At 48.2% G+C, this 275,684-nt stretch overlaps 12 protein-coding genes and 2 long non-coding RNA genes across 34 annotated transcripts; 4 read left to right on the top strand and 10 right to left on the bottom strand.

The window, feature by feature from the left end:
- Positions 1-14,760: 14,760 nt before the first annotated feature.
- LOC131587913 (platelet-activating factor receptor-like) lies at positions 14,761-18,143 on the bottom strand. Of its 2 annotated transcripts, XR_009279471.1 has the most exons (4): positions 17,787-18,143; positions 17,122-17,185; positions 15,182-16,248; positions 14,761-14,907 (listed from the first exon to the last, which is right to left on the bottom strand). XR_009279471.1 is itself a non-coding variant. In XM_058856260.1 (3 exons), the coding sequence occupies exon 3, from the start codon at positions 16,237-16,239 to the stop codon at positions 15,235-15,237; it is 1,005 nt and encodes a 334-aa protein (XP_058712243.1). In that variant the 5' UTR covers positions 16,240-16,248; positions 17,122-17,185; positions 17,787-18,143; the 3' UTR covers positions 14,761-15,234. The 2 variants fall into 2 exon arrangements, 1 of the variants encoding a protein (XP_058712243.1); XM_058856260.1 differs by having other exon boundaries at positions 14,761-16,248.
- Positions 18,144-18,212: 69 nt separating this feature from the next.
- Positions 18,213-19,557, bottom strand: TMEM35B (transmembrane protein 35B). The gene is made up of 3 exons (XM_058856267.1): positions 19,404-19,557; positions 18,789-18,969; positions 18,213-18,696 (listed from the first exon to the last, which is right to left on the bottom strand). Exons 1-3 carry the CDS (start codon positions 19,509-19,511, stop codon positions 18,566-18,568), a joined length of 420 nt encoding a protein of 139 aa, XP_058712250.1. The 5' UTR covers positions 19,512-19,557; the 3' UTR covers positions 18,213-18,565.
- A 3,106-nt stretch (positions 19,558-22,663) lies between these two features.
- SFPQ (splicing factor proline and glutamine rich) lies at positions 22,664-37,159 on the bottom strand. Of its 4 annotated transcripts, none has more exons than XR_009279469.1 (12): positions 36,423-37,159; positions 35,833-36,021; positions 35,437-35,738; positions 35,232-35,327; positions 33,783-33,979; positions 33,413-33,497; positions 33,002-33,119; positions 32,734-32,782; positions 32,532-32,653; positions 23,573-29,921; positions 23,218-23,292; positions 22,664-22,731 (listed from the first exon to the last, which is right to left on the bottom strand). XR_009279469.1 is itself a non-coding variant. In XM_058856257.1 (11 exons), exons 1-10 carry the CDS (start codon positions 37,044-37,046, stop codon positions 23,597-23,599), a joined length of 1,803 nt encoding a protein of 600 aa, XP_058712240.1. In that variant the 5' UTR covers positions 37,047-37,159; the 3' UTR covers positions 22,664-23,292; positions 23,573-23,596. The 4 variants fall into 4 exon arrangements, 1 of the variants encoding a protein (XP_058712240.1); XR_009279470.1 differs by having other exon boundaries at positions 23,573-23,617; XR_009279468.1 differs by having other exon boundaries at positions 22,664-23,292.
- Positions 37,160-48,632: 11,473 nt separating this feature from the next.
- ZMYM4 (zinc finger MYM-type containing 4) lies at positions 48,633-87,650 on the top strand. 7 transcript variants are annotated; one of them, XM_058856247.1, is made up of 30 exons: positions 48,660-48,791; positions 55,277-55,418; positions 59,187-59,229; positions 59,626-60,153; positions 61,674-61,741; positions 62,308-62,475; positions 65,207-65,285; positions 65,999-66,251; positions 68,070-68,244; positions 68,353-68,565; positions 70,532-70,682; positions 71,355-71,470; positions 71,589-71,861; positions 72,346-72,496; positions 72,754-72,926; positions 73,023-73,173; positions 74,233-74,373; positions 74,672-74,709; positions 75,922-76,066; positions 76,243-76,364; positions 76,706-76,877; positions 77,427-77,480; positions 77,603-77,782; positions 78,308-78,402; positions 78,533-78,704; positions 80,371-80,522; positions 81,795-81,906; positions 82,996-83,244; positions 84,131-84,260; positions 85,863-87,650. In XM_058856247.1, exons 4-30 carry the CDS (start codon positions 59,649-59,651, stop codon positions 86,068-86,070), a joined length of 4,446 nt encoding a protein of 1,481 aa, XP_058712230.1. In that variant the 5' UTR covers positions 48,660-48,791; positions 55,277-55,418; positions 59,187-59,229; positions 59,626-59,648; the 3' UTR covers positions 86,071-87,650. The 7 variants fall into 7 exon arrangements, with proteins under 7 accessions (XP_058712234.1, XP_058712229.1, XP_058712235.1 ...); XM_058856251.1 differs by lacking the exon at positions 55,277-55,418 and having other exon boundaries at positions 48,633-48,791; positions 59,626-59,742; XM_058856246.1 differs by lacking the exon at positions 55,277-55,418 and having other exon boundaries at positions 48,633-48,791.
- Positions 87,651-91,666: 4,016 nt separating this feature from the next.
- LOC131587915 (interferon alpha-inducible protein 27-like protein 2B) lies at positions 91,667-97,783 on the bottom strand. Of its 2 annotated transcripts, XM_058856262.1 has the most exons (8): positions 97,663-97,783; positions 97,314-97,371; positions 97,021-97,080; positions 96,667-96,735; positions 93,680-93,982; positions 92,752-92,802; positions 92,267-92,428; positions 91,667-92,032 (listed from the first exon to the last, which is right to left on the bottom strand). In XM_058856262.1, exons 2-8 carry the CDS (start codon positions 97,315-97,317, stop codon positions 91,905-91,907), a joined length of 777 nt encoding a protein of 258 aa, XP_058712245.1. In that variant the 5' UTR covers positions 97,318-97,371; positions 97,663-97,783; the 3' UTR covers positions 91,667-91,904. The 2 variants fall into 2 exon arrangements, with proteins under 2 accessions (XP_058712245.1, XP_058712246.1); XM_058856263.1 differs by lacking the exon at positions 96,667-96,735 and having other exon boundaries at positions 97,663-97,781.
- A 1,982-nt stretch (positions 97,784-99,765) lies between these two features.
- LOC131587920 (uncharacterized) lies at positions 99,766-101,237 on the bottom strand. Of its 2 annotated transcripts, none has more exons than XR_009279474.1 (4): positions 101,087-101,237; positions 100,429-100,484; positions 100,134-100,193; positions 99,766-99,848 (listed from the first exon to the last, which is right to left on the bottom strand). It is a non-coding gene; the product is annotated as an uncharacterized LOC131587920 (long non-coding RNA). The 2 variants fall into 2 exon arrangements; XR_009279475.1 differs by lacking the exon at positions 101,087-101,237 and adding an exon at positions 101,056-101,078.
- A 1,469-nt stretch (positions 101,238-102,706) lies between these two features.
- LOC131587919 (uncharacterized) lies at positions 102,707-109,295 on the bottom strand. 2 transcript variants are annotated; one of them, XR_009279473.1, is made up of 5 exons: positions 109,113-109,295; positions 104,045-104,100; positions 103,745-103,804; positions 103,397-103,459; positions 102,707-103,048 (listed from the first exon to the last, which is right to left on the bottom strand). It is a non-coding gene; the product is annotated as an uncharacterized LOC131587919 (long non-coding RNA). The 2 variants fall into 2 exon arrangements; XR_009279472.1 differs by lacking the exon at positions 102,707-103,048 and having other exon boundaries at positions 103,396-103,459; positions 109,113-109,292.
- Positions 109,296-112,730: 3,435 nt separating this feature from the next.
- On the bottom strand, positions 112,731-142,618 carry KIAA0319L (KIAA0319 like). 2 transcript variants are annotated; one of them, XM_058856254.1, is made up of 21 exons: positions 142,289-142,618; positions 141,104-141,324; positions 136,601-137,253; positions 131,432-131,714; positions 129,312-129,413; positions 128,376-128,473; positions 127,146-127,233; positions 126,069-126,161; positions 125,394-125,526; positions 124,327-124,555; positions 123,459-123,582; positions 122,787-122,919; positions 121,777-121,925; positions 121,320-121,471; positions 121,011-121,149; positions 120,528-120,687; positions 118,474-118,616; positions 117,392-117,514; positions 116,794-116,884; positions 116,355-116,446; positions 112,731-114,425 (listed from the first exon to the last, which is right to left on the bottom strand). In XM_058856254.1, exons 1-21 carry the CDS (start codon positions 142,297-142,299, stop codon positions 114,238-114,240), a joined length of 3,405 nt encoding a protein of 1,134 aa, XP_058712237.1. In that variant the 5' UTR covers positions 142,300-142,618; the 3' UTR covers positions 112,731-114,237. The 2 variants fall into 2 exon arrangements, with proteins under 2 accessions (XP_058712237.1, XP_058712238.1); XM_058856255.1 differs by having other exon boundaries at positions 141,104-141,270; positions 142,289-142,617.
- Positions 142,619-142,713: 95 nt separating this feature from the next.
- Positions 142,714-146,380, top strand: NCDN (neurochondrin). Its single transcript, XM_058856661.1, has 6 exons — positions 142,714-142,923; positions 143,270-144,256; positions 144,396-144,622; positions 144,797-145,021; positions 145,227-145,369; positions 145,666-146,380. Exons 1-6 carry the CDS (start codon positions 142,822-142,824, stop codon positions 146,130-146,132), a joined length of 2,151 nt encoding a protein of 716 aa, XP_058712644.1. The 5' UTR covers positions 142,714-142,821; the 3' UTR covers positions 146,133-146,380.
- Positions 146,381-151,129: 4,749 nt separating this feature from the next.
- On the top strand, positions 151,130-173,298 carry TFAP2E (transcription factor AP-2 epsilon). Of its 2 annotated transcripts, XM_058856707.1 has the most exons (8): positions 151,130-151,277; positions 151,386-151,832; positions 152,126-152,177; positions 164,944-165,162; positions 167,572-167,800; positions 168,010-168,128; positions 171,088-171,229; positions 171,769-173,298. In XM_058856707.1, the coding sequence occupies exons 1-8, from the start codon at positions 151,251-151,253 to the stop codon at positions 172,055-172,057; spliced, it is 1,524 nt and encodes a 507-aa protein (XP_058712690.1). In that variant the 5' UTR covers positions 151,130-151,250; the 3' UTR covers positions 172,058-173,298. The 2 variants fall into 2 exon arrangements, with proteins under 2 accessions (XP_058712690.1, XP_058712691.1); XM_058856708.1 differs by lacking the exon at positions 164,944-165,162.
- Positions 173,299-184,528: 11,230 nt separating this feature from the next.
- PSMB2 (proteasome 20S subunit beta 2) lies at positions 184,529-195,731 on the bottom strand. The gene is made up of 6 exons (XM_058856540.1): positions 195,592-195,731; positions 193,065-193,187; positions 192,392-192,462; positions 187,341-187,503; positions 185,655-185,704; positions 184,529-184,764 (listed from the first exon to the last, which is right to left on the bottom strand). Exons 1-6 carry the CDS (start codon positions 195,680-195,682, stop codon positions 184,657-184,659), a joined length of 606 nt encoding a protein of 201 aa, XP_058712523.1. The 5' UTR covers positions 195,683-195,731; the 3' UTR covers positions 184,529-184,656.
- Positions 195,732-225,184: 29,453 nt separating this feature from the next.
- Positions 225,185-228,787, bottom strand: C24H1orf216 (chromosome 24 C1orf216 homolog). 2 transcript variants are annotated; one of them, XM_058856421.1, is made up of 3 exons: positions 228,687-228,763; positions 227,624-227,724; positions 225,185-227,523 (listed from the first exon to the last, which is right to left on the bottom strand). In XM_058856421.1, the coding sequence occupies exons 2-3, from the start codon at positions 227,647-227,649 to the stop codon at positions 226,689-226,691; spliced, it is 861 nt and encodes a 286-aa protein (XP_058712404.1). In that variant the 5' UTR covers positions 227,650-227,724; positions 228,687-228,763; the 3' UTR covers positions 225,185-226,688. The 2 variants fall into 2 exon arrangements, with proteins under 2 accessions (XP_058712404.1, XP_058712407.1); XM_058856424.1 differs by lacking the exon at positions 227,624-227,724 and having other exon boundaries at positions 228,687-228,787.
- A 14,475-nt stretch (positions 228,788-243,262) lies between these two features.
- On the bottom strand, positions 243,263-257,839 carry CLSPN (claspin). 2 transcript variants are annotated; one of them, XM_058856672.1, is made up of 25 exons: positions 256,912-257,839; positions 256,049-256,178; positions 255,094-255,551; positions 254,611-254,772; positions 253,923-254,012; positions 253,633-253,705; positions 253,270-253,378; positions 252,176-252,729; positions 251,513-251,704; positions 250,906-251,090; positions 250,336-250,538; positions 250,108-250,172; positions 249,500-249,705; positions 248,759-248,919; positions 248,448-248,674; positions 248,140-248,254; positions 247,373-247,454; positions 246,972-247,066; positions 246,254-246,418; positions 246,039-246,160; positions 245,652-245,779; positions 245,261-245,366; positions 245,104-245,186; positions 244,753-244,914; positions 243,263-244,555 (listed from the first exon to the last, which is right to left on the bottom strand). In XM_058856672.1, exons 1-25 carry the CDS (start codon positions 256,948-256,950, stop codon positions 244,442-244,444), a joined length of 4,026 nt encoding a protein of 1,341 aa, XP_058712655.1. In that variant the 5' UTR covers positions 256,951-257,839; the 3' UTR covers positions 243,263-244,441. The 2 variants fall into 2 exon arrangements, with proteins under 2 accessions (XP_058712655.1, XP_058712656.1); XM_058856673.1 differs by having other exon boundaries at positions 248,140-248,251.
- A 3,352-nt stretch (positions 257,840-261,191) lies between these two features.
- On the top strand, positions 261,192-275,450 carry LOC131587955 (protein argonaute-4). 4 transcript variants are annotated; one of them, XM_058856346.1, is made up of 19 exons: positions 261,192-261,621; positions 264,153-264,318; positions 264,997-265,117; positions 266,085-266,266; positions 266,658-266,794; positions 266,874-267,008; positions 267,174-267,261; positions 267,692-267,839; positions 267,916-268,035; positions 268,262-268,390; positions 268,552-268,685; positions 269,148-269,332; positions 269,582-269,741; positions 269,849-269,968; positions 270,760-271,075; positions 271,347-271,481; positions 272,239-272,340; positions 272,555-272,754; positions 272,847-275,450. In XM_058856346.1, exons 1-19 carry the CDS (start codon positions 261,603-261,605, stop codon positions 272,953-272,955), a joined length of 2,706 nt encoding a protein of 901 aa, XP_058712329.1. In that variant the 5' UTR covers positions 261,192-261,602; the 3' UTR covers positions 272,956-275,450. The 4 variants fall into 4 exon arrangements, with proteins under 4 accessions (XP_058712329.1, XP_058712331.1, XP_058712328.1 ...); XM_058856345.1 differs by lacking the exon at positions 261,192-261,621 and adding an exon at positions 261,665-261,833; XM_058856348.1 differs by lacking the exon at positions 269,849-269,968 and having other exon boundaries at positions 261,195-261,621.
- The last annotated feature ends 234 nt before the right edge of the window (positions 275,451-275,684 follow it).

Raw genomic sequence — 275,684 nt, 5'->3', positions numbered from 1 at the left:
GCCTCCATCAGGTTGGCACTGCCATCCCTGCTCTGCTCCTGCCAGGTGCTTGCTGAGCCAGGGCTCTCACCTGTCACCAGCGTTGCTTCTCATCCTGCTTTCCCCAGCACTCGGCATTCTCCACTCCACCCCAAATAACAACCAGTCCAAACTGGTTCCCTTCATGGTGCCATCCCCTCCCACGGCTCTCCCGCAGCTGGGCCGCAGGGGCCGGAGTTTCCAGGAATGGAGAGGAAGCAGAGCCCTTGGTCCTTGTGCCAGCAGGGATGCTCCAGGCCATCACGTCCCATTCCCAGGCTGCATCCCTTGGGGCCAGGGATGGGATGAGCACAGAGAGCCCGAGGCATGGCACAGCCCAGCTTGCCAGCAGAGCCAAACTGCCGTTTTAATGGATGGGCTTAATTTGCAAAGCTGATGAAAACCTAAATATTTAAATACATAATTCTGCACAATGCTCTTAGCGCGGGGACAGAGAAAGGGGAGGGGGGACACGGCTGGTGAGTGAGGACATGGTGGGCATGGGGGATGCTCTGGTGGGACCACCTGGATCACCTGGGCCAAGAGCAGCTCCATCACAGTTTGGGGACCATGCACACCCTGTCCCCAAAGCCAGCAGCACCCACAGAATGGGTTCCATGGGGCGCTCTGCTGTTGGCACTGGAGACCTGCTCCACCACCAGAAGCATCCCAGAGAGAAATGTGGGGAAAAGGGAGTGTGGTCCAAGCTGGGGAGCTGTGAAGGGCAGCGTGACAAGCCCCCATGGAGATTACACCACTGATATTCCTGCTACAACAGCTTAGAGAGAAAAGAGATTTGCAGGATTTACCAGCAATACAAATTGAATATTTAATTTTAGCTGCAGGGGAGGAGTGGGGGCTCATCGCAGGGGTACACGGAGGTGTGCAGATGGTGGGCCTGGAGAGGTGTTTCCAGCTCTTGGGGGAAAACTGGTGTCAGGGCCATGGCCATAAGCCGGAGGGGCTGGACAGCGTCATGCCAATGGAACTGTGCACCCTCTGCCCCACCTGCCCCTAATCCCACCTGCCACTCACCAGCTGCCAACTGCACGGCACAGCCTCTGCCAGCACGTGGGAGCTCCTGTGGGATCATCCTCACATGAACCACGTGAGCCCAGCACCAGGGATGCTCTGGGGGCGCTCAGGAGGGGTCCTGACCCCACACCCTCCCCTGGGCCAGCCCTGAGCCAATGAGTGGTTGTTTCACTGTGCTCCCCTCTGCCCTGACCAGGATGTACCCAATGAGGCTGTGCCTGGGTGAAGATGTCCCTGGGTGAGGCTGTTCGCCACCCAGAGCACTTATTTTGAAGAGAATGGGGCTGGAGGCTGCAGGAAGGGAGACCAATCTGAGTATCCTATGGGATGGGGTGGGGTGGAGGAACCCCCAAGGGGACCCTCTCTACAGCACCAGAGCAGGGGCAGAGGACAGGCAGCAACAGCCCCCTGCCAGCTGTGAGAATGGGGTTGCTGGCTGGCCCCAAGCCCAGCACGGGTTCCCCGTGGTGCCACTGAGCCAGGTGCCCGTCCTGGCTCACCACTCCACGGCCAGTGTGCCGTGCTGGCGCGGGTGCCAGTGCAGGGCGGGCTGGGGGAGGACAGCAGAAGATGAATGAGGGAGTCGGGAGGCTAATGGCATTGTCTGGAAAGTAGGTCGTGTGCTGAGCAAAAAGATATTTATATCAAAGCTCGTTCCTCCGCAGAAGCTCCTGAGCTGGGTACAGGCAGCACCACGAGCCATGGCTGCTGCTCCACACCTCCATGACACCCATGTGGCATCCTCATGGCACTCCACACCCCCACGCCACTCCTTGCCCAACCCTGGGCACCCGCTGGCCCTGGGGCTGTCCCGTTCTGGGGTGGCAGTGCCTGAGGTGAAGTCATTCTGATGGAATGGTAGCCACAGCACCTTTGCCTTTTTCTGACCTGGCTGCAGGCACTGGGCACTGAATGGTACCAAGTTATTTTTATTTTAATGCAACCTTTGCCAAGGTGTGATACTGTCCTGGACACTCGCCAGGTGGGCGCAGTCAGCCCAGGATGGCCACGGTGGGCCCTGCCCAGCCCAGCCCCAGGCCCACTGCACCGCCCTGGCCTCTCCCAGCTCTCTAACCCAGCTCTGCCCATGCTCCTCACATCCTGCATCACCCCTGACCTGAGCTTGGGCCAGGTCTCAGCCTCATTGCAAAACTCAGTCACCTCCCTCCCCTCTGGGAGGAGACCTGTGCCCAGGATCCCTCCCTTCAACCGCCTTACCAGAAAAGCCAAGAAATCATCCCAGAGAGCCCAGATGGAGTCAGGTGGTTTTGGCTCCTCTGGCCATGCTGCCCCAGCTGTGGACATGACTCAGCCAGCAGCCATGGGGCCAGGCAGCCCTGCTCTCCTGTGCCCATCCCCATCCCACACCTGGCAGCCTGCAATCCAGCACGGGAGCAGGTTCATTTCCCATAATAGCTGTGTCGGCTGAATTTACAGCCTCGCTCCGAGTTATTAATAATAATGGCCTCTCGCTTAAGTAGGGCTTTTCATCTGCCTCAGAGCCCTTTCCAGAGGATGTCTGCAGCATTATCACCATTTTATTCTCATTTCAGTGGGCACAAGAGTGAGATGGAGAAGGGGCAGCTGATCTGTGGAGCACACGGTCCCACAGGGAGCCTGGCCACCAAACCCCCAGGGAAGCCGGAATGCCTAGGGCCTGTTGGGATGCAGCCATAGCACGGAGGCTCCTGCCAGCCATACCGTGGTGATTTACACCAGCAGCGAGCCCGGGCCCTGCCGCACGGATAAATCCACTTCAGGCAGCAATAAACCAGTGTCACCACATCGGTAATCCGCAGCACTCCCACCGCCGTGAGGAATCCAGGGGCAACGCACACGTGCTGATAAATCGGGAGCTTGTCTCAGCAGGGAGGTCCCTGGGGTGGAAATCCCCAGTGGAGCCGTGGCCGGAGGGGTGGGTGCAACCAGGCTCTCATGGGACATGCCAGCAAGGAAGACCCTGGGGATGGATCCAGCATGTGGGACTTGGCCACGTGGGACTGGGGCATCCCTGAAACGCCCCCTGCGTGTCCCCCCATCCTGCCCACCCACCCCGGGTGGCTCCGGTGTCTCCCCACCATGCGCTGCAGCGGGGCTCGATGGGCAGATTTATTCCCCTGTAAGAGAGCTTTGATCTGAAGTTATTTTTTGTTTACTAGCAACAAGGTATTGTAAATACATCTTTGCCGATAATTATAGAGTCTGGGCGCACACCTTAATCTCCATAAAATATCAGATGCTACAATTTTCCTGATTTAATGAGATTGGAGGCTGATAAGCCGCTGAGGTAAGCTGTAAACTTGGGGGGGAGGAGGGAAATGATTGCAAATGTGCTAAACCGCCTTCGTCCTCCTCCTCCTCCTGCCGCTGCCACGTGCCCAGCCTGGGAGCATGTGCCCAGCCCCATAGCCCCCTGCCCAGCTCCCAGGGTGTGCCAAGGCTGCGCCACAGCAGCTTCACGCAGGGATGGGCATTTAGGGCAAACGGAGCTTTTTATACAATTTACCTCATTAAAACTCCAAGAGCTGAGCGCGGCACCGGGCTGCATCCAGGGGCTCTGCCTCGGCACACTCTGTTCCCCGTGGGCCCCGTGCCTTGCCAGGGGGGAGCCAGGCCAGGTCCATGTGCCAGCCGAGGTGCGAGGACAGGGTCCCCAGGGGACACGGCTGGGCTGCACAGGCAGGTCAGGATGCACATATGTGCACGTATCCATGTGGCTCCGGGCGTGTCCAGGTGTGTCCAGGCATGCACAGCCCTCCCTGGCACCACTGGCCATGCCAAGGGCAAGCTGGGCTGAGGGGTCCGTGCTGCAGGGGGTGACCCAAGGCCACCATCCTGCATGGCTACAGTTGTGCCCGCACCATGTCCCTCCGCAGATGCAGGGGTCTGTGCAGTCCCAGGTGCCCGGGGTGGGGGTCCCTTCCTGCAGGCATGGGGGGGGGGGGGGGCTGCCTGGAAAGCAGGAGGCTCCTCCTGGTAACGAGCAGCCCCGTTTCCACAGCAACCTTAAAGGCCCACAGGTGCCGCCTCACCAATGGACCGGCTGTGGCATTTCTGGGGGACACCCAGCCCATCTCCCTGCCCAGAACCCTGGCCTCAAACAGCACGCTGTCCCCCCCAGCCAGCAGCTCCCAGTCCATCTCCCCAGATAACACCTGAGCTCACCCACAGCCCCCTCCCTGCACTGAGACCCCCAAAGGGTGCAGACCCCCTGCAACAAGAGAGACAGGACCCCCCAAACTACCCCTGCGCCCACCCTGACGTCATGAGGAGCCAGTGGTGACCTACAAATGTCAGGCTGACAGGTTAATTAATTTCCCTCTTCCTTGGGCTGTTATCAGATGGAATCAGACGTCACCTGAGACTGTTAATTGGGCTAATTATTCCAGTTTCAGATTTTAAATAATTAGTTACTGTTGACTCCAGCCCGACTTCCACATTTTTCTATAAAAAGGTCAGATGGTTCCTGGATCCCAAAACCCAAGAGATGGAGTGGAGGGACTGCAGCAGGGGCCAAGCACACCAAGTCTCCTGAGCTGGCTGGGGACACTGGGGACAGCATGGCTCCCACCAGTGCCATGTGCTCCTGCTGGTGCTGGCAGGAGAGGGACATCCTCTGCCTCAAAGGCAACAGAGGGAAGCCAGGAGAGGGAAGGGGGTATGGAAACACGGGGTGGAGGGTGGTGGGGTGGGAGGGAGCCCCTTTCTCCCTCCCTACTCTAGTACAGTGACAGCTGGCCCGGGCCGAGCTCCTTGCTCAGGTTGAGCCACAGTAAAGCCCCCAGCAGAGCCCAGGTCCCGTTGGGCACCTCATCCCTCCTGTTTTGACTCCCCAAGGCTGCAATCTCAGTGCAGGGTTTCCAGCAGCTGTGATTTTCCCATAGGATTTCCCTGCGGACACTGGGCACTGGGCACACAGGCAGTACCTGCCCTGCAAAGGGTGACGGTGTCCAAAGCAATACCTGGTGCCCAGGGGCTCCCTGCAGGGGCTACCTGTCACCTGCCCAGGGCATTGTGGACAGGGACACGCTGGGCAGAGGGACAAGCAGAACCAGCTCATCCCCAGGCTCATTCCCTCAGGAACACCATGCTTTCTCCCAGTCTCATCCCCGCTATTAATAGCCGTCACTAGCCTCCTCGGGAGCCATTTGCATATTTGATTGCAACTCCGGGGCGGGGCAGGGCCTCTCAATCAGCCGCTCCCGCAGTCTCATTTGCATGGGTTGACATTTTGTTCTGGGAGCAGTGACACCGGCACTGCGGTTGGGGACACGGTTCTGGGGGGCCGAGGTGAGCACGGTGCCACCAGCCAGCAGCGCTGCCCCAGGCGCTTCACATCAGCCAACCTGCGCCTACTGGCAGCACCAAGCATGGCCGGCAGCCCCTCCCTGGCTGTCCCTGTCCCGTCAGGGAGTGATGGAGCCTTGGTGGCCCATGTCCCCACATGCCCTGCCCTGCCCTGTCCCGCTCTCCAGCCCGACTCACAGCACCCCGTCCCTGTCCGACCTGCCCGGCGGGACGATCAGAAGCGCCCGGTGGAGGGAAGGCTGTGCCCAGCCCGGCGGGCAGGGTGTGGGGCGCCGGGCACACCGGTGGGTGGCAGGGCGTGGGGTGACAGCCACACAGCTCTGGGTGGTTTCCCGTCCCACCAGCCCTGTCTGGAACTGCCGCACATCAAAGGTCAGAGGCAGGGCGGAACGTCCCCAGGGAAACGGGGAGACCTCGAGCCCCAGCGCTCCCGTGGGCACCCCCAGGAGGAGCGAGGCTTGGGACCGCCGCCGGGCCGGCACTGCAGCTCGGACTCGCAGCGTGGGGCCGGGGCCTGCGGCGGGGGATCAGCACCGGGGACAGCGCCCGCCGCCAGCGCCACCATGGCCAGCGCCACCACCGCCACCGCGGCCACCATGGCCACCACTGTCACTACGGCCACCACTGCTACTGCCGTGGCACCACCGTGGTGGCCACCAGTACAGACTCCCACCACGATAAACTCCCACCACGAGCACCACTACCACAACCACTACAGACACCGCTGCCACCACTGCCACCACTGCCACCATGGCCACCACTGCCACCATGGCCACAACTACCACTAGTGTCACCACACCGCCCAACAACATGTGCCACAGGCGGCCGTCCTGCGGCCCCGCCACCAGCCCCTGTGGCAGCCCCAGGCCAGGGATGTGCCAGACAGCGGCAGGAGGAGCTGGGCGGCTCCAGGTCCCCGGGCAGACAAAGCCGGGAGCTGTGTCCCAGGACGCCCTTGCTTTCCCCCGGCTCTTTGCATCACTTGGCAGGAAAAAAACAAGCCAGAGTGAGGCGTGGGATCAAGCCTCAGGATGACAGGGATCGGGAGAGGGCTCTGCTGCTTCCCTTCCTCCTGCCTCGGTTTCCCCTCCAAGAAAGCACACCGGCGATACAGGTTTGTGTCACGGAGAGGCAGGATGGGGGAAACCACGGAGCGGTACGGAAGGACCCAACTGCCACTGTGACTGTGCCAAGGAGAGAACTGAAGACAGGCAGGGCTCGAAGCACAGATGTCGGCACCGGCTGTGCCGCTCCCCGGCAGCGGGGCCGTCTGGCAGGCAGAGCTGGGGCTCTCCCGGGTTGCGTGTACGGACCGACACACACACACACAGAGGCGACCCTGTCCCTCGCACGAACAGAGGTGCAACCCTGCCCTGCTCCCCACACCACCAGTGAACAGGCCGCACTCAGCACACCCCCTCCCCCAATGCTCCCAGCCCCCAGCCTCAGCACACACCCCCCTGCAACACACACAGCCCCCGGCCCCGGTGCACCCCCGCACAGCACACAGCTCCCCGCCCAACTCCGCAGGGAACGGGAGCTGAGACCTCGGGGCTGGGATCTCCCCACCCTAGTCGGGCGAGCTTCCCGGCTGTGCCGAGGCTCGTTTGAGCGAGGGCTGCCCGGGAGCCACAGGCTGCACACCGGGGCGAGAACGTGGCTGCCAGGGAGGAGGACTCGCCTAGGAAAGCGTTCGGGCTGTGGGCTGCCTGGGGGCTCCCGCTCTGCCCGGCCCGGGGGTCCTCGCTGAACTGGCACAGCCGGGCACAAAGCAGGGCTCTCCCAGGACTGGGGCTCCGCATGGAGCCCCCTGCAAGCAGCCAGGCCCTCTCCCCTCCCACCCACCACCCCACTCACCCTCCGCCGCTGCTAAGCCATGAAGTTGCCGGCCTGGGCTCGGCAGGAGTCGGAGGATGGCCGCGGCACAGCGGCTGGATTCCCTCTGATCCCGCGAATTCCCTGCGGGCCGCCCATGCCGCGGCCAGGCCGCGCAGCGAGGCCGGAGGCGTCCCCGGGGTCACGGCCACCCACGGCAGCGCGGCGGCGGCGGCCCCGCTCCGGGTGCCGACACCGGCACCGGCACCTTGCAGCCGGGAGAGGCGGTGGCGGAGCCGTCGCCCCCGCGCGCTGGGGACACACCCACGCGCGCTCCCCGGCGCGCTCGGCCACCCCCGCGCACCGACACGCACCCCCGGCAAGGGGCTGCCGGCAGCGCCCCACGCCCACGCACCGCCCCGCATGGACAGACGGACACGCGGCACCACACCCTGACGGATGGACGGACACCCAGCCCTGCATGGACAGACGGACATGCAGCCCCACACCCTGATGGACAGACGGACACGCAGCCCCACACCCTGATGGATGGACGGACACCCAGCCCTACATGGACAGACGGACACGCAGCCCCACACCCTGATGGATGGACGGACACCCAGCCCTGCATGGACAGACACACGCCCCCACACACAGATGGATGGACAGACACGCAGCCCCACACCCTGACGGATGGACGGACACCCGGGTCTGCACGGACAGACGGCCATGCAGCCCCACACCCTGATGGATGGACAGACACGCAGCCCTGCATGGACAGATGGACACATGGCCCCACATGCTGAGGGATGGATGGACACCCAGCCTTGCACACACAGATGGACACTCAGGGGCCCTTCATCACTGCACCTCATGACTACATGGCCACGTGCACCTGGCTGCTCCCACTCCCAGCACCCCATGCACCCCACACCCACACACTTCTCTGCACCCCACAGGCCCCTGAGTGCAGCCCTTGCCCCCAGCAGCTCCCCACACACACCTGCTGTACAGGAACCATGTGGCTCCCCTACCATGGGGCTGTCCCCAGTGTGCCCCCACCCAGAGAGGGCCCAGGGGAGCCTGAGGCATATGGATGTCATAACATAAAACATGAAACCTGAGGCCATCCCTCAGCTCAGCTTCACAGATGGCACCAACCTGGGGTGCATCAACCACCACAGGGTCTCACCCCAACCTCACATCTGGGGACACCAACCACAGCAGGGACAGACACTTCCAAGGCATACAGTCATGCAGTGTTTCCCCGCTATCAACCAGTTCACCATTCCCAAACAAGTGTCCCAGCACCTGCTGTGCCACCACAGCACCTGCATCCCTTCAGGAAGATGAGAGGTACCCCAGGAATGGGAAATCAGCAGGTCCTATCACAACAGGACTCGATACCTTCAGCTTTTGTAGTCCTCTCACTCCAACACAGCACCCCCACATGCCCACAGACAGGTCATTCTCCACCTTCCCTCTGCCCACCAAAAACTTCAGCTAATTCCCAGCCCAAACAGCTCCTGATACTCCTGCAGGAGAAGGCCAGACAGGCAGCAAGGCCCCATCACCACCTGCTGCCCAGAGCTGCCGATTTAAGGCCAACCAGACTCCTGGTGAAACACTGAGTGCTGGCAACCACGCCGTAAACATCTGCTCTTCCAACAGCATCATGATTCACAGGCTATTAATTGGGGCACAGCAGCACTGGGAACTGTTTGCATCCCCTGGCCTTGCTCAGAGCCACAACTTGCTGCTGATAAGGTCTGGGTGTCAGAGACAGAGCCAAACCTGGCAATGCACTGGCCACAGTGGAGCCTCACTGGGACTGGCCATGGGGCACAGTGCCCAGCTCCCACACCAGCTGCACGGACACGTGGGAGCAATGCAGAATGACCCCCAGGAAAGCAGCAGCAGTGGTGCCCGATGCTTGGCAGGAATGGCCAGAGACACTGTGCCCACCAGAGCAGGGGCAGTGGGCAGGCTGCCTCTCTGACAGGGTGGATTGACAGGTGCTGGGAGTGCTCTTCAAGTCACTGTCACCAAACATCAGCGTGTCTCCATAGGGTCTTCCAGCTGCTGGGCACTCACTTCCAGGGGTACTGACTTCAAGGGGAGCCACAGAGCAGACCGTGCTTGGGCAGCATCAAACAAAGGCTGTGGGGAGCCTCCAACAACAGCCAAGAGAAATCTGAATTCAGCAGCTGATCAGAAACCATGTCATGGCTTCTTCCTGCTCCAGCATTTGGGGAGGAGTGAGCTGGGGGGTGACACAGAAAATCTAATTAAGATTGAGGACAGGTTGCAGAGGCACTGACATAGGCAATGTGGGAGCACAGCTGCTTGTGGGAGGGGGACACCGGGTGCTGCAGCACCCCTGGCCCCACAAAAATGGGGAAGGTACAAATTGATTCTTCTTAGTCCAATGGGCACTTTCTCGCCTGCCACATGCTACAGCGGCTGACAGAGAGCAGCCCAGCCTCCCCACTGCTCAGCTTTTGGACCCATGGTGGGCAGGCCCTCTCTGTCCCCCTGCCAGTGACATTGTACAGCCCTGGGAATGAACTGCTAAGCAGGACAGGGTGAGCAGAAGGGGCTCAATCCTGCCTGGTTTGGAGGAGGTGAGTGTGGAGTGCTGGGCTGTCTGCTCTGTCCATGGCTTTCCAGGTGCCCCCCCCAATGCTGCTGCTCATAGAGGGACCAGGCATCACAGGGCCATTGCAAAGGCCATGATCTGAAGTGATCTGTCAGATCTGTCCAGTGATCTGAAGGCCACTTTGTCAGAGCAGGCTTTACACCTGGTTCTTGGGGATGGCAAGGCCCAGAGGCCCGGCTGAAGGGGCACTACAAAGGTCTGCAGCATCGGGCAGCACTCCTCACATCCCCCTCCCCTTGCTCTCTGCAGCACCTGCTATGCCCTGTGCCACCTGCATCACAGGAATGTCCTCTCTGCTGTGAGGAGCTGCCACCCCATGGCCAGGGTGACCCCTGGGGCACGTCCAGCCTCAGTCCCCAGCCCCCTGCCCGCCCCTCGAGTCCCCCGCTGCTGGCAAGTCTTGCCTGCTATTCTTAGCTCTCCAGCGCTGCGCTCTCCCGGCAATGGCACTGTATATTACTATTATTGCTGGCTGCCAACGTCTTGAAGCAGGCAGCCAGGATCATGATGGGGCTTCCACACCCCTGGTGACCTGTGATTCGGTCCTTGCTGGGCTCTGGTCTTCAACAGGCTATTTCAGGAAATCACATTTGATGGCCAGAAGGAGCACAAGCCACACATTCAGCCCCTGTGCTGGATCCAGGCTCCTCCTGCTTCTGCTCAGATCCAGATTTTAGCTTCGCCTGTGTTGGCAATAAGGGCCAAGAGTCACCTTTGGCTCCAGATCCAAATTTCTGGCTGGGTGGGATCCAGGGTTTCGGCTCAGTTTGTTGGAGAGATGTGAGCGTCTGCAAAACCTGGATCTGGAACACCAGCCCCCACCACAGCAGCACCACCTGGGCATGAGACCCCAGAATGGGGCCTGATCCTGCCCTTGAGGGTGGGCAGAGGTGGGGAGACCCACACCAGCACAGCCACCAGCCACCCACACAGGCTCTGCATCCCACAGGTCACAGCACAGCTCTGCCTCTGAGCTACTAATGGGGAAGCTGAAGGAAGGGCCTCCCCCAAGCACCCTCAGCCTGGGCTCCCCAACAGCCTCCACTCCTCCCTTGCTTTGCCCAAGCCTCTGGGAGCCAGGCCCAGCAGGAGGACTGAGGGGGCTGGAGGCTGCTCCTCCAAGCCCACGTGGCACAAGCCTTGGACCTCAGGAGGAAGATTTGGGCACCAAGCTCAGCACCATCTCACCCAGGCTTGGAGGGAGGACACCACGGTCTTGTCACTCTGTTCCCTGAAGCAGGGATGCCTGGAGCTGGTGCTGGTGCCCTGGCTCAGTGGGGTAACAACACCCAGGGCAGCCTCAAACTTGGTTCACACCAACACCTCCCCACGTCAGTGCTCCCACCACCCCCACAGCCAGAAGGGGTCCCTCCAGGCTCAGATGTTCCACGGTCACTTTGATGGCTATTTTTGCATTCCCAGCCCTGCCAGTGCTGTAATAATGCTTGAAAGGGCTGACATGCTCCTTCCAGCCATGCCCATCAAGCCAGTGGCCTTCCCCCTGCTCCATCCCCACACAGGCAGAGTCCACAGGGGATGGGAGTCATGGATGCATTCTGGGGGACAGTGGGAGCATGGGGGTGAGAAACTGAGAAAGACCAAAAATTACAGTCATTTCCTAAAGGAGAATCTGCACTGCTGACCAGATCCTGCTCCAATTTACACAAAGGAAGGCTGCCTGCTCCCAGCCTGGATTCTCGCGGGGATAACCAGCACCCACCAGCTGGGTTCTGTCACCCGTTCCTGGCCAGAGGATCTGCTGTGGGAAGCACAGCCCTGGACCCCACGAGGGAGGTGACATGCAGGGCTGGATGTCACAGGATGGAGAGAGACCAGTGGTCTGAGTACCAACTTATTCTGCAGGTTTGGCACAGGACGGAGGGACCAGACCGACTCCTCCAAGAAAACCCAACAATCTGGGGGAAGGAAGGCAGCAGGAGGAGAGAGCACCCAGACAGGGACCCCCAAAGATCTGCTTGCCTGCCAGGCTGGGGTGGACCATGGTGCCTGCATGCAGGGTGGTGGGCACAGCTCAGCTGGCTCCCCACACCAGTTTCCAGCATCCGGCCAGGCATGGTCCTCGCAGCCAGGGCCGCCCCACCGAAGGGATGGGGAGAGGGAGCCCACTGGGCTGGGGAGGGGTCCTGGGCCTGCCCCGAGCCCTCTGCAGCAGGAGAACGCAGGATGGCTGGCGTCTCCATCCGGGAAAGGCTGGAGGGGCTGCGGGCTGTGCCTCCCTCCCCAGTGCCTCGGGCAGCAGGAGATGGGGATGCCCGCTGGCAACCCTTCTCCCCCACACACCGGGGAATCGTAGCGGAGCTGACCACCACGGTACCGGTGAGACGCCCCCGGCCATCCCCCGGCTCCCTCCTCCGCCATCCCCCCCGTTCACCAGCGGACACCCGCTCGGCGGGGCTGGATGGGTCCGCAGGTGACACGTCCCGTTCCCGCCGGGTCGGTTCCGCACGGCTCCGGTGCCCCGTTGGTGAGAACCCCCCTCCGCAATGAGCACCGCGGACCCTCGGGACCGCTGCCCCCACCCCCACGCTGGGCACCGCGGACCTCGGGGACCGGCCCCACTCTGCGCTGGGCACCGCGGTGCCCCCGGGACCGTGGCCGCCCCCGCCGCTCTTACCCCGCTCCCGCCTCCTACATCCTCCGGCGGCTCCCGGGCGGTTCCCCGACGGCCCGGCGCGGCCGCTCCCGGCCCGGCTGCTCCCGGCCCGGCTCGGTTGGGCTCGGCTGGTCCCGGCTCGGCCCGGGCCGGCGCCCCGCGCGTGGGAGCGCGGCGGGCGGCAGCATGCGAGTGGCGGCGGCCCCGCAGTGCAGCGCGGGCGGGCGCGGAGCGGCGGGAGCGGAGCGGGGCCGCCGCGGCGCCGCCAAGACACGGCGGTGGATTTTCCCCGGGAGCCAGAGCGGGCGGCGGCGGCGCAAAATGGCTCCGGTGCGGCTCTGCCGCCGCCTCCCGGCGCCCCGGGACCCCCGGCGGGGGGGGAACGGGGGCAGCCGCACGTGGGACCGGGGAGAGATGCTGCTGGCGCGGGCTCTGCCGGGATGAGTGGTACCCACCCGTGGGCATCTCCTGAGGCACCCTGCGGAGCCAGACTGGCACCGAGACAAGGGGTAGCCACCCGTGGGCATCCCCTGGATCACCCCGGGGAGCCGAGGGCACTCTGGGACCGTCGCCCACGCCTGTCCACGGGCACGCTGCCTGCCAGGGAGGGGACAGAGCGTAGAGACAGTCCCTGGGTACTGAGATAGCCCTGGGGTGTCGGGATAGTCCCTGAGTGCCAAAACAGCCCCAGGCCGCTAGGACAGCCCCAAGGTACCGGGACGGCCTCAGGGTGACAGGGCAGGCGCGGGCAGGGTAGAGCCCCGGAGGCCCGGCCTTCCCTCAGGAGACCCAGGGACACCCGCTGCCGTCTGCCCGTTGAGCCACTCATACCACACCCTGTAATTTGATAATAATTATAATAATAATAATTACAGCCTGCGCGGGCTGGAAGTGCAGGAACAATAACCTGGGTAACGCCCTGCACGGTGGCGGGAGCAGCACGGTGGCACATGCCCCGTCCTAGTGCCAAGAACACCCCATCAGGCCCTGCCCAATGCGTGGGGGGACACGGCCCAAGCAAGTGCCCTACGTGTGTTTTTAAGCAGTTGTGTCCATGTCCCAGTGCTGTGGTTCAAGTCCCCAGGCTTTCCCACTGGACAGGACACCCTGGCAGAACCAGAGCCAGAGCTGGGACTGCCCCCACTCCTGGTGTGCAGAGGGTCCCCTGAAAGTCCTGGTACTCCCAAGAAGAGATCTCCAGCCCCAGACCCGACCAAGCCCTGCAGCATCCTGCATTGCTGACACAGCTGCTCCTGCTGCATGCAGGGAGCAAAGCTCTGCCCCCTCCTTCAGCAGTTATATAAAAGGATTAAAATTTAATATGAACTTCAAAAGGGGAAGAACTGGGTGGTCGAAGGCAGCTGGCCCAGGGCCGGGTGCTGAGCAGAGGCACCTTGGGACATGTCCCAGCTCTGCTGAGCAGCAGCACTGTGGCACATGGAGACACCATCCAGCCCCATCCATGAGGGCAAAGTGTCCAGGCACCACGGGCAGCACAGGCATCCCATGAACCCATGCTGGTTTTACTGAGCCATGGTTTCCCTGGGTCACCATGCTGCACAGTTTCCATGGCACATGGAGACCCCATTCCCCAGGGTCAGGCCTTGCCCTGCATCTTCACCTCTCTGCTGGCATCCAGGCAGCCCTTGATAATTCACCACTCACAGGCACAGCATCACCCACCCGTCCTGGTGGCCACTGCCACCCTTCCCATCCCATGCCAGCAGTCCCCCAGACATTACATCTCTTCCTGCCCTGTGCCTCACATTTCCTTCCATGCACGTGGGTTGGAGTGTGCTGGAGAGCAGCTGGGGAAGCAAGACCCCCATCTGGGGGGTAGCTGATGTGCCCCTGCCCCTCATCATCCCCAGAACCCGCGTGGCTGCACAGCATCGCTCTGCTCTCCCGCCTGTGCAGCATCGGGAGCGGGGCTGCACTGGCAGCAGGAATGAGCCAGGGCTGGGAAAACACCATCTTCCGCCCACACAGCCGCCCACGGCCCCGCGCCCGCTCCGCCGCCCCCGCCGCGCCGGGGCTCATGGGGAGCGGGCAGCAGGTGCCGGGTGGGGGCTGCACCCACCACGGCCGCCCATCCATGGGCAGGGCAGGGGACGGGGCAGGGGGATGCGGGCTCGGCAGCCCCCGGGGCAGAAGCCGCCCTGAGACAGGGTCCTGCCGCAGGAGCGGGGCTGGGCTGCGGGGCCAGGGCTGCGGGGACCGGGGCTGTCCCATATCCAGCTCTCCAGGAAATTCTCGCTGAGGGGCACAGGCACTCGCCAGCAAAGAGACTGGGGAAGCCTTTGGCTCGTTCATTTTTAATCCTGGCCAAGAGCAGGAGGGGTGTAGGCATGAGGCTTAGGGACGTTGCAGGACAGGACTGACCTCAAACAGCTCCCTCAACAGCCCACCTCATGCCATGGAGGTCTTCGGTCATGCATGTTCCTGCAGGATGGAGCCCCTGGGAGACGACAGCAACCACTGAGCATTCCTCACCATTCTGTCTTCCCACACATCCCTATGGCTCAGCTCCCATTGCTGAGCGAGACCTCTCCCAGTGCCAGTGCCGCTCTCCCAGTGCCAGTGACGCCCTGCCAGTGCCTGCAATGCGGGGGGCAGGATCTGTGCTTGAGCAGGAACTGTGGGCGCGTGGGAACGCACAGAGAGCAGAGCGGAGTGGGAGGAGGGGGGTGCACAAAGCCAGAGCACTCCCCACGCTGCTCCTGATCCCTCACCTGGCAACAGGGACCACATCCCACCGGGGCAGGCGGGGGCAGGACCCACACCACTACGAGGAGGTGAAGGAGGATGCTCGGGCACCAGGCACTGGCCCGGGCGGGGCCGACGGGGGCAGCGGGAAGCACCGGCCGATCTTGCGCAGGGTCTGATCCAGGTCGGCGCGGAAGCGCCGGATGGAGAAGCAGTAGATGAGGGGGTCCAGGCAGCTGTTGAGGCTGAGCAGGGCCACAGTCAGTGTGTGCAGCACATCCAGAGTGTCAGGGGGCCCACAAAGTGGTGCAGGGAGCCGGCTGCCCACCCAGGGGGCCAGTGTCAGGTGGTAGGGGGCCACACAGACCACAAAGACCAGCAGCATTCCCAACACCATGGCACGGGCCTGCTGCCGGTGGGAGCCTGGTGAGGCGGCGGCAGGCACCGAGAGCGCCCGGACGATGGAGGCATAGGTTCCCAGCACCACCAGGAAGGCGGCGGCGAAGAAACCCACCATGGCATAGGCATAGTGCCGCTGCCGCCCGTGCTGCTCAAAGCAGGCGGTGGTCCCGGCATGGGTGGGGAAGGTCTGGTGGGTGGCCAGGGTGGGCACGGCACAGCCCAGCCCCAGCAGCCAGGCCAGGGCACAGGCCAGTGCGGCGCTGCGGGGCCCTGTCAGCAGCAGCACCCGCCGCGCCACCCGCACCGCGCAGAACCGGTTGAAGCTGATGAGCGCCATGAAGGTGATGGCACTGTAGGTCGCCAGGTAGTAGGCGGCCCCGGCCAGGCGACAGGCGGCCTCCGAGAGTAGCCAGTCCCCCCCAGCCAGGTAGTAGTGGATCCAGAGGGGCAGCGTGAGGTTGAAGAGGATGTCAGCCAGTGTGAGGTTGATGAGGTAGATACGGATGGCCTTCCTCACTTTGCCACTCTGCAGGAAGACCAGCAATGCCAGCAGATTGCCTGGCAGTCCCACACACAGCACCAGGCAGTAGACGACAGGCACCAGCACGAACTGCACCGGATTGTTGGGCATGCACTTGCCCGGGTGCTCCACCAGCAGCGATCCCACCACCGAGCCATTCATCCCAGGCTCCTGCAAAGATGAGGAACAGTCAGTGGCACAACCCTTGGGGACAGAGGAGGGATGTTGTCCCGGACAGGACAACCTCTCTGGCTGGCACCTGCAGTAGCTGCTGGGTGCTGGAGACAGAGCCCTGTGGGGATGCCATCATCTGCAGGAAGGGCTCATCTCACACAGGAGAGGAGGAGACCCAAGCTATGTCGCCCCACACAACAAGGGAGCCTAGAGGCCACTGTCAGCTGCCCAGCTAGAGCTCCCAGGGAGTGGCAGGCACAGCTGCAGCACAGCCGAGGGACAGAGCTGCGGCTGGAGGCACCCGAAGGTGCCACACTGGCTCCAGTTGGAGGGGCTTAACACCTCCCACACAGAATGTGCCTGTGGGGCCACCCCCCCCAGCTGTCTCCCAGCACCCCAAATTCCCCATGGAGCCAGGCATGAGAAAGTCACCCACTGGCTCAGCAAGCTCCAGAATGGAGAAACTCAGGTATGAATGGGGGGGTACAAGCATGGGGCCAGCATGCCCCCATGCCTCCCAGTCCTGCACAGCAGAGTTTGCATCTGGTCCTGGTCATGGAAAACCACGCTGTGCTGGAATGGCTGTATCCAGGGTTGCAGTTATTTCACCTCCCATCACTGCCTGCCCACACCTCGCCAGCTAAGGCACTGAGTCACCAGCTGGTGTTTTCCAGCACGACAGGGCTGGATTCAGCACACGCAGCACCCAGCCCCAGGTTGAAGCACAGAGGGCACGAGCTGCTGAGCCTGGGGGAACCTCAGTTGGACCCCAAAGGAACTTCTGGATCCCTCAGTGGTCCCCTTTTCCTCCTCCTTCCCCACTGTTAGCAGAGAATGCTCCATCTCACCCACACCACAACAGTTACTCACCTTGTTGGGTCAGGCAGGAATGGCTGCGTCCCCTCTGGCTGCTCCTCACTCTGATCCTGCCAGACTGAGAACAGCTTTAAATGCTGGGGGAGGCAGGGGCTGCCTGACCCCCACCCACCATCCCAGGCCCCCCTGTGTGTGTGGGACAGCAACTGGAGTGGAGAGCACCTGCTGTGTGTATGTAATGGGGGATTCCCTGCTGGAGCCAACCTAAGATCCCCTGCTCCAGCTGACGGGGCTGGGGGTATGTGGGGGTGGCCAGTACTGGACTGGCTGCCGCCTTCCCATGCCACCAGCCACATATAATAGCAGTTCCCAGGGCCCTTCTCCCACCCACGCCTGGACAAAAGCAGCAGAGGGTCAAGTCTCTTGCACCCGGCAGCTGGGGAGAAGAGGGATGCCCCAAGGGGATCAAAGTAGAAATTCTCCTCCTCCTGGCTCTTTGTGCTTTTGTTGTCTTCAAAGCTGGTTTTAAGAGGAGCAGCCCTACAGCTCTCCCCACCCCATCCACCCCCCACCCCCCCCTCAAAAGCTCTGTGAGCATCTGACTCGCTGCTTTGTGTGGCCCTGCAATTTGTGTGTGCTCCTTTGAGACACCAAAGATGCCATCCCAAGGTAGTTCAGGTCCCACTGGTGTACAACAGTGTCCTACACCCCTTGCTCACCCCAACAGCCAGACTCCACACACGGCCATCCCAGGCCCCTCATTGGGAGACACACAGGGTTCAGATGAACTGTGGTTCATGCCGAGACTGCTGTGCCCATCTGGGGTGGTAGAGGGTGGCACCCTGTGGGAGCAAGATCCACAAAAAGCACATGCCTGCCTGGGCACTTGATCCTGTCACTCCCTGGATGCACAGCAAGGGGCCTGGCACATTGTCAGGTTGCTGTGGGTGTCTGAGGGATCCCACCCTAGATGCGCTCTCCCTGTCCATGTGCCTCTGTGGCAGCTCCTTCACCAGCTTCCACATGTCCCCAGGCCTGGTGTCCAGGCATTGTCCCCAGGGACTGGGTCCTCCAGCCCCAGGACATCTCCTTACCCTTGAGGCTTAGCATGGGGGGGAGGCAGAGATAAACAGGGAGGCAAAATGTGAAAAACAAAAGGTTTTATTCCAAAATTTGAAAGCTCCCAAGAAAGCAGAGCCAGCCCCTGCTAAGTGTGGCCAAATGCTGGAAAAGAGCCGGACACCTTGTGTGAGTTTAGCAACGGAGCTGCCAGAGCAGTGCCACGGCAGTGTCACAGTGGTGCCATGGCCACCATACCACAGCACCAGCCCAGGTCTCGCAGTGTGGGGACAACCAGCACCAGAGTCACTGGCAGAGGCAGGAGAGGACACACCGTGTCTCATCAGCAAGTTACCCTGCAGGATGCGATGTCATCCCTGAAAATACCATAAAGGCATTGCTTCCCAGCGGCTGAGCCTTCTGTCCTTCCTGCCTCTCATCACTCGAACTTGGGCCGGGGGGCAGCCGGGTACCCACGGATGTTCAGCAGCAGGAGGAGGCCCAGGCAGAGGGTGGCCGGGGCACACATGGCCAGCGGCTCCTGCAGCGCCAGCAGTGTGTAGATGGCACCTGGGCAAGGAACAGAGCGTGAGAATGGGGGTCTCTGGCTGAGGGAGTCCCAAAACCCGACGATGGGCAATGGGCGCCCAACTGGCTCTCACCGATCATGACGACACTGAGGATGAAGTTGCTGATCTCCTGAAGCAGCTGGGGCCCAAATGCCAGCAAGAGCCCTGCCGTCACCTCCAGCCAGCCTACGGCCACCAGGTACCTGCTCGGCTCTGGCACAAGGCCCAACTCCTTCAGGGGAAACACCTTGGCAAACCGCACGAACTCCGATGCCTGGGAAGGGTGGGAGGGGAGAGAGGCAGCCCTGAGCCTGGGCTTGAGGGGATACAGCCCCTCCAGTGTGGCTGCTCTGCCCTGCCCTGTCCTCCAAGAGGATCAGCTCTGCATTCTAAATAACCACACACTCTAAGGGGATCAGCCCTGCGCTCCAAGGGACTCAGGCTGACTCACTATGAAGGGCTTAGCCTTGTACCCAAAGTGCTCCACCATGAACCCCTGTAGTCCCAACCTGCTCATTCTCACCCAAGGCTCAGCCCCACACCACAACAGGGTCAGCCCTGCACGTTTCCCCCGGAGCTCAGCCCTGCACCCCAACCTGTTCCTTTCCCCCGGAGCTTAGCCCTGCACGCCAAAGTGCTCTTTGCCCCCAGCCTACTCGCTCCCCACGGGCTCGGCCCTGCGTCCCCCGAGCCCGAGGCCGCGCTCACCATGTGCCGGTGCAGGTCGGCGGAGAGCCAGTCCGAGACCTTCAGGGCGCCGGTGAGAAAGAAGAAGAGTCCGAGCAGGACACGGAGGGCGGTGAAGGCCGCCGCCATGGCGGGACGGGCGGGCCCGGGGGCGGAGCGGGGCGGAGCGGTCCAGCCCCGTGCCTGGCCCCGTTCCCAGCCCGGCCCGGCCCCGCTCCGCTCTGGTCCCCGCCCGCTCCAGCCCCGGCCCCGCACGGACAGGGCCCCCCTTTCCCTTGGGTGCTGCCACAGCAGGGGGTGCTCAGATGTGCAGCGTCACCCCCCAGGCTGTGACACATCCCTGCCAGCAGCACCATCCTTCCACCGAAACAGAGCTGGAGGAAAAAGGGAACTCCCCCACCCCGCAACAAATCCCACAGCTGGGGCTTCGTGGGCTCTGTGAGCGGGCGTGACCCACGGCAGCCCCTGCTGGCTGTGGGTGCGAGGGGCTGCGGGGAGCGCAGATCAAGCAAAGTACAAGCAGTGCTGGGCACGGCTCCAGGGAGCCGGAGCGAGCAGGCAGCAGCAGCAGCAGCAGCAGCAGCGAGGATGCTCTGGCCCCAGGGAGGCCGCGCTCCCCCGGCCTCTGCGTCACCGCCTGCACTGGCCGAGCCTCCCAGGAACGGCAGCCCAGCATTGGCGAGAGCCAGGCCCAGCGGAGCCGCAGGCGCTGTCGTTCGTGTAATCCAAGTGGAAATATTTTTTTTAATGCAAATAAATCATGAGAGCCCGAAGTGTTTTCCAGGCACGAGGAAGCACAGGACGCACGGCCAGCCTGCGCCTGCACCGACCCCATCTCGGCCACCACGTTGCATGGGCTGCCACAGGCACTGGCTGGACAGGGACCAGTGGCAGTGACACTATTTTTACTCCTGACAGCACATGATCCTTCAGCTGCTCAACATGATTTGCAGCTCAGGTTGGCACACCATGCAATGACAGCATGTCTTGGCCTGTAATGCAAAATTTAACTAAAAGTATGTATTTTATTACTATCTGTTAAAACCAAGTGGGGAAGTGTTCTTATCTATGACCAGTAACTCTAGGGGGATATCTTCTGTTAATGGGCCATTGAGTCTCACTGCATGACTGATAAAATTACATCATCCCACTGTGAGATGCTCCACCCCAGGAAGAGGTGGATATTCTTATTTTGATATAATCCATGTTAGAACACTGCAGTTAGCTTTTCCCCACTAGATGCCCAGAAGATTGTACCTATCCCCACGACTGCTAGACCTTCAGAAAAAAACCTACATCGTTCTATAGGATCACTGCTTCAATAGAACCACATCTGTCACTCCAGGACTGCAGCCACCATTTAATCAGACTGCTACCAAGACCCTGACCAACAGGGTTGTATTCAGACTCTGCCAGTGGGTTTGCTTTCGGTTTTTTTGTACTACTGCGTTTTTATTTTAATTTTCCTAGTAAAGAACTGTTATTCCTATTCATTTCTTTGCCTGAGAGGCCCTCGATTTTAAAATTGTAGTAATTCTGTGGCAGGGGGGAAAGAAGAGTTTACACTTTTCCATTTCAAAAGAAATTCCTACCTTTCTTAACGAACACCTATAATTTCCAAACCAAAACACAGCAACAGGCCTGGGCAGGGTCCTGGCCTTCATGACTTGGAACGCTCCTTGGTTAGAAATAAACTTAAAAATAAACATCAAACCCTGAAAAAGCAAGTGCAGCAGCTCAGTGCATGTGCAGGGCAGTGAGTGGCATCAGGGCAGCAGTCACTGCTCCCAGGATAATGTTCAAATGTACCTGCTCTCAGCCTCTGATCTTTTATGGATTACAGAAGCAACTTAATGAACTATTTGGTAGAACGAAGCATCAGCCTCACCAGAGGACACCCGGGGTGATGGTAACAGCCAACACCAGCACCAGGGGAAACTGATCCTGTCCCTACAGGACACAGGCTGCAGTTTGTTTATAGCTGGGAGCTGGAGAGGTGAAGTTCAGCACATGGAATGCTGCAAGTTTCTCACAGGAAGCAGCCAGTGCTGCAGGAGTGGAAATGAGGACAAGTTATTGGAAAATAACAGAGTCTGAAGAAAAAAGGCTGCACAAGCTGCAGTAGCTGTGGAGACACTGAACCTCAGCCTCTGCAGAGCAGCTACTGAGCCACAAACATCACTGAAGCCTTTTCAGGATCCAGACAATACCAGTCATCAAAACAGAGTGGAAACGCCTCAGATTGTCCTCACCCAGCACCTGACTGCCTTAGAGAACAGCAGCAGCTCCTAGTGCATCACCAACCCCCACTGCCATGAGCACCCCCCCAGGCATTCAGACCCCTCTCAAGCATTTCATACCACTTTGCCACATGAAATTAGATTTATTTTCATGTTTCTAACCTGGCAAAGTAGGTCCCAGCCAAATGTTCATGACCCTTTGTGCCACTGCAGGAGGAAACCCTGCTACAATGAGCACAGCCACCAGCGGTGTATTTCAACATATTAAACAACTTGATAATTAAACAAGGGATTGTATTTAACGAGTGACAGCATGAACCACAATATATGTGCACAGCGCAGCTGCCAAAGCATCAAGTGAAGCAACATGAACCATGGTAATTTGTGCTGCAACAGCTAATCCCAGCACTGCTCTGGCTTCTAAAGAACTATACCATTTGGCATCCCAGGCTTAATTACTACAGTCATCACCAAGAAAGCTATTAAAAACCAACCAGGCACAGGTAAATATTTGGAATACTACAATGCAAAACTGTAACATGCAAAATGGAAGTAAGGAATGAGTGAAATTTACAGAAAATTGTGTTTCTCAGACCCAGCCATACCACTCCACACTGACAGACTGCTTATTCACTGAATACCCTCTGGAATAAAACAGACATAATTTATAAAAATATTTAAGTATTTTATTTTTAAAAGCTGTATGTTCCTCTTCATTGCACTCAGACTTCTTTTTCTTCAAGTGCAAAGCACACAAGTTAGGATGATTCTGAAAGAAACACAGAAAACAACAGCAGAAACTACATGACACAATCACCATTCAGAATCACAGGCCATGTGCCTGCCATATATTCTCAAGTACTCACATGAGATTAGAGATTAAATTAAGAGAATTAATATATTTTTAAGATCAGATATGGCTTTGTGTGTTTTCCTACCCCACAGCAAGGAGCAGCAGTGACAAACCACAGAGGATTCAATAGGAATTTACCCACTGAATCCCACATGCTTCACACCTTACAGGTCTACTGTTACTTACCCGTGACTCCCAAGTTAAGGTACTCAGCATGTTGCTCCTCAAACAAGATTTTAAACAGCTGAAGTATCCCCTTGTAGTTTAGTGGCAAATTAGAGGGAAAATGTCATTAATTCCAGCTCTATAAGTTGGTTTATTTCCCTGAACTACTATTTGCTGTGCTCCTGTACATACTGATTTATACACCAGGTTATTTTTTAAATTCAATGTTAAAATATTTCAGCAAATAGCTTTTTAACAAGGTTTAGTTGAATTAACATCTGAGAAGCAGCTGCTCTATTTTTCTTTTCCCATGCTGACAATCACCAACTGTAGCCTGAGTGCAGGCATGGTCATTTCTTGTTTGACCACCTGCAGCACACAAAGGACAGAATTTATTTGCTGCTGCAGGGCTGAAAAGCCTCAGACAACGGTTACATTTTGGCTCTACAAAAGCAAGATGCAGAAACTTTACATAAAATTGAGATTAATCACATGTTTTAGGCTGGAATTACATAACCCAGCACAAGGTGATGGGATACCGATCCTTCATACCAGTGTAAGGACACCAACTACTTACTTGTCCACCTGTTCCCTTGGTCCCTCCACGCACCACTGGGTACCGTGCTGGATGTGCTCATGTTCGACTCCTCAACTGGAAAAACATGCCCAAGTTATTATACCCACAGTGGTTTTGTAATCTTTTGTACAAACCCACGTCTAGAAAGGTATTTTTAGCTGCTGCTGTCAAGATACCAAGCCCAGGCAGAGTCAGGGTGCTCCAGCCCAGAGTGTGACAGAAAGGACTGTGTTCTACCCTACACGTTTAATGTATCCATTTGTCCCAGGTTCCCAGTGTTCCCCAGTTCAAAGATACTCAGGTGCCCAAAAACCTTTATTATGTCATCCATCCAAGACAAAAAAGCAATACTTACTTCCCATGGATGAGCACTCCAGTGTCACTCAGCTTTCATCTTCACCTAAAGGATAACAACTCAAGTTATTAGAGTCATACACAGTAAATTGTGACTATTCAAAACTAACTTAAAAAGAAGGTTTTAACATACATGGACTGATTAGTTATGAGGGGGAACTTAGCAATTATTCCAAGCTATTAAATGGAAGAATAAGGGGCAGAAATAGGCTAGCCTAAACACTCATCAAGAGCTGAAGGACTATGCAGGCAGTTGCCAGAAGAACTGCACCCTGAGCACAAACCATAACCCCAGTCTGAGCACAGTGATGTTTGATTGCAGCCAGAGGTATACTATCCCTTATGTGAAGGCATTAATTTTGTCAGCTGCCTCAACTCTACAACCCTATTTGTCTCCTGTAGCAATGCCCCCTCTCTTCCCCTTCCTGAGGGAGTGCAGTGGTCCTGGCCTCTTAGAGCCCTCATGTTCTACAGTCCAACAAGTGCTTCAGAAGCCAAAGGCAGACACTAGAGGTTGGCACTGTCACTGCTTTTATCCTCAGCAAGGTTCTTCCCTCCTCAAGACCCCCCTTTACTATAGCTGAGGGCAGCCTTCAACGGTGAGAGCTGGGGATGTGGTGCAAGGCTCTGCACAGCTCCAGTTGGGAGGCAGATCCCACCATGGGCACAGCATAACCTGACAAGGCAGGGACAACTCCAGGTTTTAGTCTCCAACCCACCACCCACCTGGGTTTCCTCCCAGCCCTTGGGAGCAGGAGAGTTATGCACGTTTTGTTTTCTCTGCCATAGCAACAAACACCATGCATAAGGGATACTATATCTTTGTGCATCCTTTGAAAACTGCAGATTCCCTGCTAGCCACACTCCTCCCAACCCTCCCCAATTAGCTCTTCAGTACTGGTGTTCATAAGCAACATTTATAGAGATGGGGTGTTCACAGACCACTGTGGGATTGCACAGCCAAGTCCTAACGTGTCAATCATTACCTAGCAGCAATGACAGAGGTGGGAGAAGGCCAATCCTCCCTTTTTTCCTTTTCCAAGCAGCAGCTATTTAACAGCCCCACTAGCTGGTATGGAGAGTGAAAAAAATCTGAATCTAATTAGCTGATTCCAAAACTTGATGTAGAGGAAGAAGCCAAGTGATTCCCCAGAGCAGCATACTTGGATGCATCCTTCCCAACATGGTCAGCCTCATTGAACATAATGGAACAGAACACTGGCCTTCCTGATCATGTCACTGCAGCTGGCAATGATTAACAGAGACATGCAACCCCATTACTGCTCCAGTCCTAAAACTACTCACAGGCCTCAGTGTTTGGCTATGGGGAGAACTGCAAGCAAATCAACACTTTGTATGCTTAATGTTACAATAAAGCCCCATCCACACTGTGCTGTGCTCTCCTGCCAGCACCAGGCTCTGCTCAGAGGGCCTAGCAGTACGCAGATGTATTCTGACACCACACTTCTGAGTTTCAGGTAAGCTTTTGAGAAAAAGTGTATTTCACACACAGATAAAACCAAGATGAAACACAATGCAAGCACTTGAATATCATTTCTTGTACCCACTTTTTACAGACTGACTTAGAGCAGACATGACTTAAGTTTGCTACCACACCAAGTTTCATTACTGCAGCCAGAACTGGTCTGAGCCCCATGGTTCCATCACAAATTGCTTGCTCCAAGAGTGTCAAAAACCTGCTTAGTTCGAGTACGTAGAATGAGGCAGATGTGCCAGTAACCCCTCCAAGACATTCCTGCAGGTCAAGTATCCAGAGCACACTGGAAAAACTTAGGTCAGATCTTGAGCAATGGTTTAAGATCACTAATTCAGTTTTGCTACCTGACAGCACAGTGGCTGGCTGCCAGCACTGATCCCAGTCCCAGGTAAGGATAAGCCATCACAAAATGGATTCAAGTCACAGGTAAACCATCATGAAAAGCCAAACTGACTTTGTGACAAGGTGTCACTGTGTGACCAGCTGGCATGGGTTACACTCACTATGGTATAACCAAAGACCTGTTGTCATTATCTTATGGTGCGCCTGCTACTTCAAGGGTTCAATGGAACATGGAAAGGTGGCTATAGCAGAGGGCAATGTTGTCCAGCAGATCCCTGTTCACCAGCAAGAGTCCTGCCTGGAAAGTAACAAAGAAGGGTCCAGAAGTGACGATAATACCAGAAACAAGTTTGCAAAGCAGAACTTTGCAGAGTAAGGGAAAACACATTACAACAACACCTGTGAAATAAACTGAGTATCAGACAAGAGCCAGATCATTCACTGGAACAAGGGACTTTGAAATTCAGGTTCAAGAGCTAATGCAAAAGAGCTGGAGATCAGCATGTCTGGATGTCTTGCAACGTAAGCATGTTAATCCTGGAACACTACAGTCAGGAGTTCTAGTAATGAAGAGTTTCGAATTACATCCCAAGACTGATGAGAAATGGAATTGTACATTACACTAACAAGATGACTCTACAAGGCAGAAGTACAGAATCTCATCACTGTCAATTAAAGCAGAGGAATGTATCAGGCCTGTCAATCAAATGTTAAAATAAAGACTACTCCAATGTCCAATAAATGAAACTCACAGGGATATTCAATCAAGCACTCATTTATGTCCTCAAAAATATTCTGGATCAGTCTCAGAGCTGCTTGTACCCGTAGCTTGAGGTGACTCTCACATAGCACACATGAGGCAAGAGCAGAGGTTACTAACACATTCCCACCAAGCCAAGACTCTACACACGGATGAACTGCAGATGGGCCACTTCATCACTACAGAAAGTTTAAACGTGTTCTTTTCCAGGCACTAAGAGCACCTTGTCAACTACTCAGCTGAGTTTAAGATCACATTCCCTCTTCCCCACAGTGCTCATTTAAGAATATCTTCGTTACATCAGAAATAAGAAAAATCCACCCAAGCCAAGTCGTATGTACAGAGGAATCGGGTCTGGAAATCCTCATCTAAGAACCACAGTAGTTACTTGTTGTCTCTGAACGAGACAAAAGCTTCAAACCGAAAACCACGCAGCTTTGATGCAAGCTCAGCATACAGGTATGGAGTGCTGCACTGTAATTCCACAGTCAGAAGTGTGATGTCAGAATACCCACAGTATAAGATTACATAGAAAGTCACCAAGTTATATTATATTGCTTGTTACCTACCTGTACGCAGTCGGCAATGAGAATCTTGGAGCAAGCAGGAATACTACATCCGGGTCCTAATGTCCATTGCCATTTGTGGTACTACGTTCCTCACAGTTATGAACTGCAGAAATGCTGGCTAAGTGCAGTTATGTAGCAGGCCACTAGTTTAAAGTGTAAATTGCAGTCTCAAATTCCAGCAAAAACTTGCTGCCACAGTAAATGGTTGCCAAGGAGAAGCCAAGAATTTGTCTACCACAAAAATACCACAAAATCTCAAAAGCATTTTCAATTTCTCATCATCTGTACAAATGATTAGTGTAATATATCTACACCAGAAGGTAAGATTATTCCGTATTCATTTCTGAGAAAGTGTGAAGACATATGTGTAACGATACCAGTTTCTACTTGCTGCAGTTTTTAGAGCTCCAAGTGTCAAAATGGGCTCAATTTTGATAAAACAAGCTAAATTGCAACAGCCAATGTCCTCCAAGTCCAGAAGAAAAAATGTTATGTGATCCAGACCATCCAAAAATTGGTCTGACCAGCAAAGCACTTTTCTTATTTTAGAAGATTTAATTATATAAATCTGAGTTTATGAAAGAAGTCCAAAACCTCATAGGAACAGATCAAAGCAATGTCACTTTCTCGCCTCCCACATTTAGTAACTTTTATCACATTTTGAAGTTGACATGTTTGCCAGCTTTTAAGACACTATCTTTAAAAGGTCTTGAAAAGAAGTTGGCTAGTTCATCATATGCCTGTTTAGTACATGCATAGTCAAAGCAGAACTTGTTTTAGAAATTCTGCTTATGCAGCTACAACAAAGCCAGATTTAACCAAACTTTCAGATGTTTTGAAAACTGCCAAATCTTTCAAATATATTTACTAATGATGGTTTTGCAGCTCAGCTATTTTAATACCTAGCAACAGTAGCTTACGTACAAAACAGGGGTACCCAAAGAAAAGCTCTGTAAGGTACAAAGACAGCAGCATCCTTCTCTCTTCCAAGTTACAGAACTATAAAAGAACATACTTTAGGATATGCACCAGCATCTCTTTTAATAAAGAATGACATGTAATCTGAAAAATAAACTGAAAAAATTAATTTAATGTTCACGTTCAGAATTCCCCACCTTGGACACCTTCACCTTTTGAGGGTGTCCCATGAACACCCTCCAGAAAAGATATTGTTTAAAACCGCTTCAATAATGCAAATTGCATCGATACTGCTCATTTGTAAACTATCCAATACAAGTAACTTCCAAATACTTGGTCTGCAGTTTAGGAACTGCCAATTTGATATTTCTTCCTCAAGAGTAATTAATTGTTGTAGCATGTTATCAACCCCCAAACTTTTCTGGGTAAACAAAAAGCATTCACCAAACAAGCTGAATCACTCTTTAGTGAGCTTCATGTTCCACATCAGTGTTATCTGTATCAGCCCTTCCCAACTTGCTATTCCATCATTTAAGGGTAACAGTACTTCAAAAGGGATCAGACATCTGTACCCTAAAACCCTGCATTCTGACACTTAAGTTTTAACCACAGGGAAAATTTAGCAGAAAATTTAGAATTAGCCAATGCTTAGCACAAAGGAATGGAAGGATATTGGGAAGATTAAAGCTATTCACAAAACTCCGGTGGTTGGGGATCATGTGAAGGTACAGCCAAGCTAAGTTTACCTACTTTGTGCCAAGCAGGTTGATGTATCCTGCATTAACACTGAGGTATTTGACCCTGGGAAGTCAACCTTCCCAGTTTACCTGGTACATTGTAATAATAAGCAAAGCAACTACTTTACCAATGAGTCCAGAATGCTTTGAAATTTTTCTGGGGCTTAATAAAATGAACAGCAAACTAACGAATTCATCAGATCTTCTACAAAAAGAACCTTAAAGGGAGTTTATTTGCACTGTGTAGTATTAACTCTTAAAACTCCAGATTCAGATACTACTTTTGAAGCATTATCTCCAAACATCAATAATAAAAGAGCGATAACCATCATGCAAGCAAGCTGATTGCTGTATTTTACATACAGGATTTTAGGATTTGCCCACCAGCTACACAATTTAAGAATAGTTCCTGCAGTCCCCATAATACAAATGATTGTATTCTCAACTAGGCAGATTAGTCCACTGTTAGCACGAGGACATAAGCAAGTTAACCTTAATCACTCAAGTAACACTTCTGGTCTTTTTGCCAAGCAATTTCAGGCAGGTGTACAATATGGAGCAAGGCCAGATCCTGTAATCTCAAAACAGCTTAAGAGCATATAAATATCACATTAACAATCCTTTAGTGAGGAAGTCAGCCAATACAAGGCATTCTATGAATTTATTTTAAAATAACCATTGCTAGTCTTCTGCTTAAAGTCTTTAAAAGATTCCAAGCAGCAACTGCCAGGGTGGTAAGTGCTACCATCCCACCACCCATAGCTAAAATACGGAATTCATTACTGCACTGCTTGCAGTGAAGCTTTAAATAATGTATCTTACAGCATTTTTAAGATTTCCATTTGCTTCCTTATTGCAGCACAATTACTGCTCAAAAAATCTGCACCTACTGCAAAGTTCGGCTACAATTTAACCCAATCTTTGGCTAGAGAGGCACTGTGGGAAGAGATCTCACTCTTCACTGCAGTTCCACACCCTGGTCTAGGTCCGACCTCAGCTCGAGGATCTCAGGTTACTGTGGCAGGTGTGGTATTCAGCCTTGTTTCCCACGTTAACCATGACTAGCAAGAAGAGTTACTACATTTAGTTTTCTATTTATTTGAAGCACAGTAAAAAAAAGGTTGGTACACTTTGGGAATTCAGTGGCACAAGGTACACTGCCATCAAGTTAGGGACGTTATACATCAAAAAAACAGCTAAATTTGATTTTGAAACACTGCATTACATAATTAAATTGTACTCGCCCAAACAGACCACTTACAAATATTAGGTCAGTAAGTTTCTAACATCCATAAAAACGTAGCTTTCTTACTAAAATGCAAGAATTAAGAAGTCGGTGTCTAAACAAGACAGACAAAAACAAACTGGAATGAAACTACAGGTCACATCTAAAATCGGGGCTTTTTGTTTGGGGCTTCATATTCTTCTCTCCCTCTACCATATCCTGCTGGTGCTCCAGGCCCCATTCCTCTAGGACCCTGGCCACCCACGGGCCCCGCACCTCCCTGCCCAAAGCGTTCAGGACGCTATTGGAACAGAATTAACAGTTCATTATAAGTAGTTGATGTCCATGTGTGTTAAGTATATATTTTTAGAAGGTTCCGTAGTCAAGGTTCGTCGATACAATCACCATTGAGCCGATCCACAGGTACCGGGAACATAGAAAGGAAAAAAGGGTAATTTAAAAATTAGTTTATTGTAATACATGCCTTGAGGTATGTTCCCACTTGATGCATTCTCATACATCTGTTACAAAGAACAGATCCTCCCTGCAGTGCTAGAAAGGTAAGCATTAGTGCAGATGTGAATTAACAACTTTTCCAAATGAGCTCTAGCAAAATTTTCAACCAAGTTAATGCAATAGCTTGCGAACTTCTCACCTTTAGTGCAGTAAAAGCTCAGATTACATCACTGTCATTTCCAAGTAAGCCTAATGAGAGAATGCAGCTCCAGTTGGCTGAAGGAGGAGCTGACATTCATCAAATGTAACAGAATGCCTACTCACCAGAACTGGCATGTGCTGTCTAGAGACCATGTGCTTTTCAAGATGGGGTTAAGACTACGGTCTGCTGACTAAACTGCAGAGGCCTTTGGCAGTACCAAAACTCATTGTGAGCACTACTGCATTGCAAGAAGAAAAAAAAATGTGAAAAAAGCTACTGACCAGTGCTCTACCTAACCAACGCAACTGCTCGAGCAAAGACTGGCATTTGTTCAAACCCAACGTAATCCAGAGCTGCTGGTGCTGCATCAGATGCAAAACGTGTTCCAAGCATTCAGTGTTTCCAGTTAAGAGCAATGCACAGAGGGTTGTGTGCATCCAGGCAGTATCTCCCTTCCCACCCCACCTTCACCACAAGCTCTTGAAAAATTCACAGCTTCACAGCAATTGAAAGGTTTCACACCAAGGTGTAACAGCTAAGTTACTCTGCAATAAAGCAGACTTCAGGTCTATTTACTAGTACCTCTCTAGTTGTATGTACTTCGTTTAGTTACTGTATTACTAGGTGTGATCAGCATTCAATCTACAGAACTTACACATTATGAGGTCAAAGAGAGCTTTAAATTTTCATTTCAACCAAGGTTCCCACTACCGAGTAACAGAACAATGGTAGGTGGTTAGTTACAGAAAGTATCTGCAACTGAAAATGCACACTTGAGAGCTCCTGACTTCTGAATGTCAGCATCAACCCTTTCAAGAAAGGACTTTCACAAATATTACTTAGGTTATTTCTGCCTAATTCATGGCAGCTTCAGCTCATCTCCAGCTCTATTTAATGGTATCAGCCCAGAAACTGCGACAGCATTGTGTGGCAGAGATCCCCAGCCTAAGAAACTCAAGGCAGTTAATCCACCTCACTGTCACTTCTTTTGACCAGATCACATTTCAGGGACTACACAAGTTCACCATGCACCTGTACCATGGTCTTCAGCAGAAAAATGTACATAGTACCACCACACACTGCCTAACTGCTCACAGGAAGCTCAGGAACTGCTTACATATCAGTAAGTTACTGAGATACCTTTAGGCCAACAGCACTATCTACTGAATCAATGATGCTCTGTGAAGTTACCATTCCAAAGATATGTTCCCCAAAAAGATAAAACAGAAGGTATCTGACAAGCTACTATGGTAGCTCAGCTCATTAAGCCAGAGGCCTAAACCCACCCAAAACTCATTTAGTTCAGCTTGTGCTACAAGTGTACACCCTTTCAGAAGGGTGAAGGCACACTGGTTTATTGCCACCTAAGCCAAGAGATTCCCATCCTGCCCATTAAGCACTTCTGTAATCTACATCCATGGTGTTTCAGTGTAGGAACACCAAGCAGGCTCCAAGCCCAGTCACACATGTAGTGTGCCAGAAATTAGTACAGTTTGGAAACATACCTCTGAACAGGAGATATGCTGTAGCTTTAACAGGCTCTACCTTTGTGTCATGCCCAACACAGGAAAACACACCAGGCTTATCATTCCTTTGGGAGACAGGAACCACAAATGGCTATAGTCCAGGATAGCTGGAACATGCCTGAAGCTAAAAACCAGCATTTCTGTTCTTCTACAGCAACATCAGCACAGACTGAGGGATATGCTGTTTACCCTTGATTACTTAAGTTAATCTGCTGCAGGAACAGACCTCAGCGCAGATTTTGGACTGAACAGCACACCTAGACCAACATGCATCCAGCCTACCTAGGCTTGGAAGGGCCAAAACAGTGTTACACATTGGGAAGGAGAACAAAAAAATCTCTCTTGTCCATCAATACAGAACATCAAATTACTGAAAAGCTACCACATTAAGTATTTTTATGAAATTTGTCAGATTCTCTAGAATTCATAAAAAATCCTTCCAAGCCCAACAGTGACGCAGAATTTCCAAAGTCCAATGAAGTCGGTTAATTGCAAATATGCTGAAGAGCACATTTGAATTCACTTACAATTTCTGAGTGTGTAAGCTACCATAAAGGTTATCAACTACTCTAGTGCTACACGCTGCCACGTTGTCCTGTGTTAAACACCTGACAAGAGAGTCAGCAGTTAACAGTGACATTTCCACAACCATCCGAACACTGGAGAACTCATTCCCAACCACAACAACTCCCTTGTGCTAAGCTAAAGCCACCACAGGATACGTTACCATGTCACTTCCCATCATAGAACCACTCATGGCTGCTTGGCCAACTCCCGGATTTGCTTCATAACCTATGCCGCCACCACCTCCCAGAGGTGGGAATTTCTGGGCTGCTGAAGCATAAGGATCTAAGAGAGAGAAATATATAATCATATTCTGACAATTCTTAAGTTAGCCACATGAAGTAATTACTTAAAATACTCTTTACCTCCCATGTTCATTGTGGCAGCACCACCCATTCTCATGTCTCGCTCCCTCTGCATAGAAAAAACAATTTTTAACTTGGATTATCAACCAAAAAATCCAAACTTTTCAGGAGACAGAGCACACATACAGCCAACTGCTGCCACTGTTCATACACAAACACAAGAACAATTTCCAACCCAAAGGAAGCAAAACACAGCAATTTTGAAAATACATCAACAAAATTCCTGAACATGGTAATTATATCCCAAACCCACCACGATGTCACTTACTGGATCCATGTAACCCATTCTACTATAATTCTCTTCCCTCTGTCTTCTCATCTGCTCTTCCATTTCCCGCTGACGGATCATCATCTCCTCCTCCCGCCGGCGACGCTCCTCCTCCTGCCTGGTCATCCCAAAGCAGACTGTTAAACCCCAGGAATGGAGCACACTGAACACACACCAACATCATTTGCTCCAGCAACATAAAGGCACTAAATGATTACACTTCAGAAAAAAACAACATACTCTGTGATGCTCAAATATTTGAGGAGAAACTTACACAGCAGTTCAATTTCACAAACACAAACTGAAGCATCAATGGTGTTTCTTGAAAAATAAAAACTTTTATATGTAAGTAATTGGCAAAAACAAAAGCATAAATGTAACTTGAACAAAATCCCATGAAAGCAAACTAACCTCAGCTGAATTTCTTTGCGTTTCTGCATTTCCTGATTATGAAGTTCTTCCATACGCCTCAGCTCCTCCTGACGCCTCATGAGGTCTGCAGGAATGAAGTCTGTGAGCAGCTTTTTAACAAAATGTCACATTTTAACTATATCTGAATTAGATCTGCCTCAGCTGCACTGTGGCAGTGAAGTACCTTCCAGTGTCACTGTTCTTACCAATACACCACTGAGATAAATATCAAAAACTTCTAGTTTCTCTGTACCTCTGAAATTCTCAAGTTCATAGTCAGAGCATGTATTTATTCACTAAACAATTGAAGAACCATATATTTAAGTCAGTGTTTAAAGCAAAAAGATAGTAAGAATTCAGAACCAATTACCTTGACGCAAGAGGTTTGCCTGATGCTCATGATAAGCATCTTCCATCTCACTTTCAAGTTTGTCCTTGGCATCTTTCATGTTTTTTGCCACTTGCTCTCTCTGCTGCTTTTCCATTTCATCTAAAGATTTCCATCTCTGCGAATATTCAAATTCAAAACTGCCAGGCTGAGCAAAACGGGGAGGAGTCTCTCTCTCCCTGCAGAAAGGAAGATACTTGAAGAGTGGGCAACCCTGGAAAGTCAAGGTCAATACAAGATCACAAGCAAAATAACTGAATTATCAGGGAATATCAAGGGAGCCCTGAGAATACCTGACAACTGGCTGTGATGGAAGTGCTGCATCTTACACACTGAACACAAGTAATTATCACAGCACACGTGCAGACTCCTGCACTATCATATCCAAGAAAATTTTCGGAGTCCTACTGCCTCATTCTTAACTACCTTTAGACACTTCACTGCTGACAACTGCAGGTGCAAAATCCTCAAACAAGGCAGACTTTTGCCCAAGCAAACACAAACAAGGTGGATTTCTCCAGTGCCAAAGCACTCTGTGTCAAAGGCAAATGACAGCCTTCACTTTCATTTGAACAGTTCCAAAAACACCTGAGGGCAAACAGTTTGTCATATAAATAAACTCAAATTTTAAATTCAAAAATGTATGGAACAAAACTGTCAAGCTCAAAAGCTTTCCCTACATTACCAATAAAAAGTATTTAAACGTTTTGGTATACTGTATTAATCCACATTGCTCTCAAAGCTGCCTCTAAACCACTTCCAACTTTTGATCAAAGCAAGGAATTTTGAACCCTTTCTAAGCCAAGCAAGACTGACTAGAACTTCCTCCCTATCCTCCCTTTCATGACCTATAAAAATATAAAATTCCTACAACAAACAAGTTTAATATACTGATTCTATCACAAACCTACTGTTTTGGAAGATTTCTCTTGACTCTTTAAAACTCCTCTAAACTCTTTGTTCCTTTATGCCAGCAGACAGCTCACAAGGCAAATCCACATGCAACAAGTTTATACAAATCATGGAATGAGTTAAAATTTTACTTTATTTCTCATTTCAAACCATGAATGTAAATTTTCAAACTCCCCATGGGATCATCAACCCAAGACATGCCTTAAGGGAGATGACAGCTTTCAACAATAGCATGAAAAGTTCAAGCCTGATTTTTCAAGTTTCTACATACACCAAAACCATCTGTCGAGTTATTTCTTTGTAATATAATGTAGAACACTTCTTGTGTAACACTTGGTGAATACACTAAACAAATCATTATGATACTTTAAAATAAAATCATAAAAAACCCCAAGAACTGGAAATACAACCAAGAATCAAAAGCCTGTTTCTGAAAAATTTTCCATATTCCTCAATGCCAGACACAGTATTATTTAAAACATCGTTAATACCCTGTTTATATCAAAAGACAGTGCCTACTTTTGATACATTGGATTCTTCTGAGCAAGCTTTTCTGGAAGACCATCTTCATCATCCAGTTGTTCCAATGGTTCCACAATAACTGGCCTGGGAGTACTAAACAGAAAATACTCGTTTTACTCCTCTAAAAGCCTTTATTCTGAAAAACTAGAATGCTACAGTTTTCATTCAGCTTAAAACCAGAAGATCCTGCCAAAGTACTTACGTTGTCAACAAAAATACCCCCTCAGTACACCGTTCAAATGCTTTCCTCGCGGCTGGCTTTGATGCAAACTCAACAATGCCTTTTCCTGTTGATCTACCTCGATCATCTACAATCACAACAGCTCTTTCCACCGGACCGAACTGGGAAAAAGCTTCCTCGAGCAACTCGTTGGACACGTAGGGTGAGAGGTTCCGCACCGACAGGGCAGCGGCGTGAGTGGCAAAGCGAACACGGAGCTGCCGGCCCCTCATGGGGGTATCGTCCAACTCTGCCTTTGCGATTTCTGCAAGAGCTCTAGATTCCTAGGGGAAGTGCAAAACCCAGTTTTAGAACACTAAGCTGTACATCACCACATCGCGAGAACGAAACGGAAAAACACACAACATGAACGCCTACCAATTTAATGAATCCAAAGCCTTTCCCCTTGTTGATAAAAACCTCTCCCGGCTCCCCATATTTGGCAAACAGCCTTTTAAAGTCTTCATCTGTGATATCCGCAGGCAAATTCCCAACAAACAACCGGCAGCGCTGTGTGTACGTCTTCTCCCCGGGCCGTCTCAGCAGAGAAAGGTTCGCTTTAAACCCCTACAAAGAATCAGACCAGTTCGAACCACCACTGAGTGCCGCACACAGAATCGCGGGGAGCCCTGAGCACCCCCGCAAAACCCAAAACGCAATTCCAGGACCGCCCGGGCACTGCAAAGGGATCCAATCCGCAGCCCAGGGACCACCGGGGCACCGCGAGAAGACCCACATCATAGTCCCGTGCCACCTCGAGGGAACCCAAACCGCAACCCCGGGCAACGCGATGGGACGCAAACTGCAGCCCCGGGACCGCCCTGACACCGGAGACCAACTGGGGTCCCGCGGAGGCGCCACCGCCTCTGCCCCGCTCCTCCCCTCAAGATGGCGGCGCGGGCGCGCGGAGTCGCCGCCATCTTGTGCCTGAGGGACGTGGGGGGCGGGGGAGGGTGGCCGTGACTCACCTCGTCCGACAGCTTCTCGCTTCTTTCTCCCGAACCTTGCTGTGTCCCTAGGCTCTGCTGGCCCTGGTGCTGCTGCCCGCGGCCCCGCGGCTCCCCGCCCGGCCCGCCGCGGTGCCCTGGGCCGCCTTTATGCGGCCCCTGCTGCGGGCCGCCCGGTCCTTTGGGGCCGCCGCCGGAAGACTGTCCTTGTCCTTTCTTAGGGCCGCCGGCCGGCGTGGGGCTGGGACTAGGCTTGGATTGCGGCTGTGGACCGGAGGGAGACGAGGAGGGAGCCGAAACCGGCGGCTGCTGCGGTGGCTGCTGCCCCGCGGGAAGAGCAGAGGATGGAGGCGCTCCCGCCTGGCTACCGGTGGGTCCCGCCGTGGTGGCGGAGGCTGAAGAGGATGAAGAAGGCGGAGCAGAGGTGGACGTGGGCGGCTTCGGTGGTTCGGGCTTCGGCCCTCCTCCCGGCGGACCGCCCGGGCCTTGCGGGCCGCCCGCCATCGGGCCGCGGTTCTGTCCCATGCCCATGCCGGGCGGCGGAGAGCGGAAATCATGGTTGGGGCCGCCGCGGCCGCCACCACCGCCGCGCCGATGAAAGCCACCGCCACCGCCGCCACGGCTACGGAAGCGATCTCGCGACATGGTGTACCGGAGGGAGGAGATGGAGACGAAAAAACAGCTCCGGCCGCGGCGGCTGCTGCTCCTCAGCGCCCGCTGCGCAAAATGGCGGCGAGATGGACGGCCTCGCCGCCGCCTTTGTCCGCCCTTAATATAGTTTCCACGCCCCCGGAAGCCCCCTCCTCCCCGCCAGCCAACCACCGGCACTGGCGGCGGCGACTGACAAGTGAAATCACCAATAGCGTGTCGCAATTACGCCATCTCTTTGATCTCATTGGTAACGAGCCTGTCCTCTGTCCATTGGCGCGTTTGACCGCCGACGTTGGCACAGGACGATCCGTTAACCCCCCGCTTGCTGATTGGGCAGTTTGAGCGGCGGGAGGCGAAGTCACGGCGGGAGCGCGAGTCGTGATTGGCTGGCTCGGCTGTCAGACAGGGTGGGGGCGCGGCCCCGGCCTGGCTGCCCGGCGGCTCAGGACGCGCTAAGCCCTAGCTGTGCCTGGAAAAATGTCAAATAAATGTATTTTCAATTGTAGTTCGCTGCTTCGGCGTGGCCGGAACCTTCCCTTCTGCTTTGAAACCCAATCTGAGATAAAAAATGTCCGATTTCTGCATTCAAGTGTGGTGGTGGAACCCCGGCGCCAACATGGGGAGTCACGTTCAGTCTGTGGGAAAAGTCGTCCGGGGAAGCACCAAAACAGAACCCTGTTCTTTGAAAAGTGATCCCCAGTTTCTTTTCAGACACCCGAGGAAAGCAGGACACGACTTGGTGCAAAACAAAAAACGACGACAGTTCCCCAAAATGTACACGCTGCTTTCCGCGGTGAAAAATAAAGCGGCTGTACCAAGACCGTAGTGTTTACAGTCCCGACTTTCCATGTTCCATTACAGAAAACAGGCCAAAAGCACATTCCATCTCTTTAGTGTCCCTGGTTTCAGCAGTGCCACGCAGGAGGCACAACATGACACTAGCACAACGTTTTCATACCTTCCCTTCATCAGCGTTTGAGTCCACCTCCCTCTCAAGCTCCCAGGAATGTTTCACATCCAGTTTCAGGTCTGAAATATAACAAAATCAAACCCCATGTGAAGCCCAAGGGAAAGTCCCATGTTAATTGCACAGACCTGGAACTGTGGCAGCGCTGTGATAAAACATCATCAAACTCATAAATATTTCTGATACCCTGGGGAAGTCAAAGGCCAGTTTAATTCTTCATGGAATCATGGGATCACAGAGTAGTTTGGGTTGGGATCTTAAAGCATACCCTGTTCTACTCCTTGCCATGGGCAGGGACATCTTTCACTATCCCAGGTTGCTCCGAGCCCTGCCCAACCTGGCCTTGGACACTTCCAGGGAAGGGGCAGCCCCAGCTTCTGTGGGTAACCTGTGCCAGGGCCTTCTCACCCTCACAGGGAACAATTCCTTCCCAATATCAATCTAGCCCTGCCCTCTGGCAGTGGGAAGTCATTCCCCTTTGGCCTTGTAAATTGTTTCTCTTCATCTTTACTGTCAGCTCCTTCAGGTACTGGAAAGAATCAGGTCTTCCCAAAGTCTTCTGCCAGCTGAACAATCCCAATTCTTCCAACCTTTCCTCGCAGAACAGCACCAAAAAAAATATCACTGCAGCTTTATATTTTATTTTTTTTAAATAAAAAGGAGCCACAGATGGATCCTGGCCCTGAATCGGTGTTATACTAGCTGTGGGACTTCAGCCACTTCCAAGCACTGGAGGATGGAAACTCCAGGCTGTTTTAAAATGGATTCTCGCCATGGCCCTGTTGCCGGCAGTGAGTATTTCCACCACGAGGTGTCTCAAAGGTTAATCACTGCAAGAACAAATTTGGGACTGGCTCTTATCACACACAAACAACTGGCAACACCTCGCTGTCACATCTGGTTCCGTCTCTTCAGGAAACAAATTGTATTGAGTGGAAAAGGCTTGCGATTGTCTTTGTTGTGTCTTGAGTATAAGTGAACTGTATTCTCAGGAGCTTAATTTTTATCATTCTTCAAAAGAAATAAAGAGTATAATTCTTCTCCTAATTCTGAAAAAATCTGTACAATAAAAATCAAAACAGAAAAAGGGAGGGGCAGCTCAAATCTCTGCTCTGTGTGACCAGGGACAGACCCAAGGGAAGGGCTGGAGTTGTGGCAGGGGGAGTTTAGGTTGGATATTAGGAAAAGTTCTTTCCCCAGAGGGTGGTGGGGCACTGCCCAGGCTCCCCAGGGAATGGGCATGGCCCCAAGGCTTCCAGTGCTCCAGGTGGGTTTGGACAGCGCTCTCAGGCACAGGGTGAGGTTGCTGGGGTGTCTGGGCAGGACCAAGGCTTGGACTTGATAGATCCCTCTGGGTGCCTTCCAACTTCAGATATTCAGTGATTCTACGACTCTATGAAAAATCTATGCAACAAAATCTGAAGTCCACAAGGTGGCTTTGAATCTTGCCAGGTCTAGTAAAGGCCAGGGTAAGAGTTTTGCAGCTGCAATATGAGTGTTTATCCTGGTCTTCGAATCAAAGCAAAACTGATGCCTGAGCAGGACTTGAAGTAAGAACAACTTCTGTTAACAATCACCTGTTTTGTAAGGGTTTGTGCTGGGCAACTGCCTGGTTTCATATAAAAACAGCCACTGAGGAAGAAAGCTTGGGATGTTCTCCCCAGTATGTTCCACTGTAAACAAATATATCTGAGACTGGAAATTCTCAGTGACACCTGGGGTAAGAGTTGAAGTATTTCTCCATCCTTCACATTGTTCTGTTTATTGGGATGTTCAGTGCACACATACAGTTCAGTTTGATAGGGGCTGTTGAGAGAAGCAAAAAAGGAAGAACTCCAGACCTTTCTTGCCCACAAAATTTTAATTTATTTAAAAATAACACTAGTGTTATTGCTTCTGAGGATTTTTTCATACTGTACAACTGATCTAAAAATTGAATTAAGCCGTGGTAAGAAGCAGTCCGTGACTAATGAGGAAAAGACCTTAGAGGAATATGACAGAGGGAATCAGGCTGACACGGAGGTGCCCAAAGTTCTGAATGTCTCAGCTGCCTCGAGCACAGGATAATCCTCAGGTAATCCCTGTGTGGATCTCAGCAGGTGATTGATTCAGATTAATTTTTTTCCCTAAACTGTTTCCTCCTGTTATAAACATAAACACAAGACTGACAAGGAGAAATCTGAATTATGTCTGTATTATTAATTGCAGATTGTAGAAGGAAGGAGCAGCGTGTGTCCAAGCTGCTAATTAGGAATAATTACCCCATGAGGTTCTGTAAGTGTCCCCAGTACAAACAAACATGAATCTCACTAACATCCCTTCCCACTGAAGAAGCAATTAAATTCTGGAAGGAGATGCCATGTCTGCACTCCCTGGGCATTCCCTGAACTATTTTGACCAAGAAGAAAACAGTTTAAGGGCTGTGTGCACAAATTCCAGTATGTCCCAGACCTAGAGGTGCTCAGGAATTTTAAGAATCATGAAGCAAAGGGAAGAGTGGGAAGGGAGATCGAAGCAGGGAGGCACCCAGAAGGTGCAGGGTAGAGTCCTTGCCCTGCTGCAGGCTCTCCTAAATCCAAGTCTGTGGTGCACTGGGATAAACCTGCCTGAAGAATAGGGATTCCTGCAGAACATCTCATCGTTCTGGGGCTCACCACAGTGTCATGAAGAGGCATGACCTTTGTTAGAATAAAGGAGGAAGCAAAATGCCAACAGCATCACCTGAAGCTGAGGCAGGATGGCAGGAGTGGCCAAGAGCTGCTGCAGTGGCTTTTCAGCTCACAGCAACTTTCCTTGGCACTCAGTGACAAGGGTTCTCCTCTCCCTCCAGTGCTGTTTTCACCTCTCCTTGAGCACAGATTAAATCTGCTCTCCAAGAGGTTTTTCCTCTATACGATGACAAACATACCTGTAGGCTTAAATATAGAAAGCTCTGAGGTTGGGAATTTCTGTGACTTGACAAGATCATGAAATCTGGATAAACTGGTCTTTCCCCCCTCTTGCTGCCTGTGTCTCCTCTCTCAGCAGTAGCTGCCCTGCCAGTGGGCAGAGTGATCCTTGGACAGCTGAGCATGTCAAGACTGTCTTCCAAGAGGCTCCAAGAGCCCTCTGTTCTCAGTGATGTTAATTGGAGTTAAGGATGATCCCTGCCTTGCAGGAACACTCAGAACACTTGTATGACAAAGCTGTCAATCCAGACATGTCCTTGAGCTGTGGAGAGAAATGAGATAGACATAACTAGAATTAATCCCACTGCCCTACAGTTAACAGCATTTATGTCATCTATTAAGAGAATTTAATATTCTATTTTTTTTTAATATAAAGAATTTAATGTTGTACATCTTCAATTAAAAGAATTTAAAACTCTGTCACATCTTGTCACCTTCTGGCAACGATCCTTTAGATGCAGACCAGAAAGTCAGCTATGTCCTGGGCTGCATCCAAAGGAGCGAGGCCAGCAGGGAGGGGATTCTCTCAGACTGCCTAGGAGTACTGAATCCAGTTCTGGTGCCCCCAATATAAGAGGAACATGGAAATTTTGGAGCAAGTGCAGGGGAGGGACATGGATTTGATAAAGGGACTGGAGCATCTTCCCTATGGGGACAGCCTGGGAGAGCTGGGGTTGTTCAGCTGGAGAAGATAAGGTAGTTTGGAGACCCTAGAGCAGCTTTCAGGATCTGCAGGGGCCTCCAGGAAAGCTGGAGAGGGACTCTGCATCAGAAACTGGATGACAGGACAAGGAGGAATGGGTTCCCTTTGAGGAGGGGAAGTTTAGGCTTGATTTATGGAAGAAATTCTACCTTGTGAGGGTTGGCAGAAGTTGCCCAGAGAAGCTGTGGCTGCCCCTGGATCCCTGGAAGTGTCCAAAGCCAAGCTGGAGAGGGCTTGGAACAACCTGGGATAGTAGAAGGTGGGCAGGGAGTGGAATTGAATGGGCTTTAAGGTCCCTTCAAACCCAAAGCAGTGTGGGATTCTGAGACAATAAATATGTGGCAAGAATGGGATGTAACTGTTACAGAGAATCCTGTTCTTTCATCTCTCAGACAAACATGGAAACAGATATATCAACTCTGCAAAATCCCAGCAGTTCCAAGCTGAGCTCTGGTTAATGTTTGGCTATGTATGGAATGTCAGTGGGGCAGAAGGGAGTAGATTCACAATGCTGTATTTCATCAGGCTGCTATGACTTTCTCAAAAATCTAAAGACTGGCAATGTATTCTCTGTATATATTTTTTCAATATACTGACATTTACAAAAAACACAAAAACACAAAAGACACAAAAAACACAAAAGAGGGAACGGAAAGTAAAAACTTTTTTCTTTCTCATAACACAAAAATGGTGGAAATATGAAAATAAATAGTTTTGTTCTGCATTTGGAAAAAGTGATGTAGTCACAGCACAAATTCAGAATGATACTAAAAAGCAGCAACTAGAGTTTGTGAGTGGGCAGTAATTTCCAATACAGATTCAAGAGGAGGTCTCCAAACAATAAAAATGGCCAAAGAACTCCAGAGGTTATTCATGTCATTCTTCAGTGACTCTCAGAAGACAAGTATAAAATTAATCCTGCTGTAGCATCAGGCACTTGAAGAGACTTCCCAGGGGATTACTGCTCTAAAGACTTGACATCTATCCCAGACCTTGAGCACAACCAGATTTTGAAAAAGTCTAACAGTTCCCTTTTTGAAAATTAGTTCTGGCATCATATTATGGCAAATAATAAGATCTAAACATCACAGTATGATGGCTAGCAGAGCCTGCAAGCAGTCTGAAATATCTCATGCAGGTTTTACTGATCTCACCCCATTTTACACTGGGGGCTCACAGGGTGAGCTTGGGGCCAGGGTGAATTCTCTCACTGCCAAAGGACCACAGGGCTGTCACAGGGAGGAGGTTTACTTGGGGTGGAAGTTTGGATTTTCTGCAGGGAGACAAGAGCAGATAGAAAAACAAAAAGAAAGACCCAAAACAAACAGAAAACTCACATTTCCTTTCTTCTGCTTCAACAAAAGGATCTGCCACAAAATTTCTGTTATTATAAACTGGATTTTCATTTGAAAAACTTTTCAGTAAGTCTGTTCTGGTAGCACAAGAAAGGCATTAATATAGCTGGAAAATAGATAATGACTGTGTAAGAAAACCAAGTGCAACAAAGAGAAATTTTCTGCTTGCTCTTATGGCAACTTCCACCCACCAATCTGCTGTGGATGAGATGCACCTATGTCCCAAGAGGGCATCAAGCTGGTGGTCTGCAGTTAAATAAGAAACTCAGTTCTCCATCTGGGTTTTGTGCTTCTGCCACAGAATTTTTCCCAACAGATTGTCAGTACAAAAAAATAAGCTTCAAAATGGCGCACTGATGATTTTTAAGGCTCCAGAGTAAGAAAGATAGAGTCCCTAACGCAGAGCAGCATCAGCTGTTTGTAACACAGAATTAGCTGTAAAAGTCTGCATCCCACATCTGCACGTTGGTCACTGTCTGTTTAAATATTTCATGATGTGTGCAATTAAGTTCTTTCCTCCCTGTTGACTCTGTGACTTTAGAAATCCAAAGTACTTATCTTGACCCATGTTCTGCGCTTATTTTCACATTGCGTTTGCACACCGACAATGAATCAAAACAATTTCTTTTGTATTTATGACCAGATTCACTTTGGGGAGCTGAGAGCTGCCATATTTGGTGTGCAAAAACTGCTGTCTGGCATGTTTGGAAACAAAAGCCTGTGTTATTGAGACTTAAAAAGAGGATGCAAAATAGATTTATAATTATTGTAATTAGAATAAAAGCATGATTGCACTGAACTTAAATCCTGGTCCAAATTTCATACACATGCACAAACCATCTAAACAGAAATTAACTTCATAATTAATATTGGATCATTCCTATTACAAAAAAGGCACTATTAATTATTGATGATACTTGTGCTTTTCCCGAGCCATTTTCATCTTTTCCCCTCCAGTTCATGGAGTGCTGGGGGTAATTCAGCATGTACAAATAAATCTCTCAGAGGTGTGTAAGTTACTCCATGCTCCTGCATGCAGGAGGACCTGCTCCTGGATGTTCTTATCAAGCAGATTATAGAGGGGCATTTGTTTGCACAAGCAGAGCTAGAATATTCTCTTTAGAGTTCAGCTTCCTCCTTTCATCCCACCCACCACCAGACACTTCCTGACATTTCTCCTGCAGGCAGAGCAAGGCAACTGCCTTTTTTTTTTCCTTTTTCAACGGCTGCTCCTTCGGTTATCTGTGGGTGGTGGGGGAAGGGGATGTTATCTCAACAGCAAACACAGCCAGAGCAAGTCTGGGAATGAGGGGGAGTTTCAGGATGGAAATAGGCCCCTGCCAGCCCTCCTGCGTCTGTGTCTCTATGACTAAGCGTTCGCTTTTTAAAACTTGGCTTTTCTCTTTCCTTGATCCTTGTTGTTTCCAAGCCTCCTGTTCCCCTTTGTCCTGGCAGCTCCTGACATCACCAGCTCCACGGAAACGCAAATCCCACCCAGCACGTGGAGGGATAAAGCCAGAGCAGCTCCTGAGCTGGGACACAAACCCACGTCCTCACTGTGCCTGGGTCTCCCCTGTCTGCGCAGGGCTCAAGAGGAGACACCGCTGCAAATTGTTTTTACACAGAAATATTCCCTGTATTTTCTTCCAGCATTACAGCTCTGCCTCAAAAGAGTCTGCAGTATGCAAGCACCTAAAATTAAGAGGTCTCCACAGTTTTGTCCATCTCTGGGACAGAAAAGGCCACTTGCTGCTCATCTCCACATCCCTTCTCAGTCCATGACAAGGACAAAAGAGTTCATATGCACCAAATGGTTTAGTGGTGAACATGGTAGTGGTGCTGTGTTGATGGCTGAATTTGGTGATCTTAGAGGTCTTTTCCAACATAACAATTTCATGATTCTTTGTGACTACAACATCTGCATCAGCCATGTTTTCCTGAGCCCATCTCCCAAAGCTGTCCAGTTTGGATGCTCACTGGAAAGGAAACAAGATTATTTGTTGTTACTAATTCGTGTTTGGCCTGAAACACACAGCAGGGCTGTCCCACCTGCAGCTGGAATTCTCTGGAGAGACCCCACACTGGAGCAGAGACAGGAGTGCTGAGCCCCAACCCACAGGGCTGGCAGGTTTGCAGGAGTGCCCAGCCCCACTCCATACAGCTGGCAGGTTTTCTGGGTGATCTATATTCAGCTGTGCATGCCCATGGGGATGTGCAAAGATCATTCATCCAGTTCACTGAACTGCAGCCTGCCTGTGGAGGGGGTTTCGTGGTTCCTTTTTAAATGTCACTGGTTTAAAGAGGAATAGTCTCACACAGGATTGTGCAGCAGATTGGAATATGGACACTCCAGGGGTGAATTAAAAAGCAATTAAAAAACAATACTGTGCAACAATCTTATCTTTTCCCTACCTTATCCAGGCATTTATCTTGGTCTGTTCTGCTGGAGTCATCACCACATTATCTACTTTTAGCCACATTTGTGCACAGACAGTTCATGTAGAATCACAGAATCATGGAATGGTTTGGGTTCAAAGGGACCTTAAAGATCATCTTTTTTCAAACCCTGCTATGGGCAGGGACACCTTCCACTATCCCAGGCTGCTCCAAGCCCCATCCAACCTGGCCTTGGACACTTCCAGGGATGGGGCAGCCACAGCTTCTCTGGGTAACCTGTGCCAGGATCACCTGTGACCACACAGGGCCCCCTGTTCCCTCCTGCCAAATATCCCACCTAACCCTGTCCTCTGGCAATGACCCTTCTTGTCCTGTCACTCTAGGCCCTTGGAAACAGTCTCTCTCCATCTTTGTTGTTGTCCCCTTCAGGCACTGGAAGGCCACGATCAGGTCTTCCCAAAGCTGGGCCAACAACACCCAAGAGTCAAGAGCCCGAACAAGCTGAAGAATGTCCAGCTCTGGTTCTAACACCCTTCAGAGAATGCGCTTGGATATCTCAGACCACACCAGGGTTGATCTAGCTTTAAATGGTGGTTCTCACTGTCACTTCTTCATCTGTCCATTGTAGTATCAGCCTCAGCAAACCTGCAGCAGGCAGAGATTTCAACAGCTGATCTATGACTTATTGTAGTGACAGAATTCTCACAGAATATTTCATACAGTGATCTGAAAGCATTTTCTGTTGGATGTTGAAAGTTCAGATATTTCCATCACACCCTGGTTTACTTAGGAGAATCATGCAATGACACAAAGATGTCTGTTCCCATTAAAATGCTTGAACAAGTTCATTTTATACCATACTTTGGAAATCTACAACATAGCTCCAAGATGTTACAGTAGTTTTGTTGAGTCTTGTGATGCCAGTGGAGTTCTCCTGGTATTTGAGGTTATCCTGAATGGCTGAGCATTTGGCACTGGGATGACACAAAAACTGAGGTTTAGTCAACACAAAAACACGCACAATTTCTAAACTCCAACCTGAAAACATGAAGGCAGCTTTGGCAAAGCCTCAGAAACCAGAGGCTAAAAAGAAAAAAGCAAGTTTATTTTACTAAATATCTTCATTCCTAAACCAAACTCAAAATTTTAAGGTCTTCCTCCTACTTGAATTTCTCAGCATTTTCATTATGTTAATAAATATTTATTTTTTATTATATTTATTATGTAGTCATTTTATTTCTCTATTTTCTGTCTTCCTAGAAAATCCCAGTGAGAAATCCATGCATTTTCAGGTGGTCCACACACATAGAGCACACCTGTGCTGTGACCCACATGCTTTTAGGACACCTGTGTGTTCACAGTGGACTTTGATGCACAACATCTGGGGAGCCCTGACATGTGCAGCCCTGTATTGAGACTGCATTAGAATTTCCAACTCCTAAACAAATTAAATATAAATCCCTATTAAATTTTTATTGTCATTGTATTTTGTCCCCATTAAAAATATTAAAATATTAATTCTTTTAATTTGTAGCTGTCTAAAGATAAAATTATTTTTTAAAATTACTATAAAATTTGACATCAGGCTCACAGTTCAAATATTACATCTTTTTCCATTAAAAAAAACCCAAATTCTTTGAGAAATTTCACAAAACAACTCATCAACTAAATTTTTTTAGGTTTCAGGATAAGGATTATTATAATTTAGACTTGAGGATGAGGATTATTGCATTAATTAATAAATTATCACATTAATTATCTCTCTGTCCTTGGAATTCCGTGATTTCTAAGACAGACCTGACAGGATTTCCTAAATGAATCCAAATATTCTGTATCCAGCATTTCAGACCAGCTGAAGGACAGTGCTTCACTGTGACTGATCAATTCAGTCACCACTGAAATGCAGCTGCAGCTCAGCACCAGCCTGTAATTGTGCAAATCAGATAAACTGGGAAGTGGAGATTTCCTTTAAGACCAAGTTTTAATTAGCAGATAGATTATTTAACTATCAAAGAGACAGGAACGCATTGTTCTTATCAACTTCTGGTGCTGGCAATGTCTGACATTGCTCACAATAAAAAACCTCCATAATCTGTATCTCACACGTGGTTTCAAAGGTTTTCTTAATAAGCCATCAGTGTTCATTGGCTACATATTACATAGTTCTCTTTTAATTAGTGTTCTATCTTCTACTGGTTAACGATTCTCTTACTTCTCATACTAATTAGTGCCATGCTCAGTGTTTCTCTTCTTTTGGGTTTCTTGGGTCAGTGGTCCATGAGTAGGCAGTTGTGATCTCCCCCTGCCAGGATTACCCTTCACCCAGATGGAGTTGATTCAGCACCGTTGCCAGGTTGGGTTTATTAGTTCATTCCTCATCTTGGCAGTTCTGCCAGATGTCTTTGTGGCCCATCAATTGTGCATTTCCTGTGTCCACCATCATTGGCACATCCTTCTCCCCAGGTTTTGTTTAACTCCCTCGAGGTCTGAGCTCGTGAAGTATGTCCAGGACTAAACCTTAACAAGGCAACTCTACCAACAATAACTTGTTTTTCTAACACCTGGACATTACTTAGAGCTTGTGAGCTGCTTTTTGTTCCACTGATTAAACCTTCTTGTTGATGAGGCTTGAAAGCACGCACACATCAAACATCACAGAACACCCTTAAGGAAATGCTTACATAGTCCACATTTTGCAACAGTATCAACAAACGTTAAATTCAGCGAAGAAAAATCACTTAATTCAAAATGAATTAATTCACGAATGACGCAGCAGAGGTACAAGAGGCTGAACAGGTGAGGTGGGGGCCGTGAGGGCGGTGCTGTGGCCTGGCTGGGCCCTCACCGCGGCGGCGCCTGAGCCAAGAGACCACCGACCACCTGCCGCCACCGGGACAGCCCCGGCAGCCACGCCGCGAGGTCACTGCCCCCGCGTGGCCGCTGGAAGCGCCGTGACGGTGGCGGAGCTCCGGGGTCGCTGCCGCCGTGGGGTCCCGGAGCGTCCCCCCCCGCCCCGGGGCACCCCCGACGCCGCGGCCCCGCTGAGCCCCCGCCGCGCCTGCGCGGGCGCGCGCAGGCGCGCGGCGCATGCGCGGAGCGGCCCCGCGCTGGGCTGGTCGGGGCAGCTCCGGGAGCAGCGGACGCGGCCTGGCGGGTCCGAGCCCCCCCCCCCCCGCCGCTCTCGGGGAACCGCCGGGCCCCCCTCAGCCCCTCCCGCCGCTCCGCGGAGCCCCCCGGAGCCGCCGCCCCCCGGAGCGCGGGGGAGGCTGAGAGGGAGTGACCCCCGGCCCCTCGCCCCGGGCTGGGACAGCTGGGGGGGGGCGCAACATGGCGGAGGCCAAGGAGGAGGGGCCCGGCCCCCGCAGCAGGGTGAGTGGGGGGCGCGGGGGGCGCGGGCGGGGGCGGGATGCGGCGGGCGAGGCGCGGCCCCGCCGGGGGTCCTGGGGGCACCGAGCCACACGAGCTGCCCTGCCCCAGGCCGGCGGCGCTGCCCCTCCGGCCTCGGGGCCCTTTAGCTTCCTCTCCCCCAGGGCAGTGTCCAAGCATCATCGCCACGAGCGTCTTGGCATCACTTAAATAATAAACTTGCAGCTAACCAGGAGCTGTCGTCACCGTCTGTCTCCTTGTTTAAAGCAGGATGTCCTTGCTGCTCCTCTTAATTTCAGTTGTCCATGTCAGGCCAGAGTGAGTCAAGATGGCAGCACCATCCAATTCTTGGGTGCTCAGGCTGTAACCGTTGAGTGACTTCTGTTAGCCATGCCCCTTCCAGGACTTGGCTGTAAACCCTTGTGCTGGTACCTTCAGCCATGAACATCCCAGCTCTTGGTCTTTCACAACCTGGGTCATCATTGTCACCTCTTGGTCTGTAAGCACACTGTCCATTCTCATGTACTCGGTATCATAGAATCATTAAGGTTGGAAAACACCTCCAAGATGATCAAGTCCAACTTTACTTGAAGAATTACTTCATCTCTTAAACCAGTGGAAGGTTCTTTGTGGCCAACAGTTTGTAGCTTTGAAGGAACCATAGGTGAATGTTTTAAGCAGTGCTAAAAATAATCTTGCCATGACTCCAGTCCTCTTTCCTGCACATGTTTGGTTGAAAGCTTTTTGCCAGGAAAACCATATTTGTTCTTGCATGGAAGAGTCCATAGCCCACTATAAGACTGAGCTGTCCAGTTCCATTTTCCCAAGAAGCTTTGCCATTCTCCAGCCTTGGGAAAGACTAGCACAGGCTCAAGTTGTCTGTTGGTGCATGTGAGACAAGTTTAACTGCTGAATTTGTATCAGGGAACTTGAAACTTGTGATTACAGTGAAACTAATTGTTGATGAACATTGAAACTAATTGTTACCAAACAGAACATGACCTCCCAGGGTCTCACTGGGTGAGTTGCATAGACGTCTGACTGCTCTGCTGTGAGGGAGTGAAAATTTTCTGTGAATTTCTTAGACCCGTGTCTTTCAAACACAGGCTCCAGGAGTTTTATGGAATTGCTCACAGAAAGTACATAAACATGCAGGTCTTTGGGGGAATCAAATATTGGCTAGCTGCAAGAAGTGTGAGGGGAAATGGCTGCATGTAGGACAGTAACTTGAGAAATCTTGAATTAAGCTTCATTGCCAGTGATTGAAATGTTAGTGGACATAAGGAAACACTTTTACACTATGAGGACAGTTAAATGTTGGAGCAGGTTGCTCAGAGGTCATGCAGTCTGTCCTGGTGTCTCTGGTTTCTTCATGCTCACTGCCTTGACATGCTCCATTTATCTGTAGAGTTACTTGGTGTCACCTGCAGAAAAAGAGAATGTTGCCTTTTTTCTTCTCAAGCCTGTCAGTTATCCACCAAGGAATAACAAATATCCGGTCAATATAATCTTCATTGGTCTCAGGAAAAACAATTTCTCTCCCTGTTGGCTAATTATTCCCTGGGTGCCAAGTCTGGAAGTCTCCATCAGTTATTGCTTCATGTGTCCCTGTAGCTTATGGAAAGCTTCTTGTCCTGTTAGCATTGACAACATTCTGTGGTCCTGCTGAAGTTGAGGACTTCAGTAAAATTTAGAAATGATCCAGGAAAGTGGTGTTGTCCTGGGCAGGTTAAGTTAGGAGAGGAAACACAACTTGCCCATGAGACATCATCCCAAAGCTGTTTTTGTGCCAAGATGTTCTTGAGGAACATGGGGAGAAGTGAATCCTGAGCTGCTGCAAAGGCTGATGGAGCTTGTGAGGAGTGAGATTAGCAAACTGTAAATCCAGCACACAGAGATCTCCCAATAATTAATAAGGTCATGGAAGACCTGCATATCCCAGTTCTCTTTCCCACAGTGGCTCAGTTCCCATTATACAGGAGGTCATGGGTTTGCATTCTTCCAAGTCTTGTGCCTAAGACATAACAAGCATTTCTTATAAAAATTATTTTCCTTTGTGTGGAGAAAATAAAGACTAATTTAATGATTTCTTCAGACAGGAGCTTAGCAGTTGGTGGTGTTTTCAGAATTGTTCTTTTCAGTATTAGAATCTCTGCAATTATTCCAGAAGCACATACACTGAAAATGGCATGTTGCAAATCTCATGGATAAGCAGCCACCATCTTTTAACTCAATCCATGAATGAGCAGCAAACTAAAGAATAAAGTTTTTGCCTGTCTAAGACTGACAGAAGTTTATCTAATTTGATTTTTAATGGGTTTTGGTAAGTTTTTATGGCTAAATTGTTTTAGAGCAGGTTAATTTCTGCCCTAAATCAAACTGTTGTATATGCTAAGGAAAACATTTACTACATAAGATCAATATTAACTTGAAAAATATCTGCTAGTATGTTTTTTATGTAGTTTATAAAAATACTTATGGCAGTTCAATTTTAATTTTTGTACAGTATCATTGTTTTGAACAGTTAATTGTTTTGACTAGAATGTTTATTTATTTACAACAGTTGTCTATGACCCCTTGGACTAGAAAAGACAGTTTGGGCTGTACTGAAATTTGACACTTGGGCTGATGGAAATTAATGTGATATGAACAGGTGAACACTTGTGTGTCCACATCAATAAAACAGGTGTTTGCAAAAGATTTTTAATTTTGCATGACTGTAATTAAAAATTGAAGGAGATCATCTCCTTTCGGAAGTTTTTTTGCCGAATTGCTCCAGAATGATACAAAGATGATGAAAATATTTCTCTGCCAAGGCTTGTGCACCTCTGAAAGGATGTTTTAGTGTCATAATCTTTGAATTCTCTTTCCAAAAATGAGCATAATGGATCCCAGGCATTTAGATTAAGACTTCTCACATTGTGTAAAATACAGAAAGTCAAGTCAGCTCTTTGTGCCCATTTCAAGGCCTTTTGCATCTTTAGGATTGTGGAATTTAATTCTGAAATCACTCACAATGTTCTTGAAGTGGTTATCTGAACTCTTCTCTCATTAGGGGTTGGAACTGGATGATCTTTAAGGTCCTTTCCAACCCAAACCATCCGGATTCTACAACTGATGACTCTTGTCATCAATTGTACCCCATCATTCCTTCCAGAATGCCTTTCCCTAAGTCTTATACAAAGTTTTCTCTCAGGAACTTCAAGATTTTCTGTCAATGACTGACTCAGTTCAGGTGATTTCCATCATCCATTCCATGAGTATGGTAACAGCCTAAGAGCTCTTGGACCTCACATGTGCTTGTAACACTTGTTCTCTGGGATCCTCTAAACTCTTTAAAAGGTTTCTGCAGCAGAGAATATTTCATTGAGGACATGTCAGCAGAACTGGGGGTGCTTGCAGTGTCCATCCTCATAGCCTGTGTTTTGCCTGTAGTGCCATTCTCTTTTCCTCTGGAAGTGCTCCTCAGAAATTCCAAGGGAAATAAAAAGCTTAAGAGACTGTAACTTGCTTTACCAAGCTGATCCAAAAATTATGTCACATGTCTATCCTTTCTGTAAATACTGATTGAAGAATGATGGTAATGTATTTCATTTTGGTTACCATGTTTTCTACTGCTTTAGATAAATTTGTTTAATTTTAAAAGCATCTGGAAGTATTATAGGGGTTACCTCTACATTAGATAGTCTTAAAGTGTGCTGTGTCTAATGCCTTAGAATTTTTTAGTAAAAAGAGTGTGATGACCAATTGTTGTCATAACCAAAGTTTAATACATGGGTGGCAAACCCAGGACTTTAATTCTACATTTAGTCCTTTTCCCTTTTGATAGCTGGTCCGCAGTCCCAGGGCAGGATAAATTGCTGCTGCCAGAATTCCTTAATTTCTTTTGGAAAGAGAGGAAACCTGAATCATTAGCCTAATAAACTAATGCTTAGTTGTCTAAATTTAGGTGAGAAGAACTTGAAACAGAATTAGCACAACTATACAGAGCTATTCCCACAGGAGACATTTTGGAGTACTTCCTTTTTTATTATTATTATTTTAATAACTTATTTGTGTACTTCTGCAAATCTTGATATTTCTTAAAAATGTTGAAAGTACATTAAAATATTTAATCTTTAAATGGTGCTGTTTGCTGAGGAAGCTTTATGAAGTACAGTTAATGCAGGCTATCAACGGCATTTTATTGTGTTTAATTGTGGAAAAGGCAAAAAGGAAGCCAGAGTTAGGAAGGTACTTTGAAGAATGAAGTAGATATTTTGTCTAAGGGCAGAAATACTGAAATAGAATTGGATGTACATCCAGGCTCTCCCATTTGCATCATCAATTGCTGTTGACGCTGAACTCTTCTTAGGAGAAGGGAAAGGACTTGCAGTACCTGATGGAGCTGAGCCCAGTCACCAGTGTGGGGCTGGGAGCACAAACAGGCTGAGCAGAAGATGGTCCTGCTGTGTTTGTCAACAAGCAAAAGGTGCTACAGTTGTAAATTTTCTCAATTTGTGCACAAAACCACCTTGTGGTTTTCTTAATTGAGGACAGATCCTAATGATGAGCAGAGAACTTCAGGTTCAAACAGTTCACTGTCTTTAAAAATTAATTTACAGTGGGTTGGGTTTATTTTTTCTTCTATTACTAATATAGTTAGTAGCAACTAATTACTAACATAGTTAATCATCTTTCTGGAAGAGACATTGAGTAGAGTTATCTTCCTGAGGTTCTACTGCTGCTGCTCCACCCTGAATTGTCACCCTTGGTACTTAGTTGTTTTCCATGGGCTGGCTTTCCCTAAAAGACACAGTGATGGCTCTCTTAATGAGCTGTTCAGCTTCTGAGCTAAATGGAATTAAGGGGATTCCATGCTTTGCCAAACATCATCTTCTCGCTAGCCATACTTTTGAAAACTTTGGTCAAAACCACATTTGTGATCTGGACAGTGCTGGCCTGCTTGTGGAATAGACTAAAATATGTAACTGAACTGAAATGCTTGGTTTGGAGTAAGTAACTGCTGAGCATCGCAGCATGAACATACATATTGTCACAGACCCTGCTCTGATATTGGGGATTTTTACATCCTTGTAATTTCCATTTTGTGTTCCTGCCTTACACTGTGAGAAACTGGAATTCTTTTTATTTCAGCTTATTTACATCCTTAGTGTAACCAAAGTCCCAGCCTTAGTGGTTGTGTCTTACCAGCAGCAGAGAAGTTCAGCACAGAGCCAGGGGTGAGGTTTTGAGGGAAGAAGTTATTTGTTTGGAAACGAAATCTTTCTTGTGGATGTCTTGGTTTGTTTGCTTGCTGTGTGGTTTGTGTCTGTGTGTGTTTCTTAAATGCAAAGCCCAAAACACATCAAAATCTGGTGTCTTTGCAAAGACCATGGCAAGGAAATTTGTTGTTAATAACAGATATTAAGGAGAAATTCTTCCTTTTGAGGGTAGTGAATCCCTGGCACAGGTTGCCCAGAGAAGCTGCCCCCATCCCTGGAAGTGTCCAAAGCCAGGACTGGACAGGATAGGACTTGGAGCAACCAGAGATAATGGAAGTTGTCCCTGGCCATGGTAGGGCTTGGAATAAGATGATCTTTAAGATCCTTTCCAGCCCAAATCAGTCTGGGATTCTCTTGATTGCAAAGTGAAACCATTACATGTGGAGCTACTTCCTTCTTAAATCCATGATTTTGTGGGTGAATGGGAGACGGACTTGGATCCTCCTGTGTTTTTGTAGGTATAGATTAAACTTACCAATATTCCAGAAAAAATAAGGCTCTCTGTGACTTCTGTGTGTTTGACAAATTCATCTTGGCCTCACGTATGTTGGTAACAGTATGCAGGTTCTGTGTGTGTGCTGGGTGGGTATGTAACTGTAAAGTTTGTTTGGAATTGGCCTGTGAATATTCCAAAAGTTCAGGAATATCAGAAAAGCCTGGTGACAGAAAGGGATGATAAACTTCCATGCTGAACTGCTTCCTGTGATTTCTGGTGAATCGTCCAGGATTTTTAAAACACAGAAATGAAAGGGGAGCAGCACATGCCTAAATCTTCTGTCCTGATACTTAAAAATTGCAGATGTGTGAGATGCAAGGTAAAACTGTATTTCTTAAACAGAATAGAGGGAGGCACAAGCAGCTGGGAAATGCCTGCTTTTAAACATGTACTGGAGCATGTTTGAGATTTGCCTTTAAAAACTCCCATCACCATCTCCATTGTATTACCCTCAGACTGGATTAAAAACAATCTTTTAAAGTGTTCAGCATGGCTCAGGGAACACTCAGAGACACCCGAGCTGTCCCTCAGGGCTCTGAGCCCATTCTGGGTGGGAAGGTGCCGTGTGCCTGCCGGGGCTGGGGGTCCCAGAGCCGGCTGGGGGGGGCCTCTGCTCAGCTCTATGGCTGTGACCCCACCAGGTTCTCTTCCTGCCTCAGCTGTTCTTTTCCTGTAGCAGGTATCTGCAGCAGCCTGGCTCTTTGTTACCCTGTCTCTTCCCTCCCTAGGTGCTCTGAAGGTATGAATCCATAGGGCTGGCCGTGTTTCAGCGGGAAGCAGCTCCGGCAGGACCCGCTGTGTAATTCTGCATGTGCCACGCGGTTGGCTGCCTGCCTGGCATCCCTGCCAGGGCCGTGTCATGTGGAAAAGGTCAGGGGATGCTTCCTGAGCTCACCCACCTGCCTCAAGAATAGCGATTCAAATTTCTTTTTTTTTTTTTTTAATTATTTGTTTGTTGAGGGCTTTTTTGTGGCTTTGGTGGGGGGAGTGTTTGTTTTGTTGTTTGGTTTTTTTGTTTTCTGTTTTTTGTTTCAAACGGTGTCTTGTCAGTTGAATGAATTCTGGAGTGGGGGTAATGCTGTGCATAGAGGGACAAGAAAATTACAGGCAAACTGAGACTCATCTCTTACTGTTTTTAATTGCAGTTCTCTTAACATCTGCTTCCTTTCCACAGTTTACTTATGGGTATGTTAAAATCTAGGATCAAACTTCAGAAGCTTACTAGAAAGACTCATCTGTGTGTGTAAAGTACTTACACCATTTTGTTTATTTTTCAGTGGAATTCTCTGTCTTGCATACAAAACAATACTGTAGCCATAGGCAGCTTCTCTTTATGTTGCACAAAAATAATCTATGAATAGTTTGATTTATGGATGCCATGGCAGTGTTGAACACTGTTAAGTTATGGATCAGCTTTTTTAGTTATTTCAAATTAGCACATTGTATTGAAGTGTAAATATGTGTCCTTTTGTCCCCTGCTCCCAGCAAAGCCAGGTTAGTGCTGAGGCTGTGACACTGCCCCCTTGGAGTCTCATATGCATCTATAAAAAAAACAGTGACATATCTAGTGGATTTTTTTTTTTTTTTTTAATAAAAGCAATGCTGTCTTTATTTATAGAGTAGTTAATTTTAAGCAAGTCACATTGCATTCATTGCTTTTTCACCATTTCTGTATTCTTGTTTCATTTCATTCACTCATTTATTTGTTTTTTACAGCCTGAGTAGGCAGAGAACTGCTTTGTGTGCAGTGCTAGCTAATGAGGCAGTCACTAAAAAAGATATAGCCTAAAACATTGAATTTCACTAATACCAAATTCAAACTGCTCTGTATTAAACTCTTACAGAGTTAAATGGTTAAAAACACTAAGAATTATTATTCTCTGGCAAATATTGCCCAAGGTGATTGATGAAAGTGTTTTAGAATATTGTATTATTGAGTTTTGTTTTACAACTGCAAGTGTGTTTTGAGGACTGAGCTGAAGAGTTGAAGCCTCAGTATCTGAACAGAAAACTTTCTGTTCCTGAAACTTTCCTTTTGTAGTTATCAAGGACTTAATGTGTGTTGTCGAGGTACCTCTCTCCTTAGATCTGGCAAAAGTGACCCAGAGGAAATACTATGTTTGTCCCTCAAGTACTTTTGCTCCACTCCTCACTAAATCTTAAAAAATCTGAGCAGAAAAAATAAAAGGAATTAAGAGTGATGATGGCTAATGAAAGGAGGATGACATAGGGAAGGGACTAGAAGTGTATAACTGAGAGAACACCCCACATTAATGCAGAAAAATACCCCACATTAATGCAGAAATATATATATATAATTTTTCCGTGTGTGTGTAGATACATATGTGTACACACACACAATCATCCAAACACTTCCCCTGGTTTTCTCCCTATGAATTTACACTATGTGGGAGTTCTGATGCTATTCACAGCTAGAAACTAGATGGTGGCTTAGATAAGGCTGCTGGTACTGTCAGATGCTGGAGTTCCTGGTTTATAAATATTTCCAGGAAAAGCTTTTGACCACAGACACAGATCTCCCTCTGTGTTTGAAAACCTTTTGAAGGAAGAAGATATCCAAGATGATCTCTTCTTTTAATAGCTTCGCAAAATAACAAGTAAAGAAACAAAACAGGGTTGGTTTTTTCCCTAGGATGAACTTGTGTTTGTGAAGTGTCTTGGGTTCTTTCCAGGTAGATTGTGTTTTCCAGATTCTCCATAGTATTTATGGGAGTCACTCATGCTCTTGCAGGTGGCCACTTGTGCTTAGTGTTTCTTTGAATGAAAGAGAGAAATCCACTCTGCAAAATGTATCCCTTGCTAATTCGAATATTCCTGGAGTTGTCAGCTGCTGGCAAAAGATTTGTTACCCCAGGAGAGGAGAAGGAGTCCCTGGATGTGTAAGGCAACCAGGGTTGTGTGGGACCTGGAATACTTTCCCCCAGGTACTCTGGGTTTCAAAAGAGTTAAAGAATTACTTTGATACAAGCCTACTCTGAGAAAAGGGTGAGCTCGTGCTTTATCTCAACTGAAAACATCCTTCATCCTACCATCAAATTCTGTTGTGTCATTTTTTGAGAGGATAGAGAATTCCTGACAGGAAGTAAAAAAAGATCAAAGAAGGTCAGTGTAGAGTCAAGGACCTGGGCGACTGTTTTTGCCTCCCAAAACTTCATGCTCTGATATTATTATCAAATGGCAACAAGTTCCTTTCCATGTTCTTCTCTAAAAGCAGCCCACCCCTGCTGTCCCTGTCCTCAGCAGCACATACAAACACTTAGTATATCCAGTATTTATGGGGATTAGTTTTACACCTGTGTAAACTTAGTTGGCTGTGAACGGGCTTCTAGATCAACATTAAACTTCCATCTCCCAGATCCCATGAGATCATTACAGCAAGAACAGAGCTCAGGCCTTGCAAACCTTCCTGGCAGGTGGTTCCTTACTCTTTCTCTGTAGATTACATGGAGAAGACTTGCATCGGCCTTGTGGAACTATAACCTTTTTTTGGTTTGTTTTGGTTCTGTGCTTCACTTTTCCAGCCTCAAGTGTCTGCTCAGAGAAACTAAAAGTTCTGGTGCAGTATCCAACTGACTTGATACCATGCTGGACAGGTCCTCACTATTCCATGTGTATCCAGTTAAACTAAAGGAGCTACCTTGTCTTTGCAGAACTGCAAGTGGTACTGGAAAGGGACTTTTTGCCATCAAATGACCTCTGGGACAGTCTGTTGTCATCCTTTTTTAGAGCTGGCTGCTACCAAAATGATAGTTCCCATGAAAGTCCTGAGAAATACTGGATTTATCCACTAAATGACTTAAGTTAAATGAAATTAAGGCTCATCCCTTTGCTATCAAATCCCATTACTTTCCCTAAGATGGCTTAAGAATTGCAGTGTGAGCAGGATCTACCAGGAAAGAAGTGTAGAGCTGGCAACTCAGAGAAAGGAGAGAGGGCTTAAATGAGTTACTGTTATCTCTTGGGCAGAAAAGAAGGCTGCTCATGAGTTGGACATTCTGAAGGAAACTTTAATTATCCTTCTCCAGGCAACATCCAAGCATGCCAACAAATTCAACATCTGTCAGAGGATGTTTAATGCAGACAGATTTTTGTACAGCACTCAGTCAGCATCTGGTTCTTCTGCGCTCACACTGACACTTGCTGTGTTGGGAAGTTAAGCATTGCATTTCTCTGTTCCTGGAAAAGGGACATTCCCTGTAAGAGAGGTGAAACCCTTGGATATGTGCAGCCCATGGTAGTGGGAGCTGCTTGTGCTCCTGGTTTTCACTTGAGATGTTCAGAGGGAATGAAGGCCCGTAGAGCGTCAGGGCAGAGTCTGTGGCCTTGACCTGGTACCAGTATCCCAGGTAGAAGAGAATTGTCATTCCCTTCCCTCTCTCCTCTGGGAGGCAACACTATTTCTAAGTTTTCCTCGTGTGCCTTTTCTATGTATTCTGAACTCATTAGGGCAGGTTTGGCTTCTCAGTGATGTAACAGTCTTAATTCATAAAAATTTGCTTGGGGCAAGGAAGGAGGAAGAGGAATTGTGATCCTTCTGCTTGGTTTTGATCAGATACTTATTAGCAAAGTACTTGTCAACTGACCAAGACAATGACACAGTGCTTTCCTTTTTTACAGTTTGAAGATAAATCTGATGCGGTATTTGATATTACAGAAAAATGTAAGTATTTCTATTTATTCTTGAATGTCATAGTTTCACTTCCTTTCTTGGAAGTGTCATTGCTGCTGAACAAGACTGTCTTGCCTTCATCCCAGCCCTTCCTGCTCACTCCCTCCTACATTGCCTTCTCCACAAGTGCTACAAGTGAGGTGAATGGAAATTAGTGTTTTTAATTTCTTTGGTTTGTATTACTCAGTTGAGCTTTTGCTTCAGAGTGGTGAAGGTGACTGAACCATTTCTATGTCGGCAATGTTTTCACAGTAATGTTGGCCTGAAAAGGCTGAGAGTATTCAAGGGATTGCAGCATGAGCCAGATTAGGACACTCACCCTTCTCCTTTGCTACACATGAAGTTGGTCAATTTTCAGACTGTTTACTGGGATTTTTTTCTCCCTAGGTGGTGAAATTCTGGATGCAGAGATGTCTGAGGATGCTGACCACAACTTAACACCCGCCCTCGAGAGCTTGTCTTACGGAGTACCGAATCGAGCAGGACCTGAAAATTCACTGCAGGGTGATGATCATGATTATTTTCTGAACTCTGGGGATCTTGCAGGCATACCTGTTGTTGGGAGTGACAACGAAGATGATCAGAATTTCACTCCAAAAGACACTCTTTCTTCAGCGATTGGTGATGAAGATCATCTGGAAGAGGGCAAGAGAGTTCCAGATCACAAACTGGACAGTGAGAAAGAAATTCAGGTTCAGAATGCAATCCAGAAGGATCTCACTTCTCCCTTTGATCAGGGCCCTGTGTTTAAATCACTTCAAAAAGATTTTAGCATAACACGAGATAATGGCAAAGAGACTTTTTCAGCAAAGGACAAGAATAGAGAAGGACATTTTCAAGAATGTGAAAAACAGTTGGAAAAAATCCCTAAAGATGTGGATTCTAGGTTGAAAAGTGGTTTTCTTGACAAAACAGGTAACTGTTGACATCACAGACCTGGCTGCCCAGCAAAGAGGAAGAAAGAACTAGAGAGAAATCAGCAATAGGGCTAATTATTAAAAACATCATGTTGTTGAAGAGAACAGGCAGAGCTGTGTTAGGGGAGCATTTTGTGAAGAACCCTGAAATCCAATGAACTCTGTGTTAGGAGGAGGATTTGCAAAGGGCATGACAGGGTCAGGGAGGTCTCATCCTCCACAGCTTGTTACAGAGCCTCAACATATCCTTTGTTGTGGTTTCCTAAACCAAGCTGGGTGACAATTCAAGCTTCCTTTTGGTTTTTCTCACTGTTTTTTATAGACCATGGAACTTCTTAAAAGAAAAGGTGATGAAGTTTAGGTTAATTTGATGGCCAGTAAAGATTTTTTGAGTGAAGCACCAATTCTTCACTAATGCCTAGGCATTTGAAACAGTATGGATTTGATAGTATCAGGGAAAGTCTTGCTAGAAAGGAGTTAGTGTTGGCAGGAACTAAGCCAGAACATAGTTTGAAATCTGCTTTTCCTGGGAGACTGCTCCCCTTCTTCCTCAAATACTTGTGTCTTGGACTTCATCCAGCCAACGTGGAGAGAATCAAAGATGCCTAAAATCCCTTTCTCATTTGACAGTCTCTGTAATCTTGCTGCCCACACACTTATTTTTGACTTCCCAAGCTCTGAAAGTTACAGCAGAACAGTGAATGAAGGAGTTAAGAATAACCAAGCACATGATTTAGGCTTATTCAGCAGAGGGAGGGTGAGCCAGCACGTGAGGGACTCCTGGCTGCTTGTTCACTCACAGCTTACAGTTATGAGGTTTAAACTTCATATGTTCAGCAACAGCATCTTAAAATCAGTGCTTCCAGGTGGCACCAATGATAGAGAAGCAATAAAGATATTTCTTTAAATACAGTTACAGATCTATCTCTACTTTTACCTTCAGTTAGAAATAAAGGGAGGAATGTTTCTGTACATAAGATATATTTCATAAAATTGTAAATACCTACAGTTAAAAGATCAGGTGAAGTAGTCAGTAGTTGAAACCTGAAAGATAAATGTTCATGGTAGCATCCGGTATGTAGGCAAATCCACGTTTTTTAAATAATATATTCTGAAAAAGCAGAAGATGCTATTTCCTGAGAAGAGGGGGAAAGTCAAAAGAACAGCAAAGAAAAGGCTGGAAGATGTTGCTCTGAAAAGTATTTTCTGATTTAAATATCAAAACAGGAATGTCCAGAACCTGCATGGTGTGGAAAATTCTGAATGAACAATTTGCGTCGGAAGTTTACAACTATTTTGCTGGAATGGGAAAATAATGATCCAATAGAATAATTTTAAAAGAGTCAGTTCTCTTTAGGGATTACCAGCTTACTTGCAAGGAGGAGAAAGGGAGTAGTTTAATAGTGGTGAGGTGCTGTCAGACACTGGGGTTGGGGAGCAGAATGAGACTCTGATAGTTTTAAAGGAAATGCATTGGAACCTGTATTCATTTCTATTTAATGTATATGTTTTCCTCAGTTCATAATCAAGTAGAAGAAACATTACGGACGCAGTTAGCGCCACAAACTCCAGAAACTAACTTCAGGGTAAGCTATAGATCTTTCAACCACTTTTGCAAGTGCAGCGATATGATGGAATAATTCAAAATACGTATTTTGTATTTGAGTGTAAATTTGAGTGTTAAGGAAACTCATCTTCTGACTCTTAGACATCTTTGCTACTTAAACAGTACATATAATTTTGTAAAATTTTCCTGACCCTCTCTTTGGATTGAGGATTCTTTTGGTAGCCACTTTCCTGTTCAGCATGGTTGGAGTGACCGGTGAGCCGAACCTACAGCTGGATGCATCCACCTGACCTGCTGCCTTTTTTCCACATGAGCCAGGGAACAGCTGTATCCACAGGAGACACTCCCAAACAACCAACTTACAGAGCTGGGTGTCTTCTGCTTTGGCCAGAGGAGTGGAAAGCATTGGGGGTGGGATGAGAGAGGGGGCTGCAGGGAGGTTGAGGCAGCAGCTGCTGCCCAGCATTTCTCCCACCTTGGCAGGACCCAAATCTCTTGGTCTGCAACACAAACTCCCCTTGGCAGCAGCCCAACTCCTCATGGCAGATGCAGGAGGGTGAATTCTTTTTCATATTATTGTTTCAGGAGTCTAGCTACCTATTTTCTAGTAAGGAATCTATTGGACAAGAGCTGAATTCCTTTGCACCAAATATTAGAATTAAGAAGGAGCCTTTGGATGACGAATATGCTAAAGCTATGGCCCCACAGCAGGGACTATTAGACAAAATTAAAGATGAACCTGGTAATTCTGAGGTAAGTTTCCCATTGCATTTCTCATTTTGGTCTGACAGCTGACCGCTTAAGCTGAACATAAATTCAGCAATTTATTTAGTTTGTTGACCGAAATTTAACTTGAAGAACATAGTTTAGTGGAAGGATTTTTCCCTCTTACAGTACTATGAAACCCACTCCCCCTCAACTTTTTGATGTCTTGTTATCTTGTCTCTGAAAATGTTTTTCTTTTCAGTTAGAAACAAAGCCAAATGCTCTAAAACTTCTGTTACTAAATCTGTCGCAATATAGACAGTTTATCTAACTAGGAAATAAACTGTAAATCACATTTTTTAAAAATACTTTATGAGCAGTCACAATTAGAGATATGAATTAAAGCAGTGTTATTGCTGCTACTCCCTTCTTAAAAGTTGCCTTTGCAAGCACAGTAGTTTGTTCTTGTTTTAAATTAACACTTAAAGGTCTTACCAAAATATTTGAGTACTTACACATCAATGAAGTCAATTTAAGTATGTGTTTAAGTGACTTTCTCATTCAAGACTGACACTTTTTATGATGATACAGGTAAAACTCAGTAATTGAAACCTGGAAAAGGTCTGCCCTCTGGACTGAGTAGTGCTGGGGCTAGGATTGCTGAGCTCCAGCCGATCTCTGTCCCACCGGTTTGCTGTGTGACACCAGGGAAACTAGCTGTGCTGCAATTCCTGTCTCCTCACTGCTCATATCTGGGTTACATGTCAGACTGGATATGTTAAAGGTGTGCAAAACTTCCCAAAGTGATGCATCCCTTTGCACCGACACACAAGTGCTGGTGTTCCTGTGCAGGTGTTAGTTTTTAGCATCAGTCTCTGTTCTTCTGCTGAACCTCCTCTGCTCTCCGGGCCTATCTTTCCAGCACTTCTTCTTCTTTTCCCATAATACTCTCAATTTAATAAGTAAAGTATTTGCAACTTCAGATTTTACTGTCCTTCTGATTTGTTCAGTCTCTGGGATTGTTTGGGTTTATTTTTCCTTGAACCTATAGAATATCAAACCACGTGTAGATTAGTTAAATCTGTCTCTTCTTTTGTCCTCCCAAGATGGCATCTGCTGTGTGGATTTGTGTGGAATGCAAGGCGAGATGTCTGTGGTTATCAAAGATCATATTAATAAGTAAAAATGAAGACTTGAAGAATTTAAATGTCAAATATCGTATGGTTCAAAATATTCCTTCCTGGAGTAAAATCCTGTGATTATCAACTCTGCCTGATACTGGAAAAGTAGGAGAACTGAGTTCATTTTGTTTTGCTTTAGATTGGAATTACTATGGGGGGGTTTTATGGATTATTTTTATATTTTCTGAAAGATAAGAGCATTTCTTGCTGTAACCAATAGTTGGAGCTGAAGGTTTTTTGGCTTTCAGCACTGTTTCGCTGCTGTGAAACTGCTTGATCATGCACAGTTGATGTCAGGATTTGCCTCCATTTCTTTTCCTACTCTTGACTAAGGATACAATTGCAGTTAAAGTGCCTTAAAATCTGTATGTCTGAAAATGATTAATTTAATAATAATAATAATAATAATAATAATAATAATAATAATAATAATAATGGTGCTTAAGAATCTCATCACAGCATGCCCATACCCAGCTTAGAGCTTCTGTACCTGAGATTTGATTGTTTCAGTCTGATGGTTCACATGATCAAGGAATACCACTGCCTGTCTCCTGGGAAACATGTTGAGAAATAGTTTGGTTGTCTAGTATAGAAACTTCTAAATTTTCCACAGGAGTGAGAGGAGAGTTCAGTTTGAGCATGTGCTCAGTGGAGGTTGTTGTGGGATTTTGGGAGCTGGTGGAAGCTGAGGGAGCATCTAACTGCCACTGGCAAGGGAGAGCTTCCTTTTGCTTAGTGATTCTGAATTGGTTTCCCTGGCAGCCAGGCAGCAATTGTGAATTTAGCTCAGTCATAACATGACATCATGCCTCACTACTCCTAAATGACTGTAAGTAGGCTAAATCTTATCATCTCTGTAGTTCCAAGAGATTATGCTATTCAGCCTATTAAGATTTATATGTGGAGTGTTCCAAGCTGCTTTCTGGCTCAGATTTCTAGGGAGAGCAGGGGCAGGAAGCCTGGTGTCAGTGTGAATAGCTGCTGGGGACTAAGGCAGTCATTTATAGCATGTCAGCTATTCCACCAGCAGCTGTCCAGGGATTTTCTCATCCTGTACCAAATATGAGGTGATTCCCCTCGTGCTGGAGGTGGGACTGTGATGTTCTGGCCCTGGTGGTGCCAGCCTTGGTCTGCTGCAAAGCTTCACCTTAGGGTGCTCCAAGGTCCTAACTCCTGGTTAATATAGAACACTCCCCAATGAGGTCTCAGCTCTATTTCATTGCTATCCTTCTTTATGTGAAGATAAAACTTCTTTCCCAGAACAGGGACAAGAGCTGCAAAAGCACATCCAGCTGGAAAGTTTGAATAGAAAGCAGAGATTTCCTTAAGCTTTGGCTGAATTCTGAGGTGTCTTGGAATGCAGCTGGAGAGGCGGATGCACCAGGCAGCCCCACCTGTCCATTTGTGCCCCCTCAGGTGTGGTTTGCTGTGGAGCTGTGAGAGGGAGCTGTGTGTGGTGCTCACTTGTCACCCAGCCTTCGGAGCAGGCTTAGGACACCCACTCTTCCATGAGCTTCAATGCAGCATTGTGAAAGAATGGAATCATGTAACCTGTTACTACATATGTATATTCTCTTTTTCCCTTCCCTTTCTTTTAGGAGTACGGCCAACAGCCAAAATCTCAGGAAGGGGAGCTGAAAATCAGTGCTGTTTTTTCAGTCAGTGGCAATCCTTTTGGTAAGGAATAGGCAAGACTAATTTCATTTAAATCTGTAAAATGTGTCACCTCTGCAAACAGTCTTGCAGGTCACTCCACATTTTGTTCTCTGTGTCTGATCCCAGTAGGAATGAAGAACTAGTTTGGTTTAGAGAGAATGAAATTGAGATTATAAAATAATTGTGGTTTTGAGGCATAGGAAAATTGAATGTGAAACACATAAGAGAACTGAATGTGTTAAATAGTCTTAAGCTGAAGAAGAACAGATTTAGATTAGGTTTTAGAAAACAATTGTTCCCCGTGAGGGTGGGGAAGCCCTGGCACTGGTTGCCCAGAGAAGTTGGGGCTGTCCCATCCCTGGAAGTTTCCAAGGCCAGGTTGGACACTGGGGCTTGGAGCAACCTGGGATATTGGTGTGTGTCCCTACCTATGGCAGAGGATGTAATGGGATGGTCTTTAAAGTCCCTTCCCACCTAAACCATTCTATGATTCTATGAAAGGGATGCTAAAAGTGCATTCTCCATCTTCAGAGTGGTTATAAAAATCTGCTATGCAGAAAACCAGCACAGGGCATGTATTTGTGGAGAGTTCATCTGCTATTTGATTCTCCTCTAAACCCTGACAACCCAAATAAAGCCATGAGCCTTGTGCTTGCCCCTGCACATCAGTGAGTTCTGTGTAATAGATCTGTAGCACTTACTCTGTGTTTTCTCTGTGTGTTTTTTTTTTTCAGTTCCACAGCTGTCATCAGGTTTCCAGCCTGCTGTGGCATCCTCTGGCATGAGTAAAATGCTACCCTCAGTTCCAAGCACAGCTGTTCGGGTTTCCTGTTCTGGCTGTAAAAAAATCCTGCAGAAGGGGCAAACTGCCTACCAGAGGAAAGGCTCAACCCAGCTCTTCTGCTCCACACTGTGCCTCACTGGATATACCATTCCAGCTTCTCGCCCACCAGCTTCCACCAAGAAAACCTGCTCAAGCTGCTCAAAGTAGGACAATGCTTTCATTTGTTCTACTAATAATTGATATTCAAGCACATAATGAAAGGCTTCAGTTCTGTTCTTGTGCCCCTTTCTGTGTCAGTAGCGCTGCTCCTCTTACTCTTCCCTTCAAAAATTGGTGGCTGATGCTGTTCCTTGTTAATTGGTCTGTTTGCAGTTCCATTTCTTTAATTGGGTTTTACATACACATAGATTTAAAAGCTTCTGTGGGGCAGAATGCATCTTCTCTTTTTTTTGACTTAAATGAGCCAAATATGAAAAACTGTATTACAAAAGGTCCCGCATCTCCCTGCCATTTCAAAATGTCATTGCACTCTCAAAACTACTAACAAGAGTACATTTTCAAAAAGTATTTTATGCATTATTTCTTCTAGACAGAAATAGATTTATGAATCCCTAAAATGAAGTAAAACTTGTGGGAATTAATGTATTTTAGGCAGAATATTTCCTCAGATTCTAAAAAAAAATAACTTTTCTTTTAGCCTCTATTGTGTGATCTTTGATTTCTGTAGGTCTTAGATTTTCAAACCTCATCACTGCTGCTTTCATAACATGTAGAGACATTAAACTTACTGAGAATTGAATTTTTTAGGTAATGGGATTTTCAGCACCCAAATAAATTATTTTCTACCTAGGCCTAGAGTTGAAAGGTGAGGCTTGCCTTTTTTGAGCCTATTTGGACAAAATAATTTAGAAAATACCTAAATTTTCCACAGTCCTGCTGGATACACAGTCACAACTCTTCAGCTCTAAAAACATCTTAATTGTTATAATTTTTTGTTCATTTATATTATATCCAAATTAGCAAAAGGAGACCTCTGTGGATGGCTCTGTAGGATGTCATAGCTGTGCATTCACTCCAGACAAACAATTTCCAGGCCGATCGTGCTACAATCTGTTTATACAGAATTATTCATATGTATTATTTTTAGTTATGAAAATTACTTTGCCAAAGGAATGCTGCTTTGTTCATCATTTCTTCAATAACAAATTTATTACTTCAATTTTTACAAGGGCAACTGAACTTAAACTTCAGACTTCAATTAATTATTCTTTTCACTTGCTGCCTTAGTGTGAAAAGGCCTTGGAACAAAGTTCAGAAGTCTTGGTAATTTGTATTTATTCTGTTGAAAGATGAGTTATCTCGGACAGGATGAGTGAGAAGGAGACATCCTTCCAAGCAAGGAGCTTATATAAGTATTTTCTCCTAGTTTTCTGACTTCAGGGCTTCAAAACTATTCTGTGAAGGACTGTTTCGAAAGAAAGAAGAAATAAGGAGAAAGTTCAGTGTGTTAAATCCAACAACAAATAAACAAAATTCTGTATGGGAAATAAGAAAGTTTAAATACTTATCAGACCATGGTGGACCAAACTAATGGTGATTAGAAATTGTGGCCTTTCATTTTTCCCTTTTTTTCCCTGCTCCCTTATTTGCTAAAAGGAATTATTCAACATATCCTGCTTTCTAAATTTTTTGTTAATAAAGACTGTGCAACACAGTTACTTTCTCCAAGTTCCTTTAGAAAAGATTTAATGTTAGAGCTTGTGCTTTTTTTAGGCCACTCCTAAATCCAGGTACAAAACATTTCACAAAATACCTACTTAAGTATTGTACTTCTCACTTGTTTTCCTAATAGGAAAGCAAAATTGAAGTCAGATACTTAGACAGCAAAAAGTAAAGGTTTAAATTAAATGGCTCCACCCTTTCCTGGAGAATGTTTAGTCTCCAGAATAAGCAAGAACAGCAAGTTGACATGAAACTGACATTAATCCTTTATCTCTGTGTTTGTTTTTCTTTTTCCATAGAGAAATTCTAAATCCAAAGGACGTAATCACTGCCCAGTTTGACAACACAGGCTCCAGTAAGGATTTCTGCAGCCAGTCTTGTCTGTCCACATATGAACTGAAGAGGAAACCCATTGTCACTATCCACACCAACAGCATTTCCAGCAAGTGCAGCATGTGCCAGAAGAATGCAGTGGTAATGGCCATTTCCTCATTTGAATTTCTTTAGCTTAGCACAGCTTGCTGTCCCAGAGATGAACACACGTATTCTTTCTGTCCTTGCTGAACATTCCTTTTCTTCCAGATCAGGCATGAGGTGAATTACCAGAACGTGGTGCACAAGCTCTGCAGCGATGCCTGTTTCTCCCAGTTCCGCTCGGCCAACAACCTGACCATGAACTGCTGTGAATATTGTGGAGGATACTGCTACAGTGGCTCTGGCCAGTGTCATGTCATGCAGATAGAGGGACAGTCCAAAAAGTTCTGCAGTTCTGTATGTGTGACAGCTTACAAGCAGGTACACGTGATGGGACAAGGGGAAATAGATTCCCACCGTCAGAGGGCAAAGTTAAATGGGATATTGGGAAGAAATTCTTCCCCATGAGGGTGGGGAGGCCCTGGCACAGGTTACCCAGAGAAGCTGTGGCTGCCCCTTCCCTGGAAGTGTCCATGGCTGGGTTGGACACTGGGGTTTGGAGCAACCTGGGATAGTGGAGGGTGTCCCTGCCCATGGCAGGGGGTGGAACAGGATGGCCTTTAAGGTCCTTTCCAACCCAAAACATTCTGGGATTCCATGATTCTGTATTTGGACAAAATACTAAAAATAGAATCAATCTTATTTTTTAATTAGATTTTAGGTGTTTTAAGAAACACCCAATTCTACTGGTTGGTTATTTCAGTTACTGTATTGGTCTAAGTTAACTGCTTTTGTAATTTCTAGAATAACAAAATCAATAAGGTTGGAAAAGCCCTTCAATATCATCAAGTTCAACCTTCAACTAAATACCTCAGTGCCCACTAAACCCTATCACAAAGTGTCACAGGTCAGAGTGGGTTTTAAACACTTACAGGGATGACAATTTGCTGCTTAATCTTTGCCCAAACGTGTTGCTCTTTTTTTTTCCTCACCACTGGAGCAGCTACCAGAGAATTCCAATGTGGGAGAAAACATAGTGGGACCCCCCAGCAGCAGCCCCCTGTGACTGTTTTCAGCCTTGAGATGCTCCTTAAAGAGTATTCTTTATTAAATTGTAGCCCTTGAACTATGTGGTGGGGAAAAGTAATAGTTAGTTGATAATTGTGATTTTAACTTTTAAATTTTTCATATTTTTTTTTTATTATTCAAGACCTGATCATTTAAAAGAACCTTAATTTATTATAATAGCTCAATTATTTTTGAATGATTTATTCTAATGCAATTACTTCAGGAAAAATTTCCACTTGATGAAAGAATGGAATTTCGTTTTGTGACTTGACTCTACTGTCCCATTATCCAGACCACTTAGGTCAAGAAAGACATAATGAAGTAAAAAAAAAAAATATGGTAAATGTATTTCATCCAGAAAATTACCTTCAGAATTAGTTGTCCTCTGAAACAAATTGGAAATAAAATTAAATACGCTGGAAACATTTTCATGCTGCTTTTATATCACACATCAAAACCCTATATGTGATAGTTTCCTTGAAAATACAGTATGTTCAAAGCTTATAAGGTTAGGTCAAATATATTTTAAATTGATTTTTAAACAGCATTTAGCTCAATTGTCAGGTACATTCTGATACTTTTTGGAGATTTGTGTGTGTTTTTAAATCCCTAAAAGCTTATCCTCTGTTCTGTCCTGTGAAGTTAGAATAGCTGGTGATAGAACAAAGTGCATTTTTAAGGCTGTCATACTAAAATAATCTGGTTCACTAATTCTCAAAGTTTTTTTCCAAACTTAAAGACTTTAAAAAACCCTTAACCACAGAAAATGTGTCTGAGAGGTTTTTTCCTGTGTTTCTCTCAAAAGAAGTTTGTAGACCACACACTGGAAACTGTGATTACTACTAGGAGATGGATCTCTTTCCCATTTTACTATCAAACATCATCAAGGAACCTTCTTCTCCCTGTTCCTTGTTTCCTTATCTCTTCAGTGGGAATATTTTTAACCTACACAGCAGATGCATTAAAAACATAAACAAAATGTCAGTCCTCAGCAAGATGTTGGAAGTTGTCTGATACAAGGTGCTGATCTGTGCTAATACAACCTGTAGGAGTGTTTGCAGTACTCTGGTTAAAGTGGTACTGGTTAAAGTGGCCTGGGAAGGTGTTCAAACCAGATCTCAAATCAGTGAATCTGCACCATAAATAACACAGCTGTAAAACAAGTGCTGTTTCAAGCACACTGGCACATTTTATAAATATTTTATATATTAGTGACCTTTTCCAGGTTAATCAAAAATGCCAAGTTTCAAATGAACAATCAGTTTCCATGTTTCCACAGAAGTCAGCTAAAATTACACCCTGCACACTGTGTAAATCTCTGAGATCTTCAGCTGAGATGGTGGAGAGCACAAATAACTTGGGGAAGACAGAACTGTTTTGTTCTGTTAACTGTTTGTCAGCATACAGAGTAAAAATGGTCACTTCTTCAGGTAAGCTTATCCTTTTACTTCTGTAGAAACTTAATTTAATGTGTGTCATATCCCGACTTTATTTGTCTTGAAAGTTAAGGCTGTTCTTTTTTAAGTTCTTTTTTGGGAGGGTGGAAGGTGGCTTTTTTCTTTTAAAGGGAAGTGCTGAGATGGGAATGAAAGGGCATTCTATTGTAGATAACTGTGGCAGTGACAGTACAGCTATTTCAGTTTTGGTTTTAGGGAGCTTGAACATGATAGCCAATCTTAAATCTGTATTTTTGCTCTTCTAAGTGCAGCTGGTGGATTTTCCAGCTAGACAAACCTCTTGTGTGGACATGTGTCATACCACTGCTGGGACTCTTCTCCCCCTTGTTCCCTGGGCTGAGCAGCTTTATTATCTCTGCCCAATGTCACATGGAGCTAGGCAAACATTTTCAGCTATTTTTCATGTGGAAATAGAAGAATGCTTACTGACATCCTAGGGATACTGGGAGATTAATTAAATTTCTGGCAAGCAACAGGCACAGCAGCTGCAGTGTCTGCTTCTGAATCTGTGGAAAAGTCGTCTCGGGCTTCTGTCTGTGCCTTGGCTCGTCATTCAGACTCTGTTTTTGTATGCACGGTACAAAATTAGCCGCAATACAACTTCATGTTGCATAAATCACTTTTTCTTCTCTGTTTCACCCTCAGGTGTTCAAGTTCAGTGCAACAGCTGTAAAACCTCAGCAAACCCTCAGTATCACTTGGCTATGTCAGATGGGAGCATACGCAATTTTTGCAGCTACAATTGTGTAGTAGCTTTTCAGGTGTGACATCTAGGATTTCTTCTTAGCTGAATTAACAGAATGCTAAATTGATGGTGGAAATACCCAGGTGCAAAATATAACCCTATAAAGTGAAGCCTGTCTATTTGCTTTCCCACAGAATCTGTTCAACAAACCTGCAGGACTGAACTCCTCAGTGGTGCCCCTGTCTCAGGGCCAGGTCACTGTGAGCATCTCCTCGGGGACAGTGGTCTCAGCCACTGGAACCACCTCAACTGTGTCCCCCAGCTCCACAAGCACCTCGGCTGCAGCAGGGCTCCAAAAGTTGGCTGCCCAGTGCCAGCAGGTCACCTTTACCCGCTCTGTTGTGAAAATCAAGTGTCAGCACTGTAACAGATCGTTTGCCACCAAACCAGAACTGCTTGACTACAAGGTAATAAAGATCAGGGCTTTCAAAGCTCTTTTTTCAGAAACCCGCAGAATTGTAGTTTATGTGCACTGGTCTGTCAGTATGGCTTTGTTGCTTGCAAAGACCTGCTATGGAGGGTTTTGAAACTGATTTTGCTTAACCGATCTCAAATTAATACTGATGCTAGCTCTGTGGTCTTAAAACCAGAAAAAAAAACCTCCCAAAAAAACCCAAACCCAATGGTTGCCTGTCTAAATAAACACATCTATATATGTCTTGGACCCAGGGATGCTCCTTTTAATCCAAGGACAAAGCACATTGGTGAGGGCTTTCTGCAGAAAATTTTGCTTTATTATAAAACTAAATGGGGACACTAATTTGCTGGTGCTCTGTTGCTGATTTCTAAGGGTATAAATACTTTTCTTCATTTCTGTTAACAATTTAAATGTATTATCTGGAATGTGACTCATTCAAATGCTGAAACCAAAACATTCTGGCTGTGTTGCAGGGTAAAATGTTCCAGTTCTGTGGGAAGACCTGCTGTGATGAGTATAAGAAGAAGGGCAATATGACAGCTTTGTGTGAATACTGCAGGTTTGAGAAAATTATCAAGGAGACAGTGAGATTCTCAGGCATAGATAGAACATTCTGTAGTGAAGGTAAGAAAGGGCAAAACCCTGTCTCAGAGAAATCAAGTCACAAGTGTTTTGCCTTAAAACGATCAGTAATATTTAAAGAAATCTAGTATTTTTAAGTTAGGAATCTGTTTTTTAGGTTTAGGAACACAGAACCCTGTTCACACTTTACATTTTAATGATATGTTTCAATTATTACAGGTATCACTAAATACAGGAATTAGGAGTGTTGAGGGATTGTCATATTGGTATTAAAGAATGTTTTTGCTGTTTTCTTTTAGTTTGTAAACTGCTCTATAAACACGACTTGTCTAAGCGCTGGGGAACCCACTGTAAAATGTGCAGTTACTGTTTACAAACTTCCCCCAAACTGGTCCAGAATCATTTTGGGGATAAAAGGGAGGAATTTTGCTCAGAGGAGTGCATGTCTAAATTCACAGTTTTGTTTTACCAGGTAAGCAATATTCTCACATTCTCTAGGTTTTTATACATATTCCCCTCGTTGGTGTTTCCAAGTGTGTTCAATTTCTCCCTCACTCTGTTTTCCTAGATGGCAAAGTGTGATGGTTGTAAGAGACAAGGCAAACTCAACGAGTCCATCAAATGGCAAGGGGAGATGAAGCATTTTTGCAATCTGCTTTGTATTCTGTTGTTTTGTAAACAGCAAGGTGCTTCTGATGCTCCACTCCCAAACAACACAGGTAAAGCAGGCTGGGGATGGTATTGCCTTTTGATGTGTGGGGTAGTGAGATGGATGTTTATCTGCAAACTCACTTCAGTAAACTCTTCAAGGTCTGTCTTCTCCTGGGGAGTTTGGTGCTGTTGAGTGGGCTGTGATTTAGATTGTTTTTACTTGAGACCGTTTCAAACTTCTGTAGGTATAAAATGCAATTGCTTTGCGTACCAAAGAAATTTTAAAGAAGATGAAGCAAAAGCACTTGCTTTCAGTCACTTTCATGAAACAAAGGCCTGTTTCATTGGGGTAAAATGTACAGATGTGTAGTGCAGATGTGTTAAATATCTAGCTTGTTTTCATAACACCTAGAAGATATGGCAGAATGTTAATATTATTTTAACAATCACGTGGTGAAATTAGTAGGCTTAATGGTTTTAAATACAGGCTTCTGTATATACACTTGAACCAGCCACTTCTCTGCAGTCTGTAGGCTTATGAAGAGTTCCCATTTCTGTGTCATTAATTGTTGATTCTTGTGAAGTATTAGTCCCAAGGTTTAACAAGTGCTGTAGCTGTTTCCTTGAGCATGGAATGGGAATGAGGGTAGGAATAAAGCCCACAGGAGCAGGAACTATGAGCTTCTGTAGGGAATGAGACACAAAGCCCCACAAAGACAGGAAAAGAAAGGGAAACAAAAGGCAGGAATATCACTGATCCTAAAGAGGGGCATAATTTCCCACTGAGTGATAGTGGCTGCAAGGGTAAGGGACTCAAAACAAATTAAATATTAACTAGAAGTTTTTAGTGTGCACCAGGCCATGTTCAGCTTGGTGCACATTGTTTCAATTTGGTGCACATCTGCTGCTTACATTGGTGGGAGCTCTTTTCCCTTCTTGCTTGATTTGCTTGTGGAACCAGCTCCTGTTTAAACTGAAATGCTGCGGCTTCACACCTACATCCCCTCTCACACAGCAACCTCTTTCATCTGGAGACAGATCTGAAGGGTGGGTGTTGTTTCAGAAATGCTTTTTTTTCTCAATTATCTTACTGCTTATTCTCATTTTCTTCTGTCCACTGTGTCCAGCAAACCTTTCCATGGCACCAGCCTCCTCCTCAGGCCCTCCTTCTTTAAGAAAGGACTCAACCCCTGTCATAGCAAACGTGGTGTCCCTTGCAAGCACCCCAGCTGCCCAGCCTACTGTTAACTCCAACAATGTTTTACAGGGTAAGGCAGCTGAATACCATGCCTGTACTTTTACATCTCTATTCCTGAACATTTATATTTGCTCAGGGATTTTATTTTTCACTGAGAGCAACGGCCACTTCTTCATTATGCTTCACATCAGTGCAGGTGATTGCATTTGTCCTTCCTTTATCTTGGTATAAATAATGACTTAAATTTATGTACATACATTAGGGAATGAGTTTTAATTGGAATTCTTTTTCTTGACCTTGGCAGAATATGGATTATGGTTCTTGATGATAAGTAGACATGTTATTGTATGTTTTTTTTTCCTTCACAGGTGCAGTCCCTACTGTGACAGCAAAAACAATAGGAGATGTAAGTTTTACAAGAGGCTTTTCTCAGTTTTGCCCAGATTATATCACTAACAAGTAAAATATCCAGGAATTTGGCACCATCATTTTGGAACTAATTTTTGATTGGGATTTAAAATTCATCCAGCTTGCAGATGCTTTTTAACAAATTGTTAGAACTTATATGGTACAAGAGTCTTGTTGTGTCCACTGACATATTGGATGTTTTAAGGCAAAACTTGTCAGATTGTAGCTCTTGAGGTACGTGTGGTTCCCAAGTAATTCTTGTGTGGCTTCTGCACTCGAGGCTGCCTTTTGTGCCCAGAAGTGGGATAGGATGGCAAAAGGACCAGCCTGGGAGGAGAGGACCAGCCTGGCTCCTGGGACTTACATGACCAGGCTCTTGCAGCTTCGTTTTCCTTCCCTACTCCCTGGCAATGTGGTAACAGAGCTGTGGGGAACCACTGTCACCACTTGCCTGGGGATAACTCTGAGAGTTCCTGTTCTTGAGCTCTTTGAGGTATGTGGTGTAACATCTTGCAACTCTCCTAAAATAGAGAGATGCTTTTATGTAGCTTGAGGTTCTGGAAGACTGACAGCTTTGCTTTTAGCTGGAGTGTCACTTATAGATTAGAGTATGAGTTTTCCCTCTATTTTGAAATAGTTCCTGTTATTTGAATGCATGACTGAAAATTGCAGTTAGCAGGACATGGAATTAGTACAAGCATGAATAGTCAGTGTGTACCAGGAAATTATGCTGCTGCTGCCAGCATTGCTGTTCATTTTTTACATTTATTTGTTTTCAGTGGTTTCACATTAGTTTACTTAGTTTTATTGGTGTCTGTATCAGCCAGACTTGTAGTCATCAAAAGTATCTTAACATAATTCTTTTTCATATCTCTACCATCAGTAAAATTCCAAGGTCAAAAGTTTATAGCAGTTATTTGACTACAGAAACCAAATATTCTTGTAGATTTGTTCGCTGCACTGTTAACAAAATTAGCTTTATTAGCAAAATTAGCTTTAAACAACACTGTTGTTGGATCAAAGTAAATTGAGATGGAAACCACAAAGCAGCAAATAAACAAGCTTATTTTGTCGTAGTTTTTTAATGATCATTTTTATCAGCAATTACAGTTTTAAATTGTTCAGCTTCCCCTAGTAGAGAGCAAAATCTAGTCTTATGTTACTCTTCAAACCAATACTGACTCAGCCTTCATTTGTGTTTCCCAAACAGGCAAGTACCCAGACAGATGCCCTAAAGCTCCCATCATCAAAACCACCCAGGCTTCTGAAAAACAAAGCTTTATTGTGTAAGCCAATCACCCAGACTAAGGCCACCTCCTGCAAACCTCACACACAAAACAAAGAATGCCAGACAGGTGGGTGTCTGATCTCCTACCCCTGTTGGAATTGTCTGTACTGCAGTTGAGAGAGTAATACATGATTTATGTTACAGAGAGTATTTTTCAATGTAATATAAAACCTTAATTAGTTTTCAGGTTGTCATGTGATATTTTCCAGTAATTTTTGGTTTGTTCTGTTTTTGGAATAACAGAAGAAGAAGCACCTGCTCAACCCCAGATCATTGTGGTACCTGTTCCTGTACCAGTGTTTGTGCCAGTGCCCCTCCACCTCTACACCCAGTACACACCAGTTCCCCTAGGGATGCCAGTACCTGTAAGTTATCCCGCAGTTCACTACAGAAGGCAGTGGTTTACAGGCTTGTTTTGCATTCAGCTCACCCTGCACTGTGTCACTGGCTGTTGTGTCTGGTCATGCAAGTGGTATTTGGAGTCCTTGAAGCCATTTCCTTCCTTATTACATATTTGATTAAACATTGCCACGCAAAACTTCCAAATTGTAGGGAGGGTACAGAACTGTCCAGTCTGAAGTTATTTTTAACTTCATTTTAGTAGTCCTAAAATATACATAAGGTTAAATGGGAGGGATCTCCCTTCTGTATTTGCTGTTTCCCTTCACCCCTAGTTATGTTATGATATTTTCCACATGTTCCATAGGTACCAGTTCCTGTGCTCATCCCAGCTACCCCAGATAATGCTGATAAGATCACTGAAAATATTCAGGAAAACAAGGAAAAAGTTTCCATTAATCCATTTGAAGCCGATCTCCTTCAGATGGCAGAAATGATTGCGGAAGATGCAGAGAGAGAAAAAACACACTCTCATGGTGGTAGGTGGTGGCTTTAAAAAGTATATGAAATGCAGTGAAGGTCCTCTCACCACAGAAATTTCCCTTTCCCTGATCCTAGATGCTGATTTGACTTGTGGTGACAGCAACAGGTTACTAGAGGTAGAAACCTCCAGATCAGTACATCATGTGTTAGAAGGAGAAGTCAAAATCAAAAAGACAGAGCAGCAGCCTTAAAAGAAAATTTTTCTATCAGGCTTTTTATGGAGGATTCTGGAAGGATGAGGCAGGTCAGGGTTTGTAGGATAGCAACCAAGCCATGTAATGCTGGTCAACAGATAACTCAAATAACAAGCAGGGAGGGATGGAAGCCTTTGGAAAAGCAAACCTACATTAGTTCTACATTTCTGTTTCCCCTGCAATAGCATGACCAAGTTAGAAAGCTGCTAGGAGAACTCCAGTGGAGGAGAAGGTACAGCATGTGTGTTCATGTTATGACCTAATACATAGGGTTTTTGCTGTTCAAAGTATTTTAGATTAGCTGTGCAAGCTGTCAGTCATGTAGATACAGATTTCCTCCTTTTTTTAAAGGATCTCAAACATCCGAGCACGAGCTCTTCCTGGACCCCAAGATATTTGAGAAAGGTCAGTAAGATTTATGTTTTATTATTTTGCAAATGGATTTTGATCCTGCTGCATCTTTTCTTGCAAACTCCTGGTTCTGCCTTTCCTGTAGCACATGGTCCCTGTGATCCCTCTCATTGCAGACCAGGGCAGCACGTACAGCGGAGATCTGGAATCAGAAGCAGTGTCCACTCCACACAGCTGGGAGGAGGAGTTGAATTACTACACCTTACGGTCCAATGCCCTGCCAGAACCTGATCCAGAACTCAAGCAGTTCTCCAAAGGTGATGTGGAACAGGATCTGGAGGCAGATTTCCCATCAGGTCAGTGTCACGTGAAGAAAAACTTGTTTTATAAAAGCACACACAATTTTCTGCATGAGCTTTGTCCCAGCAGCCTGCTTGTGTGTTTTCATGTAGTGCAGTGGATGTTTAAAGCTGCAATAGTTAATCAGCCCTACAAAAAATTCCTTTTTGGAATATTACTTCTGTCTTTAAAGACAGCACTCTGCAGAACCCCTGACAGGAGGAGCAGGAAGTTCTTGCTTCCCTCCTTTGAATTCATCACTTCTGTGTCCCTGGGTATAATCCATGTGAGCAGCAGCTAAGATCACATTTGCCTGAATAAATACACCCACTCTTTTGGGGCCTTTTTTGTCTATTGAGAATTTACTATCTTTATACAACAAGTGCACAGATTACTTAATTAGTCAAATGTCAGGATTATTTGAATATACAGGTGTGATTGTCAGCTGTAAGGTGTTCCATAGTATCTCAGTGACAGTGACATTTCTACCTGGGCTGCTAAATCATGTGATTAAACTCTTCATGGTGTTGATTTGACTTCAGACTCATTTGACCCTCTCAGTAAAGGACCAGCTTTACATTCACGTTCACGGGCAAGACGGAGACACAGGGATGGCTTCCCACAGCCAAAAAGACGGGTAAGGAAGTGCTTCTGGAACGGAAATCCCTTACATTTTGAAATAACAACATTATGTGCCCTAATCTAACCTCTGTGGATGAGGAGCTGATTAAATGATGCTTTGTTTGGATGTCTTTGCTTATCTGTAGGGACGGAAGAAGTCTGTAGTTGCTGTGGAGCCCCGAAATCTGATGCAGGGCTCCTACCCTGGCTGCTCTGTTTCTGGGATGACCCTAAAGTACATGTATGGGGTAAATGCCTGGAAAAACTGGGTCCAATGGAAAAATGCACAGGAGGAACAAGGGGACCTGAAGTTTTCAGGTAAATTTGTCTCTCAGTGGAAACAGAAATACTTAGTTGAAGACCACTTGGCATTCATTGTTCAAATAAAAATTAGGATTAGATATCACTGAGTTTTGCAATACCCGTGAGTGGAGAACAGATTTTATAGAATTCTGTCATGTGTCTTTCCATACATTTAAAAATCATAGCTATTACATTCTTAATTAATCTGCTTCCTTTAAAAAAATGCTCTAATGCATTAGAAATCTCTAGTTTGCCTTCCTTTGCATGCAGTAACTCTTAATTTGTAGCACAGATGCTTTATGCAGCTGCAGAGCTTTTCTGAGCTATTACAGAACCATGAAATTACAGACTTATCAGACCATAATTCTGAGCTGACAGCACCAACTTGGCCACATCCATTTTATCTGTAGCTGACACATTCCCAAAGTATTTGTTGGTCAGCAGAATTGTTTGTTGTAAAAAAATTGTGTTATCCAACATCAAAATCCTAACACCTTATTTCTAGGCTTCACAGCTGGGAAAAAAACATTTCAAAAGTCTGCCCATTCTGTGCTGCAACCTACCTGAAACTTAACTTTATTGCTTCTCATGTCTCTCAGGGGTGATGGATAATAATGACAATTAAATACAATTTTGGTTTTTTTTCCAATAATGATTTTTTTTTTTTTTTTTTTACAAAAGTCCAGCAGAACTGGGATTTGGCAGTGTCCCCTTTTCCCTGGTGTCAGATCTTACATCACTGCACTGAGTTTTGTGGGCAAATTTTCAGAATCAAGCAGAGAATTTAAATTAGGAATAGAATTGAGCCCTTTGGGAATGGTGGGGAGGAGACCAAACCATAATAAATACTTTTGCAATTTAAAAAACTAAGCATGGCAGGACTTAGATAAGAAAGACCCCCAAAGGGAAAAATTCAAGTTAGGATAAGATCTGCTTTTTCATCTCTTGGAATTTTCATTGTCACTCCATGAGAACAGCTGGGGTTTATTTCCCAGAAAAGAAGTATTCACATGAGTTACTATGTTTTCTTCTTGAGGCCAAGGAAGTAAATATTACAGTCATTTCCAGGAAACTGTGCCCACTCCCAGAAAGATTCCCTGCTTATTCCCAAGCAGATGCTTCTGAGATGTGGAGCAGCCAAGCCTGCTAATTTCATTGCAGATCATTTGATCAATCAATTCCTGCTTGTGCTGCTTCCCTTTCCAAACCCACTGCACATCCCATTGAAGTCTTTCTTTAAGAAATGGGATATGCTGCACCCAACTCATGTCCAGAAATACTCTGGGTCTTTCTCTGGCTCTGGTGAGTCTCCCACTCCCGAGTCCAGCTGGAGAGGTAAAACCCATTTATCAGCCCCAGGCAGCCTTGAGCTCATTGCAGCCATTGCTGTCCCACACTTTGGGTTCAGCAGACTCCCAAACATTTACACGTCTGGGCTCTAAATTCCTGCAGCCTCAGTACTTGTAGCATTTATACTGATTGCACATGCAGCTGCCTGGGGTTTTTTTGGCCAAATCATTGAGTTCTCAGACAACAGGCAGAAAGAAGTTCACCATTTAGTCACGCAGGGTAATTCATATATGAGACAGGAATTTAGGAGTTCTGCCTACATGAAATAGTAATGAATGTGGGAAGATTTAATATGCTGAATTAATTTTTCTAATAATTTCCTTGGCCTCAGTTCATCCTGTGAAGCTCAAGGAGGACATTCTCTCATGCACATTTGCTGAGCTGAGTTTTGGTTTGTGCCAGTTTATTCAAGAGGTGCGGAGACCAAACGGAGAAAAATACGACCCTGACAGCATCTTATACTTGTGCCTTGGAATTCAGCAGGTAACTCTGGGAGTTAGGGCACTGCTGAGAACATACAGAACTCTGGTTACTTATGGGACATCCACAGTCCCACAGAGCAGCTTGGGCTTTATAGAGGAGGCAAGAATGTCTCTTTTTTGTGTTTCATTGTTTGTCTTAGTCCCATATATGACCCCTTTTTCTGGACTTTCTTATGGTCACAGTGACCAAGTTCTTCTGTCCTTATAGGAATGTGATGTGGGGGCTGAGTATTTCTACCTAGACACAAATACTTGGATTTGGAATTTTTTTGATAATTTTTCATGTGCAGGAAAGATTTTCTCCTCAGAAATCTTTGTTTTAAGATGGAATGGTTTAGATCTAAAATAATTGCACAGTGCTCTCCTAACATATAACTTCATGTGGAAGAGATTGCTCAGGAAGGATTCTCAGTGACAAGATATATATCTGTTGTGTTGACAGTATTTAGAGAGAAAATACATTGGGAATAACTGCATTGTAATTAGTGAATACTAAGAGTAATGTAGTAAGTTCTTACTAGCCTTGTAACAGTAGCAGTACAAACCTAGAATAATGCTAATTTGTGTTTAAAACTCAATGTTCAGTACATTTCTGTTTCCTTTAGAACAGCCAGCTTGTTTCTATTCTGAAATAGTCATTTTGAGATAAAGAGTCAAACGCTATTTTGATGTAAAACTTATTTAATTAGACATGGAATTATCTTCATTTTTTTTTCTTTGCTATGCTTGGACAAAATGTAGAAAAAGTTAAAATTCAAAGTGCCACTGATAAGTTCTAGGAGCATCAGGGATTTTTGTGTCACGGTTTTGACTTATTTATTGATACAAACTCCTGACTTCTAGAAAACTTTTTTAAACTACTCCTTGACAAGTTTAAGGAGCTTTTCTTCCTTGGTGCTGCAAATTGGGCAATTTCAATGGCCTGTGTCTCTTATCAGGAGGTATTAATATGTAAAGTTCTTTTCAACAGAATAATACTCAATAACTATTCTGGTTTTTATAGGCAGACTCTTTCAAGAATATTAAGAGGAAGATGATTTTGCAGAAAATGGCTCTAGAGCTTGAAATATTAACCACAGTTCTTGCTCCTCTCACACTGGAGTGGTCCCAATCCTTGCAGAAAATTTGATTTGCTGTTTTACTGGAGATTTCACCAAAGTGTTTGGCCCCATAAGACACTGGGACATAAGAAAGGGAAAGAATTTGATGTGCTGTATCTCCTCTACATCATATAATCATAAACTGTTTATGTTCCTGTATTTTTCTCTTGTAGTACCTGTTTGAAAATGGTAGAATAGATAACATTTTCACCGAGCCCTATTCCAGGTTTATGATTGAACTTACAAAACTTTTGAAAATCTGGGAACCTACAATTCTTCCAAATGGTAGGACAATTCTTTTGTTTTATGTAGCTGCATGACAAAACTGTATCATTAATTAATGTTTTCTCAGAGCCAGGAAGAGAATGTGATCTGAGGCTTTCACATTAGTCTCCCCTCTCTACACCATGGATTTTATGTCTGTTTCTGCCAATTATGATTACACTTAAATATATCTTTACCTCTGATCAATCCTTGGAAAGAAAGGATTCCCATTCTGGCACTCAGCACATTAGTTTTTCTCTTCCCTCAAATTTAAGCTCTTTTTTTTAATACAAGTAGCCAGAATTTAATACTGTATTTGAAATCAGGTACTGCAAAGTCTGTGTACAGTTGCACTGATATTTCCTTATTAGTCCTGGAAATACTCCTGGTGAGACTGGAGATCACATTAACAAATCATTGGAATCTTGTCTCAGTTCCCAAATTAAGACTTCCCAAATTCTGCTGATACTTTAAATTGGTTTTCAATCCTGGTTATGTGATTTATAGAGCTGGACACCAGCCCTATGAGCACATAAGGCTGGTGACATCTTTTAGAGTATCAGTGAAATCTGAATAATGTTGGCAACTCACAACTACCTTTTCATTTAGAAAAATGAACTTTTTATTTAATACAGAAATTATCCAATTACCTATAGGTTGCTGCACACAGTGATTTTTTTTTTTACAGCATGTTTCTTCTAAGCCCCTGTATCTCCCTTTCCTAACTGACTTAGGATAATTACAATGGGCTATTTATACACAAAATGGGACATTTTAAACTCATACCTCATGTTGTAGGAATTACACATTGTTGCAGTTGGCTGACTGTGGTTTAATACAGTGAAATTAGAACTTAGTGAGAGTCTGCTGGTGTCTGCAGTTCTTTTTTATCCTTCTCTTCAGGTGTTGGAAGATCATGCTGTTCGACAGCTTGGTTCTCCATTCTTCCTCTTATGTCTGTGCATGCAGTGTTCTGGTATTATTGGATTACAATTGCTAATGATAGGTGTGAATTTGATTTAGTATGTGGTTCATTAATAGAGGTTAGCTGAAAGAGGATTTATGTGCATAAATAACTATTTTCTTTTTTTCTTTGCCTATTCTTTGTAGGTTATATGTTCTCAAGAATTGAAGAGGAACACTTGTGGGAATGTAAGCAGCTGGGTGCATATTCCCCCATCGTTTTGTTGAACACCCTTCTGTTCTTCAACACCAAATACTTCCAACTAAAGAATGTCAGTGAGCACCTGAAACTGTCCTTTGCCCATGTCATGAGGCGCACCCGAACTCTGAAGTATAATACTAAGATGACATATTTACGTTTTTTCCCGCCCTTTCAAAAACAAGAGGTAGAATCAGGTGAGTGCTCACTGATCATTGATGTCTGGGCAGTCACATTTGTGTGCTCTGAATTACAGAATCAGAGAATTCTGTGATTTTATACTGTCTGCTTCTCTTTTAAAAAGGACTGGGGAGAAATATGTTCTGCTGTAAGCAGAGCTAAGCGTACGCTGTTATCCTGAATACATTTGTGCTATTTTTCACTGTTTTAAAAGAAATTCTGAATGAGCCAAGGCACCCAGGAAAAACTTACAAAGGAGGTGTCACAGATTTGGACACAAATTTGTTTAATAGTCTTTCATAACATCCTCAGCTTGCATAAAGCTGATTAATACTGCAAGAGTTAAAGGCCTTTTCTGAAGTCCTTTTCTCAGCACTTAATAATCTTGGGTTTTGCAAGTCCAGACCTTTATTGTGCCTTTTTAATTCCCATATTTGTCCTGGGTCTGTGTGGGGAGCAGACCAGGCAGCCCCAGTGGAGAACCACAATATGGAGCTTGCACTCAGAGGCAGTGACAGTGAGATTTTTTTTCTGTTAATTTTGGCATTTGGAAAAGGAAAGGCTTTGATCCTTTGGGCTTCCTCAGTTCATAGCTCCCTTGCATTACATGAATTCATCTTTAATAGGTAAAATTATATCTTCCATATTTTCCTGCTAGTTCTTGTGGGTTTTCTAGATGAGGTATGGGCTGTGGATCTGGCCTGTAGGATGTGCAATCCTTTGCCCATCCAGCAGATCACACCAGGTGGCCACGGTTGGATGGTGGCATGTGGCAGATCCAGTTCAAGGAATGGGTTTGGGCGACACAGAGTCACCACTGGGTGCTGGGCTGAGACACCAGGGCTTGTTTCTGAAGGTGCTGCTTTTCACTGAACTTTAGTGATGCCATTTTTGTGTATCCAGATAAATTATCAGTAGGCAAAAGGAAACGCAGTGAAGATGAGGAGGTTCCAACAGCAGTGGAAATGGCTGAAAACACAGATAATCCCCTCCGGTGTCCAGTCCGACTTTATGAATTTTACTTATCAAAATGGTAAGTGACAGAACTTGAGTTTGGGTCTGTGTGTAGACTAGAACAGGCATTTGGGCAAAGAGCCCACTCAGACCTTCTGTGCCTGTGCTGTGCTTCTTCTCCCCAGTTCCCAATCCTTCAGTGGGAGCAGAACAGGAATTCCAACTGTAGCAGTGCTACTGAGACCCCCCAAACAGGTTTTGGTGGTTTTTTTTGGTACTGGTGTTGAGTCAAGAACAGAGTTAGAGAGAGAAATATATTCTTTAAATGAATTCTTTGATATAAATGTGTGACATTACTACAGTGCCCATGGCAGTCTCATCTCACTTATTTCCCATACACCATCCTTGTTGTGAGGAGATTATAACTAATACCTGAGAAATATCATGTTCCTTGTGAAAGAGTGTAGCAGAAGTGTGAATTAGGTAAAACTCCTGATAAAATTTGCCCACTGAGATGTGAGATTAACTCGTGTTTAGGAGTTAGAAAGGAGACTACAGCAAGGACAGAGATATAAATCATTTTTCTCTCCTGTTTCTATATAAACTTGTTAGATCCTTGAGCAAGTGGAAGATGATGTTCTTCTCTATTCAAAGAAAATACACATGCAAAATGAAACAGCATCTCATTAGTGTCAGCTGAAACTCAGATAAATCATTCTCAGAAATGTACCTACTGAGCTTACTACAAATATCCCATTACTGAGGCAGAAGCATGTGTGCAGCTGTCCAGACTCTTTCTCTCCCTCTTCTTACCTTTCTTGTCTTCACTGGCACATTACTAGAAGCTTTTAGTTGTTCTTGGACTGGGAAAGCATTTTCATGCTCCCTATCATATTTCATAGCTGAGCCTCTGCTATATGCAGGCAGCAGTACAAATTCCCTTTGCTGTTTTGGTGTGATTATCCCAAAGCCAGGCAGGAGGGATCCTGGCTCTAGAGACTTTAGAGCCCTACCAGAGTCTGGAAGCTGCCTTGGAGTCAGTCAGGCTTTCAAGCAGATGGGCTTAGCATTGCACCATGGTCAGGCAAGCTGGGATTTAGTTTTACTCGCTCTTAAACCACACTTTAGAATCATTTATGTAAAAATTCCCTCTAAGCTCATCAAATTCAGCTGTTCCCCCAGCACTGCCAAGGGCACTACAACCCATGTCCCCAAGTGCCACATCCACATAACTGTTAAATCTCTCCAGGGACAGGGACTCCACCAGTGCCCTGGGCAGCTGTGCCAGGGCTGGACATCCCTTTCAATGAAGAAATTTTCACTAATATCCAGTCTAAGCCTTGAGGCCATTTCCACTTGTCCACATTATTCAGCAGTTCTGGAATCCCACAACCAGTTTCACTCAGACATTGCATGTCAAATGCATTAATCACTCTACTATTAATTGGATGACACTGAAGATCCACTGCTGTAAAGAATTTACTTCGATTTTCTTTGTTTCTTTATAAGTAACTAATGCTGAGTGACCTGGAAACAACTTAAGCATTCCCTATGAGGAAGGGGGAGACAGTATTGCCATCTCAGTGTAGCCTGGATTTTTTTGCTGACTCTCTCTTAAACTCTTGGTGAGACTGTAAACGCAGCCTGATATTCCTAAACCTTATTTCCTTTCCGTTGCCAGTTCTGAAAGCGTGAAGCAGAGGAGTGATGTGTTCTACCTGCAGCCCGAGCGCTCCTGTGTTCCCAACAGCCCCATGTGGTATTCCACATTGCCAATAGACCCAGGAACCTTGGACATCATGTTAACACGGATTCTTATGGTGAGGGAGGTACACGAAGAACTTGCCAAAGTCAAATCAGAGGACTCTGATATTGAGTTATCAGACTAACTGCAGTGGGATATTTTTCTTTGAATACACATCAGAAGCACCAAAATGTGAATATGTCCAGCCTTTGGAAAATGTGTATCAAATAAGCCAAGATGATGTCACCTACAGGCAGATTTTGTACTACATTGGATGTACAAACTGGAACTGGAAGGAAGCAAGCTGTGTAAGCTGCAACTCCCAACGTCCTGTAGCACCGATCAATCCTCAGAACAAATCCAAGTGGAACTCACCTATTGGATTGGTGCATAAATCCTTTATCTGTTTAGGATTTTTAAAAGTTGTGAGATATTTTTAAGAAAAATGCTTGTGTAAAACCTACCCTCACACTGTTGGGCATGGAGAGCTAGATTGTGGCTCAGGTGACTTCCCAGCCTGCTGGCTGGCAGCCCTTGCTGCCAGGGAACACGTGGAGATCCTCGAGCTCTTCCAGAGGATACAAGAGAAAGGGGTGAGGTTTAGACAAACAGACACCTTCCGTTATAAATACACCTACACATACACTTCTGTAATTTTTTTTATTTTATTTTTTTTTTTTTTTAACTGGGATCAAATGTTGGGAAGGCAGGAGCCACTGGCCATCCCAGTGGACAACTCTGGCTGCTGTTAACTGATCACACGAGGCCAGACACCCGCTCCAGGCTCACACCAACTCTCACTCTGTTGGAAGAGGTGCTGTAGGTCAAACTTCCGAGTGACCTTTTGGGGAATGTCCAGGGGGGGATGTCCTGTGCAGAATCCTTTGCCCAGCCCAGTAGCTCTGCAGCCTGTCCATATAACCCAGCAAATACTGTGGTGCACGGAAAGGTTATTTCCCTTAAGGCAGCTTTCCTTTCTCCTCTCTCCCTACTCCTATGGTTTTGATTATTTTGTAAGGCAAATCTAGAGAGGACTTTGTCATTTCAAACAGAAATACACACACACTCTTTCTCTTTCCACCTTTGCAATGCAGGCAGTGTTGTACAAAGGATGCAGTATTACTTCTGAGAACAGAACTGTGGTAGAAAATGACCATGTGTGTTTTTATCCCACCCCACCCAAAGAGATTTAGTCATAGTGTTGGAAATTGAAAGAGATTTTTTTTTTAAGACTTGGCTGTTACTGAGTCTTTTGGAAGAGAAAAGCTCCCATGTGATGTTTAGAGGACAGGACATTATCAGAGACTGTATGTCTGTTTTCTCAAGCTCTAGGTGTGTGTTTCTGATGACCAGTGGTCACAAATTCATTGGAAACCCAAACTATTTTTAAAGAGGAGAATTGTATGGTTTTTATCGAGCTCTGGTCAGTTATCCATCTTCTGTAACAGGGGTCTGATATTTGAGCTTGTCACTAAAATTTCAAGAGATGAAAATCAACAGCCTTGAATAATATTTCAGATTTTTTGTTTTGTTTTGGTTGGTTGGTTGGTTTTTTTTAAATATTTTTTTAGCAGTTACAGAAGTAATTTAACAAAAATAAAATCAGAAAGTAGTCTATTGACGTTGTGTACTCGGTAGTCCTGTCCCTGCCTGTAACAGATTTCACTGATGTATTTTTTAATACAGAAAATTCTGTGAAAAGTAAAACCTGCCCCTGATTCTGTCTGACCAAAGCCCATCTGTGTCTGTCATTTCTGAGCAATGGTTCTGCTTTCTCCATGGCCTGGCATTCCCAGGGGAGATGTTTTGGCCACTCCTCAGCACAGGCATTCTCCTGCCAGCTCAGTTCTTGTTCTATGAACACCAATCTGCCCCTCCCCATTGTTACATTAAATAGTGAAATTGCAGGCAGAGTGGTTTGCATTGGGAAAGTTCAGAGAAAACAAAGTCATTCTGGAAAGATCAGTTTGTAGGGGATTAAGAATGTCTGAGGGGTGTCTGCTGCACACAGGTGTGCCCAGAGCCTCGGTGGCTGTAACACAGGGGCGACTCCAGGAATTCCTGCGTCTCCTGGGCAGCTGCTGGGGGTGCAGCATCCTGTCCTTGCCTGCTCCTCCTTCCCTGACCCCCCTGGGAATGAGCATGGCAGCAGTGAGGACAGGCTGTGGGGAGGGCAGGCTTTCCTTGGGTGGGGATGGTGTGAAAAATAATCCCAAAATTGAGTGTTCCTTAACAAATGTTAACAGAAATATTCCCATAGAATAATATAGGATATTTGTACCTTATGAGAAACACTTTTCTTTCTTTGAACATTCTCACTGTCTCTTGTCTGGGGGCATTTTCTTTGAGGTCAATGTTTTGCAGACAGTTAGAATGAAAGATACTTGCCCTTCAGATTCTCTCAGCAGGGCAAGTGATATCACTTTCACTGGCTGAGAGCAGAGTTGTTAAACATTGTGTGAACTCCCTTGACATGGTGGTTGTGACATAAGAAACATTTCATTGCAATTCCATAGTAATAATTAACACAGTAAGTAGTTGTAGTTTCAATTTCACTCCTGCTTGGAGGCCCTTTGGCAATGGTCTGCTTTTCCCAGGGTTTGCCTGGGCTGTATTTTCCTCTTGAGGGATTTCTTGTCAGCCCAGCTCACGTTCACACTGATACACAAGAAGGATTACCTTAAAGGATTAAAGCATATTTGTAGTTTATACACACAGGCTCCAAGTTCTGAACACAAACTTGTTTGTAATCGACATTTCTGATTGCTAAGCACACAAGATTTATTGAGATATTCTTTTAAACAGAAAAATCATGCTGTGTCCTGCTGAATCCCAGAGTTAACTGGGCTGGAAAAGACCTTTGAGATCACCAAGTCCACCCTGAGGCCCTGACACCAGCTTGTCAACCAAACCATGGCACTGAGTGCCACATCCAATCTTTTCTTAAACTGTAGTTTCTGTGTGGACAGAGAAGCAATAAAGATGGGTGTGAGAAAAACAAAACTTCCTGCCACCAGAGTGGCAGCAGCTCCCAGTGCAGAGGGTGCTCAGTGCAAACCTGCTGGTCCATCCTGGTTTCAGTTCACTAAAGAAGGGAACTTGGGGCATGTTGAAAGCCACAAAACAAGATGCAAAAGGAAGTTTTATTACCTTGGGAATTACTCTGTCAACTACTGCTAAAAAAGCCACCCAGGATTTCTCTGGAATAGTTTCCAACTCCTCGGGGACTTAGAACAGCAGCAAAGTCCTCATCACATGTCCATAGGTGTGCTACTGGTTCAGTGCCAGGGCTCACAGAAGTGACTCAGAGGAATGTGCAATAAAGGCTTTTCTTTTTTTGTAATAATTTCAGTAACTTCCCAGTCCCCTAAGCAGCAGTTTCACTGTTGCCTTAACAACCAAAGAACCCAGAACAAATGCTTGTGCACTGAATGCTTACTGTGCTTGTAACTGTCTGGCATGGCTGGAGTTTTGCTCCCCTCAGCACTACAGGTTCCTCCCCATTCTTCCTTGACCTGTCATCCATTTTAAACATTCCAGAGGCAAAACAAAGACTTGCTGTCTTCATTAAAGAGCTGCTTCCTAGCAGTACTTCCCCTTGTTGCATCACCAGCCTTGTAAGATGATATGTAAGAAATAAGTTTTGAGCCGTTGAGCTCCCGAGCATTAACTGTTGTTTTGTTGTTTTTACCTGTATATGAGCACCAAAAGTATGTAAAAAGCATGGGCCATTGCTGAGGAGAAAGGCTAGAAGGAGTTTTGGGAGCACTGAAATAGGTGTGTTGTGCCTCTGAGAGCTGCAGGTCTTGTCTCACATTGACAGAGCTTCATAGCTCAACAGGTGATGTGACAGAGGAGTCCCCACAGGATCCCCTCCTTTGCCTTACAGGGAAATCCCTTTGGTCCAGCACCACAGCCACAGGGCTGGACAGGTAGGACTGACACTGCTTTTGCATCTTCCCCAGGAGGAAACAACGGGCTTGGAAACAGTGGGGAGGTCAGATGGTTTTGCATAATATTACTGTACTTGTTATGAAGTTGATCCCAGCTCTTTTTTAGGTGGACTTTTTTAAACTAAGGGAGAAATCCCTTATTTAGTCTGACCACTGACACAAACTTCTTCCAGCAGCAGAGCTATAAGAACTTGCCTTTTTATCTCCAGTTTCCCCACCCAAGGAGCATTCCAGAAGTTTTCTGTTGTGTTGTGCTTTCAGAGGGAACTCTTTTGCACATGCCAGGAAGAGCAAGTGACAGAAGATCTGTTGCAAGGTGCTGGGAAGGTGCTTTGGGGAGGCAGGTAATTGATGGTACATGGCAAAACACTAATATAAAGTCCCTAAGATTCATGGTTTTATATTCAAAACATCTCATTGAGGAGGTCCTTGATGCTCAGCCACTGGCACCGGTGCTGGATCTGCTCCAGGAAGTGCTGCACAGATGCAGAATGGTTTTTAAAGTCATAAAGGCTCAAAGGAACTGGAGCAGCTTGGATTCCTCTAGCCACAGAACTGAAATGTCCATTGGACATCACATTACCTAAGCTGATGGATTTTCAGCAGAGATTCAGCTTTTCTTAAAGAAACAAGATCTGGGATACCTGACTTTCACCTGCTGGGTGGGAGAAGGCAATTTATGACAATGAAACAATGAAGTTAGACAGAGCTTTGCACCCCAAATCTCAAAATCAATCCCAAGGACATGGTTTTAATCTTGGAAGATCCAAGTGGATGTGGGCAGCACAAGACACACACCCAAGCTTTGTTGTCTTGATTCTTAGTCAGCCTTTGGATATGTCAACAGAGGGGCTTGGGCCTGTGAGTCCTGGGCTTTTTATCCTCTCTTCTGTATATTTATAGCACAAACAGCCAGAGCAATTTGCAAAGGTCTTTTTGACCTGCTAGGAGCCAGGCTGGAGCTTTGGAGAGAAGGGTGACGTGAGGCACCTGAACTTTCTCCTGAGCTAAGCCACCGACTCATCCCCCAGCTCCAGCACACACTTCCCATCACTCCTGAGGATTGATGACACCTCATGTCTTGTCCCTTCCAGTCTGTACCTCTGTTGTACCCTCTGTAAATTGGCCAGACTTTCCTACCTCGTTTGGGCATTATGAGACAGAATTCCGCAGGATGCTTTGCAGCCCCGTGATGAAAGGTGCTATATAACTGCAAAGTGTTACTTCAGAAGATGTAACTCGGTCACCAGTGCATCATAACCTATATTAAACAGACATTTTCTTATACGAGAATTTATAGAGTTCAATGTATGGTATTAATAAGTGAATTATTGAGACCCTCAAAATAGTTTTTGTTTCAATCGTATCTGTATTCTGGAAAAGTGATTAAAAATCTTTAACCTTAATAAAAGAGTGCATCCATCCTCCTTTCCTGTATGATGTTGGAATCTAAAAGCACTTTCCAAAACCAATACATAGTTTAAAAGTAGAATCTCACAGATTTCATATGGGGAGGGCTCAGTAGTTTGTAAGCCATGGTTAAAATTGCAGTTAATCACCTACACAGCAACACCTGGTGATTCCCACGTGGTGTTCCCACTCACACTCGGTTTTGTTCCTCTGTTGTGGGCTGTAACTACACAGCTGCCCCAAACTGAGTGCAGGGGAACTGGGGGCACCATCAAGCGAGTGAGTCAGTCCTGGGGACTGAACATTCCCTGTGCTCTGTCCCCCTCTAATGCCACCATCACCCAAGAGCTGCAGCAACACAGAAACACCATCTCTGCTGCAGGAAAAGCTCCTTTATTGGCTTCAGGGGACTCATTGCTCAACAGAATCCAAAGCTTTTAAAAGGGGAGGCAAAGCCCTGAGGGGTTTGTGGGGGTTTCCCAGCACCTGCCATTGTGCATGGCAAGGCCTTGGGGTCAGGCACCTGCTTGGCTTCTCTTGGGTTTCTTGTCTGGAGTTGTCTCCTCCTCAGGTTTGTCATCCAAGTTACTTTTTCTTGGGTTTGTCACTTGGATTTTTATCCTTTTTTAGGTTTCTCACTTGGAGGGTTCTTCCACTTGGACAGCCAGGCACCGCTTGCTGCACCAACTGAGCTCAGGGCAGATGTCAGCCCAACTTTGGCACCAAGAGAAAAACCTGCAGCTCCTGCAAAGACAGATCGAAGTTTGAAGTCCCAGGAGCATCGAGGCTGCCTGCTGAGGGACCAAGCACTGGGCACAGCCAGCCAGGGACTCCTGGGCAGGGACAACCCAGAGAGTTTGGAGCAGTTCAGACCATGAGGAGTTAAAGGGCTGCTTTGTCTCTAGAGTAAGCCCAGGGTACAAGCCTGTGTTCCCTGCCATGGAGATGAAGCCCAGCTCCCCTGCCCTCCCCACTCACCGATGGACTGCAGCACAGCAACGGTGCTGCCGGCGGCCACTCCGCCACCGTTGGCGATGGCAGCTGCCGACATCATCTTGGCAGCGATGGAGCCAGCAGCGATGCCGGCTCCTGTGAACCCCAGCGCGCCGATGCACAGCGGGAGGCCAACCAGTGCCACTCCTGCAGGGGGGACAGAGCAACGTTAGGGTGCTCTCTGTGACCCACATCTCCCCCTGCCACCAGCAACAGAACCGACCTCCCCAAAAGCACCCAGCAACCAGAGCGGGGAGCGAGGACTGGAGGTGCAGGGCTGGGAACACCCCAGGGGCAGCAGGAGAGGAGCAGTGTGCAAGGCTGCAGCAGTGGGGGCAGGCGGAATTCCAGGCAGTGCCCAGTGCTGAGCCTCCTGCACCCCAGTTCTCCCCAGCCCAGTCCCCAGGACCACACGGGGCTGGGATCAGGCAGTGAACCCAAGTGCTGCTCATTCAGTGCCAGACGCTCACCTGCTCCCACTGTGGCTCCGATGGCAGCTCCAATGGCTTTCCCTTTGTTCCCTGAGAAAGAAAATGACAGGAGGGCAGGAAGGACAGGAATATGGGCAGCAAAGCTCCCCTGAGCAGTGCTGAGCACCCATGCCAGGCAGAGCAGGATCCCAGAGCCAGCAGCAGTTCCTCCAGCCTCCCCCTGCCTTCATCTTCCTCGAGCCCCTGAAGACCCCTGGGAAGAAGCTTCTGGTGGGGTGGGTCCCAATGCCCCTCCAGGCTGGGAGGGAAAGGGGCACACCCTGGAGTGCCCACCCACCCTGCCCTGCCCACAGCACCCACCAACCCGGAACAGCACAGGACATACAGAACGTGTCAGCCCAATCTGTCACCTGCCACCAACACAAGATGAATCAGAGTTCATAACGAAATCAACCACTGCCTTGCCAGCCCCTCACTGCGCAGGGGAGAGGGAGCAGGGCTGGAAACACTGCCCACTGGGACCCCTTTGTGGAGTACAGCAAATCCCAAGGCACTTAGCAGGTACCCAGGCCCCAGCTGCACACCCACTTTTGCTTTCAGGGCACCTATCACTCCAGCACATCCCCAGCTCTTCAAAGGGTGGCCAAGCTGCTGGAGCTTCCCAATGCCTACCAAGCTGCCTGGCAGAGATCTTGGGATCAGGCATCTGCTTGGCTTCTCTTGGGAAGTCACAAAAAAAGACAGAAGGAACTAGGTTGGAAAAGACCTTTGAGATCATCCAGTCCAACCTAAGACCCAACACCTCCTCAATTAAACCATGGCACTGAGTGCCACGTCCAATCTTTTTATAGACGCATCCAGGGATGGTGACTCCGCCCCTCCCTGAGCAGACTATTCCAGCACCCACCCAGTCTTTCAGTGAAGAATTTTTTGCTAATGTCTAACCTCAACTTCCCCTGCACTTTACCTGGACTATCCTCCTTCTTGGGCTCATCACCAGTATTTGTCTCCCCGGAATCCTCATCTGAAGTTGTCTCCTTCTTGGGCCCATCACCAGTATTTGTCTCATCCCTGGATTCCTCATCTGAAGTTGTCTCCTTCTTGGCCTCATCACCAGTATTTGTCTCCCCGGAATCTTCATCTGAAGTTGTCTCCTTCTTGGGGTTATCACCAGGAGCTGTCTCCTTCCCAGATCCCTCATCTGAAATTGTCTCTTTCTTAGGTCCCTCATCTGGCATTGGCTTCCTCTTGGAAATCTTGGCAGAGTCTCCTGCACCAAATGACAGCAGGATATATGACAGCCCAATTTTGGCACCAAGACAGAAACCTGCAGCTCCAGGCCAGTGCTGCCCCTCCCTCCCAGCAGCACCCTGAGTCTCTCCAGCCCCAGCACTCGCAGCCCCCAGCCTGGCAGTGAACCCGAGTGCCAGACCTTCACCTGCTCGGGCAACTGCTCCAGTGGCAGCTCCTCTGCCTCTGCGTCTCACGGCTAAGAGGGAAAAAGGCAGGAGGGAGAAGAGGAAGATGAAGAGGAAGAGGACAGGGAAGGTGGAAGAGGGAAGGGAGGAGCACTGCCCGCGTTGCTCACCTGCCCGCAGCTCTGCCCACCTGCCCGCAGTCCCCGGTGGACTCTAACAGTGCTGATGCTCGCCCCAGGGCCGCCCCGTCCGAGCCACGCCCAGGAAGAAGGCAGAAGGCTGAGGCTGAGTCATTACTCGGCGGGTCAGACACAGCAAGGAGGGCCCAGGGCACAGGTGGGGGTCCCAGCCGGGTACCAGCGGGGTCACGGCAGCCAAAACATAGCCCTGTTGGGAGCATTGGTGGCTGTCGTAGCTTAACCCCAGCCAGCCCCACCTCGCAGCCGCTTGCTCATCACCCACACCCCTCCAACTCCCATCGGAACCAGGGAGAGTAAAAGCGAGAAAAGTCATGGGTTGAAAGAAACAGTTCAATAGGGAAAGCAAAAGCCGCACATGCAAGCAAAAGCAAAGCAAAGCCAGGAATTCATTCCCTGCATCCCGTGGGCAGGGAGGGGTTCAGCACCCCTGAGCAGGACCCCTTCACACGGGGCAGAGACTCGGGAAAAAATACGCCATCATTCCCAAAATCTCCTCCTTTGTCCATTCATCTGTGTCACACGGTCTGGGATATCCCATCGGCCGGCTGGCTCACCTGGCCCTGCCCCGTCTGCTCCCACACACTCCCAAATCCCTCCCCAGCGTGGCCCGGTGAGGGGCAGGAAAGGCCTTGGGCTGGGCAAGCTCAGCACTAATGAAACCCCTCTGTACCATCAACCCCGTGTTCGGCACAAGCCCAAAACACATCCCCAGAGCAGCCCCTGGGAGGAAAACTATCTCTACCCCAGCCCAAAGCAGCACAATAACTGAGAGGAATGACGGGTTTGTCTTTACAAACAAGCTGTGGGTCTGCTGATAAGATGCAGCTATCAGTGAGAGACAACAGAAACAACGGGATGGATTCCACTAAAAGATGAAAGAGGCACTGAAAGAGCACCATGAATTCCACAAAAGTTAAGAATTCAGAAGGGAATATGCATTGGGGGTGTCTCAGGTATCAGGCGTTCCGGGAAGCCTGTACCTCTCAAGTACCTCAGCCTATGTGGAAAGAGAGAAGGGACAAGCGGCCGGGAATTAGGATAAAAAGGAGGCTGCGCCCTCCAAAAATTGGAGAGACCCCAGGGGAATGCCCCATGGCCTCTCCCTTTATTCGAATAAAGAAAAAGGACTCCTCTGTCTCCTTTTTGGACATAAACCTCTGGTGTTTGTGGATTAATTTTCCTGACATAAACCAACATCTGTGAGGAGAAATCAGACCAGGCCCCCCCAGCTGGGCTGGCTTGAGCCCCACCATCCCCCCTAGCAAGGGAGAACACCCCACAGAGGAGCAGATCCCCCAGATCTCAGCTCCCTGCTGCCATCGGGTGTCCCCTCATCCAGGGCAGTGCAGGCAGCGGGGCCACATGGGGCACTCCTGGACCTGGACCCTGCTCCCATGGCCCTGGACATGCTGGCACTGCCCTGGAAAGCCAGAACTCAGGGTGCTGGGGAAACACTTGCTGCCTTGTTTACCAACACTGTTGCATAATGCAACATATTTGAGGTAAATAACAGAGAGAATACAGGAACTGAAACTCAACTGAGTGTGGGGTGAGCCCTGAGGTCACACATGGGGCACAGCACAGGACACACAGCACTTGCCAACCGAGCCTGTCACCTGACTCAAGGTGGCACAAGGTGAATCATAATTCATAACAAAGCCATCCAATGCCTGGAAGGAGCCGGTGGCCATAGTGAAGCCAGAGGTTGTGCAGGGGCTGTGGGGGCACCTCCTGCCCACCTCCAGTCCTGTCATCGGCCTCTGTCCAGTGCAGCCCAGGCAGAGGCACTGCCCATATGGCCTCTGTGCCCGCGGCCACCCCCGAGCTCCTCGTGTTTGGAGCCGTGGCCAAGCCCTGTGTGCTTCAGAGCCAGAGCCTCTCGGTGGCCGGAGGGTGCTCAGGCTGGTATTTTGGAGGGTTTTGGCCGCCCTTTGTGGGTGATGGGATGCTCCGGGATGCAGCCGAGGCTCAGTGGTTTGGGCTGTGGGGGCACCTGGGGAGCTGCACCCTGACTGTGCCAGGGAGCTGGCCTGCAGTGAGCTCTGCTCCCTGAGCACACCCAACCCCTTTCTGCTCTCCCTTTCTGCCTCTGGCCACTGCTGCCAGTGGACACAGAGCAGTAACCTGCCTGCACAGCCCCGATGCCCTCAGCCCTGACCCTGACCTCACCAGGTCCTGACTCTTCCTAGCACATTGGAGATTTATCCCTTCACCAGATTTCAGTTGGATTCAGGCCAGTGAGGGGTTCAAGGGAAGATTTAGCTCTACAAGAAGCTCGGGGAACAGCCCTGTATTCCCTCCCAGCACAGCCCATCTGCTTATCCCCCCTCACTCACCGATTCTGAAACTGAAGCCAAAATACTTGAAATTCCTAGAAAAGTCGATGGTCTCACACTTTGCCAGTGCTGCAGGGAGGACAGAGCAGCATTAGGGTGCTCTCTGTGACCCACATCTCCCCCTGCCACCAGCAACAGAACCGACCTCCCCAAAAGCACCCAGGGACCAGAGCAGGGAGTGAGGGCTGGGGGTGCAGGGCTGGGAACACCCCATGGGCAGCAGGAGAGGAGCAGTGTGCAGGGCTGCAGCAGTGGGGGCAGGCGGAATTCCAGGCAGTGCCCAGTGCTGTCCCTTCCCTCTCTGCAGCTCCCCAAGCAAAGCCAAACACTGCTTATACTGTGCCAGACTCTCACCTACAATTGCAGGTCTAATGATGATTCCAACGAGGAATGCAACAGCAATGTGAACCAAATCTAAGAAGGAAAATGACAGATAGACAGGAGTGTGGGCACTAAAGCTCCTCCTGGCCGGAGCCCAGTGCCCTGCGACGGGCAGGGCAGGGGCCCGGTGGCAGCAGCAGCTCTCCCAGCGCTGCTTTCCTCCAGCCCTGCAGACTGTCAGGAGGAGAGAAGGGACAAACTCCAGGGTCCCCATGTCCCCTCTGCAGTCCCACGACAGGGCCCTACCCACGAGCCTCCCAACCTACCCATGGCCTGCTGGCCTGGACCGAGAGCTGTGCTGGGTCCTCTGTGAGCCTGGTCCTTCTAGAAATGAGAACATGAAGTTTTTCCGAGGGCAGCGGGCGGGGCTGGCAGGACTTTGGTGTCCTGCACAATCGTGCCCAGCCACACCTGTGTCACCCAGGAGCCCTGGGTCTCCCACACAAGCAGGTACCCCTCAGAGCCTGCCTGGGTTCCTGCCTAGATTCCTGCCTGGCCCAGGTTTTGGCTGGCACAATGAGGTGATCAGCCCCCCGTTATTGTCCCCCCCACTCAGAGAAAGGGTGCTGTCCTCAAACACCCACCGTGGGGACACAGCAACTCCACACCACTCACCTGTCCTGTGTGTACTGTGCTCTGAGGGTCAAGGTGTTGCAGGAAAGATCCCAACAGGGAAGGTCAGGATGGGTAATTTACGGGAAATTGCCCAATCACTGAGTTTCCCTTTCATTTTCATCAACTCTTTATGTCGCTGAGTCTGCTGGAGCAGGGCTGGGGCTCGCCCATGTCCAGGACATTGGACCCTGGGGTTGTCTGTGCAGAGAGCCTGTCATTTTCCACTGAGGGGAACTGCGAGGAATTCTTTTAAAAATAGATGGTCTGGAAGGAAATTAAGTCAACCGAGACAACAGCGTATCTGAAAACCGTTTATTGGTAACGAAAAAACAAACAAAAAAAGAAGTTACCCTACTGAAAAGGTGCTAGAGAAGACAGAGAATGAGAAAGGAAAATGGGAGAGAGAGGAAGACAGAGACAAAAAGCGGGAGTTAGCAGCAGCAGATCGGAGGGGGCTGTCCATGTGCATAGGACGTGCTCGCTGCCTACCTGTGAACTCCTGCCGGGCAGGCAGAGAGCGAGTGCGGCTTGGGCAGAGGTGCGGGACCGTGGACAGGAGCACAGCGGGGATCGGGAAGCAGGGTGGGCTGTATCGGAGGCGGGCAGGGTTGGACACAGGTGGATCGAGCAGGCAGGAACAAAGGGATGGAGCAGCAGGGCGTCAGGCAGGGACACAACGGGGCGGGACAGACGCCAGGACGAGTAAGAGCCCGAGGAGGCAAAAGAGCCAAAAGGCAGGCTGGAGCCAGGGCAAACAGGACAAAAATCAGGCTAGGGTCAGGACAAAAGCCTTTGGAAGGCTGGAGGCAAAGCAAAAAGGCAAGACTCACAGGCCCCCAGACTCCAAATGCCCCAGAGACACCAATCCCCAAAAGAAAAAGTACAAAAAAGCCTCCTATTCAAACAGCCCTCAGGTCCCCAGAGCTGGTGGTGCAAGCCATGCTTCTCTCCCAGGATGCCCTGCCACCACCCGAGGAGCTCCCGCATGGCTGGTCCCCAGGGATCCAGCCCTGAGCATCCCAGCCACGGTTCCCAGGACCCAAGACGAGTCCCCAGCCCAGCAGGAGCAGCGGGGCAGAGCGTGTCCGGCAGGACCAGCACCCCTGTCCCACCCCAGATCAAACAGACTGGGTGTCCTGAGCCCGAGGCCGCACAGGTGCACCCATTGAACCCCGGGGCTCTGCGGCCCTGCAGTGCAGGGCAATGCTGCCATGAGGATTTGCTGTAGCACTGCTGGGGTCCCAGGGACTGCCAGGACTGTCAGGATTCAGTGGGAGTCAGCCCCTCGCTGTGCAGGGGGACAGGGAGCAAGGCTGGGAACACTGCCTGCTGCAATCCTTTCCTGGAGCACAGCAAACCCCCCGGTGCTGGGCAGGTACCTGAGCCACAACGTACAACAAGCATCGCCACACAGACACACTGTCACTGTGCATTTATTGTTTAACATGATTTTATGGTTAAAATGAATCCTAACCATTTGCAGCGGAAGCTGTGGGTGTCATGGGACTTTTTAGCACCTGCCTTTTAAAGACGAATCAGGCTGCTTGGAAGGCAGAAATCTTGCTTTTATTCCCTGGCATGGATCACTGAGAGTTTTTATGCAATTGGCTGCAGCTTGCAGGGCAGAGTCAGGCCAATTTTTTTGCACCTGCAAAGACAGAAGTGTGATGTTCCAGGAGTATTGAGGTCACCTGCTGAGGGATAAACACGAGGCAGGGACAGCCAATGACTTTTCCTGGTCAGGAAGAGGCAAAGATCTCCATGGATTGTGCTAGGGAGCTGGCATGCAGTGAACTCTGCTCCCTGAGCATACCCAAACCCTTTCTGCTCTCCCTTTCTGCCTCTTGCCACTGCTGCCAGTGGACACAGGAGTTCTTGCCACAGAGCAGACACCTGCCTGCCCAGCCCCTGATGTCCTCAACCTTGACCCCTACCCCAGCATGTCCTGCCTCATCCCACTACATTCGGATTGATCCCTGTCCCACAGTTTGAGGAGGTTTGAACCAGTGAGGTTTTAAAGAACTGGTTTGGCTATAGAGCAAGCCCAGGGTACAACCCTGTGTTCCCTCCCAGCACAGCCTATCCCCCCTCCCCTTTGCGCTCACCAGCCGTGAAAGTGATGGCAAGACCCTTGGTCTTGCTAATCCCCACTGCAGAGAGGGACACCGGCACAGCACCTACTGCTGCTGCAGGGACAACAGAGCAGTGTTAGGGTGCTCTCTGTGACCCACATCTCCCCCTGCCACCAGCACCAGCATCAGCCTCCCCAAAAGCACCCAGGGACGAAAGCAGGGAGTGAGGGCTGGGGGTGCAGGGCTGGGAACACCCCATGGGCAGCAGGAGAGGGGCAGTGTGCAGGGCTGCAGCAGTGGGGGCAGGCAGAATTCCAGGCAGTGCCTAGTGCTGTCCCTTCCCTCTCTGCAGCTCCCCAGGCAAAGCCAAGCACTGCTCATCACGTGCCAAACTCTCACCTACAACTGCAGCTCCAACGACAATTCCAACAGCAAATGCAATACAGATGGCTTTGCAATCTAGGAAGGAAAATGACAGATAGACAGGAGTGTGGGCACTGAAGCTCCTCCTGGCCGGAGCCCAGTGCCCTGCGACGGGCAGGGCAGGGGCCCGGTGGCAGCAGCAGCTCTCCCAGCGCCATCCTTCCTCAGCAGATTCCTGGGAGGACAGGGGAGAAGGGACAAACTCCAGGGTTCCTGAGACCCATCCACACTGTCCCACTGCAGGTCCCCTGCCCTGCACCCCACAACCTACCCATGGTTGGCTGGGCAGGAGCGAGAGCTGCGATGAGTCTGCTCTAAACCTGGTTCCTTGGGAAGCAAGAACAAGATTTTTTCTGAGTGGCAGGTGGGGTCAGCAGGGCTCTGCTGCCCTGCACGATTGCCCCCAGCCACCTCTCTCCCACCCAGGAGACCCCAGCCACCCCATAAAAGCAGAGACCCCTCAGCCCACCTGGCCGTTCCACCAGTGCATGGACTCAGACCAGCAGAGATAGTGAAATATGTATTGAGAGAAAGGAGCTGGTTTTATAGCCTTCTTCAAGACCTTGTATTTCCTTACATTTTTTTTTCACTGACTTATCACACATTGCCACATCAGCAACATGCCTTCTGAATGTCCTTCCGTGGGCTGATCACATTGTGGTGCCTGGCAGATTCCGACAGGCTTCTCTCCCTAGGGCATCCACCAAGTGGCACTTCGTCCCAAGGTCAGGAGAGAAAAGCTTCTCGGTGCTGCCATGGCATTGTGCAGGTCCATCCCGCAGCCTGTAACTCAGTTCAATCTTATCTCTCTCTCTCTACCCCAGTGCAGCGAGGTGATCAGCCCCCCGTTATTGTCCCCCCCCCACTTAGAGAAAGGGTGCTGTCCTCAAACACCCACCGTGGGGACACAGCAACTCCACACCACTCACCTGTCCTGTGTGTACTGTGCTCTGAGGGTCAAGGTGTTGCAGGAAAGATCCCAACAGGGAAGGTCAGGATGGGTAATTTACAGGAAATTGCCCAATCACTGAGTTTCCCTTTCATTTTCATCAACTCTTTATGTCGCTGTCTCTGCTGGAGCAGGGCTGGGACTCGCCCATGTCCAGGACATTGGACCCTGGGGTTGTCTGTGCAGAGAGACTGTCATTTTCCACTGAGGGGAACTGTGAGCCTGACATTCCTGAATCTGAAAAGGTTTTCAACCTGCCAGTGGCTGATTTCTTTCCCAAGGGAAGATTTCTCGGGAGAGGCTTTCTTTCAAGGACAATTTCTGTAAATAACTTATGTTTCTCAAAACAAATCTGTACAGCTGTGCTGATTATATTTCTCTTGTTCCACCAATGGGTCTAGAGAGGTGTCGTTCTCTTTTACCAATCATGTTAAGTCTGTGTCTCAACACTGTATAAAAGGTACTAAAAAGTAGACAATAAAGCCTTCTGAGCTCCTTCTGCCTTTGGAGTCATGCCACTTTATTTGGTGTCCAATAGCGACATCTGGTGACCCCGACTTGAGAGGCTACAACAGTGTAACGAGGTACCGTGCTTCATCCCCCGATTTAGCAAAGGGGTTTTTTGGTCCGGCTCGCGGGATTCTGCCTGCCCGCTCTCCTTTGCCGATGAGGCCAATTTTGATAGTCGGAACACCTTTCCCAGTGAGCTGCAAGCATGATAACAGCTATGCTAATTCCAGAGGATTCCCTAGTCCTGGATTTATGGGTGGACGTTCTCCAGCGCTGCAGAGTGGACATTCCTAGAGCCGATTTTGAGGTTTTCTGTCTGGGGAAAAAGGCATGTTTTTTTTCCCTAGCGCTGAAAAAGCGATGTCAAAAGACTATCGGCAGTCCCTAGGCGATGCTTTGTTCCAATTTGTTCCAATTGCTGTTTTCTGGAGACATGGAGGTGGCAAGACTGCTTCTGCCCTGGAAAAAATGTATTACCATGCTTCAGAGCTATGGAGAGAACTCTAACTCTGACATCTTGACCGAGGAAGAGGTCTCAGAGTGCGGCTCTGAAGAAGGGGCAGTCTGAACCAGACGGTGCTCTGGTGGATTTTGAGTCGCCAGAAATAGCGGCAGTTTTTGACAGGGCTGCAGTTTTGGGGTTCTCTCTCCCGCCCTGGGGATCCAGCCCTGAGCATCCCAGCCACGGTTCCCAGGACCCAAGACGAGTCCCCAGCCCAGCAGGAGCAGCGGGGCAGAGCGTGTCCGGCAGGACCAGCACCCCTGTCCCACCCCAGATCAAACAGACTGGGTGTCCTGAGCCCGAGGCCGCAGGTGCACCCATTGAACCCCAGGGCTCTGCGGCCCTGCAGTGCAGGGCAATGCTGCCATGAGGATTTGCTGTAGCACTGCTGGGGTCCCAGGGACTGCCAGGACTATCAGGATTCAGTGGGAGTCAGCCCCTCGCTGTGCAGGGGGACAGGGAGCAAGGCTGGGAACACTGCCTGCTGCAATCCTTTCCTGGAGCACAGCAAACCCCCCAGTGCTGGGCAGGTACCTGAGCCACAACACCCACCAAGCACTGCCACACACAACCACACAATCAATGCACTTCTGTTAAAGCTTTCAAAGCATTTATTGCTCAAAGTAATCAAAATACTGTTAAAGGGGAAGCTGGGGGGGCTTTCCAGTTCCAGCAGTGGGAAGACATTGAATCAGGCTACTTGGAAGGAAAGAAATCTGCTTCTGTTCACTGCCATGGTCACCAGGAGTTCTTTCAACAGACAGCACAGTGGCTGCTGCTGCTGCTTGCAGGGCAGAGTCAGGCCTTTTGTTTTTTCCCTGTAAAGAAAGACAGGAGTGTGACATCACAGAAGTATCAAGGCTGCCTCTTGAAGGACAAGCTCAAGGCAGGGACAGCCAGCAATGTCTCTCCAGCAAGGGTCTCCTCAGCCTGTGCCAGAGAGTTGGCCTGCACAAGTTCTGCTTCCTGAGCACATCCAACCCAACCCCTTTCTGCTCTCCCTTTCCACCTCTGACCAGTGCTGCCAGTGGACACAGGAGTTCTTGCCACAGAGCAGACACTTTCCTGCACAGGCCCTGATGCCCTCAGCCCTGACCCCTACCCCAGCATGTCCTACCTCTTCCCACCACATTCGGATTGATCCCTGTCCCATAGTTTGGGCACAAACAAAAAAAAAAAAGTGAGGGGTTCAAGGGCTGCTTTGGCTTCAGTGTAAGCCCAGGGTACAACCCCGTGTCCCACCCAGCACAGCTCAGCTCCCCTGTCCTCCACACTCACCAACACGGATATGTACACCCTCAGGACCTATGGAGAAGTCCACGGTGTTATCATCAACCAGTGCTGCAGGGAGGACAGAGCAGCATTAGGGTGCTCTCTGTGACCCACATCTCCCCCTGCCACCAGCACCAGCATCAGCCTCCCCAAAAGCACCCAGGGACCAGAGCAGGGAGTGAGGGCTGGGGGTGCAGGGCTGGGAACACCCCATGGGCAGCAGGAGAGGAGCAGTGTGCAGGGCTGCAGCAGTGGGGGCAGGCAGAATTCCAGGCAGTGCCCAGTGCTGTCCCTTCCCTCTCTGCAGCTCCCCAGGCAAAGCCAAGCGCTGCTCATCACGTGCCAAACTCTCACCTACAATTGCAGCTCCTATGGCGAGTCCCACAAAGAATGCAATGGCAACCGGTAAAACGGCTAAGAAAGAAAATGACAGATGGACAGGAGTGTGGGCACTGAAGCTCCTCCTGGCCGGAGCCCAGTGCCCTGCGACGGGCAGGGCAGGGGCCCGGTGGCAGCAGCAGCTCTCCCAGCGCTGCTTTCCTCCAGCCCTGCAGACACGTGGTGGGAGAAGGGACAAACCCCAGGGTCCCCGTGCCCCCCACGATCGGTCCCACTGCAGGGCCCAGGCCCCACACCCCACGTCACCCAACCTACCCATGGTCGGCTGGGCAGGAGCGAGAGCTGCGATGAGTCTGCTCTAAACCTGGTTCCTTGGGAAGCAAGAACAAGATTTTTTCCGTGGGTGGCAGGTCGGGTCATCGGTGTTTTCCGCCCCGCAGAATCGTCCCCAGCCACCCCTCTCCCACCCAGCAAGCCGCCCCTTCCCCTTGAAAGCAGCCCCAGCCCAGGCTCCTGCTCGGCACAGGGCTCGGTGGCTGCTCAGCGAGGTGAGCAGCCCCCCATTACTGTCCCCCCCTCAGAGAAAGGGAGCTGGCCGCAAACACCCACTGCCGGGCCGCGACACCCGACGCCAACTTCTCGGGTGTCTCTTGTGCTCTGAGGGGAGGAAAAGATGGCGTCCGGAAAGACTGAGTTAGGGTGTATCCAGGACGATGATTATCGAGAAGTTTCCGACACTGCTCGTTGAGTTTCACTTTCACATTTCCTCTTGACGCTGCTGTCTCTGCTGGAGCGGGGCTGGGGCTCTCCCCTCCTCGCGGGTCGAACCCTAGGGGGTCCCCCGAGGGAGCCCTTTCGCCCCGAGCGCCTCGGACGGGAGGTGCGGGAGCTGAGGGGGAAGGACGCGGCGGGCTGGGGCTCCTCGGGCCTGTGCTGGGGTACTGTGGCTTCACGGGGCCTTTCCCGACCGGTCAAACACCGCGGCTCTAACGAGCACCCACAGCGGTCTGGAGAGCAGAGCTGCAGCCGCTCCACCTTCTTCCTCCCCACCGGGCAGCCTCAAAAACCAGCGAAAGCCGCACTCTGTACCCTCCGTTTGTCCCGCTCCCTGCACCCACTCCTCACCCCGGGCCCGCTCAGGGCAGCACGGCGGCGGCGGCGAGGGGCAGCAGGTGCCGTAGCTCATGCGCCGCTGCAGCTGGTTGAAGGGGACCAAATCCAGTTGCAAGTTGATCTGGTTCCTTTTTACCAGCCCCAGGGACGCACCGTGTCTCCGGAGGCGCCGTCTGCACCGTGCTGATGATGGGAGCTCCCGGCGTGGGGGTCCCAGCCCAAAAATACATACTTCTTAACATTCCATAACGCCGGTCGGCTCCATATGGGCATATGAAGAAGTATGTAGGGTTGGGAGGGAGAGGCGGACGCCGCGGTGCTGGGGGTGCAGGGCACGGGACTGTCCCGCTCCCGCCCGTGTCCTCCAGCTCCAGTGAGATCCTGGAAGGAGCCGGTGGCCATGGTGAAGCCAGAGGTTGTGCAGGGGCTGTGGGGGCACCTCCTGCCCACCTCCAGTCCTGTCATCGGCCTCTGTCCAGTGCAGCCCAGGCAGAGGCACTGCCCATATGGCCTCTGTGCCCGCGGCCACCCCCGAGCTCCTCGTGTTTGGAGCCGTGGCCAAGCCCTGTGTGCTTCAGAGCCAGAGCCTCTCGGTGGCCGGAGGGTGCTCAGGCTGGTATTTTGGAGGGTTTTGGCCGCCCTTTGTGGGTGATGGGATGCTCCGGGATGCAGCCAAGGCTCAGCGGTTTGGGCTGTGGGGGGTACCTGAGGAGCTGCACCTGCGAGGAGCTGGCAGCACAGCCAAGCACGGGCCAGCACGGATGGACAGCAGAGGTGGGTGCCTATGCTTGGAGCCACTTCCACAGGGGGAATCCCAGTCGGCCGTGCCTCTTGGCTTGGTAGGGCCCCCCTGTTGCTGCTGCTGCTGCTGCTGCACTGGGTCAGGATGCACCAACTCGTTTCCCTGTCCCCCTGCAGCCCCCAGAGCCCCCAGACGCTACATCCCCTCATCTGTCTATGGGCCTGAGCAGTGGTGGAGGCTGGTGCACATGGAGTCAGCATAGGGGAGCTCCCACACACCTCCCACACCCCCATGCCCCTGCCCACCTCATTTGCAGGGCCAGGAGAAGGAGACAGGAGTCAGGGCCACTCCACTCCCCACGCAGCAGCTCTGAACAGGGAAGGCTGGAGGTGGCTTTGCCCATGGGAGGAGGGATTCAGCTGAGAGCTCCGAGGCTTGAAACCCTAAGGGGACTGTGGGGGGCTTCCCATCCCCAGTGCTGCTTTGCCATGGCAGGGTGACAGAGGGCACGCACCTTGACTTCAGTGACCTTCCCAGCCCTAAATCTGCAGCTGGAACAGGACAGTGGCAGGTGCAGGGAGTGTTCCTGGGTTCCCAGGGCTGACCCCTCTCAGGACAGGAGAGTGAGGGGTGTGTGGGGGTCTGACTGTGAGCAGGAGGAGCTGACCAGGCATGGTGTGGCCGTGACTCAGCAGCAGAAGCTGTGTCCATACGTGCCGCAGCTCCCTGCAAGGAGCCCCTGGGTGCCAAGTACAGCCTCACGTCACTGGCCCAGCTCACATCACCCACAGGCAGCAGTCGCTGCTCAGTGGCTCCCAAGGCACCAACCATTGCTGTGGGGCACAGCATGACACCAGCCATGCTTCCCCCAGGATGCTCTGCCAGCACCCCAGGAGCTCCCGCATGGCTGGTCCCCAGGGATCCAGCCCTGAGCATCCCAGGACCCAAGATGGGTCCCCAACCCAACAGGAGCAGTGGGGCAGGACCAGTACCCCTGTCCCACCCCAGATCAAACAGACTGGGTGTCCTGAGCGCAAGGCTGCACAGATGCACCCATTGAACCCTGGGGCTCTGCAGTGCAGTGTGATGCTGATGTGAGGATTTGTTGTAGCAGTGCTGGGGTCCCAAGCACCTGTCAGGGTTCAGTGGGAGCCAAAAGCTCCTGGCTGCACCCACCCTGAAACTGCAAAGCCAGGGCACAGCATCCAGGCTCTCACATTACAGCCGAGTTCATCTCCAGTCACCTCAGCTGACCTTGGGCAGCCTCCCAAGACTGGGTACTAGAGATACCCCAGCCCCAGTGGCCCACACAGCCCCATCTCATGGCATGGTTCCCACAGCCCTCGGCTGGGCTCTCCCAGTGACCTTGGAGGGCTGCACCCAGTTCCATGGGATGCTCGCTGCTTCCAGGGCACCTCGTGTCCCCCAGCTCCAGCCCAGGCACCCCCTGCCTGTTCCCACCACCTCTCCTTGCCCCTGCCGTGTTCCACAGAACGGCTTTGCCCCACTGCCCTCTCTGTGCCCAGACATTACCAGTCATCACCAACCCCTCTGCAGCCCCGGGCGTGCCAAAGGCATCCCCGAGCCTCAGTCCCAGCGCTGCCTTTGACAGCTGTAGACCCCGAGCAGAAACCCACCAGGGAGATGTGGGCTGGGGCAGCGCCTCTTCCACGAATTCTTCATGCCCTCAGGCCGGCTGTGAGTCCTCGGCCAGGGCAGGCCCCCGTGTTCTCCCCCTGCCCCGAGAGCAGCTCCCTGGCCGGGCAGGGTGGTTTGTAGGCATCATACGGCTTTGCAGGGGGAGGCGGAGGAGCCGGGGAGCTGCCGAGCCGGCCGTAGTGGCACCCACGCGCCCGCAGGCACCCAACAACAACCCCAGCTTGGCTATAAAAGGAAGAATCTTTTTTTTCCCCGGCTTCGCCAGCGCTGCGTCCCTGGCCACGCTCTGCAGCCGCTGCCCCGCAGGGACCTTTACAAGTTTTCCCATCCAGCGCTGCCCCCTCCGACTTCCCCCGGCTCATCCATCCCCGGCAAACCCACTGCAGCAGCTTCTGAGGTACTTGTAAAATACTAAGAGGCCCAGCAAAGAAGAGGGAAGTGGGTGCATGGGGAGCGCTGCCACAGGGTGCCTGGGGAAACACCCCGGCTCCCGTCCTGCCGTCCCTTGGCCCGCGGCATTGCCCGTGTCGAGGCGGTGGGCGCATGACCCCGGTGCACCCGGCCGTGGTGGTCAGCACTTTCCCCCGTGCGAGTCCAAAATGCTATGCCGAGGTGCCCAGAAGTTGGGTTTCCCTTCCCACCCTATCCCACAGACTTAGGGTGTCCCCACTTCGCGTGGCGGAGGGCACCTCGGCTGCTGGGGAGGCGACGGCCGGCCCCGGTGCAGGGGGACACCCGCAGGCAGAGGGGCCGGGTGCTCCCCGCAGAGCCCGAGCACTCAGCACACAACACCTCTCTGCAGCCGGGACCTGCCGGGGGGCCCCATTGTACCCCCAGCCACACAGAGACTTGCTGCTACCCCCCACTTCTCCGCCTCCACCTGGGCTGTCCCCAAGCGGGGGGGGGGGGGGGGGGCTGCGGTGACCCCCTCCCCACGTTGTCCCCTCCCGGCCCACGCCGAGCCGCTGTCGGCGCCCAGCAGCAGTAGCATCCCCGGCCCCGGCGGGCTCAGCACTGGCTGGGCTCGCTGAAGGTTAAACCTTGGCGGCGGGGAAAGCCCCGCTGCCCCCCGAAGACCCCGCACCCCCCGCCCGCAAGGCCACTCACGGTTCTGGAGGTGACACTGGCCGCAGCAGGCTGGGCTGGCGGCAGCGAGCTGCGGTGACACCCGGTACGAGCACGCTGATTCCCCGCTCGCCTTGACTTTGCCACAGGATTCCTCCAGCTCGTCCGCAGGAGCTTGCAGCATCCTCCAGTTCAGCGGGAGAAGTTCCTCGCCAGGGAGGGAGGGAGGAGGGAGGGATTTAAGGCAGACCCTGCCTGGGATGCAACGTCTACGGGTGCAGTTGAAGACCCCCTCACTCTCTGAGCACCCCGAAGCTCTCTCCTCGCTCGCCCCATCCTGGACTCGGCGTCCCAGCACATGTGCCCAATTCTGGGGACGCTGTATGAGTGATCTCTGCTGAGAAACCCTCTCTCCCGGACCGAGGCGGCCAGGGCTGGCACCAGCACACAGACAGTCGGCCAGCTCTGCCACCTGCCCCACATTGCCCAAGTTCCCGGCGAGGGTCCCACAACCTTGTCGTGGTGGGAGCCGGCACACACACCACTGGGCCCAGCAGCAGCCCAGGGCAGCTCGAGGGCAAAACGGAGCTCGTGGAGTGCACAGAAGGGTAAAACCTGTAATCATCTTAGTCACAGGAGATCCCCATGGCCAGGGGGACCCCGTGAGGATGGGGATCCCTGAGTTGCCCCAAGCCACCCGCTTGAATGTCCCCAACACCCACGAAGCGATTGTTCCAGCATCCCCAGCCGCCAAGTCCGGGGGTACAGGGCTGCTCTGCCCACCCGGAGCCCCGGCGGTCCTACCTGCGGAGAGCTGGCAGGGCGAGGAGGACCCCCTGCTCGGGGCAGGATGCTGGGAGACACCTTAGTGTGGTTCCCAAAAGGAAAAACCAGCAGCGTGGCATCCCTTCCGCGGCGGTCCCGGCGGCTCCCTGCCTGCCACGACACCCTCCCCACCCCGGGTGCGTTCTGTTTGCCTGCTATTTTTGGCAGCCTCCTAAGAGCTCCTCTCAGGCTATTAATAATGAGAGTGAGAAATTCGTTTGGCCTCTCCTATATAAGGAAAGGTAGAGGCTTAGAGGCAGCTAAATATACTGGCGCGTGCGGGAGCGAGCGGGGAGCCTTTGGCACTGCGTGTGGAAAAGGGATTGTTTGAACAATGGAAAGACAGACTCACTCGGCACGCGGGGCCGACGGAGGGATGGACGGAGGGTGACGGTGCCCGCGGGCCTCCAACACAGCACCCGCATCGCCCCCGATGTCCCTCGGGGCTCTGCCTCAGCAGAAGGAGCAGAGGGAGAGGGGAGGCAGGAGCAGGGATGCTCCGCAAACTCCTGCCCCGAGCCAGCCACGCTCGCTCCAAAACGCCTGCAGCAATCCTCGCTGGGCCAGCAGCGAGCCGGGGAGCGACTCTGTGTCTGTGCTCGGTCAGGAGGGACGTGAGGGTGGTGTGAGGGTGAGGGTGCTGGTGGCGGGGAGCAGGTGGGCTGCGGTGGAGCGACCAGTTCCCACTGGGACATGGCCGGCACAGGGTCGGTCCTCCAGCTGAGCCCCCTGCAAATCCCGGCCTCTCTCAGGGCCAGGATTCTCTGGAACAGCTCCGGGGACATCTCCCGCAGCCGGGAGATGGGTGCCACAATGTGTCCCCAGCTGCACGGATCCACCAGCACGCCTGCAGTGTGCCCACACCTCGGCACAGGGATCATTTAAGGAGCACAGAGCAGCTCTACCTCTGTCCTCCCCGTGGCTATGGGGGACCCGGGCGAGGTGCGGGAGCTCCTGTCGGTGCCGAGGACAGGGAGAGCCCGGCTGGAAGAAGGAAAGCAGCAGCAATCCAGGGAATCCGGACAGGAAAGCGCTGGGGAGCAGCGCCAAATCCACGCGGTCGGAGCAAGGACAGCACATGCAGCAGGATGAGTACAAAGAGAGGAAAAACCGTGCTACTCTGGCTCCAGGAGGAGCCTTTTGTTTTTTAACTCTTCGTAGCCCCGGGTGCTGTTTAGGGAGGCACAAGTGCTGTAACTGCGACTGCAACCCCGATCTCCCCGGCTGACAGGCGCCTGGTCTTGGCCTCGGCCACGGTGCCTGTGGCCAAATCCCTGCAGCCGCATCCCTCAGGGACTGCGGGGCTTCCCCGGGATGCTGAACCACCAAAACACCGGGACAGCCGTGCTGGGCAGAGCTCAAACTGCTGCCCTGGCCACCGTCACAGCTGCCTCAGTTCCTTGAGATGTGAAATTCCAGCAATAAAACCCATTTCACAGACTTCGACCCTGGGGCTGCTCTGAGGCTCCAGCCCAGGCCCTGATTCACTCCTGTGGATGTGACACAGATCAGAAACTGCTGGAGATCGGAGCAGCTCTTTGCCCTCAGGGCAGTGAGAAACCCCATTCTTCTCTCCCGGGGATGTGCCCACAGCTGGGGAGCTCAGCAGATTTGGCTTCCTCTGTCCTTAGGTGACATTCAGTGAAGTGAACTCTGAGGACTTCAGCCCACCCCATGGACCATGTGAACTGTGCATGGACAGAAGGGTAGCTCTGAAGGTGAATCTCCTCCCCTCACTGAAAAATCCATGGAGTGCCTGGAGTTGCCATCGTGTCCCTCCTGGCTACCATGGTGCTGAAGTGTGTTCCCTACACAGCCACCACCCCCAGCAAGAGCTGTGCAGCCACAGTAATCTCCTTCAAGGACTCCAGTAATTAATAAATGTTCTTCTGCTGCATGAGGAGGTGCTGCTATCCAGGTGTGGGGCAGCTGCTACTTTGCTTTCCTCTGAAATCAAGTCTTTGGTGAGAACTGTCCCACAGCTGAAATTGGAGAAAGCAAAACATCTTCCCATTTGCAAGAAACATTTTCTTGAAGAAAAAATGATTTTTAGTCTTGACTAAAGTAACACAAGTAACACTGGAATCACCAAATGTCATTAACCGAAGTGCAGACAGGTTGGGCACCCCCAGCTACACAGCAGGATGAGGAAAAGATTTAAGAGCGAACTATTTCAAAACTGGAATTTGCCTCAAACATCTTCACCAGCACTTGAATATGTTACAGGAAACAAAACTGAGTGAAGGTACTGGTTCATCTGACAGATGTCTCAGCCTTTAACTTCCACATGTGGGCAACTTGTAGCCGGTGTCTAATTGTGAAATCATAAAGCATAGCAATGCAGAAACCTTCCTGAGCAAGGTCATGCTCACAGCGCTCGGGTAACAAACCAGCAGCAAAATCAGTGATGCTGGGGGAGGAGGAAAGCAGAGAAAGGGATTCCAAAACCCCAGGGAAGCTGTGCACACACCTGAAGAGGGCTGTGCTCTTGGGGCACTAGAGCAGACAGCCCACCCTCCTCCTACCTTGGGCCAGAAGTTCCCACCTTCAGCCTGGGGGGGTCTCTTTGCCTCTTTTAGCGCCACATGTCCTTTTGCACCCCAAAGCTGGGGTGCCCCCAGCCTGCCCCCATTCCTGAAGGCTTGGTGGCACTGAGAGCTAACATGTGGAGGGGGAAGAGGCTGCACAGCCAGGGAATACTAATGGGAGATAGGAATCTAATGTGAGCTTGTGCTGTGCTGTCACAAACCTGCACTTGGAGATAGCAAGTGACCATGAATCACTGGGCATGGAGGGAAGGCCAAAGCCCTCCTCAAAGCCCAACCTTGGGTTGGGGTGCAGCCTCAGTACAGCACCCCCACCTGAAGGGCTGTAACAGTGAAACACAGGGCTGAAAGAAACAACTGCAGCTGAACAAAGGTGTTGGAGGTAACAGCTGCACAGACTGTAATTCCCCCTCCTGTAACAAGCAGCCAGGCTCACTGGAAATCCCAAGCTGTGTCTGTTGAGAAGGGCACTGACCCCTGCAGCAACCAATGCCCAACAGCTGAGCCCCCATCTGCTGCTGGGGTCTCTCCCTGGGGGCAGGAGCAAGGGGCTCAGAAAGCACAAGCCCCAAGGACCAGAACCAGGTAGAGCCCAACAGCTCCCCTCTCCCAGCACAAAGTGCAGCCTCACCTGCAGGTGACCAACTGGTCAATCCCTGCAGTTCCAAACGCTCCTATTCCCACAGTTTGTTCACTTACATCCAAACTAAGGACATGCAGAGGGTGGTGTCATCCAAGAGTTAAATGTGTAGCCATGGGACAGCCAGTGCTGGGCTGTGCCCTCTGAGGAGCATCCCAGGGTCAGCCCTCCCCGTGTGGTCCTGGGTGGATTTGGGGGGAAGGAGCCCTGGCAAGAGCGGGCGGAGGAGCCTCCAGGAAGGGGAAGCCTGAGCCAAGCCCCAGCTGTGTGCCAGACAGCCCAGGCAGAGGGTGGCCCATGCTGTGACGCCAGCAAATGCCATGGCCTCAGCACTGGGAGAACTGCAAGCTCCAGTGCTGGGCCTGAGGAACAGCTGATTACCCAAAAAATAAACTCAGCAGCAGCCACAACTACATTCAGTGAGGGAATGTCCCCTCGCATTCGATAGTGTTTAATCTTTATCTAGCTCAACACAAATCAGTAGTGCAGCAATATAAATACATCTGAGGAACTTAAAGCCTTTTGGCTTTCATAGCTCAATAAGAAGAGAAAAAAAAAAAAAAAAGCCAATTAAACCAGTCTCCAGTTTTTAAATTAAACACAAAGAAAGGCAATGAACTGCCCACTCATCCCCAGAGAAGCAGTGGTATCCTTCATGCCAGCAGGAGGCTGAGTTCTGCCCGAGGACAGGGTGCAACTCATGACAGCAGCACAGTGAGATAAGGGAGTGGGAATGGGAAAGGACCCCCATGCCTGCCCCTGGGCTCAGGCAGCAGGGACACGGTGACACATTGTGCCACAAGCTGCTGGCACTGCCCACTTCTCTCAGGTCCCCAGAATTCCCTTTTCCACCATGGAAGGACACCACGTGTGCTCTTCACACTGTGACAGGAGCACACAGGGCTGTGCAGCCACAACAGCACAAGGCCAGTGAGCTGCCAGCCTGAGGGAGCAGCCAGCTGGGGACTGCAGAAACCAATCCCATCCACCTGGGATGTGCAAATTTTAAGGGGAAAAAAACCCAAACCAAAAAAACCACAGTACACAGTGTTCCATAACTGAGATATGGTTACGTCCAGCCTCATGGACGGCCTGGTGACCAACAGAAGGTGCTGGGGCCACAGAACATGTCACAGCTTTGGAATGAAGCCAGACGTTGGACACAGGCACCAAAGGTGCGTGTGTGTCCCCTCACCTCTGGTACCCAGCAGGACTTCGCTGCAGGAGGGGTCTCCCAGCCTGGGCAGTAACCCTAGGTCACCTTTTCACACGTGAACAGGCACCAAGTCTCCAACACTCCCCATGAGAGCGGCCTGACAGCAATTTAGAACAGCCACAAACCCCTCTCCTACCTGCAAACTGCCAGAGTGTGACCAGTGTTACATTCCCCCTCCTCTAAACTTCAACAGCAGCCAAGTGCATGTGAAAGAACAAGTCTACATTAAAATAGTGCTTAAACCATTAGGGAAGGTGGGAGTAAAGATGGACAGCACAAGTAGCCAGTGGTAGGCTATGGGAGCCTGAAGGCAGCTCGGAGCACAGCTCAAGGACTTGACCTTCCTTTTGTGAGGAACTCCAAGGCAAGTGAGCTGGAAGTCCACAGGTGCTCCGTCCACTGCAGTCTGAGGTGGCTTAGGAGGGTCCTGCACATTCACAGTTGCTCCAGGTAGCTCTGTCCTTTTCTGACTCTTCTCCTGGGGCTCACAGGTGTCTTCTCCTCCCTTTGATTTCCCTTGAAGTTCAAATTCAAGTACAACCAGTTTTAACTGAATGAAAAGAAACCCACAAAACCAAAGTTGTTTTCTGTGAAACAAATTAGCAGCGTTGTCCTAGTCCAAGTGGCCTCCAAAGGCCCTGGTAGGATAGGGATGGGATTGGCCTTCCCTGCTGAGCTCCAGCCAAGGCTGCCCAAGAGGAGCTATAGGATTTCCTCCCTCTGGTTCTTGGGTTTGAGTGTCAGTTGTCCATTGCGCAAGGAGCCGTTCTGGCTGCGGAGCAGTTTCCCTTTTTCCCGGTCAGGCCATGTGAAGATGGCTTCATCACTGTCCAGCTCGGACTCTGAGTGCATCAGGCTCGTGTTGAGGACTTGGGCTTTCTGTCTGCCACCTAGAAGGAGAAACATTCCCAGGTTAGAAATGCTCTTAACCTTACCTTCGTCCATCCCCTCTAAGTCTCCTTTTTCAATCATGTCTAAGAGGCAGCAGAATCTGACTTTCCTCTGCGTGTCTCTTATTCCCTCTGATGCTGAAGCCAAGGTGATCCTGTCTCGGACACTCTGGCATGTCAGAGGTCACAACAACACTCCATGACAGTGCAAAGCACAACAAGCAGACAGGAAGGCAGTGATGTGACCAGAAGGGGCTGAGTACACGAGGGAGCTCTGTCTCCCTGACCTTGCTTGGGGCACTGCCTAGAAAATGCTCAGAGGACTCACGACTGGAGTAAGAGAATATGCAGGTATGAGGGAAGATCTCTGCCATCTCACTACCCTCTCCCTACTCTCCTCTTTGCTGCTCCCGCCTGCAAGGGAAGAGAGATAAATTAGCAGGATGAATTTAGATTAATGCACAAGGACAAGAGAGAGACTGATATTTTACTGATATTGTCAGCAGAGGAAATATTTAAATTTAGCTTTCCCTTAATGGAGAAATGCAACATTTCCTCTGTTAGCAGAAAGCTCCCTGGACGTATCTAGCAGGGAAAAAGACTTTAGTCAGCAGCCAGCCTCGGAAGCAGCAATATGAGTTGAGTTACCAGAGAGCAAATGGTGAGGCACATTTAGTACATTTATTGCACAGTGAGCTCTGAGGTGACAGATGGTCAGACTAAAGCAGAGTTGGGTGCTGAGGGAGGGAAACACACCCAGGTTCCCTGCAAGGGTATCCATGTTTGAGCAGTTGGGACAGCCTGGTCTTTGGAGGAACAGCTGATCAGGCTGTCACTGCAATGCCCTCCATACTGCTCTTGGGCACTGCTCACTTTGCGGGAACACCACTAAATGGGATAATACCGGGATGAGCTGTTACTTTCTGCTAGCAAACAAGGATCAGGGACTCCTTTCCATGCACAGTTAACACATCCCCTTCTCTAAACAAACCAGGACACACATGATATGAAACACACACTCAGCAGCTGCAGAGCTCCCAGGAATTCAGCACGGTTGTACTTGGCACATCCTTTCTAACATTTCCCTCTTTTCCTGGTCAGTCAGTAGGTGACTCTGGCTTGGTTCATGTATCAGATAAAAACACTCCAGCCTGAAATAACTCCCTGATTTTTGCAAAGCACCTGACAAGCACTCTCAGGACAGTAATACAGGCAGGAAAATGCTAGCTAAGAACACGGAAGACAAATCCTGCCTTTCTGGACTGAGCCAACAGACCTGTAGCCATACGGAGCACTGACGAATTAATGGATTTCCTTCCGAAATGCACCTGCTTACTGGAAAACTAGAGGACGATCTGAAATATGAAATTTCCACAGCCTGATGTGCACAAGAGGAAGACTAAATAAGTTGATGAACCAGTCATTTGTGGTGGGTGAGTAGAAGAGCAGAAATAAACCTAAATCTCCTCAGTACACAAGTGTTTTCAGGTTGTTTTCAGGTGTTGATCAGTTTACTGCCACTGAATTACTGCTTTGCTGTAGAGAATGACCAAAGAATTGCATACTGGCAAGAAGGGAACTACCAGAACCCAGGGGAAAATTTTAGAGCAGGAGAAGTTACAGTCAAGACCAAATTTTGGGCTTCCTGAGTCAGGCTGTTCTGCACAGTTTAAAGCATCCACTTCCTACTTCTGAGGTACCAAGTTGAGACTTTAGGACAAGGCCAATTTCAGCCTCAGTTTCCAAACCTAAGAGTTAGATGACTTTACTAAATACCCCATATGCAGATCTGAGATAAGCTCTCACATCTTCTGAGACCCCCCTGTCAGTCCCTACGTCACATTCGTTTCACTGTGATTTTAAGTCCACCAAGGAGGAGTTCTCAGTCAGCACTCTGGAAGTGCTGAGCTCTTCCCTCTCATGTTTTACCTGCTTTGGGATTTGGTTTTAACTCCAGGCTTTCTTGATCTGTTGCATCCAAAATCTTGTATTTGCTTTTTCTTTTGGATTTTCCTTTCCGTCTAAAGGGAAAGAAAAAGAATTAAGAGACGGTCCATTTCCAAAAGAGCAAGAAGAAAACCAACTCTGATCTTCAAAGCAAAAGCACTTGCTACTTCTGATTATGTTCATATTACAAAGTGAAACATTAAAATGTTGCACGTTTATAGGTTAATCCAAATTTTGCTTCTTAACATAACCCAGAGTTCTGGGACTTCAACATTTAACTTGAAGCATTTAAGTGAGAAAACCCAATATCCCAAGGCTCAGCAGATGACCTGCTGGGACAATGGGTTTGAATCTTTAACCTCCTACTGCAGACACTTGGCTGTGAAACCTGGATACAGCGGGGGTTTGGTCTCAGTCCCACCTCTTGCAGCAGCAGATCACCATCCACGACAAGATTCCAAAGGCAACCACGATGACAAAAGATGCAATGATCACATACAGCACACTCCACTCTGCAAGCAAAACCCCAGAGATAAATGCATTTTGGCACCTCATACAATTGACAGTGCACATTTTAGGGAACTATTCTTGTGGAAGAAAAGGCAAGGCCTGGCCCTTTGCAGAATTAGAGGCCAGCATTCCCCACTGGCAGCACCACCAGATCCCCTTGGGAAACTTGAGATCCAGTGTGTGAAAACTGGCAGTTTTCAGCATATGTTGGTTTATAAAATTTGCTCTCCTGTGGCAGGACAGCCTCTGTACAGACATGACAGAAGAGAGCTGTGATTTATACACCCAGAATGGATTCAACTCTTAGTGAGTGTTCATTGGGAGGGTCTGAAGGGGACTCACTCCCCTATCAAACATCATCTGCCCAGAAGGTGAGACAAAAGACTGTGTCCTGGTATCAGCATCTCATCAGAGCAACTGGGAGACAGCAGCTGCCTGGTGCTGTGCCCAGCCTGGGTTTCAAACACAGGTTTCTCTGCCAAGGTGCCCACCACGGGGGGCTCACGTACCGCAGTTGCTTTCGCCGTCTCCCATCTGCACCCTGAGGAAATTCTCCATCCAGAATGGGTCACACACACAGCGCTTGGTGAAGGAGTCGCAGCGCCCATGCTCAGAGCAGTTCAGCTGACAGGCTGGGGGCCAAAACCAGCAAGGTGAACTAAATGACTCACGGGTGAGGCAAAAATGGGACAAAATAGTTCAATACAGCCAACCCCTCCTGCAGGCTCTGACCTGAATGTGGCCCCTCTGTAGCTCATTCATAGCTCAGCCATAATCACAAGAGGTGAGAAGTGCAAATGTAAGCACCTGGGCCTCATGCCAAACTGAAACATCCTGCTTCACCAGCAACACACAGTTTGCCTAATAAATCCTCATTTTGATATACAAGTTATGGAATTTGTGTATTTGTCAAGCAAATGTATTTAAACCAAGTTTTGGTTTTCCAATTCAAACCCCACCTGTGAGACAGACAAGAAACAAAGAGATCCTTTGGAGGGACCAAACAGAACTGAAAAATGGCTTCTGAAGGCCAAAAAATTGTAAGAAGCAACAAAAATAATTACTTTACACAATTCTGATTTCAAATCTCTAACTGATCAGCAAATGATCCAGGATGGATCTCATGAAAGAAAAACAGTGCTTATGTAAAGATGTAAAATAATGATAGAAGGGGTACATTTCCTGCAGACTGATGTTTGTGTTGCACAGGAAATGAGTGGGTTCACAGCTACCAAGATGTGCAGTTTTTTGTTTTCAGGATGACACTCATTTCAGTGGCTGTAGTCCATTAACACTGTATTTTAGTTTCATAAGCATCAATCTGCTTTTGGTTTTGTGAACTCTTATCTTCACAGCAACACTACAAGTAATTATTTATAAGAAGATGAATAGTGAATAGATGGAATTAATTGGTAAATAAGTGATTAGTGAATAGTCTAATAGACTTAATTTTCTGTTTCCCATTCATTAACATGAAAGGTCCTGCAGTGAGTGTGTGTGGGCATGTGGGTGTTTTTAGCACCCTTATTCTGTCAGACAGCTGAAAAGAAAGTAAAAGATGTTCAGTCTGTTCCAAGAGACTCTCACTTACTGACTGTGTTAATCTCCAGTGCCCGGAAGATGAGGAAGTCCGACTGTTGTTTCCTCAGTTCGTTCTTCAGTGTCCAGGCCACATCTCGTCCTTTGAATATCTGATGGGGAGGCTGGTTCTGCACAAAGAACACCATCTTCGTGCTGGAAGAAAGGCAAGAATTATTATCTGCTGCTTCTCCAAACATCAGGTGGAGAGGCACACTCTCCAGTCTGTCACTAGATGTCATTCATTACTCAGAATCCCTAATTTACTTGAAGACCAGACTTTTGGCTGTTTGAAAGCAGTAATGGCAGACCTAGTCCTACAGTAGAAAACCCTTCAGGGTATCTGATCCATTCAAGTTTTCCAAGCCCAGGCTGCACTGTTCTTGAATTTGCACATCAAGCGGATCTTTGCATGTTCATACTAAGCATCAAATCCCCCAAACTTTAAGGTCCTGCTGTTTTCATATTCTCCTCCCTCCTCCCTGTGGGATCCTTAGACTTTACTACACTTGGAACTTGAGGGTCCATTTACCTGCTTAGCACAGAGCTCCAGAACCAGACAGTGGAAGTTTATGTTTTTTTACAGAATTGAGTTTGGATTCACCAAGTGCTATAGCCAAAAACAACCCAGGTGTGAAGGATTCTGTACTCTGCAGCTTTTACTGCATTAACTTTATGATAGACGAACCTGTTCCTCATAGCTTGCTCATCTTGCAGAGCCCTGTAGATCCTTTAGACTCACAAAAGGATGCATAAATATTTGGGATTTATTATATCTAGTGAACTTATGAGTCAACGGGATATCAGCAAAACCCTCAGAGTATGTGTAAAAGAACAAACCAGCAGTCAAAGGAAAAAGCTCATTTTTACACAGCACAAGTTACTTTGATAGTGGAAGCAAAAATGGCATCTTAAGCCATCTGTCAGGAAACAATCTCTGCTCCTTTATAACACTTCCCACTCTTTTGTCTGCTCAAACATATAAACAGATGAAGTATTAATGACAAGAATCCCTTACTCGCCTTACTCAGGGGTGACTGGTTTGCTCATGGCAGAGACGGAGAGCTAATATTACAACAGAAAGTGCTGGCTCCTCAGTTCTCAGCTCTCTATGTTTGCATGGACAATGAATTCTGATTTTCCTGCTACAGCAGGCCACGTGGACATGAAGGAATTGATACATCACAGCACTCAGGGAAGTGTAAAGTAACAGCAGATTTACTGCTGACTTGCTGCAGGGCTTTAGGCATGTCCCTTAAATCTTCTTTAGTGCTTTAGGTACTTTAAAACTCCCCTTTTAATAAAAACTAAGTGCAATATTGCACTTATTTCAACAGATTGACACTCATGGCTTGTTGCCACTCTCCAGACAAGCAACACGACCCTGACCTACAGCCCTGCTCAGCAGCCAACTTCCATGTATTTAGGAAAAATGCAGTTTTCTGTAAGCCAACTAGTAATCAAAATCAAGCTTTTCTATCTCTTCAAACAGACAGTACATTGGCTTTCAACATTTTTTCATACACTAACTTGAAGCAGTTGTGTAGGCAATAAAGCTACTGCAGAATTAGTGGAAAGCATCCCTGCCTGTGGCTGTATGGTTGGAAGAGGATGACCCTTAAGGTCCCTTCCTACCCAAACAAGTCTGTGATTGTATGAACTACCAATTTGGCATGAAGGTGAGATTTGGCATGACTGTTACACACACCCTGGTGTGTCTTAAGTGTTTCAGCAAACTCCTGCACCAAGCCCTGTTACTTCTCCAGTTACAAATCACAGCTGCAGAACATCCCTTCACACAGTTCCCACAGTTTTCAAAAAACAAATCAGATTTGTTCTTATTTTACAGGTTTGAGGTGAAAAGCAGCAGCAGTTTTCAAGGGCAATGCACCATCTCCAGAGGGGAAAGATACTAAAAATCTGCTTGGCAGCTCTGATCCCATCAGGAATATCAACATTAAGCAACAACTACACATCTTCCAATGATCCAATCTGCTTTCCAAGAGGCCTTGATTTTCCAAACCCTCAGGCAATTCCTCACCATGTACCCTCCCAGATGAATCCCACCTTTGTTCAGTGTATGGCTGGATCTTTTGCACAGTGATGTCCGAGTCGAGGACCCCCAGCAGCACCCCTATCTGTCGGATGAACATCCCCTTCTGCCGCTCTGTCAGCTGGCTCACATTCACATCCAGAATTATCTCCACCAGGTTATTTTTCCTAGGATCTAGAGAGAATGTAGATAGTACAGATCTCTGGAGTTTCTATTTAACCTGGGCATAAGGCAGGATTTTAGCTATCTTTCCAGGATGTTTCTGATTTGAACACAAAACTACAGAGTGGCACAGTGGGAAGGGACATAAGTATGACTTTCACAGGTAACAGAAGCAGTGAAAGTCAGCCCTCAAAAACCACAGAAAACACAACCACATCCCCCAAAACTTTTGATGTTTACAGATCCAAACTGGACTAGATTACACATTTTAATCCCAGTATACTGTAACCAAAGGGCTGCAGGCAAATGTGGTACAGCACAAAACCCAGACTCACCAGGTTTGACCTCCACTGTGGTCCTTTCCACATCACTCTCTCCTTTGGCATCTGTTACTCTGAGGTGAAATGTGTAGGTCCCTTCTACCAGATTGGACAGGAGGAGAACAGGATGATGGTCTGAATTATTTAAGACTTCCTGGAAGGCAGAACAAACTATGAGGAAACAAAGGATCAAAGTAGCACCATGTATCATCATATTTCAGGATATGACAGAGTAACAGCCCAACAATGAGCTCTGTATTTCCTCAGGAGCTGTCAACACTACCTTGCACTGATTTTTGTGATCCTTTACAAAAGAAAGCTCACCCCAGCTGCAGGGCTCCCCTCATCCCGAGTCCACAAGTAGCTGACAATCCCCTTATCATCAGAGGATTTCGATCCATCCAACTCTGCTGTGTTTGTGGGCAAGGTGATGACAACGTTACCAGCAATCTTTGCAACGGGCGGCTTGTTTATCTCTAAATAAACAGAGAGAAAGCACTCAGAGAAAGATCTTGTAATGCCAAATCAAAAATTACTGCATTAGATCTCCAATGTACTCTAGAAATCCCTGTCTAAGCCTAGGGAAGAAAAGGGAAATACTGCAGGATTAAGCTGAAGATACTGTTCTTCCAGAAAAGGCAAACCTCACTTCAAGCCACTTCAGTGCTCTCCACATTGTCTCCCTCCATTCCTTACATTTATTGTGTGTCTGAATACAGATTTTGCTGAACTGCTCAGAGATAACCTGTGACTGAGCAGTTCTGCTCGTGGCTGGATGTACCTTCTTTGACGATGACGTTGACAGAACTTTGGCTCTGCAGGTTCCTCTCATCTTTCACTGTCAGAGTGAACTCATACGTCCCAACCTGGAGGCCTGTGACAGTGGCAATGCTGCTGTTGGCATTCTCCAGCTTCACACCATCTGGACCCCTAAACAATACACAAGGGGTTTGGTCAGTTTTTGACCTTTCTCAGGGGTTTTGATCAGTTTAAACTTTACACAGAGCACTGGAGGCAGCCTCGCTCCACACAGGAGCCTGGAAATAAAGAGTCCATGGTAAAAGCAAAATTATGTTCTCCAGTTACAACAAGATAATCTACAGAATAAGTGCAGGATCCAAAACAAAAAGAAGAATTTTTGGCAGTTTAATGTTTTGGTTAATTTTAAACCAGAGGAGCACTGATAACAGCATTTAGGTGTTGTTTACAAATAGCGCTACTTTCAGCAAATTGAACTTGGCTTGTGAAATGCACAATGAGCCAATTTTGTTAAAAAAAAAAAAAAAAAAGTGCAAAGCAAAAACAGTCCTTCATTTCTAGGGCTTTGCACAGGTTTTGCATTAGCAAACAGAAAAAGCTACTGCAAGTTGCTCATAGGCTTTTCCCTGAATTCCCTAAAGCATTTCAGGGAATTTAGAGTTGGAAGAGAACGCTGCCTCATTTAAACAAACTGCAAAAGCATCGAGTTAGGAGGCCCTGCTGTTGTTTGATTACAAGGGTCAGTCTCTCCATGAGACCAAGACCAAACTCCACTGCTGTGAATGGAAACTCGACCGAGCCACGCCACACTCAGAGTGGGAGTCAGGCCTAGAGATGAAGGCAAAGCTATTTCTCATGCTCAAAGAAAACACCACTTCTTTCCAATCAAACATAAATCCTTGTCTTATTCAGGTCACTGGTAAAGCTTGTCAGGCCCAATGTGATCATGACTAAACACAAGGGAGGTGTGGGGGTGTGACTTGTTTTAAATGAAAGATTTGGATACACAAGAACATGGAAGGTGATATGCACCGTGTTTTTTCCCAAAGAAAGAAGACTATCTTCTGGTCATCCGAGCTCTTGCTGCCATCTAGAGTGGTGCTGTCTACAGGAAGAGTCAATTCTTTATCTGGACCAGCATCTGCCTTTGGGGGCTTGTTGTTCTCTGGAAAAGAATGCAGGATTTCTCATACACACACCATAAAGGTGAAGCTTAAAACACCACCATTAAGATTTTCTCCACGATTCCCAATACATCCCTTACCCACTACCTTGTACTCAGACAAAGTGAGGTTAAAAGCAGTTAAGAATTCCAATGAGCATTTTAATCACACATCTGCAATAAAATGAAACTGAAAACTAGGAGCTTTGATTTTTGCTCTCATTCACCAAGTACTGCTCCACTTTTTCTGTCCCTGTCCCAGGACACAGTACCATGGGCAAACACAGCTGTTTGGAAATACAATCCTGTTTTTATTGGAGGAAAATATCAATTAGGTTACATTGTGCAAAATAAGAGAACAGCCTACAAAGGCAATATTCCTACAAGCTTTCTTTTGCTCATTTATCAGCAATATACCAGCCCAGAATGGTCCTAAATCAGCAGCTTTTCTGAAAGTCACCATAAGATCTAGAGGTCGCTGACAGTTTGCTTACCTACAACCCCTGAAAGGGAAGCAGCAACAGCAGGTAAAGGCAGCTTACCTGGCTGGACTATCACAGTGACCTCTGCAGTGGACTGGTGCCCAGCAGAATCAGTCACAATGAGCTGGTAGGTGTAATCACCTTCTTGCATTGCAGAGAGCTGCAAGACTGGTGTCCTCACACCCTGTGAGAAAAGATATTCATGGATTAAAAACAATCCTCATGCAGATGATGATGGACCAGAAGATTCTGATTCTAAAGTAACTATTACCAGCACATTCTAGAGGGTTATTAAAAACTCCTGCTATGGGAACAGGAGTCTGTGCTACTTCAGCATGCTAAGCTCTTGCAGCTAAATTTATGCACACTACAAGGACACTGTTGAGGGACATAACAAGAGTGATGCCATACAAGCAGACCCTTTGGGATTCAGTAGTTTCCAGCTTCAGTAAAATCTCCGGGGAGCCCTGTGCAAATCCCACACATTGTGAACCTGATTCATGGACTTACTTATTCTATAAATTTGACAGCAGTAATAATCTTTAAAAGAAAAATGATGACTCAGAAACAAGTTCCAACATTTACTGTTTAGCACTGAGGAGAGTCTGGCCAGCACCAGCAATACTTAGACTCCAAGATTCTGCTCAAAAGTTCCCACCTCTCTCAATCCCCCTTCTTCAGCAGTATTTAAAACTGTATTGCTCAAGAAAGGAACAGGATGCCAGTGGTGAGGCTGGTGCACCAGCTCAGCCACTAAACCAATACCAGCTTCACACAGATTTAACTTTAAGCAGATACTTCATCATCACACATTTTCTCTGGAGGATTCTAAAAGACATTTGCTAACAGTCCATTAAAACTGGTTTGATTATAGATAAAAGCCCAGCTAGAGAGAAATCCAGGTGGAACACTGGAGACCTGCACTGACCTGCATCTCCATCACCTTCCCTTTGCTGTTGGGGCTGAGCAGCCACTCATAGCTGACAATGCTGTGGTCGTCCGTGCTCTGGTTGCCGTAGAGCGTGATGGAATTCTGGGGCAGGGTGATCACCTGGTTTGGACCAGCATTGGCCACTGGAGGATAATCCACTGCCTTCTTCACAGTTAGGTTGGCAGTGGTGGAGTTGCTGGCACCATCTGAGTCCACAACTGTTAGACTGAAGAGGGAAAAAAGAAGTGAAAGCACTGAAGAGTGATGGTGATCACAGCTGAATACAGCCTTTTCTGAATAGAAACTTCTCCCAAATGTCCAATTATCAGCCTCAGAGTGATGCAAGGAATTCAACAGTCACATCCATCACTTGAAATCTAACAACCAGGTGAAACACAGAAGTGCACTACAAACCCACAAGTGTCCTGGACACAGCACATCTCCTCAGGTAGGCTGATACCACAAAAAACAACTGCTTTTTGCTAGATCTAGAGCTGAATATGGATCTGATTAGTTCATATGCCAACTGCTTAACAAGAAAGCAGTGCTCAGTAAGAGGCACTCCAGTTGATTTTACTTTAAATAGATCTGCTGATGCAGTGATGGACATCACAGCACAGGTCAAAGGAAAAACACAGGACAAATACAAAAGTAAAATCAGCTACCACCTATTGCCCAGATTATGCATCAAACCATTAGGCCTCATTCACTTATCTGAGACAAACACATTGCATTTAAAAACTGGATTTGAAGACTGCATTTCTTCCTAAGCCTTTACTCAAAGAATTTAGATTTGACATTTCAAGAGACATTTTGTAGCACTGACAGACCAGCCATCTCAAATAGGGCTACAAGACAAGAATAAGAAGTAGCTGGACAGCTTATCTCTCCTGAAGTGCAAAGCTACAAAACTACTTGAAAGTAGGAGTGCGAGAGAGAACATCACAAAATGGAGTTGTCTCCATGTTTTGTGGGGTTTTTTTAACCAGATTAACACTTCGGGAATCTCATACATTTCACTCTTAAGGGATGAGAACTAATGGACTCTCCCAGGTGTGACCTACCTGAATGTGTAATTCCCAGGTACCAGGTTGGTCAGAGTCAGTATGGGAGTATCACTGGAAACCTTCTCCTCCCTCAGGGGACCCTTCAGCTCTTCCCAGTGGTAGCTGATAATTTTATCATCATCAGTGCTTTCTGTTTCAGTAATGGAGGAAAACACACACAGGAGTTGGAAAAGGCTGCTTCAGAGATTCCGGATGGTCAGTCCCTACTTCTGCCCTGGGCTTAGTGGTCAAAGGTATTTTTGGTCCAAGCCCAGAGTCTCTGTTATGCTCAGATACCCAAACTGTAACAACTCAGTGCTAGCTGGGGCTAAGACAACCGGAAATTGTTTAAAGGAACTCCTGAGAAGCTCAGTGCAGGCCAGGATCACTGAGGGTGGTGTGTCAGTAACTCACGCGTTTGAAATTTAGCCAAGAGCCCAGTAATTTTGAGTGACAGTAATTATTTTTTGATTCTAAGCAGCAACCTCCAGAGCTTTTCCTTTTTTAGGAGATTGGCTCAGGCCAGTGCCCTTCAAAAGGGAACACAGAGAGGTGCTGTTCTGTGTGTTCTGCTCTCCTGGCCAGAGAGGCTAATTCTTTTCACTGAATTGTGTTTGACAGTATCACTGTTTCTCTTAAACTTTATGCAAAAGGACCAAACACAAACCAGCCCTTAAACCTGCAGGTACTCACTGCTGCCGTCAATAAGAGTGGAAATGGTTGGCAGGGAGATTTCCTGGAACGGTGGGGACACGATGGCAACAGGAGGCTGATTCACCCGGGGCTCTGCAACAACAAGCCACTGTTACCATGACACTACAGGCAGAAAGCCCTGGCCAAGGAACTGCAAAACTATCAGCAACAGAGATGTGTGCTTCATTCTACACCAGCTACCAAAAGGGGGTTCAAACAGCATGGAGGTGAACAGCCAGCAGACCAGTGTTCTGGGAAGGCTGCACTACATCAGTTTTCCCCTACTGTGTCAAGTACCTACAGCTTTTTGCCACAGCATGGCTGCTGCTTTGAAAAGTGAAGGATTTTGGTGCATGCTGCCAGCCACAAAATCATTGCTTATAAGGAAATGATCAGCTACAACACCCAGAAGACCAGCCATACACTCTTGCTAATTTAGGGACTGCAAGAGCCCTTCTTTGCCCACTAAGCTTGTATAAGAAGTCTTGCTGAAGACTGCAGAATTAAGGGGTTTTATTGAAACTTGTAGCTGTCTGTTTATACAGGCCACCTAAAAAGTGAGGCAGTCAGCACAAGATGCTGTATCTCCACCAACTCATCTGCAAACCACAATTCCTTACAACAACGAATGGGATTTGACTTAACCTGCCTGGGGTTGGGAATGATATTCCTTGCTGGACAGGGAAGAAAGGAACCTCCAAAGGAGCTTCAAAGCTCTTTTCAGTTTTTGGTCCTGCTGCTATAAGCTTTTTGTAAGACTGCGGCTAGTTTTCAGGGAAGCAATGGCCTTTCAGGGTGAGGTGTTTGCTGAGCACTTCCCTATCAGGATTACAGCTCTTTTATCAAGTGGTTGGCTTAATGCAGTACAGCAAAAATAGCTGTGTATTAGCAATAGCTTCCCATTGCAGGAAATTATTTAATACATACAAATATATGTGTGTGTGTGTTTGTATATGTGCAAGTTCACAGCACAATGAATTATCACCACACTAAACCAAATAATCCAACCCCATGGTACAGCTACCTTGGCTTGCCAGAGACAGGTCAAGTCAAGGAAAATCCAATCCCACCACTCACTTGGATTCACTGTTACATTCACATATCCCTCTCCGTGCGCATTTTCCCCATCCACAACGACTTTGAACTCATATAGGCCAACAGTAAGCTGGAAACAAACACAAAGGATTATTTACCTACAGGTTGGTGGCACCTTGTCAAGACTTATTGGAAGGTCAAGTTCTTGTGCTTTGGCACAAGAAATTGTGCTTCAGCCTCTGCATACACAGCTAAGGATGGTTTCCAGGCCAAAATGGTATTACACATATTTTAGTTTACAACGGCTATGCAGAAACCAAAGACTTGTATTTCTCTCTGCCACAGGATTGTCAGTCAAGCTTTATTTTACAGCAACAAAAGGCAAACAGAAGAGAGATAACAGAGATTAGTTCAGGTTGTCTGGCCACAGGAATCTGTACTAGCAGATTGCATTTAAGGTGAGAAAGGCTACATGTAAGAAGAAAATCTCTTCTTGTGTGTTTTTATTAATGCAAAGGTTTCTTCTCGTCCTTTTAGGTGACATGAGCCAGGCAGTCACCTCTTCACCATTCACTGTTGAGCCAAAATGAGAAGGTAAGGGACCCAGTGCTGGATAACAATCTTGATACCCAAAAGGCTGAAGCCCTGACAGAGACCTGCACACTCCCTTCAAAAGTTTTGGCTCTGAATGTTATCCTTACTAAAGCCTGTAGATTTTTTTCTGAGTGCAGTAGAATCCAGGCTGCTCAAAGGAATGTCTCAAATACAGAATTGTATATTCACAGTACTTAGAGTCATTTCCTTGTTAAGAATCCCCACGTGCAGGAACTGGCAACCCTTTTCCTGCTAGAGCTTGTCTAAGAGCAGCAGCCAGGGACATGCCAGGAGGTATTGCAGGGCTCTCATTAATGGAAGCAGCAAGTCCCTCTTCCAATGGGCAGTACAAGGCTCAGACCTAACCAGACTACCACACTGTTCCAGGAATATTCCCACCCCTTGTTACTGTTAAATTGTGCCATTTGTGTGCCTTGTCACGCTGCTTGTAGGCAGCTTGTACCTCCTGAAATCAATTTCTTCCTTCCCTCGTGCCAGATCAATCTCCTTTTTCTAAGAGCCTCAGAAGAGGTCTTGCAGTCTAATGTTGGCTGCCTGCCCATCATGTAATTTCCTATTCATCCTGAAATCCCATACAAGTCTTTCCTGGCTGCTGGGGTCCCCATCTTCTCCTCTTGGCATTTAATACAACAGGATACGAAGGAGCCAAAGCTTTACCTTAGACAATTTCAGGGTCTGGGAGTGCTTCCCTGCCATTTCTCCACTGTAGTCTTTTGGATGAGTTATCAACTCCCACTCATAGGAATATGTGGTTCCTTTAAAAAAAAAAAGGTCCAGATGTTTGTTTTCAAAGCCTGTCTTTCTGCCATGCTAAAGAATTGCAAGGGTATTAAACATTTACAAGGCACATTCTGCTGCACTGTGGAGAAAAAAGACAGCTTGGGCTGTGGCTTTTTGGGAATATATCCAGGAAAAGAGAATCTGTGCTTCTAAACTCATTTACTCTGGAATCAAAACCCATCTTTCAGCCTCCAAGGCAATAAAGAGCTTTGGAATAATCACAGCTCCAGCATAATATGAGAGAAAAGCCTTATCACATCCTCAGGTCCTGCAGACACATGAATGACAATTTTTGAACAGGAATGAATCAATCCCTGCTGCTGCACAACATGGAACACACCTGCCTCTGCAGCTCTCACTGCCACAATGGACAGAATTAAGATAAGAACTTTAAAAATTCCTGCCAACAACCTGCATGATGAAATGAGGAGTGTATATATAGAATGTGTTCCTCAGCAGGCAAATACCCCAAATCAGATTTCAATCACTTGCTAATACAGCTCAGTTCCTATCAGCGAATATCAAGAATAGATGCTAAAAATCCAATTCGTCCTTACGCACCTCCCTGAGAACGTGCCATCTCTTCCCACAATCTCCCAAATCCACTGGCTTTGTAGCACTTTCCATTTTTTTGTGTCTCACTAATTTCTCTAAGAGGCAGCAGGAAGTAATAGCTGAGTATAAAAATTTTCTACAGGAAAGTGCTCTCTGACAAAAGACATTTTCAAGACTGCCCTTATTACATGCCATACATAATGACTGTTTGCCTTTTCACATCCCAAGCCCTTAGCAGAATTGCCAGGGAAGCCTTACGAGGTGGTGGCTCAGGAAGCACAAATGCATTCAGCTGAACTTCATTTTTTGGCAGGGTCACTTCAACGCTATCTCCAGCAGAAACCACCAGCTCCTTCATAGCTGAAAAGGACAAACACAAAATTGGAAGAGGAACGGGGGGAAAAAAAAAAAGTACATAATCCACCCTGGTTTCAGTTAATGGAATAAACTCCAGCTACAAATGATCATGTATTTTGTAAACATCCTGTTCCTCAACAGACCTCCCATTTCAGGTTTCGATCTCCTTGTCAATACAAGAGCACTAATGGGGCTTTACAATTTTTAGACAAGCCCAAAATTACTCAGTTGCCTCTCTCTTTGCAGATGCTATGCTGAAATGTGGCCCTTGGGCCCTGCACAGGGGAGTCTCTTCAGCCAGGTCCAGCAGGATGGGAAGGGTTTTACTTGACAGCTTTTTGGCAGCTGCAGGCTCATGGCACAGCAAGATAAACACTGCTACTTCCAAAGTGCAATTCCAGAGCTTCACAAATATATAAAGAATCCACAGAATTTCTTTTCTGAAAAACTGCTTGAAGGCTAAGAGAATTTTTTAGATCTGCATAGCTGCCACACTGGGTATGGAAGCTCAAGATACAAACCTGGCCCTTTTATTTATATTTTCTTTTCCATCCCTGCTCAAGAATTTTCTTGCCATTCCATTTCAAATAAACTGACAAGTTGCTTTTAAAGACTACAGGGTAACCTTGAAAACTCTGGCCAGAGACATATTTTTGTATGCTTTTTATTAGCATTAATATAACCAGAAAGTTTAACACATTTCTTAAAAACACCTCCTGGCCGCCTCATCTCCCTCTTCCCATTTGCTTTATATTTGTCTTTTTATTATTTGACCTGGGAATTATGCATAGAAAATATTCTTTCTTTAGTCTGACCCTGTCAAAGACAATGTTTCAGAAGTATACACAACAAATGCAAGCAAAAAAAGGACTTTAAACATTCAGCTATTTTCCCACTTTTATTATCTATTATTTATCTATCTTTCAATTTTAATATCTAGTGGAATTAACCACCTTTTTTTTCTCTCTCAAATACTCCATCAGTCTTTCACCTGCAATTAGTTCCAAGGCAAAAAGCAACCAGATCTCACTAGGAAATAATAAAACCAAAACCCAGACAAACAGATAAAAAAATCTTGGAACGCTTGGTAGCTTAGAAAAACTACTCTTTACATCATCTTTGCATTGGTTAGCAAAACCAGGAGGCCCAAGCTATGTTAGTCTTCCCAGACAAACTAATGAAGATGTTTAAAGCGTATTTTCCAGTTCTAGCTGGGGTAAGCCCTTAAAAAAAACCAAAACAACAAAACCATTAACTTGTCATCACAAGCAGCCAATGAGCTTCCTGCCAAAAACATCTTTGGATGCAGTGCTTCCCTTACACTTTCCATTTGTTCCCTTGTAAGGGAAAGGAACCCTAAATTCAAAAGAAATTCAGCTGTGAATGCTTCAGCACACTGGATTAACTGAATTCTGAGACACCACATGAGCAGTACACGCCATTCCCACCCCTACAGGGAGAGCTGCCAGCCTGGCTGAGGGAACAAAGCTGCCAAAGAGCATTTTGGCCTTTATGCATTTTCAACAATCTGTTTTAGGAAATACCAGTGTGAACAGAAACATCATCGTGCTGCAAAGCAAAGCATGGGCTAACAGCCAAGTACACTGTTCTCCACAGCTGAACTGTGCAGTGACACTTCAGGGACAGAAAATAATCAGTTACACCCTTTTTTGAGCACACATTAAGATTTCTGCTCAATTTGATGGATAGCAGCATGCCAAGGCTACTGGAAAAACACCTCCTGGGACTCTGTTCCATATCACATCTCAGCCTTCACTTTGGGAATTAAGATATCCCCATTAGTTTCCAGCTGTCCTCACATGCAATGGTCACACGCAGATTTATGATGCCCCAGTCCCACTCCAGACCTCAGGAGTCATTGGGATCTGACAGCACATGTGCTGACACAGGTGCCTCAGTACTTTCTCCAAGGTACTATAATTAACCCCTACTTTTCCACACTGCCATGGCTTGAAAAAGCCTGAGCAGGTGACATTTGCTGGAGCCCTGCAAGTCCTCACCTGGCGTGGTGGCAGCAGTGCTTGGGGCTGTGGCAGTGCTGCTCTGGTCTGTAGGAACGCTGCCATTTGTGGGGACCCTGCTGGGCACAGAAGTCACCACCTGTGCCTTTGCTGTGCTTTTCACTGGCGTGGGGCTGGCTGTGGGAAACACCTCAGAGTGAGGAGGGGCATCATCAGGCTGCCCAGGCTTCTCAGTCTTCCCTGGAGCTGTCAAGTCCAGTGCCACAGGGCTGGAGAACGTAGCCAGCACTGATGGTTCTGGTGCAGATGTTTCTGTGTGGATCTGTAAAGGAAAAAGTTCTCAGTTTGACCTGAGCACTGAATGTCAGTTTTAAGTTGCCCTTCTCCTCCTCCACAGTTAGGGAGGCTTAAAAATCCCTGGTTTGTTTTCCAGAAGTAGGAATTTTTACAGCTTTCTCTTCTGCAGTGTTTCTCCATGTTCTTCCTCCACAGCAGACAGACCATTTCTACCCCAGCTGAACACTAGTTAACGCCAGATTTAGGTACAGCATTTAAGTACCAAGGCTGCTGATGTGGCAAACATAAGAGAAGATCCAGGTTCAAAACTGCAGTGAGTGGAGCTAAAAGAACAGAGAGGTGGGATAAGACAGGGACCACTGTCTTTATGAACTGGGGTTCATTTACTTCGGCTGTGATTTCCTTTTCCTGAAGCCATGCAGTTGGCCAACACAAGGCAGGATTGCAGTGGCATTTTTATGTAATAACTGAATTGTTGCAGCAAGAGGAAATTCATTTTGGAATCACTCTTCAAAGCAAGGTGAGCTGACACACACAGCTCCCTGTCTGCCTGCCCCAGGACATGCTGCTGGGGCAGGGAGAGGAGCTGAAGGGCACAAAGTTTGCTCACATCCACACAGGATGAGCCACTTGATTGAAAATAATCAGAGTGGCAGGAACAATTTCCTTTCTTTCATCAGAAAATTCCTTTTACCTAGCCCCATTCCAGTTCCTAGCCTGCCAGGCCATATTCCAATTTACCCTCCACCATGAAGTCCATGTGTGTAGCACGTTTGTTTTTTTTTTAGCTAACTCTGTTTTGAGAACATCTGCTAAATATTTAAAATGGAGCAATTTACCATCTTTGACTCTGAAAGTGCTTTGGAGCTTGGATTTCCCACTGCTACTCCCTATTAGAGGAGTGATTAAAAGCTCATATAGGAGGAAATATACTCAAGCTTTTAGACCATGCTGTTGGCATTCAGTCCAGGAAACAGGAACTGAGAAAACACTCCAGACCATGGTGGGCAACATCCTTGGCAATAAATGGGCTGTGCTTTAGAAAACACTGAATGTTGGTTGCAAAAATAAAGCTGTGCTGTCCACAGTGAACAACCAGCCAAGCCAGGAGCAGTAGTGAAGGCACTGAGGGCTTCTCTGCAAGGTTTTTGTTTCAGCCTCGGGCAAATAATTTCCTCTCACCATATCTCAGCTCACTTTGCTCACAGAATGTAAAACATTTGTTTGATTAATATCTGAGCTTTATGGACCAAAGAATCAAACACTATTTGTTAGTGTTACAGACATAAGCTGTCTTCCTTTATTTGGTTACTTGCTAATGGGCTTACTTAGACAAAAGTATGAAATCTTTGGAATCCATACAGGAAAAATCTGGCATGCTGATCTTCCTCAGTGGCCTCAGGACAGCTGGATGTCCCAAGCTGTATCATCTTCCACCCACTGACAACTGCCAAGGGTATTGACTCCCTTTCCTCAAGATGAAAGTTTGAAATGCTGGCAGGAGAAGGAGGTGAACAGACAGGCAGGAATTCAAGTGAGTCAGACACTTCAGGAAAGGCACAGGAGCAGAATGTTTCCATGACTTCCTACCACTACAGGAAACCACTTTTTGCTTCTCAAGAATCAACCCAGAAGGGTCACAAGAACAAGAGTCACAAACAGCACACAAGAAATCCACATTCACCTGCTGGCCACAGCAGAGTCCCCACTCTGCTTGGCAATATTTCCAATGAACTGAATCCTTTCTTGACTCACTTTTAATTCCCAAAAAAACCCCACTTTACAGTTAAGAGAGATCCTCTTCCTTCCAAAAATCTTCAGGATAAATTGACAGGCAAATGTCTGTGGAGAGCTTGAATTAGATAAGCTTTGCCTGGGGCAACGTAACAGTCAAAAATGCCTCTAATGCTTGCAAACTGAGACATTTCTTATCTTTGCTCCATAACTCTGAATTCTTTAAAGCAAAGAACAGATTATTTCATTCTTGGGGATAAATGACAAGGAGACTAGAAGTTTGCCAGCTGTCCTATCTTATTAGGTTAGAAAATAGAGAGAAGTGACACATTGGCCTGAGTCAACACAGGAGCCTCAAACAATTTTGATTCCAACCCCTAAATGTCTTTGGCCTGAGACGAATAACCCTGTGTCCTTGTCTGAGAGTCTGTTAGAGGGACTAGAGTGGCCCTGAGCATCCGAATCCACACCGAACCCAAGCTACTTGACAGAAAAATACCTCTGTCCTAGAATTTTATTTTTTTTTAATTTAAGTAGGCCTGGTCTGAATTTTCAAAACAGGCTCCTTTCAGCTTAGATGTCCTTGCTGTCTGCAGTAAGTGCCACATCTGTGAAGACTCTTAAGACACTAAAATGTAGGTAATGTCACAAACCATTACAGAGTGCTGGTGTTAGAGACATTTCCTTGTTCCTTGTGGATGAAAAGCACCCAGCACTTGCAGGAAGTGTGACAGCAAGAGCCAGTGCAGTGAAGTGCAGTGCTGCAGCAGCCCTGCTCATCAGCAGTGCTGTACTTAAATGCTTCTTCTGACTGGCTACTAAATGTGTTGCTATATTTTAAACTTGACAAGGAGTCCTACAATGAGACAGAAAAAAAAACTGATGCCTAGAAAATGTCACTCACTTTAACGAAAAAGCACCAACCTCCCTTAGTTAAGGGCTGATGGGCAGGATGCACTGTGGTTTATCCTGGTTCCATATCATGGACACAGTAAAATGAGAAATTAATGTTCATTGCACATTAGCAAATGCCACTGCAGATGGCTGTGGAGCCATCAGAACTGCAAGAGGAAAATGAAAACACACAGAGGCAATGTTTTCCCAAAACTGTCATTTTCCCTCTCTCTGAGCCTGTATAAGCAAAAGAAAAGATTTGTCTTCCACACATTCAATGCTCAGCAGCAGCAGAGGAGAAAAAGCACTTTGATTTTAAATGTCCTTTCCTACTTCAGGTGTTTGATGCTCTCAGGTATGAACAGCCAGCATGAGCCAGCACTGTCCCCATCTTACAACCCTTCCTAAAGAACAGCATTAAACACCCAGCCATGTGCTCCACGGATTGGACCAAATGTAGCCCAGGAAAAAGTCCACTGATTTCAGTATGGGTGTAAATTTATTTTGGTCGATAACCAGCCCAGCTTGGACTACCTCCCTCCTGGAAGGTCTGGCCATGTCCCAAGAACACAGCCTCCCATGTTGTATCCTTGGCTCACATTAAACTGCTCTTGGATTTGAAGTGTAAGGACAGCTGCAGAGCTGGCTTTGCATTTTACAGATACAGCTGGATGGTTCAATAATCCCAGAATTAGCCCAGGTGGATATTTTAATTTTTCCTTCTCCTCAAAAACTCCATCCTAACCTCAGAAATGTAAATGCCAGGAATTCCATCATGGTGCTATATTTTAGTAAAAGGTTTTTATTTTTATGAACTTGCATTTCATTAAGAGACATGGTCTTTCTTATTAGCAAAAAATTATCAAGGAGAGTAAAAACCTCTCCCCAGACGCATCCAACAGTGCACATTAATGCCAATGGAAGCACTTCCTAAAGATGGGAAATCCTGTAGGTTCAGCAAGATTCAAAAGCTGATTAATCAGTGTAATTTAGTATTCGCAACTGGTTTACTAGACACACATTGGACAGTAATAGCAGGATAACCTGGAAAGCAAAACTGTAAACAGAACAAGCAGGGAGATGTAAAAGCTGTTCCCCAAAAGCAAGAGAAGACATTTAAGAGTGGCTGCAAAGACATTCTGCTCACATGTGTGACAGCTGAGAGAATGGGGTCACTGTGCTCAGCTCAACTGCTAGGAGGAGGAAAGAACAGGGAGGGTGGAACTGCTGCAGCATTGCAAGGGAGAGAGAAAGCTGAGCTCAAGTCAGCCTTTAATGCTGGGGGGGGGGCCTGGAAAATCAAACATTTGTCAAGTTTTAGTGCCTGGTTTCACATGTCACCCTGGCTGCCCGGGAGCTCTTGGCAGTGTCCCTTGGCTGCTTGCCACATCCTGCTCCAGGGTGGTGGCTCAGGCAGTCACAGCCCTACCTGCAACCAGGATTTGAAAAATTCAGTCATTTCCAGAACCAGAGGCACCGGTTTTGTAAAATGCCAAATCCCTGAAACATGGCAAAAGCTATTTCAGGAACAGTTTAACAAAGTAGAATTATATTTCACCATCAGGAGCACACGAGCATTTTTGAGATAAGGCTCAAAAAATCATCTGCAGATGTTAAAATACAAACATCACTTAACAATTCAAATGTGCCAAATTCTCTGTAACATCAAGATGTACTGGCTTAACTCTGTATGTATTTGGAGTAGAGACTAAACTGATTTAATTCGCCCAGTGCCAAGGTAAGCTTTGGTGGATTTGAGAAACAGGAGCACTCTTCAAAAAAGAGAGCACTTGGTATTAAGATGTCAACTCAAGCAAGCAGATTGACATCGAAGTACACTGTGAGCTCTATAAAATCATGTATTTAACTGCCTTGATTCAGCATTTAAATGAAAACAGCTTATTTTATTGTGTGGATCTGAACAGGTACTTTTACAGGTAACAGTTTTCAGCTCCCAGACAATTCCCACTGACATGTCACCTTTCCTTCTCATCTGGCAAGCACACTTTGTGATTATACAGAGGATAAGCATTATCACAGACTCCATCCTGCCTCACCTTCCCACTTTAACACATTTTATCCCAGCTAAGAAAAGGAGGAGGAAAATCCTACCCCAAAACCCAAACGAAACCCTAAACTGCTGGCCATGCCTCATTGATAGGAGGCTGAAAACTGGTAGTTTTCATCACTTGGGTAGTTCCAAGTCAAAATCTACCTAAAGCCAGACTGTGGAGGGGAACAGCTGTCCCAGACAGCCCCACTCCAGTCTCAGCAACCACTTACCTGGGGCAAGTCACCATTGGCATCCTGTGACTTGTTCACGTTATTGCTCTTAAGAGGGAGTGGGCTTCTAGGGTTCTGTTCTCTTGGATTCTGTCCATTTTTCAGCAAGTCTTGCTTTTGATTTTCTTTCTCAGGAGCAGCTCTGTCTGTAACTAAGTGCCTCAGGACCTGATCCTTCAAGAATTCTGTTTCACTTCGGCTGCTTCTGGAGTTCTCTGCCAGATCCCTTCTCAGGAGTTGCACTCTGTTACCTGCCAACCTCCACTTCTGCAATGATCTCTGCAGTCTTTTCTTCCTCTGGACAGGGATGTCCCAGTCCAGCCACTTGTGACTCCAAGTCTTCACATCACCTTCCATATGGAAGTTTAACAAGTGCTCTGTGCTTTTTGATTTCTTTAAAAATACCAAAACAGAATCCGAAAAGCCAGTCTTGTTGGCCTGACACGTGCCAGGCATGGTGCAGTTCACCTGGATGCACATATTTTCCAAGAACCAAAAGGCATCACAGGTGGGGCGCTGGCAGCAAGTGGTCTGACAGGAGCTCAGAGTATGGAACCCTTCCAGAAGCTGCAAATGGTGACCTGCCCACGATCTCAAATGGCTGCCAAGCAGGATCTTCCCCAGCTCGCATTTAGATCCATTCCAGTTTGCATCTGGGAATGAGGAGGGAAGACAAACAGACAATTCTCAATCCTTTCAAGCAGTGGATAATAGATCTTATCATTATTGTCAAGGTGAATTTGGGGCGCAGGAATAAGGCAGGAGAGCGCATATAGGAAAGTAAATCTGACTGCTCAGAATCTCTACCTGGCTTCACTATCCAGTACTTACGCTAGATTTTAAGGAACAATCTGCTCCTCCTACCTAAGCCACCACCACCCTTTCCAACAGGGATGGAAAAGCAGAAGTAAAGATAGAAATGTTCCTGTTTCAGAGGAGCCCATAATGCCCACACTGAGCAGCTGGACCAAGGTCACACAGCAAGTTCAGAGCAAGAAATTGAACCCTGAAATCCCAAGTGCAGTTCTTTACTCTAACCAGTTAAAGCCTTGCCTCTCTGACCACAGTCTGCCTAGAAGGAAAACACTGCTAACAGTGGCATTGGCTTGGTGCACAGTACAGAGGCATTCTTAACTCTTTCATGCTGATATTTGACATCAGTTGCTTACTCTGACTAAATCTGCTCCACTTGGGAAGTTGTTAACAGCTTCTAGAAAAGGATTCTGCATGGCAAAGCCTTGCCACCCACCCTGCCATAGTTTTTTTCATTAAAAACCCTCAAACATGTGACATAATTTCTGTTAAGAGTCAAGTCACTTCAGGTCTCAGCTCTGCAGTAAAGCAGCAACTGCTTTGCATATGGATTCTTTCTTTCTTAGTATGAAAATTTTGAGTTCTTGTAGGGATCAATGGATTAAAGGCTTCTAAAATTCAGAGCTCTGCAGATTAAGGACTCCCTAAAAATAGCCTAGTGACCTATGGGACTGTTAAATTGTGCTGTGTTCAGCATCCAAGCAATAATAGGTCATTGGAAGATTACTTTACAAACAGTGCTGCTGGAATGGGAGTTGTGCAGCTGGAGAATATGCTCCAGATCTGGCTTCCCCCCTGTCAAAAATGGAATTCTTGACAACACAAATGGGAAACATTTTTCTCCACTAAAATAAAGCCTGAATTTAAATTACAATATCCTGATCGAGAATGAACTCAAGTTCAGTGACCAAGTCATGGAGGACAGAGCTCCCTGTGGGTGTCTGAACCCACCACTGTGCAGAAGGGGGAGAAGCTCTTCACTCAAGCAATGAAATGTGTAAAAGAAGCTCTGCAAATGTTCAACAGCAAGAGAAGCTGACACCAGCACCTTTAAAAACCTCATCACGCCTCATCAACACACAGCAGTTCCTTGGAGAGAGCAGACAGGGAATCTGTGTGCCCAGGGCAACAGCCAACCTCATCACACCTGAAATGCCTGGACAGCCAGTCCCTGGCACCATTGTCACAGTCACAGGCAGGGACAAGCTCCTGGCACCAACCTGCTGGGGCTGGAATTAGAACAGAATACAGAACGTGTGTACGCACCAAACCCACGTGTATGCATATACACATTCTCCAGACTTGGAGAAACAATAACAAATTGAAGAATTACACCATTCCTGTGAATTTCAACAGGATCTCATCCACTCAGATTTACATTTTGCTGTAAAATTTCCTTTCTGTTAAAGGTGAATCATGTCCCTAATATATCCTGTGCATGAGGGAAATGTGCTGCTTCCCACATTCCTAAAATCCTTCTCCCTCCTCCACCACTGCTCATCCATCTCTCCTCATATGTCAGGCCTGGCTCACACATACCACTCAAATTAAGGCTTGATATGGAAGCAATGAAATTCAGCAGCAGTTTCTAGTACCAGGCTTAGAACTGGGGCACACACAGAATGGGGAAATTTAAGAGAAAAATGTTCCCAGGGAAGTTATCCCTTATGATGAATCACTACATAACACAAGTATTATATTTATTCATCTCAAATATAAATCCTGGATCCCCAGAAACATCTCCTCAGCATGTCAGAGCCCCAACTTAGCCTGGATGACACAACACTACCATGTGGAGAGCATTCTGCTTCTCTTTTAACACACTGCTAAAACAAGATTTGAATAGTATTTTGGCTACATTTCATTTCCAGAACTCTGCTAATGGCCACTTGGGACATATTTATTTGAAATTAGCCAGTATGTTCTCCTGAATTACTGTACATGGACAGCTCAAAACTCAGATAAGTCTCAGGAATGACAGAAGGGAACAGGCAACTCCCAGCATGCCAGTCCAGCATTCCAGATGTGAATTTTCCACAGAAGCATACTGATTTTCACTTTTCATTTTCAAGCTCCATGGCCATTGGTGGGCATCAAACATTCAGATAACTCTATGTGCCTTGGGAGAAAAAGGAGTCTACACATGCATTTCACCTGTAGAAAACAGGAACATTGCCGAAGATGAGTTCCCTCCTAAGCTCAGCACCACACGAGTCACAAGACACCTGCACAGTGGGTGTGCTTAGTCACTTTTCCATACTGTTTTTGTCACGTCAGTGGAGAAAACTGCTTTTCCCAGGAACTCAGAAGTTCCTGTCCCAGGGATGCAGCTCACAGCTTTGCTGAGCAGCAGGCAAATGGAATACACAGGAACAGCTTCTATTAATAACTTCAGGTTTACAGACTTGCCCAGGCAGTTAATACTGCCTGATACCAGATTAATGATTAAAGACTTGACTCTGTGGACTTTTTAAACCTGCCACACGTCAGTCAGTTATGTCAACACAGTCCCCCTTGCGTAAGTTCACATGACCACACTCATTTCTAGGCAGCCATAACTCCTTCTCAGTTTCATGAACTCCACTGCCTGAGTGACACAAACAAGCCCAAAATAACAAAAAGTCTGCAATGGAAAAAACGTCCACATCAGGGTAACTATGTCCATATAATTATATTTATTTCTGCACAAGCAAAAACCTTAATTTAATGAACTCTTCACTCGTTTTACCACTGGACTTGATGATCTCAGACCTGCACTGTTCCAACCTTAACAATTCTATGAGCCCTGGCTTTAACTCTTCCAAGCAGAGCAGCCCTTAAACACACCAACACTGTCTAGAATACCCTCTAGGAGTCTCATAGGATCTCTAACTCTGAACTTCCAAGAAATTACTAAAGCCAGGAAATGCATGCAGGAAGCCCAGATGACAAGGAAACACTCAACCCTTTGCTAGTACTAGGAACACAAACATGTCTTTCCAGGGCTTAAATTAGCTGATTAAGATCACACTTCTCATTAGCTTAATCAAGTCTGCCACTGGGAATTGTCCAGGAAGGTCCAGTAACACAAGAGGAACGCTGCAGCTGCCTGGGGTATGTCCCCACATAACGGGGAAACAAAACAAACCAACCCCTTCCCAAACCAAACATCACACAATCCATCAGAGGAAAACTTCCATCCAAGCCACTAGCTTGGTTACTTACTTGATCAGGAGGTTGGTTGCTAAAGTTTGAACAGGAAATAATAAAAACAAACATAACCATTGCCTGTAGGCAAATAAAGACTTCTGACACACTGCTCTTGGGAAGAGTATTAAACATCTTAGGGCTAAAAAATATTCCTGCCTTTCCAAGTTTCTTTCCTTAAATTAAATTATTTTCCAGATTATCACTTATTCCTTTTGTCAAAAATTAAGATCAGAAAAAGCTCTCTCGGAGAAACAAGCTACACTTTTGAGAGTTCATTTAGTAACTGCTAAGGGTGGTGTTTTGTTTGGTTTTAAAAAAAACAACGGCTTTGGTTTGTTAGTTTGAAAAAAATCAATTAAAAAAGGAAAACAATAAAAAAACAACCCTACCCTGTCTACCAGCAAATAATTTCACTTTTCTCTCAGAGTATTTTAAACAAGTAAGAGGGATAAAGACCATAAAAATCCATACACACAGCCCCAGAGAGAACAGAAGAGTCACCTGCAGAGGAGCACAAGGCACACAGGCAAATGCACAGGTAGAACAGCTGCAGAATTCCCAGCTCCCTCGCAGCTTTTCCCAGGCAATATCGTGACAGGAACTGGGTACTGATGCTGAGCTTGGCTTCCAACCTCTTCTCCATGGCCTTTGTGGGCAGCAGCAGGGTTCTAGAAACACGTAGGGTATGAAACAGAAAACATCCCATGGCAATTGAAATGCTCCTGCACAGATCCAGAGAGAGTGCAGAGTGAACAGAGCATTTGTGGAGGAAAAGAAATGTCTTATCAGCTATGATTAGTCCAGCTGTTGCTAAGGAACTATCAATGTCTGTAATGAATCTGTAATGGCACAGCTCTCAGTGCTGAGTGCAGAGGGCCTTTCCCTTGTGGTTTTCTCCTCCAGACCCCACTTTTCATCTGATATCACAGTAGCTATCCACTGGATTCCAAACAGGTATTTAGGAAATTTCAGTTTCAAATATGCCTGAAGATTGGACACCCGGGCAGCAGCACGAGGATAACACAGGCACTGACAACCCCTGCACATCTGCCCAGCGATGTCATCGCAGGCACGTCAGTGCTGGCTGGTGCCAGCCAGAAACAGGGAAACGAGAGCACAGCAACACTGGGAAACTGGGAGCTAACGCCCTGGTTTGCTCCTTTTTTTGCTCCACAGGTCAGGGATCACCAAACTTCTCTGCCTTCCTAATGCCAAAGGTTATTTAATAGCTTCATATGCTAATTAAGTGTAAATTATCTCTAGGTGATGCGGTAGGAGAACATTAATTATTTTACATGAAATAAATAGTATCTATTTTAAGGGAGCAATGAAAGCATCATTAGCCGTTTAGCAACGGCATTAGATCTGCCAATTCTGAAGAATCCAAAGGGAATGCTGTTACAAGAAATGTTGTTACAGCCAGATCCAGCAGCACACCTCAAGCACTCAGAGCTTTTTACACCTCGAGGAATTGCACTCAACCATCCGCAGCAGAGCAGGAACAGACACGGGAGGAAACCTTCACGGGGGAAGATGTAAACCCGTGCCCGCTCAGCCAACAGGTCCTTGAGGAAAGTTTCCACCACCCCAAACCCCGGTTCCCGCACCTGCCCGGCCGGAGCCCCCGCGGCCGGGCCCGGGCCCCGAGGGAGGCGGCAGCGCCGCGTGCCGCCAGCGGGTACGTACCAAGGGCGCATGGCGAGGCTTGGCGGCTCCTCAGCGGCTCCTCGGCGAGCTCAGGCGGGCACCGGGCGCCGGGCACGGCCGGGGCTCCAGCGCGGCGGGCCCGGAGGCACCGCGGCCTCCTGCCCCGCGGCCATGGCGGCGCCCGCGCACACTCACCCGGAAGCTGAACCGCCGCCTCCCGGCACCAGGGCAGGGTCCGGCCGTATGGGCAGTGCCAGGGCTACGGAGCCGCGAGTCCCCGCCGCTCGCTCCCCGCCGGTCCCGGTCGCACCGGGCGGGGCGGGCGCGGAGGCCGCGCAGCCACAGGTGATTTGCCCACAGTTCCGCGCGGAGGCGGCGGCTTCGGGCACCGCCCAACAAGGCGGCGCGCGGTTGGCCGGCGGCACGGAGACGGCGCGCGGATTGGCTGGGGGGGCAGGAGGCTCGTGCCCGCAGGCGGGGCGCCATGAAGGAAGGGGCTGGAGTCGTGAGGGAAGGGGCTGAGGGGAGGCTGCCCGTGTTCCTCGCTAGTTCTTCGGCCGCGCTTCCCAGCCATGGCCTCTGACTCCGGGGACAGGCACGCCATACTGAAGCGGTGCCTCGGTGTGCTCAGAGACGCGAGGAACGACAGCGAACAGTTCGCAGCGCTGCTCCTGGTAAGGAACCGCGGAATCTCCTCAGGAGAGAGCAAAGGGGAGGCCAAAGACCATGCTGGACACGGGAGTGCCCGGGGGACGCGGGGGGGTGGAAATTGGGAGCTCAGAGCAAGCTGCTTTAGGGTTCCCTTCAGCAAAGCAAAACAAAACCCTCCCTTTGGCCTGGGTGTGCGGAGAGTCAGTAAGTGGTAAATCTCTGAATTAGCTCTTGGGCCAAGTGCCAGGTCAGTGGTTGCTTCTCTGCACTAATTAAAGTTATTTGAGTTTCTGATTTGCAACAGTTCCATCCCGTACGTGTACCAAATCCTTTTGCTATGTTCACACTCACTCCTATTTTGCCTCATAGGTGACCAAAGCAGTCAGAGCCGGAGAGGTGGATGCCAAGACCCGGCGCCAGATCTTCGACGCGATCGGATTCACATTCCCGACCCGCCTGCTGACCTCCCGGCAGCCCCCAGCTGGCTGCCCCCCGCACACCTTCCGTGCCCTCAGCCTCACCCTGCTGGCCTGTTTCTGCACCGACCCAGAGCTAGCTGGGCACTCCCAGATCCTGAATAAAATCCCGACCTTCAATGACATCCTGCTTTCCTCCTGTGATGCGGACAGCACATCCATGGTCGATGACGTGTACCAGTGCCTCAGCAGTGTCCTGGCCACGGCCAGGGGCCCCAAGGAGTTGGTAACCAAAGGGACAGTGTCTGCCCTGTGCCAGGCCTACCTTAATGGTGGCCATGGCTCTGACCGTGCCCTCACACTGCTTGTGGGGCTGTTGGCCATAGCAGAGGCCAAGTGCTGGCAGAGGGATGCTCCACAGCTCTTGGCAGTGCTCAGCAAGCTCTCCAGTGATTTCCTCAAGGCTGAAGACATGACCAAATTTGAGCTGTGTGAGATTCTGCTTCACTTCATCCCCCTGTCACCTCCTCTCACAGAGAACTCGCAGGGCTCTGAGTGCCTCTTCAGACTTTACAAAGGGCTGGCTGATGTTTTAGGCAGCAAACTCAGCCAGTTGCAGCGGGACCCCGCTCTGAAGCTTGCAGCCAGCCTTGTGCAGGCCTGTGGGGCTGAGTGGATCCCAGCAGGGAGTGCTGGCAGCAAATTCTTGGCCCTACTAGTGAACTTGGCTTGTGTGGAGGTCCGCCTGACCCTGGAGGAGCCAGATCCCACGGAAGTGGAGGGAAAGAAAGAAGTGGTGACAGCCTGCTATGCCCTTATGGAGATGGGGATCCAGGAATGCCTGAGGGAAGAGAACCCTCTGCTAGAAAATGTACAGAAAATGCAGCTCATGAGGATTATGGAGGAGGCCTTTGGAGCTGTAATATTCTACTTGAGACAGGTAATGCGGGGTTTTTAACAAAGAGCAGGTTGTTGCTTTTGTGTGGAGCAAACTCTGCCCCTTAGCCCACTGTGGTTTCCAGGCCTGTGGTAGTTGATGTACAGTGACAATAATGTGTCATTTTGCTTTCTTCATGCAGGTTAAACAGGAGGAGCTGCAAGATCCTTTCATCTTTGCTTCTGTTCGAGTCCTTGGAGCTTGGATGGCAGAAGAAACATCCTCCCTCAAGCAGGAAATCTGTGAGCTCTTGCCTTTCCTTGTTGATTATGCCAGGAAGCTTTTCAAGGAGGGTAGCCCAGCTGTGAGTCTTCCCCAGGCAGAGCTGGTTTGCACTGAGGGCTCTGCCTTCCCCCAGGATGCTCTGAGGTGAGCATTTTAAACACACGTTTGTTGCATATTAGCGCAAACCTGCTCAAATATTATTTCTGTTTTTACTCTCCCTGCAGTGCCAGTTCCATGGGGCTTTCTCCCCCAAGATGGATGTAAATGCAGGGCTTAGACCCATTCTACCTCATGCTCCCAGTTTCTTTCCCCTTCCAGATTTCTGCTACCTGGCTTTTGCCATTTGACAGCAGAGGACAGGCCCCGGGACATCTTTATCTCTGAAGGGGCACCAGCACTGCTGTGTGAATACTTCCTGCAGCAGTGGGAGGTTCTGACCTCCGAGTCCACCGCTCCAGCACCCCTGACAAGCACTGAAATGAGTCTCCAGACCATGTGCGGGGTTTTCCTTAACCTGGTTGTGACTGCTCCGGACCTGGTCAGGTAACAGAGCTGTGGGAGCTGGCTCTGAGGTTGGCAGTGGGAAGAAAGGGTGCCTTGTGCATCAAGCTTGAGGATCGGTTAACACACTGTGCTGAAAAGGGATGTTTCTTTTTCAGCCCAAATTTCATTGCAGTTTTGGTGCTGTGTTTAACCTTGACATTCTCAGGTGTTCTGGCGTGTCAAAACCAGTTTATTTTCTCTCTAGGCATGACAAAACCTTTTCCTCCTTGATGGATGTGTTGCTGAAGTCTCTTCCACTTCTGTTGCCCCAGAAACATCACCTGGTTCTGGCAGCAAACATTGTGACTCTGGGCCTGATGATGGCCAGGATCCTCGTGGGGTCAGCAGGTAAAGGAAATTCTCATTGGCAAAGCCCACGTTGTGCTGCATGGGCAGAGACCAGGAGCTGGGAAGTTGGGCTGGAGAAAGAAAATAGAAGGGAAACTGGTCCAGCTTGTCATTGGAAAGGTGATAAACCAAAAATGTTCAGGAGCAAGGAATACAATAAACATCCAGCAGGCTGATGTGGTGGGATGAAGAGATTTCTAGGGCTGGAAGATGTTGTCCTGCTCCACACAGCCCCACCACAGGGTCTTTGTGTGAGCAAACTCTGCATTGTGACATTCATTTCCTTTTTCTTCCAGTCCTTCAGGGAACACAGCCTGCCAAGGAGTTTTTTGGAGCTGCTGTTCGCTTCCTCTCCCAGGCCCACACAGCCCAGGCAGACCCCAGCAGCGATGGCCTGGCTGTGGCCGTGTCACCTGCCTATGTGAGAGCCTGGGATGACATCCGTGAGCTCTGGTTCCTGGGAATGCAGGCCTTGGCCGGCTGCATCCCGCTTTTCCCCTGGCTGCCGCACGCTGCTCTCCAGGCGCACTGGCTGCAAGGGCTCTCGCGGTTGCTGTCCTGCGTCACTCCAGCCTCTGTGGATTCTGAGCTCGTCACTGCTTTCCAGGCCGTGCTGGTGGAGCTGGCCAGAGCCAGCGAGCAGTGCAGGGATGTGATCCTGTCCCACCATGGCATGGAGTGGGCCAATCTGTATGGAATGGCAGCTCTGGAACAGTGTCTGGCCAAGCAGGGAGGAGCCAGAAGCACTCTAGGTGGGAAATGAAGCCAGACACCTGCAGAAGGTCTACTCAACACCTGCCGTGCTCTTTGCTGCCAGATGGGCACAAAAAAAAACCATGTAAATGACCAAACTTTATAAAACTGGAATGATGTAGCAGTGCCCACATTGGTGTACAGAGCTGCTGCTGCCTCAGAACATTTCACCATGCCCTTGCTTGACCTGTTGTGAGGATTTCTCTGTAAATACAGCCTGTTTTGTTATTAAAGACTTTTTGTCAGTTTGTTTCTCAAACTCCTCAGTGCTTACATTTCTTTCTGCCCAGAGCCCTGACAGGATCATTGCTTCTCTCATTAATATGGTCATAGTTTTGTCGCAGTAAGCCCTGCAGATTTTCACCTTACTTTCTCTGAGTCCTGCACATATTAGTTAATAATTTGGCACTATACACAGAACCCTGAAAAAGGCAGGAATGGAAAAAGCTTTATTATTTACTGACAGGATTGGGAGTAACTCCTTGTGACTTGAAAAGGCTGTGCTGCCAAATGATCCCCCAGTTCATATCCACCATTGGTACCATCATCCCAAGATGACACCTAGAAAACCTTTCCAGAACAACTTGCTTTACCTGTATTGCCCCATAAAACACCTGCACAAAGTACATCCATGGGATTTGCTATCTGCTCCCTCTTGCTGCTGGGATGAGATGTACAGGGAGAATTTTCCACTCTTGCAAGGTGAAGGGCTCAGTCTTCCTCTGTTCCGTTTAGGATGTGAAAGCCAAAAAGAGTCAATTCCCCCTTGCTGATTCCCTGCAGAGCAAAGAACATCTTGCTTTACAGAAGAAAAGGGCCACATGTACCGTGGAGTAAACTCTTGTAGCACCAGCAGCACCGCATTATCCTGAGGATATTTCCCAGAAAGTGCAGCTGCACAGGGTGGCTGCTGAAACTGAGGCTCATCCAAGCAGCACTCCCTGCTCCCGTTTTTCCACCAGGTGTCAGCCAAGGAGTTCTCTGGGAGCTGCTGCCTCGCCGGGACTGCTCTGCTGCCAGCCCAAGGCGTTGATCAGAACTCGTTGGAGGGGGCTGTGGAATCATCTGATCAAGTGAAAATCAAGCATGAAGCTGCCTCAAAAGGAGGGCTGGGTCTGGGTGTATTCCTGCTTTACACTGTGTTTTTGGCTCAGTGCTTTATTAGAGCAAGTGCCTTCCACAACTGGAGAGGAGGCTGTTGCTCAGGGAAAGTATCTTTAGATCTTTTCAGCTCAGCCCTGAGCAGCCAGTGCAAGTTGGAACAAAGGCAGGTGCTCCCAGCAGAGCGGTGTGAGCCAAACAGGCAAATTAGCCTCCTGGCCTTGGAAAAGAGCAGACCTTTGCGGAGCTGGGCTGGGAGAGACTCCTCAGCCTGCTAGGAACACATCCCTGCACTGCAGGGAAACACCAGCAGGAAAAGTTAGGAATACAATGCAGTGCCAGAAAAAACACCCAAACCTTCAAAGTCTTTATCTTCAAGTGTTCTCTGTCCTCTACACTCTCTTGCCTCTGGTCAGGTGTATGGGCTTCCCATTAATGACAGCCACTAATTCGTGCTAATGAGAGACATGACCTGTATCACTAGGAGGATATTCTGCTATCCTCAGTGTGGTGCTGGGCTTGCTGTGGGCAGATAATCTGGTTTGGCCGTGGTTCATTCCTGTGGGCAGTGGTTGGAGCTCCCACAACACCTGACCGGAGATCCAGCCTGGGCCCACAGTTCCAGCACTAGCACAGTCCTAACCCAGGGACCTTTGGTTGCTGGTCTATAATTCCCTGAGAGGTTACCTGGGAGCAAACCAAGAGCCCAGGAAGTCCTCCAGTTTTATCCTTCCTCACATCTTAGGGAGTGGGGTTTGGCCACCAGCAGGTGCCTGGAGAGGAGCATCTGCACCTCATTCTCACACTCTTCAGTGTAAAGTCCCCTCAGGTGTGAGCAGGACCATCCCAGAGACCCTGATGTCTTGCCATGTACTTATTTCTTTGCATGAAACAAAACATGCTCCTTATGAGTTCCTCACTGCTCCTGAGCTGATAGTGGAAGGGGTGAGACACCCACCTTGTTCTGGGATGTTACTAGGCTGAATGCCTGTGAAGGTGGCAGAGCTCCCTGAGCAGTATCACTGCTCTCTTGTCCCAGGGCACTTTACAAATATTCTTGGACAGAGCACCCCCCAAAAAGACTGTTTTGCCTCCCTGCGACTGAGTGCTAACAGCAGTGAGCTCTGCACATTCAGGTAGAGAGGGCACGGGAGCTGTTGGAAGCCTCCTGCCACGTGGGCATCTCTGTTGGCTCCATGCATGGGAGTCCACAGGCCCCAGCATGCCTGTCTGCCTCAGCCCACGTGAGGGAGATGGTGCTCCGGCAGCCTGGCCAAGGCTTCAAAGGCTGCAGGGTGTCCTCAACCACCCTGAGCTTTGCAAGCCCAACCACAGATTCTGCCCGTAGCAGTTGGCATCTGCGGGCACTGATGATCTGGTGCCAAAGAGGTGGATGTGGCGTCATCTATGTCCCCTCTCTGCCGTGTTTGAGATCCTAGCACAGAGTGGAATTGCAGCCAGCAACACCCAAAGCAAACTGTGCTTCATTTCCCACTGCATTTCCAACATCAGGACAAGTTCTCCAGGAGCAAGATGATTAGTTCACTGTTCTCTGACAAGACGGACAAGGCCCCAGAGGAGCAGACCCACATTCTGTTTTTCTTTGACAGCTTAAATGTCATAATGCCATTGCAAACCTGACCATGGTATATGTTATCTTATGGCATTTATTCATCTCGCCCCAAAAGCACTGGCAATAAAATTAAATATTTCATAAGGTTGTTATTTGGCTGCTGTGCTACCAAAACCCAGTGCAGCCTCCTCCCTCCTGCTGTGAGATGTAGCAGTGGTGGTGAGAGTGAGTGGTAGCTCATGGGAGTTTCACAATGACCAGAGTCTTTTGTGAGGTCCCTTTTCTACTTCCTGACCACTGCTCTGCTGTGCTGTGTTGTGCTGGGGAGGGCGACATGCCCTACAGCCCCACAGCTCCAGGCTGCCCTGGCCCACTGCCCCAGCCTTATGTGTTCCCACGACCTCAGCTGAGGGGCAGTGGGACAGCTCCTTTTGTTCTTCCTTCCCCGTCAGTGTTGCAGGTTTCCTCTGCTCTGCCTCATTTTTGGGTGGAAACACAGCTTCCCTGCAAGCTGCTGCAAGGGACCATCCTCCTGCTTGCCTGCCATCCTGTGCAGGCTGACTCACAACCCTTCCCGTCTGGATTTTGCACAGTTTCACCTCTTTCAGATGAATAAAGACTCAACATTATACGGACTAGATGAGCAAGGGATATTAAGAATGAACTGGAACATAACTGCAAAATACAGCATGTCAAATCCAATTTTTCCTAGCAAATGAAATGGATCTGGTGGAAAATAAATACAGAACTTCCAGGAGCAGCGTCCTTGAAGAGCATTTGAGGGGGATGAAGAGATTTGAATGGATCAATCCTCTATACCTCTGCATATCCCTCCTCCTACCATTAAATGCCATCTTTAACAGAAATAAATTAGAATAAACGATCAGCCCTTGCCTCCTAAAGACAGGTGGCAGGGTAATATTAAAAGAAATGAATAAAAATTCATTTAATGAGCATTGTTAATTAAACCCGGAAATCAAAGAGGTCTGAGTTGTGGGAATTCAGAGGAAAAATGAAAATGAAAGGAGCTGTAGCTCCGGGCGGGAAGAGTGGAATTAAATTAACTGCAGTGTGGGGTTGTGTTTGTTGATGTCGATCACAGAGCACGGCGTGTTACAGCTGGGGGTGAAGCGTTTGTGCTCCGCTCCACGTAAAACACTCGCTGCCAATGGAACGTCCCGCCCAACGATGGGCGACCGGCACCCTGCGGGTGGCACGGTGAGACCGCGGGGACCCGCGGGGACACGCCACCCCACAGCCCGGCCACTGCGCCCGTGGGCCGCGGGGAGCTGTGACCGCGGTGTCCGGGTGCCGCGGGTGCGTGGCGGGGTGTGAGAGCGGGCGAGTGTGTGCATGTGCCCGTGCGGATGGGCATCTCCGCTCCGCCGTGGGACCCGCGTGGCCGTGATATCGGGGAAAGGGGGGATGTCACTGGGGTCACTCTGCCGCTAGTCGTCTTCCCGGTTCGCACCGCTGGTGTCCGGTGCCCGGTATCGCGCTCAGGGACCCGGCCTTGCGGGCCCGCCCCATCCTGTCCCGGAGGGAGGGCTCAGAGTGTGAGGGAGGCATGGAGAGGCGGAGGGAGGGATGGAGGAGGGCGAAGGGGCAGGCATGCTGCCCGTCGGTGCTCCCCGTTTTCCCCTCGCTCTGTTGCACCCGGCGCTCATCCTCCCGCCCATCTCATCGGGCAGGGAGCCAGGCCCGGAGCACCCCCAGACACTTCTCGCTGTGTCCAGTCCGGGATGCAGCTCCCTGGTCCCCGTCGGGGAGGAGGGTGAAGCGCCCCGGGAGGAGCCCCGAGCTCTCCCGACAGGACCGGCCCCGGGCCCCGCTCCCACTGCGCTCGCGGAAGGTCGCAGCTGCCGCTGGGGCTCCCGCAGCGCTCCCTTGAGAGGCCCCGCACCCGGTTCGGGCTAATAAAGTCAAACCGCAGAGCATCGCCACGGCCCCGCAGCCCGCCCGCCCTCTTGTGCTCTCCCGACCCTCGGGGCTCGCTCTCCGGTGCGGCCCGGGGTGCTCCGCGACAGGACTCTCAGGCGGCGCGGCCCGGGGCGGGGGGTCCCGGGGTGGCACCGGGGGGAGGCTGTGCTGTATCGTGCGACAGGGGACCGAGGCCGCCCGACGGCGCGGGGGTAGCACCAGCCACGCTCCCAGGGGGCGGCGGGTGCCCCTCGCCCCCGCCCCGGCCGCCTCCCGCCGCCGTCCCGCCGCGCCCGCTGCCGGGAGCCTTCGGGGCCCCGCGGGAGCGGGCGGCGCGTCCCCGTCCCCGTGCTCTGACGCGCGCTCCCGGGGCGGCGGGCGCGCCCCCGCCGCTATAACTGGCGTGCATGGAGTCGGGGCCGGCGCAGAGGAGCGGGCGGGCGATGGGAGACGCCGCTCCGGCGGGATAGAGGGGCGGAGACGGGGGCACCCCCGGGGCCCGGCCCGCCCGGGGCTTGCCGCGGGCCCGCACCGATGCTTGTGCACAGCTACCCGGGCATGGTGAGTGCGGGACGAGCACGGGTGAGGTGGGACGGGACGGGATGGGGAGTCGGAGGCTGGGGCCGGGGGTCCGTGCCCGCCTCACCGCTGCTGTTTTCGCCGCTGCAGGACCGCGCCGAGGGGCTGCCCGGGGCGCCGGCCGGGGCCCGCCTGCCGCAGCTGCCCTCGCTCAACCAGGCGCCCTATGGCTCGGCGCCGCCGCTCTGCCACACGCCCGCCGCCGACTTCCAGCCTCCCTACTTTCCCCCGCCGTACCCGCAGCCGCCGTTGCCCTACCCGCAGGGCCAGGAGCCCGCTTACCCTCACCTGGCGGACCCGTACGCGGCGCTCAGCCCTCTGCACCAGCATCAGCAGCCGGCTTGGCCCCCGCAGCGCGGCCGGCAGGACGAGCCGGGGCTGCTCTCGCAGACCCACCGGGCCCTGGGGCTCGACCCCCGCCGCGAGTACCCCTCCGTGCCTCGCCTGCTCCACGGGCTTCCCGACGGCGGCCACAGCCTGGCCGACGGCCCGCTGGGCCTCCACGGCCTCGGCCACCACGGCCTCGAGGACATCCAGGTACGAAGGGAGCACCGGGACGGTGCCCGGAGTGGGTTGGTTGCACGGGGATGGGGCTAGATCCCTCTGCGTGTGCGACCGGGGACTCCCGGCCGGGACGAGTCGGGTCCCACGGCATCCGTACCCCCGGGCAAGCAGAAACACCGGGCCGGAGATCCCCATTACTGGGGCTCGCTTGTGCCCTCAGAATTCCTTCTGGCCCCCGGGTGGATCGGGTCGCGGCCGCGCTGTCTCCGCGCCGCGAGCAGCCGGTGCCCGGAGCCAGCTGAAGTTTCTTTCCTCGGTGCTTTCAGGCCGTGGACGACGGCGGGATGAACCTGCTCGATCAGTCCGTCATCAAGAAAGGTAAGAGCGCGGCGGCTCAGCGGAAAGCGGTACCGGACCGGGCCCTGCTCCTGCCCTCGGAGTTCCCCAGCGTCGGGTCCCCCCGCGTCCGCCGTCCCGCGGGGCTGCCCCCCGCTCGTCGGGAAGGGCTCGCTGCTGTCCCCGGCGAGACCAAAACGAAAGCGGCGGATCCCGGCTGGCCAGCTCGCTGACCTGTCCCCCGGCCCGCTGCTCTCCCTCGGGCGTACCGCGGCCGCCGCTCCTTCCCGCTACCGAAGGGCCCGGACGGGCGAACCCTGCTGTCGGGGAGCTCCGGGGCCCACCCCGCCGGCGGCCGCGTAGGGTTTGCGTGGAAAGCCCGGGGATGCCCCGGCCGCGCTCGGCGACAGCTCCCGGTGCTCCGGGTCGGAGCCCCGAGCCTGGCGGCGCGGGAGGCAGCGCGGCTCGCGAACCGCTTCACACCGGCCCGGACCGCGGCGGATCGGGCCCGTTCGGCGGCGCTGGTACCGAGAGGAAGGACGCGTTTAACGGAGACGAGAAGTAGCGCGGCTTTGGGGCCGGTGCTGCCCGTCCTTGCAGCCGGGAGTGTCCCGACCTCGGTAAAACCCATGTCTGCGGAGACCGCCCCTCTGCCGCTCCAGAACCGGGGTTTCGCTCCGGGACAGGAGGGGAGGAACGGGGGTGTGGGCAGAGGGGTCTCCCGAGTCCGGTTCTGCCCCGCACGCTGACCAGTCCCCCACGTCCCAAAGAACCGGTGAGTAAAACAGCTCAACTCCCTAATATATTTCTGTACCAAACCTTCCGCCGAGGCGTTGCGAGAACGAGGAGGGGGCCCCGGGAGCTTCCAGCGCGGTGCTCGGGGAGATCCCTACTATGGAATATTCCAGCACTGCTTTTGGCTTCTCCCCGCGATTTTTTACAGAAATATGTGGATGGGAAGGACGCGTTTAACCGCCGACCCTCTTTGCGAACGGAACCACAACCACCGGGGAGGGTCGGTAACTTGGGCCGGTGCGTGCTACGGCCCCGCAGTCCCGGTGCTAGTCCCGGCCGTAGCCGATCCCCGATAACTGCACGAAAAATCGTGAGGTTCTTCCCCAGCTGCCACCGGTCGTTTCACAGGGGAAGCGGCGCTCCCGGTGCGCCGCAGCCCCTTTCCTTAGAAAAGGCTGTTCTATCAGCACGCGGCTTTCAGCGGGACAGTAATGACCCGCATTAATTGAGCTTTAATCAGAACGCTAGAGAGGCGTTTCATTAAACATTCGGGTGTGAGGAATGGTTGCAAGAATCTGAGAGGTGCGTGGGCTGGCACCGACCGTACCTTCGCGGCTTGGGCCAGGCAGGAGCACCCCGGAACCCCCGGGAAACACCTCGCAGTGAGGATGTTTGTCTGGAAGTTCGGTTGGAGTTAAAGTGGTTCGTTCGGGTTTTTCTTCTCTTTTTTTCCGAAAGCGCCATTACTTAGAATTTTTTTGTCTCCTGTCGGGAGGATTTGTCGTTGTTTAGTGCCTGGTTTTTGCCCTTGGAGATTCTCTCGTCCTCTAGTCTTGGAAAGAAAAAAAAAAAAAAGAAAAATAAAATTAAAATATCTCTTGCTGAGGGTGGGAATGGTGCAAAGAGCTCGACCACAATGCCTGTGCTCACGGACACTTGCTCCTCCACGCCCGTTCTTGTTTGGGAATTTTAAATTTGTTTTAATATTAATATATATTTCCATCCCTGTTTTTTCCTTCTTTTTTATTATTTAAATTTTTTTCTATTATTCTTCCTGTGTTTGGAGCGCGAAGTTCCGTGTCCGCTGGAGAAATCGATAAATCCAAAGCCAAGAGTGTGATTGTGGGGGGAATTGGGCAGCCACACTGGAAGCGGCGGGACGGAGCCAACCGCGGGTTCCTGGAAGCGGCGGCAGCAGCGGGGGCTCCGTCACCCACCCCGCTATCGGGGATCGGGAGAACGGGGACTGGAGCCGATGGCCACACTCCCCTTTCCATGCCCCTGGAAGTTCCCAACCGGCCGAGTTCAGCTCAAAAGAAATGTGAGGAATTATGGAAGCTGCAGCCGGGAATCTCGGATCAAACGCCTCTGCCCTCCACACGGCCCGGGGAATGAATTCCTTTACATTCGGCTTTATTTAATATTTTAGAATGCATAAAACGTGGTCGTTCTCACTCCTGGCTCTGTTAGCTCTGAGCTAACAGAGCCGAGCCCGGGTCCCCGAGAGTGAATGACACCCCAGGAACAATAAAATTAAATTAAAACAATCTGAGGCAGCTCCCGGAGGGTCCCGGGCAGAAAGTGCCGGAGGGGACGGCTGAACAGCAGGACTCGAGGATCCCCTCTCTGAAGGGAGCGAGGGTAAACCCTAAAAAGCGCAGTTTTGTCCTAAATCGCAGCGAGATCCCAAATACCGATTAATCCTGGAATACCTGACGGAATGGCCGTCAGACAGAAACCTGATAGAAATCTTTGCGTGTGAAAACAGATATATCTCTCCTAATTAGTTGCCGAGACCTGCTGTCCTGGTTCAAAAAAATATTAATCACCTGTCCCAAATCCCCAAATCTCCCTTTTAACTCCTGTCCTTGAAGTCGCATTTAGTCCCACATCAGAAAGAGCCCGGACCAGGAGGGAAGAGCTCGCATCCCCGCGCTGTCTCCGCAGCCTGTCCTGTCCCGTATCCCGGGATTTCGGGGCCATCCCCATGGATGGGGATCACTGCCGATGTCCCCCCGCACGGATGGACCCTGCCGCGGGCGCGGGGAAAATGCTGCTCTGTGCCTCGGAGCGCTATGTGGGAGCATCCCTGACTGCGTGTCTGTTTTCCCTCCTTTTCCTCCTGAAAAAAACTTCCACGGTTCCAGCCATTAATAAAATTCCAGGGATTTTGTGGGTATCTCGGAGACGCGGTGCATTGCCACCCTCTCCCCTCCAAGTGTTTTCTCGAGCCCGTAGCGCTCTGTCCCCTTGGCTGCAGGTAACCCCGAATTAAGCAGAGAGGAAAAGTGGGCATTCGCCTCAGCAAGGGCTCGGGGGACCGCCCCGGGACCCCCATCCCTCAGTCCCGGCGGTGGCTGCGCGGTGCCCGCATCGCTCCGGGGGGAGCCGGGTCCCGGCGGGTGCAGCCCAGGGAGGCAGATCCCGGCTGGAAACAGGCGTTCCGATACCCATTTCCACCGTTGCCTTCGGGACTGGCTCCGGTTCGTTATCACCGTGGTGATCCCTAGGGCTGGAGGCGCCGAGTGAGGCGGGGTACCGGGAAATCCCCGGTGAGAGGATCCAGTTTGGCTGTGGGGTGCGGTGTGTGAGCTGGGATTTCACTCGGAGCAGGGAGAGATCTGATAGCTCTGAAAAGCAGAGGATGCGTTTTCCCCCCCGCCTCGTGTTGTTGTAACAAACGGGACGATAGATTTTGTTCGGGAATTAAATGGATAAATTTTTGGATAGGGCAGCAGAACATTAATGGATATCTTGGACCTCTGTTTGTTCATTCTCCCTTTTTTCCCCAAAGTATTTCAGAAATTGTTTTCTATGTCTTTCTTTCGTTGTTGTTTTGTTTGTGGTTGGGTCTACTATTATTATTATTATTATTATTATTATTATTATTATTATTACTTTTCCTTCCAAATATTTATATAAGACCAGGGATACATTAGACTGGGAAAATATTAAAATTAGCTCAGGAAAAGTTTAGTTGGGGCTCTGGCTGCTTTAGTCTACAGCAGTTCAGGTATTTTCTTCTCCACTCACCTGCTTCCCTGTTGTTTAGATGCCCAGATCAGCTACCGAGGTCTGTCTGTGAGACCCTCCAGACATAAAAATCAGCATTAAAAATTCAGACATAAAACTCAGCAAGCCCTGAGCTCCTGGTGCAGGGTGCAACTTTCTGGTTATGAAATCAAGCATTAGGTCATTGTGCTCAGTAGCAAAAAATCCTGCAGCTTGGTTGTAAAAAAAGGAGGGGTTTTATTGCTTTCACATCCTTTTGGGATCAGCAGAAAGCTTCTGAGAGAGCCTTTTTATTACAAAAAAAAAAACGAATCTCTTTCCCTGGCACCGGGGACACACTGGGGTGCGGGAGCAGCCCGGGGTCCTGCCGGCGGTGGGCTGGAGTGAGCTGGAGCCCTGTGACAGAGGGAGCAGGGTGAGCCACAGGGCCTGGTGCACCCGCTCACGGGCACAAGTTTTGGCTGTGGCATTTTACAACCTGGAGTAGAGACAGAGCAGGGTGTGACCAGCATGGGCTCACACTGGCACCCAGGCGTGCACAGCACACATCCCCGGGCTCTGTACTGGGCCAGTGTGATCTGGTCCTGCCACCGTGCCTTGGGTTTGTGGATCTGGTGCTGCCACTGGTCCCTTGGTTTTGTGGATCTGCCTGCTGTTGCCGTCCCTCATGTTTGTGACTTGCTCCAATTTCCATCCGAGGCTTTCCAGCCGCTCCGAGGGGCAGTGCTAGCATTTCTGCTCAGGAATGTGGACCTGTTTGGCTGGATACTGGACAGACAGATGGAAAGCTGTGCCTCAGAGCCCACAGTCAGGAATATTGCAAGAAGTAGCTGTCACTACTAAGGAATGCGGCAGAGGAGGGAGATTAAGATTGAGATCCTCAGATCCACTCCCCACCGCATGCAAACTCCAGGTTTTGAAGCTTCTCAGCTTCTTCTCAAGCTGGTGGGACTGGGACATTGACATGATGGCAGCAGTGCCATTTCTCCTTTGTTTTGGTGCAAGGAGGAATTGAGCTGTAAGAAATGTAAGAAGCCAGATGTGGCAGGGAAAAAAAAGAAATCCTGAAAGAATGGTAGATTAGATAAACATCATTTCCTGTGACGAGCAAGGTAATAAATGAGATCATCCTGTAAAACACCTGGGGCTGCGAAGACACAGCTTTTATAGGACTGTCCAGGGCCGTGGGTGGAGGTACTTGGCTTCCAGTCAGCTGCAGGGTGCTGGGCTCGCTGGGGAGCCCTCCTAGCTCTCTCCAGCTTCATCTGCAGTAGTAGTTTGCCTGAGTAGGAAAAGGGGCTCACCTGGGACAAGCTGGGTCTTGACTGGAAGTTTTGCTGCCTTAGTGCTGCTCACGAATGCTTTAAAGTTTCGACAAGCCCTTGCACACACAGGGAGATAGAGCAGCGTTCCTCAAAACACAGTCACACCTCCCAGTCCCAGCGCTTCCCCCTCGTGCGCACAGGGTGCGCAGCAGGAACACCTACTAATCAAACAGAGAAACTTAAAAAGAAAGTTTTCACTCTGAACTACATCCAGATCACCATTCCTCCATTAAAATTATATTTTTAATGTCCTATAATTACACCAGGATAAGCCCAGGTGTGTGTTCATGTGAGATAACACACGCGGGTACTGGTGAACACACTGGGCTTTGTCTCAACCTCCCTAGTGCCTCCCAGGCATGTGTTATCTCCAAGTTTCATGTACCTTGTCATGACTTACTGTTTAATTAGATGTTTTTAAATTAATTTTTTTCTTTGTTAGAAATAAAGAGCAATTCTTAAAGGGTAGGTTCAGGAAAGCCAGCTTGGGTTGTTTCTTGGCATGTGGCTTGAGCCAAAGCAGCAGCACCTCTGCTTTGGGAGGGAGACCCCAGATGAGGCTTCTCCATGGACAGTACTGAGTGAGAAGCACAGACATGTTGGGCTTGCTCTGGAGAACCTTTCCCTTCATTCTGGGGGCTATGAGGCATTTTTGCAGTTTGATGGCCACTGTCACATCACTACCCTGGCTCCCACAGGGGTTACTTCATCCACAGGTGGATTGGCAGCCAGACAGCCTTGGCTAGGTGACATCTGTTGTGTTTGTCCCTGCAAAGGAAGAGGTGTCAAGATCTTAAATTGTGTGACAGCACAGGTACCTGCCTCACTGGGGTCCATCAGGACACACCCACAGCAGCACAGACAGAGGCAAGACCCATAGGGACCCATCTGTGTTACTCCAGCCCAGGGACACACTAAACCTGCAGCAGAGCAGAGGCAAACATGGACTATTCCTCCCAGTTTAATAATATTCCAAGATATATGATCTTAGGAAAAAAAAATGTTTGCAATCTCTCTTAATTATTCAAAGAGCCTAAATGAGGTTCTCTGAAGTCCTAGACTAGCACTCTAACCACTAAACCATCCCACCCTTTCCTGTGTGATCCAGGGAATTACTCATTCTTGCTGTCCTTCCATTTGTTTGTTTATTTTAATTCTTAATGGAGGAACTAATTAGCAAATCTGGATGTGATGCTTGGAGCTGCTGCGTGCTCTGCTCTCATCTCCCTGGCCTGTCCCCAACCCAGTTTCGCCGTGCCTGGGTATTGCCTTCCCTTTGGTGAGAAGTGTTGTGGTTTGGGTAGAAAGGGCAGAGAAGCACATGGGAGTGAGAGGTAATTGCTAGAAACGAGCCCAAGGTACCCATTGCAATTAAACAGCTCCAAAACACAGCATGGCAGGAGCTTGGGGTTTGGAGCAGGATGAGGGGAGCCGGGAGCAGGTTCACCTTTGTGGCTTAAAAATCCACCGCAGTGTCTGTGGTGCATGCTTGGGATTCCAGGCGGGCTGAGTCTCCCCACCCTCTGTCAGGCATTTATCTGGCATCAGTCACCAGAGTGCCGAGGCGCCAGGGAGCGAGGGATTGGGTCAGGCCCTGTTCCCTCCGGACTGGTCAGACAGGTCCCAGGGAACAAGTGGTGTCCCCAGGGCTTGCTGGGAGCCCCAAGGTGTCCACACACGGGAGAAAGCAGAGCCACCATCCCAGGGCTGGAGAGGTGCAAGCACGGGATCTCATCTTAGGGAGGTTTCCAGCGCAATATCCCAGTTAGCAAGAGATGGGGCAGCCATTGAAAAGCCATCACCACAGGTATTGTCAGGCAGTGTATTGTCTCACCAATACAACCCAGGGCATCTGAGCAAGGAAAAGGAAAAGCTGTTTTTGCTGTGACAGTGGGTGAGCAGTGCCTGTCCCGAGAGTGATCCCTGGACAAGCTGGCAGCTCCAGAGGAGCCGCTGAACCGAGAGATTCGTGTTGCTGCGGTCAGACCCATACTAAAACCCCGCCAGCTTGCCAGGCTGGCAGTGAGCTCAGTATGAAGGGAAAATTTTTTTCTATTATTATTCATGTCTAATCTTTACTGAATGGTCTTTCGCCCTTCAACAACCTGAACAGATTTAACAAATTGACAGGAACATCGCAGCAGCTTCCATGGGATCGGCCACCGCAATGTCACAGCTTTGTTCTCCCCTTTCAGCTTATGGAGATCCCAGCCACACAAATTCATCTATAGGGAATACAGGGAAAATCTCTCATGCATATCATTGTGAAATGGATTAAACTGTTTAAACACATAAAGATCTCATAGACTGAGTGCCAAAGTGTTTGTGCTGCTGAAGGAGTAAAGTTGGGGTGGTTGATGCTACAGACAGAGTTGTGGAGTGTGTGGGACTGGGAGCCCTTGCTGCAGCACAGCCAGGGGTGACACTGGATGGGGAACTTCCCTTGGTGTCAGCATAGAGCAGTGTGGGTTTCCAATTTCTCTGGCTTAAATCCTCTGGCTCTCTAGCCTCCTGTTTCTAAACCTGCTTGGTTTGTGCTGTGAAACATGAATTCTATACGGGCAGAATTTGAACTGAATTTTAAATAATTATTCAGTAATTGAACTGAAATTGAAATAGTTAATTTTCTAATGTAGATATGGAAGGGCATGGCTGCCGACTCAGAAAAAGTAATTTAGAATGAAGGGGGAGGGAAATAATGTGAATTACCAGACTAAGCTGACTTCTCCAATGAAGTTGCTGCATTGGGGTGGAAATATCTCCAAACCAGGAAATATCTCCAAACACTTAGTCACTCAAAAGCAGAACTCAAATAATTTTCCTTCATTCCCTTCAAAGGTTCAGATACCTGAGTTTTACTGTTTAGGGGGGACATTTTAATCATTGATGTTTGGTGCTTTCCAGTGAAGTGTTTCTGCGGTTACTGCTCAGGCTGTGACATCAGGGCTCCCCAAACAGCAGGATTCACTCCATGAAATGAAGCATGGAAAGGAAATGTGGGAACTCACCACAAATTAATTGTGAGCAGTTTCCAAAAAACGGAGAAACTATTCTGAACAACAGCATATCTGAGAATGGTGAAGCAGGAAAATGCACTAGCTGAAATTATCAATTGCAAAGCACTTTCTAATCCCAGTCCCAAGTCCTGCAGGAGCACAGGGTCTGAGTAAATTTTAATATTATATCAGCTGGCCATTCCTATCAAAGCACAACGTACTCAGCAGGGACCATGTTAACCACACCAATTGTACCCATGAATTTGGGGTAGTCTGACCCTTCTTGCTCCAGTGATCCATCCCAAAGCTCCCCAGGAGACACCTGCAGTGACACATGGTTGGGGTTTCACTGGGTCAAACAGAGGTACAGAATGAAAAATGGAATTAATATCACATGGCAACTTCATATTTCTTTCCCAACCCGGTGAATAGATTTGCATGGGAAACAAAATGTTAAATATAGGAGTTTTGCATAGGCATGGGACCTCTCCTGATTAGGTTTCTCATGGGAATAGTTTGAGGTTGTATACCTGCTCTCTTCCAAGGGTCCGAGATTAATTTCCCTATCAGAACTCAGCGATCTCGAAAATCCACCGATAAAACTAAGATTCTTTCCATCCTTCCATTTGAAAAGGCCAATGATGGTGGTTCCTAGAGAGGCTCTTTGACAAGGGGACTTGGTTCAGGTTGTGCATTCAAGATAAAGAGAGTACCTGTATAATCCCCTCTGGGAAGAGAGGATAATTACAGAGTTCGAGTTTGAAATACAGCTGATGGCTCTGACCTCCTTCCCTGGACCACCAATAAATACCTCTCTGCTGAAACATCAGGAAATTGGAGCAGCTGAACTCTGCAGTACCTTCTCCCTGAAAAGGGCTTTTAAAGGGACGGCGGGAGCAGCTGCCCCTGGCTCATACCCACATCCAGATATATTTTTTATATGTATCTCCATCTTAGAATTTACATCAGAGACATTCAAATGAAGGTTAGATGAGCTCACTGACAGCTCTTCCCAGAAGACAACAGCAATCCCTCAGCTCTCTGCAGCACTTTCATCAGGGGCCGCACACCAATATCCATCAGCCCGAGCTTCTCCCCGCTGCTGGCCCGAGGCGGCTCAGATCAGCGGGACCCCCGGGCAGGGAACAAACCGGGGGGTTTGGGGCTGTCATCGCTGCACCTGCAGAGTCGTGGAACCAAAATCTCGGCACCTGAGGCAGGTTTGGAGGGTGCAGGTGTCCCCTTGCCGGGCAGCACGGCTCAGGTCTCTGTCCCGCAGTGACGCCCGAGGCAGCCGAGGTGACCGGGGCACGGTCCTGGAGAGGGACGGGGCTGAGAGGCTTTGGTGGGGGGCTGGAGACAGCGCTGTTGTGGCTGAAGATGAGCGATTGCTTTGTCCCAGGTTGTCTCCTAAGGCGATTCACTGATACCTCTTTAAAATGCAACCTCAACAGTAGAGCACTCCCACTTTTAAAGGGATGTTGCAATAAAAGCTCCGATATCCAGGGATTCCGCCTTACCGAAGAAGAGAATTTACCTGTAGTTTATCTGGGGAGAGAAGAAAACAGACTTGCAAGACGAGCAGCGGTTTGCGTGTTCCCTCTCGACCTGTTTTTCCCCTCACAGCACCCCGAGCTCCAGCTGGAAATGGAACAGAACAAATAACACTACGGTAAGCAACTCAGTTCCCAAGTACCACAAATTTTCCTGTTTACAAATCATTTTGCAAGCAGGCAGCACATTTCTCCTATGGAAACGAGTCAATACTTCGTATTTTTCTCTTCTTGTAGGGAAAATTTCTTTTCCCTTAGACCGAAAAGTCGCTGGTTTGCTGCCAGCCCTGAGCACGGACACCGACTCCCGCAGCTCCCGGCAATCCCCGCACCAGACTGAGCCGGGCTGCAGCTGCACCTTCTTCACTGAATATTTACATATCAAAGTGTCCATTTCCAGGAATCACAATGGTGATTTCACCCACAAACTTTGGTGAACAAAGATGTAGAAGGAGAAGGAATGCAGGAGCTAAGGGATGGAGCACCCTCAGCCCGGACCATGCGGGAGAGGGAGGATGAGGAAGCAGAGGCGCAGGACTGCCGATCGGTTCATGCTGGATTTCACTGGGCAAAAGTAGGAAATCCTCCAAGGTTTTCCAGTTAAAAGCCTTTGAAGAATGGGTTTGTTTTGCTCCTTCCTGGAACTTAAAAGCCACAGGATCTACCTCAGCAAGCTGGAACAGAAGTGGCAGAAACTTTGTGCTTTCTTTTGGGACACTTTGAAGGCATGAGGCTCCTTATTCCATTCACTGGAATCACAGCCGAGCAATTCATTCAGCCATGTTTATATCTTTCTCCCAGCTGTCTCCCAAAAGACCCTCTGGGAGACAAGGCTGTGACATCCCATCCCACCTGCAGCATCGCTGGAGGTATCAGGACTCCTGTTGTTCATGGGAATTGTCTTTGACTTTTGTCTTTTTGCCATTGACTGCCTGCTCCAAGGGGCATCATCACATCCTGTGCTCAGGTGCTGGACCGACTCCTCCTGGCTGCATTCAGCACCTAAGGACTTCTCTCCTGGAGAAATTTCTCACCAGAGATTAACTGGCAAGTTTTAATTTGGTATCACAGCATCCTTCCCAGGTAGACATTATTATATTATCATCTGAAATTTGTTCCTGGAGACAGTCAAGCCCAAACTGGGATAGTGGCTCGTCCTGTGTCATAACACAATTCTGCTCTGGCAGTGCCAGACACAAGGACATAACCCCAGGCTGGCAGGGTGTTCTCCAGCTCAGGAAAGTCCAGGGATAAAGCCCTTGGTGTTTCAGACACCAGGACTAGTTTGAAATCACTCTCCCTCTGCATCAGGGTTTTTTTGAGCCACAGAAAATGCAGTTGTGGAGGTTCATCATCTGACAGTTACACCAGGGTACGTTAAAAAGGCAAACCAGAGCTGACTCAACACAAAAGGCTCCTCAGATGGGAGATCACAAACTTTGTGGTTCACAGGGAAGATGAAGTCACGTGTACCTGCTACAAGCACAGAGGCAAGCAACTTACGTGGGAGTTTGGGTCTCTCCACTGCTGCTCGCACACACCTGGAATATGATGGATTGCAAGTGGCACCTGCCCTGTGAGGTTCAAGGCTGGAGTGAGAGGCTGAGTCTGATGAAAACACCTCCTGTGAGGTGTACAGAAGAAATGAGGATCATTTTCCTTACCACACTCAGCAAGATTCTGCTGTATGCCTGTTACTGCCATGCTGACCTTCTCCAAATCACCACCACAGCACCAGGAGCCAAGCTGATGTGGTGACAAACAGCTCGATTTCACAGCTTCTTACAGAAAATCCAGAGATATGGAAACAGAAGCTGTACATAGTCAGCCTGTAGCCCAGCACTTCCCAACACTTGGGCAATAGCTGAAAGCCTGGATTGCTTAGAAAGGCATTCCCACAGACTGGAATTGCACACACACAGATCATGCCCATGTACCTGAGCTGTGGTAAATCATTTAACTTGCTGTGTGCCTCAATTTTCCCCAGCTGCACTAAGGAGCTGGCTTGAGTCAGGAGTGAGTTAATGGCTTTGGTGGCTGGTGCTGTACCAGCACTGGGCTGAGGATCAGCAACGCGTGAAGCCCTTTGAGGTCTGCCAGCATAACTTTATTCCAAAATATGTTTTCCCTTTCAGATCTGACCCCTCTGACCCATGCCAGTGCTTACCTGTGTCCAGCCCACCTGCAGCATCCCCAAGGCAGGTTAAAATGCTTCACAGGGGCTTTAGTTTTTGAAATCTGCAGCCAAGCTCACCTGGATTTGCTGATTTAGAAGTAGCAGGGTTAATCTGAATAAACAACACTTGCATGGGAAAAACCCTCTCAGGAATGCCAGGCAGTTTAGGAAAAGAGAAAAAAAACCCAAAAATCTTTAGGAGGACAGAGTGAAGCAATCAAGCATCAATAAATCATAATTGATATATAACAAGAACAGATAACAAAGAGGACTTGCACTCCCCAGGAGTGCTCTGAGCACCTGTTAAAGGTCTGAGGTCTCCTTCTACCCCTTTCTTTGGCTGAATCAACCCAAACTCCCATTTGTGCCCTGCCATTTATAGCTTCCTGGGGTGGGACAGGGTGACCCAGGGGTACCCCATCCCACTGACCAGGCAGGGCTGGAGGGGTGCTTGTTTGGGCACCAGCATCCAACCCTTCCTCACCAGCCTTTGTAGCATGTTGGTCTGTCACTGTATGCACGAGCACCTCTGGGATGAGTTTCTGCTGAGAAGCGCATCTTCCATGGTCAGGGGTGGAACCTGAGCCTGCCCAAGCTCCTGCCAGGGGGATGAGCTAGGGGAGAGCTGGGTCACTGCGGGAAAGGTGATATCCTACCCTGCAAAAACGAGTGTCAAATGAGTGCAGTGACGTGATGTGGCGTTTCTATCCCCAGCTGCAAAGCACCACATGGGTATCAGGTCCTTCGCTCGGGCACAATGACACTGCAGGCCCCCCACTCATGTTGGGGCTGTTCAGAGCCTCAAACCTCATCCTGCAGACCCATCACCGCTCCAAAGGGTCGCTGCTCTGCAACGTAGCTGGGATGAGCCCTCGGCAGGAGGCAGCGGGAGCAGCACTGAGTGCTTCCTGGCTGGGCTTGGAAGGGCGCAGGGGGTCGGCGCTGGGGCGTTGGGCTGTCGGCCGCGTGCTGGGCGCCCGCACCGCTCTCATGCTTCCTTCTTGTCTGCAGGCTGGCTCAGGTGCTCCGATCACCTGCTGCTTGCGGGAACAGGAAAGCAGCAACTGAAGATCGAGGGGGACTTTTGGTTTACTCAGATGACAAGAGACAATTTTGGTTCCCCAAAAGCCAAGGAAACAAAGCTGTCAGGCTTTAATGGTAGCTTGTCTCCCTCCTGCAGCATGTTTATGGGCAAACAAGCTGCAGATCAGACCAGGCAAACAGCAGCAGGTGAGGCTCAATAACAATAATTCATGATTAATGGCGAATGTGGCTTTGTTTATTCTTGTTGTATTGAGGCAACGCTGTCTAATGGATGAAGCACTGCTGCAGGACTCCGGGGCCCGGCTCAGCTCCCAGCACTGCCGCCTGCTCCGTCCCTCCCTCCCATCCTGTGTGCCCCTTGAGGGCACAAACTCTACGTGACACAGGAGCCCTGTCCCACGCCTGCATGTGCCCAAAGTGATGGGGTTGTGGCCTTGGCTGAGGCTTCAAGCCAGAAGAGCAATGCCAAAATCCACGCTCAGTGCTGGTGCCTGCCTGGTTTGCTTGTGGCACAGAACTGGGCTTTACCCTTCACAGCAGTGGGCTGCAGGGCACAGCTTTCCAGGGCTTTGTTTCTGACAGTAGCATCATTCCTAAAACCTCCAGTATGTGTTTGCCGAGTGTTGTGTCTCCATGCTGCACATCAACACCATCCTTGCCTCCCTGTCACTGCCTGTGGGGTGACTGGCTAACACAGAGTTTTGTCCAATCGTTCTCCAGCCCAGCTTTCCATAGGCTCCAGTGTTAAGCCACACTGGTACCAGCTGGGTTTGCCTCCTCCCCAGCTGCCGTGTGCCATGGATGTGTGGTGAGGCACGATCCCTCTCCCTGCATGGCTCTGCTGTCCCTCGGGTGCACAGGTCCCCGGCCACGCATGCGGCTTGAGCGCAGCCACGGCATGAATGCAGGCATGCACGGATGTATCCAAATATAATCCAGTTTACAGAGCACAGCAGTTGTGATACTACAAGCAACACCTGCTCTCCAGGGGTGTCTGGTTTGGGGGTGGCCTTTCTGCAGCAGAACCCAATCGCTGGGACCCTGCAGGGCCTCCCTCCTCAGCAGCTCTGCACGGATATTTGCAAACCATGCTCTGACTTTTGATTTTAAGGGATCCCCTAGAGACTAACCTAACCTGTTCTGGGACTGTGGAAGAAAGCTTTGAAGCTGCTCCTTCTGAATAATTCTGGTTTCCTATGTCTCAGGGGGATGTTCCTGTGTGTGTTCTGCTCTGAGCCAACCTCAGTCATGGCAAACACTGACCACAGGCTCCAGCAGGGCACTGGTGCATCCCACCCTTTGCTCCCTGACTTTGTGCAAGTTTTGTGCTGGGAGGAAACTTCATGTCTTTCAGCTCCTTTCCATTCATCCCTTAGTCTTAAAACATGAGTCATTTTTATGTAGCATGTGATGATTTTTATTGCCATGCTAGCAAGTCGTTGAGCTGGATTTACAATATGCTGATTGTAAACACCCCCTCATAGGTCCAGTCCATGTACCCTCCCTGATTAATCTTGGGGCTTTTGTTTCATTTTGGGCATATGTATTTCCTTTATAAACCATGTCATTCACTGCTGCATTACTTGCAGGAACCATCTGACTGTGGAACAGACATTCCTGAAGAAGCACAAAGAATGCCAGGGCTGAAATGATCTTTGAATTCTTTCAAAACCTGTTTTTTTTCCCCCCTGAGTTAAATTGGTTATTAATTTCAGAGCATAAAAGCCAAAGAGATTCAATACAAGTCTCAGTCACAATTTTAACTTATAAACCTTTATTGTATCTAAGAACACTTCTTATGGAATGACAAATGGGAAAACTGAGCCCCTTTGTCCCAGTGTGATGCTGTAGGCCCAATGAGATGCTGCAGTAACCAGTGCCTGCCTAACCCTGTGTTAATTGACTTTTTCCCATTAAGCAAAGGGAAGTTTGTGCTGGATTAATTGGGTTTGATCTTCTCAAGCTTCCTTTAAGCCAGGGATGATGAAAGTTTAGGGCTGTGGCTATTTGTGGGGCTAATCCCAGAACTGAAGGCAAAGAAACTCCTTCCCCTGGTTCCCATGGGCATATCATGGAAGCACAGCTCTTGGCCAGCCCAGCAGCTCCTGGATTTGGGACAGGAAATGGTGGTGTTGGCTCAGGTGGTTGATTTCTGCCCAGAGGGATGCAGCATGTGCTGGCACAGAGCTGGGCTGCAGCTGAAATCCCTGGAGAGGATTGGCATCCTTGTCAGCAGGACCAGCCATGTTTTGCCCGGTCACCCACCTCCACAGAGCACCCAGAGGGGACAGGGAGGGCAGCTGGTCACATGTCCAGCCAGCGATGCTGCAGACAATCCTCAGCCTTCCAGAAAACCAGCCCAAACCTTGGCTTTAATTACAGCTGGCCTGGGAGGTGTGGGAACGCAGGCGAGGGCAGCGTACAGACTTCTTCCTTTCCTTTAACCTTTATTTAGTTTGGTTTCATCACCCCACCTCGCTTCTCTCATTGAGGAAAATAAGGAACTAATTAGACATCCCAGCATCTGTGCTGCTGCCTAGAGAGTCTGGTCTCTCAGCCATGGTCTCCTCTTCTCTCCCTCTTCCTTGTCTCCAGTGCCCATCCCCTCGAAGGCCAATGGCACCACCATCTCCACGCTGTCCATGAACAAAGACGGCCTGATTGGAGGGGTCACGAACCCCAATGAGGTTTTCTGCTCCGTGCCCGGGCGCCTCTCTCTCCTCAGCTCCACTTCCAAGTACAAGGTGACGGTCGGGGAGGTGCAGAGGAGGCTCTCGCCCCCCGAGTGTCTCAACGCCTCTCTCCTCGGCGGGGTGCTCCGCAGGTAAGCTGCCCCAAGAGCCCCAAGATCTGTGTTCAGCAGCAGCTCTTACCTCAGATAAAGAGATGAGAAATTCTGGTGTGTGGTACATTAAGGAATAGTATTTTTACTGCTTTTTCTTCTTTCAAACCTCAAACCTTAAACTAGGATTATGGTTATTTTCACATGAATTACATGGAAATTTATTTTCCCTCTTTGTTTTCTCTTTTCAGAGCCAAATCAAAAAATGGAGGCCGGTGTTTAAGGGAGAGGTTAGAGAAAATTGGACTAAATCTACCTGCAGGAAGGCGCAAAGCTGCCAACGTCACCCTGCTCACATCCCTTGTGGAAGGTAAGAGTCTCTCCCTGCTCCCATGGAGGGTGGAGTGCTGAAACTTCCAACCCCTTAATTTCCAGCTTTCCACAAACCAGAACACTTAAAATACAGAGTGGTCATCACTGAATGAGCATGTCAATGTCCCTGGGTAAGTCTCCACACTGATTCAAGGATGTGTCCTTTTAAATGAGCAGACTCTTGGGAAGGCAGTGAGCAGAATGCAAATGAAACAAAGACAGCAAATGTCCAAGAAAATGTCCAAGCATGGCTGCCCTGCCTAAGGTAGGAGGTTGGAATTGGATGATCCTTAAGGTCTCTTCCAACCCAAACCATTCTAGAACTCTATGCTTCCATGTCTGTTTTCCAAAACTCAGCCATTTCTGTTGGATCAGATGTGGCCCATGGAAAAGGCATCCTCACAGATGCCAAGCAGGACTGTGAGCATCCTTCTGGCTGGAGCTCAGGTATCCCTCATTTCTTTGAGCTGGTTTTAATAGTTGGGTCACAGACACCAAACACACAACAAAGCCTGAATAAAGCTGCCAAGAATTTCCCAGCTGCTCTGCATCCCTGTGAGGCCACCTATGGCACAGCGGAGCTTTCGACCACACCACCCTTGGGTGGCATCCCAAGCTCAGGTCCGTATCATGGTGCCTGTAAAAAGGAAATGCCCCATATGTAAGTCCTTCCCTCCTCCAGGAAATGAGTGAGACACCATGGAGATGTCAAACTGCTCTGAGGTTTTGCAGGTGGAGCTCAGGTGTGTAGCAGCCACCCTCAGAGCTATGGAAAAGGTGCTGCCCTGGCAGGCAGAGCCCTGCCCAGACATGTGAGGTGCCCCTGCCTAATTCAGTTACTTCCTCCCCTCCTACTTCTCTCCACCATGGAAATGATGATGTTGCCTCTGCATCCTGGGAGAAAAGCACACAGGGATGCAAACAAATGGAATGACAGCTCTGCCCCCTCTGAGCTCAGGAATCCATTGTGTCCATGCCTGCGCGGTGCAGGCAGCTGCCTGAGGATCCTGAATAGAAAATCATCTCCATTGTCGACAGCAAATTAAATGACCTGCTTCATTAGGCGGAGGTTGTTACTCAGGGCAGTTGGTTCGTGCTGAATGAAAGGCTGATTTCCATGAAAATAAAAGAAAGAAAAGAGAAGGAAAGAAAGGAAGGAAGAAATGTACAGTTTGATTTCAAGTGGCTGCTGATGTTTTGGTTTCTGCTTCCCAGTCATAGCAAATAGGAGTGATGCCATGTGTCTTTGATGGATATAATTTCCTCCTGCTTGTAAGCATGATGAAAGCAGGGGATGTTCCACCCAGAGGAAGGTGGCACACACAAACTGGCTTGTGCCCCTCTGGCCCAAACACACTCTTTCCTGAACGTTTGCTGATTTGGCTTAATTTGTTTTCTCCCCTCTGCCTTCCTAAATTCTAATTATTTAAAAGAACCAGTGTCTGTGTTTGAGTGCTAATGGAATACTTTTTTTTACACCAACCCACAGCCACTCATACAGAAGGGGAGGATGTTCCTGGAGAACCCAGGGAGCACCAGGTAGAAACAGCTCTCTTGGGAGTCCTCACCACATATACCAAGCACTCACCCTCCCTTGGGCAAGACAGCACCTCCAGCCTGGACCCAGGGGAGCAGCAGGGCTGTATTTCCTCTCCAGAAACATCCCTAAGCTCTTGGAAGGAGGTTTGCACTCAGCCAGGCTCTTGCTGCCCCCCTGCCCACCATGGCCCTCTGTGCAATCTCCTGCAGCCTCTCCTCCTCAAGATCTGGCTCAATGTGTCTTTAACACTAAAGCCAGAGTGCCCTGTCCCCCCTGGCATCTCTCTAATCCAGGATCCAAATTGCCTTCAAAAACATTAAAATGTGCAGCCACTCACACACTCATGGAAGAAATTATATCCTGGCTCCAGCCCTGGCTCTGATCATGAGGTCACTCAGCTCTTTATTATTATCCCAGTGTCAGTTTTTCAGCAGTTTTTCCTTTCTGACTGTTTTTTAACGCATAAACAACTGCAATTCTGATTCTTTAGGTTTACCTTATTTGCTCTTTCCCTGGAGGAGGAGATGAAGTGGGAAGTACTGTTGTTATGTGGGAAGCAGAGACACTTTCCTGTAACAGGGGTCCACAGACTGAGCTCCAGGAGCCAGGCAGGCTGGGATGGGATCTGGGTTAATGCTATTAGGATGGATGGCCTAATACGTGTGAGCAGCAGGGGGGCAAGGCAAATTAGCTCTGCCTGCCCGACTGGGATTTCGGGTGTTGGGGATGATCAATTGCCATCAGCTCTGATTATTTCCACGGGGATGCCTGAAGATGGATCAATTCCATCAATGGGTGGGCATTTCCACGGAGTGATGGATACGCTGCCTGCACGTCCAGCCTGAGGGCCCTCGGGCACTGTGGGGGATGTAACCCCCTTCCTCCTGCCCCTTCCTCCTGCCCTGCCTTGTCCAGCAGTCACGAGGCTGAGGTCACTCTTTGACCCTCTGGTCTCCCTTTCAATCTCTTCTCAGTTTGGAGAGGCCAAGCAGGAAATTTGTGAAGAAGTAGGGAAAGATGCAGCAGGGGATGTTCCCAAGTAAGAAACACCTCTGCTATTCTTCCTTTTGCAGCAGGTGCCCAGAGTCACACCTCATCCTGCTCCAAGGCCAGCAGTGTCTTGATGCTTTTGTAAAAGGTAGTAAAGGAAGAATGCAGCTGCTGTTTAGAGCTGACACTGGCTCACTTGGCCCACACAGACTAATTGCCTTACAGATAGGAATAAGAAACTCAGTGGTGTTTCTGCAGCAAGAGATGAAGGTGGGGAGAGCTCTTGGGTGGCCACTGAGATAGGGAAGGGCCCCAGTCCTACCAGAACTGAGTCCCAACAGTGAGATGGCTAAAGCTCTGCAGTAGTTCCCAGTTCCCTGTCACACTGATGTTGGCACAGTGCTGATGTTCCTCTGTCCTCTCGCAGGTGAAGCTATTCACCTGGCTCGGGATTTTGGCTACGTCTGCGAAACCGAGTTTCCGGCCAAGGCGGCGGCAGAGTACCTGTGCAGGCAGCACTCCGACCCCACGGAGCTCCACACCAGGAAAAACATGCTGCTGGCTACCAAGTGAGTACAGAGGGCAACAAGCCACTGGTGCATTCGGTATCTGCAGCCTGGGAGGGCAGCATTAGCCCCCAAACTTTGCTCTTCTGTGGGGAAGAAATGGGCTCACACTGCAGGAAGGTGTCCAGAAGGGGTAACGGCCTGCACAGATTGAAGGGTTTGCTCCTGCACGGGAGAGGATAACCCAGCCCCGGGGAGCGTTTTGGAACTGCCTCATGTGCCCTTTCAAAGCTGGAGCAGCAGCAGTGGCTCCAGTTCTGCACTCAGGGGCTTTTTCCAGGCTAAAGCCAAAAATCTCCCAGTGGAGAAGTGGGAAGCAGGAAAGGAACCCCAAAATACACCCAGAGAAGTTGTGGATGCCCCATGCCTGAAAGCATTTAATACTGGGTTGGATGAAGTTCTGAGCAACCTGGTGTCCACACCAGAGGGTTTGGAACTGGATGATCTTTTAGCTCCCTTCCAACCTAAACTGTTCTATGATTCCATGACTGTGTCCTGCAGCTCTCCACATGCACACTAGTGACCAAACCTCTCTTTTTCAGGCAAATTTGCAAGGAGTTTGCAGACCTGATAGCCCAGGATCGCTCTCCGCTGGGGAACAGCCGCCCCTCACTCATCCTGGAGCCTGGAGTCCAGAGCTGTTTGACTCATTTCAGCCTAATAACCCATGGCTTCGGGGGCCCGGCCATCTGTGCCGCCCTCACTGCCTTCCAGAACTACCTGGTAGAGTCCCTCAAAGGGCTGGATAAAATATTCATGAACAGCACAGGGAACGGGCACACGACCGGGGACTCCAAAGCATCAGACAAAGAGGTGAAGCATCGGAAATAACAGCGCTGCCTCCCCCAGTGGGAGCTTTCCCTGGGCACCAGCGATGGCTCCAGGGGGAAGGATGACCCAGTGCACTGTTTTCTAAACTGCTGACTTCAAACATGTGAGGAAACTCAAAGCAAACAAAGAAAAGACAGGGAAAAAAAAGACTTAAAGAATTTAAGAAGAAAACAGTGCTAATGAACGTAGTGAGATTGAGAGAAGCCAGGCTGACGGCTTTGGGGTTTTGCCTTTTTTTTTTTTTTTTTTTTTTTGTAACATGGATGGAAGAAGCCAAGTCATGTGCAATTTGATTTTATTTTGCTTTTAAAGAAACCCCTAGTGAAATCCTTATGTGCTCGAGGAATTTGTTCCAACTGAAAAACTGAGAGGAAAGAGCAAAAGCCTCATCAGTGCAAGACCCAGAGCAGGAGGAGCAGGAGCAGCCGAGGGCAGGGGGACGGAACCCTGGCTCTACCTGGATTTATCTGCTGGGTTTGAGGCAAACACACAGGAAACCTTCCCATTTCCTCACCCACAGCCCAGCCCTGATGCCAGGCCAAGGAAAATTGCTGGCAGAACTGCTGTGGATTTAAAGCAGATCCAGGCTTTGTTTACAGCTTCAAAGTGAGACTCACTGTGGATTTTCCCGTGGGCTGAGGAGCCCCAAGCCACTGCACGAGGCAGGAACAACCACACAGCTGATGAGTCCCAGGGCAGGACTGAGGGGAGTCCCCCTGACTGCTGCCCTCCTGGCTGGGGATAAGGCAGGTGAAGTTAAACCCAGGACTAAATAAAACTCCACAACCTACAGATAACAGCACACAAGTTTCTAAAATTAGTAATAATAACAGTAAATAAAGCACAAGGAGCAGAACTTGAACTAGGCCAAACTGAACTGCTAAATCTGTATATATTTATTTATGTGTAATTAAAATCTGAAAGTTTTAAAATGTCCAGTGCAAGTTATTTATATCAAATTGAGTTGGGTTTTTTGTTTTAGTTTTTTTTGTTTGTTTGTTTTGGGTTGGGTTTTTTCTTTTGAAAGATGAAAATCTTTGGATTTTTTGCCATTAGAAATGGGAATGAAGTTTTGGATCCACCAAACCGTAGCATGGACAAGCTAGGCTGTGATGATGATAACTCTAGAAGTTCTGCAGGATTTTGTACTTGCTGTTGTTTCTCTTAATGCTGCAATAGATGTACAACACCCACACTACAATGTCATTCTCATTCTCTTAATAAACCTCTTTTTATTTGAAGAAAGCACCTCCATCATCTTTGTGAGAAGGATCCTTTGCCTCTGTGGTTGTAGCTTAAAAGGGATTAAATAATTTGTTACATGGAAATTATATAAGATTGCATAGATTTAAGAAAGAATTCTCCAGTTTCATGGCTGGGGGTTGAGTGCTGCCACAAACAGAGCTCAGGAGCTGGTGTTCCTGCCCAGAGTCCCCAGCCCTCGTGCTGAGCCAACTGGCGCCAGTGGAGATGAATGAGTTTGCTGATGCTTCAGAACTACTCAGGGTAGTCAAATCTAAACCTGTCCGTGAGGAGCTGCAGAAAGACCTCATGGTATCAGTAATAAAACAGAAGATAAAATAGCCCCACTGATCTCCAGGCAATGAAGCTCCAAATTAGTTGTGTTTGTGGCGTCACCATGAGCAGGAGTCTGCAGCAGCACCTCGTACTCCCAGAGCTTAGAAATAAACATGATGGGAACGGTCAGGAAAAGGATTAACAAAGCAAAAACCAGATTATGTCGCATGACATCTGTGTGCTTGCCCTGTATTGCTCTGTCCTGAATGGCACTTACAGATCTGGTAAAATCCAGCTGGTAAATCCATGGGGAACTCAGGCGGGAGCAACTCCCATGCAAGGCAGGACCAAGGGCTGGACCAAGGAGGAAGCACACGTGCAGGATGTGACAGAGGTGTGGAAAACAATGGGATAAAAGAACACAAACAGGGAAAGATGACACCAAACCAAGAGACTGGACACCCATGAAATGGTCAGAAAGCAGGTTTAAGTAAGTTTTACCTGCCTCAGGTAAGAAGCTGTAACTTTTCATGGGAACAGATGTAAAAATGACTTTTGACACAATGGAAGAGGGTGATTTTAGGAAGCCTCCTTGCTGTCTTCACTACACATCCTTGCTCCTCACATCCTTGCTTCTCTGGAGGTGCAGAATAGGCTGATGGTAATAGAGAGAAAACCTCAAACAGACCCGAAAGAGGTTTGAAACACAAACCTCCGGTTCAGGAAAATGTGAAAGGAAACATTTAATGTCTTAATAGAATCTGTGGGGATGGCTCAGCGTCAGAAACTTGAATCTAAATATTCCCTTCAAAGCTTAGAGAGGCATGTAAATTTGGAATCGGATTGGAAACGTCCCTTGGTATGAGGTTTGTGAAAGCAAAGACCTAAATGACGGGCTCTGCAGGTCTGGTTTTGCTCTGGACCTTCCCAAAGCAAGAACCAAGAAACAAGGAGGAGTCGGGGAGCAGAATGGAAATACTACACATCACATCAGAGGCTTGTTTACACTTCAAAGTCAGTTTGGATAATGCAGGGTGTGAGCCAAAAGCACAAAAATTATTCCTATTTAAAATAATTCCAAAGTAGGAGCACCCTGTTCTGCATCAGCATAATCCACATTTAAATAGATTATGATAAAGGAGAGTAAGGTGCTTTTGTGCTACAATACAGGTTTCCCTACATAGGGTTATTTAGGATAACTATCCTGAAATAATTCCATTTGCAGACATCCTCTGGTGCACGGTATCTGAGCAGCGCAAGTGACGCTCCAACACAGGATGAAAGTGTGTGTGCGTGCACTGTAATATCCAGGCATGAAATATCATTTCCTAATTTAATCACATTATGCAAACCTGGCTTGGCTGGGGCACTTTGAATATCAAGGAATTCTTAGACACAGCACAGATGAGCAATGCAGACAGAGAATCAGGATCTGCCTCCAGTAATTACATACCACATCCATGGGATGGAAAATACCTCCCTCCTCATTTTCCTTTTTGGGTACCTGCGAGTCTTTGGAATGTTTTATGAGGAAAAGTCTGGTGCCTGAAAGGCCAGGACATCTCCAATGACCTGTGAGTGGGAGGAAGTTGCATGATTTGGATTCACTTGTTGATCAGATGCTCAAGATGAATAACGGACACGCCACATAGGAGCAATTCTCTAAAACATCAAGACTTCCCAACATTTTGGACACCCTCATTCCTGCAGACCCACAGAGACACTTCAGAAGAGTCAGGGGTCGTGGAGGACCAATTCTTGTCTGTACTGGAGTCCCCTCCCAGCTCACTGTCAAACAAGACCATCCCCTGTCATGTCCTCTCCCTTTCCATCGTAAGAGAAAAAAAACATTTTACACAATTCCAGGCTCAACCCTGGTATAAATTCCCATGCTGATTACAAATCTCATAGTGGGAAAATACATAGGATTTTGTCAACAAATAATAAGAGATCCAGACTCAGGGTTTCTATGCTTGTTACAAAACACACTGGAATTTCAATTCTAAAGGGGAATGAAACAAAAAAAAAAAATCTTTTTTGGATTAATTTTGAATGAATGACAAATCTAGGGAAACCACATACTAATCCTTGACAAGTGAAAAAGAGAGAAACTCTTCAATCCCTAAGAGTCAGCTGTCCCAAGGGCAAACCAAGGGTAACATGGAGCTGTGACTGTGCTGCATCATTAACGCCAGGGAGCAGAGGCTGTGTTGGAATTCCACACAGCTTTGGACAGACTAAATAATTACCTTTAAACAGGCACCTTAAAAGCAACAGGGTAATAACAGCTCTCAGTGTGAAACAACCCAATAACCAGAGTTTGCTGACCTGTAGTTAATGCATTCCTTCCTATAGGAGAGTCCATTAAATTCCCAACTTTACATGTGGATTCCAAGGAGCCACACAGCCAGTGAGCAAGGGAAGTTTTTCCTGGTGGAGCAACTGAATCAAAGCACCAACACTGGAAACATTTTCAAGTCACGCAGTAAAATAAATGTTTTTTGTGAGGGTGACATGATGCTCCTGAGATTATTGGTGTAGACTCTGCTCTCCCTGTCCATGTGCAGGATGTGAAGCCTTCGTGATCCAAACAGAGTTGGCAGAGTCTGACCTAGCCATCAACCAGAATGTGGTCATGCTGAGCCACAAGTTATCACTTTGGTCTTCCCACCTCAGCTCCTTTATATGGAAAAGAATTCCCACTGTGGCTATCTGAGCATTTCCAATAGGATACCATAAATAGTAAAAATAATTCCAGAAATTGAACATCTACCCAAACTTTGCCCCCATGATCATGGTGCTGAAGCATCCCAGAATTTTTCCAAGGCAGGAAATATTATGACAGTGAAGTCCTGGGTGGTTCCTTTGTATGTTTTTATACTGACATCTTCATATGCTTCTAATTTGATTATTTTCAGCAGAAAAAAAGTTAAAATTCCTGAGATCCAGAAGGATTTCTCATCAGGATACCTTTGTTTTAGTAGCAAAGGTTATAGCCAAAGAAAATGTTAAATGGAGACAACTCAGCTTTTTTTGGGGTGTGAAATGAGTTCAGAGAAAGATCAATTAATTACTCCAAGCCAAGAAGTTCTGCAGCACCTCAAGATGTGTCTGGATGATGCAGCTTCTCACCTGACAATGTCTCTGCTGCGCAAAAGTGCCTTAAATTCTTATTGAGTTTTTCCACATTTAGAACCTTACATTCACTAAAAAATCCCCAAGGGGCAGCATTTTCTTGGTGCAACTGAACAACTTGCACCCAACAAAAAATAACTGGTCCATCATCTTCCTCTGGCCCAAAATTCCATGTGTTCTCTGTGATTCTATTTGTTATCTCACACAACTGAGAAGTTTCAGCTAATTCTGCAATAACATCTTGGGTTTATCCTTAAATCACACATTCTTCCCACAGGACATTCAAGGTCTTCCAGTCAAACTTTTCCTTTGTCACACACCTGATCAAAGTGGATTCTTTTATTGGATGAGATTCAGAACATCAGTGGCTGAAATGCTGAGTGCCTTTATTCAGGAATTATGAGAGTTTCACCATATGTTGAAGACCTTATTGGCAGCTACATGGCATTATGACCAGATTCCTGTGCAGATTGGGTATTCCAGGGATGTCGCTTTTTCAGAGAGATTTTTTTTTTTTCTCAGCATGCAGCAAAACCTTTCAAAAAAAGGAGCAATTCCTATGGAAACATTTTATCCAATCCAAATATCTGTCTCTGTTTCAGGAGGGTTATGTTTATGTTCCCACAGTACCTTGTTGTGCCATCAAACATCAAATCCTCATTGTATTAGACCCTGTGCTGAAATGTCTTACCTGCAAATTTCTATTTCAGTAGGTAAGTTTACAAAGGAAACAGTTACCTGCACCTCACTGAAAATAGATGTGACATAAAGAGCTGAAGGGATGCAGGGAGTTTAGGAAACGGTTGGGATTCAACCACAGATAAATCAACTCGAGCACCATAACTACAAAAATCCCCCAAAATTTGTTTCAACAGTCGGTTTTAAAGATATAATCAGTATGTTTATAATTTTATTTCCAGTGATAAAAAACTCTCTCCTTTCAGAATCTCTGTTCTACTTCACTACCTGCAAAAACATTCCAGCAGGGAGGCAGGACACATAGGATGCAGGCACTGCTGAGGAGGAGAACGCTAGTGGAAGGGCCAGTTTGCTCAGTTTGGACCATGAAAACAACCTTTCTTACACCCTCTTGGTAATGTGCTGCTGCTTTGCCTCTTAAATGGACCCTGGCACCACAGGGAATTATTTCAGCCCAGGCCTCCCACTCCTGACCCATTTTCATTTCATTTCCTCTCCCAGCCCTGTCATATGGCAGCAGCACATTATGTATTATATATTACAGATTATGGCTTTTGGAGTTTCCTGCTAATTTGGTCATCACAGAGATCGTCCAGGAACACACAATAATCACCATGAGAGATGAGACCAGTCCTGTAGCACAGACAGCCCTGACTCGGGCCCATTCAGGTTCTCTTTGTGAGGAAGATGAGATTTGGTACAAAACTTCTCAAAAAAAAATTCTCCAAAGTTCTCCAGTGCAAAAACGGGCACAGGGCATCGACAGCCCATCCTTGCCTTGTCAGAGCACAGGGCAAATGGGAAAGTTTCAGACAAACTGAAGCATTCAGCTCTCCCCAGGAAAGTGAGGAAGGCCCAAGAGATGGGAAAACCCAATGGATCATCTTTCAGAACATTTGGCATATGGACCATTTAGAGAATACAAAGGTCTTACCTGGTAAAGCAGAAAACCTAGCCGAAATGCTAAAAAAATTTAGGAACATTCCTGTTTTAAAGCATTCCTAAAAAAAAGTTGTCAGTGCCTTTGAACCTGCTGAGCCAAGGAGTAATTCAGAAAATCTTGTGAGGAAAAATAGCTCTGTTCAGCTCAGCTTGGGGCAAAATGTTTTCTACTAATTCCATGTGTTAATAAGCTTTTTCATAGCTTTTGAACATAAAGAACCTTTTGCTTTAGTACCCTGTAAATTTTGATGCCAACATGGAAACCAAAACCGTAACTGTGTGGCTTCACAGCTCCTAAACACATCAGGAAGGGTCAACCTCAAATCCTTTCCTGGCTTATGTGAACACGGGACATGGAGCTCACACAACCAGCCTTCCCCTGGCTCATCACAGCACATCAATTCCAAGGCAAAAACCAACACAAAAACCTTGGACTATTGGATATGCCCAAGCAAAGCCCCCAGCATGATACTCTGGGCAGGCTTCTCATGTGCGTTGAGTGAACGCTGTAAGACAAATTAAATTAAAACCCTCTTTTAATTCTTTTCTTCTTGAAGGTGCCCACTAAGAATTATGTGAGTTTGAGGACTATTACCAAAAAAAAAAAAAGAAAAAAAAGAAAAAAGAAAAGAGAAACAGGTTTGAACTGTATAATTTTAAATCAGAGAAAATAAGGAATAAGTAAACCCTGGAAATCCTTTCATATCCCAAACTCAGCCTTGCCCAGTAACAAAATTTTCAAATATACAAGAAACTGCTGTCCAAAAAAAGGAAAACCACCAAATGAGCTGACAGCTTTGGAAATGTTTTCCTAATTCTCATGTCAGAGTCTGGCTATGTACTTGAAAGTTTCTGATTCCCATATAATCCAGCTGGGGACATTTTAATTACACAGACAAGTGCATTTTCTGCTCCAGGCAGGCCCATAATGCCACCCTTGAGCCACAGCCTCTGCACACTGCAGGCTTGTTGGGAGGGAGCAAATGAATGGGTTGTGATATCCCACATTCCAGACCATTGCAGACTTTGGCTGATTTTTTTTTCTTCAGCAAATTTTCTGTGGGATCACAGAAAGTCCTTTGAAAACAGTACCGTGTGGTGCAGGAGCTTTTCCTCCCTGGCACAGCTGCTGATAAAATCTTGTGAGCATCCTCACTGCAAGCACACAGCAGTAAATGTCCAGAGTAGCTCTGCAAGGGAGAATAGTAATATCCTAAAAAACCGGAAGATTTACCTTAACTTCACATCCCTGCTTGTCAGTGCTTGGACAAACTAGGACAGGATGGATTCCAGCTGCTCTGGAAGCTGTTGGGTTTTTGGCAAGTCACTGGCTATCTTCCTTTCTGAAAATATGGATAATTACCTGTTTCACGGCACAACTGCCCAACATTTGTGAAAAATAAAGTAACCATCTTTCAAGGGAAGGAACAACCCTTACATCCCACCTGCCACTGCTGGATAAGGCTCTGGTCCTTTCTCCTTCAGTTCTGTGACCACCAGCTGATCTGCAAGGCAGGAAGAGGACAAACCAGTTTGGGAGAAGGTAGCAGCATGCGAGATCACTGCCCTCTGCTGAATCCAGAGCTGGGGAGACACACAAGTGTTCCCTACTACCCAAAAACTCTGGGAGCAGGGAATGGCATCGGCCACGTTCCCAGAGCAACATCTATCAAGAGGAGATCAAGCATCACTGAGGCCCATGGGTGTTTTGGTGGTACAGCAGCAGGATATTGTCAATAATCCTCAAAATACTGACACAAAAAATTATGCAGTTTTCTTTGTCTGCTGTAAATTAACTCGAGGAGATCCACAATTTTCATGTTTGTGCATAAACAGGAGACATATTTAACAACATCAAGGAAACCTCTACTAAGCAAAAAAGTAATTTAACCAAATCAAAACACACTCAACCAAGAAATCACTTCAGAGGATTCAGTGATTAGGTTGGCCCCACCTTGTAAGGTGGGATAAGAGTTGATTTATAGATCAAAAATTATACCACACTTGCTGGCATTCAGATATAGCCATATTTTGATTTTCTCTCTAAAGATTTGATCAGCAGAATTTAGTTTTTCGTAAATCTTGCTAACTTTACTGTATTACACAGGAAAAAATACCATCCTGGCAGTTCTGAAACAGATCCTTTTAGAAACCCTCTCCCCATGCCCCAGCAGTGAAGGGTTTTCTTTGCCTTCCACAGCTGTCTCGAGTTAAACTATATGAATCAGCTTATTGGATAACAACCTAATTGCACATTAGCACAGAAACAAAACACTTAAACTGTCACTTTACATTTTCAAGACAACTAACTTATTTTTTAACATAGTCCTCAGCCAGTCAGAGATCTAAACCAACATAGTCAAGGGCATGGAAAATAGACAAGTTGCATATTTTAATTCCACCATTTACATTTTGCCTTTTTTTTTTATCTGTTAAAACAACTGATGTCTGTTTAGCTTGGTCACTGAAAATTTCCTGCACTAAATTACTGTTGATGGCTGATAACAACGCACGGAAACTCTATGTATGGTTAAAGCCTGAAAGAATTTTAAATAGCTTAAAGGATAGACTTTTTACAAGTAGGATAAATTAATTTTTCCTTAAATATATCCAGTGCTTCACAGGTAGCAAACAGGTTTTTTTCTTCCTTAAATGCTAAGTTATTTAATACAAAAGGAATATTCTGTCCCTGCTTCAGATGGGAAAATGGACTCAACCAAATCCTATGAGCATAATCCCTAATGTCAGCCCTGGCATGGGCTGCCTCTTGGAGGAGTCTACTGTCAAAATTAGAGACAGGAGCAAAGGAAAACACATCCTTGGGAGAGCTCAGCCTGATCTCTCCCTTCTGCTCCCACATCTTGACTCTGGGAAGTGACAGCTCCATTTGGTGACAATGTTTCTGCCAGTGACTGATCACCATGAACAGAAGTCAAACTCAGGGACTGTCGAGAATGTGCTGTAGGATTGATCACACACACTTTGTTTCTATTTTTTGTTATTATTATTATTATTATTATTATTATTATTATTATTATTATTATTATTATTATTATTATTATGCAGTCTCACTAATTTCAGGTTTGCACTGAAACCTGTCCTTGCTTGAGGCCATTCACCTTCCCAGGGCTGGAGCATCTCTTGGTATAACAGAACAGGGCTGTGGATTACTTGAAGAAATCCTGGGGAAATTTAGGTGAATCAGCCTGGGGGGCTCCCCCTCAGCAGCAGCTCCCCATAAAAGTGAATACAGCAGGATGGGAGACAGCTTCACCTTCCAGGCATTTCAGTTTTTGATTGATGTCTCTTCTTGGCTGTCACTTCACTCAAGACAACTTTCAAGTCATGGAGTCACTTTTAGGCAGCAAAACTGTCCTGGCACCATTACAAATTTGTGTGAGACCAATTCCACAAGGCAGCTGAGCTCTGATGGCTCCTCTGGGCCAATGCTTCTGGTCACAGGGAAGTCCATCCCAAAACACAGATTTTCTTCCATGGTAAGGTGTAATTAACACCAAGAAAAAGCCCTGTGAGCAATGCACCTACGTTCACATTCCTCTTCCAGCAAAGCACAAAACAACCCGATGTGGCCTAAGGCACAGAGAATCTGTAAACTGATCTTGGAGCTAACTCCAAGCTCTGGAGAGATGAGCTGGTGATGATCTGCTCCCCAGGAAAAGACCATCCTTAAACAGGAAACCTAACATGAGAAAAAGGGCCTTCTTAACTCTTTGGGCCCTGAGGCTTTGAGAGCAAAACACATGGTCAGAATTACCAGGCAAGGCAAGGCAGAGCAGCTCACCAAGGAACAGTGCCCAAGGAACAAGGTACCTTGACGACTACATTCATTTCTCATAATATGAACCACAAAAATTAGTACAAAGCAGTATTTTCTTGCAGTGATCAATTATTTCAGAGATTTCTTATGAAAGCGAGGCCTGTCATGACAAATTCTTTCGAAAAGGGATTCCTGGTTTTCAGAAGCTTTAGGGCTAAACTTGAAGCAGGTAAGAAGTTTTTTATTTTCATTAACTTAAATATTGATTGTTCAAAAAGATTCAATGTATTATTGTCAAAAATGAAAACTAGTTTCTGAATTTGAATATCAGCACGGTAGACATTTTAAAAAATAAGTTATACAGCAGTGTATCACATTTTCCTTAAAAAGTATGAATTCTTGGAAAGTCCTCAAAAAATCTCCTTTGTTAGAGGCTACAGTCCAATCTTATCATGGGCCAGTTCTTTTGTTCCTGGTTTGGAATCAAGGGCTGTATTTATTCATTCCTCAAGGTTGCTGCTCAACTGGCTTCAGATGCAACCCCTTGGATCTTCCTTTCCATGGGGGATTCAGATCCTGGGCCCTGCCCTTGGGCAAAACATATGTTCCACTCCAACCTGGATCCAACCAGAGAATAATTGTTTTATGTTTATTAATCACCTGCATTCAAATAGGTGCCAATAAAAACTCCAGGCAGATTCTCTGCTAGGCTCACATCATCCAAGAGCTCCACACCCCAGTTCAGTGTCTGAACAATGAATCCCTCCAATGAAGAGGCATCACTGCTTCAATATGCAGTGACAAAAATATCACATCAGCTCAGCCCCTCTGCAGTGATGAGTTTGAAATGAGACAAGAAACCTGCAAAAACATTCAACATCGGTGGTAAAATAAATTAAGAGATACTGCATTAAGCTAAACAAGTACATTAATGCAACACGAAGGGGTGAGATTTCAGTGGTAGAACAACGCTCTGACTCTGCTTGTGTTAAATGCGACCTGCCAAGCGGAAATTGTCAGGCTAGGAACTGCTGAGTGAAAAAGTTTAAAAGGTTTTCAAGAGATAAAGTGAATTTCGGCAAAACGTTTCAGAGTTCTGTGTCATTGGCCTTAAATAAAAGCCATTGCAGCCATTGCACCAAAACCAGCTGTAATTAAACTCATTCTGGGAAGAATTAAACTACAAAGCCTGATGGGACTCCAGGGAAGAATTAGATTTAAGTAAGAGGCAGGGTGAGTTAAGGCACTGGAGCTGCAAATTTCTTCCGTGTCATAAAGCAAGTCTTACTCTCATCCAGTTCTCATCCATTCCAGATGACAGGAATACTTTGACAACTTTTTTTTTGGGAAGGAAAGAACCGTCTCAAACACATCACTGAGATAAGACCAAAAAGCCTGGACAAATTAACAGTTAAGTCTGTCACTCACCTTTTCCAGCTGAGAACTTGGGTGTTATGCCACAACACACAACTATCAGTCTGCACACAATCCTGTACGCATTTACCTTATTTCCAAGATTCTTTTTCTAAGCTTAACAAATATAAAATAAGTACCCAGAGCAATTTTAATGCCAATTCAATTAGGGTAGGAGTCACACCAAAAACTGTTCTCAAAAGAATCACTTCTGGGCAGACCACAAGTATCAGCCTCATGATAATTATCTGAGGCTGTTCTATGAATGGGGGTTTCATGAGGAAGCAGCATCTTGAGCCTGGATGGATCATCAGGGACTACTCTCAAGAAAACAAAGCTCTAGTTAGCTGAGTAGTTCAAAGATTTATGAGTAGTGCTGCAGTTTCTCACTGAACTGCTTTCATGTACTTCTAAATGTACAGACACATCAATTAAGAGAAATCACACAATCAATATATTATTTTCTATTTAAAATGCTATTTAAATTCTATTTAATGTAGCTATGGACCCACTGTGCCAGCAGAATGCACTTTCCCAGTAACAGAACCATTGTCAGGTGAGTTAAAAGTGTATTTTAAAATCCATTCTACTTGAAAATCAATACTACTACTTGTATCAATATAATTCAAGTGAAAAAAAAACTCTATCAAAAGCAAATTAGGTCTTTGAAAACCTGATTATTATTTTATACAGCAAAGAGTGGTAACATCTCTGAAAATATAAAGTAGATGCTGTATATTTGGCATGGACCACTTGTCTGGGGGTTGCTGAACTTTAGTGATGAGAGGGATGACAGCACAATGTCATCTAGAAAATACAGTTTTCCCACAAATAAGAAATTTGGAGAGCAGTAAAATCTCAGAAGAGGAAAGATAAATAACCTGAATGTGCTCCCATGAACGGTAAATCAAGTTTCACCTTCACTCTGGAACAATTTACTGAAATCCTCCCAAGAAGGATCAGTGGAATAAAAAGATAAAACCGGCTATATAAATGTCAGGCTTTATTCGAGCTCCCACTGCAGTACATTATTCGTGTGCTTCAAATGAATAGAAAAAAAACAAAACCCAAGACAGAACAGAACAAGAAGACTGCTGAAGAAAGATCTCGGGGGTTAGGACTCCACTTTGGCAAGGGGTATATTCTCCACTTCATGGATGCCCTCCTTGTCAATGAACCGGGCTTTGAAAGAGGGCAGGTTGAGGATGAAGCGCTTCTGAAGCTGTTCAGCAAAGACAAAAAGAGAAGAAATGAGATTCACTCAAAGCTTAAATAAAAGAGGAGAGTATACTTTAAATTTCCATCCTGGCTCTAGTGACCTGAAATATTAGGAACTAGAGTGGGGTTTTTTCACTGCTCAGGAGTGAATTAGTGGGAGTTTGTTGTAAGATGATCCACATTAGACAAGCCTTGGGAAGAGATAAAAAATAGCCAGGTCTTTTAACATTTAAAAACATTTAAGCAGGAAAACTAGAGTTTTTCTCTATTCTCTATATCCAAATTGTGTCCAAATTTTGGACACAAAGCATACATATCACAAAGATAGTTCAAACAGGACCTCTTCAAAGCACTTCTTCTTGATGTTACATTCAAATCCATCTCTTAAAAACAAAGATAAAGACTATTTTCCTACAATAAAAATCTTGGTGTCTGAAATGTCTGGAGTCTAATGTTTACACTAAAATTGGTCATGAACTTTAAGGTCAAGGCTTTACCTCTGGTCTCACTTCATCACAAGATGGAAAAGAATTAGTATACACTTCTAAGAGTTCTTAGGTGTAACACAAGTGACAAGGATGCTGCAGTATGTTCAGAAGAAACATAAGAGGAAAAAGTCTGGATCAATATTATGTTAAACATGCAAAAAGCAGAAGTAAAGCAAAGCGATTAAGCTCCGAGTTTACGTTCTAGGGGACATGAACCATGCAAAGGCAACGCAACTGCCCGTAAATCCTTTTCCTCAGTAGCTATTCCACATCTGGCCAGTGCCTTTATTACCATTCTGGCAAAGGCAGCAAGAAACATGACAAGAGGAAAAGGAACGTATCAGCAAATGAATGCAAACAAACATTCCTTTCTCAGGAGCATCATGGCCTGAGTTCAGCGACTCACCTCCTCTAGACATTTTTTTAAGAGCTCCATAGCTTCCTCACGTGTGATACCTGAAAGAGAAAACATCCACAGATTGATTTCATTAGAGGCCATCTCTCTCCACAGAAACTTTTATTAAATTTAAACAACTTTTCAGCTGAGCACCAAAACCTCTCCTTCCCAGCTCACAGAAAACACTTTCCAGATGTCCCGAGGACGCCCTGCACCACAGTGCTCACACCGCAACAAGCCATTGAGAATCAATTTGTTACAGGGAATGGGAAGCATGACGGAATTCTGCCTCCCATGGCCAGGGCCTGGCTCGGAGAAGCCCAGCCACCTCCCTCTCCTACAGTTTATTGCAGCTCTAAATCAGCTCCAGCTGCCCTGGCCGGCTGTGAGTCCAGGGCAGGAGGTGGAGCTGGGTTTAGCATAATGTTCCTGCTGGGTATGAGCTCAATAACGGGCAAGGCACGTGTGGGATGCTCCCACTATTCTCACACTTCAGGATAAAATCCAGCACTCTATAGGGGTGACAAGCCATGACAATGAAGTTCATTATTTTCCTCTGTTCCACAAGTAATGGTGAAAATGGAACAATAGATTGTTAAGGGACATGACTAGAAAACAAACAGGGTCTGTGGGTCTAAAACTTCTTTCTAGGCTTTGTTCCAGACCTGCATCCACAGTTCAGGCAAGTTAAATTAAAATGATCAGTTCATAGCTACATTTCTTGAAGGAGGCAGATGAAAGGATTTCTAATCTCAGAGCAGAGATAATAACTTAGCTTTGCACACAGGAGTCAAATAGTTTGTAGCTAAAGCCAAAGATGTCAGATTAACAATACTCCATGCTTTGCACATTTCCTTATCTGCACAGGGGGGATGGGGCCGTTTATTCCTTGGCAGTGGATTATGATTCTAAAACGAAAAGTTTAGACAGGTACAAACATGTACAAGAGTTATGATGAGGAGCTGCCAAGTGCACAGAACTGTGAATCAGTCTAAAATCTCTCTGTTGCCCAGAGAAGCTGCGGCTGCTCCTGGCTCCCTGGAAGTGTCCATGGCCAGGTTGGCCACGGCTTGGAGCAGCCTGGGATAGTGGAAGGTGTCCCCGCCCATGGCAGGGGGTGAAATGAGATGAGCTTTAAGGTGGCTTCCAAACCAAACCATTCCATACTCTGTGATTCATCATCACCACTTCAGAGTGCTGGAGATGATCTTGCTAGGAATATCTTTTTGCTTGAATGTTTTTAACTTATCACACACAAAACCAATCCAAGACATGGAGCAATAGGACCTGGGACTGGCCTCTGAGTATTGATACTCTGTGAAAATGTACAGGTCAGAGCCAACAGACAAGCAAGAAGATAAAGCTGTCAAACTGTTATTTGTCAAAAGCAGACTACCAGCTGCCAATGGTCCTGGAAAGTCTAATCATGTTCTAGAATAACTGAAACATCCTTTACTCCCAGTCTGTTATGCTGCAAACAGGGAAAAAATATTAAGGAGTTGACTAGTTTTCTGTTACCATGCTAGCAAAACCAAAGACAACCTTTTGAGCTCCATTTATCTAACAAAAAGTCAAGTTCCAATCTGTTGCACCACAGCAATGCCACCTGATTCAGCAAATGTCAGTATCACTGGTTAATAAACTCAAGGCCTAAATTGAAGAAGGAGAATTCTCCTGTCCAGTGGCTCCATTCACCTGGCTTGTAATAGCGGTCAAGGATGCTGAGGGTAAGGAATGCTCCATATCCATGTGCTGCAAAAGGGGCTTTAGCCAGAGCTGCCAGGTAATCCATGTAGTACAGGGCAGGGCCCTCGTGGTCATCGTAGCCAGCCAGGAGAAGGTTCACATGGTAAGGGGTCTGCCAAGAGAAATGATGTTTTTGTTAGAGCACTCACACCAAATCCTTGAATTCTGATTCCCCGTGCACCAGGAAACAGCAGCAGAGCTGATTACCCAATTTTTATCATAAAATGCTACATCAATCCTGTCTGCAGCACACTGTGGGTCTCAAGCTAAAACTGATCAGGTCTTCTGGTATCATGGACTGCACAAGCAAATAAAAACATAGAACTCTTATTCTCTTGAAAACCAGTGTGTTTGGGGTTTTTTTACAGCTTTCACAGCACATTCAAACTTTGAAAAACTTGAATGCAGTTTTCATGCCAGATTCTTTCACCTCAGCATAAAACTTGTGGATTTTTACTGCTGACACGTGAGCACAATGTGAACATTTTGCAGTTTCTAAGAACTCTTTGTTCATTTAAGCTGCTCTTTGCTCTCTTCCCAGTCCCCCTCTCAGTGAGCACGGCCCGTCTCAGCACGTATGAAAGCTCTCACACAGTGCAGTTACACACAGTGTCCTGTTCACTGGCAATTTGGTTTTTATTGCATGTACCAAGTTTAATATTTGGCAGTTTGCTCCATGTTCTGGGTTTAGTGTTCCACCATCATGAATAAATCAGACATCTCTTCTTCTCCTACATCTCCTTCCAAGATCTGTACTTTGTAAGACCATGAAACACACGTGCATTGTATTATTTTTAAATGTACGATCAGAAAAAATTTGGGCATTGTATGTATTTTTAAAATCAGCTTTTATATATTTCCAGTATTTCCATATCTACACAATGTTTCATATTAAATTAATAGTACTAACAGGATATCTCCAAACTGCTGGAAAGCCTGGATCAACAAAGCAACAAAGTAAGAAAAAAAAAAAAAAGATGCAACTACCAGATTAAAAAAGCAAACAAAATTTCACCCTAAAGCCAAAACATTAACTGCATCATAGGAAAAGTTCATTTTGATACTCAATACAGTAAATTTCCACACACAACAAAAAAAAAAATCACACACCACTACATTGTTATTTTCAGACAGTATAAAAGAATCAAGCAGGCTATAGTTATATATAAAAGATCACTTAAAATTGTGTGATTTAATCTTCAAAGCATCCAAGAATATTTGGAAAGAAGTTATCATGCAGCTGTATTGGTTTAATTAGGCTGTATTTCATCATTTATTTATTCTGAAACATCACACAAGTTGATATTTAAGAGCCATGACACAAGATCACTCAAATTATTGTGTGACTTGGAATTACCAACATTGGCATATGGGACATACTCAACAATAAATAAATGGTGTTATACAGACTTAAACCCATCTGTAAACTCATTTTCAGTTTTAAGTTCTCCTGCTAATGGTCTCTGAGACTTCTTAAAACTCAAATGTAAATATTTATCCCCCATGCCTTATTATTCTAGAAAGACAGGATTTAAACATTAGCAAATATACATGATCTATTTACTACTTCCATGATTATAAATTAAATTTGCAGTGTAACACCTCGATGCTGGGACTGGAATTTCATGTACATCCCAATCCTTTAGTCCATTCCAAAGGCAGCCTTCCTTCAGTTCTGTAACTCAGTCCATGCCAACAACTCTCAACTCTTTAAAAGGCTGTTGTGGTTAAAGGGTCATCAAATGAGTGATGACTGACACTCCAGGACATTATTTTTAACCCTAACTTCCCTTCCTACAGAAGCACCATTTCTCATCCCAAGTAGTTTTGCACTTGGTGCTGTTTGATTTAAAATAACGACAGCAATTAGAAGATGTGTGAAATTGTTCAGAATTTACAGCTGAAGAGCACAGTTGTGCTAAACAGCCCAGCCCCAGCTCAGTGGTGACACAGCCCTGTGACATCTGGCGGAAGCCAAAGTCACAGCGAGGGGGAAAAGGTGGGAGCAAGGAAGCTTCCTGCCAAGTGTGGACATGGGGAGAGGAGCTGAAAGCTGCCTTTGGAATCCAGCCAGACCCTGTCACCTACAATTAAACAGCATCACAACCAGAGACTGAACTTCATCACCTTTGGAGGACAGGGGTTTGTTTTTCCTATTCCCATCCAGCAGGTGAACCAGATGAGGTGCTGGAATAGGTAACAACAGAATCCTGAAATGGTTGGGCTGACCTTAAGGGACCATCCCATTCCACCCCCTGCCATGGGCAGGGACACCTCCCACTGTCCCAGGCTGCTCCAAGCCCCATCCAACCTGGCCCTGGACACTTCCAGGGACCCAGGGGCAGCCACAGCTTTTCTGGGTAACCTGTGCCAGGACCTCCCCACCCTCCCAGGGAACAATTCCTTCCCAATATCCCATCTAACCCTGCTCTCCTTCAGCTTAAGGCCATTCGCACTCGTCCTGTCACTACACACTACAGCACCGCTCACCTTCATGAAAGCCAAAGCACCTTCCAGGTTTGCCTTAATCATTTGCCTTAATCACAATATATAAACAATATATAAACATAATATATCACAATCACAATATATAAATCATAATATATAAAGACTCTTTTCCGATTCTGCTTTGGAGCAGAAATCTTCTGTTTTAAAAAGAGAAATGTCATGAAAAACCACATGGTGACTATCAAGTAGAAGCAAAGACAAACGTGATGTAATGGCCTTAAGATACAAGCCCAGTGTCTTTACACTTGATACCTTCCACCAGAAGAAGAATTTCAAGGTACTGCCTTATGAGCCATCCCCAAGATATCAAGAAGCTGGACTACAGGAGTCACAAGAATCCTAAATGAAATCAAACTGGATAACAGGGAGACTCAGATGGTGATGAACAATGCAGAACAAGCTCTATTTTGATCTTGGCCACAAGAAGAGTCTAAATGTCTGAGAAAGTCCTGCTGCAATTTAACTTTTCCTTTCATACGCCTTCTGGCCTCCTATAGCAGCTTCACACAGTGAGTACCAATAAAGCAACAAATTACCTTTTCCCCACCAAACTTTTTACTTCTCAACTATTTTCCCACTCCGAACAGGAGGCGCTGGCATGTTTTACATTTTAATTTTTATTTTCATGATCCACATGTTTACATTAGAAGCCTCTAGGAATCCCTATGCAGTTTCAACAGATACCAAGCACTAGTGTTAATCCTTCTGGTACCCCACATATTAGGATGAAAATGTATCAAAATTCACAGAAAAATAAACAACTCTGATAGCAAGGCTTGTATTGTCAAATTCTAAATGCCACAAACAAACCATTAAGTGCTACGGTTAGAGAAAAAAGGTTCTGCCTGCAATGTGGAGATCAGTGTAGTGTGACAGCAGTGTCAGAGAGCGCTGTGCGCCCTGGGGCGTTGCCATCTGCACCAGAGCAGCGCTTTGTCTCTGGTAAATAAACACATCTGCCTCTGCCAGTGTCCTCCCCACTCTGCTGCCCATCTGGAGCAGGTGAGCTGGAAGACAGGCATGGGCTCAGGAAGGATCAGAACCACAGGGAGGATCAGGCCTCAAGGGATGTGGCACAGAGGAAGACAAAGGTGCCACATCAGTGCCACTTCCTGATGGGCAGGTTTACCAAAAAGCCTGTTAAAGGTATTTTAAATCATGTGTGAGAAATAGCTGCTTCTGCTGAAAGGGGACAGGACACTCAGGCTCATCTGTGCAGGTCAGATGTCCCCGAGATGAGCCATCAGCACCAGGGCCAGGCCCAAACATCATCACTGCTTCACAACAGCCTTGAGAACTGCACAGGAATGCACAGAACACACACAGACCTTCCAAATCATACCTTAACACAAGCTAAAGTAAACAGCATCACTGCAAACCAACACCTGCCAGCCATGCAGTTGGATAAAGCCATTTAAACCAGAGTAGTGTGGAACCACAGAATATCCTGAGCTGGAAGGGACCCACAAGGAAAAATTGCTACCTGCAGCTGTGATTCATATCCAAAAGGAGAACAATAATCTCTGGCTGTTTCTGTGGATGAGTTCTGGAAGAACTCTGACTCCACATGTGTAGTTCTCAACAATACAGCTCTGAGGTTAACACTGGCCTTTATTTGCTACTGTAAAACCTGATTGCAGGCCTGAGGAGTGCACTTTTCAAATAGCAACACAATTTAACCCACACTCTACCCCCAACAGAGCTGATCAATTTCATTCCCAACATCCTACTTCTTCCTGTTTTCTTTCATATAGCACATTAACATTCTTCTCAATTAAATACTTCCTAACCTTGGATCATGAAAGGTTTGTTTGACCCCTCACAGCAGCTTTTCATACTTTGAAAAAAATCACTCTGGGAAACATCAGCAACTGCAGTTCAGTAACTTGAAAATACAACCCCAACTTGGATGTGGTATTTACCAAACACCTCATGCTGCTGTTTAAAAAAGGCACTTGTTTTCCTAAATACATCAAACAGCTTTGCTCTATGAAATCATTTTCCAAGAAGATTAAACGGATTTGGTGCATTTGCATGAAAACCCACGATCTTATCTCAATGTTCAAGAAGTTTAATTCACTTCACATCTGCAGTGTGTGACAAAGTGTTTATTGGGCCCAAGGCTGGAATTTTAAGTCTACAGTTGTACCACTTATTGATAAGTGATGTGATAAGCTTTTTAAATAAGCCAATCAGGTTCTATTTTACTAAGATATTATTTCAGCAACATGAACTCACAGAATCTCAGAATCACTGATGTTGGAGAAGACCTCAAAGATCATCGAGTCCAACCTGTGACCAACCCATCAACCTCTTGTAACCCAGATCAGAGCACTGAATGCCAAATGGTTCCTTGAGCCCACTACGTCCCTGAGCAGCCAGTTCCAAATTCATCACTAAAGACAGCAGCTCCCACCTTTTTCAGTCTCCATTATCTGAGAATGGAAATGTTCCCTGGAAGCCTTTGCAAAAATCTCTCAGCTATTACTCACTCGACTCCGGAGATAGTCTGCAAGGTTTCGCCGGGTGAAGTTTGCAGCTGCAGTGGGAGACAACTCATAACCTGGAGAAGAAATGTGACTATTCATTTGGTAACAGCCCAAATCATTCACGTTTCACCTCCCACCTTCCCATTCCTGTTTTGAAATAACAAAATGTTCTTTAGTGACAAAATGTAGCACCTTTTGTCTAATTCCAGTTTATTCTGAAAGCTACTAGCATAAACAGAGCCCTCAGACTTTGGGTAGTTCATATCTGTGTGGACCATAGAAATACATGGCTTCAAAAAAATAAAGTATTAAGGACATGTAGCTTGACTTTTTTGTCCAATACATCAGAAGAACTGGTAACAGCTGGCATGCAATGGACATATTAAGAGAATAGTAAGTCTGTTTGTAAAATATACGTGTTAAAATAAGTCTGTTAATAAAATATTTCCTATCTATATAGGAAAGAAGTTTGCTGGGATTTGAATAAACCATTTAATTTATACTGTACAATCCAGACTCTATTTCTGCATCCTGCCTGAATTATCATCTTTGCTGGACACTAAAAGTAACGAAATCTTTTACACAAGGTTTGAGAACAGCACTTTCTACCAACATTCACCTGGAAACCACCCTTAGCTCTGCTCCCAACCCTCAGGGCCTGTCCTGCTTCACTCACCATTTCTCATTTTGTAGAGCTGAACATTCTTCTGGATGTATTCTGCAAACTGCACTGTGTCTCCAGGCTCCCCAACACACAGCAGTAAGATCTTTTCACTCATCTTAAACATTTTCTCATGGTCTAGGCAAAGAAAATAAACATTGAGTGCCATGGTCATGAGGAAGAATAAACTATTTTACCAAGATCCTGACGCATCAGGACTTGACAGAAGCAAGAAAGAGATTTGGATAACTGCATCATGACCTGGAGGACCAGTAAAAAGCCTTTCTGAGCAAACACTGACAATTTGGTGTCTCACAGCTGGTGACACAGAACACAAGAGTTGTTAAAGAGAAACAAAGCCCTTCAGGAAGGGAGGCATTCCAGAAATATACATTATTTCCTACCTTAGAAGCAAGGTAGGAAGGAATAAAGCTTCACACAGAATATTGTGTTCAAAGAGTAAGAATTTTGCTCAGTGACTATAAAAATTTATTCAAATATTCTGCAACAGAAGCAAATAATTTAATATAAAGCCAAAATATCAATGCATTGAGCAAAAGCAATCTTAGGAAATCCAAAAACAAATTCCACATCAAATGATGCCCTTTTCCTTATATCCAACAGTCCCAAAAACAAAAAGTTTATGTGAAAGAGGCTTTTCTAGAAACATTTCTTTTGCTTGTAATTTTTTATGGAAAAACACAAACCAAACAACCAATGAGAATGAAAATTAAAGTGACAATTATAAATTGTAATGAAGCCCACTTATAAACAGGAAATTAAGGAACAGTAATCCATATTTTCAGTCGTAACTGCAGTTTAAAACAGTTTTAAGTTTGTGCATGTTTGAGGAGATCCAGGTTGTTGCAATGACAGTGCTGAAGATAATCCTGTGCTTCACAGAGTCTCCTCTCACCAGAGCAGGTATCTGGCACTTGGATATCCCAGAGATACCCTGAGGAGCTGTTGAAGTGAAGGGAAAATCCCTACTCTCCACTGAGCCTCCACCTCTGAGCTTCCCTTCCAGCTCACTAAACGGTGCTGAACAATCTCTGCTGCAAGACAGGCACGAAGTGTCACAATCCTCTAAAACAACGTCAAAAGTTATCACAGCACTGCAGCTGCTGTCTGGAGCTCAGGGAAAGCCACTGACACCGACCAGCCCTTGCAATCCCAGACTGGTTTAGGTTGGAAGGGAGTTTAAAGCCCATCCACCACGATGGGCAGGGACACCTTTCACTATCCCAGGCTGCTCCAAGCCCTGCCCAAGCTGGCCTTGGACACCTTCAGGGATGGGGCAGCCACAGCTGCTCTGGGCACCCTGTACCAGGGCCTCCCCACCCTCACTGGGAACAATTTCTTTCCAATATCCCATCTAACCCTGCCCTCTGGCAGTGGGAAGCCATTCCCTCTCTCCTGTCGTTCCAGGCCCTTGTAAATTGTCTCTCTCCATCTTTCCTGCAGGCTCTCTTCAGGTACTGGAAGGGGCAATTAGGTCACCTCAAAACTTCTCCAGGCTGAAATTAATTTACAAATAAATATTCTAAATATAGATCTGAAATTTATGGGTTGCACTCCCCCCTTCCCCCCAGCAAAAGCAACTAAATCCTATGTTCAAAGTACATTTTCCTTAAAACTTGTGAACAAACCTATTTGGAGCCAACATTAAGTTAAAAAACATTTAAAGTGATACAATTTTTATTTTGTTCAGCTTTCACAGCCTCTAACACTGTTCCAATTGTCTATCACAGACTTGAAATGAAACATTTGAGGTAAAAGTAGTGCTATAACATTTTTATATAGATTTCATTATATTCATTTATATGGACCTAGCAATCCTCTACTCTACAACTTTTTTCTAAAAGAACTACTAAAGCACAGTCTTCAGAATAGAACAAGCCTCAGTCTAGGTCATTGCAATAGCAGGAAGAGAAATTGATTTTAGAGAATTACAGAGACTTGGTGACACCCTAGATTTTTTAGCACACACAAAAAAACAAAAGCCGTGCTTCAGTCTGGGTCCTGCACTCTGTGCTACGAATTTCACCAATACTTTTAGTCCCCAACATCTCTTTTCTCCAATGAATTAAGTTTTACCAGTGAGTTAGGCACAAGTGAGCACCTCCTGTCACACATCGTTATCTCTGTGCGGCTTTTTAACACTTTTACGTCGCTGTGCAGAGCGAGGTTTGGGGTCACAAACCAACGCTCACCTGAACAGGTAAATTAAGCTGACGACCCAACACACAGCGGTCATACTCGGTCAGGACTGAGGACTTTACCTGGAGCAACCGACAATTTAAGCCCCACTTTGGCTCTGCGCTCCAGAGGCCGCCCCCGGCACTTCCGACAGCGACTGAAGAGCCGGGCAGCGCTCAAACCGAGAAACCTCCTCCCTTGTGAACAGCCTCCCCTCAGCCCGAGCAGTGGGCCCGCAGCACCCCGACCGTGCACACCGCGGTCACGCCCGGGGCCCGGGGCCCTGGACCACCCTACCGGGGCAGGGCTTAGCAGGAGGCCCCGGCATCCCACAGAGTCTCACCGTGCTTCATCTGGATGATGCTGGTGGCTGCCACGGTGTCCGCGGCCACCAAGACGTAGTCGGGGCCCTGGATGCCGATCAGGTACTCCATGGCCGTGACACAGCGCGGCCCGGCCCGGCCCGCTGCGCCTGCGCGCCCGCGCGCGCAGATGACGTCACCGCTCGCGAGAGCTGCCGCCCGCGCGGGGCCATGGAGCCGTGAGGGGAGCGGGGGCAGGGGAGCGGGAAACTGAGAGGGTCGAGGTCCATCCCTTTGGAATCACGGCGTGGTTAAAGATGGAAAGGACAGGGGAGCCCCACGAATCTGAGGGGGCGGCGTTACATCCATGTGGAATCACAAGGTGATTAAAGATGGAAAAAAGGACAGGGTGGGCTCGAATATGAGGGGGTCAAGTTCCAGCCCTTTGGAATCACGGGGTGGTTAAAGGTAAAAAAGGATCCCAAAGAAACAGGATAGCTGAATGAGGCACTGAGGTTGGAAAAGACCTCCAAGGTCACCCTCAGCCCAGCACCACCACTGTGCCCTCCATTAAACCATGTCCCCAAGTTTTGCATCCATGTAAGATTTTCACAAGAATCATCAAAGCGGGATTTAAGATCATGCAGTCCTTCAACCAGTACTGCCTCTGGAGTCACATCACCCAGCTCCCCTCAGACACCTCCAGGGGCAGTGACTCCACCACATCCCCAGGCAGTCTGTTCCAATGTGTGACCATGCAAACAGTGAAATTTTTTTTCAATATCTAATGTGAATCTCCTCTGTCTCAGCTTGAGGCCATTTCTTCTTGTCCTTCACTGAGCTCACTCTTCTCATAGTAGGTGAGATGACCCCACCTCACCTACCCATCTGTCAGGGAGTTATGGAGAGCCAGAAGGTCCCACCTGAGCCTCCTTTTCTCCAGGCTGAGCCCCTCCAGCTCCATCAGCCATTCCTGGTGCTCCAGACCCTTCCCCAGCTCTGTTCCCTTCTCTGGACACACTCCAGCTCCTCAATGTCTCTCAATGTTTCTCTCTAGTCATGAAGGGCCCAGAACTGCCCCAGCAGTGCCAGCACAGAGGGATGGTCAGTGTCCATGCACCTCAAAAACACTGAAGTTGGTTCCCCGCAGCCAAAGGGACAATCCCAAGCCTGGCTCATCCACTGAGCCAATATAGGATTTTTTTCCCAGAGCTGCAGATAACTCTGTGGATTTTCCTATCAGTGTGATGGCTTCAGAGCTCTTCCATGAGCTCAGGTAGAGACCTTGGGTGGCATCTGTGGTTCATCACCTGGCTGGACATGGGTTCTAGCAGCTGCTGAGCAGTGAATATTATTCTCTATTTCTTTCCCACCCCAGTCTCAATCTACTTAAATTTCTCAGGGCAAAAAAAGTGCCTTCTTGCACAGAAATCCTGTATGGTTTGGGCTGGAAGAGATCTTCAGGATCACCCAGTCCCATCCCCTGCCATGGGCAGAGACACCTTCTCCATGACCAGGTTGCTCTAAGTCTCTTCCAATCTTGGACACTTCCACCCAGAAGCTTTCAGGTATGCCTGTAATGTGGATAATTAATAACAAGAGAAAAAAAAAAAAAAGAAAAAAAAACCACAAACTGGAATTGCCTGGACATTGTCTCACTGAGGTAACTCCAACTGGCCTTTGTTTTATGCCCCTGCCTGAGCCCCAGCAAGATTCAATGACCCTATGATTAACATGTTCTCTGAATGCAGCTCCACAAATCCAGCCCCATGCTGAGGAAAAGAGCCACCAAAGCATCCAAAATCTGTGGGTTTGAGGCAGTCCCGGGAGAGAAAACTCATGATGCTCCAGCATATGGCAAACACCCAGTCATTGGGAGAACCAGACATAACCTTTGTGTGGTTTAAAAAATACTAAACATGCCAAAAAGCAGCAGCAGATTGTCTCCAAGAAACAGTATAAATGTGTGCAAGCAGCAAATTCACCATTTTGACTGTTTTCCAATGGCCTGTGGCTACACTTGTTCAATCGAGTGCTGCGTGTGGAAATCAAAAGAGGGTGATTTCTTCTACTGAAGGATTTTCTGTGTGGATCCAGCCTGAGGTTTTGTATTTTCCTCCTGTAAGATCTCCACACATATTCCACATGTACAACCGGCACTTCTCACTCAGTGTTATTTTTTGAGACCTTTTCAAGAGAGGGTTAATGAAAAATCCACAACTACCATCCTGGTTGATTTTTTTGGGGCCCTGGGGTACAGTTAAATGTGAAAGTTGTATGTTATCATATGACCAGTGTGGGGCTGTGGTGTGACCCAGGATGGTGAGATGGGAGGAATTTGTCATTCCAGGGATCGTTTGAGAAGTGCTTGCACCAGCTTTTGTCATTTGTTTTCTCTCAATATGATATTAGTAAAGATGATGTTGCAGTTACTGGAATGCCTGGATGAAGTTTCCTGCAGGAGCTCCTGCTTGCCAGAGAAGAAAAGAATCTGCATGTTCTTGCTGTTTCAGGTGCAGGAAATGAAGGTGCAGAGAGGAGAAGTGATTTAGGAGATCACAGGGCAGGGTAACAGAGTTGATGGGAATAGAAATGTCTTGATTCACTGAGCTTCTCTCCAGCTGCCAGAGCGTGCAGTTCAGATCACCAACCCCAAAATGAACCCTGCAAGGCTTACACGGGGCTTTGCTCCTAATCTCCCTGTCTGCACTCCACAGAGCTCCTGGAACTGACTTTCTATAGGCCTAAACATGGTGTCTTTTAACAGATTCCCCTCAGGGATGGGCAGGGACAAGCCTTGCCTTGTTTCTCCCATGCCCAGGCTGTGGCAACCGTGGTGCCAAGTCTGGCTCTGTCCTTCCCACCACAATGCCTTGGAGTCCCTGGAGAGCAGCTCTTGCTGAAATTTTAGTGAGCAAAGCTACAGAATCTCTTTCAAATGTTTGTTTTGACAGTGTTAGACACTACCTGGTTGGAGGTGTTTGTCAGTGGGATTTAAATCCTGTGCCTAGCTCTCCCAGCATGCAAAGCAGGCTGTCAGCATCTCCCTTCAATGCTTGCTTTTAGGGGCACAGCAGCATCACAGAGGGATTGTTCTGACTTTGGGATGCTCCCATTCGCCTACAGACATTTCCCAGGCTAACATCAGTATGGAGGGACTGTCCTCCTTGCCCACCACCAGCAAAACTCCTTCTAAGGATCCTCATTCTTGACAAACGTGTCAAGGCAATGTCAGCACCTGATTCTGTGAATCCTACAGGCATCCCTCTGCCTCCCAGACCTGCTCTGCTCCTCACTCCCAGGCCCACTGCAGAATGTTTCCCCTCCACCTGTGATAGCGAGAACAGGGCATCCATCAGAGTGTGCAGGTGAAAACGGATTGTAACCTGCTCTGCCAACAGCTGATTAACATTTGTGTCTCTGGCAGGATTGATCTTGCAAGTGAGAGCATTCCAGGGTCCAGCTGGGGCCCTGCTCCTCAGCCAGATTCTCCTTCCCTGTGCATCTGCCATAGTCAGCATTGTTTGCTTGGGGTGGGGAAGAGGATTATCCACTGTGAGCAGCTGGAATGGCCAAGGACAGGGTGTTATTCCCAGTTTTTTGCATTTCTCCCTCTCCAGCAGTGCAGACCATCTTCCCATTGCGGTAGCTTTGCGTTCCCTCTCCCAGGCTGATTTGTCACTCAGACCTCAGTGAGGAGCGGAAGCAGCAGGCACTGCAGGCTCTGCTACACAAACCCAGGCTGGTGACCTCAAAGTGATGTCCAGCTTTGAGTTGTGTGTGACTCATAACTATTCACAACAGCAGGACAATTCATTTCATGATTGTTGCTAAATATAAAATCAAACCATAAAAGTAAAAGCTGCTTTAAATCAATGAATAGGTTTTTTTTCTCCTGTGTGGAGGCACAAATCAAGAAATCTAAATATTTAGCCAGAGATTTCTGCAGTGCTGTGGGGGATTTACTGACAGCCACATCTAGTGAAAGCTTCCCCCAGCTCCTCTAGCTCTGTATATTTGAATTCCTGCTGGTCACTGAATTATTTCTTTTCTTACTGTTTCCTGTGCTTTAAAAGTGGGGAAAGCGCAATCAAATTATCGTCATGCTCATTTGGTTAATCACCCATTTAGTTACTTATTCAGTTCATTAACAAGACGCCGGCTATTGTCAGCGTGGAGGAAATTCAGAGGCAGGCAGTTAGAAGGCAGGATATAGGAGAAATAGGCCATTACTCCAGCCCAGTGAATGGCAATTTCTATCCCTCTTTTCTGCTACGTCACTTCAGTGCACAGTTTGTTCTGGATTTAAAAAAGCAGCCAGAAAACACGAAGAAAGCATTCTGCTGCATATCACCATTGTTTATTAGATTCCATTTAGGTTCAATCCAAAGCTGTGCAGAAGACCAAACCACCTATTTTAGGACTCCTTTTTTTTCAGTTGAAAAAAATATGCTGCTCCACAGGTCATAAGATGCCTGTAATTATGACCCCGAATGGATAGAAATGTTGCTTCTTGAGACAAATTCTATCTGACAGTTTTTACAGTACGTTCGTTCAGAGCAAAATGCCCTGTCCCTGTCACCCGGATTGAAATTATTAAGGAAGACAGACATTTCACTGACAACTCTAGCCTCAGGGGGGAAAATATTCCTTCTGTTCCCCTCTGAAGGTCAGAGCTCACATAATGCAAAACACTTAGAACACGCGCATACACATGCTCACGCACATGTGGATGAAACTTTCTTTTCAGCAGAGCTCTGGATGGGTTTGATGGAAAATAGGAACCCACTGTACAGGAAACTCAGGGAGTTTAGGCCAAAGGAGATGGGCCTTGCATTTCTTCAGTGTTAATTCTCATTGTCTTTTAAGTAATCTCTTTCTCCTCTGCATGTAAATCACATCAGGAGATGGTCATGTGTACTCACATGTTTGTACTTCCCCTCACATGATACGTGCCCAGACATGGCACATCAGACACTGGCAACTCCTCCAACAACGTGGAATCTATGGGATAGTCACACTTCCCTGGTACCCGTTTATTCTTTCAAAACATTTTGTGCCTTCTTTTCCATGCTGTTAAAAGCCCATTTGCAACCTGTATGTCCCATTTCTCACTTAGGCTGCATTGCCAGATGTAATTTGGCCCAGCCTGTCACCCAGCAATGTCCCCGTGCTGGGGATGTGCAGGTCCTCTCTTGTCAGAACACCGACTCTGGCTGCTCCAGAGCTTTCTCGTGCTGGAGGAAGGGTAAAGCCTGGCCCTTCAGTGCCTCCCCAGCCCCGGCTGGACGTGTGAACACAGCAGTGCAGCCGCAGATGAGCTGTCAGTCACTGTGTCGTGCCTGTGGATCACCAACCTCACTTAATCTAGGGCTGAAAATTGGACCTGAGCCAAGGTGACCGGAGGTGCGAAACCAGCCCACAGCTCATTAACCTCTTCCCATGGCACAAACACTCTGTCTTCCGCAGCTTCCCAGTGATTTGGGTGGCATCACGCTCATGCTGGGTCCCTGCTGACCACACACGTGTCCTGGTGTCATTTGCACCGAATTTCCCTGCCAGGACGCAGCTCCCAAGCAGTGGCCCTGCTTTTCCAACCTGTCCTGGAAACACTTCCCAGGGTGTTAATGGGCAGCTGATTTGCAGCTGCCCTCCCAGCACCCCAGGATTGAACCCTTCACAGATGCTGGTCCGCGCATCTTTCGGAAACTCCTGGTGGATTAATGCCACCACTTGCAGGACCTGAAGGACCTGCCCAGACCAGCTCATTCCCATGGCAAGGATGTTCTCAAGTGCATGCTGGTACCAGTGACAGAATGGGAAACAGAGCTGGGAAGCCTTTGTGCTGCATTTACTCACAGATAAAGGATGGAAATCCCAAATCCTGCTCTGTACTGCCTATTCCATGCATCCCACCCCACTGTGCTCCGGCCAGGTGGGAACACAGCCCTGTTCTGCCCCAACTCCTGCCCCTGTCCTGGCTGCCCTTCCCAGAGGGACACCAGCTCCTGCATAGCATCTTCCCTCAGATCTGCAAGAATCTCCAAACTTTTCTTTCTTCTTTCTCTCACTCCCTCTTTTCCTAAGTTTAATTCTGAACAGCCGGCTGCGTTCAGCCTGACTGGTTTGTTATGGCTCATAATTTGTGTTAGGATTAATTAACTAATTACCGACAAATGTCCGTTGGCAAGATTCTGCTTCTGCTTGTCAGCTTGAAGTATTTAATTATTTTAATCATTTACTTTCATCTTCAGAATTTATGCTCTTCCAAGAGCGTTTCTAGGCATCTTTTAATTATTATTCTGATTTTTTTTCAGCTGGGGGGAGAGAGCTGGGGGATGGGATCAGTCCTCATTAACTATTTCAGTGAGGAAATTTCCTTGGAAAGCCATCTCTGGTTTTCAGCCACTGGTGAATGGAAGGGACAGTCTGGAATGCAGGTGTGTGGGAATGCACAGAGAGGGATGGGCTGGGCTCTCACTTCCCAGTAAGAGTCCTCCCTTTCCCCAAAGTATTTCAGGGATGCAGACTGGGGATGCCATGAATCCTGTTCCTTGGTCTAGGGGTCAATCATGTGTTGATTTACACAGATGCTTCATCCACCAAGGATAACCCCTAAATCCAGGGGTGTGCTCAGGACACCCTATAAGGCACAAAAGAGTCTCTGCAGGATGAAAATTGAAGTGGACTCACAGCCAGCAAATAAATAAAACAGAATCATAGGGAAGCATCCATTTATATAGGTTTTTTGTCTTTAAAAGATCATGAATTGCTGAAAATTCACAAACTGAATTCTGCTTTGAGCATCCCATGAGTTTGAACATGGAAAGCGGGAGTGCATCAAAATAGATTTTGCTGGGATCCTGTCCTGATCCTGGGGCTGTGGGCATGTACAGAAATTACCTGTCCTACAGCTGTGGGCATGCACAGGAATTCCAGACCCTGGATGTGCTGCCAGCCATGGGACAGAAGGGCAGCAGGTAAGTGGGACAGTGGAGAATCCAGTCAAGGGCATCTTCTTTTACAGGATGTGGGTACCCAGACAAGATCCCATCTGAGCACACACTGAATGAAAAGTCAATTTGCTCAGAAAAACAATGAATGACCTGGAAATATATAGTATAAATAATTATATTGTATAAATAATTCAATGTATGTATTTAATTCCTCCCTTCCAAACATACTGGCCTTGCTGTTCCTTCCCAGTTTTGATCTCCAGGTGGGGCAGGGCACCACAGTGATGTGAAGGTTATGCACTTTTGATCTGCACCTGCTGACAAACTATGATCCAAGACTCTGAGTGCCTTTCCTATTTTTCCTTCACACACCAAAGCTGCAGCACTTGTGTGGGATTAAAACACAAGGAAGTGTAAGAAGCTGATAAAAGACAGTGAAACTCAGAGTCTTTCACTGATACTTTCCAGCATTCTTCCAGGCTTTTTTCCCCTGCCAAATGCTTTATGCTGCCAAGAAACTGAATTCCAAGGGGCTTGTAAAATCTTCCTGTGGTGGGCACTGCCCAGACAGGCAAAGCCCCACATCCTCCAGCAGGACACACAGACCCCGCTGACTTCAGCAGGAGTCTCTCCAGAAAAGACTAATGAAGGATTCAGCCCCAAGAATATTTCTTTTCTGAGACAAATGAATCCCTTGGACCGGAGCACTGAGGAGAGTGTGCTATTTAAAAGGCTTCTTGAGGGTACATAATTATATTGAAAATAATTATGGGCAAGGCAGCAGTATTATTAATACTTATCATATCACTCTAAAGTTAATCTAGACTGATTTTTGGGAATGCATTGGGAATGCAGAGGATGGACCTTTCCTGAACAAGATGGCTCCATAATGTTGCTGGTTTTGGGCTGACATGGGAGACTAGTTTCTCCTTAGGAGTCACCTACGGGGACAGCAGCTTTGTCTCAGAAGGGAATGGAGAGCCCAGGAAGGCTGGAGCATGGCCCTGAAGTCTGTGGAGTCTGGACTTCCATGCTGGTCTTTTGGTCCATTGGATAAATATGCTCCAGGACCTGGCAGCCTTTAAGGTGACACCCCAGACCCTTTCCTGAAGACACAACAGCCCCTGGGGTGTGATTTGTGAGGTGAACAGAGGCTCCCAAGGAGCCCAGGGAAGCAGCATTGCCCTTGTGAGCACTCATGGAGAGATCTAAATGAGATTGTTTTAATTAACTTCAGAATCCTGTTAATTAGAAGCCTCTCTGCATCAAAAATTGCTCCAGAGACCAGACCAAGTCGTGGCTACACATGAAGGCAGTGGAAGAGGCAGGTCAGGCATGGATGGATCACACTCAGGACTTGTTCGGAGCAGAGGCCGGCAAATGTCAGGGTTAAAAATCCAGCTGGGGCCCCAAGGCTGCTCAGGAGGCCCAGCTGAGAATCCCAGGGTAGGTCATGACATGGCAGGAGGAGAGCAGGGCTTTTTTGAGAGGCTAAGAGCTACCTTGGGACCTTGGGAGACAGGAGACATGATTAAAGACCCAGGAGGGCTGGGCTGGAGGGTCTGGGAGAGCCTGCAGCCAGGGAAACTAAGGCATGGGCGGGACCACAGGGCCAATGGAAGGTACTGTAAAGCTGTGAACAGCTCCTGGGGTGGGCTGTATGTTCCCCAAGAAATCATCCCTGTGGAGAGCACAGGGGCTTGGAGAGCTCTCCAGTGGAAGGGGAGCAGCTCTGGGGTCACAGAGGAGCAGGAGCTGGGCTAGGGCTGAAGGTATGGATGGGCCCTTGTGGGAAGGAGAGCCTTGTCCTATTGAGGGCTGACAGAATGAACTTCAGTTTATGCCTCTGGCAGTTTTTTACAGCTCAGCTATTCCATTTAGGGGTTGGGAGCCAGTGGAAGGAAGCTTGGATCGCTTCACTGACCAGCCATAACATCCAGCCAGTACATTAACTGCCCTGCTGCCCTGATCTGATGTGGTTTTACAGACAATAGCTACTGGCTATTTAGGCAATGTATAAATTAACATATTCTGCACAAACTAGAAGCATATTTAAATTAAAGTGCCCTTTATTTGTCAATCCAACATCCACATTTTTACATTCCTTTAAAAAGACAATTTCAGCTATCTTAATCCTACCTCAAACTGTTCATCTTTGCAAGGAAATAATGTTTGATTGCTCAAGTGTTGCTCTGTCCCCCTTCCCCTGCCTCTTTCCTTTAATTAAAACAATCCAAATCTGCTCTCCTGGAATTTCTTTCCCAGATTGGCTCAGTAACTTGTGACCTTCATTTCTGCCCAGGCTGGAATCTGCTGGCACGCAGGGTCAGAGATGAGGAGATAACAGAGTCACCCCACAGGGAGCCACCAGAACATGGGTACACAGAAGTGTTCGGGGTGTTGCAGCAGCAAACTTTATCTGCTGCTGTTTCAATATTGATGCCTGACATGGCAGTAAAGGGGAAATGGGTATTGGGGAAGTGTTTGATTTGACAAAATCATGCTCAAAGGGTGAAAAAAATTACCTGAGTGGTATTTTCCAAACTGTAGCAGCCTGAGTCATTCAACTCTCAGGTGCCATTTCCAGTAATTTTAAGACCTACATGATGCTGGTGAAAAACATTTCCAAGAAGCTCGGGGTTCCTTGGAGCTCTACAGCTCTTGCAGATGTGAATTGCCACAGCTCAGCAAATTATCAAAGGGATTTTCTCATGACATTGACAGCAGCTGTCGGCAGTGAAGCACCTTTCCCTGCTTGATGGTCTGATCAGGCACCAGCGAAATCTGGTAGCTCTTAGCAGCATAATTCTGTTTGGATATTTGAACTCTATTTTTTCTGTCTACAGAAGACATAAGTTAAAGGAGTAAAATGCAAAATAACTCTGTTCTGAAACCTTCCTGTCTTCGCTATCCCAGCTTCTGCCTGGCTCCCATGGCATAGCGCTGAGAGAAGGGAAATAAATTGCAAAAAAGGGAAATATTGCTAAGAAATGCCCATTTGGCAAAGTTTGCCTCTCTCTGCCTGTCAGCCAGATGCTGGCACCTCGCTCTTCCCAGCAAACCAGGGCCAGTGTGTTTGTTTAAGACCCAAATTGTCATCGATCAGGGTCTGTCAGTCACTCTCCTGGAATAAAGTGCCGGGGTCTGGAGCACGGACGGTAATGGACACACGCTCCAATGAGCTTGCAGCCATCCCACCACATGCCCCAAGGCTGGAATTATTTTATTATTATTATTCAGAAAATAAACATTTTGTTTGTTAAGAAACTCTATTTAAGGTGCTGAAATGGAGCTGTCTTTAGCACAGAGGGGCCTTTCCTATAACTGTCAGCTATGGAGGGGGTTTGGATAAGTTGTCTGGGTGCTGAGCCTGGAGTGTGGGGCAGCCTCAGCTTATCCTGCAGTGATCACAAGGGATGAGGAGGAGGAGAGCTGTTTCAGCAGGCAGCATGGATCCTGGATAGTCTGAGCATCGTCGTGCTGGCTGGGTGATCAGGCTGTGAATAACGTCTGAGAGGTGTGAACGCTGCAGCATGCAGGAGCCTCCAACTTATAACAACTCGCCAAGGGAAAACCACCTCAACAGCCTTCAATATGGAGTTGCCTCCTCCCTGTTCCCCTCCTCCTCCCACCTGCCTTTCATTTTTCCTCATGCATGGAAGGTATTAATTACCCACCGTGCTTTAATGGCTCGCAGGAAGTGCCCTGCAGCAATCCTGGTGCAGATTGAGCTTTGCCTGGTACATGGCCAAGGAAGAAGAGCACAGTGTGACGCTGCTGGGGCACGAGGTGTTTCCTGTGCCCCTGTAGAAGGGACCCCATTTTTCTGAGTCTTCCAAGCAGCTCTTTTATCTCTGGTGTTCAGCTAAAGTAGCTCCTGTGCCCTTAGGGTGGCTGTGCAGGATTTGTTAACCTCTGGGACAGGCAAACCGTGACATCTCTCCTCCTGGGAATGAGCACAGCCGCTTTTTCCTGCTCACTGACATTTGCTGCTGCTGAGCTCTGCCTAACCTTACTGAACTGTGCCTAACCTGACTGAACTGTGCCTAACCTGGCTGAGCTGTGCCTAACCCTGTTAACCTGTGGGGAGAAGACAAAGGAGAATGGCCAGGTAACCCACCTCACTATGGGAGAGCAGATGGGGACACACTCCACCTGCATTCCCCAGGAAGGTGTTCATCCTGCAGCTGAATGCAGTGTTGAAATCAGCAAGTGCTGGGTTCCAAGACTCCCCTTTCCTGCTTCCAGCTCTGTGCTGCAGCTGTTAGAGGAGGAGTTTGGGCACCAGGCTTGTGTCTGGCATGAGGAACTCAGCAGTACCGTCTTGCTTGCAAGGACTCCAGGAACCTCCTGCAAAATTGTGTTTGTACCAGCAATTTTAATAAAGAATTTAGAAAATAAGCATCTGGAACAGCAGGGCACAGGGAACTTTTAAACCCAGCAACCTCTGTCTCAGCAGTGAAACCTGGGATGCTACTCCCTGGGGAGGCCCTTGGAGCTTGAATCTGGACTGTCTCCTGCTCCTAGATCCTGCTTTCATTGCACCAGTCTAAAACTAAGAGCAAAGTATTCATGGGATTGGTCTACAAGGAGGTGGATATGGGGCAGTTCCAGCCTGTCCAAGGCTGCATGAGGCAGGAGCTAGGTCTGAGTCTCAGCCCTGGGATTCCTGAAATATGCTGGCCCTTGACAGACACAGTGCTCGGAAGCTCTGGGAAGAAAGGTGATAAAAACCCTCTCCCGAGAGCAGACATTAATTCACAGACTATCGTGGCCAAAGATGAGCCCTTGGTTTTGATCTGCCCTGCCCTTTCCCACCACTGCCAGCTCCATCCCTGCTTTCAGCACCAGGAGAATTGAGCACCGTCCCTTCAAAGCCAAGTGCCTGGCGCCTGCCAGTGTGGGACCTGCCAAGGCAGCAGGGCTGAGCAAGGGGAGCACGGAACAGAGCAGCGGCGCACGGGAGCAGAAGGGTATTAATCACCTCGCTGTGATTAGGGGCTCAGTGAACACAGGCTGCCTCGGGGCCTTTCTGCTCCCTCTGAATGCCCCAGTTTGCTACGCTGTCTGACAGATGCAGCCTGGCCTCATGCACCAGCCCTGGTGGCTCCAGCTCCTGCCCATCCTCTGCCAGTGCTGCTGGAGGTTGTGTTGCCAGGATGGAAATGGCCATTTAATTGCTTTTAGTGCTTTACTGCAGACCGGTAAAGACTGAGTGTGCCTCCCACTGTACTCCAGCTCCTGGCTATGAGACCCCTTTGTTGTTGGAACTGGAGTCTTTGGTCCATTCCTTGTGGAGAAATGAGGTGGTAGCAAGGATGGGATGGCCAAGGGTTGTCTGGGAGCTGAAGCCCAGGAGGGGCCATTAAGAGCACATCAGGGCAGGAGAGCTGCTGGAGGAGATGCATGGAAAGCAGGAAGAAGGGGACACAATGCTCTACTAAGAGAGAGTGTGGCCTGGGCCACATTGTCCTGGGGAACAGCACCCACCTCACCAAGTCAAGTGTCAGGAGATGCAGAGATGGTTTTTCCCCATCTAGAAATACACAACTTTATTCACTCAGAGCTATCCTTTCATTGCAGGGAGATGGATGTGGCCACACACATTATTTTAACTTCACGGCTCTCCCATCCGTACATAAAACAGCCCAGGGAGCTGGAGTTGATTCATCTGTTTGCCACAGAAGATGGATCAGTTAGTAAATTATTTTATTGACCCGCAGCGCCGCTCAAGGTCATTTGTTTCAGTGGACAAGCAGCATGCCTGGCATGCAAATGGGGCTGAGAGGGAACCTCCATATGCAATTGGCATATCCCAGCCTCTGGCCTCGGTGTGGAACCCTCGGCATCAGGCTGGAGCCCTCACAGCCTGGCTGTGCTCATCGGATAAGCTCAGCGTTTGGGCTGTGATGCTGTATCTTGCTCAGCTGTCTCCAGGCTTTTATCCCAGGCTGAAAATCCATCCTTCTTTATCAGAATGTGGTTTGGAATCTTTTTGCTTTGTTCTTAAAGGGCAACAAAAACCATTTATGGTGAGGAAGGGAAAAAATGGAATTAAGTAGCTCAGTCCTCATCCAGACATAGCCCAGGTCTGTAGATTGTAAGGATGAGACATGCACTGAAAAATCACACTGTAGAAAATCCAGGCCCTTCCCAGGATGCTGATCTCCCAAAATCAGGCAGGGAGAAAAACATATAATTTCTTACAAAAATGTGGGTGCCTCTGCTGGTGTGGTGAGCATCCCTCCTGCCCCAGAGCATTTTGAGGTCCCACCAAGTGCAGAGACCCCTGGCTGCCCCAGCACATCTCACCCTTGGTGTCCTGCTGCCATCCACTGCTCTGGAGCATCTCCACCTCCCACTGTTCTCCCTAAGTTTCCCATTGAGCTGGGGCCTTGCTAACCTTCATTGACTTGCCTAAACATTTATTAATTGATCGCTGCAGGGTTACCACAGGCTTCTGCTTGCATTCGGGGGAGATGGGATGTCCACGGAGTATCCTCGCATGAACTCCCGCTGTACCTCCGGCTCCACGTGCTCCGTTCTGCATCTGCTGCTCTTGCTGAGCGGCTTTTAACCAAAGACATATGGGACCCATTAACACGGTTTTGCTTGTTTGCAGAGTCTGATCTTGGGAAGAACTGGCTGGTTTCAGCTCACAGTTAAAAATCTCAAGCCTTGGTGACGCAGGAGTAGAGCTGGAGCCAGCCCTGCAGCTGGCTGTCAGCACACAGGGGTTCATCAAGCTCAGGATGAATGCGGGTGAAATCTGAGATGGACACAGACCAGATTAATTATATCAAAGCCACGGATGTCTCCTTCTGCTCACCTTAATGCTGTGTCCTTCCTAGGTTTCATTCCACTTGCAGCCTGTGTGGATGGAGGGGAGGGGAACTGGGAGGAAGGCTCAGGCTACTGGGATGTGCAAAGAAACAATCCTGATCCAAAGTACTTAAGAACACCTCTGTCCTGCACTTCTGCCTCAAGAAATGAGTCTAAAGTCAAAGCTGGGCTTTCTCCATCTGTTGCCCCAGCCTAGTCTTCACACTTCTTTTTAACTTTACAAATGTGCCAGATTTTAAAAAAAAAGTAAGGAAAACCAAAAAGGGAAAGTAGCACATCCCTTTGTGCAAGGCTTTCTTCCAGTCCCTGTTAAGTTCCTGTACATGCTGACAGTTTTACAATTTACATGACAGCTGGCTTGCTTGGAGGAGATCTCTGTTAATTAAAATAACACAAAGGGAAAGAAGCAAAATCGTGTCAGCGGATAATTAATTCGGAGCAGGGCACCAGGCTGCGCGCCGATTCTGCTAACAAAACTCTGCAGGAATTCGCAGCTTTACAGTCCCAGTCCTGCTGAGCCTCCTGGAGCCACTCGCTGCTCAGCCCCTTCTCCACACCAGGCTGTCCCCTTCCCACATGACACACTGCCCTGCCCTGGGTGCACACACTGCATCCCAGAGAGAGCTGTGATTTGGGCACATGTTTTCCTGAGGTGCTGGGTCCAGCCCCGGTCCTTCTGCCCTTCTCCTCATTGCCAGGGCTCTGCCTCTACCAGAGGGATCCTTTCTGCTCCTGCCCCTTTGTCCTGAACCCACAGGCAGAGGCTATGGAGAGCATCTCATCCCCCACCACCTTCACTGCGCAATGCTGGGGCTTCCCGGGCTGAGAGCAGTCAGCAGGTACCCGGCCAGGGGCCAGCACAGTGGAGGCCAAATCCTTCCTGGTGGCAGCTGGATGGGTTATCTCTTTCCTCCAGCCCCACTCAGCATCAGAAGCTGATCCAGAGGCAGCTGCTGGAAATGGGTTCTGTCCCTCTTGGCCAAGCAACAAATCTGTGGCAAGATGAGCCATTGGTTCCTCCCTGTCAGGATGGGACTTACAGGACAGGCAAGGAATGGGTGCATGAGGATGGGTCTTGGGAAGATTTGGGGAACCCAGGGGAGCCTGGGGATCAGGGAAAGCATTCCTGCATGGAGTAACAGGATTTAGTGGGACTGACGACAGTGGAGCGAGCCAAGCTCTTGGCTGCCGGCCGCAGCCCTGGGGCGCTGGCTGGGTGCAGGCTGTGCTGTCACCACGCTCATGTCCCTCCATGCCACCCCAGTGCCAGCGGTGGCACCTCACAGTGCCCTGGTGCTCCCTGTCCATGAGCAGGGACAGTGGGTGCCCCCAGCACCCTCCCCAAAACCAGCCACTCAGCACCTCACCAGTGGAGTTGTGCTTCGTTAACGATTCTGCAGCTCACTCTTGCTGCCTTAGTGTGCTGATCAGGCGGGCTCAGAGATGGGGAACAGAAAAAAAAACACGGAAAGAAAAGAGAAAGAGCAGCCCAGGGCTCCAAAGCAGCTGAGGTGTCAAAGACAGAGATTTAATGAATGTGCCTGCGGTTCACCTGAACAGATGAGCATGAGCTAGAAGGAGAGAAGGAAGAAAATGGAAAAAAGGAAGGATCATTTTTCAGATTGGCAGCTCCCCTCCCAGACATCTTTTAACAAGAGAGGGAAAAAAAGTCTTTAAAGGGCCAGCCAGCTGCTTCCCTGCATCCTGGTGGGAACCTGGGTGCTCTGCACCCATTACAGGGGTCAGGCTGGGTTGAGGCTGTGACTCCCAGCCCCCCATGTCCCCTCGGCTGCCCAGGTGCTGCGGGATCTGGGTGCTGTGGGACCATGGCAGAGAGAAGAATGGGGAGCAACTGCTGAAAAGGGGTGAGAGGAGGCAAAGTTGCTGGCCCACCCATCCCTGCACCAGCCCCATGGAAAGGCAGCAGTGTCTGCCTGCAGAGCCACTCTGTGCTCTGAACATGGCAATAAATGGGGGGTTGGCAAGGGCCAGCCCAAGACAGCAGCTCTCCTGTACCCAGAGCACCCAGCACACCTGGGCATCCCTTGGCCCTCAACACTCCATGGCTGGAGTTCCCTCTTCTCCATTGCTTCTTCCAGAAGTTGCTCTGGGAGCCTGGAATGCCCTCAGTTCCAGAGTTTCTTTGAAATTTTCCAAAAGAGAGACATTTTTCTCCAGTGCATCTCCTTTTCTGTAACCATTTGCCCTGCATAAACCAAGTCTGTGTCCAAGCAGTTGGCCAATGTTCCAATTATCCAATGTTTCTTTTTCAAATGTCTAGTAGGAACAATATTAATAAAATACTGTATTTATATAATAAATAATAATACAATTTAATTTAATACAATTGTATTGAGTGCAATGTGTGACGTGTCCCAAGCGAGCAGCTTCCTTCTGCTCCTTCACATGAGGACCCACACCATGGTTTTCATTCAGACATCACTGTTGAGCTACATGGGCCTGTGGGAGCAGGGACAGGAGTACTCCAAAAATAAAACCAGCAAGGCCAGCATATCCTCACTGTGTTCCTGCCCCTCTCAGCTGGGTGCTGGGACCTCTGGGTCCCCCCCAGCCCGTTCCCGACTCCAGCACTGTGCCAAGTGCTGCGCACAGCTGCCGCAATTAGGGCGATCTGGGTTTCTTTGTAGCTGCAGGACAACATTTTTGAAGGCAGGACTTTGATCTTATTTCCTAAGAGTTTCTCTTTCCCTTCCTTTTCATGTGTATTTTCCCTGGGTTTTGTCTCATTACTCAGGTGAAGGCTGATGTTCCCCACGGCAGCTGTGCCAGAGACGTGGTCCCCATTCACCCCCCGCCGTGAGGACCTGCGGGCTTGGGGATGGGGCATCCTCACATCCTGGAGCAAGTTTGTCCATGGGCCTCTCCTGGGCAGAGGCTGCCAATTATGCTTAGCATGCTGAGCTCTGTCACATTGGGTTCTTGTCAGGGAAAACACAGCACTGGGGTCCTCCTTTCCCCAGCTTTTTTTGTCTGTGGTTGCTTTTTTCTTGATATTTTTAATGATTTTGCAAAGGAGCCCTAACGATGGAGATGAGGGCACTGCCCATGTGCTGCTCTGGGGAGTCTGGGGCTGTCACCCCCTGGCAGTAGAGGACGGGGATAGGGACAGCCCTGCAGCCTAGGGAAGTGCCAGTAAAGTCCAGGCAGCCACAGGGAAGCTGTCAGTCTCTCGAGATGTGCTGTTGGCTCAGGCCTGAATATCAAAGTCATCCTGGATAGATAAATAAATAAGTAAATCTTGTCCCCTGAACATTTCTTCTTAAAACAGGCCCAGCCTTCTTGCAGCTGTAATCCTACCCAACACCAATCTCTGGTTAAATCTCCGGTTCTGAGTGAGTTGTAATTCTCAGCACCTCAGGACCATTTTATTATTATCATCATTATTTTTTTTTTACCCATTAAAACCTGTTTCCTCTAAATGAAATAAAATAGAGGCAGAGATAACAAAACTCATTGCTTTTTCATATATATATATAAAAGAAAGAAACATTCTGCATTAAAAAAAAAGTTAATAAATGGCCGAGCCCCAACAGATGGGGGTGTGTGTGGAATTTGCATTTTTCAGATTAACATGCACGAGCGAAGATAGAAAACGCACTTGCCTGGGGGAAATAATTTGAGAAATCTTTGCATATTTTATTTAAAAGCATGCCACGTTAGGCAGGGTAATAATGCAGAGCGATGGTGATTAGGTTAGGCCTGGAGGGATTGCAGCCAGGGACCCTCCCTCCTCTTGATCCAGCTCATCCTTTCACTGAGCCCCCCTCAAACCCTTGGTGTTACAGCCCAGAAACCCATCCCAAAATCCAGGCCTGTTGGGGTATGGTGGGTTTAACTCCATGGATTTGGGGCAGCTCCTGACATGTAGTCCATGAGCTGCTTCTCTCCTCACTTCCAGGCAACAAAAAGATACCAGTTTAGTTTCATCCCAAGCTCCCGAGCCATGGGATCCCCACATGTGCTGCTAGTGGGAGGGAATCCCTGCTCTGGGTTCAGCCCTCTCACAGGTGAGGTGTCTCCCTGGGGTTCTGCAGATCCTCTGGGATTTACAGCATTCCACAGGAGCTGTCAAGGGTCCCAACACCCCAATCCCTCAGGATGCTTGGGAAATCACAGATGTGGAGCTCAGGTGTGGCAGCACCGAGGTCCCACTTCTGCCAAAGCATTTGTGCCATTGTCTCCTGTTTGAAGCCAGGGAGTAAATCAGGGCTTATCCCTAAAAGCGCTGGGGACACTGCACATGGAATGTGCTTTAAAAATTCATGGACTTCCATGAAGGATTCAGGCAGCTTGAGAGAAATTGAGTGATCTCTCACACCCTCTAACAGCCTGTTGATGGCATTTATGGAGCCCTACACCTCTGAGCTGAAATGTGTTTTTTCTCTCATCTACAGTGAGGAAGAGGAAGGTGAAACATGCCCAGCTCCGGGTGCCAGTGGCCCTTCAAGACACGCTTCCCCCAGACAGCAGAAATGGGCAGCCTGTGCCCTACTCCAGAGTCACAACCCCACAGCCATCAGCTCTCAGGGGCTGTGCTTCAATTCCACTGAAAACACTGACACCAGGGCTAGGATGCTGCTTTGGCCTTGAAAATATTATTCTCCTTTTTAATGTCAGCCTCTCCATTCGAGTTTTTAAAGCTGAAGATCTTGTTTGCCAGGTATCTTTCAAGGTGATGAGATCTTGCCATCATTCAAGAGATTCTTCAGCTGGGGGTTGCAAGGAAGACAGTCCTGTGCAGGGGAGCAGAGCTTGGAGCAGCTCCCAAGGAGCCAAACCAGTGGTGGGCACTGCCCATCCCTTCCCAGTCATATCTGGGGAGTCCCAGGTGCTCAGTAGCCCCGGTGCCCCTCAGAGCCACCACCAGCACCTCCAGATCCAGCTGGAAATATGGCAAAAGCCCTCCTCCCTGGCAAAACCAGGCCCTTGGAAAGCTCCTGCCACTTCTCTGGCTTTGAAATCTGACCCAGAGCCTGACTCTCTCCCTGTCTGCTCCCATTATTAATAAACTTTGAAGGGCTCCCTTCTGTCCTTAATGAGATTAGTGTTATTTTCATGCATTGCTGCAGGGCAAAGGACTGAAAAAGTGGCTGATCTGTAAACTAAAGGGTGCTAATCTATAGAGGGTGGGTCCCCCATTCTCATGGCCTCGAGGGCTGGGTGAGAGTAATCAATTAAAAGAGGGGATTAGAGGTGCCGTGGTCACCTACTTTATTGAGGTCACCCTGACACTCTCCCAGCACAGGCGGCAGTGGGCACACGAGGGTCCAACTCGGTCATTGAGGCTCTTAGAATTAAAAAAGCCTTAATCACCAGCCCCTGTTCAGGCTCCGGACCCAAAGGAGCAGTAGGGAAAATCCGTTGTTAATATGGCACAATTTGCTTAGTGGGTCTGTCTGGGCTTTGTAAATTAATGCTAATTTAAAGCTCAACCTCACTGGGTTTTTTTTGGTTTGGTGGGGTTTTTTTTTTTTGTTTTTTTTTGTTTTTTTTTTTTTCAACTTTATTCAAGTGCCTTCTTTTTGCCAGGAACTTGGAGAGATAAAAATACTCGACCTGGACAAAGAGGGAGTTGCTTCTGCTGTGGTTTTGTAGATGTTTTAAAGGCAGATTGCTTAGGGAAGGAAAGGGTGGCTTTGTACAGACTGAGTGTGTGTCCAAACACAGCTCCAGTGGCCATAGTTGTGGAGAGAAGAGACTTTCTCTCTGAGGATTTCCTTACCAGAAATGCCTTGGGCAGCTTTGGGCAGGGATTGAGTTGCTGCCCCTGTGCCCCATTATCTGTTGGTTAAAAACCAGCTGCACTGTGCATGTTGTACTCCTGGGATTTCTGTCCTTCCCTTTGGATCACAAATCTGTGCCTGAAAATGGCCCAAAACCCTGACCTGCCCCTGGCCCATCTTTGGGGAGAGGAAAGAGCAGTTTGCTGCAGGACTCGGGCACTGACAGTAATTAAAAGCCTCTTTGCAGCAAGCAGAAGCCTCAGAGCATCCAGCAAGCACTGCAGCACATCCCAGCTCTGAGGAGTGGGATGCAGCACACCCCTCACCTGTCCTCTAATGTCCTTCCCCTGGGATGTCCCACCCACCTCGGGAACACCCAGGGCATCTCCCAACACTGAGCCCAGCATTGTCCCCACAGCCAAGCTGTGCCCCAGCATGGTGGGCATGGGAAGCAGGGCAGGGCCGCAGTCAGTGCCAGTTAGGGGTGCCACCGTTGTCACCCTCAGACGCTGCTCGGTGGCACTGCGCTGACACTCATTCGCCCTGAGCTACTGGGACTTGTCGCTGCCACCGTGACACATCCCCCGACACCCACAGGGTCCCAGCGAGGACCCTCCGATGCATCTCTCCTCAGTTCCACGTGTGAAAGGGATGTCAGTTTGGTTTTAATCCAAGCCCCGTTGTCGTCTGAGTGATAGTTCTGGAGTGCTAAAGGGATTAGCAGCCGTCTGCTGAGCCAGGCACAGCGCCGGGCTCGGGCTCATAACACAGAGACTGTGAAAATAATTGCCTTAATTTCAAGACCGACTTTAGACAGAGGAGAAAACTTATTCTCCCTTTCTGGATTCTGGGGAAATATCAGGCCCAGAGGAATGAGTTTTTCATAAATTGAGGACAAGCAGCAAGTGCCAGGAGCCAAGACTGTCCTGGATGCCACCAGGCATTTGGGATGTGCAGGATAAAGAGGTGTGAGCATCCTCAGTCACCAGTCCTGGTGGCTGGTTTTGCCACCACTGCTGGTTTTATATGATGGCTTGTGGCCCACCCCATCCCTGCCCCAGAGGGGAGATTCCCCCTGTACAGAGCCTTATATTGGGAATGTGGGCACCTGCTCCTGGCATGGAGCTGAGTTGGGAGCTTGGAGGCAGCAGCCATTAGGGAAAAGCAACTGGTCCAGTGATTCATGACACAGCTTTGGAGGGCCTCAGGCTGGGCAATTTAGGAGCTGCCATTTGCTATGAACACTTTCTGGAATTTTGTGCAAGAACAAGGAGGAATAAAGGGTTTCTTTGGGCTGGAGATGCCACTGGGGACACAGAAGCTCTTGCTCCACCCTCAGCATCTCTGCTGAGCCCAACATCAATCAGCTCCCGGCATCCCACCTCCTGCCTCCACAGGATCCACACCAGCCCGAGGACCGGCGCTTCTCCCCGGGATGAGGGGCAGGGTGAACCTGCTTTGCCTCCTGCACCATCCCCCGGGGGGATGGATGCCCCAGAGGGCTCTGGTGGGCCAGGAAGGGGGGACAGCCCTCGACACCCCCCAGCCCAGCCGCTAAACCCCGGCGTTGGCAGTGGGTTTAATCCGCGCAGCCCCGCTCCGGGCTGCATTGCCATGGGCAATGCTGGATTAGGGACCGGCCGCCGCACGCCTTTGTCCTCCCTTTGTGCAGCATTTTGCTCGCCTCTGCATTAAACCTTGTAACCGTTTTGCTGCCTTTTAAAACCGCCTTGAATAGGGGGTGGGATGAAGAGGGGTGCGGGGGAGAGGGGCCGAGGCTTTGAGGTTGAAGAGAGGCATTCAGGCTGCAGCTGCCCCGTCTCAGCACATTCCCCGTGACCCCCACGGGCACCGCCGTGGCCACCGAGCAGCATTGGCAACGCGGCCGCTCCGGGACAATCCACCTGCTTGCTTGGGACAAGCACTTTCATGCCTATTGGGATTAGAGATTTTAAGTGTCTTTCCAAATTGTGTGGATAAACAGTTTTGTGAAAACTTGTTATCGTGGGGAAACGGCCCCGCCACCTCCCTCCATCCCTGGCCTTTTGTTCGGGCAATTTTTATTGCCGGATTGGATTTGATGAGGTTTAACGTTTATTCTTAGGACTCCATTGAAGAGCTGATCCTTTGTCTCCCACCGTGGAGCGTGAAGAATATGAAACGTAGGCAAAATAAATCTGCTTTTCACACGTATTAGCCCCTGGTACACGCGGGGACCACCAAACGCAGCTGAGAGCAGCAGCACCCCCGGCCCTCTGCCCCGGCCCCTGGCTGCACGAGGTCACTCTGGCCTCCACAACCTCTCCCCAATTTCCAGTCCCATCTGAGCAGGGACAGACCTGGGTGGTCACTGGTGGCCATCTCCCAGAGCAGTCCCCACTGCAAGAGCCACCCAGGGCTGTTCTGGTGATATGGATTTAGGAGGTATCAGGTCTGTAAAGGGCCCAAATGGAAGGGATGGGGGGAACATCCCTCCCTGCCCACCCCCACAAAACACCAGCCCTACAGGCAGGTCAGTCTCTTAATCGCTTCGTTTATCACCGGTGACTTCCGGAGAGATTAATCAGCAGGATAATTCCTGAGGAATGGTTGCTCCAGAGGCTACTTTCATTTCAGAGGAGCTCCCTGCAAATTTCACCTTTACTGCAGAAACCTGCTCTGACACGCTTCCAGCAGCATTGGGATGAGCCCATGCCCCGGGCTCCATCCCCACCTTGTTCCATTGGCCATGGGACTGCTGCTGAGCACGGGGTAAGGCTCGTGCCCCAGCTTTGAGCTGGTGACTCCTGAGCAGCCTCCAAGGCAGTTTTGGCAGCACCAGGATCCAGCAGCAGGCATCTGGCACAAGCCAAGAGGTTGAGTTTCTGGAAAGTCTGGAGCTGGAGGCAGAAAATCATGCAAAACTTGGTGCATTGGGCTTATTCCAAGCAAAAACAAAAAACCAACAAAACAACAAAACAAAACAAAACAAAACAAAACAAACCCAAAAAAACCCAAAACTTCCTCAGAGCTGAACCAGAGCAGGGCTGGCCTGGAGGAGCTTAGCTGGTTTCAATCCACATCTCTCCTGGTGGCTCTGAGTCCCTGGAGATCTCTGGACCCAACTTCTCCATCTACCAGGTCCCACAGCCGGGAACTGCTGCAGCCTCATCCTTCACACAAGAGGAAGGTGCAGGCTCTGGCGTGGCAGCACCAGCAGGGATGCAGCCTTCTCTGACAGGGCTTAGAAAGAGCTGGCAAATGAGCAGGATGGGACAAGAGCGTGCCATTCCAAGCATTTAGGATGCTTGGAGGTGGATATCCACTGTCAGGATGGTTGTCCCACCATGATATATCATAGAAGGGGCGGCAGAGGAGGAGTTTGGCTGGGATGCCCACACTGGTGGCAGGTCTTCAGGACATTTATTATCCTCCTGTCCCACCCAGCAGCCCTGGGCAGGGTCTATATCAGCCTGTCCCCCATCCACCACATCGTTTCCTGCTTTGCATGCAGTGAGATGATTCCCCAGATACCCAGGGATGTTCCAGCTCCTCCTGTTTGGATAAAATATCAGTAATTACACGCATGCCTAATTTGAATTATTTCCACAGTGCAATCCTGGAGCTTTGGACCCCACTGAGTAATGTGGCAGGAGACTCCTTCCTCAGCAAGGAGATGTTGGGTGGTGGCTTCTGCCCTGGGTGACCAGCGTGGCCATCAGGTGACCCCCATGGGGTGCAAACAGCTTATTCCCAGCACCCTGAGAGGGTCTTCCTTCTTCAGCACATTCCCAAATGTACTTTAGGTGTCCATAAAAATGAGTGGAGAAGGGGATTTGACATCTGCTCTCAGACCTGCCATGGGTGTTGTCATTTGAGGGTGTGGAGAGTTAATTGCTGTGCCCATGGCCTTTGTTGCCACGGAGCTGATAGATGCTTTCCCAGCCGCCACGCTGCTGTCAGAAACTGTGGGGCTGGTGGAAAAGGTTCTGGGTGAGTTTCCTTGGCCCAGGCTGGGTAAAATGTCAAATTTGATTCATGTCATGGTTCCTTCTGGCCCCGCAGTCGATGAGTGCAGAACTGGGGCTGGCTGGGGAACAACAACTGGTTCATCAACTGTTGAAGGTTTTAAAACTTGGTTTTCTTCCAGCGTGCAACCAAACCAAGTCTTTTGGAAAGTTTTCCATGGCGAGCTGCCTGCATGTCCCGAGGAGCTGAGAGCAGAGCAGAAATCTCTCATAGCAGGCAGAAGGTTTTGGGGTGCATATTTCAGCCATGAGAATCTCCAGTCCCCCATTCCCTCTCTGCTGCCTGCCCACACTGATCCCTGCTCTGGCAGGTCCCTGCCCACGCTGTCGGGCACATTCTCTCTGTATGGTGGGTTTCCCTCAATGCAGGGGTCTCTGCAGCCCCTCACAGCTCCTCACTGTCATATTGCATTATTTGCTCATGAGAAGTGACTGATGAACTTTCTCCCTCTCTTCCCCTGTCTGCAAAATTCCCAGTGACCACCTGGCATTGCCAGGGCACCAGAGGGGGATGCTGGAAAGGGGACCCCAGGCCTCAGCGCTTATTGCTGCCTCCCACCCACCAGTATCTGCCGTGGGTGGCTCCTGGATTGGAGAGGGGAATTATTTGGGGATTAGGAAGTGACACCTCAGGTGGGATTCATGCCCTGATGCCCTCTGGGCACCCCTTCACTCAAGTTCCTGCCATTCCTGGTTTTGTGGTTCCCAGGGCTGAGCCCCTTGTCCAGGGCACAGCAGCTCCCCCTCCATGTTTCCTCCAATTCTTAATTTGTTCTCCATCATTTTTGTCTCCCCCTCCTCCCCCTCTCTGTCTCAGCTGCCTGATGAATGAAGGATGGGTTTTTAAGCCTTTTTTGCCCCCAAGGCCTGCAGCTCTGGCTCGGCTGCTATCACTGGGATAAATGCAGCTTTTGGGCCCGGAGCAGCATCCACTGGAGCCGTGGCACCCCGCGCCGGGTTATCAATCCCTGCTCAGCATCGCCAGCGCCAGGCTGGGTCCTCTCCACTGGGAGCCCTTTTCCTACCCTCTGGCCACAAGAAAGACCAGTCTGACTTAATTCTGCACAGTATCAACACCAAACAGACTTAGCCCAGCACTACTGGCTCTCCTAATTCGGCTTTGTATGCCTTGGTTTTCATGAATTTTTAAAAAGTTTCCATTTCTCCTGGGTTTCAGCAGGTTTTCTGGGGTGTGTGTGCCCCCAGTGCCGGCTCCGCATCCTCCTCCTTGACCTCCTGGAGCAAACAAAGGAGACAGAAAGTCAGCTTGGATCTCCCCACCCTGGGAAGTTTTTGGATGATTTGAGAAAACAAGTGTGCCATAGCTAAGGGGATGAAAGGGTTGGCGTGGTGATCAGATCCAGTGCTTGGGTCCTGGCGCAGCCATTGTGCCACTCCTCCCTCTGGCATCACTCAAACATGAAAATACAGATGGTGCCACTTGCAGGGCAGGGATGGAGACCTGGAGGAAGGAGGCTTTGGGAAGGGAAAACAAAATTAGCCAAGCCCTCAATGGACTGAAAAAACCCAAATGCATTTCTTTGTTGTTCGCTTTGTTGTTGGTACGAAATGCAGCCTCCATCTGTGACTGGAAGCTGGAAGCTGCCTTCTCCCTCTAGCCCTGTCCAGAGCAGAGAAATTAAGCCAGGACAGAGGAAAATGGAAATTCCAAGGTGGAAAGCACAGATAGGGTCTGTGAATGCAGCCAAGCCAGGCACTTCAGTTTAAATCTAAGCATAGACAAGCTGGAAGCTTCACCCCACCACACCAACCTGAATTTTCATCTGCTTCCAGTAGGCCACAGAGAGCTTGGAGACCAGTCTGGCCATCCCAGAGGCTGAAACCTGTGCCCAATCTGCACCCCAGGGGTTCCTGTCTGCAGAGGTTAGCAGTGGTGACACTGCAGTCCCACCTATGTCCCGGAGCTGGAGCCTGTCTTTGGCAGCTCCCAGCCCTGTCCCAATGTGCAGCAGCCTGTGGGGAATGGTGTCCCCACATCCCAGCCCAGAGGAGCCAGCAGCACCCTCAGTGAGCCCCTGGGGCTGCACAGGGGCTTGCTGGCTGTCCAGGCAGAATCTTTGTTTTCAGCTCTCAATCAAACACTCATGGACAGGCCGTGTGTGCAGAGCTTGGGTTATTATCATCTTGAAGGAATAAAATGCAGCATTGGAGCTTTTGGGATTCAAACCAATGCTTCCAGGCCTCCAGATATTCCAGTGCTGATGCTGGAAACAGGGACGGCATTCCCTCCAGCGAGACAGCCACTATATCACACGGGACCTGCACGAGGAAATAATGATGTACGGCTGGCCTTGGGGCACTCTTTGCAGCTTGATTGGCCTCCCTGGCAGAAGAATAACTGAGAGTTTATTGCCTCTCTTCCAGTGATCTTTACTCCCAGCTGTTTTCTCAGGAAGGCCTGGATCCCCATACCTCATCTGAAGAGCCATGGGCTGTTGGTGGGGCACGGAGTTGGTTCCTGGGCACTGAGGTGCTGGTTCCTGGGATGGGGCTCTGCTCTTACAGGGGAAATCCTGCCTCACCTCTGTCCAAAGCAGAGGATGATGTCTGGGACCCCTTTTCCACTGCTCCTGCAGGTGCAGTGAGCTCCTGGAGCAGCACCAGCACCCTCAGCCTCAGCACCCAAGCATCCCAAATGGACAGCATCCATGTTCTCACTCCTTCATACCACATCCCCTTCCCCAGCACCAAAACACCCAGTGCATCTGTGTCTCAATGCTGCACCTGGGCAAAGCCCCTGCAAGGGGTCCAAGAGGTCACTTCTGACTTAAATCCTATCTGCCTGGGCAGGAAAAAGGGAAAAAGAGCCCCTTCATGCCAAAAGTTGTCGATTCCTAGCTCCTGGTGCTGTTTGCAGAGGGCAAAGGTGAGGTTGTGGCAGGTGATTTTTCCCCCTTTCCCTGGCCCTGCTGCAAACAGCCCGATTGCTATGATTCCTCTGTCATTAAAATGTAAATGAAAACAGACACAAAAACAATCTGAATTTCCAGCCGAGTTGCTCTTGCTTAATATTCTACCCCGAAGGGGGATGTGCGGAAGCAACAACATTTCAAAGGGAATCATTAAAGAAGGGAGGCTCAAACTGCGTTTCCATCAGATACCACGGCAGAGCCCGGCACTCGGGGTCCCGCCCATCCCAACGCCCCTGGAAAGGAAGAGTGGGAAACTGGTCCTGGAAAATGAACCATCAGAGCCAGGGTGAGGAGGATGCTCACACTGAGTGGGGCTGTGCTGGTCATTTCCCAGCGTGGTCCAGTTCTGGCTGGCGATGGGCAGTGCTGCTCCAGGTTCATGTTTCCGGCTGCAGTGATCAGGCTGGGATGATGCCCAGATTTTAATGCGTTCCAAGGTTTTATAAATACCCTGGAAGGGCATCAGGGTTTGCAATGTGTCCTGACACATCAGCAGTGAAAGGTCGGGGGGAAGATCCTGGTATTCCAAATCCTGCCTCCCACCTTGTCCACCCTGAGCTCTTGGCGCTGGTGCTGCTCTGCTCTGTTTCAAGCATGAGGTGAATGTATTTCTTCGGTATTTATTCTGCCAGTGTGAGGCAGTTAAAATGAAATATAAAACTTCAGGGAATGAGAATAGCCTGAAAAATCCTGTGAATGGTGCTTCTGTCCCAGTGGATGCTGCTGGAACAGGAGGGATGTACCAAGTCTCAGGGCCACACATGAAATCCCAGGATCTGCCTCCAACCCTCCTTTTCCCACTGGTCAGTGCCACTTACCCAGGGCTGCAGGAAATGGAGCCTGGATGGACAAGGAAGATCTCTCTGTGGAGAGACTGGAGCAGCAGGACAGAGCCCCCCTGCTGCCCACTACATCTCCTGGACCTCCCAAGCAGTGGCAGGTGCTCCCAGCATGGTGGCACGTATGGATCCTATAAGGGCTGAGCTCATCTCTCTGGGCAGCCTCACTCCTCCAGCCTAGGAAGGATGTGACGGTGGGACATGGGGTGCCCAGGGGGGTGGGACCCCTCACCACAGTGGGTGCTGCCTGGATGTGACGTTTGGGCTGAGGGGAGCAGCTGTGGCTGTGCTCATCTTCCCAGCTGAGAGCAAAGAAAGCCCTTTTCCCACTGCAAACTAAACATGTGGGATCTGGAAGTCTTCGAGACACAATAAACAAGGGATCCTGGGATGCTTTAAGTGTGTCCCGGTCTGGATCTCTGGATAATGGCTTGAGATGATTAATTTTTTTTGTACTTTCATTGCATCAGTTACCACATCATTCAGTTTTATTTTTAAAGACTTTTTTTAATCCCACAAAATACTGGAAAGGGTTAGAGTGGATTCCAATTTCAAGGTAAAATATTTCCCTCCAAAGCTTCATAAATACTTGATTTTGGTTTAAAGCCATTGTTTTAACTTTCAAAGCAAGGCAACGTTTGCCAGACCTTGCTTTGTGCAGTAAAACCGACCCAGCGTCACAGGGATTTGATATAATAGTAATAATAAACTTTCAGAGGAGGCCTTAAAACCAGAGGGGTTGTGGGTCAGGCACAGGAATTCAGGCTCAGATGCCATGGGGTCCATATAGATCCCCCCATGCTGGGGTGGAGCCCCAACGTGGCTCCAGGTCTCTGCTGGGACCAATGGCTGGATCTAGATCCTGCTGGTGGCATTCCCACTGACCTGGGGGTGTTTGCGGCTGGAGTCTGCCCTGAGAGCCAAAATCAATCCCTCTATGAGGTGAGAATTGAGCCCTTTTAGCGAGGTTTGGCAATCCCTGAGAATGGGGAAATCCCTGGCATGGAGTCCTGGGTCAGACCCCTGTCCCAGCCCCGTGCTGGAGGCTGCGTGTGGCCCCCATCCCACCTGAGCTGCACCCAGAGGGGGCTGAGGATGTGCAGGGTCAGAGTGTCCTGCCCCCCCCAAGCTGGCCTGGGCTCAACCCTGCAGCGTTTTGTGTCTTTATTGGTTTTCCCCCCACAATTGGTCAGGTTTTTAATTACTTCCCGAATCTCATTTGGGGCACGGGAGCTGGGGGTGGAAAAGCTCTGTCTGAAGTTGATTTTGCAAATCAGTTCTGGCCATCTACAGCCAGGTCCTGGGGCAGGAGCATCAGGCTCCCAATAACCAGGGAGGAAGCCTCTTGTTGCCAGAGCAGATCCACCTCTTTGATGTGTTCCCGCAGTTATTCTTTCATTTCTTGAGCAAATAGTCTGGATTTCCACAATATTTACCTTGGAAATAATTATTTGTGTAAAGCATTTGACCAAGATAAACAGAGAATCTCTCAGTCTCACTGCGGGGCTGGGAGGGTTTGTGTTCTCCCAAACCTGCTGGAGCATGGGCTCCATGGAAAGTGGATGAGGTGAGAAACGGGCTCAGAGAGGAGCACTCCACATCCTGTGGAAACCCGAGTGCTTGGACAAACCTCCCGGCAGCCCTGGCTGCATGGCACGGAAGAAGATGGAAAAATGTGTCTACTCTGCCCTTGCTGTGTCTGTACATGGATCCCTGAATTGCATCCCTGGATTCCCACAGACGCGGAGGCTGGAAAGGAGAAGCAGGAAGGGGTGGGGAGAAAGGTGAGTGAGGGTTCAAAGGGCTGCTACAGCCTCGCTTTTTCATCTCTAGTTAATCTCTGTGAAGCCTGAGGCAAAGTCACCTTTGGGTCAACACTCAGGTGTTGTTATCTGCCACCTCCATCACCCGGAGCTGCCCCCCATGAGCAGGGCTGCGGGGCTGGGTGCCAGGAATCCTGGAATCCGGTCCCCCCGGTTCCAGCCACGTTCTCCTGGGGCAGAGCTAAATCCCACACTCAGCTGCACCCCAGAGCCGGCTCCCTGCTGCCCCATGGGAGAGAGGGGAGCAACACACAGTGCTTTAGAAACCTTTAAAAATTGAGCCTGGATGAATGGCCAGCGCTGGCACAGCATGCCAGCATGCCCAGGGATGCAGGGATGGGAGGAAGGTACCAAGACCTCGACCTGCCATTCACCCTCAGTCCCGCCTGGGCACACTCAGCCCCCACGGCGAGCACGGGGTGGCTGCTCCCAGCCCAGCAGGCTCGGGAAGAGAAAGAAAGGAACAAATCCAGCAGAGGCTCAGCTCCTTCAGCTCCAAGGCTTTTATTAAGGTGTGCAACATGCCCACAATCACGGGTCTGGGATACAACAGAGGCAGCAGGCGCTGAACACTAAATGAGCAGATGGGAGGTGAGGGGAGTGTGAGCCTTGCGGGAAGCTGCTAGAATCCCCCAGCGATGGCACAGGTTGCTTTGAGCAGAGTGCGCCCTTTGCCACCAAAATGTCCTTTTTGGAAGAGGATTTTTGTGGATCTCCTCACTTCACCCACTGGCAGCAGCCCCAGGGGGAGCAGAGCCCAGTTGTGTCCCATGTGGGGCAGGAGGAGGCTAGTGCTGCCCCTGGACCTTGGGTCACTGGTGGGCTTGGCCATAGTTGTTTATCCACAGTCCAGGAGCATCTGGTGGGTGGTGGGTACCAGGATCTGACCAGGCTGCCTGATTCTGCTGTTTGCTGGGGTCCTGGAGAAGTGGCTCCAATGGCAGGAGGCAGTTTGGCTGGGAGCAGCACAGCAGCTCTGGAATCCCTCATCACTCTCCTTTGCAGATGAGAAATGGAATCAGTGTCCAGCTTTACTTGGCAGCTGGGGCAGGACAGAGAGTGCAGACCCCTCTGTCTGAGCCCTCACTGCCCACTGCTGCTCTTCCACATCAGCACTTGAATGGAATATGTGTCCTATGGATATACAGCAAAGCACAGCAAACAAACACAGCAGCTCCTTTTCCATCTCTAGTTAAGACAATTGTTCTTTGGGTTTTGTGTACAGCAAAATGCAAATCCAAAAGAAACATTCTCTTTGCTCTCAAATGATAAATTAATATAAACACCAACACCACAAGTTCATGAGCAGCTTTAGGGTCATGCACTGAGTGAGAGTATTGCCCATAGCAGACAGATATGCACACACACATAGACCTAAATTAACTTTTCTCTAATACTGACATTAAAAACATAAATTGGTGTTGGATCATTTGACTTAGATTTACTTTTCAGCATTCTGAGGTCACTTTTCAGAATGATTTTTTCTCTCTCACAGCCCAGGACACCTCACTCTCACCAACAAGTGACATTTGCCAGGGGCTGGGCTGTGGCTGGAGGTGGGATGTGAGAATGAAGCACATGCTGGAAGTGCTCTGCCCAGGGAGGTTTAGAAGCTTCACTGCCCTGGGGCCCTCACTGCCCTGCAGCTCCAGCACAGCCATCCCAGCACTGGTGTGGCTCAGCCAGGCTCAACAATGGACTAGATTAGGTTTAAAGATGAGCCTGGTCATCTTGGGCTCAGCAAACCCCAGGGTCCTGAGGTCGACACAGCTCAGTGCCACCCTAGACCTGGGTGCAGGACAAAACAAATTCCAGCACAGAGGGATAATGCAGATGAACTCTTCAGGGACTCTTGGCTGTGTTGGAGACAGATGGGAAGGGCAGGGTGGGCACCCAAGGGCCCGGTGAGCGCTCGGCACAGGATGGAGATGCCACCAGCCAAGGCCACAGCGTCCGGAGGGTGGGGGCTGGGCTGGGCTGTGCTGGTGGCACCTCAGGGGCTAGGGGTGGCCGCAGCAGCAAGGCAGGCTGGGCCCTGCTGCATGTAGCGGATGAGCTCCTTGCGGTTATCCAGAATGGTGTCAAAACTTTCCTGCAACCGGTTCTGCTGGTCCACAACTTTCTGCTGCAGGCCGTGGATCCAGCGCAGCAAGGCCAGGCGCCGGTACATCACCAGCTGGATGTGGTGCTTCTCCTTCTCCTGCTCCTTGAAGCGCTCCTTGTCCTGGAGGTGCTGCACAGCCTCTGCCAGCACCGGGAAGAGCATCCCCAGCTCAGGCTCAGCCAGCCCTGCCCTAGGGGGATTCCTGGCTTGAGGGGCAGAGGCGGGAGGGTTCCAGTTGGTGCTGCAGGTGCTCTCAGGGCTGTCGATGCTGAGGGAGCTGCTGGCGTAGCCGTTGTCCTCTGCAGGGGAGCTCAGGGGCTTGACACATCCCCCGGCCACCTCCTCGGCAGTGTTTTGTCCCCCTGCCCCGCTGACCTCTGCTCCTTCCGGGGAGCTGCGCACCCCCTGCTCAGGGTGCATGTCGCCCAGGCCTGGGGCAGTGTCCCTAAGCTGGCCCTGGACCATCTGTCTCTGCATTAATAACAGCAGATTATCAGACGGATTTGTGGTGTTTTCGCTCCGGCTGGAGCCCTCCTCTGGCGGGGACCCCGGCGCTGGCTGGCTCCAGTTCTCGTTGCTGTCACACACCTCTCCCACGAAGTTGGAGTTGGAGTCTTGTCCATGTCCTGCCCCTGGGATGGCTGTGCCCAGCGCTGGGCCCCCCTGGCCCTGCCGGAATGGAGCGTTTGCTGGGCAGACAGCAAACATTTTGCCGGTGTCCCTCCTGCAAGAGAGACACGGAGCCGTGACATGCCTGTGGGCACCTGGGCTGGCACAACCAGAGCAGCTATAGTGGGGAAAAACATACTCATAACTTTATTTACCTCTTTAAAGTTACTGGACGTATCATGAGGTCAGTGCTCCTGGCTGTTTGACTGCTGCTCTCAGCATGTCCCTATGCAACATCATGGACTCATAGAATGGACTGGGTCGGAAGAGACCTTAAAGCTCAATTAGTTCCCACCCTTTGCCATAGGCAGGGATGCTACCCATCCAAGGGCATTTTCCCACCTGATGCAGAAACTCAAGGAGCCACCTCCCATCCCATCTGCCTTCCCTGAGAGCTCCAGTCCAAGCCCATGTTCCTGCAGCATCCCTTGGGTTATGCCAAAGGGCATCACGGGGTGCAGGCACGCAGCTCCAAGTGCTGCTGGCAGCATTTGGGCTGTGGCTGATGCAATGAATTCCATGCTGGTAAAGGTGTACTTGGAAGGAGATGCTTTCCCAACAGCAGTAAATGTCTTTCAGCAGGTGAGACTGCCTGGGCTCCTCTAAACAACCTCTGCATCAGGATGGGGGGCTGGCCTCCACCTGCGCCCAAACTAGCGACCCCACTGGCCTTCCTTCTCTGCAGGACCGGGAACAGACTGGCCCAGAAAATGAAAGGTTACCCAGCCTTCCTTGCCGGGTTACTGGCAGCGAGAGGCGCTCCCCAATCCCTCTCCTACAAGGACGCGCTCACAGGAATCGCAGGTGGGAACCCATCAGGTGTCCCGGTCTGACCCCGGCCAGCAGAGGGGCAGCAGGACGGGTGCAGGAGCCCCTGCCCAGTCCAGGGTGCTGCCAGGAGACCCCGGGACCCCGCCCCGCAATTCCCCGCACTGACATCTGCTCGATCCAGGGCTGGGTGACACCGCCATAAAGCCGCTGCACCCCACGAAAGAGCTGCGGCCCATAGGAGCGCTTCCCCCGCAGACGCGGGACCGAGCCGCTCTGCCGGGGGGATGCGCGGGCGGGGGGGACCGAGCCGGGGAGCATCCCTGCCCCGCAGAGCCCCTGCAGAGCTCCCGCAGAGCCCGCCTGAACCCGCAGCCCGGCCAGGGGTGGTCCGCGACCCCCGGGAGCCGCCGCTCCGCTCCCACCGCCCGGCCGACCCCGAGCACTCACCGCCCCGGTCCAGCCCTGCTCCAGCCCCGGCCCCGGCCCCGGCCCCGGCCCCGGCCCCGGCCCGGGCTCCGACCGCCGCCGCCGCCGCCGCGGGTGGGAGCGGGAGCGGAAGCGGCCCCGCGTGGGGAGGTGTCACGGGCGCACTTCCGACGGCGCCGGCGGGACTGCTGGGGGGGGCACAGTGATGCTGAGGGGGGACAAAGATGCTGGGGGGATACAGGGATGCTGGGGAGGACAGAGATGCTGGGGGGAACAGGGATGCTGGGGGGGCACAGGGATGCTGGGGGGGGACATGAATGCTGGGCGGCACAGGGATGCTGGGGGGGCACAGTGATGCTGGGGGGACGTGGATGCTGGGAGGTACAGGGATGCTGGGGGGACTGGGATACTGGGGGGAAACAGGGATGCTGCTGGGGGGGCACAGGGATGCTGGGGGGGAACAGGGATGCTGCTGGGGGACAAGGATGCTGGAAGGGAGCAGGGATGCTTGGGAAGAACGAAGATGCTCGGTGGGGGGGGGGGGGGGGTGATGGGGCTCTCAGGGCCGCCCAGTTCTGCCCCCGGCTGCTGTGACTGTGTGTATCCCTATAGGTCCGTGTTCACCCACAGCCTCCCCCGAGAAACTCCCACCTTGTCCTCCAGGGAAAAGGGGAAAACTCCCACCCATGTCAGGGTGGCTGAATTGGGACACTCTGGCTCCTTCCCACCGGCCCCTGGGTCCCGTGAGCCTCAGCAGGTCCCCATGGGGATGGGGATGGAGCTGAGTGCTCAGTGGGTTCTTTATTCCACTCACCCGGAGCCGGGGTGTCCGCACTGGGAAAGAAAAAGGCTCGGGAACATCAAACGGTTCCCACGAGCCCCCGCCCAGCTCTGGGGTCACATGAAGCACTGGGAACCTCTCGGAGGATAAAGAGGCTTTGTGGGGTTGGGAGCCACGATGGGGGCAGCCACATACTCCCCAATCACCCACAGAGCTGCCCTGGGCAGGAACAGTCCCATCTCCTGCCAGATCACCCGATGTGGCCTTCCCTGTCATCCTACGTGAGCTCTCGGATAGACATGGCAGGAGCAAGCACTGGCATCCCAAGCATCTCCAAGCCCAGGCTGGGCTTGGCTCCTCTCACCTACCCTGAGGGAGAGGAAGAAGGGATGGAGATGCTTTCAGGGTGGACAAAGATCCTTCTGAAAGCTCTGGATTTCTGGAGGTGGGATGTAGGGGGAAAAAAGCAGTGAGCAGACATTCCCCCATGACATTGTGAGAGTTCAGAGCAGTGGAACATGTGAGCAATAAATAAGTTGTTTTAATTTCTCATCTGTCTGATGGGTCCCTTGATGGCGTCTCCTGCTCCTGGCTGCTCCAAAAGCTTCAACAACTCCATGGAGTAGCAGTCAGAGGGGCAGAACCAAGACCTGTAACTGGGACACTTGGGCTGCAGCTCCAGGGGAAGCCTGAGATTAAAGAAACAAACCCTTCCTGTCGCACAGGAAAGGCAGGAGCTGACTCAGGCATCTGGGTACAGGCAGGAGAGAAACAGGAGTTTGGGCATACAATGGGCCTTTGCCATCAGCCGAGCCTTTGCTTTGTGCTACTCTGGGCTTCACTCCCATTGTGGCCTGAATTCAAACTGAATGAAATTTTCATCACTGAGAGCACAGAGGGAATTTTGATCCATTCAGGGTCCTTCTCCCCTGGTTTACCAAGAGGCATATCCCAAACAGGCCTTTTCCACCTCTGGTTTAGATTTCAACAGTGCAGGAAATCATGAGAGCCACTGGAGTTTGGTTCCAGGGCAGAACAGGGTTTGCTCCTCTCTCAGCTTTGCTTGTCCCCACCCCGGGAATCCCTGCAGGCCATCGGGTGCTGGAGCCTGCTGCAAACCTGCTGCTCTGGCTCTGGCTCCACTGGTTTGAGGGGTTTGGGGTTGCTCCCCCAAGTGCCAACCATGGTGGGAGCCAGGGAAGGTCTGCCTTCACAGAGGGATCCAGAAGCAGTGTTTTTACAGGTCTGTCTCACTGGGATTTTGCACTGCTGCAGCTCAGGTTCAGCCCAGCCCCTGGGATTGTCTGTGTCTGATGGAGACCAGCAGGATTTGCTGCTTCCTGTGAAAGCAGTTCCATTCCTCTGCAAGCCACTGTTCCCTCAGCCACAGTTGTCCCTCGCTGCAAGGACCTGCCTATGGGGAACCCCAGAGCAGGGAACCCCAGCTTGGGCGCAGGATAGAGGGGACATGAGGACTCCAGGAGGACTGGTCTGGTCCTTCTGGGGACAGTTGGAAAGGGGTTTGGAAGTGCAAGGGGCTTAGCAATGGACTTCAGAGTCATCTTCCCCTCCCCTTCCCCCACTTTGTTCCAGAAATAAATTAAAAATCTCCATCCAGGAAATTAAAAATTATTTAAGAAGGCTGAGCACAGGACTTGATGCGCTGGGGTTTTGGGGCAGGGAAGGGAGAAGGGTGCTGGAGTGACCCACTGGAGCTTCTCCAGGAGGTAGTGGCAGCTGAGTACTCCACCAGAGTACTCCACCTGGCACCCAGATGCCGTGCCCTTCCCTGGCCTCAGGGCCTGTCCTAGCTGGGGGAGCCTCTGTGACCTTGCACCAGCAGAGTCCTGGTGCTGTCACAGGGACATGCCAGAGATGGGAGCATGGCACGGGCCATGGTGGAAATCATCCTTCAATCCCAGGACCTAGCTCCCCATCGCCTGCGCTCATCCTGCTCAGGGAAGCCGCCGTCTGCTTCTCATCTGCCATGTGTGCCGCTAGCCGCTGTAACGTGCCACAGGCTTCGAACCAAATTGGTCCCAGAAGGAGCCCTGGCACTTGGCCCCATGCCAGCATGACATCAGCTCTGTGTCACGGCCGCCCTGACCCCTCTGCTGAGAAGGAGTTCAAAGCTGCTCGGTGCAAGATGGATTGAGGGTGCACGGCCTTGCTGGGAGCCAGGGCTGCAGGGGCAGGCGACTGCTGGTGCTGCTGCTCCTCAGGTTCTGCCTGCAAAACCCGGGCTCTCTGCACAGAACCACCCTGAGCATCCTACCATGTCCCTGAGAGCATTTTCCAAACACTTCTGGAGCTCTGACAGCCTTGGGCTGTGACCATTCCCTGAAAAGCCCGTTCAGTGCTCCACCACCTTCTGGGGTTAGAACTCTTTCCTGATAGCCAACCTAAACCTCCTAGTGGTGCTTGGATGGGCTCATGCTGGCATCTTCAAGCCTTGGGCACCCCAGCACCAGCCCAGGTCACAGCTCACCCAGGAGCCACCATCCCACTCGTGGGCTCATCTTGGTGTCCCAGTGCTGAGATGGGCAGCTTGTCCTGAAAGAGTTAAGGGTGAAACATTGCAAATACAGAAAAAAAAAAGAAAAAATACAAATAAAAAAGTGCCCTGAACCACATGCGACCTAACCTCCCCAGCGGCTCATCTGAGTTTAATAATGGAGGAGGGAAATCTCCCAAAAAGCTCTCAGAGAAATTAAAGTAAACAGTGTGCTGACCTCCAGCCCGCACTGCCCTGACGCTGACTCGCTGGCCACGGCACTCTGCGTTCCCTGGCATTCCCTGTAATTGTAAACACATTTGGGTAAATACAAGGGGAAGGGAGAGAGGAGTCCTGGGGAAGCAGCTCTCCCCACAGCCAGCTGAAATTGGGGCTGAGCATTGGGTCAAAGCCACGGGTGACACTTCTGAGCAATGTGGCCATGGATGTCCCTGACTGTGAGTGGCTTCACAGGGACCGAGGGCTGTGAGGATTGAGGTCCAATGCTGCCAGCGAGAACAGGAGCACTGGGACCACCTGTGACTGCAGAGTTGGGACTGAATAACCTCGTGTTTGGAGCAGTGGCAGGTCCTGCAGATGGAGAGAGGAAGAGGAGGAGGACGCTATTAACAGGTTTGTCCTCTTGGCCTCACAAAATTTAAAAACAACACTCTTATTTTCATAGATCCTGGTCGTTTTTTTAGGCTGAGGAAAAGAAAAGCAACACCAGGCTGTACAAGTGCTGGCATTCATCTCTGGAGAAGGGCCGGAAAAGCCGCTGGTCTGGAGGGAGGAAGCATCACCGTCAGCCCAGCCTCATCCCTGGCCTTGCTCCATCTTCATCCCCAGCCCCAGCCTTCTCACATGCAGCATCCCACGGACTCCATTTTTCATAGGATTTTCTGGGGAAAACACCACTTGAAGGCTGGGGAAGGGGCAGAGGGGGCTGGATCCAGGTGACCCCATCCCCTTATCTGCAGCCCCAGCCCCTGCCCAGTCCTGCTGTCTGATGTCTACCTGTAACCCGAATTCCTTTTCAATCAGAATTAAATGCAGCACCACTGCATTTGGTGAAAAATGCCAGGAATCTGCAGCCAGATTTGATTTCAGAGGAGCTGTGAATCCCACGGAGGCCAGACGGTTTGCAGCAGCCCGGAGGTCAGAGCCTGCTCCCTGCAACAGCTCCCAGCCCCGAGAATCAGCCTTTGGGTAGCACCGGGAGGAGGAGGAGGAGGTGGAGGAAAGGGCTGAGGGGAGGCCGGAGGAGGTCAGACCCTCCCGCCGCAGGGCTGAGCCCCAGTGATGGGGACTTTGGGACACGCAACTCTGTCACGCAGCGGGGGCACAGACCCCCTTGCCAAAGCACTCATTCTGAGGAGGAAGCCTCCTTACTCTTTGCTTTCCTAAAACCCCTCCAAAAATGGATTTCTCTTGGCCAAGGGAGCAGGGCTCTGCCAGGGCTGGCCCCCGCTGACGTTTCCTCTGCGGTTTATCCGCTGCTGAGCCACAAAAGGGGAATATTGCTGCCGACTCCACCCCTCCCATCGGACCAGGACCCAAAAATCACCATTTCCTCTTGGCCTGTGAATCACTAATAAACTCCAGACACAAAGGTCTGATTAGGAAATGGTTTGGGAAATGGCAAGGACGGGGGAGGGACGGGCGCTCGCCACAGCCGGTACCTCTGGCTTTGCCCCTCGGCGTCACCTCCCAGAGCTGCGGGCAGGTCCCTGCCTTGGGCTCCTCAAATCTGCTCCAGCCACGGCCCCAACCCCGTCTGGCTGCAGGCAGAGCTCTCCAGTGGATGAATCTATTTCTCGGCAAGGATTCGGGGATGAAAATCTCGGTATAGACTGAAGTATACATTTTGTATTTGATCACTGTCCTTTGGCTGTTCCGAGCCCGCGGCAAGCAGGGAAACATTCCCGCAGGATCCTCACTAGAGTGTCCCTGGAAGGGCTGGTGCCATTAATTTGGAAGGGGATGTGTGACATGTGCTGCAGCCCCCACGGGTCCGTGATGGCCACGCATCTCTCAGCACCCCCCAAGCGCTGCACACTTGCTCTGACACAGAAAGGCTCCACATTTGGACCTCATAACGCAGGAAAAAACGTCAGGATTTTGAAATTTCAGCCTTGGACCCAAATCTGATACATTCCAGAAATGCTTTAATTTATCCCTTTGTCACAACATTCAATAAAAGATTTCATTTCAGCTGTGCTGCTTTGATTAACTGTAACAGATTCTAACCTGAAGGAATCCTCTGATATTGTGTCCATGGAAATTAAATGTTTGATTGCACATAGTCAGGATTTTCTGATGTGGAAACAGCTCCACTAGAGAACTTTGAACAAGCTCTAATCAAGAAACACTTTGAGTGTTTCCTTTACCTATAACAAGTAAAAATATCTGTTAAAAATTCAATCAATCGGAGCACAGCTGGCTAAAAAAAATTAACATTTTGCGGTGTAAAATGAAATGACTGTCCAGGTTGAACCCATGTGGGGTGGCTGGATGTGGACTCAGCACTGGTGCCCACCTGGCCAGCACTGGCTGAGGAGCAGGATCCCCATGGCGGGGGTCCCACAGCTCATCCCCTCCTGCCCTGGCATCATCCAGCTGGCACTGTGCTTGTCCCTGTGAGCTCCACACCACCAGCACCTGCCACAGCATCCTGGGGATGGTGGTGATGGTCACTGAGGCAGGAAGAGCAGCTTGGCATCCCTGCAACACTAAAGTTGAGCAGAAGGTGCCTTTTGAGCTGACAAGGATATTTTCCATATGCTTGAAATCCTCTCTGCTTTAGTAAAAATGGAAATACTGGGATTTCCAATGTCTGAGTACGTTTTCCTTTCTCTTTCTTCCACTTCCATGGCATGGCAAGGGGTTCATATATCCTTAAGCCTTAAGTGAGGATGTGAAGGAAGAGGGAAAATCAAAATCCCACAAGAATTTGGGAACATGAGCATTTTTCCACAGGGATCATGGCTGGCAACCGCTGCTGTCAGTGCTGATCCCAGCCACCCTGTGCCACAGGTGCCCCTGTGCCATCTGGGGAGTGGTGGCACATTTTTGAGGTCAGAAAGCAGAGTTTTCAGCAATTAGAGTGGCGTGCCAAGTTACACCCCTGCTTCCTGGTGGATCCGTTCCCAGCAGCCATCGTCCCAGCGAGATGGACCCCGGTGAGGGGCTCTGCTGGCGGGAAAAGCCTGGCAAATTCTCTCTGCATGGGTGAAATTCCCTCTGCTACCGAGGTTATTATCTCCCAACAGGAACCAACAATATCCTTTCATTTAGGCACTAATTCAAACAATGTGCGCCGGCCGGGGGAGGAAGGGTGCTCGCTGCTCCGGAGCCTTTGAAAAATCCAGGCAAGAGCGAAACCAGAGGGAAAACAAAACCCTGGGATGATGTGAATTGGCTCAGCAAGGCAGGGTTGGGACCAGAGCTGGTGCTGGCTCCAGCCATGGTGCTGGAAATACGGTGCTGCCAGTGCAGGGCATGGCACAGGGGCATGCAGGGCACCAGGCACCTTTCTCCCAGCTCCTATCCAAGGAATGTCATATTTCAGGCTATGCTGGAGCCAGGAACCCCATCCATGGGGATTCTGCCCACTGGCAAAGTCACTTTCTTCTCTTAATCAGTGTGTTCAGCCTCTCAATTCCAATTCCCATTGGTCAGGAGGGTGCAAGAATTAGAAAGAATTCTAAACTTTTTGTATCACAAAGCCGCACTCAAGGCACCAGGAAGAGCTGAGGTGTGTAACTGAGAACTATGAAAACATCCTAATTTCTTTCTCTCAGGAGCAAACAAGACAAACACAACAGGGGAAGGGAGCCCCCACCAAGTGGAGCTGTTCCACCACCACTCCAGCACCCAGGGGCTGGTGGCCATATCCCGTGGGCTGTGCCCACCTTACTCCCTGTGGTATGTGATGGGACCAGTGTGGTTTGGAATTGCTCCTCAACAGGGATCTCTGCTGGCATGTGTCTGGCAGAAGCATCGCCATCCTCATTCTCATCCTGATCCCCACTCCCATCCTATTCCATCCCATTCTTATCTCCATCTCCAATCTCATTCCTGATCTCATCCCCACCTCCATCCCAATCTGAGTGCCTGCTGAGATGCAGCCTCCCATTCCCACTGGCTGTCCCAGTGTTAATCCCTCCTGGGCACACCTCACAGGGGTTTCCAGGGGAATATGGGGGGGATTCTCCCATATTTACATTTCGAGTGCTGCTGTTATGAATATTTGCTCCTGTGTGGGGAGAGCAGGCACGTTCCCCGACAGGGATATCAGTTGGAACATCATCTAATTGATTACATGGAAATTGCTGCTGGTAGAAAGGGAAGCCCTTGCCTTGCTCTCAGTGAATTAATTTTGCTTTTGCCATTCTTGGCTGTGCTCAATTAATCTTGTTAAAGTGACAAAATTTTAGCTCACACTTCTCTTACAGGGTACGAGGGAGGCTTCTGGAGCCAGGAGGTTGGTTAATCACAGAATAGAATCATGGAATATCCTCAGCTGGAAAAGATCCATAAGGATCATTGAGTCCAACCTCTGGTCCTGCACAGGACACCCCAGCAATCCCAACCTGTGCCTGAGAGCATTGTCCCTCTGCTCCTGGAGCTCTGGCAGCCCTGGAGCTCTGACTATTCCCTGGGGAGCCTGGGCAGTGCCCAAACACCCTCTTTGGGAAGAACCTTCTCCTGATACCCAATCTACCTCTTCCAGTGATGATGGGATGAGCTCAACATGGTGCTTTCGTGGTCACAAGTACTGTGCCACCAGCCCACCCAGGAGACAGGTCACACAGGAGCCACCATCCCACCAGAACAGGAGGTTCATCCCAGGCCTCCGGTGCTGAGCGGGACTGCGGGTTGCTGTCCCAGCCGGAGGGACCGAGGCCACCGGGATGCAGGATGCTGCTTCGGGAGCCTGGGCTGTCCCCGGCTCCTCGCCGAGACAAAGAGCGGCGGCTCCTGCGGCCCCCGGCAGCTGGCGAGGGGGGACGTAATCCCACAAAAGTCCTGCTCCGGGGGGCTCAGCGGGAGAGGTGAGGGACATGCCGCCGAGCCCCTGCCGCCGCTGCCCCGCTATTGACTGCCTAAACAGTTCTTTGGTGATTACAATGTAAATATAGCTTTTCATGGAGTAAAGGCCTTTTATGGGATCCACACACACTTAACCACTTAACCCTGGTGACAAAAAGAGCAGTGAATGAACTGTTTAGAGGCTGCTCGTGCAGAAAAGCGGGGCCTGAATAGGATTTGGGGATCTCTGTGTATCAATTGCTATGCTCTGGGGGCCCTCAATGGGGCTTCAGCGTTCGAGCATGTGCCAAAGGGCTCCGTGGGTACGGATGGGGTGTCAAAAAAAAAAAAAAAAAAAAAAAAAAAGGAGAAGAAAAAAAGCAGCTGCTTCTCTTTAATAAAACAATGATTTATTCATAGCAACTTGGGCAGGGGGACACAAGGACATGCCAAATTGATGCTCATCCTGCTCCACACTCCGTAGAGGCTGAGGGGATGAGCCTGCCTGGGGAGCAGGAGGCATGGAAAGTCCCGGAGCAATCCCTAGGGACCCCCGGAACAGCCCACAGGGACCCCAGAGCAGCCCAGGTGGCAGAACCAGGTCCTGCTGCAGCCCCAGCCAGGTGATAAAGGTGTCCCTGTGGCTCCACTTCTTCACCCCAGGCACTTTTGGGAAGTATATGAGCTGGGGGCTTGGGAGCACCTCTCTGCTTTTCCTCTGCCACAAGGGCATCTTTGCAGTTGGTGTCATCCCCACCCCAGGTGCAGCAGCGGGGCCACGCAGGGGCTGCCACGAGGCTCAGCCTGAGATTCCCCATGCCCAGGATTGAGCATTTTGGGCTGGAAGCAGGGAACAGTGGCCAGGGCAAAAGTTAGGCGTGCAGGCACCCCTGAACAGCCACTTGACATCTGTGGCAGGGAAGTGACATCTGAGAGACACTGGTAGGTCCTGTCCCCATCTTGTCAGGCCACAAATGGAATCATACCAAAATCCCGACAGGCTGATGAGGCACAGACCGAGTCTGGCCATGGCCCTATTTTTAGGCCTGTGCAGATGGAGGGATGAAAGTGGAGGGGGAGGCTGGGCAGGAATGGGAATGAAAGACAAACAAACACCAAGCAGATGTTGGGAGCAGGGTTCTTCCCCTTGCAGGATGTGTGCGTGGCTCCCGGCAACACTGGCTCAGCCAGTGCCGACCCCAGAGCTGGGGGACCATGGGGGACTAGGGCAGAGCAGAGAGCAATGTCCCCTCCTGGATGTCCCCCATCATTGGGGATCAAGCTGGTCCCCCAGGGAAGTGGGACACCATCAGCCCCATGCCCTCAATAGTGGCCCTGGCAAAATTTGAGTGAGGATTTTGCTGTAAGGTGCTGCACTTTGAATTAAAAACACCCCATGGCCACTGTGGCACAGCACTTGGGATGGAGATGTGGCTTTAGGGAGTGGATCCAATGCCTGGCTCGCCTGCTAGCCCACCAGCTCCAGCCTCACCAGACTGGGGTCATCACCAGCACCACAATGGGATTTGGTTTGGCATCTCCAGTTTCCATTCAAGCTGGAGACTCCAACAATGTCACTCACAGCCTTTTACCAGGAGCCATGGGCAAGGCCCAGCCACTGGGATAAATCCCAACCCTAAAGACTTGAGGGGTACCAAACCCAGCTTCTCCAGCCCTGCCTTTGCCCCTGCAGATGTTCAGGGGCCTTTGCCAACCACATTGATGCCATCTAGTCTCTTCCTTTTCTTTTCCCTTTGCAGTGCAGGGGATGGAACGGAGTGACCACTGTGGGTCGGGCTGGGGGCTGGCTGCAGTTACACCTTGGGAGATGTTATCACATTTTGGGGCTCATGTCATCCCAGCTCCAAAGATCACACACCCTCAGCAAATCTGTAGGTGGAGCAAAGGACACCAAAACCAGCCCAGTGCTGCCTGTGAGCTCATCCCGGATACCTCACTTGGAGATTTGCACCACGAACATTGCCCTCACATCATGCAAAATGGGGACCACATGGAGGGTTTAATTGCCTGTTGATTTAATTATCTTCTTACAGCAGTGGCCAGATGGGTTGGTGTTGCTTTTGGTTGGAGGGTGTGTGCTGGCACTGGCAGGGCTGGGATGTGCATCTGCATCCCACCACAACATCCTGCAGGGAATGCTGGCTGTGCTCACCACAAAGCTCAGATGGGATGGGATGGAGGTATCTTGGGTGGCAAAAAACTCTCTGTGGGTCCTTGACTGGGAGGTTGCTGAGAGGCTCATTGAGGCACCTTGAGGCACCCCAACACTTCCAGCCAGGGGGCTCAGGGTGTCTCAGTGAACCATTGCAATGTCCCTTTCCAACACAGTGCCAGCCTGGAGCTGGGACTGGGAAAAAGCCAGCCCAAGTGGCAGCTCCTGAGTTTCACGTTCCCAGGCACAATTAGGCACCTCTGTCCCATCCACACTCACTAAGGAGCAGGAGAAAAGAAGGAGAAGCTGTTCTTTCTCTAATCTGGTGGTTATTTGGGAAAGGTTGAGGGTTTCCTTCAGGCTTCATGTAAAGTAGGAATGTGGAAATGCCACCTCTGGATCCTGAGCCACCAGAAAAGTGGCATGAGAGCCTGGGTGGTTAATTATTCTTCCTGCACAGAAACAAGTGTCTGTGAAGTGGCAGCTAGAAACTGGGCAGTGCAGGAAGATGCTGCAGGGCTGGCCTGTGTCCCCCTGCAGCTGGGACCTCAGGCACAGCAGTCACAGCCAGCCATGCCAGGATGGAGTGGGACCTCTGGGCTCTGCAGCATCCCCATGGCAGAGGTGAGGGCTGGATACCACAGGTGGTTTTTAGGGTGTAAGGGCACACGTGAACATGCCCCTGGGATACTGATCACCCATGGCCATGGGCATAAACACCATCAAATATTGAAAATCAACAGGCCACTGCGAGGGAAGCAGCACAGACTGTGTTGCATGAAAGCAGCCCCGAGGAGCAGAGAAGAAAATTAGCTAAAAATAAAATTAATCTCTTGCAAAGCTGTAAGATTTGCTGATCCCCTTCCCCCCACCCACCCTGAAATCTTTTATGTCATTTTCTTTAATTACAGCTGGTTTAGATCTCTGCTGCCTGGAGAAGCAGAGCTGGAATCAGCCCTAAACTGGGCTTCTGGATGATACAAGAGAAAATAACAACCCCCAAAGACTGAACATCTGTCTGCACGGAGCACACACAGCATTGGAATTAATATTAATGACTAATACTTAATACAGAGTGAAACTTCTGCTTTACAGGTCACTCACTAAACCCTGCAGGTCTCACAGAGCTGTTTTCTGTGCCACGAGATTGTCTGGACTCTGCACAGGCAGGAGCACCCCTGGCTGCCAGGGTCCTGCCCTGGGGCACAGGAGGGAAGGTCAGTGACAGGGGGCTGCTCCAGGCTCAGCTCTTGGGAATACAGCAGCAATCAGGGTGTCCAGCCCATTAGTAACAGAGGGCACTTGCTTTTATTATATTTCTTTTTCACTTTGTATTTCTTGCATTATCTATTCCCTTTCAGCCATCCTTGCTGCTCTCCATCTCCTGTTTTTCCTTTTCCAACAAGAAAACCCAAAGGACAAAAAAAAGCTGTCACCAAAATCTGTCACCTGCTCTGCTCCTAAACCCAGCTAAAACATTTCTTTAGGCCCAAACCCCACCCCCATCCATCCCTGTGGAAGGGATGCACCAGTCAATGACTGGAGTGAAAGCCAGGGATGGTAAATAATTGTGACGTGGCTGCTCTGGAAGACACCCCCATGAATGCCTGGGGGTCTTTTTGTCCTTTAACCCTGATAATGGATCTGGGAACAACTGATTAGAGGTCCGGGACAGATGAGGTGTAGAACTCACACATGGTGAGTGCTTACCAAACCTGCTCCATGGTGCCTTTCATGTGTCCACTCCAACATAATTTTTCACACGTTAGAAATACAGATGATTTTAGCCTGGGTCCATCTGGTTTCCCAAATAACCTGTCTATTTGATAAATAACATAAATTAAATTAGACAAGACAAACAAATAGTTTTTTTTTCTTTCCCCTTTTCAGTCTCTTGGCAAAAAAGGGAAAGAAAACATAATTCAGTGAGCGCCTTGAGCCCTGAGGAGCTGTGCGGTGGCAGGAGCTGGGATTATAAACGTGTCTGCAATGTCAACTTTTACCACACACCTAGGGCTGCTCCTCCCTCTGCTTTTAAGTCCTTTTTAAAAAAAATCTCCATTATCATTTGGGTTCCCAAAAGCTGATTCTCTCTGCAAACTCAGCAGATAATGTTGTGTATTAACAGCACTGCTCTTATCAAGACTCCTGTGGTGCAGTCAAGGATCAGGAACTCAAGGCCCATAGGCTTTTTATTCCTGCTTTTTATTCCTTTTTTTTCTGTGTTTGGGAAAGGGAAACTGAGGCACAGACAGGTGATATTATTCGAGCAACCCAACTCAGATGAAAATCTCAAGCTGCGTACTCCGCTTCTCTCACCAAAGTCAAACCCAAACATCACTGATTAGAACTCTCAGCTGTAGCTCCCTGGAATTATCCCAGGGCAGCTAGGGGAGAAAAAAGGGATGGAAGTAGAAGAAGTGGAATCAGCTCTTCCTTCAGCCCAGAACAGCCCTGCAGACTCCATTTCACAGAATCACTGAGGTTGGAAAAGATCTCCAGGATCACCAAGTCCAACCTTTAAGCCACATCTGCTCAGGCTGAGCTGCAGCAGTGCCTGGATACAGGAGCCTCATCCCTACCCCTCACCACCCTGAGCCTCTCCCTCATTCCCAGCCCATTCTTGGCAATTCCAGCAGCAACAGGGAGGATTTTTCTCCCCGTTAGCACAGCCGCCTCATGTCCATGCCAGGAGGGGGGAGCTGAATCAATACCTGAAAATGATAAGGCAACACTGAGTTAATGTGCCAGACAGGAGCAGGGGGCAGCCCTGGAAAAGCTGGAGCCAGGAGATGGATGGGAGCAGGACAGGGCAAGGGAGGGAGCACAGGTGAGGGTCAGGCCCAAGCCCCCAACTCTGGGGATGGTTTGGCACAATGAGAGCAGCAGCATCTCAGCACATGGTGCAACTCTCCCATTGATATTCCAGCTCCCACAGAACCTGTCCCTCGCCTCTTCCCACTGCTCCCACTCCCTGGCATGGAATATGCTCCCAGGCAAGAATTTTTAGGGTGCAATGCAGAGCTTCCAGCAGCAACTCACAAACCCTGAACTACTGTGAAGTTGTTGTGGGGTAAATGCAGCCAGAAACCTTCCCATTCCATGTATTCCAATTTATAAGCTTTTCAGGCTCAGCGGTATTTTTCTACCCTTGGCTCTGGAACAAGAAAAATGTATTTTAAAGGTAAAATTCTACGGGGAAAGCAAAATAAAAGCCATAATTATGGCTAGTAGCATGTGCTGAGGAGAAGCCAGGAAACCACCAGGATTCAGCCAACCCTCTAAAGGTGCTCTTCAAGCTACCACTTTCTAATGAAAAAATATAGCAATTATAAGTCTCCATAAATTTAATCCCTTGCACCGCCTGAGCATGGAAAACTGCAAGAATTTCCCCTGGAATCAAGACACAGTTTAAGCTTTCATGATTTTGCCTTGCGCCCGTGCCAAAGCAAGCACATTCTCTTGCTGCACTCTAGTGGCAGAGTGGGAGCAAATTTCAGGGAAAATGCCCAAGTTTGGAGCTTGAATGTTTTACCCAACAAATCTGTGCTGAGTTAGTAGAACTTTCATATCAGTGAAACACTGATAAAGAATGAAGTGGGTGTTCAGAAATCTTTAAGTTACATGGTCCTTCAAGAAAAGTCTGATCATGAAGGAAGAAGGTCATGCCTCTTCCCTAAACCTCCCATCCCAAATTCAGGTACACTAATCATTGGAATTGCTGCAGTGAACTGAAATAGACACTTCTTAAGACAAGGATAAAGAAAGTTTTGTCTAGGAACTAAAAAATCCAAAACCATTGAAGCAGGAAAAAAACATTTTCTTCAGGCCAAGAATTTTATGCAAACCCAAGTGGAAGACTTGAGGAGTTGAAAATCCACACTCCAATAAACACAAGGGGTTGTTTTTGTTGTATTCCAATATTATTGCAGCTGTTCCTAGTGAAGGGCTGAGTTGTGGCTACAAAAAAAAAAAAAGGCAGCAATTAAAAAATAGAGATAAATAAAAAACATTGGGGGGAAAAAACCCCAAGACATGTATACAACTGAGTGAAATCCTATAAATTAATTCTAACTGACAAACCACCACACTCCAAAATTAAAAACATGTTTTATTGTAAAGTTGCACTTCAATTAGTACCATAATTCTTTATAACATACTGTACAATAAAATATTTTACACACAGCACACAGGGTGTGTGCTCAAGATGTTACAAAATTTACAGCTCAGACACTTCTCTGACAGCATCAGCACCTCAAATATATGGCATCCAGTCCCAGAGTTGTTTAGTCTTAGAGCAGGACCCTGTGCTACCATTATCTGCTCTCCAACACATTCAACATGTGATCAGAAATATTAGGAATGCTGGACACTCTGACTCAAGTTTCTCTTACACTTTAGAACAGCTGTGAATGACAGTTCCTTATAAATTCCCTCATTCTAGAGCAGCCTTTTCCTTACTGGCTGCTCAGCAATGGATGGTTTCTCTTAGATGAGTGCAGTTTCCATGAAAACAACAGAATGGATGGTTAAAGATAGCCTTAAGTTGGGCAAATCAAAGCAACCCCAGCAACTTCTCCCACCAATGCAAATAAAACCCCCTAAACCCCCTTTTCCTCTCCCACACATTACTCACATTCTTCCCTCTCCACACACACATCCAGCTGCAAATTTAAGGACATCAACAGTACTAAAAACTTGGAAAGAAACCCTTCTCATATTGCCTCAGAAGAGGCTGGGACCTTTTCCACAAAGTAAACATTTCAAGGATAAATTAGAGCTTTTAAAAGGCGGAACTTAATAAATGCTCAACATTAAAGAAAATATGACACTCAAGGGAGCCACAGCTAAAACTCTGTGCTGCAAGAGTAAATGAGTGTCTCCTGCCATGGCAAACACTGCTTCATTCTCTCCCAGAGCTGTAGAAATTCCTCCCTTATTGTGCTTTCAGCTACCTGAGGTATATCTCCTTGTCACACTAATGGCATTTCCAGGTGGAAGTGATACCTCTGCAGCAGCTGTGAAGACAGCCCACAGCAGTGGAAGTTTCTTTAATGCTTGGGAAAGACCAAATCAGCATTTCATTCCAAACCAGGAATGGATTTTGTGCTCCCATTTGCCACAGAGGACTGAGAAAACACAAAGCACAAAACCACAGCCTGGAAATTACTGGAACTTGTGAATGAGGTGGCACCCATTTGTTGCCCTGCCTGGTGATTTCTGGCAGATTGGCAAAATAAACTGCAGCTGGCAAAGAGGAGACACAAACTGCAGTTGGCCCCAAACAGGAATATTCAGCTCTCCAAGTACTGGAAAATGCTTCGGCTTTGACTGGTTTCCTCTGAGCTTTCTATCCTGGGTCGCTTTGCTGCTGATGTTATTGCTGCAGAAGGGCCTCTCTTCTTCACCTAAGGGCAGTCAAATACATTAGAATACATAACATGTCCAAAAAAAAGTTTGAATTCTGAGTTATGAGAGAAATACTTGGCACAAGAGCACATAGGGATATTTAAGACACCAGTGCTCTTAACTGCTTGGCAGATTTCAGTGCCTGTATATTCAAATAATCTTCACAACTGGCAGCACCTGCTACCCAAATCTTTACCTGAGGTTTTGATTTCTCCTTTGCCTCTTCATTCTTCTCTGGTGAAAGTGTATGAAAGACAAAATTCCTGGAATTTCGAGGGGCATTTGGATTACGATCTGACATTGCTGCGAGCTTCTGAAGGACAGCTTTAGGTCTGTTCAAGAGTGACCCATTTTTTACCTGAAAGGCAAAGAGAAGCTGCATTAAACCACTCTCAGGATACAAGGCAGGTTGCTTAGTAAGTTACTCTTTAGAGAAAATCTACTCTGTACTTACATGTTACAACACCACAAACCAGGAGTACCCAGAATTCAGGGACAGCTGACTTGGCTGTGTTGGGAAATGCCACTTTTCAGGCCTGGTACCCACCTGGATGTCACTGGCAGGTCTGAAGGCTTCAAACGGGTTCCTGGGTAACAGAGTTGTGTCTTGTGTCACCACTGCTGGGCTGGCTGGCAGAGACATAGGGGAAAGATCAGTTTGCGAACACTTTCTTCTTTTTTTGTAACTCTAATAAAAATCTCACCTTTCTTCTGCAGGGACTTAGCAGTCACTTTTTTTGCCAGCTTCATGAATTCGCTGTTTCCACCAATTTCTTCCTCCTCCTCCTCCTGCTCTTTACTTTTTTCCTTCTGTAGTGGAGAGAAGACAATTGAAAAATTGTGTATTACAAACGGACATTTCATTCAGTATTTTAAGTAATTATTTTCCTTATGTAAATTAATTTTTAGTTACTTTCTATGTAAGAGGTTATTGCAATATTTTAGACACTTCATCATCCTTGTTCTGTTAATGAACAGCATCACGTTCAGCTAAGAAATCTGACTTAATACTGAAGCTTAACTTGAGGAATAAACAATTTCACATCCAGCAATAATACAGAGACTGAGAAAGCCTTTCTAGCAGCTCATCAGTACCTGCTCACGAAGCCACTGCTCTCGCTCAAATCGCTCCTTTCTCCACTTCACTTCTGTCTCATCAAACTCTTCATTCTCCTCCTCATTATCTGAATCTCCCTGAAACAAGTCCATCTGTGAAGCAAAATCTAGGCAACAAAATAAGATAGTCAGCTATCAGTTTTGAAAATGGAGGCTACTAAAAAACAACAAAAAAGACCCCAAACCAATCAAACAAACCACAAGGGAAAAAAACCCCAACCAAACAAAAACCCAGAATCATCCTCCCCCAATTTACTCCTGAATTACTTTATTGAGGACCACTAAGTGCTAGTTCACACACACACACACACACAAACTCTGTTTTCAATCTTTCTCCCCCTCTATTAACTCCGTATCATAGGTCACCTATGTTTTTCCATCTGAACCTCCTGGTCCTGCCCGGGCCATCACTGTGCAGGTCCCCATCCAGCAGATACCTCTCCTGGTACAGGCGGAGCTGGCGCTTGTCATCATCCAACATCGCCTTCCTGCCAGCACAGGAGACAGGGACAGGTTAGTCCAGGTTCTGTCCCAAAGCCAGGGCCTCACTCAACCAAAGATCTACTGATAATGGCACTAACATGTAGAATTTCTGTATTTGGTTCTCTAATTCTGCTTCATTTGGGAGCTCCTCATCGATAATCTCTTCTTCATACTCATTCAGGTCTTCGCCATCATACTCATCCTCACTTCCCACATCACTCCCTGACAGCTCTGCCTCCTCTTCCATGAAATCTTGCAGTTTCCTATGAAAAAAAAGTTGAAAGAGTTCAGTTTGGGAGCACAACAGTCATCACACAAATCTTCTGAAAGCAAGATTTATCTTTTGACATAAAATGAACACATTTCCTAAGGACATATTGTAATTTCTCATGTAATTTTTGGAAAGACCAAGCCTTGAGTTCTTGCACATTTACACACATGTACCACCCCAAATCGTTGTCATCCACCAGATTCCAAAGATGATGGTAATAACTGTCAACGCTGTGTTTTATTTGCTAGAACAAACAAGATCTTAAGACACAAGGAATGACAATACTCTTGCATCCTTTTTTTGGTCCAAAAAAAATGTTGCACTGCTTTTATTGTGGCTTTTTGATTTCCATCTGTAATGAAAATTATAACGAAAATTATCTATAACCCACAAGCAACAGAGTTAAATTCATGCAACATGATAGCACCAAAGTAAAAAACCAGACCATGTAAACACCTACTGGAGAGGGAATAATTCCAAACTAAATTTCTGGTGCTATTAATAGTCTATTCTCTCTAGTAATTAAGATTTTAAAAAATAATTACAGTTTTTTCTTTGAGCCTGGTCTATGTCTTAGCAGTTCTCCTTCTTCATCACTCATTTCTGCTTCTTCAGCAGCACTATCTTCACCTTTTTCATCCTGTCAAAGAGAAAGTTTTCAGAAATAAGGAATTTCTGAGAATGGATTGCCCTATAATGAAAGATTTGTCTGTTCTTCAATTAACAAGACACTAAAACATCAGGCATATTTCAGAGGATTTGCATTTTTCTGTATCATTATATTAAAGAGATCTTTTAAATGATCCAAAATTTGCTCTGAAAAATGTTTCAGTAGCTTATTATGGAAGTTGTGGTACTTTGCATTGATGAATACATTAAAAACCTAGGAAGATAAATGGAATTATCCATTTTATCCAGCAGCTGCCTGGCTCTCATCAGTTCACACCTCTTCACTTGCAAAGGCCTCATCATCTGTTAAAAGCTGAAAACCACCAAGTTCTTCTTGTTCCTCTTCTTCTTCCTCTTCCCTAGGGAAAACATAAATGGGAGAAAGGCATTTTCATTTTACCTCCAGGAAATTATGGCAAAATTTCAACACCCACCTCAGCTGCTATCAGGCAATTCCCTGTGAGTGCTCAGAGCTACAATCTGCCAGCAGCATTTAGCTATAAATGCTCCAAATCCCCATTAGAGTTGATGTTTTAAGACTTCAAGTCTTCATTTGCAGAAACCATGGGACAAGTACTAATTTTCAATTTTTTTCTCAAATTCCCCTTGAATCCCCTTAACATTCCCAGTTATTAAGCCTCACTATCTTTTTGTCAGGCAGCCATACACTTTCCACTTTAATCTATAAAAAACTCCAAGTATCCAACTTTACATTTGGTTACAGCAGTTTGGCAACAGCCCACAAGAGACTCCAAAAGTCCCACTTTTAAACATCTTTTCTCAGTTTAATTAAAGCTCTTCACTGTTTCTTTCACTATCAGTGAAAGACAAAGAATTTCCCTTCACAATTGCTGTGAGAAACAGCTTATGCTGCCAATTAGAGTGTAATTGCTGAGCAATTTGCAATATTCCCCCCCTTCACCTCCAAAACAAAGCACACTTTCACTGACAGCAAATTAATGTTAAACAAGAAAACACTTCTAAGAATGAAACCAGACAGTTACCAGAATTAACTTCTATAAATTTCAGGAGAGCAATGCTAACCTGTCTGTGGGAAAGGAGCCTGAACAGAGCTCCAGAGCCTCTGCCATTGGATCTTCTATGTCACTGTCTTTTTCTGCCTTAGAAGACACTGAAGAAGCCCATGGTGGAGAACCTGCTACAGAAAGCAGTAGGATGGCAACTTATTTGTGCTCTTAAAGAGTCAGAGAACACACTAGAAATAAAACTGCATATGCTGCCAATAAGACAAAATTCCATATGTGGCACCAGTGCCCAGACCTGAAGTTACCTCAGAGAAAAATTTCTAAATCAAGTAACCAGCAAAGCTGAACAGAGAATTCAGGACATACTCTGAGACGTGAATTTTCCTGAACAAAGATTGAGTAGTTCCTCCATGCTCTGCTTTTTGGTGTTGCTGGTGTTTGGCACATGCTCAGCTTGGTTGCTGAACTGTCCAGAACACAGGTCCAGTAACTCATCCATGTTGGCATCCATGGCATTCTCATCCATGCTAGCCAGTGGCAGCTGAGGCTTTGAGGACTGGTATTTATTCCTGTGCTGCCCAACGTTCAAGAACCTGAAAGAAAGGCTGTAATTAGAAAAATCTTGCTGGTCTGCACATCCTGTGCACAAACCACCATCCTTTACACCCATCACTCACCCATCCGCATCAAGCAGCTGGCTTTGAGTGTCATCTTCCACAGAAAATTGAAACCTTGACTCCCCAGCCCCTGGAAATAAACTCTTGGGCTCAGGAGAGGCATTATACAGGTCCTGGGAATCTTCTATGGGAAGAGAAGGCTCAGAGGTCTTTCCTGAGCTCTAGTCAAGGGAACACAAAAATATATGTTATTTAGCAACCCTAAATTTAAATGCAAAGGGCATTGGAACAAACTTCCCAGAGAAGCCGTTGCTGCCCCATCCCTGAAAGTGTTCCTGGCCAGGCTGGACAGGGCTTGGAGCACTCTGGGACAGTGGAAGGTGTCCCTGCCCATATCAGGGGATGGGATGAGAAGAGCTTTGAGATTCCTTTTAACCCAAACCATGCAGTAGTCAAATTATGTCCATGCTGCCTCAATACACACATGAGTTCAATATCAGATGTTGTGCAGCTCATGTAAGCATTCATAAAAACCATATTTATGATGCACATATTTTATATATAAAAGCCAGATTATAGCATCTTTTCTGTGGTGCTATAGAATATAATTTTTATAATGTCATTTTCATCCATTCCAATGTGTACACAAACCCAAGGGGCAGTTTATTCTTCTGAAATCTTACTGATACAAAGGCATTTGTTTGATTTTATTCTATTAACAGATCTGACCATCAGGATAAAATATACTTATTTACTTTCCACTGTGTTAGTATAAGACATGACCAGGACTGAGAATCTCACCTTGGAAGCAGAGCTGATAAAACTTGTTTTGAAGAAACCTGGGGAGGGTGACCTCAACCCCCCTGCTGCAGGTAAGAAGCTCCCTCCTCTAGAGGCCTGTTTGTTACAGGGCTGGTAGGATGGGATCATGGAGCCAATGAACTCAAAGCTGCTGTTGTGGCTGCTCTCCTTTGCCAGTGTAGGTAGAGAAAATGAATCATCATCCTCTGGATATGAAAAAAAACCAGTGCTTAATTTTTTTTTTTGTGTGTGTAATCCAGTAAAACTTGATATAAATTTTTGCAACACCTTGCTGAAAGTCCATTTTGTGGTCATGGTTGATTTCCTTCCTCTTACAAGAGGCATATTACACTTTTTTACTTCTCTTATTGATTTCTGACATTTCATATTTCTTCCAGTATTATTCTGAACATTTTTTCCCTCTAGTTTTTTCAAGCCCACCCATTTTTTCATCAATCTAAACTTGGAAAAATCATACTGTATAACTATATACAGATGACAAAGTAACAGAAATACTAATCTTTAATAGAAATTTTTACATGTATTAAGTAAAAAAAAAAAAAAAGCAAAAAAAAAAGCAATTCTCTAGAATAATAATTCTACTTTACCTAACTTGGTAGGTCGTTTGTCTGCAGTTTCTTCCATTTCCAGTTTTTCATCAGGAAGAGAATATCTGCAATTCATAAAAGGTATTTGCTAATAAATTTAGAATGAGCTGCAAAAAAACCAAGGTAACACAAAAATATTTATAAAAAGCACTTTAAATTAAAAAATCTACACATGGTGATCAAATTTAAAATTTTTCAGTCACCATTTTTAAGGCTTGGATTACTTACCCCATTTTTGAGGAGCTGTCCTTAAAAAGAATCAATGTAGACTCTGTTGAAGGATGTTTTAGAACAGAATCACCATGTTCAGATTTCTCCAGCTTTTCTCCATCAATTGATTCTTTGTCGGTTTCTTTATCACCATCTTTGATGTGTTTCTCTTCTGTATCTTCATTATCTTCCTCTGCTTCATCAAGCAGAAATTCTGAATTCTACGAAACATCCCCAAACACCGCACAGATATAATGCTTATTATCATGGCAAACCCTACTCCAGATGAGGCATGCGACCTTTTTGGCCCAGCCAGAAATGAGCCAAGGATTTATAAAGAGGAAGTGGCATCAAAATCTTTTAAACATTTCTATTTGGTTTTAATAGTGTTAAGACATATAAAGAAAATACTCATGAATTCAAGGTTAGACATTCCAAACACTGAACAGGGCAGCTACAGCAATTTTTTAGCTTTTAGGAAGAATTCTTAGCAATTTCCCCAATTAGTAGTGTACAAAAGTCCCATTCCACTGGGGAGAAGCAGCAGAACAGAGAAGCTGATGAGGTGGAAAAATCTTGCATACAGACCTCATGATTGCCTTCTTCTTCTTCCTCCTCAGACTCATCTGTCATCTCTTCCTCCTCTTCCTCATCTTCCTCCAGCATTTCCTCATTGTCCAGCTTAAATAGTGCTTGTCGCTTCTGGCGCTCCTCGGTCCTGCGGAGCTTCATGGCCTCCTGGAGCTTGGCCTTCAGGGCCCGGAGCTTTTCACCTGCACAGGAAAAGATTCAGGGAAGGGTTTGGGTTGGAAAAGAGCTTGAAGTTTACCCAGTTCCATCACCCAGTTCCACCACCATCCACTAGACCAGGTTGCTCCAAGCTCCATGCAACCTGGGCTCGGACACTTCCAGAGATGGGGACAGCATCTCATGGAAGCATGAAAAATCTAAGGAACTAATCACAAAGATCTGACTGAGGCTGTCCTACACAGGCCACTGCTATTTAAGTGGTCTACCAAGAATTTTTTCATTAAAACAAGGCTATCCATTAGGGGGAACATACACAGTAACCTTACAGATGAAGATCCCTTCACCTGTATTTTGTAGGGCAGCATTGGGGAACAGAGCACGAGATAGGAAAATAAAGACAAGTGTTTTCCAACTCAATCCTCATCTCCTCTTCTCCCCCACCAACCTGGCTTTGTGTGGACTGTTTCCTCCAGGCTGTCTCCAGCCAAAACTGCTGGCACTACATCTGCTCTCAGCTCCTCTTTCCCATCAGATGTCGTTTCCTTACGGATAATGTTCATGGTTATGGCCCGTTCCGCTTTGGATTTCGATGTCTGGAGAGTGTGCTTCAAGAAACGTGCTTTCAGGGCTTCTAGTTCTTTAAATACATATTAATTAAATCAATGTAAAAGTATTGATTGTTAAAAGTTGCATTAAGAGTATGTCTTGAGCTTTTTTTGCTCCCAAAGTTTAGTTTAAAGCTAAGTTTAAAAAAGACTAAGTTTAAAATCTAGTTTAAAAGCTAAATCTTGAATACTAAAATATTTGCAAAACCATTTTATTTGACTAATAATAAACCAACACAGCATATATTTGCTGTAGCTTGTATTTAATTGGCTTTAGGCAATATTAAGTTATCTTGCCATTGACTACCATTTGTCCACAAGATCTCAATTCAATTCCAGACCAGCCTCCCAGCCATCAGGCAATTCTAAATTTCTGTTAAAATGTCTCAAAAAGAATCCACACTAGTAAGTGGACGTGCCTGACTGTTCTATCACCTAAATATTTCTGAATTTTCCAGCCAAGCTCAGATCAACACTGCTTTGGACTACAACACAAGTAATACCTTTATTTGAATCAGCTTCATCAAGGTTTATGAAAGATTCATTGTCAGAGCAGATTCTTGGCTGGATGGACAGATCTATTCCCAGTTCACGAAGTTTATCCAGCTTGGATTTCCTCACTTTTTCAGGCTGTGCCACCAGTCCAGGCTCCCCTTGTTGACTGTTTGTTTCACCTTGTACATCTGGTGCTGCTTCCTCTCTTTTCATGAGAGCATCTCCAGATGCTGAAGGAATTTCACTCTCCTTTTGCTCATCACAGTCAGTGCTCAGGCAGTTGGAGAGCTGCTGTTCCCCTGTGTTTTCACCAGTTACAGTCCCTGTAACTGCATGAGAATCCTCCCTGTCCTGCCTGGGCTGCTCAGCACAGTCCTCTGGCAATTTCCTCCCTTCAGCAGCAAGAGGTTCAGTCACAGAAGCATCAACATCTCTGCCCAGGCTCATTTCTGGTTCAGTAGCTGCTGATTGATCACCTTCCATTGGCCCATCTTTGCATTTGTTGCTCAAGTTCCCAATGGCTGCAGATTCCTCATTTAGGGGCAGCTGGTATTTAGAGGACCTAACAAAGGCAGAAAGAAATGTACCAACCATGGTTACTGTGAAAGGGAAATAAGGCTGAGGACAAACTGAGAGGAAAAAAACAGTTTCTAATTATTGTCATTAATGTGTAGGAAGAGGTGAAGGACAGAAATCTGGAAAGCTTCATTGTGAGAACTTAAAGAAGTGTAAAACCTTTGTACTGGTTACAGCATCACAGTATGAAATGCCTTCATTTTGTGACTAATGTAGCTTCAGTATTTTACTACACATTACTCAGAGAAGAAACAGCCCAAGTAATATATTGGTGTTCAGCCTAAATCCCATTAAAGTAACTCTGCAACAGCAAGTTCCTTCATATGAGTTACTCCTGCCCCTGATCACTTCAATAGTATGACTCTGTCAGGAAATCAGCATTGCCTAATGCTAGCAATGACATTCTCCTAATTTCCTACTTTTACGGATTTAAAGGAGCCCAAGAAAATCTGGTTAACCTTAAAATAAAAGCTAGAGATGCCTAAAGTTTATGAAAAAATTGGATGAGGAAGGTTTAAATCCTTACTTCAGCAGGGCCATGGCATTTCCTTGACATGCTGGTCGAGGTCTGTACTTGAAGAAGTCATGAACAGTTTTGGCCTCAGGCACGTGATATGGGAGAGACACAGATGATTCTGCCAGAGAAAGATGGTGAGAGAAGATATAAAACATCATCTGAGCCCTTTATTTGATAACAAGTATCTTTATCTTCATTAGTTACAAAAATACCTTTAACAGGTCCTTCAATAAAAATGGTCTTGCACCCTTCAACCCTCAGTAAGACATGTTAGATCAAAGAAGGCTCTAACCTTCTGAGTAAATTTTTAATTTCTCCTCAGAATCTCTGAACAGTTTATACACCTTTACATATAAAGAATTTAAGTTTTACCTCTAAGAAGTCGTTGTGTTTCGCTGTGTAGTTGTTTAATGGCTTCTTTACTTAACCTTGCTGCTTTCCGCTCCTTAAGGGGAGAAAAGAAAGGCTTCTGAAGCCAGGAAACAAAACATGGGGCTCTTTCTCTACTTCTTAAATAGCTTATTTTCCCTTTCAAACAGAAAAGAGTCAGAATAAAACATCCAGTTAAAAAAAAAACAAACTAAAACCACACTGTGCATACAAAAACATGTTAGTCGTGACACGCAACAATACAGAGCTTTAAAAAAATATGAAGATTTCACCTTCCTTTTTGGCTCCTTTAATACAGACTCCTCATTCTCCTCATCAAATACATGTTTGTAGCCTTCACCATCAGGAAAATGTTCTTTGTTCTATGGGGCATAAAAAGAAATTAAACTATTTCTGTCCATATACTGGCACTATCAAGGACAAAAACATCACAAATAACTGTACAGAACGACCACTGGTCAGCAAAGCCAGCAAGTGTACTCATAAATCAGCACAAACCCCACACAAGGGCAGAATCCAGACCTCCTACTCCAGCATTATCTTTTTAATTTGCCAGGGGAATATTCTTCCATCTTTAAAAACAAAAACCAGAAGGCTCTCCTCTCTTCTGCCACAGCAGTACAACTTCACCATGGTCAAAGAGTTTTAGAACCTGCTCAGGTACAAATTCCTACTAAATCCAATAATCATGGAATGATTTGGGTTACAAAAGACCTTAAAGATCATCCCATTCCACCCTCTGCCAAGGGCAGGGACACCTTCCACTATCCTGGGTTGCTCCAAGCCCCATCCAACCTGGCCTTGGACACTTTCAGGGATGTGGCAGCCACAGCTTCTCTGGGCAACCTGTGCGGGGGCCTCCTCACCCTCAAAGGGAACAATTTCTTGCCAGTATCTTATCTAAACTTATTCTCTCTCACTTTGAGAGTACATTAATTTTGTATCATAGTCAACTGTTACCTTGTATTGTTTTATTTTGTTTTTCACAGCTGCTCGTATGGATTCTAGGGACTCTTCATCCTCAGGGGGCTGATCATTCTCCTCTTCCAAGCCATTATCAAAGAGTTCCTTGTCATCCAGAAGACATCCACTATCATTGAAGGGAAACCTCTCACCATCCACCTGTTTCCAGGAGAATAAATTATTTGTGTGATTCCTTTCAGAAGGTCCCTTTGGTTCTTTGACATTAAATTAAAAAGGCATTCAGTCATCAGGCATTACGTTTTGTACTACCTTAAACTGCAAATTAAATGCAATTTAATTGAAATGAATCTGCAGACTTTGCAGTTTAGACTTGTATGGTGTAACATAAATCCCTGTGGATCCCAAACCTGCTGCAGGAATGTGGACACAACACTGAAGCTTTGGAACAGAATAACCACAAGCAATAATAAATTGAACTTAGTTGAGAAATTATCTGAGGTTTTCTGCCAAAATACCCACCTCGGCCACAGGCTTCTTTTTTTTTCTCAGTTGTTTAATGGACTCTATTATTTTCTCCTTCTTCCTTCTTCTCAATTTTGCTACAGTTTCTTTTGCTGGCTCCTCTTCAACATTTTGTTTATGTTTATGTCTTCTGTACTTTTTCCCATATTTTAGGGGTCTCTCCTCTTCCAGCTCACCCTCGAGCAAGCCAGATGTCCTGCCTGTTTCAAGGTTTTCAATCTGCAACTGGTCACCAGTGTCACTGTCATCACTGTCCAGTACAGCTGGGTGGACCCGATGGGATTTCTTACTCTTTTCAGCAGCAACACTCTCCTTTTCCTCCCCATTTTCCTTGTCTCCACCCAAATCATCTTCCTGCACAGATGAGCCTCCATCCTCCCCCTCTTCACACTCACTGTCCTGAAGCACCTTCTGGAATTTTGCTTTTTTATGCACAAAAATTTCTTCTTCTGAATCTGGCAAAACACACAGACATAAAAAAGGAAAGTGCCACAAGTTAATTAACAAACAACCAAATCTACGTCCATTAAATTTGACATATATCACCATCTACAGCAAATAAGCTTGAACTCAACTTTTCAAAATCCCTAGAGAACAGTATTTAATTAATCCAAATTGATGTTAAAGGTTTTTAAACTTAAAAAAAAAAAAGGCAAAGCTGAAATCCCTTCACTGGTAGTGTCTTGCCTTGAAGTAGTAATAAAAATCACACTACATAGATGAAACAAAACAAGAAAGAAAGTGAACAACTAATTTAGACACATCCCACTCAGTCTTTTTCTTTCTGTAACTCAAAAAACACTCTTCAGAGGTTTAAAGATGCTTGCCCATGTTCTGAGCAACAACAAGAGTTTGGATTCCAACAGGTCAAACAGTGACAACCTCCTAAAAGGTATTTATGAAACAAAAAATGCAGTGTTGAAGAAAAACAATTAATGGAAATGTTACAGACTTCTGTCCTCAAAGGATGCTGTGCCTTTGCCAGGGGGACCTGGGGAGGCCGTCTCACAGCTGCCCTGGCCGCTGTCAGAGTCGCTGTCCAGGGGTTTCTGCAAGTCTGGGTTCAAATCCGCCAGTGGAAGCTACAAAGCAAAACACAGTTTTTCTTAATGTGGAAAATATTGTTTATGTAGTCCTGACTGTTTGCATCCAAATTAATTCCAAAACCTTGGCTAAGCCCTCACACACAATTAAATCCACATGCAGTCTCTTTATAGCCTAACTATCAATGTTGATATTTACATATTTAGTAATATTATTACTATTGATATTTACCATATTTATCAAGACAAATGGCTATTCACATATAAGGTAATAAATGTGCGAGTTTGCACAGCAAAAACACAGAATTGACATTGACTGATATGACTGTACTCAGACTGAACGACTTTTACTCGTTATTTTATTACTCATTTATTCTTATTCAGACCCGTCACCGCGCGCCTAGCAGCCCTCCCGGCATGCACCGCGCCCGCGGACACCGGCTGAGCGTAGCCTTCCCAGCGTGCCCTGCGGCCGGCAGGGAGGGCGCGGGGCATGCTGGGAGCTGTAGTTTGCCAGGATGGGCGAGGCCGGTGACGGCGCGGGACCGCCCGCGATCAAGGGCGGCGGGTAGGGGCGGCTGGTGGCTACTGCCACCGGCACTGCTACCGGAAAGGGCACCCTACCGGAACGGTTACTGGAACCACCACCTCCCTCTCGGGCCTTTCACCTCGCCGCAGCCTGAGGAACCGGAAGGCCGCAGGCAGCCACCAGCTGCCTCCGCCGTCAGCAGCCGGCCGACCATGCCGAAGGGAGAGGAACAGCAGGACTCACCTCAACGGGACCCTCCGTTGTTACTGGTACCGCCGCCATGGCCCACCCGTGCTCCCGCCGTCCGGGGACCGCTTCGAGCCTTCGCGCGCTGCCGTGGCCCCGCCCCGGCCCGGGACCATCCAATGGCTACCCAGAACAGCCCCATGAGCCCCGCCCCTTCCCGCCTTGTTGGGCGGGCTTCTTTGAGGCCCCGCCCCCTTCGCATGGACCAATCATGGCTGTGGCCCGTGTACACTATTGCGCCGCCTGGAGGTGGGGGCGCTCCTCGCGCCCGGCTTGAGGCGGGACCGTGAGGGGCCCTGAGGGACCGTGAGGGACCATGAGGAACCGTGAAGGGACATGAGGGACCGTGACGGGCCGAGACGGGACGAAAAGGGATGTGAGGGGCCGAGGGGGGCCGAGAGGGACGTGAGGACTGAGATAGAACGAAAGGGGACATAGGGGGATGTGGGGGACTGAGAGGAATCGTGAGGGCACGAGAGGTGACTTGAGGGACCAAGAGCGTTTGTGAGGGACCGGGAGGGGACGTGAGAAAAAGTGAGGGGCTGGGAGGGACCGTGAAGGTCCCCGGGATTTTCAGCTCTGTCAGTTATCGACATTGTGGGGACGGGGCTGTGCTGCAAAATATTTCACATTGTTTTATGGGTTAAACAGAGCCTATGTTTCATTTTGATCTTCGGGTTATGGTACATGTCGTATCTCCGGGTGACCGTGTGGGTAAGAGCACACGAGTCGAGCTCATAGATATTAGATACACACAGCTATTACTGTCAGCAGTGTCCTATTTACAGAATAAAATACATGCATTTTCCATTGGCTGCTGTACAGACATACTCTGAGCCAACCCACTCATGTTAGGTGAATGAAGGCTCAAACCTTTTGGGTAAATTCTTTCACTTTCTTTCAATTTCTCTCTTGAATTTCTGAATATTCCCTCTACATATAGAGAATTTAAGTTTTACCTCTCGTAAGTCATCAAGTCTCATTATGTAGGTTTAATGACTTCTTTACTAACCTTGCTGCTTAATGCTCCTCAAGGGAAGAAAAGAAAGGCTTCTGAAGTCAGAAAAATTTACTGAAATCACATAAGTCAATGAAGAACTACTCAACAGATGCGAATAACTTCATACTTCACAGATTTCACAGAATATTCTAAGTTGGAAGGGGCCCACAAGGATCATCAAGCTGGAAGGTGAATGTCCCGTACAGAGATATTCTATTACAGAGTCAATCCAAGTGTGAAAATATTCTACCTTATCCATTTTTGCTACTTTGAGTTCTGTAGTTATTTTGTGAGTAGCTGGAGGGAGAGCCCTGAGCTGGGGTGAGTGTCAAAGACCCTGTTCTCATCTACAATTGGGAACATACTGTTACAGTAATACATTTCCTTCCATGTCAACCAGTGGGAGTCTGCTATCACTGAAGGCAAGCCTATAAAAAAAAAAAAAAGAAAAAAAAAGTGTTTTGGGTTGTTTGGTCAGTTTTGGGGGTGTTTGCTACCAGCTATAGTTTTGTCAGGGACAGGGAGCAGACAGATTGATCTACCATGGCAGTTCACATAGAGCCAACAAGCCTGAGAACAGAGGAAATGAGAAAAGCAAATGTCCATGAAAACCACCACAATTACCACAGTTCTGCTTTACTCTAGCTGCTGCAGGAGCTACAGTAATTAATTGAATACTTAGTGTTTAGTAACGGGGGGGACAGATGCTGGCTCTGCACAAGCACCTCTTCAGGGCTGTGCTCTCATTGCTGCATCAGGATGAGAGTCAGAGTCAGCTGACAAGAAAAAGGTGGCAGAAAGATTGGCCTTATTATGTAATTTCTGATCCTGGGTTGTTACTCATACCTGGCACACAGAGGCAGCCATGGAACAGGGAAAATGTTTGCCACTAAGAATATTCTAAATGTAGCACAGATTTTTAGCACTGGATCAAGCCCCATATTAAGATATTGATGTTATAAAAGCTGATTTAGGAATCTGTGTTTTGCTAAACAACTGCTTCCTCAACTTGTAGCAGATGATGTGTTTAGAAGGAAATCCTCAGAACCAATCCTGTCATAACTCTGATCTGTCATTCCCAGATCCAGTCTTTCCTTGGAAATGTGGCTCTTTTCAATATAAGAGTGGGTTAACAGAGAAGTAGGTTTCTGACTGCTGTAGCAGTTGGGATGTGTCAATATGTCTGTAATATTTATCAAGTTAATCTAATTTATAATGCAGTGAGTAAAGGCTTTAGTTATCACACTCAACATCTTACAGGACTGAGCCTTTGTGTGTTGCAGATTTCTTGAGTCAGAGATTGTATCTTTGGTGTTTTGTTCTTTTTAAAGTACTATTTTTGTAGACCTACATACGTGTTTTTTATACATAGATATGCTGAATAATAGCATGGAAATGTTGCCAGACGCTGTGGACTTTGTTACTGGTCTGGTAAAACTGTTTTTTTCCTCAGGTGTTCATCAGCTGCTGTCAGGAAATTATGAGAGAATCTCAGATCTATGTGAGAATCCCAGATTTCATTTCATTTAAAAATAGATTTTGATGTTTCAACTAGAAAAAATATCAGCCCCACAGGTTAAAAAAGGCAAATAAAGTGGACTCAGAATTTATTATTTATAAAATGGTTTGACTTCTGATTGTCTGGTGAGTCAGCAGAGAGCTGTTGGTTAAACAGAACCCAGGGGGTGCACAAGGGAGCAACTCACTAAAATAGCATAAACTGCTTAAAAAAGCAAAAAGTCCGTAGGCCCTTTATTTAATGGCACATGGATGGAAGTGTTGTCTCTTTAACAGAGGATAAATTTATTGTCTGTGAAGGTAAGAGGACGTGGCCATGGCAAGGTTCACCCCAGGAGCTGAACACCCTGGTCAGTGGAACACAGCGGGTTCCCACCGCCGATGGTTCCCAGGTAGCTCCTGGGTGGTGTCCATGATGATGGTCACCATGAGGTGCCAGTGACTCATGGATGTCCAGCCCTCATGGATCATCAGCCACTCTGTCCACGGAGCACCTCATGGGCTGGTGGTCACAACCCTGAGAGGTTCAATGCTGTGGCTCACCTGACCTGTACAAATCTTGTTTTGTCAGGTGTTTTAAACCCTGCTGAGGCTGTTTAGCTGGTACTGTGAGTTATTCAGGGTGTCATTAATTGAGCAGGGAGAATTCCCTGGTTTTGGGGAGCAGTGGAGGACTGGTGAAGCTGGAGCTGCACCACTGTGGGTGGGCAGTGTAGCTGTCATGCTGGAGTTCTGGGTTAATTATTAAACCTGCAAACAGGTGTCTTTTGGGACAGAACAGGAGAGGTATAGACAATTCCCTCCTTCCTGGTACCCGAGGGGCAGCGGCTCTCACCCCTACTGAGGTAGCTCTGGAAGGGCCACATGCGTGAGATGCACCCTGGGAAGTGCCAGCAGGTCAGGGAGGGTATTCTGGCACCCAGCCCTAGTGAGAGACAGCTAGAGTGCTGTGTCCAGTTCTGGGCTCCTCAGGACAAGAAACACAAGGAGATGCTGGAGGGAGTCCAGCAGAGGCCACAGAGATGATTTGAGGTCTGGAGCATCTGCATCCCATCAATCCATACCAAGATCTCAAAGGCAGGTACCAAGAGAATGGTGCCAGACTCTTTTCACCAAATCACAAAATTGTTGTGGTTGGAGGGGGCCTCTGCAGATCATCCAGTCCAATTTCCCTGCCAAGGCACAGTCACCCAGAGCAGGTGACACAGGAATGTTTCTGGGTGAGTTTGGAATCAATCTGGATGGGGAGACTCCATTATCTCCCTGGGCATTCTGTTCCATAATGCTTGGCCTTATGGAAAGTTCATCCTCATGCTCAGGAAGTGTTTTAGTTTATGGCCATTGCTCCTCACCCTGTTGCTGGGCACCAGTGTAAAGGATCTTTTTGGTGGTGCCCAGCAACAGGATGGGGAGCAATGGCCATAAACAAAAGCACAGTGTTTCACCGTAACATGAGGAAGAACTTCTTCATGTTGAGGGTGACCGAGCACTGGAACAGGTGGCCAGGGCGGGCATGGAGTCTCCCTAGCTGGAGACATTCCAAACCCACCTGGACGCGTTCCTGTCACCGGCCCCGGTGACCCTGCCTTGGCAGGGGAGTTGGACTGGATGATCTCCAGAGATCCCTTCATTCAATACCTAAATATTCTGGGATTCCGTGATTCAGAGCCGCTACCTGTTGCGGCCGCAGGGTCGCGCGGCCGGCGTGCGCGCTCCCGCGGGGGGGGGGGCGGCGCGCGTGCGCGAGCCGGCGGCGCCGGGCAGCGCGGAGCGGCCTCTTCCTCCCTCCTTCCCTCCTCCTCCTTTTCCTCCTCTCCCTCCTCCTCCTCCTCATCCCCGTCCCGGGAGCGCGCTCGGGCGCGTGCTGGCGGCGGCGGGGGCGCGCGCGGGCTCGGCGGGGGCGCAGCGCGGGGATTGTTCGCGCCGCCGCTCGGGGAAGCGGAACGCGGGGAGCGCTCCCCGCCGCGCCCCCGCTGCCTCCTCCTCATCCTCCTCCTCCTCCTCGGCCGCCGCCGCCTCCCGCCCCGCCGCCCCCGTGTCCGCGCCGGACCCCCACCCCGCCGCCAATATTCCCGAGATCAAGCGCTACGCGGCGGCGGCGGGGCCGGCGGCGGGGCCCGGGGCGGGCGGCGGGGCCGGCGGCGAGAGCAGCGAGGCCGCCACTGCCGCCATGGAGGCGCTGGGACCCGGTGAGAGCTGCGGGGGGGGCGCGGGGGCCGCGGCCTGTCGGGCCGTGACAGCGGGGGAAGGAGGCCGCGGGCCCGGCGGGGCTCCCCGGCAGCACCGGGGCCCGCTCGGAGCCGCCGGCGCTTCGCGATGCGGAGAAGCCGCAGCGGGTCGTGAAACTTTGCGCAGGGGTTGCGGATGTCCTCACGGCCCTACTGCTGCCGAGGCTACCGGGGTACGCGTCTCGCCCTCCCCGGGGTGAACGGGACGGGGCTGGGAGTGGGACAGCGACAGCGAGGGGACAGGCAGGGCTGTAGTGTCACAGCGATGAGCGCCCTGCAGCCTGTGCAGTGATAAGTTTTATATTTGACATTGAGCCATTTCTGAGAGTTTAAGGTGATACAGTCTGAAAATACGGCTGTGTGTTTTTTTAACAAACTTCGTTTAAATATTGGTGGATTTTTGCATGTGGTGCTTTCCTGCTTGTATCTTATTCCATGATTATTCTCCCATCAAATGCCTGCAGGATGTATTACTAGCCCTCAGTGGCCTGTACACCTGACCCATCAAGTTCCCATTCAAACGATTGGTAGGAGTGAAGTGATGCTAATTTTGGTGTGATAGGAAACGTTTATTGACACAAAGGTGCAATTCCAGAAGAATCCAGAGTTTGAGGTAGTGAGGGCTGACTCAGAGCCTGCTGGTATGTGTGTGATGTATTGTGGTCTCCCTGAGTTCCAGCTGGAGAAGCAGATCCTCTTTCAGTTTTGAAAACTGCTTCCTGTCTGAAGCAATTTGGTTGAGGTGCTTAGTACATAATGGTTGTGGGGTAAGAGAAATTAAAATATAAGAGTACATACAACCCTAGTCAGGCTGATCGGATAAAAATCCTGTGATGCCAGGGCAGCCTGGCTTCAAATGGAAAACAGCTTTTAGCTGATGCTGTAGAATCCTTTGAGAAATAACTTTAGGAAGGTGGAGATGTAAGTTTTATCTCCTTGGGTCAGAAGAGAGGGCAGTGTTGCTGTGCATTTTTGCAGAACTTGTCAATACCAAGGAAGGAAAATGCGTAAATATAGTTGTCATTTAATCTCTTGCAGGAGGTCAGTGCCTGCACTTCCTTCAGACTAATTAGCATGGGATTAATGGATCATCTCTCATATCCAAATAAGCACAGCAAACTTTGATTGCTCTCAATGATTCATGCTTGTCGAGACAGCTGTAGTTTTTTTAAACACTAACTGTACCCCACAACTGGTCTGACTGTGATGGAGCATGATCTGTCAGGCCAGTGTGGAGCCAGGAACATGTCCTGTGGGGTGTCTGTCCCCAACAGTCCCCTGCCACAGCAGCTTTGCAGAGCTGACTCAGAAGTGGGCTTCAGCTGCTTACATGCTCTGTGTTCCTTCTGCTTAAAAATATTCCAGGGCTTGTGTCCTCAGGTTGGTAATTTTATTTGGTAATGCAGTAGCCAATGGATAGCTTTTAAATCCAGTATGAATCCCCTGGGATTTGGTCCTGTGTTTAGTTTATGGCTGTGTTAAAGTTTATTGCTGCACCCTGAAGTGTACCCAAATAGGAGTTGCCTAACTCGCCTCTCTCCTGGTACAAACTCTGAGACTTCGTCTTACATGGATGCTGTCAGGCTATAATGCTAAAATTGCCCTAAGTTTTATGATAGGTTTATTATTGCATTCTAGTGAGACTGCTTGCCCTCTCTTTTGCTACTCTACAACAGACGGAAGACACTTTGATCACACTGAGCCCTTCTCAGATATAGACAAACCCATGAAAATATACCAATGTCATTTGCTTTATGTGCAGTGTCAGCTGAGGCTCTGATCGATTTAAAAAATAGTCAGTTTAATCTCGTTAACATGGTATCTCAGATCTTAACACTTTGAGGAGGGTAACTAGAGGCTTCCCTAGTGACCAGCTTGCATGTGAGTAATGCTTCCAGGCCTCTAACAATTTCCTCCTTAGATCTGTTCCTGAAGCTCTCCTTTTGTCCCAATGAAATATCTCTTCCATGCCTGTAGGAGGCCATACCTATCTAAGGCTTTCTCCCTTATCCTTCTACTTAGAGAGCCTAAACCTTCCCTCACACCTGTCTTTATGTTGGAATTTTAAATTGGATCACTGACATCTGAACTTGAAGCGTGTAGTGAAAACAGTGACAAAGTGTGGCTTTTGTGGCTGTTGGTTTGTTTTAGAAATGGAGGTAGGGATGTATTTATCTTTGCATTACATGAAAATACATAATACCAGTATGGTTGCATTCCCTCTCAGGACTCTGTGAAGTTTTAACCACGGTCTTGAATAAATTCCACTATAATTTTAAGAATGATTTATGGCACCTACCTATACATCTTTAGGGAACATGTTTTTTAGCTTGAAGTTCTGAGTAGCTGGAAAACTGAGCCTCTTTGAACGCCTCTGTTTGCAGCCTCAGAAAGCTTCAGATTTCTTCCTGCCCAGTCAAAAAATCACCCATAGCATGAGAGGTTCATGGAGTGGGCCATCACATCTCATACATATTATTTGACTTTCCTAGGGCCCCCAACAAGCCTTTTCCAGCCGCCCCGTCGCCCAGGCCTGGGCACTGTTGGGAAACCCATCCGGCTCCTGGCCAATCACTTCCAGGTTCAGATCCCTAAGATTGATGTTTATCACTATGATGTAGATATCAAACCAGAGAAACGCCCCCGAAGAGTCAACAGGTAGGAGTTACTTAATAAAGGTTTATTGATTTAAATTAAGTGTATATACCTGAATGTAGGAAAGCTGTGCATCTTAGGAATTCTCCATCTGCTAAAGGTCTGTTTGTATTTGTACTTTGGTCAGCAGTTGCTTTTCAGTGAACTATAATATTCTTGCAATTGGCCTGTAATCTGGAAAGCTCTGGGAAATGTACTGAGCATTGACCTCCAGTGGTTTTATTTTACAGTCTGCAAGTCAATGTCCCTGGTAATTGTTCCACAGCCTGTTACACAAATGTGTAGCAGCTGAGGGGAGGCATTTCAGGTTGTAGATTTTGGAGTCCACACGTGGATCACTCCACAGAGCGCTCCCACCAACCCCAAGGCAGGTGCTTGTGTCTGCTTGTGTGTGTGAACATCCCTCCAGGTTCCTCTGCTTGTTTTGGCTGTAGCTCTGCTGACAGCCACCTGACAGACTGCTGTACAGACACCTGTACAAACACCTGTGTGTGCCACTTGGGTGTCTTAACCTGGAGGTGACATTCACAGCTTTCTGGTGTGACCTGGGGGTGCTTTCTTGCATTATTGGTTTTCATATCTTGCTCCTTTGAGAAAAAGTGAAAATAAAGAATTTTAAATTGTTTAAGCCCATTACTGATTTTTCTGTTCTTCCACTTAATTCAATGAATCACTGCCTAGGGAGGTGGTGGATACAATGGTGAGGCACTTCAAGATGCAGATATTTGGGGATCGGCAGCCTGGGTACGATGGGAAGCGGAACATGTACACTGCGCACCCCTTACCCATTGGCAGGGACAGAGTAAGTGTTGCTTTAAGTTTCCACGGAAAAACTATTACAGTGTCATTTGAAAAGTGTTCTTGTATTGACATAAACCCAAAACACTATCACACCTATTGGTGTAGTCTTGGAAGTGACAGACAGGACCAGTCAGGGTCTCTAGGAGCTCACTGGTGTTTTACTGAAGTTTGTGTCTTTGGGTTTCTGATTCTCAGTTCTTCAGCTACAGAATATCATGAGCCTTGAGAACTACATTGTGCTCTTATAGCTGTAAGGAGACTATTTTTCTTTCACCCTGGTGGGAACTTCCCTTTTCCTTGTTCTGACCCTTGTTCGGCTGCTGAATGATAAAGTCATTGTAGCTGATGACGACTCTGGCTGGGTTTGGTTGTGCTGTGGAGATACATCCTCCTGTTCCATGGGAACAACCAGATCAGCTGTTCCTGCCTTGCAGAGGGACCCCAGCTCTAAAGAAAGCTTCAGCCCATCTACTGATCTCCCAAGGGATCCCAAGGGATCTGGTCATTGCTATGCCTTGGGGGATGTCCAGGATGAGTTCACAGTCACCCTCGGCTGTGAGAATCATCCCAAGTGCTGTGCTAGAACTCTGAGATTTGTGTTTCCCAGTGAGTGTCCTTTTTGACCAAAAGTTTTTCTTGCCTTCCCATTTGGTTCACAAAACATCCTTTTATTAATTGTCTGAGTTAAAAAAGTGACTCACCATTCTCCAGAGCTTTGATGTCACCATACTAATTACTGCTTAAAATTTACATTTCAAGATACTTCAGTGCAGTTTCTCATGAATAAATGACAAACTTTCAAAGTTCTGAGAGAGCCATTTGTAATATTTTAAGGTCATTACACAAATGAATAATCAAAAATACAGATTCAAAGGACACCTAGGAGAAAACTGTACTGTTGCTGAGTGTTGTGTCTGTCTGCAATCCGTAACAAAAGCTTATGCTTATTTTTCCGGTGCCTGTGGCAGGTGGATATGGAGGTTACACTTCCAGGAGAGGGGAAGGACCAGACATTTAAGGTTTCCATTCAGTGGGTGTCAGTCGTCAGCCTTCAGATGCTGCTCGAAGCTCTGGCAGGGCACTTGAATGAAGTTCCTGAAGATTCTGTACAGGCACTGGATGTAATCACACGGCACCTTCCCTCCATGAGGTGGGTATTTGTAGAGCCTTCCTGACGGGATATATCTTCTATCCATCTTAACATTTGTGTTCATTATTCCTTGCTGCTGATCTGCTTCCCGTTACACTCCTGTCGTAGAAGGGATGAGGTATACAGCCATGTAATTCAACACCTGCCTTACAAATTTGCACTAGAATAGGGAAATGTGATCTGAACTAAGGCCTTGTGTCTGCTGGTCATGTTTCTAACAGGAATTTGCTGTACCCTTTCCAGCTGCACTGTCACAAAAGGCTTTGTGTGCTTGCCATAAGTCAGCTCTCACAGTTATAACATGCTGTAAAAAGGTGTTTTAAACACTAGAGGTGTGAATATAAAAAGTATATAAAAAATGATCAGAGTTTTAATTTTCTTATTTTTTCAGGTACACCCCTGTGGGTCGTTCTTTTTTCTCCCCACCTGAAGGTTATTATCACCCCCTGGGAGGGGGCAGGGAGGTCTGGTTTGGCTTCCACCAGTCGGTCCGTCCTGCCATGTGGAACATGATGCTCAACATCGATGGTGTGTAGGAGATTCTGCCTCGCTCACGTAACAGAGTTCTTTGTGCTTCCCAGTTAATTTTCCTGTCTTTTTATCTTAGTGTCAGCGACTGCTTTCTATCGTGCCCAGCCTATCATTGAGTTCATGTGTGAGGTCTTGGACATCCAGAACATCAGTGAACAAAGTAAACCTCTGACAGACTCCCAGCGCGTCAAGTTTACCAAAGAAATCAGAGGTAAAAGCTTGTCCTAAAGCTGCTGCAAGAAAATACTGAAACCTGCTCGTACTATGTTGTAATGAAAATTTGCAAGGCGCATGGAGAACTGGGCTGTTCCTTTTTGGCTTCATCCTCTTCAAAGGTGATTCCTGTCCCTGAATTTATTTTCTGTTGGGTTTTCAGGTCTAAAAGTAGAGGTTACCCACTGTGGCCAGATGAAGAGAAAATACCGAGTTTGCAATGTTACCCGGCGACCAGCCAGTCACCAGACGTATGTATCAAGCACTGCCTGGCAGTTCTTAAAATCTTCAACCTATTAAATATATCTGGAATATATTTGGTATATTGTTTATGCAGGCATAGCTGATTCTTGAGGTGAAGCAGCTGTGTGGCTTTACAGGAATGTTAAGTCTTAGTGGAGCAGAGGAATAGTGTGGGTTTTGACTACTGCTTTATTTCCTTCAGCTCAGAAAAACTGAGCTATATCATGGCTTTTAAAAACAGTTATCAAAAGCTCCTATTTTAAAAATAGGTAAAATACTATTAAATCAGTATATAGTCTAAAATCTTTTCATAAAGAAGAGATCCACTAACTAAGGAAAATAGAGATTTGCTAAAGGTAGTCTGAAATAGTTTTTTCATACAATTTTTTCCTTTAAAAGAATCTGACGAAGTCTAACCAGAACAAATATAATTTCCAGGTTCCCTCTGCAGTTGGAGAACGGGCAGGCCATGGAGTGCACAGTAGCTCAGTATTTTAAACAGAAGTACAGTCTACAGCTGAAATACCCTCATCTGCCCTGTCTGCAAGTGGGACAGGAGCAGAAGCACACGTACCTGCCACTGGAGGTAAGGATCCAAGTCCTGCACTGTGGGGTGTCCTCTGTCAAATGGTGTCACAGCACCTCTCCCTGCCCCTGTGCAGGTGTGTAACATCGTGGCAGGCCAGCGTTGTATCAAGAAGCTCACAGACAATCAGACCTCAACCATGATAAAAGCAACAGCCAGGTCTGCCCCAGACAGGCAGGAGGAGATCAGCAGACTGGTGAGTATTTTTGCAGCTGCACAGTGTGTGTTTGTCACTTCTCATGGCTTTTCCAGAGCATTGGAGCAGGTGATGTTGAGCAGCATGACCAAGAGGGAAGTCTCGAAGAAGAAAAATCTGTCTTGGTTAGAACAAATCCTTCTAAACAGAAAGGCTGTTGATGACAAAGAGGGCAGAGTCACCTGAAACTTTAGTGTAATGACATCAGTACTTGTCCTGTCCCCAGGTGAAGAGTAACAGTATGGTTGGTGGGCCTGATCCGTATCTGAAGGAGTTTGGAATTGTTGTCCATAATGAAATGACAGAGCTGACAGGCAGAGTTCTGCCAGCCCCAATGCTGCAGTATGGAGGCAGGGTGAGTTTCCTTGTCTTGTAAAACTCCTTATCCTGAGGTTATTGAAATTCATGAGGTAATTTCAATAATTTTTGTGTATCTTCTCATGAGGCTTCCTCTGGTGGGCTTCAGTCAAAATGGAGCAGCACTTGATTTCTAATTTGCCTTTGGTTTTTACCTAGAACAAGACTGTGGCCACACCAAACCAAGGTGTGTGGGACATGAGAGGGAAACAGTTCTATGCTGGCATTGAGATTAAAGTTTGGGCTGTTGCCTGTTTTGCTCCTCAGAAACAATGCAGGGAAGACTTGCTGAAGTAAGTATTTTCCTATTTATTCAGGATTCTATCTCAAGGTATATTTTTCTCATGTCTCTGAAAGGTAATGTGTGGTAAAAATTGATTTTCCCCTGCCCTTCAAATTACTCTACAGAATCCTAAAGAAAGATGTTTTGTGAACCACTGACTGGTAAAAATCATGGTTGCAATAATGCTCAGCTAAATTAGTAAAAATTTACCAGAGCATCAGTATTAATTTGGGAGTCTGCCTCAGGATGTTCCTCTCAAATGTCTGTTTCTGTAAGGCTTGTAAAACTACAGAAGCTGATGACCTTACTCAGAGAGGATTAGAGTCATATTAGTGAGTTCTTGATGGGGATAGAATTGCTAAAAAATAATTACTGAAGTGCTGTGAAATAGCAGAAACATCATAGATCTGGTTGGTAAAACTGAGGAGTGAACCATAGTGAAAAGGCCAGAACAAATCCACTTCTATTTCAGGAGTTTCACAGACCAGCTGCGCAAGATCTCCAAGGACGCTGGGATGCCAATCCAGGGCCAGCCCTGCTTCTGCAAGTATGCCCAGGGTGCAGACAGCGTGGAGCCCATGTTCAAACACTTAAAGCTGACTTATGTTGGCCTGCAGCTGATCGTGGTGATTCTGCCTGGGAAGACGCCTGTGTACGGTATGGAGAAGGGGCTGTAAAGTGATGAGGAGTTGTACTGCAAATGGGTGGCAGGAAGGAGGCAGAGGAGGCAATGGGTTCTCTTTAAAAGAGTGTTTTGGAGCTGGTTTGTCAGGCCTGGTTGGAGAAGTTGTGTATTACCAAAGAGCAAACTGAACCTTTGTCAGTGAAGTTTCAAGGATCTGAATTACAGTAACATTTGAAAAAAATAAGAGCAAGCAGGAACCACTGCCTTATTTTCTGTCACAGCTGAAGTCAAGCGGGTTGGAGATACTCTTCTAGGCATGGCCACACAGTGTGTTCAGGTAAAGAATGTGGTCAAAACCTCACCACAAACGCTGTCCAACCTGTGTCTGAAGATCAACGCTAAGCTCGGAGGAATCAACAATGTGCTGGTACCTCATCAAAGGTGAGATTCAATCAAAAGCTCTTTGTAATGTCTGCATTGTCAAGGAAAATGGTGTTGTTTTGTTGTGTTTGCTAAAATGATACTTTTCAAAATAAAACACACTTTAGAAATTCCCACAGTCTGGAGTGGACAGTGGAGGATATGTCTGCATTTGGAGTGTTCCCAGTAAGCCCTGAGCCAAGGGGAGTCAGAGCCATCCAGCAGTCAGAGCCACCAAACTCACCAAGGTTTTTTTCCTGTCTCTTTCCTGCCTTTGGATTCACTCAATGTACCTTTTCCTCGTGCCACCTCCAAAAGCATCCCGTGTTTGCGTCCAAATTGAAAGAGAAGGAGTGAGGAGGAGTGACTTGGAATCAATGCTTGTAACTTGGTCTGCCTTTGATCCTGTCCTTGTCACTTTCTGTTCTTTCTGGATTGTAAGTGCTGGAGGCAGAGAATTTTGCTCTTAAAGACTCACAGGTTTCAGTTCTGTTTAGTGCTTTGGATTCACCTTCCTCAGCTGTAATTTTTTTTTATTCCTGTCCCTCTTTCTTTTTGCTGTTCTTATTTATTATTATGAGTTGATAAGAGGCTACCTCTCCTGTCAAGTCAGGATGAGGATTTTTTTAAAATATAATAAATTAATTATTTGGGTTATTTAGCCTGGAGAAGACAAGGTTGTGTGGAAACCTCACAGTACCTTCCAGTATCTGAAGGGGCTGACAAGGAGGCCAGAGAGGGAGAGGTAGTAATAGCTTCAAACTGAAAAGAGAGTATGTCTAGATTAGAAATTAGGAAGGATTTGTTCCCTGTGAGCGTGGTGACGCCCTGGTACAGGTTGCCCAGAGAAGCTGTGGCTGCCCCATCCCTGGAAGTGTTCAAAGCCAGGTTGGACAGGGCTTGGAGCAACCTGGGAATAGTGCAAGGTGTCCTTGCCCAGGGCAGGGGGTGGAACTGGCTGGGCTTTAAGGTCTCTTCCAACCCAAACCCTTCTGGAATTCTGTGATTCTAACTAATAAACCTTAATCTTATCAAACAGGCCCTCAGTATTCCAGCAGCCAGTGATCTTTTTGGGAGCAGATGTCACTCACCCTCCAGCTGGGGATGGGAAGAAGCCATCCATCGCGGCTGTGGTGGGCAGCATGGATGGGCATCCCAGTCGCTACTGCGCCACGGTGCGCGTGCAGACCTCACGCCAGGAGACCTCCCAGGAGCTACTCTACAGCCAGGAGGTGATCCAGGACCTGACCAACATGGTGCGGGAGCTGTTGATCCAGTTCTACAAATCCACTCGTTTCAAGCCCACGAGGATCATTTACTACAGAGGGGGAGTGTCGGAAGGACAGATGAAACAGGTATTGTCTGATAATTTTTTGTTACTCATGAAAAGGGATTGATATATAGTTATGTGGATTATAAGGGATTGGCCCTTGAAAAAATGTGTTTATTTATGTGGATTATATTTGTTATTGGAAAAATTAAGTTTCCTTGAATTGTCCTGGGCAAACACAATGTACATTTACCAGTCTGATCATGTCCCTGACAATGTGGCATTTGTACACAGGTAAAAAAAAAATCAAATACCTACTGAATTCATCACACAGTAGTTAAATCTTCTGCTCATAGGTAGCTTGGCCAGAGCTGATCGCCATCCGGAAGGCCTGCATTAGTTTGGAAGAAGATTATAGACCTGGAATAACCTACATTGTTGTGCAGAAAAGGCATCACACCAGGCTGTTCTGTGCTGACAAAACTGAAAGGGCAAGTACTGACTCCATGAGGGGGAGGTGATGGCACAGGAAAGTGGCAGTTTGATTCAATGGGGTGGGATCTGTCTTGCCCACTAAAGCTGTAAAGCAGCAGCAGTACTGGGTGGTAACAGGCTTTCTCTACCAAAATAACCAGTTCCTCCCTTTTTTATTGCTCTACATCAGATGGAACAGCTTGTTCCCCCTTTTGAAATAGGTGTGCTCAGTATCCTGGTATTTGTATACGTGGAGACGTGTCCTGGGTTTTTATAGTCCAGGATTTCTGATGATGAGCTGACGTGGCTGTTCACTCTGTTCCCTGTCTCCAGGTGTATCTAAGATGTGCCTATGGCACAAATCCACAGGCCAGCTGAGGAACCTTCTTTAGGGAAGAGATTGATCTGAGGTTTGCTTAAAAACCCAGATCTCCGGGGTGTGAGAGCAAACAAGGGTACGAAATAAATTTATCTCAGGAATCTGCATTTTCAGATCCTGAATTACTTGTGTAGGCTTTATCCCACTCTACAGTTTTAATGGTGCTGGCAAGGGTTTTATTTTCCTCTGATGACACACCAGCTGGATTTGGTAAAGTTTCTAAAAATTAATTCACAGAGAACATTTTCATTCCTCCTGTGTAAACGACCTTAATATATTTTCACCTTTTTGAGCAGTAAATTCTCCAGCAGCTTTCAATAGAAGCTACCTTTGAAAGCATTTTGGAGTCACGTCCAAAAAAAGCCCATGGACTAATAATAAACCTTTCTCACTAGGTGGGTAAAAGTGGCAATGTACCAGCAGGCACTACTGTGGACAGCACCATCACACATCCCTCTGAATTTGACTTTTACCTCTGTAGCCATGCAGGAATTCAGGTAATGTCAGCTCCGCTGTGCTCAGGCTGTGCAACTAAATCCTTGTAGCTGTCCCCATGGGAAATGTCACTTCTGTTTGTCGCTTGGCAGACTCAGAGTGTGTCAGTGCCTGCTTGGCACTGACTCCTCAGTGCCTGCTGGAAGGCGCAGCCTGCAGGTACCACCTCTGTCCTTGCTGTTGCTCTCCAACTCACTGCTCACCTGATCTCTGCAGGGAACCAGCCGGCCCTCCCACTACCAGGTGTTGTGGGATGACAACTGTTTCACAGCAGATGAGCTGCAGCTGCTCACGTACCAGCTGTGCCACACGTATGTGCGCTGCACCCGCTCCGTCTCCATCCCCGCACCTGCCTACTATGCCAGGCTGGTGGCTTTTCGGGCCAGGTACCATCTTGTGGATAAGGATCATGACAGGTAAGGAATGGCCTCATCATCCTGTTAAGCAGATAGAGAAGCTGAGCTATGCTGCTTGTCCCAGTTGTTCATGGGTGTGTGTCTGCTCACAGCGCTGAGGGCAGCCATGTGTCGGGGCAGAGCAATGGCCGCGATCCGCAGGCGCTGGCCAAGGCTGTGCAGATCCACCACGACACCCAGCACACCATGTATTTCGCTTGAGAGCACCTGGGAAGATGAGGCAAAACAACAACCCATGCAGTCCTGAAATGTTTGGAAGCCTCCTGCTCTATCCAGGGCCAGGGGATTTCGGACTGCCCACTACCAGCAGCTCCGGACAGTCGCACTGAATCTGTTCTTCACTGCAACGTCTGATGCACCAACGCAATTGAGCCATTTGTTTCATTGTTTTCTGTACTAGAAATCCATAGACTTGTCTTTTCTGATGCATTGGACTGAATTTTTACCTCAAAGCGCAAAGGCTGATCATCCTGAAATTTTTCAAGGACTTGGCACGAAAGGTTTCTATCAAATCTTTTGCTAGCTGTGGTTTTTCAGTTCTCCTCATCCCATGAGCTGACGGTGACTGCTGCTCTGTCTCCGTGCCCTGCTTCGTGAGTATGATGTGATGGCAAAATGTTTTATCCAGCTCGCTGTAATCCTTCTGTCATGTGGGGCCATAGATTTTTTAATGGAGATTTTAGACTTCACTACTGTAAATGCCTTTTAACAAACATAACTTTCACAGGTATTGCAGTTTTTTGTCAGTTTTACTAATTATCTTTTTAATCTCTGCAGACTTGGGCTGCAAAGCAATTGCACTATACTGCGAGTTAATAGGTGGTTCTTGTTCTGTGAATGTGTAATATAACCAATAGTGATGCCTGTCAGTAGATTTTGATGATAATGGTTATAAATAATACTGCCATGGTATCATAACAAGTACTGAACCATCATTTCCCCCCTCTAAAAATGATAAAACAAAAAAAAAAATTTAGCTTTTAGGTATTTTGCAAACTTTTACAAAAGTGCCCACTTTATGCTGCTGTGTGGTTTGATAAATCTAAGTGATTTTAAAAGTTTTTTCTCATAGAAGGTTTAACTTTGGCAATAAATCTTTGTTTTTTAAGCCCCCCCAAACAGTGTAATTTTCTAGCTGAGCATTGTGCATGACTTTAACCAACATTCTCGTGTCGTTTTCTGAACACACAATTTGGCAGTTTCTGAAACAAATTAGAAAAGACGCATTTCCATGCTTTTTTTAAGAATTATTTTTAACTGTTTTATATTTATTGTTGGTGTCCTGTCTACGACATTTTTTATAAGCTTGGAAACTGGGTGTTCCATGTAGGAAAGGCCAACGTGTGCAGTTGAAATGTATTGTGTGACAGGCAACCTGAGGACTTGTACCAGCATTTTTAACTGTTTTTTTTCCTGGGAATCTGGGTTGCCCACACAACTGCATATACAGCATATTGAATCCATGTGAGTCTCAAATGCTGATTCTGTCCCAGCCTAGAAATTAGGGTTTTTAATCTGCTTGGCTTTTTTAAGCTGCAACCTGTAATCCAGAACAGGGACCTGGTTTCCCTGGTATTCCTGTAATCCATGAACATAGTAATTTAAGACTAGATTCCTTACTGTATACCTGAGTTAGTGCAGATTAAAGTTTATTCCTAATCTGAGGAGGAGTTTGAGAAGCCCAAGGATTGCACTGTGGTCTCTGATACTTGTGTGGGGTTTGCTGCTAAGTTGTCTGCTGTCCCAAAGCTTAGGAACCAGCCCCCTCCAAATTTCAGCAATAGGAAATACTGTTTCCTTCAGTCTTTAAGCTTGTAAATAAATGAAAGTTTACATTTCTAAATGCTGTTGTTTTCAGTTGTACCAGAGTACACTGAACATCTTCAAACAGTTTTATAACCTCCTTGCCAGTAGAACGTCTCATAAATTAAGTTTAACCTCTTTTCATTTCTGTTGAAAATGGGACTGAAGTGAACCCTGCTCCTGGCACGTGCCAGGACAGGTTTAGATTGAAAAAACGAAAAGATTCTTTTAAGTTTTTTAACTTTTCTTTTAAAGAATACCTCACTTGTGTAATAAAATCAGGACATGTGGGTGGGAGACTGACCGCTGCTTTTCTCAGTACTCGTTCAGGGAGAAGATACAAAAATCCTTTTTAGAGTGAACTCTGACTGACCCAACACACACAGAGAACTTTGGCACCTTGAAAAGCACCTGAGCACCTGTTGGAGGTGGTAGGATCCAAGATCCCTAATTTGAGTTTGTGCACTAGGAATGGGGCTGGTTTAACAAGGGTGCATAAGAAATGAACTTTATCACCAATTAGTTGTCCAGTGCCAAGCACTCCTGGTTGAGACTGAGGGAAGGAAGAGCCTCTCCTTGGTTTGCCTGTGACTGGATATTTGACCAGGTGGACCACTGGCCCCTGGTGAGCCCTGGGCCAGCACCCGAACAGGGCTGGTATGAGCCCACTCCAGGCACAGGGCTGGAGTTTTGGTGGGAAAGCACTGAAGTTCAGGATCCAAGTTGCAGCAGTGCTGCCCTAGGCAGGTCTGAGCCCAAGTCTGGAGGACTTGAGGACGTGGGTGAGCCCTGTGGGCCTGAGTGACTCGTTCTGCATGTGTCAATCAATGGGAAGATGTGCATTCTGTAGCTGTAGTTTTAGGGTGTTTTTTGTTTTTTGGGTTTTTTTTTTATAAATAAAGCCTGTTGGCCACTGTTTAGCTCTGTGGTGTGAAAGATTTTAAATGTAGCAAAGTTCAAAGAGTTGGGGAAGGGGGTGGTTGATATATCTAAAAATATATATATATATAAAAAAAAGGGGGGGGGGAGGGGGCAGAAATCCTGTTTTCCACCCGATTCTGCTTGCTTTGTCCCTGCTGAGTTCTGAACAAGCTCTGGCAATCCCTAGTTAGCCTGTCTCCACCAGT

This window comes from Poecile atricapillus, chromosome 24 (genome assembly GCF_030490865.1).
Source record: "Poecile atricapillus isolate bPoeAtr1 chromosome 24, bPoeAtr1.hap1, whole genome shotgun sequence".
NCBI lineage: Eukaryota > Metazoa > Chordata > Aves > Passeriformes > Paridae > Poecile > Poecile atricapillus.
The sequence above is the reverse complement of the archived record's forward strand: the minus strand, read 5'-3'. Positions and strand labels throughout refer to the sequence as shown.

Excerpts from the sequence above, each read along its gene's own strand:
- LOC131587913 (XM_058856260.1), bottom strand. The coding sequence starts at position 16,239 with ATGAATGGCTCGGTGGTGGGATCGCTGCTGGTGGAGCACCCGGGCAAG.
- TMEM35B (XM_058856267.1), bottom strand. The coding sequence starts at position 19,511 with ATGGCGGCGGCCTTCACCGCCCTCCGTGTCCTGCTCGGACTCTTCTTC. Across the intron at positions 18,970-19,403 it reads CCGACCTGCACCGGCACATG|GCATCGGAGTTCGTGCGGTT; the intron begins GTGAGCGCGGCC and ends CACCCTTCCCAG. Across the intron at positions 18,697-18,788 it reads CCTCAGTGTCGTCATGATCG|GTGCCATCTACACACTGCTG; the intron begins GTGAGAGCCAGT and ends TTCCTTGCCCAG.
- SFPQ (XM_058856257.1), bottom strand. The coding sequence starts at position 37,046 with ATGTCGCGAGATCGCTTCCGTAGCCGTGGCGGCGGTGGCGGTGGCTTT. Across the intron at positions 33,120-33,412 it reads CGCAAAGAAATTCAGCTGAG|GCAGGAGGAGGAGCGTCGCC; the intron begins GTTAGTTTGCTT and ends TGGGATGACCAG. Across the intron at positions 32,783-33,001 it reads GAATGGGTTACATGGATCCA|AGGGAGCGAGACATGAGAAT; the intron begins GTAAGTGACATC and ends TTTTCTATGCAG.
- ZMYM4 (XM_058856246.1), top strand. The coding sequence starts at position 48,750 with ATGGCGGAGGCCAAGGAGGAGGGGCCCGGCCCCCGCAGCAGG. Across the intron at positions 59,230-59,625 it reads ATTTGATATTACAGAAAAAT|GTGGTGAAATTCTGGATGCA; the intron begins GTAAGTATTTCT and ends TTTTCTCCCTAG. Across the intron at positions 65,286-65,998 it reads AGTCAGTGGCAATCCTTTTG|TTCCACAGCTGTCATCAGGT; the intron begins GTAAGGAATAGG and ends TTTTTTTTTCAG.
- LOC131587915 (XM_058856262.1), bottom strand. Across the intron at positions 96,736-97,020 it reads CATTAGACCTGCAATTGTAG|CACTGGCAAAGTGTGAGACC; the intron begins GTGAGAGTCTGG and ends TCCTCCCTGCAG. Across the intron at positions 92,803-93,679 it reads CAAGAAGGAGGATAGTCCAG|GGAACAAAGGGAAAGCCATT; the intron begins GTAAAGTGCAGG and ends TTTCTTTCTCAG.
- KIAA0319L (XM_058856254.1), bottom strand. Across the intron at positions 126,162-127,145 it reads GAATGTAACAGTGAATCCAA|AGCCCCGGGTGAATCAGCCT; the intron begins GTGAGTGGTGGG and ends TTGTTGTTGCAG. Across the intron at positions 121,926-122,786 it reads TTTCTTTGGGAAAAAACACG|GGGTCCAGATGGTGTGAAGC; the intron begins GTGCATATCACC and ends TGTATTGTTTAG.
- NCDN (XM_058856661.1), top strand. The coding sequence starts at position 142,822 with ATGGCCTCTGACTCCGGGGACAGGCACGCCATACTGAAGCGGTGCCTC. Across the intron at positions 142,924-143,269 it reads AGTTCGCAGCGCTGCTCCTG|GTGACCAAAGCAGTCAGAGC; the intron begins GTAAGGAACCGC and ends TTTGCCTCATAG. Across the intron at positions 144,623-144,796 it reads TTCCCCCAGGATGCTCTGAG|ATTTCTGCTACCTGGCTTTT; the intron begins GTGAGCATTTTA and ends TTCCCCTTCCAG.
- TFAP2E (XM_058856707.1), top strand. The coding sequence starts at position 151,251 with ATGCTTGTGCACAGCTACCCGGGCATG. Across the intron at positions 165,163-167,571 it reads GACCAGGCAAACAGCAGCAG|TGCCCATCCCCTCGAAGGCC; the intron begins GTGAGGCTCAAT and ends CCTTGTCTCCAG. Across the intron at positions 171,230-171,768 it reads AACATGCTGCTGGCTACCAA|GCAAATTTGCAAGGAGTTTG; the intron begins GTGAGTACAGAG and ends TCTCTTTTTCAG.
- PSMB2 (XM_058856540.1), bottom strand. The coding sequence starts at position 195,682 with ATGGAGTACCTGATCGGCATCCAGGGCCCCGACTACGTCTTGGTGGCC. Across the intron at positions 193,188-195,591 it reads CATCATCCAGATGAAGCACG|ACCATGAGAAAATGTTTAAG; the intron begins GTGAGACTCTGT and ends TTCTTTGCCTAG. Across the intron at positions 192,463-193,064 it reads GCTCTACAAAATGAGAAATG|GTTATGAGTTGTCTCCCACT; the intron begins GTGAGTGAAGCA and ends TTTCTTCTCCAG.
- C24H1orf216 (XM_058856421.1), bottom strand. The coding sequence starts at position 227,649 with ATGATACGTCCAGTAACTTTAAAGAG. Across the intron at positions 227,524-227,623 it reads CGTCCAGTAACTTTAAAGAG|GAGGGACACCGGCAAAATGT; the intron begins GTAAATAAAGTT and ends TCTCTCTTGCAG.
- CLSPN (XM_058856672.1), bottom strand. The coding sequence starts at position 256,950 with ATGGCGGCGGTACCAGTAACAACGGAGGGTCCCGTTGAG. Across the intron at positions 251,705-252,175 it reads TGAAGCTGATTCAAATAAAG|AACTAGAAGCCCTGAAAGCA; the intron begins GTATTACTTGTG and ends ATGTATTTAAAG. Across the intron at positions 248,920-249,499 it reads TTATCAGCTCTGCTTCCAAG|AGCTCAGGAAAGACCTCTGA; the intron begins GTGAGATTCTCA and ends TCCCTTGACTAG.
- LOC131587955 (XM_058856345.1), top strand. The coding sequence starts at position 261,797 with ATGTCCTCACGGCCCTACTGCTGCCGAGGCTACCGGG. Across the intron at positions 268,036-268,261 it reads AGGAGGAGATCAGCAGACTG|GTGAAGAGTAACAGTATGGT; the intron begins GTGAGTATTTTT and ends TCCTGTCCCCAG. Across the intron at positions 268,391-268,551 it reads TGCTGCAGTATGGAGGCAGG|AACAAGACTGTGGCCACACC; the intron begins GTGAGTTTCCTT and ends GTTTTTACCTAG.